At 38.9% G+C, this 288,358-nt stretch overlaps 4 protein-coding genes across 4 annotated transcripts; 3 read left to right on the top strand and 1 right to left on the bottom strand.

Moving 5' to 3' along the window:
* The first annotated feature begins 69,813 nt into the window (after nucleotides 1-69,813).
* On the top strand, nucleotides 69,814-96,214 carry SPDL1 (spindle apparatus coiled-coil protein 1). Its single transcript, XM_080627246.1, has 13 exons — nucleotides 69,814-69,882; nucleotides 71,237-71,284; nucleotides 73,085-73,260; nucleotides 74,680-74,856; nucleotides 75,169-75,363; nucleotides 75,708-75,857; nucleotides 76,434-76,532; nucleotides 77,412-77,522; nucleotides 80,066-80,206; nucleotides 81,688-81,797; nucleotides 82,869-83,056; nucleotides 83,991-84,336; nucleotides 95,999-96,214. Exons 3-13 carry the CDS (start codon nucleotides 73,102-73,104, stop codon nucleotides 96,147-96,149), a joined length of 1,827 nt encoding a protein of 608 aa, XP_080483372.1. The 5' UTR covers nucleotides 69,814-69,882; nucleotides 71,237-71,284; nucleotides 73,085-73,101; the 3' UTR covers nucleotides 96,150-96,214.
* Nucleotides 96,215-100,468: 4,254 nt separating this feature from the next.
* DOCK2 (dedicator of cytokinesis 2) lies at nucleotides 100,469-268,256 on the top strand. Its single transcript, XM_080627460.1, has 52 exons — nucleotides 100,469-100,597; nucleotides 110,338-110,421; nucleotides 113,230-113,270; nucleotides 114,977-115,032; nucleotides 115,177-115,273; nucleotides 116,733-116,881; nucleotides 118,422-118,557; nucleotides 121,279-121,433; nucleotides 122,037-122,118; nucleotides 122,611-122,746; nucleotides 123,334-123,409; nucleotides 124,405-124,481; nucleotides 124,831-124,956; nucleotides 125,818-125,942; nucleotides 127,435-127,533; nucleotides 128,830-128,902; nucleotides 128,991-129,094; nucleotides 131,228-131,411; nucleotides 131,514-131,611; nucleotides 133,138-133,227; nucleotides 133,483-133,583; nucleotides 136,231-136,365; nucleotides 139,617-139,725; nucleotides 145,936-146,006; nucleotides 146,674-146,780; nucleotides 157,729-157,877; nucleotides 164,118-164,213; nucleotides 199,170-199,268; nucleotides 200,683-200,777; nucleotides 217,184-217,262; nucleotides 227,732-227,832; nucleotides 227,928-227,986; nucleotides 230,822-230,970; nucleotides 236,299-236,384; nucleotides 240,611-240,767; nucleotides 241,641-241,681; nucleotides 242,242-242,332; nucleotides 243,430-243,549; nucleotides 244,529-244,618; nucleotides 245,952-246,056; nucleotides 248,227-248,368; nucleotides 250,021-250,102; nucleotides 251,777-251,861; nucleotides 253,320-253,406; nucleotides 253,739-253,915; nucleotides 255,229-255,312; nucleotides 259,033-259,170; nucleotides 261,472-261,599; nucleotides 263,307-263,487; nucleotides 264,807-264,927; nucleotides 265,966-266,108; nucleotides 267,509-268,256. Exons 1-52 carry the CDS (start codon nucleotides 100,558-100,560, stop codon nucleotides 267,581-267,583), a joined length of 5,511 nt encoding a protein of 1,836 aa, XP_080483586.1. The 5' UTR covers nucleotides 100,469-100,557; the 3' UTR covers nucleotides 267,584-268,256.
* INSYN2B (inhibitory synaptic factor family member 2B) lies at nucleotides 169,032-177,401 on the bottom strand (the record flags this gene model as incomplete). The annotated part of the gene is made up of 3 exons (XM_080627461.1): nucleotides 169,032-169,218; nucleotides 172,651-172,725; nucleotides 176,029-177,401. The coding sequence occupies 3 exons, from the start codon at nucleotides 177,399-177,401 to the stop codon at nucleotides 169,032-169,034; spliced, it is 1,635 nt and encodes a 544-aa protein (XP_080483587.1).
* Nucleotides 268,257-279,401: 11,145 nt separating the features above from the next.
* Nucleotides 279,402-281,529, top strand: FOXI1 (forkhead box I1; the record flags this gene model as incomplete). The annotated part of the gene is given in 5 exon segments (XM_080627096.1): nucleotides 279,402-279,975; nucleotides 280,976-281,391; nucleotides 281,393-281,428; nucleotides 281,430-281,459; nucleotides 281,461-281,529. Coding segments are annotated over 5 exon segments (1,125 nt in total).
* Between the last annotated feature and the right edge of the window lie 6,829 nt (nucleotides 281,530-288,358).

The following is a 288,358-nucleotide window of genomic DNA, read 5'->3' as shown; positions in this document are numbered from 1 at the left end:
CTTAGCATCAACTTGGAAATTATTTAATACATATTTTCATTTAACCTGTTTGTTTTCAAGTGAAAAAAAAAAAAAAAAAAAGGTAGTTTTGCCTTTTTTCTCCTAGTATCAAATAACATTTACTAGACAGATGTCCAGAGTGTATTTAGCCAGGCAGAGCTGTCATCTAGGCATTCCTGGAGCTGCCTTTCTCTTGATCCCACTATCAATATCCTCACAAAACCCCACCACTATGCTCCAGTACCACTGTTTGCACCCCTCACAGTCTAGAAGGGAGCTCAGGCCTGGGAGCAGTGGGAAGGCAGGAGGGGCAAAGCCAGGCGATCAGGACAGCTGCTTTGGGAGAATTGAGAGAAAAACCACTTCTCTAGACAATGCTGAACCTCTAACATCCTCTTCACAAAACACACAAGCGCAGTGAGCATTTAAAGGTTAAGTTAAAGATAAATGACATGGTGTGGTATGCAAAACATCACCACATTTCTGGTCAGAGACTTCCTGGCCGGTTATGCATTGGACACGCTGTGTACCAAATGTGACATGTCTGAGGAACATAGGACTCACAGCACTCGTGTTGTCCATGTGGCCTGCACATGTACAGTAAATGGGATGGCTCCCAAATGCTCATGCTTTTTGCATGCACAATAGTCAGTTGTCTAAAGGCCTGATGGAGCTGTAGCAGGGGCTGGTCAGCTGTCTCCAGTTCTGAAATCTGAATGTTTATGGGCAAAAAATAAGACCCATTTAAGGAATCCAAGCACATGGTACTCTGGTTCAAGCAACAGAAAACCATCCTAGAACCTCACACTTCAGGGCTATATGCACAACAGAACAAAGCCGCCACGCCACCAGCAGCAGTAACTAGCAAGGCAGAGAGGAAATGAGTAATTTTGATCACTTCACAGGAATCCAGCCTAGAATCTTATTATCTAAGTCACAAGGCTCTCTGAGCAGCTCTAAGAGGAGGATCTCGGCCACATCCCCCAGTGCTTAATGCTCTGTCACGTGCTCAAACCGATATGTGCGTTTTAAACATGATCAGTCCAAACCCTGAAGTCACTGATGGACACGTTTGGGAAGCAGGGACACGCAGAGTCCAGTGAAGGGTCGCAGCACGTTACTTAAAAAAGACAGAGTCCTGTCGGTGCCGCGGCACAGGAGCCCGGCTCTCCCGGGGATCCGGGAATGGCGAGGGGCCCGGTGTGACACTGTCACCCAGCGCGGACACCGGCACGGGAACCGGCGGCTGCGGCACTGCGCGGTGCCACGGCGCCCCCCGGCGGTGGAAGGCGGTACACGCCGGTCGGTACGGGACTCGGCGCTCCCCCAGCCCCGAGGAGCGACAGGCAGCTGCACTGTGTCCTCAGGACTACGGGAATCAACAATGGGGAAACCAGAGCACCGCAGAGGAGAGGAAGAGGTTCCCCTGGTCAGATTCTGGTCTTACTCTAAGTTTCATCAGCCCAGAGATTTAATGCCACAGGTTTCATAAAGACACTAGAATTTTCTACACCCATTTCGACAGAACAATTAATTATCAATTATACGCTAAATATTGACTTTTATAAAGCTATTTTTATGGTAATTATTATTGTTACCTAAGAATGTGTTGGGCTGAGCAAGCACTTTACCTGTGTCTTTATTCTTAAATACTATCTTTACTGAGGTATTAGCTGCTCTGAAAATAATCACACTATAAAATGAAAAACACCAGCAGATATAAGACACCACTAAAGAGGCTAGCACTTGGTATGAAACATCAGCTGGATTAGCAAGTTCAGCAACAGAAGCTGGCCTTATACTCCCCTCAGAGAGAATAGAAACATGGATATCAGAATCTGGACATCTTTACTCCCAAATTCGTTCCTATTTGGAGATGTGTTGATAAGGAAGCAACCTTGTGTTCCTATGCCACTGGCATACCACGATTCATGACACGTTACCCAAAAGCAGCATGATTGTGAGCAGCAAAGAATTTAAACAGGATTTCTCTCACTCAGTGAGGCTCCCATTCATAGTAATTACTTAGATGACGATGAATGAAACTTAATAAACCATTTATTTTCTTTCTTGCTTAGATTCAGAGACAGAATTGCAATTGTCCTTGACATTTGGAATTACTCTGTTAGCTTAATTCTGTTAATGGCTGGTATGGAATTCACCTGCTCCTTATCCCAATGCGCAACACACTGTGGCTCAGGTAGCTGCAGTCAGACTTGGGAGTGCCAGAAAGCAAACTGGCTGACCTCAAGAAGGGATCCTGCACCCTCACTGCTGCTGAAAATGCTTTAAATGTGTTAAAGAACTCCAAATTATAGCTTATGGAGAAAACAAAAAAGTAGTTCCACTAAAAGCTTCAGAAATTAAATTAGGTTCTTTTGTATTAGATTTGTATCATGCAACACAAACAACCCAGAAAGCCTGCCATTATGTTCCCTTTGCTGCTTACTGTGCTGTGTATTCCATTGACTACAGAGCATTGAGTTACTTTTGCTTAGACAGTTCACAGCTACATACAACTTCCTATAGCTTTTTCTGTTTCATACTTAGCATTTAAGTAAATAGTATTAAAAAAAAAGGGGGGGGGGGGAGCAAAACAAGGCCTGTTTAATGCTTTTAGTGCATGACAGGTACCTAACAGATGAGCATTTTATTCTTCAACTGAGGTCTAATCAATAAGAACATGCTTGCACCTAGCAGGCAATATTCAGTACATTTCATTGTTCCCAGTGCATATATGCTGCTGTAAGAAAGTACTAAATTAGCTGGAAAATCACTAAAATAATTTGAATACTTACAGAACACATGAAAGGCCAAGGGGGACAAAGCACAGCATCCTTTCAGGCTTGAGGGTGTTACTTCTGATGTAAGGCATTGCCAAAACCTGCTATGGTTACAGGAGAGACTAGAGAGTCAAGATGTATCAATCATCTGTGACCTTCACTGCTGCATGGAACAGTATTTCCTCAGCTTCATGTTGTGGTTTTTTCAGCCAGAATCTGACATTAAACAATTCTGAGAGATTCTGCATTAGAGGAACTTTAGGAGGTTTTCTAGGGATCCTTGTTTGGGTGGGTGGGTTTGTGTGTGTGCTTTGTTGTTCTTTTATTCGAGGCATAATAATTCAAAATCCATAGCTGTATACAGCAGCATTTCTTACAAGAAATAATCAGTTAGAGAGGCACAAAACCAGTCCAGAAATGCTGTTTTCATAGACAAGGCATTACCAGATTCTGGTATAAACATGCATTCTCTCTTTATACTTCAGCACAAAGATTACTAGTTAGCTTTGCACATATGCAACAGTGCACAGTGGTTTCAGTGGTGGGAAGTGATTAAAAATAGTACCATTTAGGAGAAGGATTAGTGGATGAATATGCTGAAGATGCACTGCTTTTAATACAAAACTTCCCACACAAAAAGATAATAGTTTCTTACATTTATAAGCTACTTGCACATAGATTCAAAACAACAGCTCCTGGTGAATAACATTTTGGCATTCAGAAAGAAGTCATATCCCTTTCATCACCCCAGAAATGTATCTGAGAGATAAACAGAGAATGCACCCAGAAAAACAAATTAAAATCCAGGCTTCTAGCTCAGTCTCTGAACTGTATTCAGTACGGAAGCTTCCAGAGAAGTAGGCTCAGGAGTGAATACTTCTCTTGGACAATAGCTAACAACTCCATACTTGGAGACAAAGCAATCCTTAGGTAGAGACCATCATCTTAACAACATAAAGTAAATATCTGAAGTTTTCAAGATTTGACTAGTTCCTCAGTTTGGAACCTGAATCAGAAGGATGGGACAATATATTCCTCTTACCCCATTTGAAGCCTTTTCACATGATAAAAAAAAAAATCTTTATTACCTTACACTGCCTGGGAGGATTAAGCTAACATGAAAGTCCTGGCATCCTTTGGAGAAAAAGCACTCAAAGCTGTATTAAAAACTTATGTATTGTTCTGTATATTTTGATTGAATATTGCTAACATTTGCAAATAGAATGAGCAATGCCATTGCCACAACATGAAACATTTCATTATCTCAGCTGTGGATGGCTCACTTTGCTCAGAACTGTCCTGTTTGGAAGCATAAGTAGCTTCCTAGGATCTCTCCTTCAAAGATACAGCAATAGAAGTAAGAAGTAATTTAGTTTCCACTGGCATCAGAGGTTCATGTCTTCATCTCTTCACAATACAGTGGTTGTCACCCCTGATGTTGAAAAAGTTTTCACTGATGTATCAGAAGTTGAAAAATACATTCAGCACCAGGCTCTGGCAGCTAGGTCCCGTTATGTCAACACACCAACATTCAAAAGTTCTTTGAGTACAGAAAGGAAATATCTGGTGCTTAAAGCAGGAACCAGAAAACCTGGATTTTGTTTCTGTGTTACTTCAAGGCTATGACCCTGGCAAGTCAGCCCTTTACCCCCATTCACTAGTTTAGAAAGATTGATAATACACACAAGGTTATACAGCAGTCTGAGTTTTACAAAGCCTGTTTCAAGTATTATTTTCAGTCTAACTTAAAGTCTGCATTAAATGCCATGAGCTAGATGTATTCTGTGAAAACACAGTATTTTTATTGATGTGACTGTTTTGTCATCTCTGACATTAGAATTTTCTGCCCCCCTTATGGATGTCTTGAATGAAGATTATAATGGAAAATAAAGTACTAGAGAAAATCTCCAGTTCTCCCTGGAAGTGTCTACATATGTATGTGTATTGATCTGGGTGGCTGTAGAACACGATTTTGAACAGTACTCATCAATATCTACTCTGCATACTGTATGAAAGAGACAGCCAAAGAACAAAAGATCTGGAAGTGTTTTATGAAAAGCTCTTGAAGAGGAAAATTTAATACCTAGTTCATCAGTGTTGTGGGGTTTTGGCTTGTTTGGGCTTCCTAATCCACCCCACATCACTGCTCCCCAAAATGAGCATGAGAAATTCCATAATGAAGCTGTAAATGTCAGGACAAGCAGGTGATTGAGCAAAAACGGTTTCTCCTCTGTTCTAGGGCATGAAGGCTGTCTCATATAATTTCTTTCAAGCGGTGGCTTGAAAGAAAACTTCAAAACTTCATAATGGCTTATCACAAAGTACTTTCCATTCAAGTTTTCCAGCTTGAGTTTCACATGCTACAGAAGACTACTAAACCCATTGGCATGAAAGCAGTTTGTGTCCAATATGGGTACCAATCAGAAAGACAAATGCTGTTATTTAATAAACTCAATGGTCACAAAAGACACAAAAGTGCCACTGACACTTGTTTGGGCTTTCAGACACTAAGAATGATCTGCTCAGGCTTTTGGAATTTTAAGAGAGTTAAAACACTGTAAAACTACAAATTAAAGCCCTAGGTGTTAACAACATTCCTCCTTCTAAAAAAGGAATAGTTATTTTTAGGCCAAACACATTACTCGCCAATCTTCCTGCTGGTTATAACTGTCTTTTCTCAAGGAAAGTCACTTGAAATCCTCTAGAAACATTGTTTTAAAGCACAACTAGATTTCCTTTAATCAACATGCAGACATATGGAAACAAAAGAACAAATTTAGAAATTTCTGGTGGTAACTGTTACAATTCACCTTGGCACTGGTGGGGAAGAATACCCAAGAACCCTACCTCCTCTTGTCAAGCACTCTCCGATCTGTCAGACGTGCACAAGGCACCTATTGAAGGCAGAGCACATTTTGGAGTCATTTGCTCCTAGTTATTTTCCACAAAAGTCATCCTGGTGACTATAGCATCCTTTTCTCACATCAAATGGAGACTGTAACATATAAAAGTACCAAACAGGGCAGGGGAAAAGGAAGTGACAGAAGAATGAAGCAGTAAGGCTCAAAATCTAAGCATCACACCCCAGCAAAGGTCTAGCACATGGACGACACTACAGTAAGTGACACTGCCAAAGTGTAGCAATAGTCCAAGTTAAACTAATCCAGTAAGACAGGAGTGTTACAATCCATTTCCAAATGCTGCAGCACTATGGGATGCCAAGAAGGCGGAACACCTTGCAATAATCATATGCCATGATTCTCTCCTTGAAACACTTTTCAGAGAGTTCCAAAAGGGAGTGGTGCATCTGTCCTGTGGCTGGTAGCCCTTATTTCAAACACATTTTTATTCATGCACATATGACCTAATTCACTGTCACTGTAGAAGAAATAACAGATACATCCTGAAATTCTAGAACTTCATATATGAACTCTCTCAAGATTTCATAATCTAATTTCTTTTCCTATCATTTTCTCTTCAAGATGTATTGAACTATTTTATGATTCCCCTTCAACAATCCACTTCACAAACAGAATACAAATTACCAGAAAAGGCCTTAATTAACCTTTTAATTCTTTATTACTAAAAAATTGCCACTAAATGTCAAAATACCAATTTGACCTCCAAATGACTCCAAAATCTGGCTTAATATCCAGGGTAATTTCTAAGCTTGGGGGTTTATACCTTTGAATAAACACCCACTATATATCACTTCAAAAGAAATCTAATAGTATTGTAAGGTTACTCTTTCATTAGGAATAGCTTAATAAATTAAACTTTATTGTTCCCTTTCTTTAAAAGGTATTTTACTGGACCTTATACCCCCTTTACTGGCTGTCATATATGCTCTCACGTGTCTTTAAGCACCAGAAAAAGCCGAATTCACAATCACAGATGGAATATTTTTCCAAGATGCTGTGCAAAAAAATTTATTTGTCCTTTGCCAGAACAAAATGGGCTAAGTCAGGAATTATGTTAATAAAGGTCATGCTTCAGTTTTCTTGCATGTTTAAAAATGAAAATTGAGCCTTTAACTAGAAAAAACATATAGAAGGATTTGTTAGTACAGGCCAGTATCTTAGAATTAGTATTTGCTGGTTACTTGAAATGGAATATGCAGACACACAACAGAACACCACAACTGAAGTGATCCAAACAAAACCCCAAACCATATACTGCTTATACTGCTAATACTAATAGTGAAAATATGCCATTTGTACAGACTTACTGGACACTGTCATAAACCTATCCATATACTTGGATTGGGGTTGGGGTTTTTGCTTTATTAACCTAAGTTATTTCCCACTGATTTTCTAGGTTCATTACAAAATTGTTTAGCCCTCTGAAAACTGGGGACAGAATCTGGAGCTTGATATTATGGAGTCATTTAACTATTAAATTATTTTTATTCTAAAAAAAATAAAATCTAAACCATCCGTTCATCTTGTACTGGTGGATCAAGTATTGAATTTTAAGTTCAATATGATTCTAAGTGCTGAATATCTGCCAATAGCCTTATTCTTCCCTAATCAAACAAACAAATATTCACACTTTTACCAGTCATTATATTCATTTGCATTGTTATTCTGGTTTTTAACTATTCTTCTCTCTCATTTCATCTCTGCCAATTGGAATTTTGGTTACACTTTGCAGGATTCATTGCACATGCCTCCCACGCTATTATCCACAACCATTTTGTGGTTTAGGGAACATGGCTCACCCCTGAAACAGCCGAACTGGGATACCAGACAGCTCCAGGATGAGGGTTGTTTGTGCCATAACAGCTTTGCCTTTATTCTGCACCAGGTGGTGAGTACAAAATACCAGCTGGGCCACTTGTTCTTGATATTTAACTATCTGAAGTAGATTGAGGAGAGCCTATAATCAAGAGAAGCAACTAAACAAACATTAGCCAGTGGAAGATTTGAGGGCACAATAGCAAGTTAACTTTCCATCTGTGTAGAAAAGTCAAAGCTATATGACCATGAAAGGAAGCATAAAATTTATAGTGTTGCTAGATCATGAGACGAATTCAGAAGGTGGGAAGCAGTGGCTGTAGGAAGCCTGTACTCCTGCTCACTCTATCAGCTTGGGTTTATAACTGAGATTTCTCCACCATTTAATTGCAATACAAGTGCTTCCTTGGGCCAAAATGTACAAAGTGATATCAGGAATTAGCATAGAATTTGTCTTTTGGAAATATGCAACCTTGAAGCAGTTTCCAGCCCAGGCCATCAGGTGCAGAATGAAGTTTTCTAAAGAGCTAACAAAAGTAGCATTTTTAGGAGACAAAACAGTCAGGAGAAAGATTTAGCAAATTGCCAAAGGCATTCCAGCTGGAAGTCTCAACTCTTCGCCCCTCCATTTCACACAAACTTAGGTTGTTTTTTTTTTTTTTTTATTTGAAATCTTTTCAGTATAATCAGTCAGAATAAATATGCAGAGAATAGCCTAACTCATAGAGCAAAATGGTGTTGAGGGGTTTTTTTTTGTATCAGAACAACATAGCCAGCCGGAATACTTATCTTTACTGGAGCTATGATTGACATTCCTGGTTATTTACACCTTAATACTACTCCTTAGAACATAAATTGTTACTGCCAAAATATAGAAGGCCAAAAACCCTGGCTAGTACTTTCCAAATTGATGTTATTGACTTGCATTATTAAAATTCAACATTATCTTCACTTACCTTTCCCATGTCACTTTTCCATTTTTCAGCTAACATCAACTCCTAAAATATGTGCAAAATACATACTAATTTCAAAGTTATGCTTTACGCTGGACACATTCAAATTCTCATACAATCTGGTCACTATTATGGCAGTGTCTGGCTCTTAAGCATGCTTCTAGTCAACCAAGCTTGATCTGCTAAGATCAAACTTCCATGCAAAACCTAGCATCCACCACCATATTTTAATGCCATTGCATTTCTGTGGTGTTCAGTTTACCATGTTCACATAAATACAACACATGTCTTTTGCAGGTGTGGATGTTTTGAGACATCACTCAGGCCAGTTACACAGCAAGGTTTCCCTCTCTGGGTGCGTTCCTGTATGCCTACTGGTGTTCTAAGGCCCTTGCTATGTTACCATTTGAAGGAAGTTCCCAGCAAGGCTAGTGCATCTCGGCATGTTTGCTCCCCCACTGCTTTGTAAATCTACCTCCTGTAGCTAGCTCACTGCTATTACCTACTTGATAAGATGCATATTTAAAGCCATTATCAAATAAAAGATTGAAGCCAGATAGTCAAGGGCTCACTTGCAGTTTTCCTGAGCTGACATTTATTACTGCCTGACTGAAACAGGCTGGTCTAACTCTGGACTGGTGCCAGTGCATTGTTTCATGCTATAATGTCTGCAATTTCGTTGATTTTATGAAAATCAGTTATTGAAGACTGTACTGAGTGGCAAAAAAAAGGCTTCTGAAAACTCTAGTCAAAGGCATAATGTCAGGACTGTTTTGGAGAGATGTATGACATCCTGCTCTACTTCATACTTATTCTTAGTAGATATTACAGTTCTCTAAATAAACAAAATATTACTGTACCAAAGTCATGCATGGCAAAACAGAGAGAAGGGAAAGCTTAACGAGCTTCTCATCCACATTCAAACCTCCATACATGAACTAAAACTATCGTAGTTTAAAATTTTCAGGAAGTTAGCCGTGCTGATACCATGCATTGCTGTCACAAAGCCATTTTTTTCCCCTATTTAAAGATCAGTTTTCCCTGAGCTATTCAGCATGGTACAGTTGGCAGTGTTTTCATCTGACCCCCAGCACAGGCTTGAAGTGTTGTAACATCTGGCTCATTTTCACATTTGGCAGCCTGCAATCTAGATAGACAAGTTATTGAAAATAGTGACTCACAATAGGACAAAGGGCCACAGTGAATTTCCAGCATCAGTGAGGTTGCAGCTCTTAACCAGCCTGTATGGTTTTTAACAGTTTTGCAACAGGCATTCTGAGATGCTGATAAGCTCCAAGAGATGAGCAAGATTCAATTCAATGCAATTACAGTTGCAGCTTTCACCTCTGAAGGGAACTTCAGTGCCTCATTCTGTATTGCAAAACTAAATACCAAGTAATTTTACATACCATTTGTTAACATAAACTAAACCACAAAATGAAGTACAGGTTAGACAGTACATTTAAGGTCAATCAACAGTGTCAGAAGCAAAATCAATGCCATGACAATGGTATCTTCCTAGGATGCATCTGGACAAAAGAAAAAACCAACAGCTCTCTTTTCTAAAATTTATAATATACTGATCTGGATCTTCAGAGCTGACTTTGGCAGATTAAGCAGTTACTCACCTGTTAGATCTCATTTATCCAAATTCAGCATTACAACAGAGCAGCTGTTTACCATTACAGAATCCTTCTGCTGAGAAGACAAAACCAGAAAAAATTCCCAAAGTTGAAGCTTTAGCAAATCTAAGACTGTCAAACAGGTCTTACACTGTACAGAGGCTTTTTCTATGCTAGAGGAAATGCTTCTCTTTTGCTTATTTTCATGGCAGAGTGCTGTTGTATTTCATGCACACCCTTTTATAAGTAGTACATTGAACATCTATTCAGACCTGAAGCGCTGTACATACAGCATTGGTTTTCCATATGCAAGATACCCATGATAAGCAGAAACACCAAGAGCAAGTAGAAAATGACAGATAAATGACAAGGGTAAGAATACTTTCCTCGCATTAAACCCAGTTACAAATGGGGGACTAAAGAACAATCATTTTTTTCAGTTTTCAAACAGGCACAAAGCTAAGGTTTTAGAAGCTTATAGTACAGTCAACAGAGGGTTTGTGGGTCAGGGTTAAAGGGAGAACAGCGATGGGAGACATTACTGTGGGGATCTGTTACAGACCGCCTGACCAAGAGGACTCCGTGGATGAAGCACTCTACAGACAGACAGGAACAGCCTCACGTTTGCAGGCCCTTGTTCTCATGGGGGACTTCAACCAACCTGATATCTGTGAGAGCAACGGTACAGCCTGGCACAAGCAATCCAGGAGGTTCATCGACTGTGTGGAAGACAACTTCCTTCTGCAAGTAATAGAGGAGCCGACAAGGAGGGGTGCCATGCTTGACCTCGTGCTCACCAACAGGGAAGGGCTGGTTGGAAATGTGACGCTCCAGGGCAGCCTTGGTTGCAGTGATCATGAGATGATCGAATTCGAGATCCTCAGGACAGTGAGAAGAGCCTGCAGCAAGCTCACTGCCCTGGACTTCAAGAGAGCAGACTTTGTCCTCTTCAGGAACCTGCTTAGTAAGGTTCCATGGGATATAGCCCTAGAGGGCAGGGGGGGCCCAAGACTGTTGGTTGATATTCAAGGATCACCTACTGCAAGCTCAGGAGTGTTGCATCCCAACTAGAAGGAAGTGCAGCAGGAGGGCCAGGAGACCTCCTTGGATGGATAAGGAGCTGCTGAGAAAACTCAGAGGGAAAAAAGAGGCTTATAAAAGCTGGAAGCAAGGACAGGTGGCCTGGGAAGAATACAGGGATGTTGTCCAGAAAGCTAGGGAGCAGGTTAGGAAAGCCCAGTTAGAATTCAACTTGGCTAGGGATGTTAAAGATAACAGGAAGGGATTCTATAGGTACGTAGTGAATAAAAGACAGTCTAGGGACAACATAGGCCCCCTCTGGAAGCTATCGGGAGAACTGGCTTCCCTGGATTTGGAGAAGGCTGAGGTTCTTAATAACTTCTTTGCCTCGGTCTTCACTGGCAAAGGCTCTGAACACACCACCCAAGTCTTGGAATGCGGACGCAGGGACTGTGAGAATGAAGACCCCAGGCCCACTGTAGGAGAGGATCTGGTTCAAGACCATCTTAAAAACCTAAATGTACATAAGTCCATGGGACCTGATGAAATCCATCCGCGGGTCCTGAAGGAGCTGGCAAATGAAGTTGCTAAGCCACTGGCCATTGTATTTGAAAAATCATGGCAGTCAGGTGAAGTTCCCAATGACTGCAAAAAGGGAAACATAACCCCCATTTTCAAGAAGGGGAAAATGGATGACCCGGGGAATTACAGAGCAGTTAGTCTCACCTCTGTGCCTGGCAAACTCTTGGAGCAGATTCTCCTGGAAGGCATGCTAAGGCACATGAAAAACAAGGAGGTGGTTGGTGACAGCCAGCATGGCTTCACTAAGGGGAAATCCTGCCTGACCAATTTGGTGGCCTTCTATGACGGGGCTACAGAACTGATGGACAGGGGTAGAGCAATTGATGTCATCTACTTGGACTTGTGCAAAGCGTTCGACACTGTCCCACACGACATCCTTGTCTCTAAATTGGAGAGACATCAATTTGATGGGTGGACCACTCAGTGGATAAAGAGCTGGCTGGATGGCCGCACGCAAAGAGTTGTGGTCAATGGCTCGATGTCCGGCTGGAGACCGGTAACGAGTGGTGTCCCTCAGGGATCGGTGTTGGGACCGGTCTTGTTCAACATCTTTGTTGGTGACATGGACAGTGGGATTGAGTGCGCCCTCAGCAAGTTTGCCAATGACACCAAGCTGTGTGGTTCGGTTGATACGCCAGAGGGAAGGGATGCCATCCAGAGGGACCTCGACACGCTTGTGAGGTGGGCTGATGGCAACCTGATGAAGTTTAACCATGCCAAGTGCAAGGTCCTGCACCTGGGTCGGAGCAATCCCAGGCACAGCTACAGGTTGGGCAGAGAAGAGATTCAGAGCAGCCCTGCAGAGAAGGACTTGGGGGTGTTGGTTGATGAGTAAATGAACATGAGCCGGCTGCAGTGTGCGCTCGCAGCCCAGAAAGCAACCGTATCCTGGGCTGCATCAAGAGGAGTGTGACCAGTAGGTCGAAGGAGGTGATCCTGCCCCTCTACTCTGCTCTCGTGAGACCTCACTTGGAGCATTGTGTGCAGTTCTGGTGTCCTCAACATAAAAAGGACATGGAACTGTTGGAACAAGTCCAGAGGAGGCCACAAGGATGATCAGGGACTGGAGCACCTCCCGTATGAAGAGAGGCTGAGAAAGTTGGGGCTGTTCAGCCTGGAGAAGAGAAGGCTGCGTAGAGACCTCAGAGCAGCCTTCCAGTATCTGAAGGGGGCCTACAAGGATGCTGGGGATGGACTCTTCATCAGGGACTGTAGTGAGGGGACAAGGGGTAACGGGTTCAAACTTAAACAGGGGAAGTTTAGATTGGATATAAGGAAGAAATTCTTTACTGAGAGGGTGGTGAGGCACTGGAATGGGTTGCCCAGGGAAGCTGTGAATGCTCCCTTCCTGGCGGTGTTCAAGGCCCCGTTGGACAGAGCCTTGGGTGACATGGTTTAGTGTGAGGTGTCCCTCCCCCTGGCAGGGGGTTGGAACTGGATGATCTTAAGGTCCTTTCTAACCCTAACTATTCTATGATTCTATGCATATAACCTCCAAACATTTCCATAAAGAAAAACCAAATTACTGGTAAGAGGACAGCCTCAGGAAAACACAAACAAACCCCAATCTTTTACACAGATACAGAGCTATGCTTACCTATCTGAGGGGAAGAGCAAACAGCTTCCTACACACACAGTAACAGAAGAGAACAGAGCTGAATAGAAACCTACAGAAAAGGTTGTTACAAGTGCCAGATACAAGTGGCATCAACAGATGTAGCAGGACTACATTTCCATAAGAAAGGCAAACAGTGGAACTGAGCTGTGACAATACAAGCCTCTTCCACCACAAAAGGTCAAAGTATTTTTTCACTTCTGCTTGTTTGCACTGTAAAATGTTTTCTATTAAAACCTAAGTGCACACCTCTGATACCTTTGTTTTCAGTATGCCGGTAACCCACATGGTGGAATGCTGAGTCCCCTTGTGAATACCAGTAGCCCCCTTGGCGTCATGCTGTTTTCCCTTCAGTGATAAACTGAATATTGGTGCAATTTTTTCTCCCAGTATAAAACAATGAGCACAAGGACCTGTGGGATTTGTTTGCGTACTGAGAACTAACACGCACATTACAAGTTGTGCTCAAAATCATACAAAGTACTTCGTACGCAAGTTAGTTACCAAATAACCGAGAAATAGCAATTGGTGAATGCTCATAGAAGACTTTAAGCAACATTAAGTTGCGGAACATGAACAGCCAGTCGTCAATGCACAACATGGACACAGTCCAGAGCTCCTTCCGTAGTGATCTCTCCAGAGATCTCCTTGCATCTGAATGGACCGGGAATAGTTCCAGTGGCCCACAGCACTACCCTGCTCCATAATTGCCTGGATACTTGGATTTCATTTGCCTCCTATGGACAGGAGTTGGATGAGAAGACTTTGATGGCTCCCCTTGCACCTATATTATTCTGATATTTTAATAGGCCTTATTAGCCTTTGGAGAAAACTCAGAAAGATAAGTAAAAATTGAGCAGCGTATTCTGTATGTACACAGGTATCAAAGAGGAATCAAGTAGACAGTAAGCACAAGAGACATCATGGCTAAGCTCAAGCAAAAAGAAAACTCTGAATCTATTCTAACCATCATCTCCCAAAGCAAGAAGAAAATTGATGAATCCTTTCCTCCAATCTGAGCAACTATATGAAGAGTAAATGTTCAATGTTCAGAAACACTCTTTAACCATTGTACTAATGCTGTTTATCCCCACCTCAAGAAGCTTTGTAGAAAGGAGAACTTTAATTGTGTAAAATAAACTTGTGAAATCACTCCCCCAAATTAATAAGCATTAGAACTGGAGGGATATTTTTTTTTCAACCCTCAAGTTCCTGGTGTTATAATCAAGGAAGAGACTTGTTCTTCCTGGTCAAAGTTAGTACACATTAAAGTCTCATTAAAAATCCTCAAGCACCCTGGATGATAAAACTACACCAAGAAGCCACAAGGAATGTTTCTAGAGAGTAGCACAGTGAGGAAATGTAGTCCAAGAAGAATTTAACCATAATGAAGTCTGTTAAGCTGTATACTGTATAGTGTATAAGTGTATAGTGTATAAGCTATTTACTGTATGTATTACTGGTATATACAGATACAGAAATACACGGATTTTGTATCAGGCCTTCTGACCACTTCCATGGAATTATTCCCAGACTCTCTCTGAAGTGTTTGGAACGGCTTAACACAAACATTTTGGTTGTAATCAACTCCTCGACTTTTTGTCCAGATCTCAGAGGCACTTTCATTAAACATCTTCAAAATTACCAATAGGAAGAACTCTTTTATCTACAAGACAGCCTTTATCCAGAATCCAAATACTTACAAAAAGCATAAAAAAATCATTTTTTAAAGCTGTGGGAGATTTTTTGTAGCTTTGGGGGTTGTTCGGGGGTTTTTTTGGTTGTAGCTTTTGGGGTTTTTTTTCTTTGTTTTAATGACTGAAGTAATATTTTAATTTGTTCCTTTCTGTATCATAATTTCATTTCTAGTTCACTGTTCATCTGTCAAACTAAATGCATTACTACAAATTGCTATTCAAACATTGAATATCAAAAGCATTCCTTGAAAAATATGTTACAAGTTCGTTGCATCTAATTTACTTGCTCAGGATGTTGACTTGGAAAATTTTAGGCTCAAACTAATGAATTCCTCCCTGTACATGTTATTTATTTTTACACACAAAAAGAACAAAACTTCAACCATTATTCAGCTTAAAGTGCTTTCCAGAACTGAATAACAACCACTTCGGATGCCTACTGAATTGCAGAGAAAGCTATCATTCCATTTAATACTCTAACCAAGAAAAGTCTGCACAGTTATTTAAGCACCCATCAAGATGAGGTTTTGAAGCCTCTGTGGATGAATCAAACCTAATGTAATTTCCAACACCCATTGCTAAACTACCTTTTAAATACTGATTGTTGTATTTATTCACTATAAAAACCAAAGCCATTTGAGTAATTGTAAAATAAAAGGCATCATCTATGAGAACAGAAATCAGTACCTTAACTAGATATTTTCACACTTTCCACCAAGTTATTTTTGCCCAATATAATGAAGAAAAAAAAAGAAAATCGGAAATATAGACTTGTTTCTTTATTTATGCACTCACTGATATCCTGCTAGTGGTGATTTGGATTTATTGTATTATGCTTAGTGCAAACTGTTTGTGGCCAGTGCTCACCACAGTAATAAGAAATATAAGATTATTTTTCTTCACACTGTAAGTGCCCAAATATCCAGGAAACCCTACAGACTAGAAGAACATGGTAGTTGGCTTTTAAAGGCTTATAGAAAGGAATAACAAGATAGTAACAATAGTAAACAGCACCCACCCGTCCCCAGCTCTTTAGTAATCCATCACAGGTTATCAATCGTCACTGAACTTCAAAAATAATCGTTCAAAGTCTCTTTCAAATCTGAGCCCAACAGCTATTCTCACCAGCACAGAAGTCCCTCCCAGCTCAAGCTCGTTTCCCCTTTCTAGCCTTATGCTTACATAGAATCCAGGACTGAATGCAGCATTTGGTATGCTGCTGAAAGCAGGTTTCTCCTCTCTGCCTGCATTCTCTAATTCTTCAGTCTCCCTGCCACAAACTCTTGTGAGACTCAGCTCCCTGTACATGACTCTCCAGGTTGAATTTAGAAATTCAGAGGTTAGTCATCACCCAACTAAGATGCTGTTATAAAACCACAGTTATTATGACACATGACGCAGCTCTGTCTCAGTGTGTGCACACACATGCCCATCTGTTTCACTATGTCTTTGCAGCTCCGCTACATCTGCACAAATACCAACACAGTTCAGACCCAAAGCACTTCATCTGTGTGTCATAAATTCAGATTTTACAAACCCATTTTTGGAACAGGAAATTTCTGGAGTTAGCTGTTACAGCTCAGTATGCTGAAATACACATGCAAAGTACTGTCCAGATGTAAGCAACTGAATACCTTCCTATCACAAGATGATGGTTTGTGCTACTGTGTGCATCCTATCTATAAAGTCAGAAGGATGTCACAGCTCCATGAGCATAAGGTGTTTGACTAATGCCTTCTTACAGCATTCCAGCTTATTCTTGAAGAGAAACACATGCTGCAATAACACACCTCTTTTTCTACAGCCTTACATGACTTCATGTTCAGGGGACAACTGTGATAAAAAAACCCTCATAATAAACTGCTTTAGTGTTTAAATGCTGTTTAAAGCAAAATCATCTGTCCTGATCAAAGCTGCAAAAGAGCCAACTGCCTTTTCACATCTTACCTGGGTAGTACACCAATAAGGTTAGATGCTGCTAAAATGGTCCGAGATGCCTCAAAGCGGTGGGATAATAGGAGGCAGAATGACAAATTCAAGAAGCATATAGCAGGAGTTTTGCACATGGGTTCTCTGTGACAACTACCATTGAAGGACAGTCTGTTCTCCAAGGAGATTCCTTCAGAACCACATGAGTCGTACAGAGGAATAACAGAAAACAGCTACTGAAAGGCTCAGCTTTAGCACTAAATCCTGGCCCAGAATAAATTAACTGAATATATTAATAAAGGCCACATCTTCAGTAATAACAACTCCACCACAAACAAATCATGATACTAGCATTCTGAATGAGAACATTTGTACTGCCTAAATATTGCCAAGGGGTACCTGCTATTCAGGAAAAATATTATGGTATGGTGTTTTCTTTCAAAACACTCAATTTAACATAGATTAGATACATGGTACATGATCATTATTCATACACATCTTTCATCCTCGGCTCTGATGTCTCCAGATGTATTTGCTTATAAGAAAAATCTTGCCAGGAGAAGGAGCTAGCTTTTCAGTAGACCTTCATTTAACGACATCAAACTTGGCACAGGATGTTTTGGAAATTTCAAGGCAGCAAAAGCATTTTTTTCTTGTGATTATTAGTAGTCCTTTTATTCCCCCAACAAATTAAGACATACTTGCTTGAATAAATGTTGGAATACGTTCTCCTGATATTCAGAATATATGCAATGAACACAGAAGGAAGGCTTGTACTCTGATAAGCCTGGGAGGAGAGGATCATTTAGTACAGAAAGCATCTGTATTTTTACAGCAAAGTACTCTGTATTTAGAGCAACTTGCCACCTTCCTAAGAGACAATTTTAGAACCACTGGAGCAGCCAGTATCAGGAGAAACAACCATTCTGGTTTTGACTCTAAAACCAAAAGTTGAAAGAGTCAGTTGAAACAGTTCTCTGCTTCTGTGCTGTTATACAGGATGCTCCCATACTGATTTCGGCCACCAGAAACAGGACCTGCTAATTCATTGTTACATTCTAGGATTTGGTCAACAGCTGGCTGCCAAAAATGAGACCTGTCATTCTACCTCCATGGGCTCCTTTACTTTACATTCCTTTCCCTCCCATTTCAGCTATGAATTCTTTTGTAGTTATATTAGGCATAATCAAAACATGACTTGTACTTCCAATGAGACTTAGATACATACATCAAACCTAAAACTTATTACTGACAACCCACAGACATATCAAAGACTGGGAAACATTGCAGAAACATTCCCATGAAGTAGACAGAAAACGTACATTAATGGGATGAACAAGGTACACACATTTGCTATAAAGTGGACAAACTTGTCAGAATAATTTGACTTTCTTTTTGAAGCCAGTTATTAAGCCACTAAAGTATCAGACCTCAGCCCTTAAACCAGCTAATTCAAACCCAGCCATCAAGAAGTATGTTTAAATAGGGAGTGTGTTTGCATTGTCTTTAGGTTTGTTATTAAGAAGAACTAAGGATGGGAAACACTTCTTATCTTGCACACATAGAACTGGTTTAAAGCTAAGTCAGAATAACTACCTGAAATTCCAGGCATCATACACTTCGGAAGTAATCCAGAAGTCTCTTATTGTTAAAAAAAACCCTAACCAAAACACAAGCCCCTAACCCCACACTATTCTCACGTTTCTTGTTAACACATAGTAGTTCTTGTGTTACTGGAAAAATGGGATCATTTGTTAATGATGCTACTGGAGAACACTCTTCAAGTTGGGCTAGGTGTTCCTTAAAAACACCTAAACCCTTTCCTGCACTAAAAACCATACCAAGTCCTTAGCAAGCCTAGGGCCAGATTCTGATGTATTTCATGCAATGTAAATATTTAATAGGATCACTAGTGTCATTTGTGGAGAGATCCTCTGAGTATGGAATTAAATCTACATGAATTCTCAAGCATGTCTTTAGGAGTCCATTTCATTTTTAAGGTTTAATACAGTGAAATTTCAGCTGGAAATCAAAATCAGTTGGATTACTATAGACTTGAAAATGCTTGTAAAGTCAGTATTATCATGTCACAGATGCACAGGACACACACTAGCTTTAATAAATTGAGATTTAAATAAATTCTAATTAACTACAAGGCAAAATAGCTTGGGTTTGTTTGGGGTTTTTTTTTGTTGGTTTGATTTGTGGTTTTCAATTTCAATATCTAGTAACATCTAAATAAGTGATGAGTGATGTTTCCAACAAAAAGGTTTATACCATAGTCTGGGTATGAGAAATTATCCCAAAAGGTTGTAGAAGAAAATGACAGCAAGAGCTATGGCTTCAAGCTTGTGGACAGTCAATCCCGTCCTACTCATAACATTATAAATAGGCGTCTCTTCTATCTGAGTGATGTACCTTGAACCAAAATAAGCAATGACAGAAGCTCCAGAAATACTGGGCCTAAAATTCCTTTGGTTCCTCACCAGAGATACTGGAAATAACAGTGGAGGAATGCATCAGGTGGTGACAGTGGTCCAAAACATGACAAGTAGAGGTGTTGATATGTTCTGCATGCTGTGAATATGGAGGGGGTTTGTCTGTACCCATTCAGATGCCTGACAACATGCTTTGTAATGAAATCTCACTTTCCTGTGTGTGTCTGGCTGGCTCTACTTTGTAGCAAGAAATTAAGTTTGACTTTCATCCATCAGAAAATAAACTCTCTGCTAAAGAAATATATCTCTACAACCTACTGCATGCAAAGCTGATTGTTGACTGGCACAATCCATCCACAGATGTGTCTCCACTTGCCACTTAGCTCAAACTGTTATGTTTTAGACTAAGGCTGTGCAGTTGCCCGAGGGACAGACATCATGTATGACAGATCTGCAGATAGCTTCCCCAACTGATTAACTTTCCAGAACCACAACTAGGTTGGTAAAATGGGTCCTGAATTAGAAGCAATGGCCATATAGGTGCTGCAGTTAGCATTGCAAACCTGCTAATAGTGACAGGGAGAAGCAATCACTCTCTGTTCCTCTGTCCTTTCTCTATCACATTTCAAACATAAGTGTATCTGAATTTCTTAAAAAGAATTCCCATAAAAATTAAGTTCCCTATACCTCAAGCCTTACAGCTATGGAATGGTCATGCCTCTTATGCTCCTGTGACAGAGACCAAGATGTACCTGCTAGATTACTCTTGGTTTGTCTACATTGTCCCCAAAACCCATATACTTTGATGGAGGGCTGCATCTCAGTCTCTCATCCATGAGCACTCTACTGAAGAAACCTGAAGCACTTCCTCTGGCACCACATCCCCTGGTGAGTTTTAAAAGGCAGGCTAACACACAGGTTTAGCTCACCCTTCATGCTGTAGCTATTAACTGCATTTGTGCTCTTACCTGCTTTATGTGACCTGTCAGCTTCACTGTGTTTATGGTCAAATCCCCTTATTGCTGCTGTGGAGCAAGACTGCATACAAAGGATGGGGAAGCATGAATTGTCTTTAGCTTATTACCAGAAATGCAGAAGCTATAGGTGGCATGAGGTGTTTATAGCTCCTCCAAATGCCTTTGTCATCCACATAGCACTAACTGATGAAATCATTCATTTGGTAACAATCCAAACCACTGAAACATGGACAGTTTAGCATCTCTTGAACTCCTACTTTCTGTGTGTGTTACTGGTGAGCTTTCTGAATTGTTCCAGCATTTCCATTTAAATATAACTGGGAACCACTCCTTCCATAAGCAGGAAAGAACTTTAAGATACCTAGCATCCCTGTTTCCTTCAGTGATAATGGGAAGCAGTGAAGTTCTCAGATCATTACATTCCTCTAATTACAGAGGAATACATTACTGGTACATCTTGGTTTAAAAAAGCCCCATCATCCTGTTTTTTTCAAGCTTCCTTTCCTTTAGAAGACTCTCCCAGAAAAGCCAGCTGGCACTCACCAACTCTCACTAGTTATTTCAAGACAAATGTTTACTTCCTTTATGGAGTGCTAAAGTAGCACATCAGTGACAGTTTAATACCAGGACCAAAAGCAATTTCCTGTCGAAATCAAAAAGTAACCTTGATTTAAACAACCTAGACCCAATTTTGAGACACTGAGCTATCAGCTAAAAGAAGCAAGTCTAGAATTGAGTTCTGATGTATTTTTGCTTAGGTAGCATCCTACATTTCACTGAACAGAAAAATGAAGTTGCTGTTAACTACTTGAGACTTTAACTACTGTCTTGCAGCTAAGTAACAGTCAGTGCTGATTCAAAGGTCAGCATGTTGGGGTTTTTTCCTCTAACGTTATGTTGTGAACCATCAATCTACTTCTCACTCTAATAGATGTAGACTTCTTTTTCTTAGCAGTCATAAAGCAATAGTCACCACTTAATGTCAAAGATTTCTATTGCTCCTTCAGTGTAATTGGGAATCTAATTTTGAACAGCTTTTAGCCAGGTTTGAGCTCAGAATCTGCTGCTCCAAGCCAGCTATAGGAAACTTAGGTTCCATGGGGATGGAAAACAAAAAAGATAACTATTTTACTGTAAGATGTTAACAAAGAATGGATTTCTACTACGGCATACCCAGGTTAAGTATGATATAACTGATGTACACATACACTCCAGTCCATTTTCCTGAGAGAATTTTCCTGTACCAGAAGTAGAGTAAACCTATATCCATAACTAGTTGAAAAACAGCATTGTTTGATTTTATATGTATTCCAAGATAATAAATTTACAAAGTCAATAAAAGACAAAAGCACCCCAAAATATTAAACCCTGAAACTATTCACACTCACTATTTCTTCTGTGGTTTTTTGACAGTTTAAGGCTAACAGTTTCTAAGAACCTTTGATCCTTTGCCAATTGCTTCCTTTTCCCCTGATACATGCCAGCTTGCTGCAACAATTTCCTTGCTCTTCCAACACCTCCCTTTTTCTTAACTTCCTTACCTTTTCAGTTTAAGGCCTGCTTTGGGATACAGAAACACTATATATTCACATATATATTCTTCTATTCTTGCTCTGTAGCAAAACTACTTAGCCACTTTTTCTGTAGTAACTATTCTTTCATGCATTTCATGGTTACAGCTCTTAGTTAAATCTTCCCCCTTTTTTCACCCTGAAAATTGCATGGTTGTGATATACAGGGCAACATTAGATGCAGTCACACTGCTTGAAGCAAGGCCATCCTACTGAGGTACAAGTTCACTTTGAAATGTTTTAATAAATGAAATGAAGGTGCTTGAAAACATTATAATTTCATTTTTATTACCATATTTCTTCTGTAACTAAAACAATTCCATTACAATACGACAAAGGGCAATGGGTTCAAACTTAAACAGGGGAGATTTAGATTAGCTATAAGGAAGAAGTCCTTCCCTGTGAGGGTGGTGAGGTGCTGGCACAGGGTGCCCAGAGAAGCTGGGGCTGCCCCATTCCTGACAGTGTTCAAGGCCAGGTTGGACAGGACTTGGAGCAACCTGTTCTAAGTGGAAGGTGTCTCTGCGAGTGGCAGTGGGTTGGAACTGGATGAGCTTACGGTCCCTTCCAAACCAAGCCACTCTGTGATTCTATATGGTCAAATAAGATATTCTTCAGTTATCTTCTCTTTTATTGCTCTCCTGTGATTTAGGATTTCTATCAACTGATACAACTAAATAAGATTAACAGATCTAGCGGTTTTGTTAGGTTGGGTTTTTAAACACCGAACTGAAGGTATCCCTAGGTAGCTGTCTCATATGGTCTCTGCTCAAGACAGTGAGGACTATATTCTATTTCCTCCCCCTCCATCCCTCCCTTCCCCCTCCCCCCCTCCCCCCCCCCCCAATATTCCATTCTGAGAATTCAACTACCAGGAAGATAACACAAGAAAATTCAACTAAATCCTCAATAGCAACAAAAAACTAGTTGAAGGAATAGCAAGCTATCCTGTCACCAGTTAAGGAACTGACATATTAACTAGGTAAACTTTGCTGATACTTCAGAGTGTAAGCCAAGCAGCTATCAAGAAATTGCTTTCTAAGCACTGCTTCCTGTGACCTCAGAAAGAACATCAACTAATTCAGACTGAAACTGGTGTTTAAAGCTCTAGATAACTCATTAGATTAAGCCTTGGGCAACTTGGTCCAGCATGAGGTATCCCTGCCCATGGCAAGGGGTTGGAACTAGATGATCTTAAGGTCCTTTCCAAGCCATTATGTGATTCTATGATTCAATATGATCACAAAGAGCTGTACAAGGCACAAAGCAAGCATGGGGTTTTCTACAACTCTACAAATTCCGACGGTGGGAAAAGATTTCAGGGAACCAATCCTGTTAAAACCATGTATCTGCTCTCCCACTGTCACATTTTATGTTGACAATTCACCTTTCATGGATTGTAACTCCCTACTCCTGGGGAACACATACTCCACAGCCTTTAGTAAGACTGCGTAGATTAGACCTTCAAAAATAGAAACCTATAAACCGTAAAAGAAATCAGCTTTCCTGAAATACCATTTAATTCCTAGAGAAAAGATTTTTAGAGAGAAGAAACTTTATGAAGGTAGGGGAGAATCTATTAAGATTCAGCCTAGGCACACTGCAAACAACTAAGGCACAAAATATCCTTGAAAAACTTACTTTGGATACTAATTCCTATGATTCTTCTCCTAGCTTACAGGTTTTGACCTCCTGTAATTGAGCCTACAGCCCCTAGAACTTACCCAGCTATATACTGCCCCACTGACACTGCAGTTTATTTAATTTTTTTAGAACTCCAGATTGCTCCAGCATTATCCAATGTAGTAATTTCTATTTTCATCCAACCAATTAGTAATAAAATGTATTTCATAAGCCTGCAGCTGGCAACATGTGGGATAAAGTAAGAGAACACTGGAGAATAGCACTAAAATTAAAAATTAATCAGATGTTCTTCCAGACTATAATGGCTATTCAGAAATCCAGAGTCCAGATTCCTGCAGACTGTTAATCAAGAATTCAGGCAAAGGAAGGGAACAATAGTTAGGGACAACAGTGGATTACAAAGCCTGAGATACATACTCTAGAGAGAACAGCAAAGGAACCAGGATGTTGCTGGAATAGTCAGACACCCAAACCTCAAAGTCCAACAAAGCTCGTAAATCACTGAGAACCATTCAGAAAGAGGGCAGAGAGAATGAGCAAAGATAATGAAACATTACTTAGGTAAGACTCAATGAGCTGGAGTGCAGTCTAAGGTTAGTTAAGGGAACACAAACTGAAGTGCAGAAAAAAGTAATAAACCCATAAAGAAAACAAGTATTTATTTAGGAAAGAACAGAAGAGTTACTTTCTGCACTGGCTTCTTGCTGCCACTGCAGCAAGAAGTTCTTGTTTAGTGTTAAGAGCAAGTTTATAATATGGGTAGTGAAACATTAATTACTTCCAGCAATTCATTAACACCAGGGAAGAGTGTTTAAACATAAGGAATATACCTTTGGAATGGTTTAGAAAGAGAAAATCTGGCTAACACAGGAGTCTATTCCAGCTCTGTGATACAATGGAACAGTTTTCATTAGTAAGATATCAATAAATACAGTCAATTCAGATTGAGTATTCTTCAATAATCTGTCCATTTGCCTCATTCAGCAAACATGGAAGTGAGTTTTATGGCTATCACATATTTAGAACATCATTGTGAAACGTAAGTTATTGACAACATTTTTACATGAAATTAATGTTAGCATTTCAGACTGCCACTGGTGAATATTCCATGATTGACAGATTATAACAATTTAAAAGTTATTATTAAAATTATTAGTTTCCATCGTATGACGTAACATCCCAAATTGTAATTACTACATTTGTACTACTACAATCTTCATTTATTTGAAGAAAGTATTGCACAAGGGCAGATTAATTTGGAAGTTGAAGACCACAAGCTTAAAGGTTATGAACTTAGTAGAAATAAACTCTTAAATATATTTATTTCAACTTATATAAACTATCTATTTAAGTAATGATTTATCTCTCTTAATAACTCCTATTATGTCATAAGAAATGTTCAAGAACTCATTCCCAGTGTGCCTAACATCACAAGTATACTGTCAAAGAGAAAATGAGGAAAATGGGCCAGCATTTCAAGTGGCCATGTATTTTATAGGTCAGGCTTTTTGAGTTTGCATTTGATGTTCAGAAATGCCTACCTAAACTTTCTGAGTCCAAAGGTGGAAGCAGACCTCCCAAGTGGTGCCGTGTACACTTATGTCCAGCTGAAAAAGTAGAATCCAAGTTGAATAAAATCAAGTCCAAAACCACAGCTGCCCCATGTAGTTTTTACCTATGGAAACTGTGTTATACAAACTAATTTTGTATTTTCCTGGCACAGTTTCAAAGCTATTTTTCATCCATGGCAGATAGCAAAACCTTAGACATATTTCTAGTTCATTCCTCCTGAGGTATTAACAAACACTGAAATTCTGGTAGATGAAAAAGCAGCTGTTTTCCCTTACGTGGAGCTTGGTTTTGCCATCAGAAACAGTTGAGTTTGGTTATTCTTCACTAATGTTTTACTTTTATGTTGTAACATTCATTCCACAAAGATTTAGTGCACTACTGACATAAATTACTATCACAATAGAATCTTTTTAGAGAAGAAAGTTGGAAATGGAAGTTTGGCTCACCATTTGTTCCAAGTTTCAAGGCTCAGAACCTCACAGAATAATTGCCACAAAGCTTTGTCACTGCCCAGAAAGCAAGATACCTCTTTTTTGCATGCGTAAAATAAGAGACTGAGTGAAACCTTTGGATAAAACACATAAAGATTTTGATATATTTCTTAATAACCTAAACACTTTTTTATTTATCCCTGTGTTGGGCTTGCCCATGAAATTGTCAGCTACTGATTCCCAGTCTACCAAATCCCAAGATGAAGAATTTTGGTGATCTTTGAGAAGTTCATCTGTACTGCACTTGAGGATCCATTTTACTGTGCTGATAACTGATTTGCCAAACAGTAATAATCCTTCAGATTGCAAGTACCATATTTACACCTTTGCTGGAATGACACACTACCCACCATGCAAGTAAGGAGATTTATATGTAGCACAGCAATTCTGACATAGCAGAATGAAACCCTTACTACCAGCCTTAGAAAGAATCGAATAATTATTCATAATCACGGGAAAAATGAAAGCAAGAAAAATAACATATATCATTAAAGACCTTAAAAAAACTGTCAGTCTATACAGAAATCATTTCATGTTCTTGCTGGAACAAGTCCAGAGAAGGATAACAGAGCTGCTGAAGGGCCTGGAGCACAAGTGTGATGAGGAAACAGCTGAGGGACCTAGGGGAGTTTAGTCTGGAGAAAAGAATGCTCAGGGGGGACCTTATAGCTCTCTACAACTGCCTGACAGGAGGTTGTAGTGAGGTGGGGTTGGTCTCTTCTCTCAAGTAACAAGCAATACGACAAGAGGAAACAGCCTCAAGCTGCACCGAGGAGGTTTAGATGGAGAAGAGGAAAAATTCCTTCCCCAAACGGTGCTCAGGCATAGGAACAGGCTGCCCAAGGCAGTGCTGGAGTCACCATCCCCAGAAGTGTTCACACACTGTGTAGACAAGGCCCTCAGTGACATGGTTTAGTGGTGGCTTAGCAGTACTGGGGAATGATTGAACTGGATGACCTTAAAGGTCTTTTCCTACCTGGTTGATTCTTAATAATTTTAAAGCTTAAATATGTAATATGAAAAAAGGATAATACCACTAGAATATTCAAATTCAATTAATGTGCATCTATTGAAATGAAGATTGAAATTCATAATAATCATTGTGAAGTATTTCAAACTAGTCACATTTCTCATGTGCCAGGTATTACAAAGAAACCAAGAAGTTGTTATGGTTTCTTGGTCACCATAACTCAGCACATATACTGGTTAAAACTGAAGGCAGTCATGAGAACATCTTAACCTGCAGTCCAGGTGAAAACTCTGAGTTTCCACTCCAGGCAGCATTGGTACAGATGAAATAAGGCAGTATGTTTAAATGTTCTCCTACATGCCCAGTTTAAGAGCAGATCAGTACACTGCTTTTCTGAACCATTCAATCTCTGCAGAAGACGCTTAAAAATTGCATCTGAAGTCATAAAGACAGTCAGCACCATCTGTGTAGCTGTAAGATGCATTAGTACTTTGAAAAGTACTGCCTATAGCATGGTTAAGGGTTATCTCCTCTGTTTTTTCTTTCCCAAAAGTAAACTTCATTTGCAGCATCTAGTCAATGAGAAGTTCAGCTGTAACATTTTCAGCCTCTCAGTAAGTCTAGTACTTCACTGCTTTTTATTTGTGTGTTTTAGACGTTTGATCAAAGGCTGCCTTAGCTGTTTCACGCTGTCTGGCCTCAGTTGGTGTCATTTAAATTTGCCATAGTTCAGGGTCTTCCGGTCTTTACAATAAAGCCTCATAAAAGCATTTTTGCTTTCTGTTTGTCTTAAACTGATTATAACATTGGACTGGTACAAGCGTAGAAGCACTGACTTATTTGACTTAAGAATAATTTAAAAGATGGAGATGAAGATTAGTCAATAATGCTTGTTCTGCTGGGGTAATATTAACACTTTAGATGGTTTGTCACTTTCCACTTCAATAAAGCCAATTACCTAAAATATGCTTTTAATATCAATAGTCAATGGAATGCTAAATTGGCTTTGCAAAATATTGCTCATGTTTGCAAAAACAATTTAAAAGCTCATAATTCTCACTCTTCTCTATTTGCTGTTATGCTCAATCTACTAAGTCCCCGAGTCTCACATTCCACTGAAACACAGAGCTGGATGTCACTCCTATACAGCTACTTTACTAGAACACATTCCTATGCAGCCAGGGTGCCATCTCTCACACAATGACACCATGGCACAGCTTGGTTGTCAGGCTCTGTACCTCTATAGGGTTTTCCTGAAAGCTGCTAAGCCTTTAACTTTCTATGTAGGAAATTTTGTATTTATAAAGTTAATCTGAACCTTAACTCCCTCTGGGACACCTACGTACCTTTGCCAATCTGCTTAACTAGTCCTCAAATGTATCTAGAGGTTTCATTCCCAATAGAGCAAAATATGTCAGTGTTTATCTAGTCTGCTGATGAGTTTGGCTTATATTTGGAGCCAAACGAGAGCTCTGTAATCACAGTTAACACAACACTGAGCCCAGCTAACATGCCCAAACTCTCAGAGCTGATCTGAGCTCAACTCTATACTAACCACGGCTACATCACCTCCATTCAACACACCAGAGATGACATGAGTCTGCTCAGAAAGCAAGCCAAGGGACAGTCGCATCCATTTTCAACTAGTTTCTGTGTTCTGGCTCATCATGTGGAAGTGCCTCTATTCATTTACTATAGAACTCAGACTTCCTATTTTCTGAATTGTACTCAAGCACTCATGCTTAAAAGATACCGTGAAAAACTCAAGCATAAGGTTGCCTCTGCCAGCTGAAGCCATGAAATCTAAATGTCTGTGAAAACCTCACTTTCTCAGATATCTTTTCACACTGAGTATTTAATCACCTTTGATCTAGGGGCTGAGATCCAATCCTACAGAATCATGAAGCAAAATTATTAAATTACAGGGCCAAGTTTTAGTACTGAAAACATCAGATACCTTCAAGTTTAGCAGCATTTGTACTGAGCATGACTATACCACACCAGAACTGAAGAACAGAAAAGGTAGTAGATTTATTAGTCAGCTTAGTGGGGAAGCTGCAGATTTTATGACAGCAGAACACATATTTTCCTTCCCAATTGCAGCAGCCAGGCTCTCCATAAATAAAAACTTAACACACCCAGAAGCACCACCAGAGACTCAGAGGACGCAGCTTGTTTCCCACTACAACAGTTTGAATAATTGTTGCCAAATCAATATTTGAAGTGAAAGTTAAAACTGGAATGTAGCCGAAAACTGAGGCGATCTTCACAAATCTATCCCCAAGTTTTCAAGCCACAGCGCTACCGACAGCAGCAGCCATGGCTCGTGCTGCGATTTCACCACTAGATGGCCTTAGGTAAATCACAACCGAGCATCGCTAGGTAAGGTGTGTGGAGCAGCGGACAGCACAAATCCCGTTTCCAAGTATGCAAGATAATTCGAGTGTTGCAAGGACAGTTGCGACCTCTGCTCAGCAAGGCAGAGGTCCATTTTCACCAATGCAAGTAGTTGGAAACGCCAGGAATTAGCAGTTTCACCTGAGGCCGTGAGCAGATCATAATCATAGCGTGTGACAAGTTTGGTCTCAGCAAAACTAATGTCTAAAATGGTGAGCTTCCTCCTTCAGGCTTTGGCTCTGTGTGTCTGTTGTTGGTTATGATACACCAAAGCCTCAAGCAGCCAGAGCTGGATCAATTCAGATCCTGATGAATTGCCATTTCTGATCCCCAAAACAATATTTTTAACTGCTATTGACATCCAGGGTATCTCAAAGTAATTTCCTATCATTCTCTGCTGCATCTGAGTCACAGTTTATGGGCCTCTGTTCTTATTGGCAATATTTTATCTTGACGAGTAAAGTAAACTTCAACCTTAACATCCAGAAACTTTACTTTACTTTATAATAGTACCACTGCCCAGATGAGAGTAAGCAACTGTAACAGCTCTGACAGAGACTGAATTCTGATAAAGCTGGAATCATTAAAGAAAAAAAACAAAAACACAACAAACAAAAAAAGGGGGTTTCTATCCAAGTAATTAGGGGGTTGGGGAAGAAATATAAGTACGTCTTTCCCTGAAAGAAATACTCATGACCCAAGTACTTTATCAGAACACAGTCTCAGCTACCAGACAGAGTAAGCATTCTGCCTTTGTTTTCTTGCTGAAAATATTTAATATATAGGTGACCACATTTATGTTTGATTCAACCTGCCCTTTATAATAATCCTCAGTCGTTAAGTCCCTTTCCTGGTTTTGGCTGGGATAGAGTTAATTTTCTTCTTAGCAGCTGGTGCAGTGCTGCATTTTGGCTTTAGTCTGAGAATAAGGCTGACAACACAGCAATGGTTCAGTTGTTGCTCAGTAGCACTTACCCTGATCGAGGTCATTTCAGTCTCATGCTCTGCCAGTGAGGAGGGAGGGACACAAGAAGCTGGGAGGAAGCAGAGAGAACACCTGACCCAAACTAGCCAAAGGGGTATTCCATACCACAGCATGTCATGCCCAGTATAGAAACTGGGGGGGAAGTCATGCAGAAGGAACCAGTCACTTGGGTCAGGCTGGGTACCGGTCAGTGAGTGAGAAGCAACTGTATTGGGCATCACTTCTTCTTGGGTTTATTCCTCTCTCTCCTTTTCATTACAATATAATTATTTTATTTTCTTTCAATTATTAAACTGTTCTTATCTCAAGCCAGAAGTTTTGCTGCCTTCTCCACCCCCAGTTCTCTTCCCCATCCCATGGGGTGGGGGAAATGAGCCAGCAGTTGCATGATACTCAGTTGCCAGCTGGGATTAAACCCCAGCAGTCCCAGTTTTCTTAACTTTTAATTTACCATTTATTATTAAAAGAAATGCCATCTTATTTACTAAGGAATTTGAATGCCTTATGATTTCAATGATAGGTCCCAAACCTTTAAACCCAAATACGTGTTTCCCACTTCAGAACTCAGTGCAATACGAATAGTCCAGAGGCAGCAAAGTTGCTCCCTCAGAGGACACCTGAGAAGCCCATGACACCATAAAAATCAGGAGTTAGTGTGAAAAAGAAGTTTCCCAACAAAAGACTTAATTTGTTTGCAAAAAAACAACATGAAGAACATTCAAGTGACTTGCACATCCAAGTGAGTTTGCAAATTCATTTATAATTGAAATGACACAAATTAACACAACTGCATCAGAAGTATAACCTCTATATGATCTACTGTAAACTAATGTACCTGTAAAGCATATGGATCACAGTAGGAAACCAACTAGCTTAGCCTGAAAATTCTTAAACTTCAGAGAGTTCATTCCAGATTGGATTAGATTTGAAACAGTCAACTTTATTGTAAAATTCCTAATAATTTCTTTTTAAACATTTATTTCAAATAATACTACACTCAGAAAAAACAGTGAAAAAGATAGCTTTTATGAGTAATTTTGATATTACGTCACTTGATATATATAACAGACAAAAAATGAGAACTGAGCTGTAAGGAAGGAGCAATCCATTCACTATACAAGTGGAAACCTGAAAATAAAAACCACAAGAAACTGAAGTAATAAACAGCTTTTTAAAAAAGCTGTAAAACTGCAGTTGGGATGCTGTTAAAAGCTGAGTTCAGGAATATGGTATAACTGCAGAAAAAAGCCCTTCCTCATTGTCTCCCTTATAGTGATATTTTGCAGATGCTTTCAACAACAACAAAAGATCTGAAAACTGCTCTTTGATAGTCTTCCATGTTATACAGAAAGGTTTAGCTCCACCCTATTTGTCCTTGGAATAAAACCTCAGGATATCTCTGAGGACACAAACAGTTGATTTTGCTGTTTTGATGGACTTGCAAAGTGAGGCAGAATAAGGATAACCTACACAAGCCTGAACTAAGCAGGATTGCCATTTCTTTATCTTCCATCTCTGCCTAAAGAGCTACAGAATTTGTGAACTTCAGTGGTCACAAGTTACGTGGAATTTTTATGATATACTTGATTTAAATTGCTGAAAGCATTCCTTCATTTTGTTCTTAGGCTCTAAGTTGTGGCACACTCAAATACTAAAGTGAAAGTATAGCTTTTCTGAGCCCTCAAATCCGCAAAGACACAGTTCTTCCATCACTTGTAAGGCACCAAAGCATGTACAGAGTTCAGTGAAAACCAGGATCTTAGAGAATCATAGAATATGGGTTGGAAGGGACCTTCAAAGCTCATCTACTCCACACCCCTGCAATGAGTAGGGACATCTTCATCTAGACCAGGTTGCCTAGAAGGACATCCAGCATGGCCTTAAATATCTCCAGGGATGGCGCATCCACCACCTCTCTGGGCAGCCTGTGCCAGTGTTTTACCACCCTCATTGTAAAGAAATTTTTCCTCATACCCAGCTGAATCCCCTGAATCTTCCTAACTTCCATCAATACAAGTGGCTTTATGTTTCAACACCATCAGTCTTCTTGGCAGAAGAGAAAGAACATACCTGGTTACCTCGAACGTGACTGTGCTTCAAATACCCTAAGAAACAACCAAAGAGTAAGTTCAGCTTCCAACAGCATATACCACAGCTCCCCAGGATTTGGTCAGGTCACTACTGCCAGTTCTGAATGTTTGTTTTAGGAGCTGCTCAAGCTGAATTCTCAACTTCTGCTTGGAAGCCTACCTACCTCTCATACAGTATTTCTCTTTCTGACATTTATGTTATTTTATTAACTGCTATGCATTAAAGTGGCAGACTGCAAGAAAACAAATAGACACAAAGATGAATCACAGCCAAAGCTCTGGAACACTGGCTGGTTTGTTGAAGGTGATGAAGGAAGAGCAGATTGCAAATGACTCTTCTGCAGAGGAGCATAGCCAGAGCTCAGTGCTGAAATCCAAGGATATTGCCCAGAGCCAGCAGCAGTCTCCTTGGAGAATCATTTGATCAGATACTTGGACTGACTGGGACTTGCCAACACTGTAATCATCATTATAGTGCATGTGGCAGACAGCATTCCTAAATACTTCCTTGAAAACTGACCAGTGTGAACCGGATTTTGGTTGATGACTGAGAAAAATCTATTTAAGAAAAAATATTTGAGGGATATATGGGAATAATTTTCCCACTGAATATACTTTTAAATGATCTTTTATATTTTACTCAACTACTTGAACTCAGCCACTGTTGAGATTTACAGTTTCTCATTCCTTTCAATATGAAAAGCTAAGCTTAACAGTTCATGAATTGTACTACAAGCTAAGAGAAGAACTTCTCCTGATAACATTTTTAAGCTCAAATTCACATCAACTAAACCTAAAAAGCTTTATATATCAACAGCTTTCTTCACAGAGAAGAAAAAAATGTATTTGGTTTAGGCACAACGAGATATATAGCAACAACTAAACAGAAAGTTCCATTGTTAAATAGTGTGTGGAAGCCAAAAAGTACAAAAGCACATACAGATGGTGCCTTGGTGTGGAGGAAGGGGGAAGGAACATCTGTCAGCACCCAGGACAAGAAGGTGGGTTGTGAAAGAGCTCAACTGTCTCTCCCTGTGCCTCCTATAAAAAGGTTTCAGTTATGTGAGTACAATGGAAGCAGTCAATAAAGCTCCATTTTATTTGCAGTTAATATCAGAAATCAGTTGCATTGTAATGCTGTGCCACCATGACTGCGCTCAGTGGTACATCTGGGGACATGAGGAAGATATTCAGCAGCCTATGGAGTGCATGTGCCAAGTCATGTACATCTTTATTTTCTCTGAACAAATGAGTCAATTCAAGATTCTCAACCTGAAGTGCAGTATTCAGCTACTCTAAACAGTAGCAAAGGCCTGTCACTAAGGGCTCAGCATTCAGAGCATTGCAGCCAAATTTACCCACATCTTTATATTTGGAGTGAATACAGATTTATTTCACCAGAGATATTCCAAGAATCAATGGAGGGAAATCACGTTTCTGGGAATAAGGATCAGAGTTCAGAGATGCTGAGAACAAAACAAGCACTCCACATACCTTGGATAAGTAACTTGGGCAAATTACAGGGACTGAAGGATACAACACACTAATTCAACTAAAGTGAGGTACACATTTTTCAAGTGTTTATATATGTTTTTATCTACTTTGACCTTTCAGATGAAAGTGCTCCGCTTCCCCAGAAAGACTGCTAGCTTGGAAAAAGTGCTCAAAAAATGTATTTCTGACAACACAACATATTTTCATTCCAACGTTTTGAAAGCTACACATAACCTCTGAAGTCAATGTATCAAAGCCAAAGAAAATAACCACTACTGTCATTTTATCTGAAAAACCTCTGCTTCTTAGCATGGGAAGTGATGAGCACTGGTAACACTGCAACATAGTGGTAAAAACATAGAAAGAATCTTCACATAACTCTGTAGCTGGCTGGTTTTCACCAGCTCGCATTCCTATCTGCAACATCTAGTTCAGTTTAACTGATGGTTGGAGAAAAAAGTCTCTACCAGTGCTTGCACAGAGGTGCAATAAATACAAATTAATCTTAGTAATGGTATAACGAGGGGCACAGAAAAGGAGAACATTTTGCTCAGTCAGTATCTAGTATAGCAATTTTATAACAGGGTCCAAACTCTAATTATTGTGTATCCAAACAAGATAAACAGTAAAATTCAAAGAGCAGAGCTGTTTATTTTGTAGAGAAGAGCTTGCTAAAACATGAGGCACTGAACCCACTGACCGTTTCTAATGCTTTCACAAATGAAATCTCAACATCAGCATTTTGGCAATGTTGTAGTCAATGGACCCATGCAAGAGAGAGCTTTTTTATTTGCAAAACTAATGTAAGTGATGACTGTTGTGTAGTTTGCAAGGACTAAGACCTCACAGGAAACGACTGCAAGTAATTCTTTGAAAATTCACATTATTTGTGTTGTTCTCTTGCCATCAGAGCTGGTATACTTCCAATTTCACATTAACAGCTAAAAAAGGGCTAATGGAATTAAAGTATAATTAATTTAAGAAATATAATATTTTACCTTCTGCAGAACCGAATGCACAGAAATAGCTCCCTATATTTTAAGCCTGGTGTGTCTATCTAATATTTTTATACTGGTGCAAACTAAGGGACAGAAGTAGCAGCAAAAGGCATTTGAAGAGATGATACTTCATGGCTGTTATGAGTAACATGATAAATTGCTTTCACTGCTCTTTTCCCATACATTACGTGAGGGGTTTACTTTATCTTCTACCACTGCTAAAAGGATTTCGTCTCCGTTTTTTGGGGGGAGGTGGGGGTAGGGGGGGAGTAAGCAGCAAGCTTCCCACAAAGTACATTGTAATTCCTTGAGATACGCACAGACTTGCTGTGTATTCAATACACTTAAATGCTTAATAGAGGTTAAAAAGGTGCAGGGTTTAAAAGAACATCTCACAGTAAGATCACTCAACAGCCAGTTCTCAGGCAAAAAAAGCAGCTGCTGGAGCCAGTATGATTATTTCAGTTATCCAGCTACTATCTGTGACATCATCTGTCTAGATTTGATTATGCTTGATACTTAACGGAAAATCATGTACTTCAGTTCTCCAGACCATGAGTCTGGAGTGTTTTACATCAACCTATCAAACCTAAGGTACAAAATTCATGGCTGTTTTCGTAGTTGAAAGCTACCTTTGGAGGCGAAGAAGTATAGTACAGCAAACACTTTCAACACAACAGCTTTCCAAACAAAACTAAGAGAAAGACCTCTACCTAACTGTCATTTAATTTGGTGACTGCAGTCATACAAGTATTCTTCCACATCCAAACCCTCACACCTCCTTCTACCTCTATTAGCTTCATCAGAAACTGAAAATTCCTGGGAACTGAGTAAGTCAATAGCCAGCACATTGAAGACTACAGTTGTGGGAATAACCATTCAACTATAGCTGGTATGTCTGCCCAGTTGGTTGTTGACAGGTTTTAGGACAACTTTAAATGCTGTAAAAGCCCCATTATATCCATGGGATACACATAGATAAAGAAATGAAAGCAAATGCTTAAACAGGTGTATTTCTTTGCTTATCATCACTGGATAAATATTTGGACTGTTATCACACCAATAGATTCTCATCATGACTGTAAATGACCACCTCCTCTGAAAGCACAAGCCAACTTGTTTCATCTTGCAATGGAACTGACTAAACTTGCTCCCACTCAGAGTCAGTTACAGGAGTGGTAAATCAAATTTCTGTTTGCTTTTCATTAGTTTTCAGAGATTTGAGTTAATTAAATTACAATTATCAGAATGAACAAGACTCCTAAGGCTAAGATTTTACATGAGTCATCTCCCTTTCAACCCAGTGAGCCAAAAACTGTAGGGCCTATGTATTATTCCAACTACGGAGATAATGGAGTCTGGCATCTTTGATGCCATGCTTTTCTTGATAATTATAGCACACTATTGTATTTCCCTCAACACAGCAGAAATCAAAAAGGGCAACCTTTGTTTACAGTTCCAAACCACTTCTAATAAAACCTTGAACCAGAAAACTAAAAGAGCTTTTATTTCTGGCAGTGAGAAGTGGTGGGAAGAAGGGGATGGAATGTCACACTGAAAACCTTTGCTCAAGGTACACTTACAGGTTGCTCTATCCATCCTTGGGGCCCTTCTCTGCAGCAGTTCCTGTTGATCTCACATCTCTCCTGTTGATACAGTACCTCCCAGAAGGCAAGTATCCCTCGCCCAGATCCCTTGAGGGCTCTACTCTTGGAGTTAGTCTCCTAGTTGACCCATTTCAATTCGTTGACTTGAAGGAGAGAGGCACACTAATAGCTTTCGGTGCGTTAGGTATTAATGCATATAAAAAACAGAGTATCGCAGTTTCCCTCTTATGCAGGATAAAAAGCTCAATTAAATGTTTTTTGCTACATGCACAGGACTTTCTACATAGATAAATTTCCTGTTATTCTAATTCCAAGTATGTTGTACAGACACTATGGAAAGCAAGACAAGAATTTCATTAGTATTTCCCAGGTAAGAGAGCACTTAAGCCAGCAGTCGCTTTCAAAGAGAAGTAACCGAAGAAGCCATGCATCTAGAGTTAGCCAAACAGCCTGTTTTATTTCCTAAACATGTATTACCCTAGAAGCAATACAGGTGATAACATCTTAGACATTCCTCCCAAAAGCATAAATGAGTGGTGGCTTAAATGCTATCTTATAACAGATATGTAGGACAAAAGGCAAAACTGTTTTCTACTTGCACTCCCCCAACACTACTGGCCCCAGGGAAGAACCAGTATCAAATCTAGAAATTCGTCTAACCACTGAGGGGCAGAAATCCCTCCTAGGTATCTGTGATCAGATTTTAGTAAAAAATAAGTTAGTAAAGAATTATCTGCAAGAGGAGAGCCAAGACCTCATGGATGATGGTCACATAGCAGTCACATGCTGCTTCCCATGACAGTATCCAAAGAGGCTAACCTGCTACAGCCACTCTTGTAAGAATACAAGCTAAAGAACTGTTCAAAGCATCTGAGAAATCTAAGTGACCTCTTTGCATAATGTTTTTCTTTAACTTGAGTGAGCTAAGGCCAAGTTAGTCATGTCAGATCACTGCACAAGCAGCATACAGGGAGAAACCAGGCTTTCGATTTTGCTTTGGGTCCTACAAGGAAGTGCTGATTGCAAGTGTCAAGGCTCAGCTGGGGTTGGGATTTCTGGGTGTTGTGGCTGTTGGGTTTTTTGGGGTTTTTTTTCGGGTTTTGTTGTTGTTGTTTGTTGTTTTTTGTGGGTTTTTTTTTACACAATCATTTGATGTTCAAAATGGGAAAAGTTGGTATCACTTGAAATACACAATCTATAGGGCACAACTTCAGGATATTCATTTGTCAAACTAGAGTTCATTACATCTCTGTCATCAAGTGACAGCCCATCTTCCTGCAAAGAAGAGAGACCATCATGGCAAAATTTCTTGTCTTTCCTTTGATTTGCTAAGCAATGTTCTTTAACTGTTTTCATTGGCAATAACAGAAGGCAAACATTCTGCTCTCCTCTGAATGGGGAACTATAAAGCAAGAAGCAAAGAATTCAGATGCTGAGCACATCCCAGAGCACTGTCACCACTACCTGACCAAGCCAGATAGTCTGGAACAGCTACAACATAACACAACACACTGCTCCATGAAAACTCAGCAGCCGCCAAGCTCAGTCCAACTGTTACATGCACATCACAAACTCCAGGTTCATCACTAGCCCTAACTGTTTCATCAAGTGCAAGATTAATTTCAATGCTCACGTAACAGTGATTCTTAACTGACACCATTACGGTTTTCATAGCTTTTCTTTTTGTTTCTAAATCCAGTTTCTTCCCATTTGCCTTCATTCTGGATCTTCAGACTAAACTAGTTTCCCATTTAAGTTTTAACCCAAAAGAAAGGTCAGCAGTTTTCCCTAAGAGATATGATTCTCAGTCTTTTAATCCCAGCAGTTCCAGGAAACCCACAGATTCAAGAAGCCCCAGTATGAAGGGCTGATTAAAGGAAGACAATCATAGATTTTATTAAATACAAGAATATTTTACCAGCTTGCAGTACAAATCACTCACTGGAACATCAGGATCATTCAATGCAATGCTATCACATGCACTTTATGACAATTTTTCTAGACAGATTTGCTAGCCCTCAAAACTCAAGTTACTATATTAAAAAAATACATTTCCTGACACTATACAACAGAGTACCCTCACAAAAGCCAGAATACAGTAGGATAACTAATTTCATCATTGGTTCACTAACAGAGTTTTCGTTCTAGTTCTTGAAGAATTGTTACTTCAGAAAACAAGGAAATAAACCTGTTGATCCCACAGACTATCTGCCTTATATTTACTGCTATAATTTATGCATTGGTAGTGCTTAAATTATGGGTCAGGTTTTACTTGTGTAGTTTCTATTAATGGACAGTGAATTAGTAAGCACTTCATAACAGAACTGGTATTCACATTTACTTATGACTCAAAGCACAGACTCGTATTAAGAGTTCACCTTGTCAGCTACTCTGATACCTTGGACCTTATGCATTGTAACTGGAGATGAGCAGTCATAAGAAGCATTGTTTTCTCCTATAGCCTATGCCAGAACAAGGCTCCACAGTTCCAAGGAAAATTCTCCATATACTTGAAAAACGTGAAGCATGAAGTAGACAAGCCAATTCAAACTATGGGGCAGCCTTGGTCACTGCAGACTAGTAAGCCATCAGCTCACTGCCAACCTCCTGATCCAGGATTCCTGCAGGCATAGGAATTGTTCTGGTGACAGAGAGCCTGATGTGACCCAAGGCATTATCTTCTTCTGGAAGCTATTTCTCTTTATATTTCTCTTTCTTTTTTCTTACTTTATATAAGTCTCGGGAAGCTATGTGGGTAACAAGTCACAAAGCCTGATTTGCAAGCACACTCATGGGATATGTAGTGGCAAACCAAAGGGTATGTCCTCTGAGTATGCCACAAAGCAAAGGGCTTCTTCATGGCTGGTTGAGACAGGAAGATGATAATCAGAGGCCAAATGGGATCCAGGAAGCTGCCACTGCAAATGTGAAGAGATCTCATGTATTATGGCCATTCAAGAAAGCAAACTGGGAAGAGAAACAATCACCTCATCACTTCAGTTTCATATCTTCTGTTTTGTTTTAAAGCTTACTAGCAAGAGCTTTCAAGTATCTGGGGAACTTCATTTTGTTTAAGTTTCCAGTCTTAATGTTTGTTTAATAGATACTATTTGCAAGCTTATAGTGTTGCCATGTCCAATCTCTATTTGTATTTGTTTCTCCAGCATTTTTCCTCCCTCTTATGTTTATTTTTGTATTGACATCAAGGCAGGGCCTACTTTTGGCACACATTCCTGCCAAAACAAATTGTTTTATGCACAATTTCCTTTCATCAGAACTTCAACATATTAACAAGTCAGTATATTGCATATTAGTATATATCAGGGTTAAAAAAATTGATGGGAGGAAGAATGGTACACATGTTGAGGCAAGAAAGATTAAAGGAAAACATTTCTCTGAATTAAAGCCCTCTTAGCAGTGCAGATGAAACTACGCCCTACGCTTTGTTTTGTCCTTAAGACAAGTTCAACCCTTGATGAAATCATGTTTACAAGTGATTTGAGATCAGTCTTCCTCTCCTGGAAACAATCAACAAGCAGCTTAAAGCAGAATATTCTCTTTTTGGAAGGAGATAGGGGTGAGTGCAGGTAGTTAGAAGTTTAAGTTATTAGAAGAGTAGAACTAATGCAATTAGCTATCAGCTGTCTCAAGGTTGCCCATGAACTGGGAAGTAAAACATATGGCAGTTTAACAAATGGACTTTAGTCTGTTAAATAGCATTGATCCACAAAGCCCACTTAATGTGGGCATTAGCTTCCATGATTATTTTCTAGATACATATTTGCTGGCGCTAACTAGAATAAATGTAGCTTAGTACTTGACATTCAAAAGTGAAATGTAATACAGTACATTAAGTAATCTCTATTGACGAATTTAATTGGTTTTAGCAAAAACATCTTTGATAAAGGCTAACTTTCAAAAACATTTTCTTGCAGATCTGATCTGAGACAGTCCATGCCTTGTTGGCAATGCACAGAATTTTATCCAAGTCCTTCACACTAAAGATGACATGCTTTACATCACCTAGATTGTTTTGGAAGATGTATTTCTTTAGGAATGCAATGTACAATAGACTGATGCTCATCATGAAGCCAGTATTGTCACACAAGGTTAACATATATGCAAGCACGTAGGAACTGCTCCCAAACATATTTGCCTACATGATCTATCATTCCAGAGGCATTCACTGTGAACTACCAGCCAGTGCATATCAAATAGCTATGGAGAAGTAGGAAATTTGCATGTGACCATTTTACCTTGCAGCATAAGTAGTTTGTACACTATTGATACTTTCTACAACACTGATAGTTACAATCTCCTATCATCGCTACTATCCTTAATGGACAAGAGATTTTGAAGAGAAACCCCAGCACATCACTCACATCGTAGCATTAGCATTTCATAGGTATGTGTCAAATACACATAGCATGCCTTTCATTGCAGAGTAAGCAAGCGTTCCAGACATAGTAGCACAAAGGAAGGGGATCAGGGAAGCAAGGGGATGATACGTTTACAGCAAAGCTGACACGTAGGCTGCTTAAAAACAAGGGAAAGACTTGCTTTCTGTTTGCTAAGTGAGAAGTTGATGGATTATCGTTTACAGAAGACTTCATGGTGGGTGATGTTTTCAGGTGGATGTGAGCTCTTTCACACACTCTCACCCACTCCCATTTACATTGCAACTTGTCAGGCAAAACTTGACCAATGTGCAAGTTGGTTTCAGGTTCTTATTATTACTGAACTTGAATAAAAACACAAACACAACCAAACAAGTGCTATGTCAATGAGATCGTGAAAGCAAACACACATACAAATGTAAAGTGAGAAGAATCAGTCATACAAGTACCTGATCAATTTGGGTTCAATTTAGGTTTTTTGGGGATCAGTTTGGGTGTTTTCATCTTACAGGTTAGGCAGCCAAACACCACAAAACCTTTACTCCCTGCTTCAGAAGAATGTTTACCTCAGTCATCCAAGTGTGGACAGTACTATTTGCTTTGATATCACTAAATTACTTTGACAGCATCCCACCCCCATCCTTTAAACCTTAACTAATGACTATTAATTTGCCAAGTTCAACTTAACATCTTTATGTATCGATTACATTTCAGTCAGCCAACCTCAAGGTTATTTATGAGGCAGCTCTACCTTCAGAAGCTGCAGATGAACAACATTCATGTTTCCAAAGATTTTTTAGCAACTTTCCAGTTTTAGACCAAAATGACATTTGAATGATGTTCACACCAGTATGCTAGGATAAGAGGGAAATGCAGATGAACAAGATGAGCAAGATGGAAGGAGAAAGGCCATAAGCATTGTTCCACAGCACCCATGACTGAGACTTGTAATTTAGAGGAGAAAGTTAGCTCTTTAAGACAAGGGATGAAGATGATGCATCAGCTTATGTTTAACAAAATGTCTGGAGAAGGTAGTTTCATTTAGGAACGTGACCATTTAGAAATAAGGCTGAGTTTCAGATCAAAGTAACCCTACTAATTGTAACAAAGTAATTTAGTTTGAATCATTTGGCTGATACAGAAGACTCATCACACAGAGGCACTGCCTCGCCCTGCTCCTCAGTGCCCAGACTACAGTACAGACATGCTGCAAGAAGACTGCAATCCATCTGATATAAGCCAAGGTTTTACCATGACTCAGTTAGCAGTATTTAAGCCACAAAACTCCTTTTGTACATATATCCAATGCAGAGGAGTTAGTCTGTATTAGGGGAAAAAAAAATAAAGAAAAAAAGCCCTTTGAAATACCAGAGCAAGCTCAGAAACTCACCAATGCAGCTGAAGGAAGGTTAATGTAAAACAAACCTCATGAAGCAACTAGCCACAAAACTGAGTTTAAATGAAATTCAGTCTTTTTTCTTTATGCAATGAGTAATTTTACTGAGATTGCAGATGACCAGCAAATCACACAGCTACATGTTATAAACCTATGAATCCCATGTCTGGCTTCAAAACAGTCTTACAAGAAAATGGTTAGAATGGTCAAAAGCTGCCCATAATTTTAAGACAAAGTTAAGCTACGGATAGTTTGTAACCATGTGATGTAGGATTTATACACTTCTTCCCTCTCTGCCCTCAAATTCTTGTAGGCAGTAGCCTTCACCCTCACTGATGAGGCTTCAGTTTATTCTGCTTTAAAACCTGTAAGAAGCTTCTGCAGCAATGGGTCACCCTGCCTGCAATGCACAGAGAGAGCAGGGGAAAGGTGGCATGAAGCTGAAGAGATTCTGAATGAAAGCTAGGCATTCAAACCAACCAGCTTCAGCACTTCCATCCTCTTTCAACCTAAAAGTTAGCTTCTCCCCACCGCAAGTTTTATCAATACAAATAAAGCAAGGATAACTGGAGGACTACAGATGGAACGAGACATGTCAAGTTGAAAGAAATAGAGGGCCTTGGCAGTGCCATCACATCTTTAAAACAGAATGTCAGCAGAATTTGCTTAAGTTGCACATGCATTGGCGCTTCTCTCATCAGTCTGAAACATAAGGACAAAGTTTTCCTTTGGGTTTGCAAGGAAATTCAAGAACAGTGGAATAAGCAATAATCATAATGGTGCTATATATTATTATATCAACAATCCCTGTCTGATCATACACAGTGGAAAGTGAGTCCTCGTTCTCCCCCTCATTTCTGAGTAATCTGTTGTTTTCTTACGATATACGCTTGCAGTGTTCAAACTACCAACTTTTAACATGACAACTGTAACTGAATGTCTTAACAGTGGCAAACATTTTTCACTTATATTAACTTCTTACTTACAGAACTCATCGACCCATTGCAAGACAACTGGATGCGTTACAACAACTATGTATAGTAGCAGACAGCACATCATCTGTTACAATGTTAATACAACTCATGCTATCTTCTTGTACAATCTTGTTATTTTTAACTACCTTTCATCACCCTACTGTCTCTAGGCTGCCTCTCCAGGCTCTATACTGCTGCTTACCATCTCTGTCCTGCCCAGTAAGTAGGGCATTCATTTTGCATACAGTCAAGGCTTCAGTCTCATGAAACACAACTAGTGCCTACAAACTCTGATGAAAGGATCATTTCACAGACACACAAAGGCTTTGGACCCCCCACTAACAGTAAAGAAAACTTGAAGGAAGGAAAAGTGGGGAGTTGGCAGAACTAATTGCATTTTCATAAGATGGATAAGATCTGAAGAATTCATATGCATTGGAACACTTCTGTCTTGCATGTTTGAGACCCCAGTCACATTTGCTATGATTAAAGAGAGTCTGTGAAAGAAAACAAAACAACAAAAACACAGTAAAAAACCCACCCAGGCCCCTAGAGGATCACAAGACATCTGCCAGTCAGTGCAGCTCTGGCACAGAACGAAAGACGTTGATCTTGCCTGATTTTGATTAAGCAAGATAAAGCCTCAAAAGCGTAAGTATTGCCATCTATCAGGCCTTGCTTCAAAAGAGAGGTTCAGATGCACATGAGACCCTGTTATCTTCAGATATGGCTTTCGCCCACTACACAAGAATTATTCCAGTCTTATGGAGTTGATCACATTAAAAAAAAAAAAAAAAAAAAAAAAGAAAAGAAAATCAGGAAGCAAGGATACGCCCTGGAAAGAAGAAAAGCAGAACTGGCCAGAACTGCTAAACATCTCCTTTCAACTCATATAGGTGCTCCAACGTTCTGAAGTGGGGAACTGGCAAATAACGCTTGTTAAATCCAACAGCAGCACAGTATCTGAGTTCTTATGCCATTTTGCCCAAATTTCACTTCCATGAAGAGACCCAGCTGTGAAAATTAACACAAAAGCACAGAATGCAGGGCAAGCATATGAATATTTATTGGTGCAAGTATATGGGTATTTATTGGTGCAACACCACAGATTACCTTGGTTTTGCTTTAAAATACAGCTACCTCTATTGCATTCATATTGCTTATTTGGCAACCCATACAAATATAACAGATGAACAGTGACAAGCAAGGTAGGTGCTTTCACATTTTTCTGCTCTAACCCCTTCTCCATGATCACACACTCTTGTAAAGCAGCCAGCTACAGAAACAGCTGACACGAACATTTTCATTCGGTTCAAGATGTGGTAATCTTCTTGATCAGTTATTACAGCTTAGCTTTGCAGTGCCAGCTTTTCGGTAACTTAGTAGCATACTACAGAGTACTGCTTTCAGAACCTGGAAGAGGTAATTCTTACTGGAGGAGAGTATTATGACTTCACTGCTGGAAGCTTTCATTGTTTACGTTACTGGCAGCATTTCATAGAAGAGAAGCTTATAGCAGAATTTTCCATTCAGGCACATATCCATATCTTTACCTGTCTTTGTCTTAGAAGCTGCAGTTGGTCTATGATTCACTTCTCAGCTCTTAGACTTTGGATAACTTGAACAAAAAAAAAAAACAAAAAAAAAAAACCCACAAAACACCAACAAAAAACCACAATCACCCCATTAAGGACTCAAATAATTGAAAGCTCTTAAGTGAAAAGATTTCAACCTTTTAACATCTATACCAGATCTGTATCAGACTTAAAGGATGCAGCAGACAATGTAGTGATCAATCAAGAATAGACTGATAGTCCTCTTGGGTAAAAATCAGGATTGTTGCATCCTTAGAAAACATGTTTAATGACTCTAGAACAAAAATTCACATGAACTATACATCTACAAGGCACAGGAACAGCTATGCAGAAACCTAAGTCATAGCGGGGCACTGTTTGGCTACCCCTTGATAGCAGTACTAGGGCCAGCCTGAGTAATGGTTTTTTCATTCACCCAGGTTTACTGTAGTCCAGGAAATTAAGCTGGTCCTGAACCAGCACAGCCATAGCCACAGAAAGCAGAGTCAATGGCATGATCTGGGGAAATTTAGGATGAGCTCCATGCCAGCTGCTGTAAAGGACTGAGGATTTTTTTGAGCTCTCAGAAGTTATGTTTTAATCCAGCAATAAAGAAGAAAAATCAGCATTTGGAAGTTTTATTCTAGTAGTAAAAGGAAGCAGCTGAGACTAGATAACCATTAGCTAAGGTCTGACAGATAGCCTGGCAAGCCATTCACCTTCATATAAGTTTAACATTGTTCTTCCAGTTTACGGCCAGAGTCAAATAAGAAGCCAGCACCAGTACTTAGACAAAAACTGTACATGCTAAGCGTTTGGTGGCATCAAGACCTAAGAAACTTAGAGCACTGTTACACTTAACTTTTTTTTCCTACTGCAGTGGCTACCCCTCATCCAGCAGGAATTAATACTGCAGATCCAAGAACACACATATTTACAGCAGTACACACAGCTGCTTACAAACTTGAAATACTGAAGATGTTTACTTCAACTTAGTCACACATTACCAGCAATGCTCACAGGGGTTTCGGGCTACTCTGCAGTTCTAGTGACTAGCTATAAGTTGTGTCCAGCAGGCTTTGGCACCACTTCCTAACCCTTTAATGAAACTGAAAGGCAGTTTGCACAAGTTGCAGCTAAAGCGGTTCCTCCAGGAACTTGATTTCTGTCAATCATAGACCATATATCACATGAACACAAATTTGTGAACTTCTGGAACAGTATGTTTGATGAACAGTAACCTTCCACATTTTCCTGCCACTCTTATAAAATATTTCCAACATATATGAATCAAGTCTGACCATCAAAAGCAATGCAGCAGAATCTGTGATGCTTAAAATATGACCTGGAGCTGGGGTCCACCCAGGGAGCCCAGGTAGAAGCAAAAGGAGACAGGGCCAAAGATGGGGCTGGAGATAAGGCTACTATATATGGCTGGGGATCCGTGCAGGAGACAACCTACAGGATAGGGCTGAGGTCCCTCCAAGAGGCAAGGCCAGAGAGAGACATCCTATGATAAAGCTTAGGCAGAAATTAAGTCCGCAGGTTGAGCTTAGATGAGGCTCATGAACACATATAGGTGGGGTTGCGTGGATCCCACATGAGGTTTGTCTGGACCATTAAAGCCTGTTAGTACCCTGAAGGCCCTGATTTTGAGTAGTTCTAGATGAACCAAGTTTAACAACTTACTGAAATATACAGCTTCAGTTAAAGAATCAGGCTGGACAAGAGGTTTGCTTTTCTAACAGTAAAGTTCCAAAAGTAAATGTGCAACATCAGATTTAAAATTCCAATCATTTTATCATTACAAAAAATGTCAAAATCAAAGCTGCAAAAATAGCAGAGCAAAATCAAGTGTGATAAAAACCCCCTTTCCCCCCTTCTGTTTATAATTCCCAAATCTATTTTCAATTCCCAAATCTCTTTTCAACCTGCACAGACAACTCCTTGAGTCCCAAACCCTGCCTCATGAATGAGGCATATGTGTATTATCTGTGCTGTGAGCCTGCCCTTTGCTCTCTTCCATTCATATCCTTGCTTCCCCTGATGTTCATATCCCTTCCTCCTACCACTCATTCCTTTGATCTATCTAAAAGAGGTAGCTTTTCTCTTTCTTCTTTTGACAAGTGCTTCCCAGCTCCTGAAAGAAAGTCTGTGTATGTTCTGTACATTTGCAGCTTATTTCTGTTGCCTAGATCATATTCCTGAGGACTGCAACAAATCACTCAATTGGATGTCACTGTACACAAGCTTTGCTAAGTAGGGTTATACAAGCACAACTGGAGGCCACTCATGCTTTAACACCTCCTAGAACACTTTTGGGTTTTACACAGGCCCTTCTTTGCATCCCCCTAAACACATGAAGCAACTCCAGTATATTCAGACAAATTCAACACAAGTTCCAGATTTCCTTTTAGTTTGCTTACTTAACCCATTACAACAGGAAACGTTGCAAACCATCAGTATCTACAATATGGATTCAATATAGATACAGCCAGTTTTGTAGCTTCAAGCAGGATTACTGTAGAAAGTTCCCCACATACCTTGAAATCTAAAACCAGACATGCTTAACTAAGGCATAAAAACCTCATAATAGGTTTCAAGCCTGATAATTTTTACAAACACATGCTTCGGCAATTAGCCCACTACTACAGCTGCCCCATGACAGAAATACAAATATATCCTTCAGAAGTAAGCAGATGACACCATAAAACTAAGATAACTCTCAATTCCAAACAAAAACCTCATAGAAGTACAGCAATGTAAATAACTTTTTAATCCAAGTTCTAAATCTGTGGGTTCCGACTCTGAAGCCTGGCTGCTTTGTTTAGGTAAATTAGTGTGTCATTTCATTACCTCATCTTGACCATTTAGAACACTATTTTGTCCCATGTTTGGCATTGTTGCTAACCAAATTCTAGTCAAGAGCATTCGGGCTGTATAGATGAGGCCCATCATTCCACAGGAGGTATGAAAGTTTATGAGCACATATACCTCCTGCTGCAAGATCTCATTGTAGAAGGCAAACCAGAAGAGTCAACAGTATGTTTCTGCAGTAAAAGCCAGCCTAAAGATAATGATTACTATTTAATCACCAACATTGGGACTCTATGGTTCAAGGTCCACAGGAGAGCCATTAAAGGAATCATTACATTTTGAGGCTATTCCCAGACACAGAGATAAGCCTAAAGTTTTTATTCAATACTACAAGCTGCTTGATATGATTCTGTTAAGGTTAACTTTACTACAACTCTTCCTCTCCAGCTTTACTTTGGATGTTCTTATTACTTCAGTAACCAACTACAATTCAAAGTGTTGCCTTTTTCATTGCAAGATCCATCAGTGTAAGTGATACGAAAACAAAATAGTGGATTTTAGGATCTTGTCTCTCCATTACAGAAAACTCAATCACTGCACAAGGTTCTTTGTCATCTGATTAAGTGTATAATACTCAAAACCATCCATTTGGCAATTGGTATCAGTGGCTACATTTGAGAAATATAAATGTGTGCAAGTATTTGCATTTATTAACAGTTTTGCTGGCTAATTTGGTGACCAAATATAATCAAACAGGTCAAATGCTTACCATAAAAAGCTTAAATTATTACCTTCTGGGAATAGCCATGATAAAAATTTCCCCAAACTAGGAAGCAACAGTATAGCAGAACAGTCTAAAAGCTTCATCTGTTTTCCAAGATAATGTTCAACTGGCAAGAAGAGTTACCACAGCCTTTTCAGTGCAGTAATGGCACACTGCATGTGTATCAATGTTAGTGGAAGCGAAAAAAGAGTGTAAATCCTGCTATAGCTTGAGAAGACAGCTAGTGAATTGCTAAATGCTGTCATGACTCCAAAGGTTCCATCTATGTACACTAAGACTGAGCTAGAAATTTTCACTGTTAGAGACCTTGACACCTTGAAAATTTAAGTTGACAGTTCTAGATTTGGGAAACTTAAGTCTCCTCTTCATGTGTGACGTAAATGGCAACCATGCATCCTCTCTACTCTAGGAGATCTTAGTTACAGTAGTCTCCTGCCTCACTAGGGAGGCTTCCATGAAGATTTTTGGAAGTGTGACATTCTACAACACAAGTTTATCCAAGGGTGGGACAGCTTTCCTCCCAAGTTAAACTTGGGTAAACAAGGCAAACTCATCTGTCTCTAACAGGAATCTTGCAGCCTAGATGTTTATAGTAAAGATGGACTTAATTCACACACTTAAAAATATATTAAAAAAAAATAAATCTAGCCTTATGAGGAAAAGTAAATAGAAGTTGATGAGTAAATAGTGCATTCACACACTCTTTAAAGAGTTAACTACTTTAGTACTAAGTTTTTGTTTGCTTCGTCCCATCATATTACAACTGAGTTGTTCTCCACCTGAGGATACATCCCAAGTCTTGTTGCAAAATTATTCTCCACTTGGTAGGATTAATTCTTTATACTCAAACAACAGATTAGTTAGATAGCATTCAGGAAGATTCATCAACTAGGTGGTAGCTACCAACAGCACTTTTACCTTCACAGAAACAAGAACAGAAATTGCTTAAGCTATTTACTTACTGATTGTGTCACACACTTATGCTCCAAAGGAAAGAGTACTTTCACCTGCTAGTGAAGTAGATACATGGGAAAAAATGTAGGATAATTTATATAACACACATTGTGACATTTTCACCAAATCCAGAGTAAATTAATACTACATTTCAACTTGTAGAGGAATAAGTCAAAGTGTCATCAGCACAAATGCATTTTGGAAAAGCCTCATTTCTCAGTGATGCCTCTTATTTACCAGAGGGAAAGATACGGCAAGGTCATTGTTTGCCTTGTCACTGGAAACACGTTGCAATGCACATTCTCTAGGAAAGACTATGAATCAGTGAAATTATCCCATCTACCTCTATTTGGCAATATCTATGAGGCAGATTACTAAAGGCAACACATTACAGAAGAAACAGTCCTCTAATAAGGAGTAAAGAGTACTTTTTTCTTCCTTTTTCAGAAAGGGCTGCTGTGAGGCAAGACAATAGAAATGGCACCATCTGCTACTAATCCAATTAGGGAGTTTCAAACCAACAGCTAACCAAGCTAGCTGCTAGTGATTTATTTTTTTAAACATATTTTTCAATTCCACCACATGGAGGTCCACATGCTTTCTAATTACATTCTACTTGTAAACGACAACAATTCATGGGATCAAGGAGAAATTACATCATGGGGTAATGCAAAACACAATATTTTCCCAGTTATATTTTTGTCTCCAATACATCTACAGATCTACCACCTTTTCTTCATATTCCCCATGATACGCAATGGTCAAACATGTCTCAGGCATCACTTACAGAAGAATATCCTCAGGAATTATCTAGGATATACCCTCTGTTCCCACTTGGTTTATGGACAATTATCAGATGCACAAAGACAACAATAACTGGCCTACTGTGACTAAACACTGAAGCATTGTCTTTAGGGAGCAATTGCTACTTAACCTTCAAGTCTGTTGAACAGAGATGGGAACTTAGCTAGCATTGTTTAGGTGGGTCAGGTCTTTATGCCAAACAACTCCCTGGCTCTTGTCCTTTTGCTGAAGATAGCCAAGATCGACAGCCAAAAAAAGAAACACTAATGTCCGACTATGTGCTCAGAAAACACTGACAACTTTGAGAAAACTAGTGTCATCCTAGTTACAGGAGATAGACAAATTAAATGACTTGCTCAAGGCCTCACAAGTATATGAACGAATATACAGAATTAAATGCTACTGAAGTATTAATCCCTAATACTGCAACAACTCATTCATTATATGAACAGATATGGCCAATGAATTAACATGGCCACACATGACATGGACCATAGAACTGCGTAAGTTTAAAGTGCTTAAGGATTAGAAACAACCTGTCTTGACAAGAAATTTGCTGAACCTAGAGGCTTAGTTCTCATTCTGCCTTCAAGGTCCTCCCATGTATCTTTTCACATCTGTCTAACAAATAGAAGATACTAACTGGTGGTTGTGCTGTAAAAGAAGCCACTGATAGCCACAAGCAACCACTTCTAAAATACCTCATTTAACTTTCCAAGCCACTTGAGTGCAATAAGTTGATAAAAATGGCTCAGTGTTCCTGAATTTCATAAATATAGGCCAATATGTCACTGTACAGCAGCTCTAAAAATAATATCAAGGGCTGCTCATGGGTTCCTGTTGCACAAGAAATACCTAGATGCCCAATCTCTGAGGCCAGCAGAAAAACCTGACAGCATTTGCTGCTCCCACTTCAGTAACAGCCTCACTTGTGTCACTCTGTAAAGAAAGCTTTCAAGCTTTTTAAAACTTGGAAAGCTAAAATTAAACATTTGGGGGTTGATTTATCCCCCAGTGTTGCCTACTATACTCAATCTATTAACAATACTACTTTCTTCTTCACTCACCTCTAGTACTGCAGTGTGATTTAGCTTAAGTTTTGCTGGCAGCTTAAGAACAATTTAGAGTTTAAACTTAAGGTGCCTCACTCGTGCCTGGCAAGAGCTTACAGCTATGTCAAACCAAAGGATATCTAACCCTAGATCCTGCGTCTAACAGGAACCAATAGCAGTGCCTGGAGTGTGTCCAATGAGACTATTCATGTAGTTGATATTTGAAAACCATCTTTAACTAGGCTCATTTCAAGTAGCAGCAACACAAGGCTCAGTGCCCGCTAACCGACTGTGCAACAGCAGGCAAGAGAAGATGTAGACAAACTCAGTTTCATCACCTCCTTGCCTGACAATGTACCTTCACTGAATAATATACAACAAGAAAACTCAGCAATTACAGCCAAATATTCCCCAGTTGCTAAGCAATATTTATCCAGTCAAAAACCACAAGCAACCTATTGACTTCATGAACAACTTGATCTTGTGTTATTTCCTATTGCTTTCCTATTCAGATGCTCTGGGCCAGAAGTTAGTATACAGCTTCTTGCTCCTACCAATTGCTGAAGAAAATGAAGGTTTGTCTAGCATCAACACTACTGAAACAGTATCAAGACTTGGAGCAAAATTAATTGGACTGCTTTCTTCATGTACTTCTGGATGCCATCATGAACTTGTGCCAAGTACAGTTACAAGAACTCTCAGATTCTATGTTCCTTCACTCAAAAAGACAGTAAGTCCTTCCTTTCTGTACCCTATGAATACATAAGCTAAGTAGTAAATCATGCCCTGTGTGAAGGGTTAATCCATCACAAGTAACTTTCAAAGTGATAAAATCAAAACTTGGCTTAGTATTTTTTGCATGTACCTGTCATTTTATTAAACTTGTCGTTCCCAGCATCCCCAAGATTGATTGCTTTGATTCTCTCCTGTATCAAAGTATAGTCAACAGCTCCAACAGATCCCAAGATGGATTTGAGATTACCAACTTAAGAAAACTTGTGTACATGTCATGACATGCATTCATTTATAACATAAATTGATAGCCTTCATTACCTGTCCTAGCAAACTTGTAACAAGCAAAAATGCCTATTTCCAATACCGTGTTCTGGTGCATCAAGTAGCTAATGAAGAAGAACACGAACTGGGGAAGGCAGAGAGGTCTGCTGCGAAACAAACTGTACAAACAGAAGTGACTTACAGAGTGGGCAGCAAGTCAAGCTTGCACTACTGAAAATTGCAGAAGTTCCATAAAACTGATGCCCCCTGGTTGAACCCATCATTAATGAAACCTTGAAAAACTCCAGTGCTCTATCAAGTATTAATAAACTACCTTTCCTGGTTTTAGTTTAACTTAGTCACAAATGTTAAGGCAGAATACGAAGCTGGAGTAAGCGAACTTGATCACTATGTTTGGAGACACTTAGAACTGAAGAGATATTCAAGGAAATCAGTTCAAGCATAAGAGGTTGCAGATGAACCCTGTGTGGATGAGAAGGTCTGATATCCAAGCAAAGCCTTTGACTCCTCACAGAATTAAAAACTAGTCTTAGATATATAGTAGAGATGCCAAATGGCAAGCGTAATTTTGCATTTCAAGCAGGCTGTATGGATTGAAGGACTTGTCAACCTTATGCAGTTTGTATTCAATTCTTCATTGTTCCTGTGGCCTTCTATTTAAAGTCCCAGTTGCTTAACTAAGATGGTAGGTACTTATTTACTGTAGTGTAGGCAGGAGTGATGTCATTACAGATAAATTACTCAAAAGGGACTTTTTGTTTAGTTCTATTTTTCTTTTAAGCTTTTGATAGATTTCTTCACACACAAAAAAGGAATTTGCCAGTCAACTACCTTAACTTGAACAGTTATATGGCTCAGGCCCAATATATAACCACTGTGAGATGAATATCTGATCTTATCTATTGGCAATTAATAGTGAAAGAATGTCAGGGGATAACTGATAGTGAGCTGGTACATATAAAAGTGCCAGGGGATTGCTCAAGGCTTAAGCAATAAGTGAGCAAGTTAAAAGAATCAAATGAGTTGCACTCAAGGCAGTCTTTTTTTTCCCCAAAGGACAGTCAGATAACTCAATACTGTATCACTTGGCAAGATGAAAGACATCGTCAACTCAAAGCTGTATTAAAGAGTCCTAAATCACACCAGTCCCCCAAACAGCTACTGTACTTGTTTTGCCATAACTAACAGGCAGAAAGGCTCCTTCCAGGCCCGATTTCGAGAAGGAGTGCAACTTACAAACTGTGAATTCGCAGCATTAGAATTTGTCTAAGTCAGTCTCTGATGGGACATGAAGAGGCTAACTCCTGCTCTTGCGAGGAGCTGCTTTTGACAGAGCTGGTTAAATTAACAACTGCACAATGAGCTCCCCACAAAGGTGAAGGGATAGAGCTGTAGAAATATTTGGAAAGTACGATAGTGAAACATCACATTTCTATTTATTTCTGAAAAGATACTGAATAAAAAAATAACAAACAGTATCATTATAGGATGGTTCCCTAATTTACATTGATTCTTTACATCTCAAATGCTTGAAATGTTGTGGGTTTAACTTACAGAGAATGTCCAGCCACAGCAGCATTAATAAATGCATTGTGAAACTATGGCAAAAGAGGGAGCCATTCAGGGAAGATTGCTTTAACTCTCAGCAAATGTGTCTCAATCCTGATGGTGGGAGCAGCAGCAGCATTGTGAGAACCCCTAGGCACAGCGCAGCAGAGGAGGGCAGCCAGGGGCAACACCTTCCAGGCCTTCAGCAGGGCAGGGAGCCACACTTCCCCCTCCAATGCAGCACAGAAACACTGTCATTCAGGAGCACCACAGCTTGGGCACTGGTCTGTGCTCGAAACCTAAGGAAGGTATAGGTGGAAGTAAAAAACCTATTTATGAAGAGTTCAATTTCTGTAATATTTCTGGTGTTAGAGGCCCAGAAACTAACCTGAACATCAGCTCAAGGCATAAATTAAACTACATTGTTGAAAACAGGCAAGATATTTGTTAGTACAGCACACAGTGGAGTAACATCACTACGCATTACTACAAATTTAACTTTTATATGTTCCTTCATGTTTTACCAAGATTCTTCCCTCTAAAACCTGTTGCATTTGAAAAAGCTAAGCAGAGCATTACTCAGATACGGCTTGCCTTGTTTGCTTCCAAATTTAACTTGTTTTTTCATGGCAACTGTAGCCCCTGTCCTCGCTTCAGCATTCAGTATGCCAAGAAATGAGATCATCATGAAGTTTTTAAGATCAAGAAATACCTTCATGACATGACACTAAGACTGCATTTGATGGGCAGCTACTATTTCTGTTTATAGCATACAGTTCCAAGGAAAAGATACCTTTCTGAGCAACTTAATTTCAGTTTTATTCAGCTCATTTGCCAAGAAAAAGAAATGATGCTATAGCACAATATTTTAATGTAATCTATATATTGGTATGTGATAAGTCAATATGTGATCACATGTCACAAAATACCTAATATTCACTTCAGATTTTGACTTCTGTTTTCCATAACTAAACTATGAAAGTAAGGAAAAGTACTGCATACCAATTTCTGACAAAGGTACACTGCAACTGGATGTAATTAATAACAACAGAAAACCCAAAACAACCCCCCAAAAACTCCATCACAAAGCTACTGGATATTTAATGCTGTTTCTTCCACCTTGTTTGCACATTTAACATTGAGAAATGTTATTTTTGAATGAGGTACTTCTGAATATTTGATCAGAAGATCAAATTCCACAAGAGTTTTACTTGAACATCAGTTACTAGTTCCATACCACTTTCTGTAGAATAGAAAATCAATTACAGACTCTGAAGATGCCGAGCTGCTGCTTTCCATATTCACTGGCATTGTGAAAGCCACTGTCTGAAAACACAACAGTGGTCCTGAGTAAACCCTTCAACTAGACTAGGACACAAATCCTCGGTTTTATTCCCAATCCACAGTTTTAAAGTACTTGAAAATTAAAAGTTTAATATCTTCCCTGCTTATATTCAACTGTTTCAGTATTGTACTGAATCCAGACTGGGCATAGTCAGTACAAACTGATCCTTAATACTTTGGTACTTGTGCAGGTACAAACATCATGTAGTACTCCAGCAAAATTTCAAGAGCCAGCTTTAGCATGTGCATATAGAAACACTTCCCTTTGGAAGTATAGCTCTCCACTAACCTTTTGGTAATACAACATGCTTGAGGAAGAATACGTAAGCTACTGCAAATAGCAAGAACTACATTCACCAATACAGGTTCCATTCTCAGTATAAGCACAGTATTTCCCATCTTGGTATTAAAGTTATACCAGACCTATAAGTGCATTCTGCTCATTTCAAGTCATATTACAAATGCTTACAAACTCAAGTACATAGTGATTATTTCCAATAGCGGTTTGTTGAGACCCGTGTTAAAGCAACAGAAGTTTCTGTACCTAAGAAACAGCAGCACAAATAACAGATGGAAATTTACATTCTCATTCATTCTCACCATAAACCAATTGCTAATAACCTAAATGCCTTTCACTGACAGGTCTGCTAGCTAGACCAAGACAAAACAAAGATACATTTCTAGTGAAGCTAAAATCCATCAGCCACTGATGGCTGCTTTCTACAGTTCTACTTTTGAAACTTGCTTCACTCACCTGCAATTCCAGAAGCAAGATGACTATATGCAAAGACAAAGGAGGAGACAGCAATAAGAGCTAATGCAAGTTCTATGCTGGAGATTAGCTGCACATTCTGGACTAAAAATTAAAAAACAATCAGAAAAAAGAAACCCCAACAAATTGTCCAGTAGCCAAGATATGTCAGGATTTAAATGACTACACTAAAGGCTGGGATCTTCAGGACTCCTGAGGAAAGGCAGGTGCTCAATATGTAACTATTTCAAACACTTGTTTGAAGATGCCAGCCAAAGATATTAAACCCAATGTGGTCCAATTCATTTTAATTTATATTCTGTTGGAAGGAATATTACTTGCATAAACTTTTGCCAGTTTTCTGCCTAAAAGTTAAGCACATTTGATTCTATTCCCCTGAAGGAAAAACAGGAATAAAGTAACTCCATTATTACAAAGGTGTATAAGGAGTCAGCATAAGTGTGCTCAAATAAAATGAAACTGTGGTAAACAACTGACTCAGTGGGTGAGTCTTCCTACTCCTCCCATCACATTAAAAGTTTGCCTAAGGAAAAGCCTTAATTGAGGCTTGCTTTCTCAGACTGGGAAGTGACTGCCAAAACACTTTGTGCTAGAAATTAACAAATTAAAAATTCCAAAAGCACCTTAAATAAATTATCTAAGACTAGAAGATTTTAAATTTAAGGTAGGAGCTAAGTTTTATTTAGGAGTTAGGCAGTCTAATTTATTCTTCTAGGTGGTAATGTACTGCACTTGTATAACATGACAGAACAGAAGTGGAAATAGTATACCCAATAGGTTTATATATACCATACAAAGGTTTAAAGTGAAAGTGTAGCTAGTTCTATAGACCCATTCTATTCCCTCACCTTAGGAAACAAAGCAATCATCATAACAGCAATTGCTTATATGTATACACTATCTCCAGAGGTATGAACCTTTCAGATTTCAAACCAACTCTAAGCACAGTAACTCTTTAGTTCAGGTTTCTAATACATTGAACTTGAGCTAAAAAACTTCAGTCACAGCTACAGGTTAGATGAAGAAGTGATTCAGAGCAGCTCTGAGGAGAAGGATGTTGGGGGCGTTGGTTGATGAGAAACTTAACATGAGCAAGTGTCAGTGTTCGCGTGATCCCAGAAACCACCTGTGTGCTGGGCTGCATCAAAAGAAGCGTGACCAGGAGGCTGAAGGAGGTGATCCTGCCCCTCTGCTCTGCTCTCATGAAACCCCACTTGGAGCACTGTGTACAGTTCAGGTGACCCCAACATAAGAAGGACACGGAGCTGTTGGAGCAAGTCCAGAGGAGGCCATGAGGATGATCAGGGGACTGGAGCACCTCCTGTATGAAGATAGGCTGAGAAAGTTGGGGTTGTTCAGCCTGGAGAACAAAAGCTACATGGAGACCTTATAGCAGCCTACTGTATCTGTATATAGCAGCAGTATCTGAAGGGAGCTACAAGGATGCTGGAGAGGGGCTTTTCATTAGGACTGTAGTGATAGGACAAGGGATAATGGGTAAAACTTGAACAGGGGAAGTTCAGGTTAGATATAATGAAGAAGTTCTTTACAGTGAGGGTGGTGAGGCACTGGAATGGGTTGCCCAGGGAAGTTGTGAATGCTCCATCCCTGGCAGTGTTCAAGACCAGGCTGGACAGAGTCTTGGGTGACATGGTCTAGTGTGAGGCATCCCTGCCCATGGCAGGGGGTTGGAATTATATGATCTTAAGGTCCCTTCCAACCCTAACCAGTCTATGATTCTATGTCATATATATACAATATGATGTACATAGCTGTTTTTTTATTAGAGTTTCACATTTTGTGATGAGTAATTAATGATTTTAATTTCAAGCTTCATTATACTTTTCATTAATTGTCCAGCTAATCAGCAGCATTCTTGAAACCATAAGAGTACATTGAACAGAGAACAAAAATAGGATAGCCAAGAATTTCTTTTTAGGATCATATATAGTTATGTGGTTCAGCTCAGAAATATCAAATTAGGCCGTCCATCTTCCAGAATTATGGCTAGAGACCCAGCTGAGCAAGAAAATTAATGACAACTGAGACAACAGCAGGGAGATGTAGCTCAAAACCTAATGCAAAGCTAACTGAAGTCATAGGCAAAATCCCTGGATTTCATTTTCCTGTTAAAAAATTATGTATGAAGAAATGTGCCCATTTTTTTTCAGGCTCAAATTTCTCGCTGTCACTGAGCACAAGTATAGTACTAATAGTAAATTGGAGCCAGAGCAGAGATTCAGATATAAAACGCATGAAGTTTCAAAAGACATTTTGTGCTCAAATACAGATTTTTAAAATCTTGCAGTCAAAGCGAGAAAAACAGTAAATAGCATATAACAATATAACAGATTGCAATAACCAAAAGTCACATTGTTTTGCTAGAAAACTGTTTAAGTAAATAAATGTTGTCAACTATAAAGACTCTATGCCTCTTGAGAGTTAGGTTAAAATCTTAATGTTCAAGTCTGTTAAGTGTGTAAAATGAACAGCCTCAACAGAAGGCACTAGGTAATGGACGTCTGCCTGTCCTGGGTTCAGCTGTAGCAGTCATTTTTCTCCTTAGTAGCTGGTGCAGTTCTGTGTTTTCAACTTTAGCCTGAGAACAATGCCGATACGCTTTCGATTCTCCCCCCATCCTTCCAGAAGCAAGAGCGGAAGAAGGGGGGAAGCGAGCGAGCAGCTGCATGGCTCTGAGTTACTGGCTGGGCTTAAACCATGACACTGCCCTAATCAATTACATGACTTGGGTACTTCCCTCTTTACCTCCACCCCGAACCCCAAAGGGATAGGAGCTTTTCAATGAGCAGCTTCCAGGTCAGGTAGTACAAGCAGCCAAATGAACCATCTCTATCTCAACCTGAGAATGATTATGATTTTTACATCTGGCTTTGATTAGTTTTCACTTTCAAAGTTGGTGCACAACGTTGTATTTGATACCACTGAATTCTAGAAAAGCAATAAAGACTTAAGCCGAAAATGCAGCACTTTGCAAAAGGTCCTTCCAACTGAAAAATAAAATTCTAGTAGCTCATTGTACATACCTGCTGCAAATATGTCTTTTCTAAATGTACTTTCTAGAACACTTACATACCAATAAAATCATGAGATCATTTAGAAGTAGCAACTCCTTTCTGCAGAATAGTAGCTTTAGGGAACAGTCCTACTGCAGATTCCAGACTATAACCAGTTTCCATGTAACTTTCAACACAAGGCTACCTGGCTTCAGAGAACAATATTTTAGGATCAAGCAAGCCGCTAAAAAGTTTGTTACAGCTTGAATGAACAAGAGATAGATGCTAAAGACCCAGCTTGAGGACTGTAAAGATTAAAGCTTAACATCTTTAATTTGATAACCTTGCCTTTAAATTTATGCAACTAAAAGAAAACAGTAACACTACATTGCTGAACAGACCTCAAGGCAAGAGAAGTGCCCACTTCCCTTCGAGGCAAACTTTGCTATGCAATACTATCTGTAAGATAACAAAAGCACTAATTGGTTTATGCAATATGTACTTCTTTCACTCCTTTCATTCTCCTCTTTTTCATACACTTGCTATTCCAAAGACAGTTCATAAAGATCTCGTTAGCCTGTGAAGATCATACTTAGTAACAAGTTAGTGGCACTTAAAGTTACTGTCTGATTATCCACCTAAACTGTGAACAGTGTGTATACATATAATGCTTTCAGCTGAATAACAGGTTTCCACTAGATTTAAGCTTATAGGAATCTTCTCTGTTAACATGTAATTTAAAGAATCAAGAGATTTATAAATAGAGAATAAGCAAAAGTCAAATATTGATTATGTGCAAAGACTTAGCAGAATGAATTAATTCATAACTAACAAAGCAGATGACAATTCTTAAAATTACCAGCTGTTGATAGGAATGGTATTTGTGCTGAGAGGGAAGAGGCTGATAAAAAGATGACAGTAACTGATATTTCTAATCTCAAAATTTTCTGTAATTTAACCGGTAATATCCAAAGAGGCCTTTATTCAAAAATGTTTCATGGAAACTCTGTGAAGGAGAAGATGTTATAAAATTAAGACTTGGGTAAAGCATCACAGTCAACCCATTAGTCTTCTCTGGCAAGAATTACTATCCTGGGTATATGGGAACAATTAACATTACAGTATTTTTAGAGCATGCCAGTCTTACCTTAAGCAATGTAGTTTGCTTCTTATACATGTGAAGAGCTATCCAGAGTTCTAAACAAACACAAGAAGCTATTGATTTTCACTCCAGAAAATAAAACTTGACACCTTAGAGGAAGCTGCACTCAGTAAGGTGAAAGGTGCAGGTAGCCGCATCGAGTACTGCAACTATGAATCATTTAGTGCAAGGAATAAGGGAAGGTACATTTACAGCAAGTAAACTGCCATATCCTTCAATACTCACTGTTGGGGTAATCATACTGGCAGGAAAATATAATAAAGAAAAAACACATCAGCTTCCATGAGATAAATGCCCCAAGACAATACAATACTACACTTAACAGGATAAGTCATCCTAAAGGAGCCTACTGTCATCCTATATGATGGAGGAAAACTGACAAAGGCTTGTTCATGCCTTGCTTTGACAATATTTGTAGTAGTCATTCCTACCTCTGCAGAATCTGTCTACTCTCATAATAAACTGCTGGATGAAGCAAGAGCAATATTTTAAATCATGCTGGTTCCAATGTCTTGGACACAGACGAGCACCCTTTACCAGATGTCTAATGCTCATCTACTTCCAAAAGAGAAGGAAAAACTCCTCACTGGTTAATGTATTATATTTATCAGCTGAAACACAAGCTAAACTAGCAGTGCCGGTCTAGATTACAATAAACTATACCCTATTTGATTGTCTAGGCCCAGGAAATCTGGAATGGAACTTAGCTGTAATGCAAGTAGCTTACCTAGAGGAGTATCTGTTAATGAATAAGCAGTTTTCACATATTCTGCAAGAATATGACTAAGTTCAGGTTCTGGCTTTACAGGTTCCTGCCTTAATAGGCAAGAGTGAAGGGCTTATCTTCGCAGAAGCCTAGACAACCTGCAGGACTATACTGCTCAACAAATTTAACTCAGAAGGTCTGATCGATTGAGAAATCTACTCATACAATAGTATGAGTAGTTTAGTAAAACTCTTCCACATCTGTTTGCTCATCAAAGGAGTGAACAAGTATATTAGCATGTCAGAAACTCCACTGTAAACAGATCTTTTCAACTGATAAGACAGTTTGATTTCATATAAAAGCTTTACCTTCACAGCAGGTAGCTATTTGCAGCTACACTACACTGAACAAAACATTTAGCTAGCACAAAATATGTATCACTCCTCACAAAAAACTACAGGGTACTACCCAGGGAAGCACTAGCATCTTTACTTACCATGCCTCATCTACTGATCTGCAACCTCAGCTGGCAGACCAGTAAGAAAACCAAGCCTGCAAGTTCCAGGAAAACAAGCAGCAATTTGGAAGAGAAAGCACCTGCCATTGCTGGGGAAAACCAGCTCTAGAACTGTACAACAGTACATGCCAAACATGAGAGAGAAAGATTATAAGCCATCATAAAGTAAATACACAGGAAACCAAGATCCATTAATTTTGTAACTCATGCAAATAATACTGCTTTGTAGCTGTCTGCATGTGAAGCCAGCCAAAAACTCAAGAGAAAAAAACTCTGTGGACAGGTGAAACATCTTGCCTGTAGGCATCAGGAAAAGATATGCAAAACAATATCTATGATAAATACACAGAAATTTTCAGGACAGATTGAAACAGAATGGTATGTGCATTTTAATTTTCGATTACTCATGAGAAATAGAGAAAGGCAAGGTGCAGGAGTCAGTCCATTTGTAGGGATCTGTCCCTACTATTCCCTATATAGACTCCAGTTTCCTAACCAAGTTCCCTATATTGTGCACTTCAGGATAAGCAATTCAAATGGTTCTTCACTGTTTTACCAGTTGAAGTCTTACTGTAACCATTGTTAAACATATTAGTATTTTTCATAATCCCTTCGCATGTAAACCCATACCTATCAGAGAAGTCAAAACCAGTAAATGCCCACCTTAATTTAGCATAGTGTCAAAATAAAAATTGTGCTTTGCACTTGAAGAAAGACAGTGACATCCAGTGGTTCATTACTTAGTCAGTGATGTGTTCTAAAAAGCTATTTTCAGAGCTATTTCCTAAGTCCTATTATTCATCCAAATAGGATCATTTAAACCAAAGCCAGATCCCAGCTGCCCAAATCAGCACACAATTTAAAACAGATCCTGAGACATTACAAAGACATTCTGCATGCCACAGGAAAAATGTAGGTTTATTGCAAGCTTAATATTGCTATTATTTGATATGATCAGTGTGAAAAAAAAATCTGTTCACACTTAACATAAAGAACATGAGACTTAAAATGCCTAACAGAAGTTATCTGTTTTCATTGCTTTGAACTGCTTTCATTGTTTTCAAGAATAAATGGTTATTTAATGACCACATGATGAAAGTTTATGCTAATTTCTATTTCAAGTTCCGTATGTGTATATCTTACAGGAATAATATCTGAATATATTAACTGTTGCTAAAAGAAACCACCACCCAAATCTTTTCACTAAGTTGCTTATACTCAAAAAAGTTACTTCATTGCTTCATTAAGACCATGTGAGTAAGAGTGCGATACCTGTCACAGGTAAAACTTACCACATTTTAAGGTTTACCAAAATGATCAAAAAGTTTAACAAGTAGTTTCAAAATATATAAACAGTGTTTTATAAACCTGGTACTAGCCAAAATAAAATACAAGAACAGCAACATCAAATATTTTAAAAGCAATAAAACCTCAAGTAAATAATGTTGAGCTCAACCTCTGATACTACTATTCCCAGCTACACAAAGTACACGATCATGATAAGGAATAGAGGAGAACCCAGGTAAGTCAATGAATTTTAACATTGACTTTTTTTTTTTTTAATTTTTACTTTCATTGCATTCATTTATGTTTTAACTTCTTTCACCTTACTTTTCAGTAATGAGGATCATCCCAAGTAGAACTACTGCTTCCCTTCACATTAAACTCACTAGCAGAAAATGGCACCTCAGGAGTTCGGGAGAAGTACATATGCCTTAAAACATGCTATAATGGGGTAGACCAAATCCACCAAAAATTGGTCCTGAATACTGAATATACCTGTTTTGCTGCTTTCCTGAATTAATCCCTAGAAGGAAGCCTATATATTTTAGAAAAAGAATGTTTCAGTGCTCAGAACTGCTTGCATTTCTACTTTAACTGAAAGAAGCATTTATGTGTCATTGCTGCAATTTGTCCCCATTCACACTGATATTTTCTAGTAAATGTTGCCCAAGTTAAGACTTAGGTGAGAAAATATATGTAGCTGGATATTTTAGCATGACATCACAATTGGTATAAGAGTAGTGTTGGTCTTCTGAAGTGGTAGACTTGGGCTAAAAAGCCCAAGACTTAAGTTTGAGTAGGTTATCTAGGCTAAGTTTGTCTAAAGTTAGACTTTGTAAAGGCTGATTCACTGCCTCAGTAAATGACACAGTAAGTTCCATGGTTGGAAAGCTTTGTGCATCATGTATTTGAGGCCATTCATACATAATTTGTCTGTGCAAAAGGATTAATTGTATTACTAAAGACACTATAATCATTAACACAAAGCATCAGGAATGATTACAGGCCATCTTCCCTGAAGCGCTTTGTAGGATATTACACTCAATATTAAACAGTTCATTATTTTGAGATACAACATAAATATTTAACGATTAAATAAAAGTAAATTGGTTTTGGAATCTTAAAATTAAAACCGGACTCTAAACTGTTCATCTGCCAGTAAAGCTATTGACTGGTATCATTATGTAGCAAATGAAGTTGAAAATATGTCAGAATATTTTATCAGCCAGGGCAAATACAGAAAAAACCCCTGAACATATCAAAGTGATTGGACCCTTTAAAACTAACTATAAGGGGAAAACAATTATACTGGCAGGGCAAAGTCACAAAAAGGCTGTTGGATTTGTTTGCTTGGGGTTTTGTTTTGGGGGTGATTTTTTTACAAGCTTTTTTCAGAAATTTTACAAGACATACCTGCTTATAAGCAAGACTTCAGTATCTCGTGTCATTTCCAGCCTGCCCAGTCCCAGAATGAAACTATTTGGTTGCTGTGGTTGAGGATATGCTTGTGAAGTAGTAGACAAGCAGGCAGCTGAAAACAGAATTAGTTAGCAGTTAACTTTTACAACATCCACTTCTGTCTGATTCAGGCAAACTCATGTCATGCTGTACAGCTCTACAATTACAATAGGACCACTTAATCCCAAATAGCATCACATAGATTTTCTTAAGAGTAAGGAAACACCCATTAGGACTGTAGTGACAGGACGAGGAGTAACGGGTTAAAACTTAAACAGGGGAAGTTTAGATTGGATATAAGGAAGAAATTCTTTACTGTTAGGCTGGTGATGCACTGGAATGCGTTGCCCAGGGAAGTTGTCAATGTTCTATCCCTGGTGGTGTCCAGGTTGGACAGAGACTTGGGTGACATGGTTTAGTGTGAGGTGTCCCTGCCCATGGCAGGGGGTTGGAAAGATAATCTTAAGGTCCTTTCCAACCCTAACTACTCTATGATTCTATTAGCTTTACCCAATTAAATACTTGAGCTCGCATTTTAATGAGGACAGAGACCAGCATTAATTTAGGATACATTTTCCCAACTAAGCCTAACAAAAATCCAAAACTAACCAACCAAAAACAAAGGAAAAAAAAAAGTTATCCATATCTCAGTGTTTATAATGCCATTTTTCTACATAGCATCAGATGATGTTTAAAGCTTAATTTAGACCCTTCTGGAATATTTCATGATACTATGTTTAAATAATAGCAGGCCTCAAAAGTAAAATGCACTCCTTGAACCTTCAAACATTTATATACCTAAATACAGCTCTTAAAAGTTACCACACTTGATTTTTGGTTCCCACCACCATCTTTAAACACCATGTTAGAATTAGTAAGACAAGAAAAAGTCTATGGGTTAATATGCTTCACACAAAGAAACACTAAATAAACCTAATAGTAGAAGTTTAGGGAAAAAAAATTTAAAAGAATTTCCTTTGTGTTTTATACCCACTTGCACAGGACACACAAACTACCATATTTTTCGGGCAAGTAAAGATCTTTTCTAGTTAGCCTGAAATAAGCTCCAGGTGAAGGCTAAATGGTTTTGATAGTGAAAAAGCTAATGACTTGCAGCTTGCAAAGCTGACTTTTCCCTCCAATTGATTAGAAATGCATCGTACCAGTGCTAAAATTATTGTCCAGAATGAAGCTGATCTGTATAAAATTAAATTTATTCAAAATTAAAGATAATTACCCTGTCCAAGAGCTTATTGGAGAAAAATGCAGTAATGTAAATGAATTTGAAACATAACTTTTATCAAAATGAAGCCATATCGCTTCATTAATATTTTATAGCTGTCACCGGCTTCTCACTATACTTGTCTTTCAATAAGAAAACTTTTACGGTGAGGGTAGAGGACTGCTGTCTCACCCGTGCGAGGCTGGAAGCTGGGGAAGGAAGCAGCAATTAGGCATGATAGCCACAAGGTGGTGCTGCGGGTCTGCGGCAGCTGGGCAGCAGGCGGAGGGGCCTCCATGTCTGACACGGCTCCTCATTAACTCTGGACAGAGTGAGAAATTGGCTTGCAAAAGCTACGTGGCGGGGAGAACACCGGGTAGATTAACTATCATGATACACAGGGAACTTAAATAGGACATGACTGCGTTAGGGAAGCTCTGCTGTTAGTGAGTGTGTGTATATGTACATATATAAAATAAGTTTAGTTATTTATAAGTAGTTTCAATAAACTACTTCTAAATAGTAAACTACTTTGGGGGTTAGTTAATAGTTGTACAATTAGAACTGTTATAGATCATGTTTATATGTATATATTTATGTCACAAAATGTAGCTTTTAAATACTCATTTGATGTTGTTACCAAAATGCTTTTCTATAGAAGAGGAAAGTAGCATTTAAATACTGAATTAACTATACATTAGTGCAGTAGGTTGAATGACGGCTGGTGTCAACTAAGTAAATGCATAATGTGTAGAAAAAAGCAGTGGAGATTCTGAACCACCATTAAATTACAAATTGATCTCAATGGATATCTGACTTTCGATTGGATATGAACTTAAAATGACTTGTCCAGGTACTGCTTAAATGAGGAAAAGTTAAAACTAATTTGAATCACACTATGAAAAAAGTTCTATTGCATGTTGATTTGGTAAGCCAGTTATGACACTGAGCAAGCTCTAGAGCTACCAGATATATTCAAACAAAACAATCAACTCTCTAAACTTAGTACTATAAATAAAACTTGTATCATTATCTTGTTGGTTTTAGCAGTATCTTGCAATTATGAGTTTAACCATGGTTATTTACAGCTTGAAAGGTATAGCCAATTTAACCTGATATTAAAAAAAAACAAAAAACAAAAACAAACAGGAAAAATGAAAGTATAGTTTACAAGCTGCTAGTGGAGTTATAATGTGAATTTCCACCATATTTTGAGTATAAATTTATATACTGAACATGAAGAATGCATTTTTTCATAATTGGACCCCTTGGTTGCATAAATCCAGGAATATTATTGTGAGGTTCCTGACCTACTCAAATATGTAGTAAAAAATATAACAAATTTAAATAAAAGTACTGGAAAGTTTTCATAACAGAATACCTAAAAGTTTACATTTGAAAGCCTCTCACATCTACTAGCCAGATTTTTGACAAGTAATGATGTGAACTCAGGCTGGTTATGGTTAGAATGGTAAGAAAAAAGCCAAACATCTTTGTTTAGTGAAGATGACTGCAACAGTGAGATGAAATCATTTGGATGAGATCAGTCCCAAATAGTATAGAGAGGACTAGAAACAGTATGTTACTGACCCTCAATCTGTTGCTGTAACTAAAGAGCTACGTGAATTCCTTACAAAACTGCGTGGGTGTTAGTGTTACTGCTCTTGGATTTCACAGTAATAAATTAAAGCACATACACCTGTAAATTCTATTTTATTGAAGGCAAAAGTGTGTCATCAAGAAAAAAAAAAAAAGTGGAACAGTTTAACATTTACCAACTGGAAAACATGTAAGGGGTTAAACCTGAGCTTGTATGAAGTTCCACTAGCAAATAAAGTAACATGACTTTAACTTGTGCAAAAGAGAATGTTCTTAAATAATTAACAGCAACAACACACACAAAAAAACCCTCAACAACCTAATGCTTCAACAAGTTTTGATCACAGTGAGCTCTGGATCTCGTATGTCAAAATGACTTGCACAGCTACACCTCTGATGAGGTGCTTCTCAACAGGCTGCTATTAGTTGCTGGCTTCATATACCATTTGGGGTCTCAAGCACCATTAGTTAACACGTTTGCCAGCTCATAAGTGATACTGAGCAGCTAGCATGGAATGACTGTGGGGGCTTTATAATGTCATTTGGCTTTATGTAGATAAAGGTAACAAGCCCTCTGTTCGGAGGGTTTGGAGGGGGGACCCAACACATCTACTTGATGAAATTATTCTACTACTTGTATGCAATTTTTGCCTGCTAGCATAGATGAGGCTTACAAACCACGCATTTACATTTTATACAGGGTCAGCAGTGCACCAATTTAATGATCTAAATGATCACCAATTTAGTGATCTAAATGACAATAAACAAAAGTAAACATGCTTAGGAAACTATGCTTCAGTAACTACTGGATTTGTAGAATATTAGGAAAATAGCTGTTATTGAGGTCATAAGCAGGAGAAAAGTTTCTAAGAGCAAATATATAGTTGTATTGGCAAGCAAGGGACTAGATACAACCCAAACTGAAGAGAAACATGAAGCGTGAAAGTTTTCTCATATCTCAGTGGGACAAATTTACTGCAAATGATGGACATAATGACCTGATCATTCTACACTCTTAAGGTAACAGCTAGCTTCAAAGCTAAGTACAACTCCAGCTATATACCCAAACTCTAAATAGTAGTACAATGAAAAGACTAGATACTGTAACATTGGTGAACAACTTTGTAGCAATCACTCCACTAGACAAATCTGTATTGCTGGTCGGATAATAGCATCTAATGTGTGTGTTTTATGCTCACAAGAAGTAGATGTTGTCCATAAAACAGTATCCTAGTGAGTGCCACTTCAATATGGGAAAGAGAACAGTTCTGAAGATAATGACACGTTCTAAGTACATAGCTCCTAACTCTATTTTAAAGGCATAAATTGAAATTCTGAGCTGAGAAAAATACGACAGAGTTTCTACTGTATTTCATATTTCAGCTGTTCCACATGACTGTGGAATTGAAGGTGTGGGGGAAGCAGCAGCCAGTGTAACTGTTTTATGATTTATCATGCTATAGCAGTTAACTGATCTGGTGGAGTAATCATATTAATACTTAGCATTTACAATGTATTTTATATTTTCCCAAGATGCACTCTACTAAACGTGCAGAGAATTATATGGATTTGTTAAATAAGTCACTGTTATCCTTGTGGCAAAACAAAGTGGTTTAGCTGTGGGTATTTGGCATGGTTAATCACATGGTGAATGCAGCAGAATCAGGATTAGAACAGGATTCTTGTTCCTAACCCTGTTTTAATCAACTTGGCATTCTTGCCAGTCTAGACAAGTCTCTATTTAATGTTTAAACCCATTTCTATTTACAAAACCTAAACTCCCATTTTGACAGAAGGGCAGTAGTATCATTTTGACAGTAGTGGCAGTTTTACTGGCTTCCTCTGCAGAATTTTACACTATGTGTTTATTTTCCAAGCCCTTTTTATCTTAAGACATCTATTTCTGTCCTGGCTGCTCCAAATCGGGTCGTTATCCTTGCATCTACTTAAAGCCTGTTGCTTGAATTTAACCTTGCATTACTGGAAGTATGTTTCTTCAAAGGCAGAATCTGCTTTCTGTGCAATGGCTTTTGCTAGGAATGTTGCATTAAATATGAGAATAAACCTTCTACACTCCCTGATGTGGTTAGAGAAAGTGCAATAAATACACAAATCTTGCAGAACAAGACTAAAAATTTAACCGCTGCTTAAAAGGTAAAAATTACTCAGGTTCTCCTTTGGGGCAGAGAAAATGGTACATAGACAGCTATGCTTGGGATCTCAACCATCAGAACTGCATGGTGAAATGCTCCAGCTGATTAATTTTGTTCATCTTCATGGGTATTACTGAGATCTTCAACGGCTTAGAAAATCTGTGAGTTCTGGACAACCTAACACTACAAAATCCCTCCCTGATGCATGACTTAAACATGAGTAGAAATTAGCGCAAGCTGAGGAGAAAAACAGGAAGTTAATTGTGTGGCTGACAGGTGTGCTGCAAGCACCGTTAACTTGTTGTGTTGCTCTTAGTTTGGATGTTAACCTCTACAGGCTCCAGGTAAAGGTCTAGGTCAACAAGAAGATGGCTACGTCTCCTCACGGGCAGGTGGCCTCAGCAGCCCCTGCTGAGGAAAGCGGGCATTGGGATAAATCACACTTATGCCGTTCTATGTCAAAACCGAAGCCTCTCCTATGGAATATTGTGCAGAATCCTCTGCTTTGCAAGTTTCCCAGATAACACATAGCGCCAGGTACGCTTTGCCTCTCATCACGTACTCTGTGTGCTTCCTTTGCGTGAGGAGGCACTGCCTGTGGCTCTGGAGCCAGGCACATCCTCTGCACCGCCACTCTCCTGTGTTCTTCAGTAGGTATGGCCGGTCACCTACAGCTGGGCTGCTAACTTCACTGCCTTCTCTTTCCTTTTGAATATAACTAGTGACCTGTGCGCTAACGCCCTTCCTTACCGACCTCACCTGCCTGCTCCACACCATACCAAGCTTAGAGGAGCAGCTTCTGTACGACACGCTCAAGAGGCACAGAGCAGCGACACCCGCATAACGCTTCCACGTCAGGAACTGCTGCCCACAGAAGCGCTCCAAGCCCGCCCACGCGCAGCTTCACCCGATGGGCGGTGACACCGCGCAAGCGCTGGGGTGGGGCTGTGCCGAGGAGGAGCAGGTGGGTGGGTGCAGCAGCTCTCGCGAGATTTGGGGCGGTGCCGAGTTTGAACTGCGGGAGTGGCGGCAGCGGTGAGCTGAGGGCGCTTTTAAGGACGCTTATGGCTGTTTGTCCGCGGGCCTCGGGGGCTGTTGGTGTGTTTCTGTCTCCTTCCCGCTCCTCTTTACGTGCCGCAGCGTCTGAGACCTGCGGCCTGCAGGTCTGTTCCTCGCTGGGTCTCGTTGTTTGGGCCTTCCGCTGTTGTTCCGGGGGGGGAAAAAGTCTGGTTTGTGTCCTGCGGCCCCAGAGGTGTTGCGTTAAGTGGGTTGGACGCGCTCCCCTTCTGCTGTTTTTTTCCTGTAGAGTTAACGATATGGGCAGGGGGACTCTTATACCGGAACCGGCCGCAAGCACCCTGCTCGGGTGTGAGGTGCTGAGAGGACGTGCCGGGGCTGGCCGGCCCCTCGCTGCAGTCGGTGTGGGACTTGCCCACCAGGGAGCGAGTTTTGTGGGAGGTGAGGAGCCCTGAGAGCGTTTCATCTGGCGTGTGCGACCTGGGAGATGAAGACTTGGACCTGTTAAAGTAGCTGACTTGGAGCGTAATGGGAATACCTGCCTTACGGGAGAGCAGATCAGGACAGAGAAAGCCGTTAGGTGTGACCCTTGGGAATAGCAGTTAACTACAGGAGCAGTTAGTGGGAAAGAAAGCTTGCGCCCGAGAATAGTGCCTTTCTACCTCCTACCCCATTATTTGTATAAAGGAGTGCTTAAGTGGTTGAACAATCAAGGACTGGAGCCGTCAGCACGGAAACCATCATAAAAAGGTCTAAGGTAATTAGCCAAAATTGAGGAACTCTTGTAACTTCTGGTAGGGTAAAAGGAGACTTATTTCTATTATGTTCTCTCTTACCCGCTCATCTTGCTACTTTTTAAAACATTATTGTCCAGTTAGTTTACTTAACCTCGTATATAATATTAAATTACCAGTAATTACTTCGCTATATAACAATACAGCTTTATGAACAAAGCTACCTGGGCTTGTTTATTTTCGTCCAGAATTGACAATGAAAACTTGAGGATGTCTGTGCTCTAAAGGCACCCTTGATGTTTTAAACTTCAACTATAAAATTAAAGCCTAACATCTCTTTTTATGACATCTCTGTGTAAATGATTTATGAAGAGCTCAAAGATGTTGTATGTGAAACTGGAGGAGGGCATTTTGAATAGACAGAAGAAGTAGGAGGGAACAAGCCAAAAATCCCCAAATAACTCTTAAAAATTACGTGTGCTAGCACGAGGTGACCCAGGGTGTAGTCTGTTTACTTGCCCCTCAGGCCAATCGCAGATCATCTATCCTTTGGCAACATTGCCTGCTTGCCTGTTTCTAAGCTATCTGACAGCTGCCTCAACTCCAATTTGAATAAGATTTGCATTTCTGTGGGGTTTTAGCTTGTGATCTGCATTTTCATGAGACAGCCCCAGGCATTAAGCCTGTGCTGAGAGGACTGTGCTGTAATGGCAGCTTGTACTCATCTGGACTAGACAACAATTGCTCTTTTTTCTTATTTCTAAAGGTGGAGTACAAGAATAAGGTCAAGAAAGACTTAAACGGACTTTTGAAGGTGAGTAAAAAATGTAACTCAAGTTTAGCCTAGTAAGCTAGAAGCTATCAAGTTGCTGTGTTGCCTCTATACTGTTGTTTGTTCAGAAAATAAAGCTATTTTTAAAATTCTGTTAATGAAGTGATTAGTATTAATTAATCCTTTTTACTAATGTGAATGCATGCCTGAAGTGTTTAACCTATATACTTGAATTGATTCATCTTACTGTTTAATGTTTCATTATTGAATTGTACCTGGCCTTGCAGTAGCAATAATATTGTTTGTTCTTAGTTATATGTATGCAAAATTCCTGTCTTTCAGTGGCTTACTTTAGCATAAGTGTGCAAAAATAGTATTTGCAAAAATAGCTTTGCAAAGGTTAGATTTGAAAACCTGGCTTCGGAGCCTGGCTGGATAAAGTCTCTTTGTGTTAAACTTTGATAACAGCAACAAGTGATGGAAAATGAGTAAACCGGAATTTAATAATTTCTATCTTGTAGCTCAGAAAGGAATTGACACAGTGTTGCCTTGATATACTCCTGCATATTAAAGTTGTTTTCATTTATAGGAAGCTAGGTAACCAGTAAGAGTTACCCATGTAGAATAAGAGATAGCAAAAATAAAAAGTGAAGGCGGTACATTACAATAATGACTTTTAAAAATACTCTTATGTATTGAGCTGTGAAATTTGCTCTTTCAATACCAGGATCTTGCTAACATACATCAGAATAATATATGTGCCAGTAAGAAATGGCAACAACTAAATTTATGTAAAAAAGCAAAAGCACAGAATAAGACCTTCAATGAAGAATTACATTAATCTTTGAATTATATAAAAAAAAATATGAACTTTGGCTTTGAAAAAATAAAGTGCAGGGGTCTTCTTTATTTGTATATCATTGGTGCTGAATGCTTTGAGGGAACTCTTGGATTTTGTTGTTCAGAAGCCTGAGTTGGTTAGCGTTTTCTGTCTTAATAGGATTTGTTTGCGATGTGATGGTTTAGTAGACATGGGAGCAATCAGTCATGCAAGCTTATGGTGTTAATTTAAGTTTTATTTTTTAAAGTTGCTTGTTTGGATTTATTTTGACTAATTTTTGCAAAATTCACCTTTACTTGTGTCTTCTGTTATAAGAATAAAATGGATGAATTTTCTGAAACATGGTAGAAGTGGCAATTAAGTAGGTTACCTGCAGCAGGTTACCTTAGGTTTAAAGACATGGAAGACTCCATTAAGCACTATAAACAAATAAATCTGTTAAAATTCCTTATCTTTTGGGAGGTTTTCTATTTTTGGCTTTTCACCTTTGTCTCTTTCTGTATCCCACATAATGTTACTAGGAGTAAACTATCCTCATACAGCTGCCTAAATGGATTTTAAGTGTTGTGTACACAAGAAATGCTATACTTAATTGTGGGTTTATTTCTAATACCACAGGAAATACTGTCAGCCGTATACATAGAAGTATATTTTCAATGTTATTTCCTAACCTTCTCTTTTATACATGGCAAGATAGCTATATGAAAGATTAACTCTGGTTCTAGTGGGCTAGGAAATTGGTTTGGTACACAGGAGTTGTTTTGTTGCATGCTATTAGTTAAGACATAGCTAGGTGTTAACCAACTTTATTGAAGAAATAGCTATTACTTTACTGTTCACAGGAGTGTTTGTTCATGGCTGTCTTTTTTTTGTGTGTGTCTCTTAATGCAAAAATACATCCTTGTATCCTGATTAAGACAGGAAATCCAATCACTTCTTTCAGATTAACTGTCACTTATTGCAGTGTATTTTTTAATCCTTTTGTGTTTGCTATGTTGAAGTAAAAAAAGGAAGAAAAATGGAGACTGAGACCATTTTAAGCCTTAAAAACCAACTCAAGGAAGCAGAGAATGAGAGAAGAAAGGCAGCACAATATGGCTTGCATTTATTGGAGTCCCAAAGTGAAGTTCAAAATCAGTTGGATGAAACACGTCGCGAATTGACTGAAAAAACAGAGGTGATGTTTTAAACTGAGTAGAAAAAGTAGTCAAGAACTTTGTTTTCACTCTTTTCTGAATGTCACAGGTGTTTAAAATGCCTTTTAGAGTCTGGATTAATTTTAATAAGCCTCTTAGTGTAAATATTTGTAGAGAGGGCTTTTTATCTCTGAAGATATTCAGCATAATTTTATCAAACTGGGACAGGGTTTCATCGCTAACTGTACATCAAGCATTCGCTACCATGTAGGAATGTAAAATTAATATGTAGTGCTATTTTTGTCTTAAAGTATGTGGTTTGGGTATGTTTAGCAATTAATTCTTGTTATGCTGTCCCTGTAAGATTTGTATCACTTGAAGCTGTAAAAGGAACGCTGGCAGCAAGACTCTAACATTGAATCCTTGGGGTTTTTCAAATATTCTAAATACTGAGGGATTCTGATTTGTATTAATACATTTATTTACAGCTCAGAAAAGGGTAGTACAGTGTTGAAATACAGAGGTATTACTTAGTCAACCTTATTCTTCATAGTAATTGTTTGAGAAAATTCCAATCAGGAAAATCTCTTCCACTTCTTGTAAACATGTTAATTTTGATGTTTGGTTGCAGCTGCAAAGCGCAAGTTATAAGGAAGCAGGGCAGGATCATACTTTTCTGCTGATAACCTCCTGTGGTAGCTAGTGTGTTGAGAAGCTGCATCCATAGGCTGTGATCCTATGTTATAGGTTGGAGCACAATTATGGACAAAGCTTGTCCGAGCTATGTCAGTTGGTAACTTCTAAGGGCAGAGGGAAGGAATTGTCTGCTTTCATGCAGTGGAACAGCATCTTGTGTGGGAACGATGGTTATCCTACAGATTCCTTTGAGCTTTTGAATCTGTGGTTCTCTTAGAAATCTGGGAGCAGAGATAGTTACCATGGGCACAAGTTTTAACAGTAGGCACAAGGGATGTTGAGAAAAGTCTGTGTACTCTTCTGTAAAAGTCTGTGTAGTCTGTGGTATTTATTTCAAAGCAGTAGACAATTTAGATATCTTTACCAGACCTTGAAGCCTTGTGCAGCAGGGGAACACTCAATGGACTGTAATAAGTTGTAACATAATTGGGTTTCATAGTGGTAGGAAGGACACCTTAAGCTCTCCCTACGTTTCTTACACTTGTAGAAAAGATGCCCACAGCCTTAGTGGGAGGTGCAAAGAGGTACACAGTTCCCATGAAGAAGAGTGTTACACAGCCAAATAAGTCATAAAATTTCAGGGCAGTTTTTCTTTTTTTAAAACACGGGTCTGACAATTCCCTAAATGGGACTTTAACAAAAGGTTGAGTGAGCTACAAGTTTGAGGCATTTAGTGTATTGGTGCTGAGCCTGTATTGAGTAAACTGCTCCCTAAACATTTATAAATATTACATCTAGCTTTATTAGTCTGTTATTTCTTTCAGAAATTTGAACAAGAGAAATATTCTCTCCAGAGAGAAATTGAACTCAAGAATCGAATGTTGGAAAGCTTGAGTTTTGAGTGTGATTCCCTTAAGCAACAGCAAAACATGCAACTGGATAAACAGAAAGAACAGCTTGCCAGGGTCTATGGACAAGAAATCAGTGACCTTAAAAACAAGGTTTGCCAACTAATATGAAGCTAAAATGTTGCTAATAGCATTTTAAAGAATATGTGTTTAACTCATAATTGCACATTTACTACCAAAACAACTCAAATAGTTACGATGTATAGGAGCTTGCTTGGTTATTTTTTAGCAAACATCTGCATAGTTACATTGTTAATTATAAAAAAATTTGTTACTTATTTTCAAGAGTTTACTCTTATGTTGTATTTCTGAGACGCTTTCTGTGGTTAGAACAGTCAAAAGCATTGTGTGTTGCGAGAGTTTGTGATAAAATGATACTACTTAGTTTTATCAACTGTCTTTAAGCTGGAGAACCTGAAAGCGGAACTAGATGAAACCCGGCTGTCTGAGAAACAACTGAGGCACAAAGTGGAGCATCAGAAGGAAATAATTGCTGCCAAGTCAGAAGAATTACATATCATGTCTGAGCGTGTACATGAGACCATGTCTTCAGAAATGCTCAGTCTTCAGCTAGAACTCACCGAACTAGAAAGTGTGAAGGTGAGTGACTAGTACTTCATTATTAGCAGTGTAGGCTAATGGAAGATAAAATCCTGTGCTTTTGCTCTTCTCAGTTTTCAGTACTTTGTGTATGTTGCTACCTTATGACTGGCTGACTATTCGGAGAATGTGTACTGAACAAAATGGCCTTACTAACTATATTTTAAGGCCATACAACCTCTTCAAGATAATACTTGGTGTTAAAAGTAATGGCTACTGACAAGGCTATTTGGTTCACATGGTCCTGCTTTTCCTCATATTGTTTTAAAAATACTATATTTTATACTTTTTTGGATTTTTTTTGGGGGGGGTTTTTTGTTTGATATTTTTTTTTTTTTGTTTAGGCCAGTGTTGAAGAAAAGCTGAATGAACTAGAGTACAGTAAAGAACAACTAGAACTCATAAACAGTAACCTACGTAATCAGCTGGAGCGTCTACAGGGAGAAAAAGAAGAAAGGGAAAAAGAAGTTGTTTCTTACTGCAATGCGTTAGAGGTATTCTCTTTGTGTTATTCAACAGTGGTAGATGATGCCTGAATGGCACAAGTCGTGCTGTTAACTTTTTAGTGAAGTGTGAGTTTGGAGGGGGGAGGGTATTGGCTTATCATCTTTAGTATTGCCTCTTGCTTAAATATTGTCTGTTGGCTTTCTTTTGTGGAAGGCTGTGTATGGAGATCTGCAGCAGAATTCTCTCTCATAATGGGACCTTCTCACAGGTCACTGAGAGAATTCTGATTTTTATTTCAAGTTTCTACTGAATGGCTTGGAAAACTTTGTACTAGGTAGTAGAGGTTTGTGACAAAATAACAAAGCAAGGCTAATGGTCTCAGTACCATTAGTTCAGTTGATACACATCAAAGTTTTCCTGGAAATAGGAATAAAGGAATAAAGTAGAATATTAAGCCTAATAGTGAAGCAAAATTGTCTCTTATTGACTAGAACTGTATGCACAGTTAAGTACCGCAGTACAATATAGTATAGGAAATGAAAGAGGTAAAATCATCTGATTAAATTCATACATGCAGTATATCAAATGCTTAAATGGCTAATACCCTCTTTACTTTAATCTAGAAAGCTCGTGAAGCTAATCAGGAGCTTCAGGTTCAGCTGGATCATGCAGTGCAGCAGTCTTTGGACCCTACAAGAAAAGGCAATTCTCTCTTTGCTGAGGTACAATTATTCCACAGATACCCAAAAATATACAAAGGAGAGAAGAAATATTTTTTAAGTTTGTTTTTGTTGGGTGGTTGTTTTTTTTTTTTTATATTACATTGAAAATATTCAAGTATTTGTACCTGATCTGGCCAGCAGGAATCTCTGATCCTCGAATATTACTTCTTTGTTGAACTGTCTAGGAGCTGACCTATTGAAAGCAATTCTTATGCATGCTCTGAATTTGAGGAGTTAATAAACTTAATGGAATAACTTAAAGTTACCTTGCTGTCAAGATAGAAGATGGGACTGAGAGTTCATGACAATTCTGCCAGCAGCTTTTAGCTCTTAGTAACTTTGGTCAGCTGGTAACTGTTCTTTAGTGTAGAAGATAGCATGTGAAATATAAGAAGATGCTGATGAATGCTGTCTTTTAAAAACAAGCTGAAAATGGCTGGATGCTTGCATGTTTGGGAGAATTTTTCAATTAGTTCTTTGAATAGAAGTTCAGCCACTGTTAAATGCATAGGGAGTTATTTTGTTTTCTGGCAACACCCAGGGAATGGGTCAAATTAGTACACAGTTCTTTTTTTTCTCATGCCAATGGATGAAACTATTCTACAGCAACACTGAATCATATGCAGTGTTACTTGGATATCAAAAGATAAACTTGTTGCACTTTAGTGCTTAGGCTTCAGGTGCTCCAGCAGTGTGTGCTCACTTTTATCTCAGAGGTATTGACAGTAGTGCATCATTTCAAGTATGCTTGCTGGAAAAGCAGTATTTGCAGAACCAACATGGATTGCTAGGTAACACCTCCTTGTAAAACTCATCATCCACTTGACAAGAAGTCATGTTATCGTTTTCATAGTAATAACTGTTAACAATGTTCTGTAGGTGGAGGACCGTAGGGCAGAAATGGAACGGCAGCTGATCAGTGTGAAAGTAAAATATCAGTCCCTACAAAAGCAGTATGCGTTCACTAGAGAACAGTTGCAAAGAATGAAGGTATGACCATTACTGCAATACTGCAGGGTTTCCTTGGGGTCTGACAAGGCACTGCTTCAGTGCACAGGATGGGGCTTTGGTTATCTTCTGACTATGATACAGCAGTCTGGGGGAGGGAAATGGGAGAGAAAATAAGCAAGATGTCTTTGTGCTATTTGACTTATATGGTACATCAATGTTTTTCTATCGCTACTGATGCTGCTACTTTATCCTGGAACTGGATGTTATACTGAAGGTGCTGTGTTTGCTTACTTTGGAATAGTTTTTAAATGGTAAACCACAACTCCTGTCATTCAAGCCAGCATTCAGTCTTGAAAATTGCTTTTTTAAAAATAAAATCTAATTCTTGTACTACATGAGTTGCTTACTTGTGGATTAACTATGGTTGCTAGGAATGAACATAAGGAAAAGGGCTTGTGCCCTGTTCTCTAATTACACCATTCTGTTCCCACTGTCCAAGTTGCTTTCTTGTTTTGTTTGCCCATATTTTTCTCACTTTATCTGTAGTGCAAGAAAAAGTAATACTTTTTGTATTGACTATTTAATTATTTATTTTAGACTCCTGTAGGATGTGAGCTTGTTGGTTAATACTGTTGAGAACGCGTTAGCAGAAGCTAATTTACAAGATAATGTGAAGGGGATGCTGCCAAACTGCCAAAACAAAACTGTTGGTCTTGTGATTTTCCAGCTCAAGTGTGGATCCTTTGTTCAAATACTTGAACATGCAGTTTGAGGAGAGTGCTTAAATATCAATAGTGATGATAAGGAGTAACACTGAAGATAATAAGTCTGTGTTACTTGGCTTGTGAGGATAAGTAGGTGGAAAATAATTAAAAAAGACAACTACTGATGGAGCAAAGGAATTATCTTTTACTAAGATCTGACCTTGAGAGCTAGATATTTGAGGGAATGGTTGAATAGGATCTGTTCCTTCAGAAATCCCTCCTTGTAGCAAGAGTGTAGGTCAGTCATACTGATTGAATGGTGTAAAAAACATTCCTAATACTGAAGATTTTCACCAAGAACTAAGGCAAATTGCTGTCACTGTTCTTCTACTTAGTGGTTTTATTTGGAATTTCAGTTTGTACTCAGTTTCTTGCAGTGTCAACACTTGAGACAGGCAGTTTGTCAAGAGCTGTTTTGCTTACCTTGCTATCTTAGATCCCTGTTAGGATCCTCTCTACTTTGTGCTGTGTTATGATGCTGTATATTAAAGCTCAGTCTGTAGTTAACTGATTGCTTCATTCAGCAGCTGATTTGCACAGTGTAGTTAACTGTTGTTGCAGCTGTAGTTGTCGCAATGCCTGACTTTGGTATTTACTGATGACTTCTGAAGATCTGACTCCCGAACAGATTGTAGGCAGTGCTATTGGGAAAGTTTTACCATGTCTGGTGTATTCTCCACAACGCACAGTGCACGGTATCCCTTACAGTTTCTGTTGAGGTTTGTTTTTTTTTTTTTTTAATGTAGATTAACTGCAATCTGCAGTTCTGCCAGTTAGGAAGTAGGTTTGTAAACTAAAGGAAAATAGGTTAATGTCTGCAGGCTTGGGAAATGTAAGGATAGCTTTAGTCAGCTAGTGGGGGTTAAAATTTTGCTTCCCTTATGTCCTGTAGGAGCCATGAGGGGGAGATGCCTCAATCTTTCTTTAGCTCTAGTTTGCATACAGGATCATTTATCTCCTTTACTAAATATAGGAGATTCTGTAGGGTAAATGCTCTTCTCTGTTTTTCTGTTAATCTGTAGTCTTAATTTGTTTGAGTTGGTCCTTTCCCTGTGATTTCTCCAAGTTTCTTACAGTGGTGCCTTATCCATACTGGCTGGACTGGGAAAAGTGTGACAGTTAACACTAAATCCCTGCTAAGTCTTTCTGTTATTGCATTTCATATTGTTCCTCCACATGTTTGAACATTGGATGTATCACTTTTGACTGAATGTATTAATGCCCTTGTACTATGATGATATTGTTATCATCTGCTATAAATGCAAGACTTGTTGATAAACTTCTCCTTTTGTAATGACAGAGGGTGTTGCCTTGCTTAAAAGGGTGTGTTCCATTAAAGGAAGGTCTAAAATTCTTGGATTGGTATTACAGAAGGTAAACTTAGTGTTATCTATACCTCAGAATCAGGGTGACTGCAAAAAAAAAGGTTTTTAAACTCATTGGTGAGCTACAGTGTGTTTTCCCAAGTAAGACGTTTGCAATAGATGCATTTTAGCTCTGATAAACAACTTGGATTGCAGTTGGTAACTTGGTGTTCATGGTTTGAATGTGAAATGCTGTGTGTGTCCTCGACAGAATATTTATATGTTCCTTAGTCAATATGTGGAAGGATATGACACCTCAGGACTATGCTGTTCCATAAGCTTTCAGCTGTCCTAAAGATTCCTAGTGTCAACCTCTGGCAGTAATTGTGAAGAATATATTCAGGGTTAAAATGACAAGGCTTCCATACCCTAATTCTTCTGGGTAAGAGGCTGAGGTTTTCAGTCACTTAACCCCATATTTATTGTAAAGATTTTGTTTTCCCTTTTTTCCTAGCTGCAGATGGCTACACTGCTCCAGCTGAAAGGCTCTCAAGCAGAATTTGATCAGCTGGAACGCTTGCAGTCAATGTTAGAACAGAAAAATGGTGAGATACAAGATCTGCTTATGAAAGTGAGGCAGCTAGAAAAATTTAAGGTATGTGGACTGTAGTGAAGTGGAGAAGTCATAATCAGAAGCTAAAGCATGAGAATAAGGAGAATTATGAGACCTATCTGAAATCCATGCTTATGTTTGAAAAGAATCCAAACAACTTCATTTGAACAAAGTTCCATTTCACAGCTGGTGAACATACACTTCTGAAGCTCAGAGAAGCAGGAAATTCTATACCACTCAGTCCCTGGTTTGGAAAACAGTCTTTTCTGGGTTCCTGTGTGTACCAACTTTGTATTTTACATAGTTACTTGTAGTGTTTAAATTCAACTATGTGGCAAAGGTCACGGATCTGACATCTGATTTTTTTTTTTCTCTTGGAGGACACAACCATTTCACCCTTCAACTGTGTGTTCTTTGGCTTGTGTGTTCTTTCACTTTTTAGTTTCTCAGTTATATTTGATTTCTTAGATGTTTATTTTTTCATGTGTCTCAACTTTGCAGTTGAAGCATGCCATTTTCTAGAAAAACTGACTTGCTTCATCGTCCTTTAACACAATTTCTTCACTCCTCGTATGAGAGTTGGTATCACCTTGTTGTATTTTTCTCCTTCCAAAATATTACAAGAAGACCTGTATGCACTATGTTACTGAGGTTGGTGTGTATACAGAGTTAAAACCTGTAGCTTTCTTGTGTGTATATATGGACTAGTTTGGCTGTTTCTTATCACAGCTGTGGCATGTAAACTTAGCATATTAGCTTATGCATCATCTGTTCTGCATTTAACCAGGGTGGCATAAAGCTGGGCTTAACCTGTTTCAGTAAGCAATTAGACAGCTCGATTGCTTTACCACTTCTGTCATGTATAAGCTTGATGAGTATTTTTTTTTTGTTTCAGTGCCATAGATAAGTAGTGTCAGGAAATTAAATAATTGATTAAATAACCATCTAAAGTACTGGTAGTATTAAATCTTGAGTACTGCTTGATCAAAAAAACCCAACAAACCCCATGAAACAACCCCCCCAGAATGTCACATGTTACTGCTGTATTTTATGGGAAGTTTATTGTGTTAATGGCATCTTTACTATGAACCAACTTTCTTGTTTAAGAGGTGTAATTGATTTTGAGGGTTTAGCCATTGTGTTTCTTTGGGGTCCAGCAGCTGAAGCTTAGAAATAAAGACTGAAACAAAATCCTTGCAGGTTAACTAGATGGCCTGTATTTTCTATTTGAAAGGAAGATAACTGTTCTTCAGTGCTACTTGAAAACCTTCTGGGGTTGGGCTAACTTGCTCTTTGTATTTCTCTTTGGGTGAATGAGAGAGAACTGTCAGTTTCAGTGCTAGCTGACATTTGTAACCAGTGAGGAAGTACTTGGAGAAACTGAGCTCTCCTGTATGTTGAAATGCCTCTATGATGAGGCTTCTCCATAGAAATACATGGAAACTGTCACCTGAGGACTGAGTTAAAGTGCTTCTGAAAAGTCCCTATTTGACAACCTGATTTTTATTTTTTTTTTTAATCAGACTTTGTATGAGAATATGGAGGAATCCAAAGCTAGTTGTAGCTCAAAAGGAGGGGAGTCTGAAGATGGTTACTATGTGGATTTACTGCAAATGAAACTTGACAACTCAAAGTAAGTACTTAATGGTCCAAGGCCTAGATATTGCTTGTAGTCTGATTATCTTCTAGCTGCTTGGTCTTATTCTCCCTTTTTTTGTTACTATTTGTATGTAATCCACTGATTGTATGTATAAATATACTCACTGTCTTATTCTCTAATGCTGTGGAGCCATCCTGTCTTTGTTGTGGGACTGTGAGTTGTTTCGGTTTTAGTTATTGTTGCAAAAGATAGCAGCAGAACTACTTCTAATTATTGTTGCCTTCTAGAATTCTTGGTAATGCTCCAAGATACAGGATAATTGAGAATTAAATAAAGTAATCTGTAAGGGAACTGTATTAAGCTTCTTCAAGATTACAGGGTGTATGTATCTATTTGTCTTCTGAAAAGAACCAGATAATAACACTTGAAATGTTTATTGGACTTTTTTGTTGTGTTCATTGGCTAGTGAGTTCCATATTTATCAAATAGAAAGTCCATAGTCTTCAGGACTGTTTTTGACCCCTCAGATTGAAGTATTGCACATGCAGCAGGAGGTCATGGTCTGCTGCAAGAATTCCTGGTAAGTCTGTTGCCTCACTGTGGTGCTGTTATGAGAAACTGGCATGATCCAAGTATTTTGGAATTGCCAAGGAATGTGGATTCAGTGCTTATGATGTGGAAGTTAATGGTCTCTGAAACAGAGGCAAGGATATGCACTGAGTATTAACATAACTGGTTTTGTGTTGGGTATTTGAAGTAACACTTCTGTGTAAAGTTCGCATTTTCAGTTACAGGAGTAATTATAGTAATTTATACACAGGAAATTAATACTAGAAAACCCCCAGTGAAAGAGTGGATTTCTAGGTTATGGAAGGTTTCCTAAGCCAGCATACAGCTTTGTTTTTAACATAAATTTTATCTCTGGTAACTAAACTCACTGTTCTATGTGAAGTTCAAGTGAAAACTTTCATTGTATTGGAAGAGGTCTCTTGCACTTCCTACTCGAGTATAATCCCAAATTTTATGTGCAGCATGCTCAGCTGACTTTGTCTGTATTGCTTTACTAAGAACCTGTATAACTCTATCATTTTCCTCCCACCCTAGCAAGGAAACAGAAACCTTGAAAAATGAACTGTCTTTGCAGAGGATGAAGGCTCTGCATGAGAGCCAAAGGGTTCTAGAAGTTGAAAGGAAACTCTTTGCAAACGAGAGGCATTTACAAGCTTGTCAGAGTGAGAATATGAGCTTGCGAGTTAGGCTGGATGAACTAAAAATGAAATATGAACCTGAAGGTAAATACTACTTTTCTATATGGGAAAAATGAAATCTCTGGTCGTCTTCTCAACCTTTGCAAGGTGAATGACATTAAACAGGAAACACTGGATTAGTTAAGATATGAACTAATATTTAGATGGCTGCCTCTGTGATAATAATCTGGTCCAAAACCTGCTGAACTGAAAGAGTAAAGTCCTATCTTTCTCAAGGACCTTATGTCAGTATGTATACAAACACTGGTACTGGGAGACAAAAAAGTACATGTTACAGTGTTCAGCAGTTTTATAGATAACCACAGTCAAGTAGGTGGGAACAGATTCTCAGGAGATGCTTTTCATCAAAGTAGTAGTATCTGTTGATGAGAAGTGCTGGGTTTCTGAATGCAGGCAGCTTGAAAGGAGCTTTGTAAAGAGCATTTAGAGGAAAAACTGCTTAGTAGCTCAAGCTAATGTGGATTAAGTTTTGACAGCAGAGGCTTGCTCAAAAACCAGCTGGTAGCCGGGTATGTGCAGAAACAAGGGAGTTGCAGCCGGTGGAGGAGAATGAATGGGGACCCAGAGGGGTGAATTGCATTTGATGCTTGTCCATGCCCAAAGGATTTAATTTTGAAAACCGAGTTGTGGAAGCTTTCCTCAGCAGCCTCCAAAATAGAAATAACAGAGCATTCCCATGTAGTTCAGATCATGTAATTGAAAGCCTTGGTAAAAGGGTGGAGTGAATGAGGAGAAGGAGTTTTGTCTCTTTTTAAACCTAACGTCTACTGGGATGCTTACTTAACTGTAACAGGTTAGATCAAGGACAGTCTTTAAGGGATGTGAGTTATCTATTAAGAATTATTGCAAGGTCTGTAGTCAGTAAAATGTTCTTTCTTAGCTTTATTCTGAACATGTTGGTGGGCAAGTTAACTCCAGCTTCACTTGTGTACAAAAAAATATATTCCTTTTTTCTTAGAGTTATTTAAAGGTGCTAAAATTAAAAAGAGGACGGAGAAGACTCCAGTGGACAATACTTGTGAATACTTGGACAGCAAAAATACTTCAGTAAAAGAAGGTACTCTTACTCAGTTACCAAGTAAGGAAGAAATCAAGACGACTTCCATGAACTTGGAGCAAAGTGGTGCTTCTCAAAGAAAACATGATCCTGAAGCAGCGCCAGTGAATATGGCTGTTCAAGTAATGCAGAAAGTAGTTGAACCTGAAAGAGAAAGAAAGAGAGTTAAAATTGAAGATAAGAATCATGATACCTTTACTTCATGTAGCAGAAGTGGAAGCAATTCCTTGACTTCAGCTGCCCCCAGGTCAGTGTCAGCTTCTGTCTATGGTCAAGGCAATCAGCACAGACCTGCATCTCTTTTCTTTCGCTGCATGAACTATGCTATCCACTTCTTTATCTATTTCCTCAGTGTTGCATGCAGTGTAATTCCTCAGCTCCGGCTGCCTGCGTTGAACCTCTCAATACCTTTAAGAAAGACTAAAATGATGACTAGTAAAAGAGACTCTTGAAACTGTAACAATCTTTGAAATAACTTTTGCACTGCTTGAAAATGCTGAAGGTGTGCACGTAGCATGACAGCGCGCCCTGTTTCCTCTGATGTCAGAAATAGCTCTTCTGTTTTCTTGGTCCCTTCAGAGCTACCACATGCCTGTTGCATATCATGTAATAAAGGCAATAGGTACCATGCTTCAGTTTCAGACTGAATTTCAGCCCTCATCAACTTCAAGATTTAGCTGAAACCCAGAAATTATTTAAGTAATTATTAACCTGAATTAGATGAACAGAATTTGCATTGTATGAGAAAACAGACAATTTATGAGGCTTTTTGTCAGACAAATGACTTCCATAATCTGGATGCATGATAACTAGAAACACAACTGGTAAATTAAGATCAAGTTTTTTCCCTGAGCAGAATTTCAGTTACTTTTTGATAGATGGAGTAACTTCAAACAATAATTTGTTCAAAATTTTACCTTGGTAAAAGGAATACTGATTTCTTTTCTCTTTCTCAGCTTGTGCTTTTGTATACTGTTCATATTCATAATCTTTGTAAACATGTTTGAGCGTTTTGGGGGGAGATCTGGGATAATTTAGTTACTTAGAGCTTAGAACCTGGTATTGTCTGCTAGTAGAAATAGTTTATTGACTCTAAAATGACAGCAGCTTGAGAGATGGAGGAAGGTATGATATATGGAAATCTGTGTGGTATACCCTAATCAGTGGCATTCGTTTGTAACTGGATTGATATTTTGACTGTCAAATCAGTCAATTGAAGGTTGTATTGGATGCGATAAACAGTTTTAAAGTAACCAAACAGTACCATGTTCTGAAAGTCTGGAAAGAATATGGCAGAATTGGCACTTTAAGTGGCTGTGTCAAAATATGTGAGGACTTACTGACAAGGAAAGATCACAGAGGTCAAATGTGGGGGGTGCAAGTTGAGAGGAAATGCCATATAATTCAGTGATGGTCTTGTGTTTTGGTGGTGTTCTATACACATCAAGGAACAGATAGCATGTAAGCAGGGTGTGAAGAGTTCAACTGATTTCCTCCTGCTTCTTTTTGAAAGAAAGATCCAGTGTTTGCCAACAGGAAGTTGTTGGAAGCAGTTCATGTGAAGTGAAGGGGAAACCTACCAGAGAGAGGGGGTGAGGAAAGTATTTTGTGGAGTTGATGTTTGAAAGCAAAGTGAGTGGAAAAATGTCCTAGAGGAAGGTGAAGTCAGTTCATAGGGTTCTAATCTTGCACCCATTGCTGTTGACTCAAATCATAGCATCATAGAATAGTTAGGGTTGGAAAGGACCTTAAGATCATCTAGTTCCAACCCCCATGCCATGGGCAGGGACACCCCACACTAAACCATGCCACCCAAAATAAAAATAAGAAACAAATCATAAATCAATGGATTTAAAAAGTAATATCACCAACACAACAGAGGAAAAAAGAGTCACATAACTCCATATAAGCTTTTAAGTTGTTTTCAATGGTGGTATGAACCTGTGAAAAGCAAATCCAGGCAGAAGGTTCCATTCATGTTTCTATGTTAATGAACTACTAACTCCCCAGTTAGTGATGATGATAAGATTGAGGATTTACTTAACCCTCAACTGTTATCATTTATTATGAAATAGGAAATCCTGATAAAATCTGAGTGTTTAAGAGGCTGGGTTTCTAAACTCTAAATCCCTGGAGTGTTCTGTGGTGGATGTGGCCAAACGCAAGATAGGAATACAAGCTAAATGCAAAGACACAAAAAATACGGACAACTCGAGCAGGAATGGAGAAAATGAAACCTGAAAATGGAGACTTTGGGGAGGAAAGAAATGTTGGGCAATTATCAGTGTTTACTTTGTGTTGCTCCAGCTGAGAAGGCTGTTGGGGTCATTGGGGGATATTTTTGCAAGTGGAGTAGTTCTTGTGCAGCCATTAGCCTAGCTGTATCATCACTGATCTATGAAATGTGGCAGTGAAAAGTCATAGTAACTGTGAAAGGATTGCAGTCTTCATTTCTAGGAAGGATTGTTTGAAAAGCTTTGTTATCTTTGCAGAGGGGGTGATGAAGAAGTGTTCAGAAGTGATCTGTATGTACTGGTATGGGTGACAGATTTCCATATTTGAAGTTGCTTCTTTGCTGATGTGATTGAGTAAGATGAGGCTGGGTAACAGGGAGCTAAGAGCATCTGTCTGTATCTGCAGCACATGCATGTGTACTTAAAGTGAGTAAAAACTGGAATACCGGATTTAGGTGGTGGTGCTGATTAGGTTATGGCATGTGGGTGTTGAGAACATACTACCTGAGAGTAAAGATTGAAACTTTTAAGTCATTATTAATTGTGAATTGCTACTGTAGTTCAGGCAATACAAAGGTTATAGGCAGTGATGGCTTGTATTAGGCCAGCTGGTCAGTAAAAAGACACAATTCTGCATTGAAATGCTTTTCTTCATGTTTGACACTGATACGCAAATACCAGACCTTGCTGCCCAACTTAGTTTGCATTTAGATTTGAGCTTGTCTGCTTTAGTTTGATCTCAAGAAGGTTTGTGTGCCTAAGAGCTTATTTGCTTTTTTAAGTTTAGTTGGATTATATATACCAAACCCACTTCATTTAAACATGGTCCAAATGCCTGTAGCCATTTGGCTCAGCAGGAGGTGTGGATAACTGTTCTCTCTGGAGCTTTAGCCATGGTGTTCATCCTCAGGAAGTAAAGTTCCCATCTGATGACGCTGTTTGATCTTCCTCGAATGGGTAGAAGGAACCCCCATTACGTCAAGTTTTTCGAGTCTATAAAGTCAGAGCTTGATAGAATCATGTCATAGTTTCACAACTGGTTTTTTTTCAAGTGAGGGTTTAACTGCCATCTCTCCTTTCTGATCCATCCCTTGCCCTGTGCTAACACTTGATGAAATATGCCAATGCTGTTAAGGGGTGGTCAGTGCTGTGAGCTGGCCTTGTTATGAGGACTGTGGTGGGTTAATGTTTTGCTGCCAGCTGCCCACCCAGCTGCTGTCATTCCCTCTCTTAGAATCATAGAATAGTTAAGGTTGGAAAGGACCTTAAGATCACCTATTCCAACCCCCTGCCATAAGCAGTGACACCTCACACTAAACTGTGCCATCCAAGGCTTTGTCCAGCATGGCCTTGAACACTGCCAGGGATGGAGCATTCACAGCCTCCCTGGGCAACCCATTCCAGTGCCTCACCACCCTCACAGTAAAGAATTCATTTCCTTATATCCAATCTAAACTTCCCCTTGTTTAAGTTTGAACCCATTACCCCTTGTCCTGTCACTACAGTCCCTAATGAAGAGTCCATCCCCAGCATCCTTGTAGGCCCCCTTCAGATACTGGAAGGCTGCTATGAGGTCTCCCTGCAGCCTTCTCTTCTCCAGGCTGAACAGCCCCAACTTTCTCAGCCTGTCTTCATACAGGAGGTGCTCCAGTCCCCTGATCATCCTCATGGCCTCCTCTGGACTTGCTCCAACAGTTCCATGTCCTTTTTATGTTGAGGACACCAGAACTGCACACAATACTCCAAGTGAGGTCTCACGAGAGCAAAGTAGAGGGGCAGGATCACCTCCTTCGACCTGCTGGTCACGCTCCTCTTGATGCAGCCCAGGATACAGTTGCTTTCTGGGCTGCGAGCGCACACTGCAGCCGGCTCATGTTCATTTACTCATCAACCAACACCCCCAAGTCCTTCTCTGCAGGGCTGCTCTGAATCTCTTCTCTGCCCAAACTGTAGCTCTGCCTGGGTTGCTCTGACCCAGGTGTAGGACCTTGCACTTGGCATGGTTAAACTTCATCAGGTTGGCATCAGCCCACCTCACAAGCGTGTCGAGGTCCCTCTGGATGGCATCCCTTCCCTCCAACGTATCAACCGAACCACACAGCTTGGTGTCATCGGCAAACTTGCTGAGGGCGCACTCAATCCCACCGACAAAGATGTTGAACAAGACCGGTCCCAACACCCATCCCTGAGGGACACCACTCGTTACCGGTCTCCAGCCGGACATCGAGCCATTGACCACAACTCTTTGCGTGCGGCCATCCAGCCAGTTCTTTATCCACTGAGTGGTCCACCCATCAAATTGGTGTCTCTCCAATTTAGAGACAAGGATGTTGTGTGGGACAGTGTCGAACGCTTTGCACAAGTCCAGGTAGATGACGTCAACTGCTCTGCCCCTGTCCATCAGTTCTGTAGCCCCATCATAGAAGGCCACCAAATTGGTCAGGCAGGATTTCCCCTTAGTGAAGCCATGCTGGCTGTCACCAACCACCTTGTTGTTTTTCATGTGCCTTAGCATGCCTTCCAGGAGAATCTGCTCCAAGAGTTTGCCAGGCACAGAGGTGAGACTGACTGGTCTGTAGATCCCCGGGTCATCCATTTTCCCCTTCTTGAAAATGGGGGTTATATTTCCCTTTTTCCAGTCATTGGGAACTTCACCTGAGTGCCATGACTTTTCAAATATGATGGCCAGTGGCTTAGCAACTTCATTCGCCAGCTCCTTCAGGACCCGTGGATGGATTTCATCAGGTCCCATGGACTTGTGTACATTCGGGTTTTTAAGATGGTCTTGAACCAGATCCTCTCCTACAGTGGACCTAGAGTCTTCATTCTCGCATTTCCTGCATCTGCCTTCCAAGACTTGGGTGGTGCAGTCAGACCATTTGCCAGTGAAGACCAAGGCAAAGAAGTCATTAAGAACCCCAGCTTTCTCCAAATCCAGGGTAGCCAGTTCTCCCGATAGCTTCCAGAGGGCGCCTACGGTGTCCCTAGACTGTCTTTTATTTGTTACGTACCTATAGAATCCCTTCCTGTTATCCTTAACATCCCTAGCCAAGTTGAATTCTAACTGGGCCTTAGCCTTCCTAACCTAGTCCCTAGCTTCCCAGACAACATCCCTGTATTCTTCCCAGGCCACCTGTCCTTGCTTCCACCTTTTATAAGCCTCTTTTTTCCCTCTTGAGTTTCCTGAGCAGCTCCTTATTCATCCAAGGAGGTTTTCTGGCACTCCTGCTGCACTTCCTGGATTGCTTGTTCCTGGCCATACCTTCACTCCAACAGATGTCAGGGTGGTTGAAGTCCCCCATGAGAACAAGGGCCTGTGAGCTTGAGGCTGTTGCTATCTCTCTGTACAGCACTTCATCCACAGAGTTCTCCTGATCAGGTGGTGTATAACAGATCCCCACAGTAATGTCTCCCATCGCTGTTCTCCCTTTAACCCTGACCCACAAACTCCTTGTTGACTGCTCACCTGTCCCCAGACAGAGTTCCATACTCTCTAGCCTATCCCTAACATAAACAGCAACTCCCCCTCCCCACCTGCCAAGCCTGTCCTTTCTAAAGAGCCTGCAACCTTCCATTCCAACACTCCAGTCATAGGAGCCATCCCACCATGTTTCTGTGATGCCTATTATATCATACCCCCATAGATGTGCACACATCTCTAATTCCTCTTGCTTGTTCCCCATGCTACGGGCGTTTGTATAGAGGCATCTGAGCTGAGCTCCAAATGAAGCCGGCTCATTGGCTGGAGGGCGCTGGAATATCCTGGGCTGCATCAAGAGGAGCGTGACCAGCAGGTCGAAGGAGGTGATCCTGCCCCTCTACTTTGCTCTCGTGAGACCTCACTTGGAGCATTGTGTGCAGTTCTGGTGTCCTCAACATAAAAAGGACGTGGAACTGTTGGAGCAAGTCCAGAGGAGGCCATGAGGATGATCAGGGACTGGAGCACCTCCCGTATGAAGACAGGCTGAGAAAGTTGGGGCTGTTCAGCCTGGAGAAGAGAAGGCTGCGGGGAGACCTCATAGCAGCCTTCCAGTGTCTGAAGGGGGCCTACAAGGATGCTGGGAATGGACTCTTCATCAGGGACTGTAGTGACAGGACAAGGGGTAACGGGTTCAACCTTAAACAGGGGAAGTTTAGATTGGATATAAGGAAGAAATTCTTTACTGTGAGGGTGGTGAGGCACTGGAATGGGTTGCCCAGGGAGGTTGTGAATGCTCCATCCTTGGCGGTGTTCAAGGCCAGGTTGGATGAGGCCTTGGGTGGCATGGTTTAGTGTGAGGTGTCCCTGCCCATGGCAGGGGGGTTGGAACTGGATGATCTTAAGGTCCTTTCCAACCCTAACTATTCTGATTCTTTGATCTCTGCATCGCTCCGAGCATTTATTGTAGGTGCTGGCAACTGACTGGGTGTGCTGGGATGGAATGATGCCCCCCTCCCCCAACACATCCAGTTTAAAGCATCCTTGACCAGCCTGGCAAGCCTCCTAACAAAACCGCTCTTCCCCTTCTTTGTCAGTCCAGCTCCACCAGCCCCCAGTAGGCCTGGCCTACAAACTTGGGTCCCGTGTTCTAAGTACCCAAACCCCTGACTATGGCACCACCCTTCTAACCATTTATTAACCTGGCCAATCCTCCGAGCCTTTTTGGGGTCCTCCCCTGTATCCTGGAGAATTGATGAAAAGAGAACCTGAGCTCCAGAGCCCCTAACCACCTCTCCCAGGGCTCTGTAGTCCTTCTTTATGTTCTCCAGGCTACTGCTCTCTTATCACCAGCACCCACATGGATCACCAGAAGTAGGTAACAGTCAGTGGGACTTACCAGAGCAGGCAGCCTCTCTGCAACACCCCTGATCCGAGCCCTTGGTAGGCAACACCTCCCTTGAGACTGGGTCAGGCCGACAGATGAGTGCTTCTGTCCCTTTCAAAGTAGAGTCCCTACCACTTTTTTTCCCTGCTGCTTTTTCCTGGCAGCACCAGTAGAGATCTTCTTTAGCAGTGCCCCAGCCGGGGTGTTCATGGTGCGAGGGTGTTTCCTCACCAGCCCCCTGCAGGACAGCAAAGCGGTTCTGGGGGGGGACAACAGATGGAGGAGGAAGCCCCTTGCTTTCAGCTGTCCTCTTCCTCCTTTTTTTGTTCGTTTTTTTGTAGCTGTTTCCCAGCTCCCTGGGTTAACGGCCTCCTTCTTCCCCCAGTGAGCTACAGGGGACGCTTGAGGCCCCTGCACAGTTTGGGCCTGGAGCAAGCAGTGCTGCTTCCTCTCAGCTTCCCTGACATCTCGCAGCCTATTGACAGCGTCCCGCAGCTCAGCCCCTGCTGCAGGAGGACCTGCACCAGGGAGCACCGAGCGCAGCCCTGCCCATTGTGCCCCGTTCCCTCACCGGACCGGTGCAGGCACTCTCTGCACTCCGAGCTCTGCACCGCAGCCTCCCCTCTCATCGGCTCTGTCTGGGTGCCTCCGGTGGCCACCGCCGGGGCAGCCAGAGCAGAGCTCCCAGAGCGGGCCCTGCTCATGAGGCGAGTGCTCCCCATCCCGCCCGCCTGCCCGCGCAAACCGCCTCGACCCGCCCTGTTGGCCGCGCTCCCTGGGGCGGGTTTTTACCCAGTCAGGGCTGGTGCCGCTCCTCCTGGCTCCGCCCCTGTGAGTCCCTGCTCGCCTCAGCGGAGCTGCCGGCTCCTGGGCGAGGCCTGGCGAGGGCTTGAGGCTCCCTGGGCGGCTCTGGCCGCTCCGAGCTGAGGCTCCTGGGCGCTGAGCTTCCCCTCGCGCCGGTGTTGAAGGTGTCCTCTCTTGAGCTGCTCAACTCAGCAATTGCTTCAACGGGATGGGAGCAAAAAGAAGGTGGAAAAAGCTTGTGGGTTGAGGTTAAGACAGGGATCAAATAGTCATGGGTAAAGCAGACTTGGGGAATAGCTGGAGAATTCATTGCCAGTTCCAAGTAGTGGGACAGTGAAAAAGAATGGAAACTATCTCACCCCTGATCCCCAGCCCTTCTTTCTAGGTTCAACTTTACTCCTTTATTTCCATCTTCTACCTCCTCCTTACTATGTGGCACAAGGGGAATGGGGGTTGCAGTGAGTGCTTAACATTTGGTCGCTACTGCTCCTTTTTTATCATAAAGGTTGGTAGAAAAGAATTAATCTGAAGGTGATGATCAGCTCTTTACTTGAGAATCAGTTTTCTCTGTAACCTCAGTCGTTTGTCCCTTTTCTTGTGATATGTACCAGCCTGTAGACACGATCTGTCACACACTAGTAAAACGTGTTCTTTTCAATAAAAATTATTTCAGTATGGTAAGTAAAGCGTGGTTCAGCAACTCAGGCTGCAGAATAATCATCCTGAGGCATTTGCAGGCCAACTATAAAAGACTAAGAATGAAAGAGGAAAAAATTATTTGCTCATATTGTCCATTGTCACATTAAAGCTGAATGATTTGAATATTCAGGCGGTTTTGAATACTCACTGTCACAAACTAAGGTTTTCGTAATGAAGTAGATTATGATAATCGATCACTGATTTAGAAAAAAGCTGTCAGCATAAAAGTGTAGCTTATAATATGAAATGGCTCATTTAATTTTCATAAGCCAGTGTCAGTCCTCTGATAAAATCACTTCAGATATTTATTGAAGTGGCTGTAGTGTAAGGAAGTTAACTCGCTGTTTACTGCCTTGTGTAACCATCCTGGTGTGCATTCAGAGGATACAAAGGTGATTCTTTTCTCTCTTCAAATAAGAGATTCTAACAGCTGTTTAATGCTATGAAGCCATCTTGTGTTTCTGCTGTGAATTTGATTTCCACACTTCTTACACTGTACACTAACAGAGTTACCTAATAATGTAGAAAGGGAGGGTTTTGTATAAATACAATTGTGCTGCTTTAGAATATAATTTAGGTCAACTAAATTTTTACTTGGCTTTTTGGTTGTTATTTCTTTATTCTGGATTCTTACAGGAAATGCCTCCTGTAAATTATGGCTGCTCGAGTACTGTTTCTGGTGGCCTTGGACAGAGGTGTTGTTTTAAGGTAGCATAGTGGAGGGGCAAATGAAGAGCATCTACCGCAGGAACAAGCTCTCCATCCCTAGTTAGAGCAGCCAGGGAAGCATGGGCTGAACTCCAGACTAAACACTAACTAGATGCAGATTACCAAGAATGGACTTTATCCCTTTCGGAGTAATTGCTTCTTGTGGTAACCGTATGATTATTGGGCTACTTGCAAGTAGCAGCTTATCTAAAATGGAGGGCAGCTGGGGAAAAGCCAACCATAGACAAAGATGATTACCCATTAGAATTACAGGAGTGGACTTAATGCAGAGCAGTGGTGGGGCAACACTGCTGGCCTAGGAGGATGCACAGCAAAGCATAGCTTCTTTTCAGTCTGTTGAGGTATAATATGTAGATTGCTTGCAATGGGTAAGAATAGTTCCATATATTATTGACTGGGGGGGCAAATCTGTAGTTAGACTTCCCAAAACCCATTTGTTACAGTTCCTTTCCTAGTCCTCATCTTCAGCTAAGTATCTCTGTTGCAAATACATCTCCAGCAGCTGGGTAGCAGCTGTTCTTGTTTGGAAACCCATTACTGAAAGCAGCTGTATTGCAGGAGGTTGCTCACTGGAGGCTCTTGAGATCACTAGAAATCTGTAAAGACACTACAGAGTTGCTTTTGCTAGTGTGGTGATGGGTTAGCATAATATTTGTGTTGGTATGTGATGTTTTGTTTGGAATTTGATTTTTCTGTAACTTGTTTGGCTTGTGTATGATAGTCAACTCATTGTAGGTGATTTGACTGAGTGAATACCATTATTTGTCAGTCTGTTTTAATGACACATTTGTATGATTATCAAGTAATTCTGAAGTAATCAGAACACCCAGTTGTGCTCAGAAGTGTGGGCTTGATGATCAGGTAGTGAGGTGGATCAAGAACTGGTTGAAAGGAAGAAGGCAGAGAGTTGTGGTCAATGGGGCAGAATCTAGCTGGAGGTCTGTGACTAGTGGAGTCCCTCAGGGGTGGGTGCTGGGACCAGTGCTGTTTAGTATTTTCATCAACGACCTGGATGAGGGAACTGAATGTACCCTCAGCAAGTTTGCTGATGACACTAAGCTGGGAGGAGTGGCTGACACACCAGAAGGCTGTGCTGCCATTCAGTGAGACCTGGACAGGCTGGAGAGTTGAGCGGGGAGAAACTTGATGAAATTCAACAAGGGCAAGTGTAGAGTCTTGCATCTGGGGAGGAACAACCCCATGTACCAGTACAGGTTGGGGGTTGACCTGCTGGAAAGTAGTGAAGGGGAAAGGGACCTGAGGGTCCTGGTGGATGGGAGGATGACCATGAGCCAGCAACCCACAGGGATGGAGCCGAGAGGGGTCCCCATAGCACCCACAGGGATGGAGGTGCCCTTGTGGCCAGGAAGGCCAATGGCATCCTGGGGTGTATTAGAAAGGGTGTGGTCAGTAGGTCAAGAGAGGTTCTCCTCCCCCTCTCCTCTGTCTTGGTGAGGCCACATCTGGAATATTGTGTCCAGTTCTGGGCCCCTCAGTTCAACAAGGACAGGGAATTGCTTGAAAGAGTCCAGTGCAGAGCCACAAAGATAATTAAGGGAGTGGAACATCTCCCTTATGAGGAGAGGCTGAGGGAGCTGGGTCTCTTTAGCTTGGAGAAGAGGAGACTGAGGGGTGACCTCATAAATGTTTACAAATATGTAAAGAGTGAGTGTCAGGATGATGGAGCTGGGCTTTTCTCAGTGATGTCCAGTGATAGGACAAGGGGTAATGGGTGTAAACTGGAGCATAGGAGGTTCCATGTGAACATCAGGAAAAACTTCTTTACTGTGAGAGTGACAGAGCACTGGAACACGTTGCCCAGAGGGGTTGTGGAGTCTCCTACGTTGGAGATATTCAAGGCCCGGCTGGACAAGTTCCTGTGTGATGTACTCGAGGTTACCCTGCTCTTGCAGGGAGGTTGGACTGGATGAGCTTTTGAGGTCCCTTCCAACCCTCGGGATTCTGTGATTCTGTGATGTCTAAATCTCATTGTTACCTTACCTCTAACAGCAGTGTGGCAGTTGCGTTACCATTTACAGTCACAGCAGAATTAAAACATGTCAGTAGCAAATGATGTCATTTAGAGCCTGAAAATAATTGTTTTCCTGTTGAAACAACTTAGTTTCAAATACTTGGGCATTAAGGTAAAGGCAGTAGTAATGCAGCACTAGGGGGAAACTAGTATATTGCTTTCAATGCAGTCCTTGATTTGGTTGTGTGAAAGCAGAATGTTTGTCTTCATCACGTTTGTGTGCCATTGCTGGGATTTTCACTTGGAGTTGTGCTTTTGTGAATGATTTCCTGTATGTGCATGGCACAGGCACTGTGCATTTGTGGGGTTTAAAGTCTGATCCCAACCAGTTAATGCATTCTGGGACCTTTTTTACCAAACATTTCAGCAGACAAGGGCATGAGAGGGGAAGGTGATACTTTAATTGATGAGATGTGACTAGGACTGATATAAAAATGCTTTATATTAGTCTTGTTTTACTCTTCAGTTCTGCTTGCTCTGTGCATATGAATTAGCATATGAATGGTCTTGTATGCCAGTTGGCTTGTTGACTTTGCTTGAAACTCTTATCTTAGCCCTGTTTTTCAGTAACAGAATGTGTATTTAGAATGGTTGCTTTGCCTATAGGTTAACAGCTGAATCCAGCTTTGAAACTACAGAAAAAGAAGATGAGAAAGAAAATAAAATCAAACCCGAGAAGAAAATGCAAAAGAAAAAGTACACGACGTTGCATGTATCTTCTAAGGCAACTTCTGAAACACAGTGTGCTCAGCAATAACAGTTCTGGAAGGCACCTCAACAATTTGGAGTCCTGCTTCAGCAGGAAATACTGACTAAACTGATGTCACACATGAATGTACAGATTCCAAACTTCACTATTGGTCTGCCCTGCTCTGTGAAGAGTATGGTGGCATTAATGAGAGTTGCACTTTTGATACCTTAGGGCATCCCAGAGGGCATCTGATAGTTCCCTGGCACCTGAAGTGGTACCTTGTCTTGAGTCTTGACTAAGTCTCTAAACATGTGGTAGTTGTTACTTGTTTGAAGCACAGTGCTATTCTGAAAGGTAAGTTCTTGCTACAGGTCTCCTGACATATCATAAGATGGGGGTCAGCCCTGAGCAAGACAGACTAGACAGTTTTGATGCAGAAGTCAGCTAAGCCACATGCTCCCGAATTTCTTCCCTCCTGGATTCAGATTTGTTAATGGTGTGGTTTTCCCCCTTATGTGTAATTGTTCAACTTTCAGACTGACCTGATTGCGAAGGTGCATGTTAATCTCTGTGTATTCTTTTGAAACTATAAATTCTTTTATCTGTACCAGTATTTAAAATAAACGTTTATTTCTCTTCTTTTCTAAAATGTAGTCCATATTGCATTTGTGAGTTTCCCACCATCAGAATACTTCTAGATAATGTACAAATGTACCTTGTAGATACCGTGTCTGGAGTTAAGTAATCTGTAGAAACGTGATGGTGTTTGTTAGTTTGCGGTGGGGGGAAGTCCATGTGTTGTGGATTCTTGCATGAAATAGTGTAGGAAGCTTTCGGAGAAATTGCTCACTAGATGTGCCTGATGAATCTGTGAATGCACTTGTCTAAAACAAGTGTTGGGATGTGCTCATTTACGGCTGTGCCTGGTCAGAAGCGATGTTGGAGTCTGTTAACTGTGCACACTGAAGTGCTTTTGCTGTCAGTTGCTCATCTCCATACGTACTGAACTGTTCCATTTCAAGTGACGCAGAAGTGACTGAAGATGTGGCTTGTCACTTTGCAGTGCAGTTTGAACTTGTTACCAGCACATTTTTACATAGCTAAATTTAGGCACAGCCTAGTGACTGTTACTGCTGTTGTTGAACAAGATAATCAGAAATCCATGCATCACAGAATCTATTTGTGGCATGTCATCAGTCCAAGTAGTTACTGTGACTAATTAAGTCTGCATAAATAGAGAATATCTTATTTGTTAACTTTTATTAAGGTATTCCATGACATTACAGGAAGAAAACGTGTATCTATGGAATTGTTCTCGACTCTGACTGCACATATGAACATTAATATTACAGTGAAGAAAGTGTTTTTCATGCTACAAAATAGAAGAAGAAAGCCTTTTTCATGCATGTGGTGACAGCTTTGTTTACTGTTGCTGTACTGAGATGCAAATAGCATAAAAATGAAGTACAGAATTGTACGGAATTGCTGTAATAAGAGAAAAACCTGCAGTAATTTGACATTAGGTGTATGTACTTCAAACAGAGCAGTGAGCTGTAGACATCTACCGAGACAGTTAATGTTGTGTTTAGCTACTTGGCGTATGACACTTCTGTTTCATGGCATTTATGACTTCTTCCAATTAAAGAAGAACGATATTAGGGTGTTATTTCAACAAATGAGTAGATTTGATCAGGGTTATCTAGTTATCCCGAAACCAGCCCTGCTGTGGCTTACTTTGAGTAGGTAACACCTTATCTAACACATGCATGCTTATCTTTTGCAAATTCACAACTAGTAGGTGGGGAAAGATGTTTGGAATTCAGGGTGTTGTGGTGCCATAACATGCTTCAGGTATTGTCCTTCAAGTGCTTGAGAATACCTGGTGTATTTTTCTTTGTTTAGTTGCATCAGTTGCTTTCCTGCAACTGTGCTCACAGGTCTTGTCATGTCATAGAATTCAGAGCCAGTTAAATGCAACTGCTGTGTTCTGGTTAAATTCTTCTGTGTTACGGAAATGAGCATAGCTAAAAATTGAGAGAGCCAGCATTCGCCAAGATGTTGTTTTCTGAAATTGATAGCAGTATTAAGCAAAAATTCTCTCTTCTTTTGCCAGCTCCCCTGAGGTAAGTTCTGCCCATGAATTCATAAAGTTTTTTAGCTTTTGGGGAAGCAAAGAATTATCTGCTCTACTGAAAAAGACTTTCTGCCTGGAAAAAGACTTCAGGAAAAGATTACAAGGTATGTGAGAGCAGTGAATGGTTACCTGTTCACTGTTTTCTGTGGAATAGTGATGTGGAATGGTTATTGCATAAACCAACAAATACTTGGAATAAAACCCTCCACTGAGAAGGGAGTAACTATTATCCTTAATTCTCTAGAGCCGTGTTGGGAGTTGCCCTCTACTGCAGGGTTACTGTGCATGCTTTACTCTCTCTGGATGCATTTTCATCTTCAAGCTGAATAAAGATTCTGTTGCTCAACCCATTTGTTAAATCTGTGACCAGGGCTTTGTCATACACAGGAGGTTGTCTGAGCTGACTTATGGGAAAGTGGTGGTAGGTCTGAGTAGCTGTGAGATGCAAAAGCATCAGCATCATAGTAGGAGTTAGTAGCTAATGAGCTGTAAAAGCATCTTCATTAGAGTATTCCACATGTCAGCTGTTACTTCCTCCTGAGAGCTGAATATGGGGAAGGGGATGTCAGGTGGGAAGCAGCAGTGACTTAGGCTCTGATGTATTGAGCAGTGTTATGCTGTGTGTGTGGTGGTATTTGGGTGTCTCTGTACTCTGCAGAATCCGACTGCAGGTGGGAGAGATGATGGAGGGTATCAGACAAGTATTGCACATTGGATCCCAGTTTGGAGGTGAAATTCCTGCATGCAATTACTTTTCGAAATATAGTAGCATTTATTACTTAGGCTTATTAGACCTACATGCTGAAGCATGTCTTTAAATGAGTGCTAGAAAGGAACGATTTTCTTCAGGACTTTTGCATGACAGGAAAACGTAATGAAGAAAAGCAGTGTAGAACAAGAAAATAAATGCAAGTCATGACCTTTAGGCCAAATAGTATGTAGGAAGGAGTGATTTGCTGCAGCAGGGGGTCAGAGGAGTGAAGGAGATAGTTATCACTGGTTAGGAAGTTATTACTCAAAATACATAGTAAACTAAAAGATGAAATGGTTCAGCTTCAAAATCTGTTTGATAGATAAAAAATTATAAAGTGGGTGTTCCATGGAAAACAAAGATTGCGAACTTTTGATGAAGCTGATAGTCTGTAGATGGAGATAATCTGAGCTGCTCAGAATCATGCTCACTTTCATAAACATGAATTTCATGGTGGTTTTCCTCCAGAAATACACATCAGAGTTCAATGTGCAAGGCAGCCTGTGCTTCTCATGATTGCTGGTTCCAACTAAGAAGTGCAATGTCATGTGCTATCAAAAATGTCAGTAAGGATGTAGCACAGACTCTGTTTAACGGCTCTGGTAAACAAGGATTTTTAAATTGCAGTGCACCGTCCAGGGGACAGGATTGTCATATGAATTTGTTTACAAACAATAAATATTTTAAAGCATTTTCTGTTTAATTCCCAACTACAAGTAAAGAACATGCATGATGGTGACATACTTGTCTTCAATTCAGTAATCCAAATTAAACAAAACCTTGGCTTGATCTTTGCACATCCAGAATACTCTGTTTGCTCTCACAGCAGCCTGTGTGAAAGTAAAGGCTGCCAAAATATACAATAAATTGCTGTTTAAAGTTTTGTCTTGACAGTAAGTCTTTAAGGAAGTTCTGCGTTTAGAGAGTAGAGACACCCTGCTACTCTCTTCCAAAGGTAAAATGACAAATAAAAAGGAATGGGTGTAGTTTGAAATGTAGCTTTGTCTTCATTTCTCTTAAGAATGGAAGTCTGTTATGAAAAACAGCTTCCGATTTCTGGACAGGTTGGAAGAAAGTAGCTTCAAAGATGGAGTGTCCTGTGGAGTCAAAAGTTTAACATCTAGTTTGGGTGCAGTGCAAGAAGTAAGGCCCCTGTGATGTTTCAGAGCTGAGCTTGCCAGTGTGTAGAGGCTGATGGTGTAACTGGGCTTTGCATGCAGCAGCCTTCCAACTTAGAGCTGAAGATCAGTGGTGGTGCAGGCACAGGCTGGGGTTTTTCATTCCCTTTTGCTTGCTTATGTGTTACTGCCAATATCGTGCAACAGCAACACCCAGTTTGGGATTCCCCTCCCCCATAACACTTGGGTATGAGATCTTGTGTTGAGAAAAGAGGAAGGAAGCTCAGCTCAGAACAGCAAATCTCGCAGCACCCTCGCAGCTGCCTCAGCCTGCTGCTAGTCCTGAGTGACAACAGCTGGGAAAGGGATCTTGCTTCCAGTGCCTTTGTTCCTTATCTTGAACTCTGTGTCCTATAAACCTTGGTTCCCTTGGTGGTGAGCATCCTTCAGAGCCTCACGGATTCTTGTACGATGGCAAGATGGAGCAAGACAGACAAGAAGAGTGGCGTGGGTATGTAACTGAGTGAACTGCCATTTGAGTGTTGTCTTCAGAACTTCTGAACAGGATGTGGGCAGGTGCTTGCTATAGCGTGAGGACTGATCACCCTCTGTTTTACCATGGTGCTTTCATTAAGATGATCCATTTTGTACAAAGTTGTAATCTTTCAGACATAATGACGAGCAGTACATGAGTGCCAGCGGTTTTGCTCTCACGGGAATGCAGCTTTCCCCACCTTGGTGTTTTAGAGCAGATTGGGTATTGCGTATAACACAGCAGCTAGAAGGAAGGGGGAGCAAATATAGGGGGACGGTAGTCCTACAGTTGCTTCTGAGAGTATCACTTAATGTTAGAGAGAAACCTATAATGAGTTGGCAAGTCATACTTTTTGGAAGGAAAGTCATCTTCCAGCATCAGTGTATCTTAAAATGAATGATGATCACTTGCATAAAGGACTGAATTGGGGTGGTTTTTTTTTTCTAAAAGGCCTTAAAATTAGGACTCAGCTGAAGTACTTGAAGAAATGAAATTAACTGTGGGTTCTCAGTACAGCAGACAGTTGATCTTGTACTACTTGTGTTTTATTTTACCTACTAGTGTAGTTATAAATGTGGAATCCCCAAATTTTTCTAGAAGACACTTGTTATTTTAAGGAGGCCATATTGTGATACACATTAAAAACAGAAGACCCAACTGGCTTCATGAAATAAAATGAGCCATCAAGGAATCAGTAAGAGGAAAAGAATGTCTTCCTGTTCAGCTTCGATGTGCAGCAGTGGCAGAACTGCAAAATGGAAGTAGCCTGTTCTGGTGGCAGTTTGTATTGCAAAATAAAGGATGCCGATATTTTCTCTTTCAGTTTTATAAATGGCAGAAAGTACTAAATTTCTCACTTGTTTTTCTGAAAGCTGCTGATTTGAAAGACTGTGAATGGATTTGTTGTCTGTGGTATCTGTATCCTGTGTATGTGATGGATGTTAACTCACATATGGATGGAAGTTCTAGGTACACATCAGTTATTTCTGGGAATAATATAAAGCAAGCTTTGCTTACAGCAGCCTCTTGCAAGGAGCATTTTGGGTCCAGGTGAGTTTCATGTCATTACAAAGAAAGCTTGCTGTTGTTTTGCTATCCCTGTTAACATTATAGAGGCCAAATAACCTGACTTGATGTTCAGTGTATTATGGGCTAGGGACTGCATTGCACCTATGCCTTCAGTGGACTAATGTACCAAGTTTGAGGAGGCCCTGGCTGTGATCTGTCACTTTTTCAGCAGGCAGCTGCCATGCTTTGCTTGCAGTGAAGTTCTGACTGTTTGAAATTTTGCAGCTGATGTGATCACTGGGTGGACAAAAAGCCAGTATGATACAGAAGACTCCATTGTATTTGGAAGGTGCAGCAAACCACACATAATAAAAACAAGCTTGTGAAACAGGTTACTTCATCAATTCTGTGAACTCTGTTTTCATGATACTACAGTGTGTTTGGATTGAACAATTTGACTTAAAATAATCAGAATATGCAATTTTGTATGGCGATGGTCTTTGCCACCTGTGATCTAAGAATATTTCAAAATAGTACACCTTCTAACCTGAATCACTTAGCATTAGCACTTACCTTAGTGCATAAAATGGGATCAGATAATAGACTAACATTTAATTGGATATAAGGAAGAAGTTCTTTACTGTAAGGGTGGTGAAGCACTGGAATGGGTTGCCCAGGGAGGTTGTGAATGCTCCATCCCTGGCAGTGTTCAAGGCCAGGTTGGACAGAGCCTTGGGTGACATGGTTTAGTGTGAGGTGTCCCTGCCCATGGCAGGGGGGTTGGAACTGGATGATCTTAAGGTCCTTTCCAACCCTAACTATTGTATGATGCTAATTGTAGTAGTTTGATACCGTTAAGCTTAAAGTACCATACAAGCAACACAAATGCAGGAGTTTTTAAAAACTCTGGTCTAGGTTTTATTGGACCAATGCTCCTGCTCTTCAAATACTGTCAGCTCTAACAACTCTGGCACTCGTTTTAGAGGATGTACTATGTGTGGCTCGTGGGATGACCTCGGTGCAACCCGTAGTCTGTGCAGGTACTGCTTTCTGAAACATGGTCTGTACAAATATTGCTTCTCCTTCTCTCACCTATCTCCCTAATCAGACAGTTGTCTCCTTCAGTCAGGTTCTTTAGGTTTACAACAGAGGCTGGAATCATAAGAAGTCTGTTACAACTCCTGTTGTGCCAAAGACACGTGGATTACTCGTGTCAGTCGCCCCACTGAACACTGCATTTGTTGCATCATGTGGATGAGGAGTCCTGAGACCTGAGAAATTTCCAGATGCAACCACAGTGACTAGTGTACCAGGTGTTAGAACTAACTGAAAGACTAACCTGCTGTTACAGAAGCATTTAGGACATCAGAGATAGTTTTGTGTCAGGAAGAATGTAGATAAGGGCAACCTAAAACTCCCTTGTTGTTTTGGGGGGGGGGGAGAGAGATATTTATTTATTTGCAAGTTTAAAAATTTCATTTTCTGCTGCAAATTAAGGAGTCAGCACTTGATCTACTGTTGAGATGAGCTCAAAGAAACAAACCACCACTGTTTGACTAAAAGAAATCTGTAGAGAGCGCAATTAATGAGAAAGGATTAGGGAGTGCACCAAATAGGAAACGCTGCAACTGATTATATGTATATTAAGGAACTTCGCTAGTGTTTCAAAGGAAGCAACAAATATATCAAAGCTTTGATAGTGTTGAGTTTTAATGGCCACAGAGACAACACAAATACAGATGTTGATTAATAAACTTGAAAAAAGCTTTGATAGATTTCCTTTAACAGGTAAAGGAAGTGATGTATCCAGCTTGTGCTGCAGCAGATGGACTTCTGCTTTACAGCCTGATAATTCTCAAAGGTGATACTTTTTCCTTTTCTTTGATGATGGCAGAGCAGTGGATGTGGTCTACCTTGACTTCAGCAAAGCATTTGACACAGTCTCCCACAGCATCCTCATAGCTAAATTGAGGAAGTGTGGCCTGGATGATCAGGTAGTGAGATGGACTGCGAACTGGCTGAAGGACAGAAGCCAGAGAGTTGTAGTCTATGGGGCGGAGTCCAGTTGGAGGCCTGTATCTAGTGGAGTGCCTCAAGGGTCAGTATTGGGACCAGGATTATTTAATATATTCATCAATGATTTAGATGAGGGAATTGAGTGTACTGTCAGCAAGTTTGCTGATGACACTAAGCTGGGAGGAGTGGCTGACACGCCAGAAGGCTGTGCTGCCATCCAGCAGGACCTGGACAGGCTGGAGAGTTCGGCAGGGAGAAACTTGATGAAATATAACAAGGGAAAGTGTAGAGTCCTGCATCTGGGCAGGAACAACCCCAGGTTCCAGTATAGGTTGGGGAACGACCTGTTAGAGAGTAGTGTAAGGGAGAGGGACCTGGGGGTCCTAGTGGACAGCAGGATGACCATGAGCCAGCACTGTGCCCTTGTGGCCAAGAAGGCCAATGGCATCCTGGGGTGTATTAGAAGGGGGGTGGTCAGTAGGTCGAGAGAGGTCCTCCTTCCCCTCTACTCTGCCCTGGTGAGACCGCACCTGGAATATTGTGTCCAGTTCTGGGCCCCTCAGTTCAAGAAGGACAGGGACCTGCTGGAGAGAGTCCAGCGCAGGGCAACTAAGATGGTGAAGGGAGTGGAGCATCTCCCTTATGAGGAAAGGCTGAGGGAGCTGGGTCTCTATAGTTTGGAGAAGAGGAGACTGCGGGGGGACCTTATTAGTGTATATAAATATATAAAGGGGGAGTGTCATGAGGATGGAGCCAGGCTCTTCTCAATGGCAAACTATGATAAGACAAGGGGTAATGGGTATAAACTGGAACACAAGAGGTTCCACTTAAACTTGAGAAGAAACTTCTTCTCAGTGAGGGTGACGGAACACTGGAACAGGCTGCCCAGGGGGGTTGTGGAGTCTCCTTCTCTGGAGACATTCAAAACCCGCCTGGACACATTCCTGTGTAACCTTATCTAGGTGTTCCTGCTCTGGCAGGGAGATTGGACTAGATGATCTTTTGAGGCCCCTTCCAATCTCTAACATACTGTGATACTGTGATACTGTAAACAAGTAAACCTGGTCAGCCACGAAGTTGCTTGAAGTCACGAAGTCCAGAACAAAGACTGCATAGACTTGCCTGTGCAGGGCTAGTAGCGGGCCAATGAGATTAGGCCTGCTCCTCTTAGAGATAATTCCATAAGTCTCATGGCTGTGAGGCTAAGGGTAAATACATTTGACTGGCACATATGAGATCTTAAGGAATCCATTACAAAGCATTTCAAAACTGGAAAACAACAGCAGCTCTTTAACACTGCCACATTTGCTTTGGGTATACATTCCCTCTACGGTAGTATCCATAGCTGTGACAGATGATTGCACTACTCTACAAATTGTTTTAGGTGTGTCTTCTGTGCCTGTTGAACTGACTCCTGAAGAAGAGTAGGCATGACAGTGCTTTCCAATGCGAACTCCAAACCAGGGAATCACTTTTTTAGTGCACGTCACAGGGGAAACTTGACACTGTGGATCTGGTGGGGTTTCCTTTGTCTCTGCTGTGCCAGGCTACAAGCACGTGTGTGATGTTGATGTAAAAGGGAATCTGTGCAACCTGTGTTGCTGTGTGGTAACAGTATACTTGCTGTTTCTCTGCTCACCGTAAGTAGGTCTGTTTCCTAGGTTAAAGAAGTTTTTTTTCCTGTTAAATATTGTATTACAAGACTTTTTATACTTGTATGTAAAAAAAAAAAAAAAGAAAAGAAAAAAGTCCCAATTGTAGCAATGTCTGTGGCTTATAGACATTGTCGATTTGAAGCCTCCATTGTGGGGAGGAGTGGGTGAGTTCTTTGAAGCTGTAGCAGAGCCTGAGGGCCAACAGCTGTGACTGACTGGTCTGATTTCATCTGCTGAAGACCTCTGAAGATGATTCTGCATCTCTGAAATCAAACAAGGTTGAGCTGTAAGGGAGGCAGAGCTTTGTTCAGGGTAGGTTGCCTACTCCATAGAATGCAACCCTTGAACCCCACAGACAGTTGGGAAACTAAGAAAGGGGAACTTAAGTAAGATGAAAACAAAGCTGGGAAAAGAATCTTTTAATCCGCTGTTTTTCATGAAAGGAAAAAGCACAGTTAAATACTCTTCATGAAGAACAGACTTCTAAGGAAGTAGCCTTGTTGTGCTAACAACATCTTGTATGGCTAACAGTAGCCATGCTACTGTTTTCTATAAAAAGGTAAAGGGTCAGGAGCAGTATTGTCATATAACTAGTTGGGTGTGTTAGAACTTCCTGGTTCTTATAATCTGTACTGGCTTTACTGTGTTTAAGAAGGAAAATAAGTAGCTCAAGTCAGCTAAAACCTCCATCTGGCCCCAGGATTAAGCAGAAGAAGAAATCTGTGTTCAACTACTACCTGAGCTAACAGCTAATGGCTTCTCATCTGAGAAATGAAGAGTTACCCTTTGCTGAGTGTGATTTACAATAACTGAATTCAGCCTTTACCCCACCTTGAGCTTTGGTCCGTTCCTCCAGCTTGTGAAATAGTCATCGAAAGTGTGTCCCTGTCATGTTCATTTTATAGTATGTGGCTCTTTAAGAGTTACAATGCCGCAATACTATAGGTTTCTTTTCAGAAGTCAAGAAATCCTGTTAATCCTGTTAGGACTGCATACTGTCTTCAGATGACGGTTGTCAGTATTCTTGCTGAGTGATTTCACCCTGTTTTAAGGAGAAGAAAGTGGTAACTGAACACAAAGAATTGTTCTGTAAGGAAACATTACTACTCCAAACAGGATTCTGGCTGAGGCTATTCATTGGAGGTGTTTGAATGTACAAAACTCTTTATGAGTTATTTACATAGAAGTCATTCCCTATACTCCACCTATTATGGTAAAGTAAAATGAAGGGCTGGTTCAGCAAAGCTACACCTCAGCAATGTTGTTTCTAATTCTCTTTAAGTGGATGGGTGGAAAGTAGCCAAGGAAACCAACTTGAAATGTCGCTTATTACTACAAGGTGAATCTCAAAAATATAAAGAACAGGGCAGGGTCTTCACATGAAGGAAAATGGGTAGGAAAGACAGGTAGGAAGATCAGGACAATAAACAGCTTCAGTGTTACAAGTCTGCGAGATTATTCCTAACTCACCATTCTCATCTTGGAGTAGTTTACAGTCTAATCATGTAAATACCAAGCACGTGGGGTTTTAAAGTACATAAATACTGAGGAAATCTAGCTTTTTGAGGAAGGGATTCTGTTACTTGGATTCTTGTGAGGTTTTTTTAAAAAGTTTGGTGTGTGCATCTTACCAAATGAGGTACAAAGTATGATTTTTATTTCGCTTTCCCCTTTTCCCCACTTGTCATCTTCTAAATGGAAGGCATGTAATTTGAATTACAAAATGTTAACTATGCTTCTGTCTCAGTTTGTGGTTGTTTGAATTTAATTCTTAATTCATAACAGGAATCTTCCTCTGAACAGTGTGACACTGTTTCATTTACCTTGCGTCTTCTGAAATGCCCTCTACAGATTTCTCACTATTCCACTTTGGAAAACATGTACATACCTGTGTGGCTTAATGAAACAGGGTTCACAGCCACACGTGTAGTGATCAGCATTCATGCGTCTGTATACAGTGGGAGTGATGTGCATATCATATCTGACAGCTCTGGCTTTAATAGATATGTTGGAATGAAATGCAAACAGGAGTTTTCTTTAACGTTCATAGTCCTTTTTTGCTGCTGGGATGGACACAGGTAGATGTCTTCACTTGTGCTCTGGATGGCTGAATGTGAGAGTGGTAGCAGAATCGGAAACAGAAGCTCTTTAGAGTCTTTACAAGAGGTCTTATTTGCCTGAACAAGAACACTTCCATCTTCCTGAGGTGTAATTCAAATCCTGTTTTTGCTTTAGCATATTTCAGTTTGGAGAATCCTTTCTGGTATTTCTTTAGGCTTTTGTTCTGAAGCAATATCGTTGAGGTGTGCTGGCTTCCAGCTCAACTCCTGAGGGAGCTAAGCCAAACCCCTAGAATCAAAGCGGGGTTTGCACTAGGGTTTTTGTTTTCTCTGTGGTGCATGTGTGTCCTGCTGTAAAATTGCCACTGAAGTTATGGGGACAAATTTGCTAAGTCTATTCTCAATGACCTGTGAAGTCCATATTTAGGAAGATTGTCTTAAGGTTCATTTTCCTGGGCATTGTCTATGCTGTTCTGGAAGAATGTGACAGCATCTGTGGACAGATACAGTATAGATGAGAACACCTTAATCTGATGCTGACTGCTGGGTATATGCTGACATATGCTGTCCAAATCTCTCCTGCTGATCTTACTGACATGGCGTCAGTTGTTCCTGAGGCCAGTAATTGCTACTGGGATTTAGAGTAAATGCTGGGGTCTTCAAGTAGGCCACCTTCTGTGCCTCGAGGATACTGTCCCACTTTGTGTTTATGGCTGAGATAGGAGATGCTAGGGAGTGGAGAACTCTGGTGGTTAATTCTGGGCTGATAGTTGCAGTGTAAGAGAGTCACAGTTTGTAAAGGAAGTGATATCAGTCGCAGCTGACAGGAGACATAACTGGATGGAATAGTCAAATTTTGACTCAGTTCATAATTCAAAACTAGCAGATGTGATACTCAAGCTGTCTGGTGCTGTAGATAATACAACTGGATGTAAGCTGATGGTATTAATATAGAGTTTTTTGCAGTGGCATATGGGAGACAATTTCTTACAACAAAATGTCTGGATAGGTCTATAGCTTAAAACTTTGTAAAAGAATCTGTGAAACTCATCCTACCAAACAGTCCAAAATCTACAGTCAAATCTTTCTCAAGTTTCCACTTACTCATTTAGAAAAGTCTGAGCTGATAGTCACTTCCCTTGTTTTTAAATGCAGGTTTTAAGAGCACAAACCCAATATGCAATGTGAATATATGGCTCGGTGAGTTGCATCTGTATTTTGAGATCAATGCACCTGGAAGTAGAGCAGCGTATGTTTTGAAATATAAAGTAACTGCTAGTCAACAGTGATCTTCATCTGTATGGACCCTTTATGCAAATAGTAAGAGCACTCACACACCCCATAAACACTCTGGTGGAAATATCTCATGAAATACGGGAGGCTTGTTTGCCGTCTTCCAGTTTTTGAAATCTGTATCAAGACGAACGAAAGGAAGCTGGTCAGAATATAGCCACGCATCAGCCATACAAATCTATACTGAAATTCACATTCGTGTTGAGCTAAGGCAGTTCTCTGCATCACTGAGGAGGCAGCTTCAAGATTCTCTTGAATCTGGACAGCAGAGCCTCACTTTTTCAGTTGATTTCTCTTGTTCTCTTTTTTTTTTTTCCCTTCCCATTATGTTTAATGTTTGAAGCCCTGCTCTGCCCAGTCAGGAGGAGAAACTGGTAGGAAGGCCTCTTCATGTCAACAAAAATAGCAACTTACTTTTGGTCTAATAAACCTGTTAATTAAATCTGGAATTCCTTCTAATTTCTGTCCAAGAAATATAATAAATATAATGATGGCAAAAGAAATTAGAAACTCAATTTATGGAACTCGAACAAGTGAAGAGGGTGAATCTGGTTAGCTCTACCCTCCTATCTGAGGCATTTTTATGAAAGACAATTGGATTGGAGATTTTAAGCATAATTTTAACTAAAATGTGTCATTAGTATACATTTTGGCCTAACAGAAATGAATATCATGTTTTAAAAGCCGGGGGGACAGGCAAGCAAAAGGTGTGTAGAAATATACTGAAGATAAGCCCAGTGTTATGTAAGTTTGAATGCTCTGTGTCTGTGGACTGGGCCACTGTCATGAGAAAAGGAGGCAAACTGCTGCCTGCTGTCTCTGCTGAACAACAGAGGTCATGTTTACCAGCCGGTGTGCTGTTCCTACCTGGATAATTTAATCATGGCTTCAGGCTTACTCATCTGATTCAGTTTCCCTGTGTGATACTACCTTCAATAACCACTTGTGCTCTGTAATGCTCCTGTAAAAGTCTATAGCCATGTCCATGAAGAAAAAATACACAGAAAACAAATGCTTACTAGAGCAGCCCACATCCTGTAGCACTGGAGTGTAAGAGCTAGTAAAGAAGCTGATGTTCTTGAAATCTCTCTGAAACTTGGCTGTTTCTTAACCACATATAGATAAGCTTCTGATTAGAACACTTTTAAAATCCAGTGCTCCTGTGATCTTTTCAGAGTGATTAAGTGCAGAAGATGATGAAACTTTCTGCTTGTTTCCATATGAAACACAGTTTCATGTTAAGATGAAGCATCTAAACCCAGGAAAGGACTCAGTAAATTCAGTTTCTGTATGCATGTTTGTGCCCCTTCTCACCAGTGTAGCCATAAATTCCTGTAAACTGTGCACTGGACTAACAAATCTCCAGCACAATCAACATTTATATATTGAAGGCCTGCATCTAAATAGGTGCTGTTAAATCCTGTGCAGAGTGGTTATAAAGAACAGCTTGGTTTTATGTGTATGCAGATTTGTTTGTTTTCAGCATTGTCTGTTTTCAACACCTTTGCATTTTCATAAGAAAAAAGATTAAGTAATGGTAACAAATGAAACTTTTTGATAGAATTATGATTCCCTTTGTTTATTCTAGTGTATCAGAATCTTAGTAACATCGTGTGGTTTTCAGTTAAATTCCGGTTTATTTTCATCATTCATGAAACATTATTTTCATCCTTCAATTTTTCAGCTATATACAATTTCAAAGGCACAGGAATACCACAACTGACTTTACAGATTGGTGACGTGGTCCATATCTTGGAGTCTTGTGAAGGTAAGTCAGTTGTCTCCAGGCGATAGGTTTATCTGAATAACTTAACCCTTTTACTTCTTAGCAATTCTCCATGTTGCATAAGTAGTTGTCTAATGTTCTTATTTGTATTGGCGGTAGTGTATTTTGAGGAAGAACCTATTCCTTTCTGGAGAGCCAAAATCAGAAATGTTGCAGTACGTGTGCTTTTTTTGGGAAGCTGTTACCGAATGAAGAAGTCATCAAGAGAGTCTGTGAAGTTCATGCAGCTGTAGTATACCTGATGGGAGTTACAGTAGGTTTGATTGATGTTTTAATAGAGTGCATTTTTGTCTCTAAACTAAGTATTTATTGCTAGGAGATAATCAGCACCCTGATCATCCTATAGCACAAGATGGAAATCTGATATGTTAGTCTGTAGGTCAGCATGATCAAACATTTCTGAAAAGCATCCAGCTTACAGAACATGCTAAACAACAGACATCAAATTCATGCATAACAGATAGTCAATATGCTGATCCACACTTATGTAGCTTTGTACTTTTGTGAAGCTGAATTCACTGTTGATACTTTAGTGCTAGTGTATTCCTCCTCAAAGATTTTATCTATGCTTTCACAATGTTACTGAATTCTCTCCCAAGTCTGCCCCAGCTACTGAAGTTCTTATTAGTATAAAACAATAGGGTGCAATTATTACTAACTCAACAGGCATCTGCAAATGCCCACCATAATAGTAACTCATTTTCAATCTGCAGTGATGTGCTTGACTAAGTAAGAGTTAAAAAAATAAATTATGAAGTGCTTCAAGCTTTGCAAAATGTATTGTAAAATCATCAGCTTACTTGTGCTGTCTGTCAGTAATATCTTATTAACTGTAGTTATGTTAAAAGAGACAGGCCAGCTGCTGCACTATGCACTTACAGAGAGCTTGGTGCCGAAAGGCACTTTTGAGCCCAGCCCATTTAATTTCACAGAGCTCTAGGTTGTTCTGCATGGAAAAAAAAGAATGGAGAAAAGCATCTGAGGAACCATACCTTCCATGTTTTGGAGAGCAGAAGCATGTTTTTTTCCTCTTTTGTTTCTAAGAGAAATTCAATATCTCAAAGTATCAGTGAAAATACTGATGTCACTTATTAGACACTCAGTCAACAGATGCATCTCTGTCATGAGTAATATTTGTGTCCTCTCCTAAAAATGAAAGGTCTGCATAGATCCGTAAGCCTCCATTCTAAGCATTTTGGCTAAGAAAGAATACATTGGTTATCCAGAAACCTCCTCATCCCTGTGTTGTCTCTGTTAATGGCAGAAACATTCCAGGTTTCTGTCTCGTGTGGTACCTTTGTTGTCAGCCCAGCCTAGCAAGTTGAGTGGTGAACTTGTGATGGTCTTTTATCTAAAAGTCCTTTCTGAATTTTCTGCCCTTTACATGCACTGTCACAGCTTGCATTACACAATACATTTGCCAGTGAAGAAGTAGATTCTTTAAGCATTGTGGCAGTAAGTTTTCTTTTATCAGATACCTTAAGAAACATGCTGCCAGCTGCAGCTGAAGGGTAACCAACAGTAACAGGTTTTTCCTACGCTCATTTTTCATGCTATTTTAGTTTGTTTTACGTGCACAGAATATGCCCAGACACACATGTGCAGTAACAGCAAATGGGATTAAATAGATTTTACACACTTGGATGTAAATTGGAGACTATGTGCAAGTAATTCAGTTTTAGAAGTAAGTAGGAATTTTATTGTTGAGAAGATAGTGGGGAAAAAAAGTCCCAGTGCTGAGAAAAAAATCTGGAGTCTGTTTTTGAGGTCAGTGATTCTCCGGAGTCTTGCAACATCACCTTTCTCACAGGACTGCTTGGGGTTTGGGATTTCTTTGTTTATGTTTTGGTTGCACAGCTGAAATACCCCTTAGAAATGGAGAGAGAGAAAAGGTGGTAGGGGAAAAAGTAATATCTGTGCATGAAACTGTACCAGAAAATGTACGCTTTTCAACATAAAATGCTTGCTTTGGATGAAATAGAAGAAACATTCAGCAGAGTTGAATACTGTTGCTATGTAGGTAGTGCACATGAGTGTGTGCACTTTGGATGTGGCTTCTGCTATAATTTAGTAAGGGTGAGCTGTTTGTTTTATGTTCGTTTTAGATGTTTATTGTGACTGCACTGGGGCACAGATGAAACAAAGCCTGAACTAGTACTGCAGTACTGCACTCTTTTCTTTCAGAAGGGGTTCCTAGTTATGAATGGAGAAGGAGCCCCATAACAGCCCTTCATTTTCTTGAGGTTCTGTCTTGAGCTTTACAGTAGGAGTAACTTTTGAGTTAAGTCCAAAAGCTGTAATTCCTCATGGCAGAAAGATGGCCTGTTCTTACATTCAGGGAACCTGGATATATAACTACCATGTACTGTGTTGGATTAATAGGACACCTAGAACACAATTGGAAGAGCTTGACGGGCTATCCAGTATTATGAGTGATCTTGGTCAAGGGATATATATGTGTGTGTGTTTATTATATATTGCATTACAAAACAGCTTATCCTACCTTTTTTTTAATGTGAGTGTGCAGGTATTATAATCTGTGTAAGATTGTCTGTGCTTACTATGCAAGACTTGAAAATAGACCATATAATAATACTTGCTAATGTGCAAGTCATGCTCAGCATGCTTCCTGATATTTGATTTGCTTTCATCCATGTAGTTTTGAACTAATTATTATTTTTTAACATCCTATGCTAGATAGTTGTTATATGAAACAAACCTCTTGATTTTCTAATATACTTTTTCATGCATGTTTTCTGTCATACTAAGTGCACTCTTTCTTCTTTTTAGGTTGGTACAAGGGTTATCTAGTAAGACATAAAGGATCAGAGGTAAGATCATGCTGTTCATTCCTATAAGACTATTTTTAAGGAATTAACCTGTGAAGGTTTTTATTAGTCTCTCTTGTCAGAGAGTCCTCTTGTGATCTCTGAAGTCAGCTCTTTCCTTTCAAGATGAATAGAATGATCAGTGTTTGTCCTGGACAATGTTGGTAAATACTAGAAGGACTGGGAGAAGCAGATCAATTAAGACAATATTACTGTGCCTTCAGGTTAATACACTGAGGAAGGCATCATTTGAAATAACTTTTTGAGTGAATTTGCTCCTACATGTGTCTGGTTCTGCTCTTTTTTCTAAGGATTCTTTAGGCTACATGCAACATGGACAACTCTCATGAGACTTAAATTCTTAAATACATGTAAAGAAGTCATATTAATAAAAAAGTCTGTATTCTGATTTCTAAATATGGAAAGCCACAAATGAATTGTTTTTACCTTGTGTAGGATGACTCCTGACTGAAGTAGCAAGAAAATTACTTTTTAGTTTCAAATGCACTTTCCTGGAAGAAAAGCATTTCTTTTGAAACTTGCTCTTAGTACCAGATTCTTTTAGGGTGCAGCACTGCAAACGCATTTCAAGTTAGAGGCTCAGGCCTACATTACAGTAAAAATATTTGGTGGAATTTGCATCTCCAGCCTGGAAAAAAGTTGTGCAAAACCTTCACAATCCCTTAAAATGTGATATCTGGGGAGCAGAGGGACCATTGCTGGCAGAGAATATGCATCAGAAAAAATCAGAATAGTCTTTCTTTCGCATTTCCCTTATTCTGTAGTCATTGGCTTGTAGGGATTAACAATAACTTGCATTGACTTACAGTAACTAATTTGTGTCCATTTTCAAACTGTATATGACAGTAGAATATTCTAATTTCCTTTTGGAAGTATTAGATGCTTGATTTACTGTTTCATTTCATTGCTCAATGACTGCACATCCTAAAAGACAGAGGAATGAAAAACTGTGATCTCCAGACTTCTGCCTGTTGTTTCTCATGTTCTATGAGCTCCAATACAACTGCATAGAAATGGAAGCAAGCAAATAACTAGTTCACCAGAAATGAAAGGGAGACAGGCTAGTCATAGGGGAGCTCACCGTAAGTTCTTGATGAAATGTAGTATTTTAGTGGAAGCTACCCAAAGGAGTTATCAGCTGCCTGGTCTGCAATACTTGAAGGTGGATATGAGAGAATGGTCCCCATCCTGTCCAGTACAACTGTGTTTTGAATACTCCTTTGACATTTCTTTTGGCTCAAAATGCTATAGTTGTTTAATTAAAATTTGTATTTTAACAGCCTAAAATTTAATCTAAAACTAAAAAAGGAAAATATTTAACAGTACTAACCACTTCCTTTCAACTAATTTTTAATATTGCTAAAGGGTTTCAAGGTCAACATGCGTTACATGTTTTAAGAAGTATTATTAATTTCATAAGATTTCACTAAACTACTGCTTAAATCTGTTTTCTGGGGGAGTACATTTAGGGAGTGGAAGATGGTGTTTCTTATGAAGAAATGTAATCCTAGGCTTTCTATGTTTGCAAAAATGGATAGGACAAAACTTCTATTATTTGTCTGTCAGACAAATGCATCTATCTGGACAGAAAACTAGACAGACAGCAGTTTAATTTGGAGATTAGTCGTGGTTGTTCCCTAAATGCTCTTGGAGAATAACTGTGGATATTTTTTGTTCTCCTTCAACAGGGAATATTTCCTAAATCTTTCATCCACATCAAGGAAGTTCCTGTTGAAAAGAAAAGGTATTGAATGTCTTATTACTTTAAGGATCTTACCTGGTAAGAATGAGCATTTACGTGCCTTAAACATGGTAACTATAATATAAACCTGTGAAATTCAGATACTGTTTTTCATTTTCATTGTGTTAGAATTTCTTCTCTTTCTAGACATTCAGAAAATATAATACCTGCTGAAATCCCTTTAGTTCAAGAAGTTACCACTACTCTTTGGGAATGGGGAAGCATCTGGAAACAGCTCTATGTGGTATGACATTTTTGCATTCTGTGTGGCCTGGTAATCAGTCCTATTCATGCATCTTGAGGTCTTGCTCAAATTGGTGTCTTTTCTTAGATGCAGGGCAGGATCTGGAAGGGTTGAAGCAATTACTTCTTCATCACTACTTAGATGATCACCATGTTCTTCAATGGCTTTAAATGAAAAGGCTGGCTTACTGACGAGGAGTAGTGTAACTGCATGCCTTTAGTTCAAACCCTGAGTACACTGTACATGATAAACTTTTCATAGTTGCTCTTTTTAGAGTTGACAAGTTTCAAGATAGGAGCATCAAACATAACTAAGATTCATTTCAAAAAGATTCACCATGTTCTCGAATGTTCCAACAAAAGTTGTTCTAGTGTGCAGTGGGGGTGTGTAGCTATTAACAACAGGCAGTTTCAAGAAGTCAGTCTTTTTACTTTCAGTATCTCAACCTACATCTCTTAAAGAAAAACATTTATTTATCTTTTCTCCTTCTTGGAGAAAACCATTTTTTTTCCTGTGAGCACTTTTACCAATACATAAAAGTGCAATGAATTTGGAAGTATTAGTCAAAAGGGCCACTGCATCAGCATCTGTGTTACTTGTAAGCAAGCAGCCTCTACTCATGGTGGTCTTTTGCATCTGCTTGTAATGTCCACAGTGTAGTGTGGAACTTAGAAGTGTTAAATGCATTATTTTTTATTTATCTGTTTTACCTTGCTTGTTGTAACCCTACATTAATCTCTACTGATCCTAGTGACTTGTTTAACCTAAGCCTGATGGCCAAAAAGTCATAAAGTGTTGACTGGAAAAGCATTAAAAGATAGTGAATTCCCTAGTACCTGAGTAGTCTCTTCTACTAACCTGTTTCAACAACTTGCACTGGCTGCTCCAGGATCTCAGCCACTGGATTTTGCTTTTTCTCTGCTGGGGCAAAGAGATCTTGAATATGGATGGTTTGTCCTCATTAATGTATTTCCTGAAACTTGTCACTTCTGAGTCTTCCTCTTGTTAATGTCAACAATTAAACCTTTTAATGTTTCTGTGAATGACACTGGAACTGCTTTAGTGACTTCTATGCATTCTCCCACTATTCTCTTGAGTATATTAATACCACAGCATTCTTATCAGTATCTCATAGAGACCTAAATTGCTTTTATAATGTTTTCTCTTGATGAGACTTAGTTCATGAATTTTAAAACAGGACAATTAAACCCAAAATAATGCAATTCCGTATCCCCATACAACCTATTTACATTTCATGGAATTTCTTTGTGGTCACATAGAAGGTACTGTCCTTAAAAATTTGTGGGATGAGAGGAGGAAAGAAGCCAGGGCTCGTACTTCGCCTAATTCTTGCTCCCACAATTACTTAGCATTAAATAGGGCACATCCTTGAATTGCCAAGACCAGTGCTTCACTTCAATGTCAAGTTTGAAACCTACTGTTTTCTTTTCTATCTTAGACAAATAAGAAGGAGCAGTTCCAGCAGGTGCAGTCCATGATGTATGACCTCATGGAGTGGCGGTCACAACTTCTGTCCGGGACTTTGCCAAAAGATGAGCTGAAAGAACTCAAACAGAAAGTCACCTCCAAAATTGACTATGGTAACAAGTAGGTGGCATACATTGCTTCTGGAAAATGTGATTTATTTTAAAGCAGCCAGCTAGAACAGAGATGATGATCAAGTTTTCCTCTTTGCAGTTTTGTAACTCATTAATGCAGGACGTAGACATAATGAATCTTCCTTTTCAAACTTCTGCCTGTTATTTGTGTGGTTATAGTAAGTACCATGTTGAGGCTTCTCATAACCAATTGTTATTGTTTTTTCAAAATATTCATTTATTTAACTACAGATATATGAGTTTGTCAATTGTAAAGATTTGAGGTCAGATAACTGGCCTTTATATATATATATATATATATATATATATATATATATATATATAACATCAGTGTACTCGGAACCCAAAACGTTTCCAACTTTCACAAACACAGCCTACCACCAGTAGTGTTAGGCTGCCACTTCGAAAGTGTTCAGAGAAGCCTTAGTGTGGTGGATGAATAGCAAAAGTCTGAAGCGTACAGAGCCTTTGCTAGAGGCAACACACCATGACCCTTGCCCCAATTTACTAGGCAGAACTTTGGTTCATAAAAGTGAAACTATCAGGGATAGAATAGCTATTTGACAAAATGCTTTGTTTCTTGCCAATGAAAGGCCACTGCAATACAACACAATTTAGGTAAAAATGGGGTTATCTAGGGGCAAGATATTTAAAATGGCTTGGGATTGTATAGAGGAAAAGTGCAAGTTGGATAGTATTTGTAAGTGTGAGAAAGTGTGGGTTTGAGTTGTGATGTGTGAAGGAAACATTGTGGGGAAGGAGTAAAGGGGAATGACAGTGGAGGCTGAATGGGAAAAGGAGATTGAACACCAAATCTGGAGAGGCTGTGGATAATCATCTAAGGTGAGGAAGGTGGCTTGCAGTCTGATACAGACTGCTTCAAACAGCGTTAGCAGTGCCAGAAGGGCAGCCAGTACCTCCTAGAAATTGTGAAAAATACCATCTGGCATGAAGTAGTCTGATTTTAGAGAGGCATGGAAGAACGAGATCCTGGATAGGCAAGAAGGGGTGTCTCTTGACTGAGGTGACACTAAGACACTGTGGACAAGAATGTGTAAGGACATATGGAGGTAAGACTTGAGGTTTTTGACGTTGGGGTGGGCAAAGAGTGGAAGGAAAAAAGGCATGATTAGTATGAGAGCAGAAGAGCAGAGCATAGTAGTTAAGTGACAGGACTGGGAGGGTAAGAGAGCAACAGAAAAGCAGAAGCCAACAGGAAAAACCTACGCACCTTGATTGCAAAGGTTATATGTTAAAAAGCGAAAGAGATGAAGACTGAAGTCACTGAACATGGTGAATCTACTTTATATGAGAGGCATTTAAATGCTTTTTTGACATTACTGTAAATTCCTAAAGTGTATAAATACTGTACAACAGCTTGAAAAGAAAATCATTGGGTTAATTTTTTCTTCAATGAAATGGTGTTACATGTATTTAAACCTCGAAGCAGCTCCTTGTGCATTTGATTTCTAAGCTTTATTTTTGTAGAAGGAAATAATCCTGCCTTTATGCCCTTTGTATTTTCACAGAATACTTGAGCTAGATTTGACAGTTAGAGATGAAGATGGAAATATTTTGGATCCAGATAAAACCAGTGTCATCAGCTTATTTCATGCTCATGAAGAAGCAACTAATAAAATCACTGAGCGAATTAAAGAGGAAATGGTAGGAATGACTGGTAAACTTAATCACTTGTACTGGATTTTCATTTTGATTTTACCTATTAAAGGGTTGTGAAGGTTGTAACCTACCATGAAAGCTAGTGGAAACTTTTGCCTCTGACTTAAGAGTAGAATCACGTTCATTTGTTATAAATATGGCAGAGCCTCAAACTGATTTAGCTGCATTTATGCACTGGATTCAGGCTGTAGGTTAGGATGAAAGTCCATTTCTAAAGTGGCTTCTAAATCAATTATTGGGTTCCTAAATGGAAATACTTTTCCTCATTCTATCTGTGAGTTACTGAGTAGGCTGATTCACTTAGTGAATAGTTACGTGCTTGGAATTCAGCCTGCAAGCTATGAGTAACCAAAGCTTGCTCTTAGAAGATCTTGTGAGAAGACTTACTGTTTGCTGTATGTTGCTTGTTAGTTAGTCTGATGGAGTTGAAGAATTTAAGCTCATTAAAGAGGAACTCAGGTGAACTCAGCATAATCTTGTGGATACCAGAAGTTAGCATGCCTAAGCAAAGCTGATGGGTGCGTACATTTCATCTTTTACAATGCAAAGAAGGTAACTACTCTTCCTTGACCTTTCTCCATATTAAATCTGTTCAGGGATTTGTAAGATACTTGAGTTCTTTCCTGGATTCATAAGAAAGTAAACTGTAATAAAACAAGTTTGGGACTGTGAGAATGAAGACCTTAGGCCCACTGTAGGAGAGGATCAGGCTTGAGACCACCTTAAGAACCTGAACACGCACAAGTCCATGGGACCTGATGAAATCCATCCGTGGGTCCTGAAGGAGCTGGCAAATGAAGTTGCTAAGCCACTGGCCATCGTATTTGAAAAGTCATGGCAGTCAGGTGAAGTTCCCAATGACTGGAGAAAGGGAAATATAACCCCCATTTTCAAGAAGGGGAAAATAGATGACCCAGGGTTCTACAGAGCAGTCAGTCTCACCTCTGTGCCTGGCAAAATCTTGGAGCAGATTCTCCTGAAAGACATGCTAAGGCACATGAAAAACAAGGAGGTGGTTGGTGAGAGCCAGCATGGCTTCACTAAGGGGAAATCCTGCCTGACCAATTTGGTGGCCTTCTATGATGGGGCTACAGAACTGATGGACAGGGGCAGAGCAGTTGACATCATCTACCTGGACTTGTGCAAAGCATTCGACACTGTCCCACGCAACATCCTTGTCTCTAAATTGGAGAGACATCAATTTGATGGGTGGACCACTCAGTGGATAAAGAACTGGCTGGATGGCCGCATGCAAAGAGTTGTGGTCAATGGCTCGATGTCCGGCTGGAGACCGGTAACGAGTGGTGTCCCTCAGGGATGGGTGTTGGGACCGGTCTTGTTCAACATCTTTGTCGGTGACATGGACAGGGGGATTGAGTGCGCCCTCAGCAAGTTTGCCGATGACACCAAGCTGTGTGGTTCGGTTGATACGTTGGAGGGAAGGGATGCCATCCAGAGGGACCTCGACACGCTTGTGAGGTGGGCTGATGCCAACCTGATGAAGTTTAACCATGCCAAGTGCAAGGTCCTACACCTGGGTTGGAGCAACCCAGGCAGAGCTACAGTTTGGGCAGAGAAGAGATTCAGAGCAGCCCTGCAGAGAAGGACTTGGGGGTGTTGGTCGATGAGGAAATGAACATGAGCCGGCTGCAGTGTGCGCTCACAGCCCAGAAAGCAACCGTATCCTGGGCTGCATCAAAAGGAGCGTGACCAGCAGGTCGAAGGATGTGATCCTGCCCCTCTACTCTGCTCTCGTGAGACCTCACTTGGAGCATTGTGTGCAGTTCTGGTGTCCTCAACATCAAAAGGACATGGAACTGTTGGAACAAGTCCAGAGGAGGGTCACGAGGATGATCAGGGGATGGAGCACCTCCTGTATGGAGACAGGCTGAGAAAGTTGGGGCTGTTTAGTCTGGAGAAGAGAAGGCTGCGTGGAGACCTCAGAGCAACCTTCCAGTATCGGAAGGGGGCTATAGGGATGCTGGGGATGGACTCTTCATTAGGGACTGTGTGTTCAAGTCCAAGTTGGATAGAGCCTTGGGTGACATGGTTTAGTGTGGGGTGTCCCTGCCCATGGCAGGGGGGTTGGAACTAGATGATCTTAAGGTGCTTTCCAACCCTAACTTTTGTACAATTCTAAGCAAAACAGCTAACTAAAAGAAAGTTGGGCCGTTGTGACACTTGAATAATACCCATGACAAATCTGGAAAGCACTGGAAAGCACCTTGTGAGTTGCTCTTATCAGTGTCACTGAAGAAGTCTTGTTTCCCAGTCATCAAAATGTCATTAACTGACAATATAAGGAAAATGAAACTTGGTAATCTCCAACAGATTGTGTTGACTTGTTTTAAAAATGCGTAAAAATTGCTCTAGGACATCAAACAGTTAGTAGCTGTTCCTTGGTGGTTAAAGTGGGATGTAGGTAAAACTTAGGAGCCTATGTCAGAGTCAGTGAACCTCCTCAGCTGTGTCCTTATCTCAGCATGTTACTTGTTTCCTCTTCAAAGAGGTATATTTTCTTTTGCTAGTGCTCCCAGCATTCTGAAACCCTATCACAATGTGGATAGTAGGCTTTCTGGTGTATCCTACTGTGTTCAGACAACATGTCTTCCAGGCTTTTAGGCTTGCCTCTGTAGGGACAGCTTGATACATTTTGTCTTTACAAGTGGTAGTAATGTAGCTAATTCTTTTCCTTTTTCTGTGTAGTCAAAGGATCAACCAGATTATGCATCATACTCCCGAATGTCTTCATCCCCCACCCACAGTCTGTATGTCTTTGTGAGGAATTTTGTTTGCCGAATTGGAGAGGATGCAGAACTCTTTATGTCGCTGTACGACCCCCTGAAATCAACAATTATAAGGTAAGCTTTCTTTTTACTGCAACAGAGTAGCAAAAGGACCTAGCCAAAATGAAGCAAAATCGCTGCCAACATGCTAGTAATGCAGAGGATATGTAAATGAAAGGAAGAAAACCCAAAAGAAAGAGAAGTGTGGGCAAATCTAGTTGTTGGTGGCTATTAACAAATTCCAAGATGAGGGATCCCAAGTAGGTTGATGGGAAATTCCTGGGCTGAGCATTTCAGAATTTAGGAGAAACCTGAGAAAGCTTCAAAGTTGAGTGATTGTTCTTGATGGGTGTCCAGAGTGAAGTACTGAAATGGAGTGAAAGGGATAAAATGGAATTAATTTATGAGTTCAAAGATAGATTAAGATTCTATTGAGTATTCCTGTCAAAAAGATTATGATCACAGTAATGTTTCTTCCAAAAAAGGTGCCATCCTGTCTTGTGTTCAAATTATTTTGTATAGCATTCTTCTTGTCTGTTTAGTCTGGCGTTAGATTTAAACAATCACCAGAGACTGCTGTCTGTTATGCAACCTTTGTTACGTACTGTGGGTCTTGATGTTTCTGAAAGGGAAGAATTTGTAAGTCCCATGACAACAAGATATTTATCTCTGAAACAGTGAGAACTACTTGGTGAGATGGGGGAGCAGAGGCTTTCCAAAGGAAATTGATATGCTCAACAATCTTAAAGTAGTATTCACAGTAAGTTTTCTCCCATTTATCTTGTTTTGTTTGCAAATTGGCTTGTCTTTTCTCTGTGGTCACTGTCAGAACTCCTGAAGATTGAGCAAGGTGAAGAAAGAAGCAGAAGACATCTTAGCAACAGAACAAGATGACCAGTCACTGGGTGCTTTAAGGCAGAGAATGCTTCAGTGACCTTTCTTGAAACCAGTTTGCTGCCTCGCAAATTTACTGTTTACTTGATTGTTATTTTTATCTGCTGTACCTCTTGATTGCTACTATTTTCTCTGTGTTTCTTACCTTGTATTTTCTTCAACCTTTACACTGTCAGGTTTTCCATCCTTTCTGTGAGCTCAGTTTGAGTGTGTTTGGTTTTTCTTTCTTTTTTCTTTTTTTTTTTTTTTTAAATCCATTGATTACTGAGGCTCTCTTTATTAGTGGAGGTCCTGTTTAGATTTCACAACTTGCTTCTGCCTCAACTAATCCTTCAGTTCTTTTTCATTTGTATCTTAGGATCTTGGAAGTAAAGACCTTAGCCGAGACAAAATTTATCTAGTTTGTCAAATAGTCCGAGTTGGAAGGATGGATCTCAGAGACAGTAACTCAAAGAAATACACACAAGGACTAAGACGGCCCTTTGGAGTGGCAGGTAACAGATGTCTCCTGTGCTGACTATATCTGAGATAGGACCCAAGTAATACTTGTCAACGCTGGACCGTAGTATTCTGACATGCCTTGACAGAGATTCAAAACAACCATATCAGTTGTCTTCCATATTTGATTTTTTTAAGGCCATAATGACTGCACATACATTAGCATTCTCAGGTCAGAAATGTGGTTTTGAATTTATTTTGCTAATAATTCCTACTTACTGCTATGCAGTGCAAACCAAAACAGTGCCAGAGGACAGTAACAGAATTCTTTGCAGATAAAATGAAACCACAACTGTGTCCTAAGAGCACCACCAATGCATTCATACCTGTATTCATGGGACTAGACCAAAAGCAGTCTGAAGTAATTCTCCCTTTACACAATGTCACGTCTGTAGTGTGGACTTTGTGCTACATGTTCTGCCCCTAAGGACTACCACTATTGAGCTGCACTGCTTGCTAATGGAAAAAAAATAAATCCATATTTAGCAAAGCACAAGGACATTAATGTACACCACGTAGAGAGAAGAGGAGCTATTTTGTGATGCTATTATATGTTTTGATGATTTTTCTGTTACTCTTCTAGTTATGGATATTACAGATATCATAAAAGGAAAAGCTGAAAGTGATGAAGAAAAGCAGCATTTCATTCCTTTTCACCCGTAAGACAGTCGCAGATATCTTTTTTTTTTTTAAACACACAAAAATATTTCTATGTTTTTGGCTATAACAATCATGAAATGTTTCAGAAAAAGTAGTTTTTCTTTTTAAGAACTTCATGATTTAATAGTGCTAATGATTTAAGTATCATTTTAAAAGGCATTTAAGACTTAACGGGGTTACATAGTATATTAAATGAATGTATATTTCTATGAATGTGCTCCTGCAGACAGCTGGTCCTGTTTAACAAAACCCGAGTAAAACAGTTATACATGCTCAATAGAAAGCTTTCATATGGATAACTAGTACTTTGTACGTGATTCTGGCTTGGATTCGGGAAAATTCTGTGTAAAAATTGGGTGTCAGTTAAAAAGTAGTTGAATTGTCACACGTAACTGCCTTTAAAAGAAATACCAGGCCAGCTGCCTGACAATATGATTTATGATACTTGCAGATCAAATGGAGACATGCCAGTATTCACTGGAAACGTATTTATGCATTCTACATAGCAGTGATGCTCTGTCAAACACAAATTTAATTCTGCGAGACCTGTGCATGGCACACTCTCCTATTGTTCCACTTGTTTAAAATTTGATTCACCACATTTGTTATGTAAGAATTTGTTTCTCGTTGCAAAAGTAGCTGAAAATGGTTTAAGTTCATTTGTTCATCAGGCTGCTCATCAAAGAAAGAGGACTGGAGCAGCACGTTGGTGAATGCACTCACCTTGTGCATGCCTACAAAATAAGCTTTCATATTGTCACTTTGTCACAAAATGTTGTTCATAAACTTGCTGACTGAATCTTTTTCACTTCAGTGGGCACATAAGTTTGATGTGAATGGTCTGGAACTGGGAGTGAGAGTTATGAAATTACAGAGTGTATCACAGTAAGGTCAAGTACTGCAAAGTGAACTGAGCCTATCTGTCACTTCTGTTTGAATGGGGTTCGATATATTTAGCACTTATTCCTAGTAGAAATTATTGTTTCTCCCACAGGGTAGTGGCAGAGAATGACTTTTTACACAGTCTCCTAAGCAAAGTCACTGCATCAAAAGGGGACAGTGGCGGACAAGGTAAAGTAGATTTGTTTGTTTGATTTTAAGTAACAAGGTATTTTTGTGGAACTTCGTTTTCTATGGTTTACATTTTAGAGATGGTCTTTGTTAGAGCTGTACCCCCACAATGGAGGTTGGTCAACTTTAATGGAAGTGAAGCAGCATGACTTTGTGGCAGTATCTTATTTAAATTGCTAGCTACAGCTTTGGATTGTAGAACTTTCAGCTAAACGAAGTAGAGGAAGTGAGTTCTTATCCCAATTTTGATGGGTGTAGGAGACAATCATCTGAAGACAGATTTTTTCCTTTTTTTTTTTCCTTGCCATGAATGTAATCTTTGTTGTTGTTGTTATTTTTCTCTCAATAGGTCTCTGGGTAACAGTGAAAATGCTTGTTGGAGATGTGATTCAAACTAGAAAGGACTATCCACATCTTGTAGACAGAACTACAGTTGTTGCTAGAAAGCTAGGATTTCCTGAAATCATCATGCCAGGTAGGAGGTGCTTTGTTCTGTAGCAGGAATGGAGTTTTTTTCTCCCATTCTCTCAGGTAGAGAGCATCAGCTTCAGTCTTATTTACTGATTTCTGTAATGGGTAACTCTGAGACTCCTTTGAATTCGCTCTTCATGGTAAGTTTTGTTCCAGTGTTAGAGGCTTATATAATGTACTTAAGTTCTTGGAAAGTATTTTCTAGTACTGAAACAGAAACCCAAAATTATGACAGACAGGGATAATCCTGGCTCCTCGTACATAGCTGCTTTTTTTTTTTTTTTGTCTTCTAAATAGATTCTGGTGGATGCTTACTTGAATTTTAAATTAACCTTATTTTTATTGCAATTTATCACTGTCCTTTAGTAACAATAAACATAGGAGTTCACAATCTGTTGGGGGTTTTTTTTTGATTTGTATCTTCCAATTCAAGTCACTGTCTGCAGCGCTCCTTTATGAAAACAAACCAAACCACCATGACACTACCCATGCCTCCCTTCAAGTCAAATCTCTATTCCTTTAAAAGGCGTAGTGATTATTGCAGAGGAGAAACTTAAAAATGTGAAGGCTCCTCATGAAAGAGAGCTGTAGATCTGGGAAAGATGAGTGATGGCATCATCAGCCACCTCACCGGCAGGTGTCAGTGCAGGACGAGAATTGCCTCGAGTCACTTTGTGGATTCTCATTTGGTTCCTTTCACATCGCGGTGTCTGCTTAGCTAAGAATAACAGCTGAAAAATTAAGTTCAGGCGGAGAAAAATGGATTTTTATCTGTTTCACCATAGAAAAAGTGGTGCTCTTCAGGTGACCCTTTGCTCTCACAGCTTTTCGTTGTCTTTTTTTAACTTCTCAATTTCTTGTGTAGGAGATATAAGAAATGACATTTACATTACATTGCTATATGGAGATTTTGATAAATACAATAAAACAACTCAAAGAAATGTGGAAGTGATAATGTGTGTCTGTGATGAAGAAGGAAGAGTGATGCCAGTAAGTTTTCTTTTTCATGTGTGATGGACATAGATACACGAGTTGCATTTTAGAAGTAACACTGAATTTTCTATAAAAATACCTTTGTACAAAACCTTACAGTTCCCTCACGTGTGACATCTTGTGACTGAGAAGTTTCATGGTGTTTAAAGTGGCGTATCTGTTAAAGTCTTATAAATGTCTTGCATTAAACGGTACCAAGAAATACCATCGAATGACCTATTTTAGCTGTGTCAAGGAACAAATGCTGTTTCTGACAAATCTGCATCTCCAGGGTTTTTCCTGTGGAAGTTCCCAGAGGAATGCAATTTGCCTGTTAAGATGTTAGAAGTACCATTTCTGCTATATAACAAACCATTGATTTGTGCCAGGAAGGCTGTGTCATTGTCCCTTGAATGAAGTACATAGCCAATAACTAAATTAGTGACAACAGAGGACTGTGGACACTGTGCATATATGACATAAATATTTAGTGTTTTCTTGCTTGTCTAATTGCATTTTAAGGAATTTTTGCCTTTTCCTCAGGGTGTTTTAACACAAGGGGGATTTTTGGCCTTTCCTTCTCTGAGCTTTATGCTATTCATTAAATAAGTATTGAAATCATGAGGGTGAATTCATAAGGACACTTCTTGAGATGAAATGAAGATGGAGTAACTCATTGTGGTTCAGGACTTACTAAAATGACTTTATGAACTACAATTAAATGCTTGACCTTAAAGGTATCTTTAAAGCTTGAATGAAGAAAATCCTAAACCCATGTAATGCTTGGAGTCCACAAGACATATTGTAACCCTGATTGCAAAACACTTCTTATATCTGTGAAAACATCTAACCACATGACTTGCATGTACAGAAGTTAACTCTGTTAAACTGACTTCAGTGATCTCTGTCTATTCGCAGGTTATATGCTTAAAACACATATCAAATATTTCTTACAGAAATTAACCTATTTGCAATGCATTAAATATTGTATTCCAGTGTTATACATGTTCAGTTCTACATGAACATCTTTTCTCCAAATACTAGGAGAAAGTGGATTTGTCACTTTGTCTACGAACTGAAATATATGTTCAGTTCGTGCTTGCTTTCTGTGAGTAATATAATATGCCTTAGACATGTTACAGCAACAATTTTGAGAACTTAATTGAAATGCTGTTGAATGCAAATAATAACAAAAGTAAATGATTTTCCCTTTTAGCCTAAAAGCCCAATAAATTCAAACCCATGAGTTCATATTAATTTCAATGTTTCTAATTATCCATAGATCAAAACAGGTACATGTTCACTGAACAGCAGCCGGCTGGCTGTGCTTAGGCATCAAACTAGCTTCAGCTGAAGAGCTAGCACAAGATTTACTGTTGCAAGTAAAAGGCATTTTGTTCCAAGTGAATGTCACAGAATCATTCAAACAAGTCTCTTGGTTGTGCTCCATTCAATGATTTGCACAAGGTAATGAGCCACTAAGCGCTGTTTCTTCTCTCCTTTTTGTAAGAATGCTGTTTGCTTGGGAGCAGGGGACAAACCCGTGAGTGAATACAGATCAGTTCTCTACTATCAAGTCAAACAGCCTCGTTGGATGGAAACATTGAAGGTATGGTGTAGATACTTTCCACCTGCCTTTTTCTCTTCATTTCTTTTTACCTCATACAGAAAGTTGCCAAAACCATAAAAATTGGTCCTGACTGCAGCTGTAAGGATGGAGCCTTGCTCATACGTCAGTCATTAGAGATACATGGCTACTGAGGCTGAAAATTTGGCCTAGAAAACGATGTTAGGATTTTGTTTAGCAAAATAAATGAGGTCCTCTTAGATAACCTTATGTCCTAACATGGCTCATAAAAAATGAAATTTGCATTTGTTCTATTGCAGTGAGACAATGGGCATGCGGAGCTCCAGTTGCATGATTAAACCCACAAAACTCCCAAACAAACAAAAAACCCATACAACCCATATACCTCCTCCCCAGTATTGAGACTAGAGAGAAAAAAAGCTGTCTTGGTCATATTTTGAGGCACACCAGTGATTATCTAATCTGGATTTAAAGTCTTCGACTGGAAAATGCTCCGAAGCTTCCAGCAGTTCTTATAAAGCATGTCTCAGGCTTGCTAGCAAGTATGAATTTATTTTTAAGATGACTGTGGAAAGCAATATTGTCATGTATGACGAGCCTGTAATTATTACACCAAGGTGTGTTGCTGAGATTGGGCAGGACAGGGAGGGAATGGAAGTTGGAACAGAAACTTATTTGTTGCTTTGAAAACATTGAGCCATTCTGGTCATTGCTTACTGTATTAGTTTTAAACATTAACAAGTAGTTAATGTGAAGGAGTGTTATGCAGTAAGGTTTTTAAAGGGAAATTGTGAATGAACACAAAGAAGTACAAATCTAAAGTTTCAGAACTATAAACATGATAATGTGAAAGTTTGTTCTTATGCAGTTGAGCTTTTTTATGTATTTGTTATAATTGTACCTAATTTTTTTCACTCAAATATTCATACCTTTTTCACCTGTTTATTAAATTGGTTGTCAGTTTATGTGTATGAAATAGAAGTTTCACAGAGCATAATTTGGTTCAGTTAACAGGGTAGATAATAAGGCTTCAATGTGATTATTTTCTAGCGTACAAGCACCTGTGTGTTTTAACTCACTGAGTTCAGTGCTTCATTTCTTTGGTGGTGCTAGACTTTGAGCAAAGTCTAACAGGTAATTGCTTATCAGCCAGCACTTCTGCTACTGTGAACAGGCTCAATAGTTTTAAATGGGCTGTGAAAGGCATGGAGCCAGCAGAAGTGGTGCTTATTTGTTCTAAAATAGGAGCTGGTTGGATGTGAAACCGGCTTCTGCCTCCCCCATAACTGTACTGGTTATTTTCTGATTTTAAAAAAGGTAGCAGTCCCTATTGAAGACATGCAAAGGATACATCTGCGCTTCATGTTCAGACACAGGTCATCTCAAGAGTGTAAGTAGGGAATTTTACTTTAGTGAATATTCAGTCATTAATTATTAATTTATTAATTTCAGTCAACAGAAAATATTTTTCTTTGTAGCTAAAGATAAAGGAGAAAAGAATTTTGCAATGGCCTACATAAGACTAATGAAGGAGGATGGAACAACTCTTCAGGATGGCACCCATGATTTGTTAGTCTTAAAGGTATGGGATCAATTTTTTTCTATCCCCCACGACACCTTTTTTCACACTGTTGTGTTTGACTGCGTTGTTTAATTTCTTAGTGAAGAAATTTCTATTATTCTGTCAAAGAGAAATATGGTTTTCACCTGAACAAAAAAAAAATAGTGTAACTTGCTCCATGGTGAGTAAGCATTGTTTTAAATTGTAATGAGGCAGAGACGGTTTCTAACCACAATGAGAAACAGTTACTCTTCCTACTATTTTTATGGAAGTTTGTGCTTTTGGCCTTCCGTAGTATAGAAGAAATTATGCTAAAGCTCAGTACCTGGAAGGGGGAGAGGGGGAAGGGAAATGTTTTGATTCATTTAGAATCTTTGTCACATGAATAATCAGGCAATATAATCTTAGAGAATTGGTTGTTTGAAACTGCTCTGTGTAGTTACTCAGGTACAAAAGTGGAAGTTCCAGGAATCTGATTGAAATCACTTCCAATACAGAAGAAATTTTACTTATAGGTATTAGTGATCTTTTCAATAAGCTGGTTTGCCATAACATTAATGGCAATAGAGATGCATACGACTAGATCTAGTTTAGATAGTGCAACAAAAGTTTATGGCAGTGTAATAGTATTTATTTTCTCTTCATTGGTACCAACATTGATAAATACTTAGACCAGAAGGAAAATAACAGTCACATTGTATGACTGTGTAGTTAATGTTGGTTATGAAATTCCATGTAATTAATTTCTGCATCAACCCAGTAATTTTTCTTTAAGTGACACCATAGATGAGAAATGCTAAATGGAGTTGACCTAGTTTGTTTGGGAGAAGTAGACAGATTTTCTGACATATGTTTGCCTATTCTAGTATTAAGAACAGTAACTGTAAACTCTAAAAGTTTCAAACAGTTATACATCTGGCCTCTCAAAATAAGTAATTTGAAAACTGTGAAGTTTAAACAGTGTACTTTATTTTTACTGCCTTCAGGCGTTGAATCTTTTTGAGAGACTTTTGGATCAAAATGTCAAGTCTTTTCTCTTCTTTCTGTCTAGCTTGTCTCAAAAAGAAGGAGTCAAGGTTTTTCTTTGGGTTCCAAAAATTCTGAGAAGTAATTATTTGGCAATCTTGATACCATCATAAGAGTTAGTAATGCTGTCTTGCTGCATAAGGATTTTGCCTTTGTCTGTCTAGGTCTCTATATAGGCAATTTTAAATCTTACTTATCTGAAGTAGTCTGCACATCTACACAATCGGTCACAGAACTACGGAGTATTATTCTAGATCATGGTTTCTGCAGCTCCTTGTTTATGCACAGTTGTAGATGAAGGGTCTGCAATTGAGTCAGATCTGTGACAGTGCTTTAGGTTTAAGTGACAGCTCTTAAACTCATTGGGGGAACTTTACTGAGCAGGGTTTCTGAAGAAAAATCGTATCTCTAAGCACCGAGTATGATTTTTATTGTCTTTGTCTAAAAGCTGCTTTCCTGTCTGCAGTATGAATCAAAAATTGAGATGAAAAATAATCTGGGAGGGCTGTGGCATGCAACTTAATGAAATAAAGGGTGAAAAATACCTGTTGGTTCTCTGGTTTTGTACTGTTCATTCTACTGAACAGCATAAAATCTGTGATACCTGTGTCGATTACTGCAGCATATTGTGTAATCTAAATACAATTTTACCGTGCTCTGATCTTTGATAGTGCTGCTGTTCTTTCCCTACACTGTCCTATTTTCTTCTTAAATTGTATACATACATCATAACTGTATTGTCTATATCCTGTGTACAATGTTGAAGGTCATGCTCAATAGTCTATTCCATTTTGTAGCTATTGACATTTTAATGACAAATCAGCTCTTTTACTGTGATGCTGATGTCACACCTCATAGTTCCTTATTGCACCTAAAAACTACATACCTTTATAATTTCAATGGAGTATTTTCCCTGCATGTTCATTGCAGCCTTTCTTCCTGACTAACATCGACTCTTGGTTTACCTGTACTGAATCATGTTGGGACTTGGGTATTCTTTGTCCTTTAGTTCATGTATTTAAAGCCTGTAGGAACAGAGCTTTTTGTTTATTTCTTATGAAGTACAACATAAATCTAATTTTAAATCCAGTGTGTGAAATATGTAATAAATGCTATGTTGTTTTTCAGGGGGACAGTAAAAAAATGGAGGATGCTAATGTTTATTTGACATTACCTTCTACACGTCAACACATAGAAAATAAAGGAGCAACCATAGGCAGGAACTCGAGTATTGCAGGGGGGCTTTCAGTAAGCTCACGAGATGCATTTTATATTTCAACTCTTGTTTGTTCTACAAAGCTAACTCAGAATGGTATGTATCTTCTAAACAGATAGAAGCTTTAGAAAGCAGGCATTTGTACAGATGATAAATCACATCTTAAATTTTATTGTCTGTCCATTTATTTTCTTCTAGTGGGGTTACTAGGTCTCTTGAAGTGGCGTATGAAGCCAGAGCTGCTTCAGGAGAACCTGGAAAAACTGAAGATTGTGGACGGAGAGGAAGTTGTGAAGGTATATCTCTATGTAGTTATTTCCATAATGGTTATTCTTCATGTCCTTTCGTAGCATGACAGAAATAAAATGCTGCATAGTTTCAAAAAGAAAAAAAAAAAGGAATTGAAGGGTCAGCTAAGTAAAGATAGGAGCTTAAGGCAGCCTGTCAATTATACTTTCTTTAATGAGTGTCATTCAGTGTAATGCCTTTGTTAGGGGCAGTTTGCAAAAGATGTGAGCATTAGAGGGAGGGAGCAAGGAAGCAAGCACCTGGACAGAATACTTTATAGTGTAGGCCATCTTTTTTCCTACTTAATGCTCCCAAACGTCTCTTGTATTGGCTACTGTTAGACTATGGAGATTTGTGAGATTACTAGTCAAATCTGCCTGCTTTCACTGGTAAGTAACTTATTAGGATTTTTTTCTGCTTTCTGTTGGTTTATTTTGCTGGAAATTTTGTGCATGAATGGAGAGAATTCAATGCCAAGAGTATTATTTTAAAGTTGCTGCTTTGGTCAGGTGCTTGCATTTATGTGAGAGGTAAACTTCAATTTTGAGCATGCACAGAAAGTCTTATTTCATAGAAACATAGAATGGTTTGGATTATAAAGGGCCTTAGGATCATCCAATTCCAACCCCTGCCCCATGGACAGGGACACCTTCTACTACCCCATGTTGCCCAGGGCTCTGTCCAGCCTGGCCTTTGAACACTGCCGGGGATCAAGCATTCACTACTTCTTTGGGCAGCCTGTTCCAGTGCCTCACCACCCTCACAGTAAAGAACTTCTTCCTTATATCTAACCTGAACTTCCTCTATTTAAGTTCAAAACTTGTTAGGATTTAAAAACTTGATAGGGTGTGAAGGCAGTAATGGTAAAATATTTTCCACAATCTCTGTACAACTGTTTGCTTTTTTCAATCTGAAATGTCACAAACTATTCCTACTGCTTTGTTCACAGTTCTTAATGTTAATTTACATGTTCATATAAAAAATATACTATTCACCCAATGAAGTGCTTTGTTAAGGTAATGAGAATGTAAATATGAACAAAAACTTGTTAATATTTTGGAAACTGGCAGATACTATTGCATTTGTGTTATTCTTCAAATACAAGCATTAGATGTCCCTGGAGAGAAGGAAGGAGGAAAGAGAACTTAAAACAGAAAAGAAGAAAAAAGAGTGAGCTTTGAATCAGACCACTGACATATAAAGTGTGTTTTTAATCATCGTGTATATGTGACAATAGCAACTACTACTCAGTATTGCTAAGAAACTAGGAATACAGTTTTAGATAGTTATGTCATTTATATAATATTTTAAGCTTTTCCATATACTTTGAGCTAGACATTTATTATTTCCTGCTCATGGTCTGAGGATGTAAGCTCTTAAAAATAAGGAAACTAGAGCCTAAGTCCTTGGGAATGTTTTCGGAATATGACATTTCAGTGAAGGCCTTTAAACTTCAAACTTGAGAGAAACCAGGTCTACTGAGAACTGACAGGTTGTACTGGCTGCCAATTTGTCTTTTCATGTTGTTCTATAGTTTCTCCAAGATACGCTGGATGCCCTGTTTAACATCATGATGGAACATTCCCACAGTAATGAATACGATATTCTTGTCTTTGATGCACTGGTAAGAATCAATATTGAAGGATTTTATTTGTCAAAGTCAAGAACCCTGTATTTTTGAATGGGCTATCAAGATGTTTATTTCAGGGAATGTTTTAAAATCTCTACGGAACAGCTGGAATATTACTATTTTCACAGAAATGTAAATTTGTTTTAAAACTCCTAAATAATAGATTGTAAAAAATATTTCAGAAGATTAATATTTAACGTTTAAAATATGTCTTTATGAAAAATGCTGATTATGTCCACATCTGTTTAGATCTATATCATAGGGCTTATAGCAGACCGTAAGTTTCAACATTTTAACACTGTTCTGGAAGCGTATATCCAGCAGCATTTTAGTGCAACGTTGGCATACAAGTAAGTTTGTTTTCTTTGATTTCTCTTTTTTTGCTGAATCCATCATCACATTAAGCAAAGTAAATCGTGTTTGTGACTTTTCTGATATAATTTATGGTGACTGTTGTTTTAATGCTGCCATTTGCTTATCTGGAAATAAACCTGCCTCTGAGAGAGAGATATGATTATGTGTAGAGTTGACTGACAGATAGTAATTAATTTGTAGTTAAATGATTCTTTTGGTATTCATTTTCTCTTGTCTGAGCACTTCACCTGTATGCTGTCAAATTTGTCAAAATATACTTTGCAGTAAAGCCCTTCTCTATATTCTTGGCCTTGGAATGCCTTAAGTGAGGACTTGAGGATGTCCTTAACCTGTTTGTAAAGGTTTCCATGTCCTCTTTTACAGCAAACAAACTCATGGGAGGAGAAAATTGTCTGGGAACTGCCAAGTCTTCATGTGTAGTTCACAGTTAGCTGCTGCACCAGGCAGATTTCAGTGCGCTGAACTAGAATTTGGGTATTTGTTATGTGGTCTGCTGTGAACTGGAGTCTGAGTATTTGTTACATGGCCATGGCAGTGAGCAGGTGGACAAGCTTGTGGTGGGGTTTAGTTCCTGTTCATTTATTTTTGGAGCATCCAGATAATGCCCAGATGTGAAGACATGGCCTCATAGAAAAGAATAAAAATAAAACTCTGCAGTCATGTTATACAGTAAATTTAATACTGGACTTCTACTTTATCTGAACAAAGTTTTCTCAGATGATAGTAGGATAAAATTGCTTTGAATGATGAGGAACAATAACATCTTCAGTTAATGCTGATCTTGGGGAAATGCCATAACAGGATAGTTGTATTTTTTTTAATCTACCTGAAGACTTGTTCTGGCACCTTAATGGGGTGGCAGATTGAAGCAGAACTTGAATTTGGGATATGAATAGTAGATGGAAGACTTTAGCTGAAGATTTGGAATAGTTGAGAATGTCTTGCGGTTTCCTGTGCTGAAATTTGCGTCAGTTCCAACTCAACAGGAAATGTCACACAGATTGAGCACTAGAACATGAATTTGCTGTGCCGAAAGGCAGTAGTGCACGATCAATCCTTTCTCACATTCTGGGGAAGGTGAAGTTAGCATTACTGGGCTCAGAAAGCTCAAGCACGTACTCTTCTTTAGTCCTCTGTCACTCCGTATGTAATAAGCACGTTTAATTTAATGCTTTATATTATTGTGAAGGACGAGAAGGTTGGCTGTGGACATTTGGGACAGCCTTATTTACTTAAAGTATTTCCAAGGTTTACCTAACTGGGAGTTTCTGATGATGTCCTGGTTTAGGAGGGAAGAAAGGTGGGGGGGGAAGTGGACTGCGTGATTCTGATTTACGGCCTGGGCTTAAACCACGACAGATGATTTAATCAAAGTCGCAGAGGCAAAATGATGTTTATGACTATTCCCCATATCATGAGTTTTCTTGGCATTATTGGTTCCATGCACATTGTGGAAGATGAACTGTGTTTCAAGTATAGTTGACAGTATCAACAGATAACTGTTTATGACCTAAGTCATAGTTAGGAAGGAAACACTGTTTCTCAGGCATATTATGACATATGATGAAATTGTGTTTTGGCCCGACTGTTAGTATACTAACTGGAGAAGACCCGTTTGTTGTTCGGTTCCTATTTAGTTATCCATTTGTACCTAGCTTTTATACAGGACTTCACATTGACAGTTGAGGGACCTTGGGTGGACTGCCCCTGCATGCAGGTTGGATAAATTTTGTTACAACTTGGTGCAAGTTACTGAGCTGTGACCTCAGAGAAGCTGTAAAAAGGGGTAAATGGAAACATATGATGGGTGTAGTGCTCAGAAGGCTGAGAGGCTGAAAGCATGACATTTTCGTCCTGAAATGTAAATTAGGCTAGGGCAGTGGAGCTGAGGATGTGTATGTTAGTTACACAGATGGAGAAAGATATATGCACACACAGATGTATATATTCTCTGTGCGACTGCAAGCGGTTCCTGGTGCTATTTTTTGCATGCAAGTCTGTTCCAAATATCATCGTGATCATTTACTAAAGTTTCAACAGTCCAGTTGGTGAACTGTTAAGTTTTGTCAACATGCAAGTGGTTGGTTGGTTTCTGTTGGTTTTGTTGGTTGCTTTGCTTAGGGTAGTGGATGGGATTTTTGTAGTGCTATAAAAAAAACCAAAGCAAACAAGCAAAAAACAAAACAAAACAAACCCCAAAACACAAAAGAAAAATAGAAAACAAACTAAAAGCAACCCCCCAAATCAAACCACCCTTAATTCTTATAGCTGCAATAAGCTCAATATTATATCATTATTAACTGAATCATTTCAGATGAAACTATATAAATTAAGGGACTTAGTTTTAGATGAGCTTTTGCACTTTATCAGGTAGTGTGTTTAACAGCAAATTGCCTTTGGATACAAAGCGAGGAAGTGTTTAAATGAAAGCTATGCTTTAAGCAGATATTGCTGTGTACCAGAATATTATACTATTTTCACATGCAGTTAATTTAGAGCATGTCATAACATTTGGGGATGTGTGCTTGACTAAGCAGAAACATTTATTTAAGTAGCCAAACAAATTAAAGAGAAGTTAATTAAGAAATTAATAACTATTTTTAAAATGTGTTATAACTTCAGGAAATTAATGAGTGTTCTGAAGACTTACCTGGATACCTCCAGCCGAGGGGAGCAATGCGAACCTATCCTGAGAACCCTGAAAGCACTGGAATATGTTTTCAAGTTCATTGTTCGATCAAGGACATTATTTTCACAGTAAGTACCCAGGCAATTGCCATTTAACTTGGAGCTCAATAACAGGACCAGAAGTTAACCTGAGAAACAGAAAATATTGGTTCCAGAACAGGACTGTATCTTTTGTTTTCACAAATAAACATAAGAACTGGTAACTAGCTCAAAATACAGACGTGCTGGAATAGTTTTTTGAGAGGGAATGTTCCAAAATCTGCTTTCTGATTCACAGTGTAAGTTCCAGAGACACGTTCATCGTCTTATACTGATCCTGTTCAGTAACAGCAGCTGATTTCAAAGGGTGATTATTCTTCATGTCAGGTGACTTGGCCTAAGACCAATGGATGGCCAAATGTGACAGATGGCTTGAAGCTCGATGCCTGTCCTTGAGATCACAGTGTTCAGCAGCTCAGACTGTGCATAGAACAATGTAATTTTCAGTAATCATTGTCCATTTGCATTTAGAGTTTCAGATCTCCAGTTAAGGAATTTATGTTTACGTTTTGGACACACATATTATGGACACACATAAAAAGAATGTAAAGCTGTGTAAAGAAGAAGATGATGCTTATGAGAATAGAACATAAGTAGTAGTTCAAAACTTTATTTTAAATTTAAATTTTAATTTAAATTTTAATTTTAAGGTGTTGTGGCAAAAGGGGACATGTAGAGTTTTGGGGAAGGAAGCATCATGTGGAGGATTGTGGAAGATGTTTTGCATGGATGAAGGTCAGAAGGCAGGGTTTTGTTCTGGGGAGTACTTTAGTCTCCATTTTAATTCCTAGTAATAGCTGCAGCAGCATTGGACAGTCTGGCAAATGAGGTCTGAAACTCTAAATTCAGTTGGACAATTATTATTATAGGCAGTAATAGCTCTTGCAAACAGTAGCTTCAGGCACATACAACCGAACAGTGAACAGTATCATCTGATACTGTGTTTTCTCTCTGTGATTCTATTTATCTCTAGATATTGTGATCTAACTTTTTGTAGACAATTTCCTATTGTCAGATTGGTCATGAGAATAAAGAAAATGTGAAAAAGAAATGGATTAATATATTTTCTTCCCATGAGAAAAGTTAGGGTTTACAGTTAAAGTGCTTTACTTTCAAAGGTTGAGATTAGCCTTCTTGGAGACAAATATTTTGAATTAATAGAGCTGAGACGGATCTTTAGATCATTCTCTCATTAATTTGATGGGCTGCTGAAGAAACTAAGCTGCCTTGCTGAAAGGTAAGAGACGTTACAGAGTGGAAATTGTGTAGGAAAGAGATGAATAATGACTTCTAATGTTAGACATAAAATGGGAGACTTTTTTTATCTCGTTGTCAGGCAGATACATTGACGATAACCAAGTTCTACTTTAATTTACATTCATTCAATCAATCCTGTGGAAGCTGTACAGAGATGTCATGAAAGCAGATTTGGTTTTTTACTCCAGTCAGCTGAATTAAGGTTATGTCTTGCAGCTGTTTGTTCAGTAGCTATGTTTCGCTGAAAGGTCATGTACATTAGCCTAAGGTTTGCATAATACAGACTCTGAAAACATGAAATGTTTACTTTCCTCCTTTCCTTGGCCTACGTATATTTTTGTTGCTGAAATTCATGCATGCTCTTGGGATGAAGTTGCTTCCAAGGGAAAAATTAAACATCTTTTAAAAATCTGTTTTCAGAACAAGTGATTTTAATTGAAATTTAACACAGAAAATTGTGCCTAAATGGAAACTAGATCATGAGTCAGGAAATAGTTATAATTCTACCTGGCATAATGAATCCTAGTGGAAATTTTAAAAGCATGTTTAATACATGTTGTGTGATGCTTCTGCCTCCCTCCTTGCTCCACGGGTTGAGTCAAGAGAACTTCCAGGTTCCTATTGCATTAAAACAATAAGTTTAAGAAACTTCCTTTACCTTTGCAGCAATGTTTTACAGTCAATAAAAGGATCAGTGCATTAGTCAAGTAACTTAAATAAGCACTTAGAGGCAGTCACATTTCCACAGCTTCTGTTTACTTCTGTCCCATTGAAACCCAGTTTTAAATAGCCCCCCATGCCACAGTCTCCAGTATGTTTTTTAAAAAATCAACTGAAACCCAAGCTCCTAAAATATGAGTTGATACTAAATGAGATGGCTTTTTTATATAAGTGTGCTTGTACTAAATCTTACTTGTTTCAAGATGCCTTTCACATCTAAGTTTTTTGGGTATGCATTTTTTGTTCGGCTATCACGCCTCAGTAGAGCCATACCTCAGGCAGTGTGTATTATGTATGTTTTTCCTCTCCAGATGATGTTTTGGATCTTGGGGTTCCTTTCCAAGTACTGACTTGAATCTCATTGATAAGCAATAACCTAATCAGGTCATGGGCCTGAACAGTGTAACTCTGTTTCCCTTTCCTCAAAGCTTCTTGCCAATCACTGTATAAATAACAGTTTTGACTTTTCCTTGCTGTAGACAAAAGCTCTTAATTTGCCTTTGGGTCCTTTAAGGAACTCAAGTTTCAAGTTGAAAAGAAAAGAACATGATGCTGGCATACATGACTTGATAAAGAGGGGGTTTTCTCTTCTGATAGAGAAGGCAGCATTCTGATAGAGAGGTGCAGCGTTCAGTTCGCAGTGTTCTACACACATTTCTGGCTTCTCTTGCTGCCTCACCTTTTTGCTTAGCTTGTTTAACTTTTGACAACTGTTTCAGGTAATTAATTTACCATGTCACCAGTGGTTTTTACTGTTCGTGGAAGCAGCATTTAGTATTAATAGCTAGTATGAACATACAGGAGAGAGAATCTGAAAAGTTCAGACTTTAGGACAAGGAGTAAAGAAATAATGGAGTGAGTTTAATTTAAATGCGCTATTTCACTTCTGAGCATCAAACAGAGACTTTTCAAAAAGCAGACTGGTTTATGGGGACAGTAAAAATCACTATTTGAGAAAATGGCAGTAACAGAAGAAACAAGCAGTGAGAATATGTGGCAAATAGCTTGGAGCACCTTTGCCACACAAGTTGCTTTGAAAGTGAAACAACTTGTTTACATAAGCTCAAATCTGGGAGGTATCATTTGTTGGAGGCTTTTAAATAAAATGGAAATGCTCCTGTTGTGTTCAAGATGAACAATTTCTACACCATGCAGTGAATAGCAGATATAACCCATTGGTGAAACACCTAGGTACATAATATTGGATCAACTTTAAATACATTTGTAAGGTAGTGTTAAATCTGGTACATCTAGGACTATGACATTTTGTGTTTCTGAAAGGATAACCTGATGTGTCTCAACAGATTATATGAAGGCAAAGAACAAATAGAATTTGAAGAATCTATGAGGAGACTCTTTGAATCCATCAACAACCTGATGAAAAGCCAATATAAAACTGCCATTTTGTTGCAGGTTGGTGTGTAAACAAGTTTGCTTTGGCTTTTTATATGGTTTGGTTTGTAGGGTTTTTGTTCTCTATAAATTGAGGAAAAGACACTTGTGGGAAACTTATTTTTTGTGTCGCTTTTGTAATTCCCCTGTACTGGAAGACTGAGTTGCCTAACGGTGTTTGAAGCATAAGTTGAAAAGATTAGGAGAAGAAACGTTTATATGGCTGTATGAATGTAGTGAGTGAAAGAACCAAAACACAGGTGCTGGAATCTTTCAGGGAATCTAATGAAGTGAAGCCATCAGTGGGAGCTGAATATTTAATTCCTGAGTTTCTTCAGATGATGCCGAACAGGGATTCCATCATCTTAGTTTGAAAAGTAAACATGATAATATCAGCCTTTCGGAGGTATGTCATATAAACAACAACTGAAAGTAGGATCAAAGCTTTGCATTCGTATCAATTTTAGTTATTCTAACACTTTGGAATCTGATGTGAAGAAAATTAGAAAAGAAAGAGCTTTTAAGATCAGTAATAGCAAATAATTGGTATGTGGTTCTGCATTAAAATAGAAAACTATCAAGGCTTTCTATAAAGTAGGAAGCAGAAGATTTTACTAGACAACTGCAATATTGATGCTTTGTATATTCTATATTATGAAATCGTTGTATTCATTGGGCTTGACTTTTCTTCTTGTTTTGTGTTTTGATTTCTTTTGATATGGCTTTTACTAGAAATAAATTGGGGGTGTGTAAAATAAAAACATTCCACTCCATTGTAAACTCCATGGGCATGTCAGTCACAGTAGCTTTCACAATGGACAGTATTTTCCTGTGCCTATTGGAGAGACTTCAGTTACGATACTTGAGACTCCTGCTGTGGTAGGTGAATATGAATTGTCCATAACAGGCCAGGAAAACGGAGATATTTTCTGCACTTGGTGAGATGGAGCAGGAAGGGGTAGAAGTAGTTTCCTAAGTCTGCCTCCTCCTAAAACCAACTCTGATTTTTCTTCCCTCCTGCCCCATATTAAGTTCTGGCATGACGTGATAGATGATGTAGTAGTACAAAGTTAACTTTGCAGGGTCAGGGAAAGGTGGTTATGCAGAGCTATTACAAATACACAAGTCTCCATAGGTGTTACACTTTGCATACCCAGAGAGGAAAGTTCACAAAATCTATTGGAAAAATAGACAAATAATCAGAGTATCAAAATAGCCTTAAATTTGAAGTGATCATTGATATTAATTAAAGGGGAACATAGATTGCTAGGATCAGCTGAATGAGTTCAAGTGGGTTATACTCTGACGATAACAGACAAGAAAGTTTAAGGAGCTGTGGAGAAAATTGAAGTAATTGCGTTTCCCAGGATATTGAGACTTAAAATGCAGAGTTTGCAGAGCCTCAGAATGTGAAATCTTAACTCTTATTTAACCCTTAGTTCTCCAAATACCTCTGATGTTTAGCTCTAGAAGATTTAAAGAATTCTTTTGAAACCTGAAATGTCTGTTGGTCTCTAATAATGTTTTTTATTATTTTTTTAAACTTGGCACTCAGTGTTTTAGTCAGTAGTGATTTCCCAGTCATTTTTTACTGACAGCAATCAGACTCAAGCTTGTACTGAATATTAATTCAGTCAGGAAAAAATGAGGTTTAAAATTACATGTCATATGAAACAGCCCAGTCAGTGCCAGGAGCACTTTATTGTTTCAATTTAGTTTTATCATCAGAGTAATATCTTCTTCATCTGTTACATGATGTGTAAGCTTATAAAGTTTCAAATCTAACTTTCCAATCTTTTGTTCTCAAGCTGGCTGCAGTAGATAGATGCTTTGACTGATTTTACTGCCTGAGCTTTGAAGAGAGTTGATATCTACTTCTGTTTTGCAGTGCTGTTTATGTCAGCTTTGGACAGCTGAAGACTGAATTTGCAGTTGGTAATTCTCAAATCAGTGAAGTTACTTCTTTTGTTTAAAGATACAGACAGAATGCTTCTCGACTTATCATTGCAGGAAGTCATTTCACTACAATTAGGATTATAATTTCAACATCCTAACTTCGCTGAGGTTTAAAAGCAACCATGTGAACTGGAGAGTGACCTCTTTTCAGGTCTTGGGACATTACTTTGTAAAGAGATTGCTCCTTATAGTCAAGACTGGGAATGTTATAAATTCACTAGTATGAATGTGCATCTTTAAAGCGAAGTGTGTGCTCCTTTTAAGATGTTTTTCACAGTTTGGGTTTGGTTTTTTTTTTTACATAATTTAAAACAATCATTTCTGAACTTGTACTGACTTAGTGGTGGTGGTGGCACTCATCTTTCTAGATACTAGACTTAAACCTTATCCATTTATTTTGGCTGGGATGATATTGCAGCTCTGTTTCATTTATCAGTTGCTTCTCTGTAGCCACTACTGATGAATTGTTGTAGGTTTTAAAGATAGTTTTCCTGAAATCTGTACTTCTGAAGTTGGACTTCCTGAAATCTGGGAACCTGGAAGTTTATTTCTAGAACCTGCAGTTTGATCAAGGGAGATTCTGAGGGCAAGAGGAAGTAGCGAGGTGGTAGTGCCTTCTTTACTTTCTCTTAGCTCTCAGGGAACAAACATTATTTTCTGCAGATATATTTTCTGTCTGTGTAAATCAACCTCTGTTTCTGGGGAATTAAATCTGATAAATTGTTTTTAAATTTCAGGTTTTCTTTTTTTAATAAGGTCATACTGGTGATGTCTGATTTGTAGTCTATGAGTGTGCCCTGTCATTGACAACCTTGTGCTCTCAACCTTAAATTGCAAATCTGGCCCTAGTTCTCTCCCCCAGCTGACACATAACGTTTGACCTAGAGACAATCTTTTCTGTTGCAAATCTCAGCTACACCCAGCTCGGTACTAGGGACTGGTTTTACAAATTGCTAATCCCAGTTCTATATGTTTTCAGAAACCATATATGGCACAGTCTCAAAACCAGGAAAACACAGGAAGGAGACTGACTGTGACATTTAGAAGTAGGAAAATAATGTAATATCAAGATGCTACCTTTATCTTCTCATTTTTTCCCACATTTTTGACCCATCCTTACTGCTGCAGTAGATTCTAAGAGCTTAAAACAGTACAGGAATGCATAGATTACTTAACAGAGAATAAGGTTAGAAAGGTACTGGCAGTGGCACTTTGATTGTGGTGTACAATAGGGTTGGCACAGTAACTTGTTAAAGCTGCCTTAATAGCAAATAAAATTAGACTAAGAAACAGAGCACTGATGATTTCTTTGAATGTTCTTTTCATCTCATGGGTACTGAAATTTCATGAATATGTATAATGTAATGTAACAAAAGAGGGCTAAAAATAAGCTTGGTCAGGAGTAAAGGTGAAAATAAATTTAATAGTATATATTATATGTAAGAATTTTCTGCAATGCTGTGGTTTTATCTCTAAGGTCTGAAGAACACAGAGCATCTTGTACTGCTTTGTGGGAGATTTTTATGACTTCATTAAGGGCAGTGCTCACTTGTGTCCATAGCGCATCACTTGAAGTAATTACTGCAAATGAAACTTGGGACTTTAAAATAACGCAGGGGATATACTTGTTATTGTCCTGCAGTTGGTACTACAGATCTGCAGGGACATTCCAGCTGTATCCTTCCAATTTCCCTCCTCATAAAGTATGGAGTAAGGAATATGTGGGAAGAGAGACAGCACAATAGACAGTGTCACTGGATTACTGCCCGAAGTATTTTGTGGCCTTCTCCTTTATCATTATATTTCACAATTGAATTGGTGTAAAGGAGATTCAGTGCTGCTATTATACAGTATCTTCTTCTAGTATTTGATGTGTGAAGAGCAAGGAACACCACATTACTGAAGTAAAACTGGGTCTAGGTTATGTTTCTAGCCCACCACAGATATTTGTAGAGGGGTTATAAATAGCTCTGATGTTTCACAGTCTTGGTTTGGTTTGCCTTTTTTTATTAAAACAACATAGAATTTTTTCTCCAGCCTATTTCAAGGAGCTGATAATGACTAAGATCAGTAGGAGATACAATCTCTTCATTGTGGCAATGGCTTTTAAACACTCCTTTGACCTTCCCAGGTTTGAATTGCAGGGATGAAATCTGCAGAGGAATGACTTTATCTGAAAGCATCTTAAGCCAGCATCAAGTCAGTCTGAAATACTGTATACAGCCTCACAGAAGCTCACAGCAATAAAATGATAGCTTTATGATGTTTAAAAAGCCTAAATGAGAGCCAAAGCAAGTTGTGCTCTGATTGTCTTTATTCTAACCTCCCTACACCCAATAAAGAAGAAACTAAGTTTTTATCAGGGAATTTGCTGTCATACAGATCCAGAGGCTACATGTGCTTCATTTGAAGCCTCTTGTTGAAAGCCTTATATTTGATGAAAGTTTTGGTATAGAAGCACTGTGATATTGGTAGCTATTGAGGAAGCAGTAGACACCTGCTCATCCAGCAGCAAAACCAAAAGCTTGTGAAACCATCAGCACACTTGAATTTCAAATTGGTAACTGGAAAGAAAAGTACTTCTTCCTTGGCCTGTGTTGTTTCAGCTCTATATTCATAGTGACATTCTCCCACTGCTGATAAAACCTCAGGAAATGTAAATTCAAAGAGTTTGTTGGATGCTTTCTTGTGTTTTGCGGCTGAGATTCAATGACTTGTAGGCAGTGACAAAGCTGCAAAAAGCCATCTGAGGGCAATCAAGAGAGACTTCAGGGCCTTGGGGTGATTGGTTAAGGATTCAGGAGCACAAGCAGTGTTGGAGGGAATGATGTGGGAAGTCACAAGGAGCCATCAGATCAATACCTGGCTCCAAGCCTGGGGTCACTGGCAGAATTTGTGATTTTTTTTGGTCATGAGTTAGTTTACAGAACGCAAGGCCTGCTGGCAGCAGATGGAGTACAGCTGTCTCAAAGGGGGAAAAGGATCTTTGTGCAGGAATTATCAGAGCTCATAGAATTAGCTTTAAGCTAAATTTGAAGGGGGTGAGGGATAAAACCAGACTCACTAAAGATAAGCTTGATAAGCATGATATGATTGCACAGCATCTTTATGCAGATTTGAACTTCATAAAAAGGATCTACTGTACATGACCTATTGCAATAGAAAGATGGAAGGGAAGGAACATGCTGCCAGATCTATATCAATGTGGCCAGGTTTTCCGTTTTGACTAATTAGGTAGTATTTTACAAAAAATACGTTTAAAACCACAGAGTCAGTTTTTGCTTATGTATTTAGTGCAACTCTCAGCGAAGAGCTATGGCATATCCTCATGTATTTGAGAAATACAAGCTTGTTAATTGGATAAGTCACAGGTCCTTCTGTGAATGTAAAAATCATTGTAGACAGCTCTTATTATCTAAAGAATAAGTAGAGAAATAAGTGGACATCTACTCAGCAAGTGTTATATATGTGTAATGCTTCTGCTTTTTATTGCAAGACTTTTCACATGTGTGCTTTCAAAAGGTATTATAAGGGCTGTATAGCTACAACAGAACTTTATGACAGAGTAATGCAAGTGAGTCTTTAAGGATTTTAGCCTTAACATCCTTAAGTTAGCCTTTTTTTCTTTCTTACTTTTCTTTCTTTTTAAGGTTTTGATTATTCCATCTCACTGTCAAAATACACCTCAGCAATCAATAGGATAAGCTAAACCACCAGGTAGTTTAGCTTCAGATGGCTGGTTAGGGAGATGATGCTCCATTTCATCTGTTCCAGAAAGTATAGGTTTGGGGTGGAGAGATGACTGTTATTCTGACTTGTGCCTCCTGCACAGCACATTTCTGGGATGGAATCAGTACAAAGTATGATCAAAAAGCTTCTGCTTGATTAGTTCTTGGTTTACGTATTTGCATCATAATGGCAGTCTTAGTGGTCTGCAAAGAGAGTATGACGTACAAAAGAGGGTCTTAGCCCTTCCAGCCTTCTACAAAGAAAATATGATCCACTTGGTACTATTGAATTGAATTGAACTGAATAGAATTGAATTTAATGCCATAGTTCCTCTGCATACCCCCAGCATAAGAGCCCTTGTGTGACTGTGTACTCCATTGTGAAAGAAATTAATATTCAAATGTGATGTAAAATGTAAGTCTGAGGAAAGAACAAAATGATCATTGCTTGTTTTGTGTGTATCTGTTTCAGTGGTGTGCTCTGTATTGTACATGCTGTATATGCAGATAAACGTACAAAATTAACGCAATCTCTACATCAATTCAGGTTGCTGCCTTGAAGTACATACCATCAGTTCTTCGTGATGTTGAAATGGTCTTTGATGCCAAGTTACTGAGGTGAGCTGCTTCTGAGCATTTGGTACATGAATCACATGGTGTATATGATGTATCGCTGCTGTCAACAATGAATTCTTGGTGATCAGCTTGACTCCACAAAACTATGTCAGTTTGTACTGATCAAGGCAGTGGTGGAACACAGAGTGTATTCTTTAAACACAGAGTTCTTGCCTGACTCACATAAGGAATGAATTTATTATGGCAGCCCAATGTTTATTGAATAATTATTAGTGAATTATTGAATATTTATTAGTGAGTTAAATGCACAAGTGGAACAATCTATTTTCTCTTTCCCTGCCCCTCCCTTGAGTAAGTTCTATTCCAGAAAACCAAAGCTGATTTTAGCAGTTTGAAATACGTATCTATCTTTATTTGTCAAAGCTCAATTGTCTCCACCACAAAAAAATGTCTTTGTTCTATTGAAAACAGTGGAAAGTGGTAACAATTGGGAAACACAGCCAAAATCTAGTTCATCCTCATTTTGTTTCTCTTGAAAGTTTTCTTTCTAACCCGCTACTGATCAATGTTCTTGATACGGTAAATAAATCTAAGCCTTTAAAATGAAATAAATGGTTAGGAAGATACGATCTTTTGCTTTTTCTGTCTTTATTAACACATGATGAATTAATCTGTATGGTATTTATGACACTTTTCCTTTCTTGTGCAGTCAGCTACTGTATGAATTTTATACTTGCATCCCACCAGTGAAACTACAGAAGCAGAAGGTGCAGTCCATGAAGGAAATAGTACGCAGCAACCTTTTTAAAAAACAAGGTAAATATAAAACGCCTTTCAGGCCTCAAATAAATAGGTGTGAAAACATTGACTGACTTTTTGTGCAATTCATCTGAAATTGAGTAAAACAAATGTGGAGAGGCTGTGAATGCCTGAAGTCTGACCTCTGCAGAGGATTTTCCTCTTTCTTCAAGATGGCTATTGCGCAAAGCATGACTCCTAGCCTAGAATCAGGAGCAGGTGGATCTCAGAGGAAGAGTTTTGTGTGGTTTTCCTATGATATAATGGCTAGATGGATGAGCCGCATATATCCTTTCAACCCTTTTGTAAGTTCTAATATAAAATAGGAAGCGAAACCTTGGGAATGCAGCTTTTGTTATATAAGGGCTCTGCCTGGGCAGAGGAAAAAAAGCCTGATTGTGCTCTAGTATAGCTCAGCTGCAGTGCAGCATTCCCAGCCATAGGAATAACAATGATTCTTAACTTCGTCAGAACTTGGTGGCCTCTTTCACTGGCAGAAGTAACAAGTAGTACTGAAATGTCTTCATCAGCCTTGTGCTTAGTTTTCCTTCATTTTGTCATGGAAAGGGAGTTGCTGCTAAAGGAATAGAGCAGAGAAGTCCAGTTTTGCATGGTTGACTTGATCTTGCCTGCTAAGTGTTCTGTCTCCTCTCTTGTGGACCAGATGACTTGCTTCTCTCTCAGCATCTCACTGCTGTGTAGAAGATCTCCAAAACAGTGAAGGCACATGAGCTACTCAGATGTCCATTTTGTCAGATGGTCAGTTTCTGACAATTCATAGATCATTCTTGGAACTTGACAGTTTAACAGTGGGTAGCAAATAGTACTGAGCATGAGTGCAGGGTAAGAAAGGATTGCTCTCATCTCGTTCTTCTGTGTTGCCAGAAGAGTCTTGCAGTTCTAACTACCTAGGACAGATAAAAATTCAGCTGTATTTGAAGACCTGTGTTGTATTCTATTGAGCCTGACACATATATTGTAAGCTATAACAATAATTATCTGTGTCTGTTGTGTTTTGAGACCATTATAGATTTCCTGGCCAAAAATCTAGAAAGTAAAATAGTTGGTTTTATTGCTTAGATTAAATTAGGTATGTTTTAACTCATATTTGTATTAGTAATTTCAAGTGTCACTTTTTTTCTTTAACTATGTGTAGGACTCAAGGTCGCTTGAATCAGTGGAGCTTTCATAGCTATAGCTTGAATATCTGCAGACATTGATCCTCTATTAAGAGCAGAACCAAGCAGCTGATTTTAAAACAGATCTAATTCTATAGTCACATTTTTTCCCTGTAGTTTACTGTATGTATTTTACAAGTACTGTGTGACACATCGTTGCATTACCAGCTGCTTTTACTGCTGTGGCTGCTAAGGTCAGAAGTGCCAGTCTTGGTTTTACCTCTGCTTCTTGTGGTAGTAGTATTTAGACCAGAAGGAAAAATGTCCTGTCACAAAACTTAGAGGCTCCTGGGTTATAATAACGTACTCTGTTGAACTTCTTATCTTACTGGAATTCAGTCAGGTACTTTCACTGTGTTTGATACTGAGAAATGAAGTCATGATATTGTTAACCAGGGAACATTCATTTAAAGATTTTACACTTCAGTATTTTGATGAAGTTACAGGACAAAACTGCTTGTTGCTGCATTTGTAGAGTTTATAATTTATACATTCCTGAACCTGCCAATCTCCTTCTTGTTATTTTTCCCTTGTGGGGGGAAGAGGGCACAAGCATAACTTTAAACCACCCTCAGTGCAACTCATTCAGGGCCAGATAGACTCTTGTGAGTGTATTTTCTTTTTCATGAGACCATTCCATTACAAAGTTGTCACCCCTGTGACAGTATGCCCAGCAAACCATGTTACTTTTGCCTCAGTGGGGTTACCCGAGTATCTGTAAGGTGTTTAGTCATAGAGTTTCTCTTTTGGGTGATGATCTTCATAACTTTCACCCAATTCCTTTCACCGCCACATTACTAAAGGCAGGAAGTCGACTTGGGGATAATCAGTGTTTTATATCTAACTGTAATTTAAGGTTTTTTTTTTTAATTATTTCTATCTTCTTTTTGTATTACTTGGTTTTAAACTTTGGGCTGCAATTACTATAGGGAAAGTCCACAACATGTTTAAGTGCGGGCACCGTAGGGTAGGAAAAGACCAATACACAATTAAGTACCTCTTATAGTAGTATAAAAAAGTTTCTGTGCTGTGCTATTGCAATATTGTGCACAGTAAATAGCAAACAAGTAATTTTTCTTGTACATTGTGGTTTAAAATAGAAAATTCCAAAACTGTTTTCTGTTAAATACAATTGATTTTACAATTAATTGGGTAGAGAACCAGCAGTGTGTGGAGGGTGTAGACAGTGCCTGATTCATTGCTTCACGCAAGGAGGGAAAAGGTAATTTACAAGAATGAAAGCATATGTATTGCATCACTAAGTAAGATGCAGCATGATAATTAAGGTAAGATTGCCAACAGTATCATTAACTAAAGTTCACATTTATTTGCAACAGGTAGAATTTTTTTCTGCCATGAATATGGATTATATTTAACTGCATTGCTAATTACAGTCAAGTCTTTTCATTTGGATGTGTTTCAAATTATCCGTCTTTCCTCCAGGCTTTAGTATTTAGTCTCTTTCTGTGTAGCTCATTACAGTTCCAGTGCAGTTAATTTACTTCCAGTCCCAAAGGTATTGTCTTTATAATTCAATTGGATTTCACATATTGGTAATTTTTTTCCGCTACCCATTGATGTTCAAGGAAGCTAAGGAAATGGACTTCTGAAAACATGAAAATGTGTTTAAAAAAAGAAAAAAAGCCAATGAAACTTGTCCTGGGAAGCCTTGAGGTTAAACTGAATGTATGGGTATGTATTCCCAGGCATTCCAAAGTTTTCGTTGTCGACTGTCTTGTGCTGTCTTCAGGTAGGATGCACAGGCGTGTTGACTGCTACTGTACATGATCGTTAGAAAGCCCACAGCACTACAGCACTTTCAGAAGCCTTTAAATTACATTGACAGATCTTTTTTGTTGAGGCATTGAGTTCTTGTTCCCACTCTCAAGCTATAATACATCTTAGAGGGGTTATGAGGTGACAGTTTAGAGGGTTCAGGTGTTTGAGTAGCTGAATGTAGCAAGACTGATGCTTTCAACTGCTTATGCACATTCACTGTAACATTTAGGAGCATTCTAACAGAATATGTGAGTACACTCACATTCATTTACCTAGTGTTTGCCTTCTGACAATGGTCCTTGATCAGAGGACAAGAAATCTTAGACTTTTTACACTTTCTTTTTAGATCATCTGATAATTCATTATTTTAAAGTAGCAGAGGGAAAGAAATGATCGCCTTGTCCTGTATAAGCACCCCAATGGGATTTCAGGGTGTCATTTATATCTAAGAAACTTTCTGCTGGCATATTTTCCTTTGTATAGTGGGATGTAACAGATTATTCTCTGCCTCCATTAGGATTCTCTGCCTCCATTAGGATTCCCCATTAGGCTACCAAAGAAAAATTTCACTAGAATTGTTTTATTTCTATGTAAAACTGCATTTTACATGAAAAATGCATGGAAAATTGCTTAAATCACTGTGGTTTTTTCTTTTTCTAGGAAACCTAATTGCTAAAATTCCCCAATCATTTCTCCATGCTTGAGAGATCACTGAATTAAAACATAGCTGTTTACATGCCATTTTTATTGTAGTTAGTGTTTCTGAGCTTGTGGTATTCGGAGCTAGATTTTTATTCTAAGCTGGCATGAAATATCCACTGACATTATGCCAAAATGTGTATTCTAGTTAGCCTTGGGAGAATTGATTTTTATTGGTGCGAAATGAAAATAGAGTGTTTGAACATACGATAAAATGTGTTTGTATTCACACTGCTGCTTTTGACTTGGTATTCTCTAGAGCTCCACTCCTGATTAGGAGTTCATGCTGTAGCAGAACACTGTGAGATCTCCTCCAAAGGGTAGAAAATCTAAGTAGGTCAGACAGATGGTCACTGCAGGGGTGGGAATAGAGTTTCAGTCTCTTGGCCCAAAATCCAGGTCCTCTGCTCGCTGTGGCTGTAGACCTAGCTACTGCATGTTCAGCATATGCAAGCCACTTGCTGATTTTGGAAGAACAGCAGCAAGAGACATATGTTAGCAGCAGGGGTTAATTTGCCAGATGCCAGAAGAAATATTGAGACTATAGTAATTTTTTTCCCCCTAACTGAGGAACTCTTCCTGTTACGCTACTGTTTAAAGAAGAGAGGTACCTGTATACACCTGTAATGAGACTTCTTTCTAGAGGTTTGCATTTGAGACATGGGTTATGATGTGTCAGGAAATGCAGGCTTGTGTAGTATAATGCCAGTGTTGCACAAGGAACATGTTTGATTTCTTTGAAGGATCATGCTGTAAGTCCATGTTGTAATTTTGGATACGTGCGAGTCAGGGTCAACTAAGAAGATGTTAAATGGTGGCATATAATCTGTGTCAAGCCTGTGTTCCCTCTCATATGTAACCCAGTTAAAGATGTAGAAAAAAGTGCATTGTCTTTGCATCTAGGACTGTTAAAAGAGATTTAAAAAAAATAGAAGGAACATTGATTTCTGATAAAGCATCTTCCAGTTTAATTCTTATTACCAGAATTGAGTTATAGATATTGATTTTATCCGTTCTTGTAATCTTGACTTGTATTTCTACTGGCAGAAGTTCTTAAACCAAAGTTTTACTTTTCATTTTCTGTGCTTGTTTTCCTGCATACTTTCAACACAATTTCTCAACATTTTAGAACGTTTGAACACAGGAATTGTTAATGCATTTGCTACTGGAACAAAACAGAAAATACGCACTGCCCACGAATTCCTTTAAACCACAAAATCTTTCCTGGGAATTCATTCTTGAACTTTTTATTTAGCTTGGAGGAGAGTTGTTTAAGAAACACTTTTCTGAGAGGAGGTTTGTTTTGTTTTGTTTTCTCCTTCCTCCTTGTGTAATATGCAGTAGTGTTTTTAAGGATGTATTTCCTTTAATGCATCACTTTAACTCCTGTATCCATTTCTTTGCCATTTCGATTTCTGCAGTATCTTAATATGGACAAGGAAGCCATATGCATATTTGTAGGTGTTGATCTGCATGTATTTGTGATGAAAACATGTTCATCACAATAAGAAAACCATTGCTTTCTGCTGTTTGTGGAGGAGTAGGTTCTCAGTACTGCTACTGGTAACTTTCTGTTAGATGTGATGGATTATGGCAATTATTTAGTCACATTTTTTCGAGAAGCTTGATATATGGAAATGTAAATCAAGAAGGTGAACTCATTAGTTTTAACAATGAACTTCTCAATGGGTTTAAAACTGTTTACAACTAGAAACAGGAAAGAGAGAACTAAGGTGTGTTACAGACATTGATATGAAGCTTTAGCAACATTTTGTGTCAATTAAATGGAATGTGGAAACATGCAAATTGGAATTTATTAATATAATCAGAACACAAGGCAAATTATGAAATCTCCTAGCGAGGAAATGCTGACAACCCTTTGTGGCAGGCTATGATGGCTGGAAAAGGCACTGAACGCTTGAAGTGTTGTTGTAGCTAAAGCAATGATAGTGTTAGATGTTGCTCTGGCTGCCTTTGAATACATGGCATTACTCAGCTCCTGAGAGGAGTGAAGAAACTAGAAGATATTCCTGGAAGTTTGGAAGTGGATGTATCCCGCAGTGTTATGACTGGGTTGCAGTGGTGTGCTGAGGCCATTAACACTGTAGCTATTCTAATTTCACTTGCTTGGAGTGGTCAGCAGCAATGTTGTATGGTGGCTTCAGAGGATCAACCATTGTGTTTCTCCTTCCTGTGTTAGTACTAGATTCCAGGAGACTAGAATTTGCATAGTAAAGTGCTGTCAAAATGAGTAGGTGACCTATAGTACCTCCCCTTTCCATGGCTCTCATCTAACCTGTGACATCCCAATTTACATTTAGAAATTAATAAAATATATACAATTTAAAATTCATTACATTTGTGCTCCCAGCAAAAATTAAATGGCAAATAACAAAGAGGGAAGACTTTTAATAGAAAGATGCCTGCCAGTTGTGACTAGATGTCCTTTGTGAAGGTGCGTGGTGCTTTATTTGAGCACTGGCTGCCATCAGAATTCTCTTCTCCTTGAAAGAATGTTGTTCACTGATTTTATTTTTAAGGCTTTGCTCTAAATCTGTATTCAGATGATACCTGTGTCCTTATTAATATGGCATGCTAGTTCTTAAGTGGGCATGAAGCCATCCTAACAGACGGATGTGACTGCAAGCATGCCAGGGAATCAAGAGTAGTGTTTCCTAAGGGAGACAAAAGTGGTGTTAAATCTTTATTACCATTTTGGCTGAAATAGGAGGCAGTCAGGAATGAAGCCCGTCTGTGATCTTTGCTGAAGGAGACCCAAATGTCTTTTTTTTTTTAATGACATTATTACGTTGATGACTTACCTGGTACAGAGGAAATTGTTATCTTCTGAAGGAGAATAAGGTGAATAATGGGGTTCAAACCTCTCTTCCCCCTCCCTCCCCCCCCAGTAATAACAACCAAACCCAAAACTGAACCATGTAACTGCTTAATCTTTTACAGGAATGCATCTACCTGTCTTTATTCAGGAGTGTGCTACCAGGGAACTTCTGAGAAGTGTATTGGAATTTGCTGTTGATAAATACCTGGACCATGTGTCTCTTGACAGACCTTGATGAGATAAATGCAATGGGCTCAAACTGTATTTTGATGTTGTATGTGTTCAAATACAGTGTTGGGCAGTACACATACTCACTCAGCTGTCAACCAGCACTCCAAGTCCTTTCCTGCCAAACAGCTTTCCAGCCACTCTTCCCCAAGCCTTGGGTTGTTGTAGCCCAAATGCATGACCTGGCATTGAGCCTCGTTGAACCTCATACATTGGCTACTGCACATCGATCCAGCCTGTCTAAAACCCTCTGTAGAGCCTTCCTGTCCTTCAGCTGATCAACATTCCCAGCCAGGGTGGTGTCATCTGCAAACTGCCTAGAGATGCACCCAGTAGTGAGTTCAGATCATCAAATACCAGAACTGCAAATTTTACTTCAGCTATTTATTTTCGCAGTTTCCGCCTTCCATGAGGTTTTTTTATTCCTTTTCCTTCGCCAACGTGTTGTTGATAGTCAAACGAGCACTTAGCTCATTTTGCTTGCTGAATTTGTGCAATGATACCTTTATATCTGAATTTATATACCTATTCAGTAAACATTCATTTTCCCTACATAACAGAGCATTTTCAGATTTTGTATAATGTTCTAGCGAAATGGTTTTAAGGGGTTTTTAATGATGAGAAAGCATGAATGCACTTTTGTGTTAATATTGCAGGCTCAGGCTGTTTGCTACAAATGCTGTTAGTTTTCAGGGCCTTTGATTGTTTGTGTTCATGAGAACAGGATGGAATTGCATCCTCATGGGGGGTGTCTCATAAAACCTAATTAATTTACCTTTTTTAAGACTGTTGTCTTTTGTTTATGAATAATGTCCTGGAAATACGTTAGCTGAGCTCTTTACTCCACACAAAATTAAGGAATTCTGTATTGGCTCGAGTAAAAAGCTGAGTTTGTTTAGCAGACGGTCACAGAATCCATGCATGTAGCCTTAATATAAACCAAAATAATTAACACAATAGGACAGGTTCATAATGAAAATATGTTGAACAATTTCCCCATTATTTACAGTTGCAGAGTTTGCTTTTTTTAAGAAAACACTATAGTTAAGGCTGGTTAAACAACCTTTGAATTTCCGTGGAGTTTGACACTTCAACAGTGTTCACATCTGAAAATGCACTGTAAATAATTGATCAGCTGCCTCTGTTAAGTCCTTTTAATAGATTCTGTATGTCTCAAATATGGCTCAAATTTTAATTTATAATGTAAAGTACAACTGGGAGTAATAAAGCTTGTAAAGCAATTAGCTCATAAAACTGGAGGAAATCCATTGTACCTTCTGCCTCAGCAGTCCTTCAGTGCTGTAGGAATGTTTAAGAAGTATGAGTGGGTTTATGCAAAACAAAAATTATGTCAAAGACTTATTTATTTATTTATTTATTAACTGAAATACATGTGTTTGTGTGGTTTTTTAATGATGGACAACAGAGGGCATTTTGCATTCTCTGGGCTTGGTCCAGTTGTGTTTTGAAAACCTCCAAGGACAGAGTCTGTGGAAGCTGTTCATTCTACTGCCTGACCCTCATGAGAAAGAAGTTTTTCCTTACATCCAGTCGTTTCAGTTGTGAGTCCAATGTTTATTAGGTCCACTTTTTAATCTGCTAAATGCATGCCACCTTTCAGTAGCAGACAGGAAATCACTGCAGTCCCATTTTAATTCCTTTTGCAACTTCATAAGCAAGTTCCTTGCATGCATCTCACTGAGGTATCATACATCTGCCTCGGCAGCATATGGACTGCAGGGGGAAGTTACAAGTCTGGCAAATAACTCAGTCCAACTATGCAGTGGGAATGAAGCAGTCATTGCTGTGTTAGAGAAGTGGGTGTTCATATTAGTATGTTTAGCAGGGGTTTACACTAATAGGCTTAGGGTCTTTCTTATAACCATCATGAAATGAACTTAGTTAGCAATAAATATTATATATAAAGGAAAAAGATATCTTCAGTAGTTTTGTAGTGGTGAGAACCTTGATAAATGAACTTGTCATGGTATGGCAACCCCTGAACAACCCTGGGCTGTTGGACAGTTTCCACAGATTTCTATAAAACCAAAATGAAAGCTTGTGTTTTAGTTTTTTCACAAGTAGGTTAGTAATAATCTAATTTATAACTTGTGCTTATTTGTTTCCTGAATATATAAGGCCTTTCTTTATTAAAAAAAACCCAAACACTAAAAACCCCCTCAAACCCCCCAAAAAACCATATCACATTTCAGCCAGCTTTAATGGCATTGCATGTCCCTTTTCACATTGCTTATCATGTTTCTCTGGTGTAGTTTTTGGTCAAGAAGCTAATGGCACTGCAGTTGTTGCATTTAGAATTAATAGAGGTGGTTCATGGGAGCAAATCAAGACAGAATTTGCTAATTATGAAATTACAGCTCAGTTTCAGAAACATGTAGAATGTTGAGTATCTGCAGGTGGTGATGAGGAATCTGTTGGCATCAGTGACTTTTGAAGGGCGGTTTGTCTCCATGGACCTAAATCCGCACTGGAGTACTTTAGAAGTGTTAGTGTGCTCTGCTAAGTGCTTTGTAAATGCAGCTGTTTGGTTTCTGGATCAGAGGTGTTGTCTGTGTCCTGCAGTAAGTGCAGGAAGCTTGTCCAAGTGCAGAATTGGTCACGTAAATGAGCTGTAAGTGGTGTGAAATTCCTTTCAATGCTGCTCATGGAATAGGTCTTGTGTTGATATGTGTCCTTTAAATGCTGCTGTACTGGAGAGTTTGTAATTTAGTCAGAGGGTAAGATTGCTCTTGTAGCTTGGAACAAGGGTTATATTAAAATCAGGTAAGTAGTGTTTATTCATGTTGTGACATTAGCAGGAGCAGAGATACTTTCTGAGGCAAGATATTATGCTGCTCCTTAGACTTGATTAAAAGCTGCTGGCTTTACATGGCTTGGAGCTATTACTTGAAATCAGAATAATCTGCATGGATAGCTTCTGCTGATTCATCTGCAACATACAGAAACTTATAATCTACTTCCTTTTGTTTTCCTCTCTCTTTCTTTCTTACCCTTCTGTCTTTCTGTACTAGCACCCATATTTGGGGGGGATTCTGGGCCTGTCTTATTTTACATCACATTGGTTACGGTTTCACTAAGGCTCACCCTTCACTTGTTTATCAGCGAGTACACTCTATGTCCAGGAAATGTGTTCTTAATAATTGTTAAAAGAAAAAATAAGAAGGCATATTTCAATTGTTGTTTGCAGCAGTTAAGGCTTTCTAGTTTTGTTCTGTTATTTTCAGAAGCTGTGATACGTGGGCTTGATAGAATTTAGTATCCAATCGCTGGTATAAATATTTTTCCAATGAGTTAATACAGACAAGAATTTAAAGCACTGGAAGATCAGTTGAGTGGAAATAAGTAGGAACTGCAGGTCACTGCCAGTGTGTAGAGTGCTTCTTTAGTTCTGTACAGATTTGATTCTGAGGTAGAACCTTTGAAGCTATGTTCAGCTCTGTCTTCTTCCCAGGTTATTTTCGTAACTATAACAAATCTTTGAAGCATCTGCTCAGCGTTACGCACCATTGTGCTGTACCCTCTTTAATTACATAGCACTGTATAAGCAAGTTGCTACTGAAATCACTTGGTGACATGAAGCAATTATATTAGGCAAAACCCTGTAAGTTTCATTCTTTGGTAGGTAGTGCCTTCAATGGAGTTACTTCAATTTTGTGTCTTGTGTACAGGAAATGTCAGGAGGACATCTCTGTTTCAAAAAGTTCATGTTCATGTGAGATGAAATGCTTGCCCTTTGTGTCAGCTTCTTTAAATAAGGATAAACATATGCATAGGTTGTTTTTTATTAGTCTTTTCCTTGTCTGTGTTCTTACAAGGTATGTTTCAACATGATGCACATGGAACAATTCTGTTGGTGTTTGTGTCTTATTTTCAGAAAGAATAATTTTATATTTGTAGTATTTTTCTTACATTAAAATATTTCTACCACTTTCATATAGCTTATTTCCGGGTGCTTTGTATGTAAAGTGAAAAACTTGTTCCTAAGTGTTTGGGACAAGTGTCATTATCAGGGATTTTTTTGCTATGTGAGAAGCACTGTTGGCTTACAAAATTATCACATAAGTTTGCGACTATCCCTGAGGCGTAAGTGGAAAATCAACAATTCCACACCGGAGAGGACTGTGGCTGTTAAAGCATGTTGTGCTTGACTGTTTGGAGGAAGATTTATTTCTAAGTGGTATTTGATTTATATTTGTTCTTAAGATAATTTGGTCTCTTTCAGAATGCAGGGACATTCTGCTTCCTGTGATTACAAAAGAGCTGAAGGAATTACTGGAACAAAAGGATGATCAGCAGCTCCAGGCCCAAGAGAAGAAATACTGTGTTGAATTACTCAATAGCATCCTGGAGGTTCTGAGCTGTCAAGATCCTGTAAGTATTGATGATACAGATGGTCCAGGGCTCTGGTAAGCCTGAGCTGATGAGGTAGTAAATTATTGATGCTGATGAATCTCATTTAAATTTTTAATACAAGTCAGTGGCAAATTGAACTTTTCTCCTATTATTCATGAATTGAAGTTAAAGGGCAGTTGAGCTATTAGAGAAGAAATACTGAAATCTATGCTATCTCTTATTTCACTATTATATGTTCTTTAAATAGTCAGCTGCTATTAGTCACTGTAGTATTAAATGCAGTGAGCTGCTATGTTTTGCCTAGCAGAGGATTAGACACTTCTAGTTTTCAGTAGTAAAGTTCAATGGAATCCATTATATCATGAAAACTGCTGAGAATTTAAAGCATACACAAAATACCAGTAATTCATCTTTTAGAGATGATGCAGATTTCTCTGGAGTGCAACACTGCAGTTTATTTTTGAACTAAAGTGAAAAATTGTGTTTCAAGAATATACACTTTTGACTTGCACTGGGAAATACTTTCTATCCCATACTCATGCAGGTGAATGGAAAAGTTTCACTATATGACCACATCATTATAATAGTACTATTTAGATGATCTCCTTCACATACCTTTATTTAGAGTGATCTAGATAAAGAGAACTGTTTTGCTAATTACCAAACTGTTTTTTTGCAGGGTTGCACTTGAAACTTAAAGTTAATGCAGTTTCTATTGAACAATTAATTTCCTGCATCTTTCAGTGACTTTATAAGGAAACAGATGATTTGACCTGCTGGAGAACAGAACTTCAGGCATTAGTGGCAGACTCACCTCATAATATTAATTATAAACCTCACTCTGTTTTGAAAACACTGGCATCTTGTCTGCATTGCTTCTGGTTTTCCATGCCCATAGGTAAATCTGTGTTTGGATTAGTATTTCAAACCTTTTGTCAAATTAACTTTGATATTTTTGCATTAGATTTGTTCTGTGAAAATCACCAGAAGCAGACAGAAAAAGACAGAGAACAGAAACAGCAGTAGTTGGTCTGTGGCTTGTGTGCTCAAATTTTATATTGTGAGGTGATCTTTGAAGCTGTTACAAACATTTTGAAGAATGTATTTTCTTTGTCAAAGAAAAAGGTATTGCAGCATTACCTCTACTGCTTTTCTCTAGTCTTTTGTCCTACACTGTTTAGGGAGTGGGAACATGTGAATTATCAGATCCTTATGTTCAAACACAGCTGTCTAGGTGCTGAGTTCTGCAGGTAGCAGGTACATTAAGAGCACAAGTTTATATTAAGGATATGATTTTGATGAATAGTCTTTCATTGTTAGGCATCTGGGCAAGATGCTTATGTTTCATTTTAAATTGCCTCTACAGCAAACAACTTTTGGACCTGGATGACATTATTTTGACTGAATCATGTCCAAAATTAGATTTATAGCTTTGGACTGTGTGCTTTCAGCACCTGTGAAATGCAGTTGAAGCTCAGAACTGCACGTAAATCGTTGACAAAGGTCATGGTGAAATCCATGACTTCTTGTTTCTGTTTTAATTAAAAACACTTCCCTTTTCCCTCTTCACAACAGCTTTTATGCATGCAGTCTGACTGCCCTTCCTTCATAAGGTGACTTTGTCTCTAATCTGATATATATCTTATTGTTTAATATTCACTGTATTAGAATGAGGTTTTATTTATAGTGCTTACACCATAAAATGTAATGGCAAACTTTGACATGGAACCTAAAATAAACTCTTGGTTGAGGCTGCACACAGAATTGAGGTGTGTAATCTTTTCCTGTCTCGTGCAGAAATCGGGAATTGGCAGCAGCTGCATTTTAAGCTGTTGATTCTGTTGGCAAACGAGTCTCGAAGCATTTTAGAATTGCCAGAAATTTGCCAAGCGTTTGCTTGAGTTACGGTTGATCTTAAGACTTTAGCAAAAGAGTACTTCAAAGGAACCTAAGGAACGTGCATGTTCTTTAAGGCCGGTTAGCTTACGTTCTTCTGCAGGCAGTTTTCAGTCAGCACAATGCATTATGAGCTATGTGTTTAAAAAAACCACCCCAAACATATTTCTCCTTTTATGTATGCTCTTATTTTCTGTGTAGGTAGGGGGAAAACATGAAGTTATCAAACTTCCTGTGGAAGAGCACGAGCATCATGAATCTGGGTGGTATAGCATTAGTTTTCTTTGTAGCAGCTCCTATGGAGCTGTGGTTTAGGTTTGTGACAGAGCAGTGTTGATCACACATCAATTAAAACTTTAGTTTTCACTGCCTGCACAGTGTGTGTGCCTTCCCTGTTTCTCACTGTGCCCCATGCTGGGGAGTAGGCTGGATGTGAGCAAGAGTCTGGGAGGGGACACAGCTGGGATGGCTGAAATGAGTTGACCAAAGTGGTATTTCCAAGTGGAAATCTCAAGTACAGGTCGTGTAATCTTATTATTCTGAAGGAGGCCGTTTGTCACTGTCCAAACAAATGAGACCTGTATCGTAATTGTGGCTGACTCCGAGGCAATGAAATGAGTCTAATTTTTGTCCCAACCCTGTGGAAGTTTAAATGGAACATGAAAGCTAAATCAAACCCTAGCTACTATTACTCTGTGCTGGTGTTTTTACAGAGAGTGAAATTTTGTTTGGTTTGGATTTTCTATGAAGTTATTTCTGTACCAATGGGTGCATCCATCCCATCAATGAATCTGAAGGCAATTGAGTTCTATGAGGGAAGTTTCTACTGCTGACCTGCATACATCACGTATGAGCTCTGATTGTTCCATGCCTTGGTAAGGCATACATTTATGGTGACCATATTCCATTAAGTAATACAATGCATGTTTTCCAAGGGAGAATTTATATATAGTACAAGTTGTTAATTTAGCTTCTGAAAAGTCTTATGTTTAACCAAATGGACAGCAGCCAAATGGTGGGGGTTCCAATTTTCACTGAAACAGATATGTTATTCTTGTGAAGTGAATTGTGGTCTGCATACAGAATGTATGTTACAGTGGGTTGCTAGACTGTCTTCTGAAGCTTAGAAACAGTTAAAATGAAAGCTGAAATCTTGTGTGTAGGCAATGTGTGAAAACACTGTTTTTGTTACGTTAGCAATGTCAGTATTGAATGCCTAATTGTTCCCTAGATTATCAAAAAGAAAGGTAGACTCAGTTTCATAAAGAAACCATTCTCATTGATTTGCTAGCACTTCTCTGCAAATTCAAAGGCTTAGCAGAAAATAACCTTTGCATGCTTGAGTGTATATTAGATGTTTATCCAGGAAAGGTGTGTTACGTGCTTCTTGTGGATTCAGGGGCAGGGTAATGGTATAAATGTGTTCTACTTGAGGTTGCTTTACCTTTCTCTACTGCTCTGTTAAATGGTAGCTGGATAAAATTGCATGTGGCAGGTGGCTTGCCATATGTTCCCTGCTGGCCTAGGATGCATTCTTTCAACAGCCAAGAACACTGGTTTGGAACAAAATGCTAAATTTTGACTTGATGCATTGGGTTACACTTCATAGCAAATCTTGAAAGTATTTAATAAATGCAATACTCTAGAATAAATGAGGACAAACAGCTTTCAGACAGGAGTACACAATCATAAAATGTATTGCTATAGTAGAAGTATAAGAAGAATATACTAGAAAAGCTTAGAAAAGGGAAAGAAAAAACCAAACCAACAGAAACCAGAAAAGCTGCTGAGACCTCTGTAAATAAACCAATATTCATCAAGAGTGCGCTCTGAAGAGATATCAAAACCTTACCCAGAGTGTAGCAGCTAATTATTTCCTGAAAGTTGCAGTTGACATGGCAGTATTGCTAGTGAATATGGAAAGCATTCAAATGCAAAGAACAAATAAGATGCCTTTCACAAAAGAAACACGAAATACTGCTGAAAAACACAAGCATCTGGAGCAGGCAGATGGATTTCAATGCAAGTCTCCAAAACAGTTCCATGGCTCTACATCCATTCTCAGCATTGCACTTTCTTCTGGTTTTCACTGTGTAAACTTTCTCTGTTAAGTAGAGAATGTCTAAATCTGATAAGAGCAATACTTGGATGGAAAGCATTTTTTTCCAGTGGTTTTCACTAATGTTTCCAGTAGCAAGTCACATTTGACAATGTGTTGCATTTCATGTCCTGAAGGCAATGGATGAGAGAGGTCTTCTGTATATTTTCTAGTCCTAGAAATGATGTTATTTTGAGCATCTTCGTGTCATTTTTCCTTCCTGTGGTTGGCTCATCTTTTTTGACATGCTTTTCCCCTCTACTTCACACTGTCAACATCTGTCTGCTTGTCCTTTTTTCTGACTTCTTGTGAGACGCCATTCCCCTCTGAATATCTTTCGTATTACACTCTGCCCCTTGTTCTTAGTTTCGAGCAGGGTGCAGTAACTACCACATTGTGTGGTGAAACAGTAGTAAAGAATCTGTGATGCAGTTCAATGTGCCTGTAGTGCATTAGTAGTCTTGCAAAGAGAAATACTCGACGTGGTAAGAGTGACTTGTGTAGCCCCTTAGTCTGCAAATTTGTAATGTTTTACAAGGGATGTTCCAAATAATTTTCTTTCCAGCCGTATAATTAACACCCCAGAAATGAAAAGCCTGTGCAGATACTCTAACACCAGGGGCAGCTGTTGTTCAACTACAAGCAGCAGCAAGGCTAGACCTTCCTTTTTATACTGCAAGGCCTCTCATCAGGAGAACTAAGATACGCTGCTTTTGCAACACAGAGGCCGAAAGGTTCTGGTTGTTGCTCTCTGAATGAGGATTTTCTTTCTGATCACAACTTTGCATAAGCCTGAAAAGTTTGCTTTGTTATGTGAGAACGTTCAGTTCTGTTTTATTGGAGGGTTTTTCAGGTAATTAACAAAAAATGAAAACTATAGAGTATTTGGTTCATGATTCAAGTTGATTGGGGAGAGATGCACTGTAGGTTTTTAGTTTTGCTTTCACTGTTATTTCCAGCAGATTTAATATACAAGTGTCAATGAACTGTATGAGTTTCATGTTGTTTGATTGGCATAAATCTTTAAACTTATGGTGTGTGTATTGGGAAGCAGAGGAGATGGAAGAGAAATCAGCTTTGGGACAACAGTCCAATAAATGTGTGCTCTCTACAGCACTGTCAGGTGTAGTCTTTTTATAGATATTGGGCTATACCTAAGAAATTTAAATTAAAGGAAGAAAACACAAACCACAACCTGATTATTCTGAGAATACATTGCTCATTTATAGCATATAGTAACTTTTGAAATGCTGCAACAAGAGAGAACATCATTTAAGCTTAGCCATAGTCAAATGGCAAAATAAGACTAAATGGTGATAGTTAATAAATGGCTCGATATGAGGATGATCTCTGTTCCAAGGGTTGCTGGCCTGATCTGAGTTAATCAAAACAGGAGTGAGAAAAGGGACAATGTTGGACGTTTCGGAGGAGAAACAGAGTCAGAAGCAATTTCTCCTGGCATGGTTTTGGGGCTCAGTCACCTCAGATACTTCTAACAAGTCACCATGGCTCTGCAACTGCGATGCTCTCTCCATGTCACTGTTTGTGACATTAAAAAGGTGCTTTGTTCACTGTAAGCTACTTTTATTTTTCTCTCAGAAATGTGTTTAGAATTTCCTTTCTTTGGTTGTTGCATGCTGATTTCCAAAGTTGTCTAGTCAGTGAAGGTGATGAATGTTGAGGTTATACCCCTCTGCTGAGTGTTTTAAAGCAATCAGCTGTCCCTTTGCAGCAACATGACCAGTACTTTGGCAAGGGGGCCAGAGAGCAAACCATCTCCAGTTTGCTCCCTCACACAGCTACAAGGTGAAATGAAGATAGCTTTGTCCTGGAATAAAGATATACTTTGTGACTGCAAGCTAAGCATATTACTGAGCTTCGGACCCCCCTGAGGCCCATTGAGCGATGTGGAGAACTATGATAGAGTTTGCCTCAATTTTCTGTTACCAGGGAGTCACTGTTCAGTTATGGGCTACTCAGTGACTGGGAAAACATGAGTCCCTTGAGTGAGGGATAGGAAGTGACTGCTTATAATGAAAAACAGTTATGGTAAGATAGGGCTAAAATTGGGCTGCGCTACTTGAAATGAGTATTCCGCTGAAATTGCTGGAACTAAGGAACATTGTGAGCAAGAAGAATTAGTGTTCTTTTAATAGGATGGTTACATTCTACAACTTGAACTGTCAGCATGGAAATAATCGGTCTCCTCTTTCTTTTACAAGACATACAGATTTAATACCAAAACTGTTATTTTTTGTTAACAGGCATCAACTCATAACCACATTCAGGAAATAATGGTGCAGTTATTACGCACAGTGAACAGAACTGTTATTACAATGGGACGAGATGATCCCTTAATCGTGAGTAATGTTTTAATATATTTTTAATGCTTTGCAAGTGATTTTATACCTCTCCTGAAAAAAAATACAAATATAGTATTTGTGTAGTCCTTGTTTGAGAACTTTTTAGATTTAAAATGAAAGGGCTAAAGCTTTTCTCTTTTTTCATTTGCTGTAGTTGAATACTGGGAGATTTGTGCATTTCTTAAAAAGAAAAACCCCAGACAATGAAATTCAAGATATTTGTTTGCAAAAAGAAGAATGTTTCACAAACCTCCGTAAAGTGCACACTTTAACACAATGAAAATAATGTTTCCAGTAATCTGAAGTAGAACTATGAAAAATAAAATAGGTTATTCTGAAAAGTTGACATAAATAATGGGGGCATGCTGTGTTCCTCCCATTTTTTCCACATGCTTTACTTTTTGGTGGGTTGGAGTTGCTATGAAACAGCTCTGTTCCTTGCTCTGTTTCTGGAGAAGGAGGATGATACTCTAATACCATGTTATACTAATAAAACGTTGCTGTTTACAAGACCTTGCATGTGATTGAATACTGGATTGTTGCCTTTACCTGAGTGGTTTTGCTTTCTGGCAGGGCTAAGCAGGTTAATTTTCAAATTCAGGTGTCCTCTTCACAATGTTCTAGTTTATTGGCCGAGAGGGAGTGAAAAGCATTTTGGGTTACAGTTTCCTTCAATTTTTCTCGCTACAATGCCAGTCGAACCTAAGGGAAGGTTCTGCGTTGTGTTCAGCTGGTAATGGCATGCTGTAAGCTTTGGTCCTGTGATTACTGGGAAAAGTCAGGCTCAGAAGGAAATAATCCCTTCAGGAGAAGGTGTTGATGCAAAAGTAATTTGTACCTCTGCAACTACTGCAGAGAAGACTTAGATGCCATTCTTGACTTCATTGTGATGTTTGGCAATTGAAAGCTTTAACAGCAGCTTGGTTATTTTCAGTATTAAAAAAAAAAAAGCCTTGACTGTTTAGTTACACAAGTGCTTCTAAACTTGTGACAAGGGGACAAGTTCATTGTCTGAAATCGGCTCTTCAAGCTTTACCTTGAGTGCTTGATGCACTTTAGACTTTCAGTTAAAGGGTGTTGTGATGCAGTCGATTAAGTCCTACTGCAGTGATTATGGCAGTATATCTAGAATACAGAAATACTTGTGTTCGGTATTGACTTGGTTAGGTAAATAAAAATACCATGAATACAGCATATGTTCTTGATTTTGTTCACCATATCATTTCAGTGTGATGAAAAGGCTGCGGTTCTGCTGCATAGAAAAGGTTTTAAGCAATATTTGTGTAAGTTACTGTACCATAAAAGATTTTGCTGAAAAGAAAACAGTGTGCTCTGTGAACTGAGGCTACTTTAGATAGCATATTGATGCAAAAAGCAATACTGTTTGAGGGAATAATGGCCTGAGAAAGCATTGGGCAGAGCTGAGGTACTTGGAGAAGATGATGGTCTACCTAAGAGTTACAGCTTTTATGTTCAGCATTTAAATTGGAATCCTTTCTCTACCTAGAGAAGTTGTAGTATGATTCTCTGAGAGACCTGTTTGCTTATTTACCATTCACTTTCCTTTTCTAAAGGACAATTGTTCATTTCCTTTGTAATCCAAATGCTGTTTGTTATTAACTGACTCCTGAAACCCAAGAAAAATATCTCATTTTATTGCAAAAGATAACATCACATTTCAAGAGCCTAGAAATTTACAAAACATACATTAGACAATACATTTCCTTAGGAAGATGTTTGGTATCTAAGCTATCAGAATTACTCAGTATTGTCGCTTTTTGGAAAGAGCTCAAAGTACACAAAACTATAAAAGCCCTACTTGAACTGCTGTTTTATGACAGAGAGAAATCAGTATTTTATTCATACATTCTGAATTCTTTAATTGAGTTTGACTCCAGTAAACAGCAATTTCCAATACAGTCATTCTGGAATGTGCCATGTTCCGTGCAACTTTTTAGCACTAGTGTATTGTAGCTGTCATTGAAATGTGTCTTTCATATTTTGTATGCAAGTGCTGTCAGCCGTGGTTTGCTGTTGGGTTCTTTTTGTGTGTGTGTGTTTTCAGGTTTTATCTAAGACTGTGTTTGTTTGTATAGCCAACATCTGTTTTCTACTCTGAGAACTGGTTTAGGCATTACACCTTAGTTTTCTAAATCAGAGATTTTTATAGCCAGTACTATTCTTTTCCAATAATCTACTAATTCCTATTGCTTTTCCAAACCCGACATCATAAGTTGCATAGTGTGTCTGGTAATTTTTAGATTTCCTATATGAATTAATAATACCAAAAACTTTAAAAAAGTATTAAACAATAAAAATAACCCCCAATTCTAACATATGAAATCTTGACATAGCTCAAATTCTCCAATTAGGTGTTACAAAGCTATTAAATTGCAGGTGTTTTGTGTTGCTAGGATATACAGATCTCTACGTTGAATGAACCCTAAACAAGATAGATACCAACTCTGCAGTCTTCCCCTCTGCTGTGGCTGATGCGTACCCTGACTTACACGTTCCCACTCTTCCCTTTCAATGTAGCAAATAGCCTTTTGCTCTAGTGTTGTCTCTAAAGTTTTATGTAGAAAGCATGTTGTGTGTGTTACATGTGAAGTCTGGCTGTAGACCAAAAGATCAGTTCACTGCAGAAGACTTGCTGATTTTGGTAGTGTTATGCCTGTTGGTATTGCTTATGATGATACCTTTATCTTTACAGATGATATTAATACTGAAATGTTATTATAGTACATAAGAAACATTTACAGCCTAGTAAATCCTTCATTATCTCATTATAGACTAGTGCAACATAGGAATGTTCTTGGCATACCAGCATAAGCAGTACATGTATTTGAGTGTAATATAAGATGTTTTGATGTAATAATTTAATTCTTACCTTTGTTATTGAAGAGGTTTTCTGTCTCGCTAAAGGCAGCCTTTTTGCTAGTAAAAATTCATAGAAGATTTTTCTTCTGAAAAGCCTCTAAAATAATGATAATTTTATGCCTGTCATTTCTGTACTGACTGAACTCAGCATGGAAATGTTTTTTAACACCGTCAGTCCTGTCCAAGTGTAATAAATTAAGCCACGTCACTTTAAATGCACTCTTCTACATGAACACGACTAGTTCTATCAAAAAACTTAGTTCTTCCAGACAACATTCTGTGCAAAATTGGTTTTAATGTGTTTTCAAATGTCTAATTAACCTTAAGAATTCAAGGAAACAGAAGTGTGCAAAAAGCATACAGACATCTTTAACTAACATTGCACAATTAATACAACATGATTTAGAAAAATAGGATCCAGGAGTTAACCTGTGGAATACCCTGGCACCATTTGAACTGATTAACCAGAGTCACATCCAAGAAAAGGTCTGCAGGACATTCCACTAAACATAAAATACATTATTTGGGCTTTACAGTGGGCCCTTCTGGAAAACCTGTTCCCCTCTGCCCCCCCCCCGCCCCAAAAAATATCTGTGTTTTCATGAGGAAAATAGTCCCATCAACCCTAAAGTAGATTACATTGGCATACTCTGTGCTAACTGATAACTCAGCTATTTCTGAAGGAAGGAAATAGCTCCATTGACATCTGATAAAATCTTTTTAGCACTTACATTTTTTATAAAATACAGGTTAGTTCATTAAATATGTTAACTTATTTATATCTTAAGGCCAAAAAAAACCATGTCTTGGGATATTTTGGTGTAGTAGTACAGGTAGGTGATAGACAAATTGGGCAAGTGGTTTAGCAAGATGGTAGCCAGACTGGTTATGCTCCTCACTCCATTGTATGATGACATCTGAGGCATTGTGTCCTGTTGTCATCTTCCAAGTAGATGAAATACATCAACTTACTGGAGAGAAACCGCCAAGATGATTGTGGGATGCAGCACACAACATGTGAAGAGAGGCAGTGAAAACTGGATATGTTCAGACTTGAAGTAAAGGCTTAGGAAAGAGGTTTTATTATCTGTCTAATTCTTCTTAAAAACAAAGTTGGATGGGAAACAAGTAATGGACACAAGTTTTAGAGCTCAAAAAATACAGATTAGATGTTAGGGGGAAAAAAATGGCAGCAGTTTTCCCCAGGAGGTTATGTATTTTTGTCTTTGGAGATCCTCAGAACTCAAATTCACCTGATTAGACCTTGCTTGAGTAAGGGGGTTGAGCCTAGAATGACTGAGTTATGATTCTATCATTCTTTTCAGAGTAGTCACTGAATCATCTAAATGATTGCTTTTTAAGCTGAACCAGTGAAAGGACAGAGTAAAACCTAACCTGAAAGTCTTCTTTTGTTGTTAAGTACTAGCTGATAGCAACAACAACAAAAAAAGTGGAGATGTGAAATACCTGTCTCCTTTGAGGAGAGATTTGTTTGAACAACATAGATTCCCCTGAATTTGTTCTTGATTATGTGGTTTGTTTAAAGGTCAATGAAGTTCTTTCCTTTTAACCCATGTTGCTTATAGGAAACAAAGACTGTGTGACACCCTTAGTTATGTCTACCATTGTGTTTTAAAGTAGAGATAGTTATTTTTTGTAAAGTTGGAAAGAAATTCCTTACAAAGCATATGAAAGTGTCCTTGGAAAAAAATGAGAAAGCTTCCTCTTGAAAGAAACAGTTTCTTTTTGAAAACAGTATCCTCATGCACCTTTATTGGGTGAGGTGATTTAAGTAAATTTAATTCTGATTTTTCAGATACTCTGATTAAACATTCTTTAGCTTTGTGATGGTGGAATAGCATTTTTTCAGGTGTGTGCTCTCAAACCCCTTCGGGTTTAATGTTTTCTTGAAATGTAGAAGGTTTCCTAAGGAAGTCAAATCCACCAGAAGCATTTTCTTTTCACCTTTTTTGGTTTTCTTCTCAACTCCTTTTTCTCGGGAGCTGGATGATCAGATGGCAGCTTCTGAGGTGAAGCTGGAGCTGGAGTTTGCTCTGCATGATCCAGCGTTTTCAAAATCTGATGAAATCTTCCTTCTTGCTGTCTGAAGTCATATTCTACACTATGGAAAAATGAAGAGATTTAAGGCAGCAAGTGAGAAATTCCTTCAGTAAAATACATGTGGAAAGGATGAGAATAGTTTGGCACTATTCAAAATTAGACCCTGGTTAAAACACAAAGTGCATAGGTTGATGCTTTGAAAAGAAGTTCATCTCTTAATCATAAGAGAAACCTTTTTCTTTCTATGAGTTAAGAACTCCCAACAGTGTGCCCATGAAATGGGACAAAACTTAAGGGAGTTAAAAATGAAAATGTATTAAGATGACCTTTCCATGGTCAGGTTTTGATAGCGTAATCTAACCCAGTCATAGACTTGGCGTGAATTCAGGAGTCTCAAGTGCTTTAAATGGGAATGTCTCCATTAAAAATGTATGAAACTAAGTTAATATGTAAGTCTTTGAAATAAGTGGTATGAATTAACAGAAAAGTGGAGTGTAACTCACTTTCTCCATTGAAACCCATAATTATTATTGGTGTCAAATGGGAGCCAAGATGTCTATTATGGAAAAGCAGATCTGTGCAAGGAAGTTCAAGTAAGGTTCAAATCTATGTGGATAGTGATTAAGCCTGTTTCATGCAACCAGCAGCTGTACTGGTGCTGTATGACTTTTCTTTATTTCACCACCTTTTCTAGACAGGAGAGTGGGAGTTGTATAAACTCTGTTTGCCGTGGAGGTTTTAGCAGGCAGAGGGGAGAGTTAAAAGGAGCTGGTTGCGATTTCTATAATGCAAGCTCCTTGGGAGGAATAAGGTATCATCAGAAGGATATAGAGATATCACAATAAAGCCATGAGCCTCATCTGGGCACTGAGTAGAAGAAATGTGTAAAATTAGTGAATACGCATAACTTAAAACCCTATTAACTGTGGGCATTTGTATGTATATAGAAATCCATAAACATTGTTGAGTAATATGTTAAAATTAACTAGAAGCTTGTTTCCCTTATAATTAAGGTGGTTTGGAGTGTTTAGTAAAATAACTTGGCTTGTGAAAGGAAAGCAATAGGATTATTCTAATTTAGAACTGGAGAGTGATCCCTGGACAAAGAGCTATATGTAGTAAATAGAAGAAACTGATAAAAATGAAAAATTTGATCAGCGTCTCTCAAATTTTATCAGACTATTGCAAGAAAATGCACTTAATTTTCAGTAGTCCAGACCACGTGCTGGACAATGAAACGTTCAGCTTATAGCATACATAAGGATAGCATCTGCTCGTGTTCTTTTTTCAATCCCCTTCTTCAGTGTTTCTAATTTACTGTTGGAGAGATCATCCAGAGGCAAGAGTTCAGTTTTTGTTTAATACTGTCCCTTATATGCCATGGTAACAGTGGTTTCGGTTGCTAATTGCATTTGTTCGTTGTAGTGTAAACATTTGTACTGCAGGATCTAGGCAGAAAGTCCCAAGTAATGTCACATAATCCTGCTGGATAGTTAATAAAGCTGAATTTACAGCCACAATTCTATATACCTGAAAAGCCTTTTATTACTTTACCTATCAGTGTAATCCACGCTTGGATTGATATGAAATTAGTGTGTTGCTTGACACAGGGACTGCTTAGAAGGAGCGTGATAAGGATGCTTCAGTGACATTAACACAAAAAAACCAGAGAGCAAGAGGAAGCACCTGGTTTAATAATTAATGCCAACAGGGATGCTATGTTAGTAGAAAGAAATGCTTGCATGGCTCTTTTTGGCTACATAAAACATAGGGATTGTATGGGTTTGTCTAGAGCAAAACCTGGTAACAATTAGTTGTTTCAGAATATCGTCTAATGAATATTCATAACCACATCTGTGGAACATCTCTGTAAAGTGAAAACTATTATGTTTCCTTGCTGTCTCTGGTTTTGCCTCTTAAAGCTAGAAACTTTTTAGAGGAGCTATGTTCTCTTGTATGTGTTCTATTAATCGTTGCACTGTAAGCCTCCAGTCACCATTATCATTACAAACTACCTAGTAACCAAAAATGCACATCAATGTTTTGTTACTTCCCCTGTTCTTTAGTTCAGATTCTTGTGCTTGTTGTGCAGGATCTTTCCTGTATTGAAACCGTGTAAATTAAAAATGCAGGGGACACATCATAGCTTTTAGTTCTGAAGGGAGAAAGCGGTTAAAGGGTAGCTGGTACATAAATTCTGTAGTTGCCTCTGTTCCTGTACAATCAAATAGAAATGCACAGAGATTGTTCAAAAACAATGACCAAGTAAAGAAAATCTGTTTCGTCCTGGATCTCCCTTTTTATACAGATCCAGTCTGTGCTACTGGGTAAGTCATGTAACTTCCTGAAGTATCCGGACGGCTGTGGAGAACACTAACCCCTTTGTCTCAGAGGAGCTGAGGTGTTCAATTTGTGACATGACAGTTACTTTGCGGTTTCATTACCAGAGGTTTAGGACATCGGTACTTGACTGAGTTGCATGTTAGCAACAGGTTCCAAAGCTGTGTCCAAGCTTGACTTTATCTAACAAGCTTATAAAACTCTTTAAAAAATTTGGCTGATGTAGAAAATACAGTGTGAAAAACACTTCCATGTGGATATAACTTATTCATTATATCCTTAAAAATTGCAAACTGGCAAAGCTAAAGGTCTGCAGTATTCTTGGAAGTAAAGTTTTCAACCTAGGAGAAGAGTTCTCTTACCCTATATTTTTGTAAAAGTGATGAAATAACTGAAGATGTGTGTTTTCTGCCTCATGACTGAGGTTGCAGAGATTAGATAATGTGTTTCTAGGTTGGAAGAAACCCTATAAATTGCTTGCTGAGTGCACAAGCTGCGTATACGGTATAACTAAGAGTTTGTACCTGCTAGATTTTGGCTGATGCCTGGCAAGCTGGGGACTCCTGCAGTGTGTCTGTATAGATGGAGCATTCAAAGCACATACAGCTCCCAGAACACAGGACTACCAAGGGTTTTGGTCATAGGAGTTTAATGTAAACTGCAGTTTAAATCTGGAGTAATTTATACTCAGGTTGCACTTCCTCAAAATAATTGCAAATAAACATTTAGTGCAGTGGGAAATGTAGGAGTTTGGTTTTGCTTTGTATGTAAACATGAGCTGTAGCTTACTGGCATTGGGGAACTGAGTGTTTGTCTTTTCCAAGATTTACAATTGTTAGTGAATCCTAGCTTTCAGAATGTAACACACATCATCATCAGAAATGGCACTGAGGATTTTCAAAGCATGCTGATAATAACAATGCTGGGAAACATTACTGGGAAATTTGTTTGAGTTCTCAGATGTACATCTTTCAAATAATACCAGTATTGTTTTCTAGGTGGGAAAACAAAACCACCTCACTCGTATCACTTGGTCTTTTGTTAAAAACCAGGTTTAGAATATTTCAGATATTTTCTAGCTGTAGGCAAAGCATTCTATTATACATCTGTGAGATATCCAGACAACACAAACTGATGCAAAGGAGTTGGGTACCTGTAAATGATACATGCGGTATTCTGGCAGGTGCTGCAGTTGTTGAGGTCTTGACCAGTGTGATAGAAGTTACGCCTGTAACAGACAGTAGTTCATGTCGTGTATTTACAGCTACATTAACAGATCTCTGAATCTTTCTTTCCCACTTCATGCTGATAAGATTCTGGTTGTTGGTTCTTGCATGAATACTTGTGAAAACTCTTAGACATGCAACTGCTTCCTGTAAATACTTTAAAGTATTTGAATATCCATGCTTTTGGTGACTTGATATGATTTCTCCCTTATGCTTTCCATTCTTTCCCTTTTTCATGTTTCCTCGCTTGAGGTAACCAAGTCAGGCTTTTCCTGCTGAGAGTATACGAATTTGGAGTGTTGAGAAAACAAGGAAAGTGACTTTCATACTTCACACCAGCTACAGTTCAATTATGTTTATGATGGACGGATCTGCAGAAGCAGTTTGAGCTCAGTGGCTCATTACATCTGAAGGATGCAGAACACCTTGAACGAGTTTTATTTGAATTACAGGAGCTCAGTTTGTACTAACATAATTTTCTGATTGCTTTTGGACCTAAAGTGTTCTTCACGTGTGTTATTGTACTACCTCCACAAGTACTTGGGATGTTCAGTTTTACTGCTAGATGATTCTAGCAGCATTGGTTGAAGCTTGTCATTGAATCTCAGTGTGACAGTGGCTGATATTTGGCAAAACTTTTGTTTTTAGCCATATGGGAAATGAACAGAAATGGACTGTAAATATTACTGGGTCATCTGAGCTTGCTTCACTTCAAGTTACTCTTCATAATGCTCAGATTCTCAAACATCATTGAAAATTGTCCACTGTCAGATATAAATACATGTAGGGGACAAGGAGGGAGCTTTTTTTCCTGTAATTTCCTGCAGAACTGTAGTTGGGTGTTGTATGAAATATGCAATAGACAATGGATTGTTTAAGGTTGACACATGGATTTTTCTTTCCACCCCCTGCCTTGAATCTTGCTTCTAAACTGAACTTTTGGGTTTTGGTGTTTTACAAATGGTTTTGCGTGTTTGTTACCAGTATGTTTATATGGGGTTTGTCTGCTGCGTCTAGGTTTGTACAAAGTTGGAATTAGACAATTGTATGGGCTTTTCAGATAGAGAAAAATGACTAAGCACAATCCTCTGAAAAAGGATAGTTGGAGCTGGATTGTATGGGGAAATGCTACATGGAATAAAAATATATGCAGTTACAAAAGCTAACAGAAATATTTTCACCTTAACAGTCAGGTGGACATTAATGGTTAATGTTTCCAGAAAAAAAGGTACTCTGTACAGAGTAAAATCACATGTTAATGTGATATATAGTGTGTTAATTATTTTAATGCGTGTAAGTCATCAGAAACGCAAGGAGGTCATTTCAATTCCCAGATAAAATACTTGGAGAAAGAAAAAATCCTTCAAAATGGATTTACTTTCTTCTTCAGAAGTTGTAAAAAAATTGGGGCATATAAAATTGTGGCTTCAGTTAGTTCTGTCCTGACAGTTCCTGCACAGCCACACAACCCTTTCCTGTCCACATGGGAACAAGTGCAAAGATGTGGTGCTGGGTCACAGGAGCAAGTCACTGTCATGTTCTGTGCTATTTCTGTGCAAATGAATCTACCCAAAAAATCTCCATGTCTCACATTTCAGTACACTTTGCAGAAACCGCAAGAAGAATGCTGCACTGTCAGATTTATGCCTTGACTGCAGTCAGTAAATACTATTGATGCACATGATCTGATTTTAAGGATGCAGCTTTACACACAGACCAGTGGTGCATAATGATTACTTTAGATGCCTGAGCTGCCCGAGTAAATGATGACATAGATTTAATGTTGTTTTCTCCTTACAAAAGAAAGTAAAATGGAACCTTTGTTCTCTTAATACTTTGACAGATTTATCTGGGATTTTTTCAAAGGCAAAAAGTATTTGATGGATAAACTATGTTATCATAAAACAGAACTTTAAAATGTATCCTAGCTGTATTTACTGTAAGTAGGAGCTGCTGTTCATGGTTTGGAAAACATTATTAGGATATTCTCAAACCTGTATTGAGCATAGATACATTTAAAATTCTATTTAAACATTGTTCTACAAAGGTGTCCAATCTTTAGCAATTATTTGCATTTATAGTAGTATTATTATTTCTGATGCACAAATAAGTTGCATGATTAAGTTACATAAATAATGCTGGCATCCTTGGCTATAGTCACTATGAGAACAGGCTAAACATAAATAATAGGTCACAACATCTCATGACAGTGCAGAAAGCAGTCATTGACACCTGAGATTCCAAAGCGAGTTCTTGCTGCCTATCTCCACACACTCTATGTTCATAGTTTTAATCCCTTTTAAGCACCTACCTCCATCTCCCATGAAATCTTCCTGACATACTGGAGCCCTTCAAGTTTACCTGTGCCTGTTTTCAAGGCATGCCCTTTAAGCAGCTGTGGTGTTTGTGGTATCATGACATACAACTAGGAGTGTTGGGGGGGGTCCCAACTGTCTGCAGATGCTGGGCTTTAGCTGCTAATCCTTTTACTTGCTTATGAAGGCAGTAGTAATGTGTTGAACAGAAGCAGAGTTTTGCTGATAGAAACCCTTTCAGCAGTAGGAGTGCTTTGGCACTAAATGCATATCTGATCTTGCTAATAAGAGGTAGATTTCTTGCTAAAGATTTCTATTATAGAATCATAGGATCATAGAATCGTTAGGGTTGGAAAGGACCTTAAGATCATCCAGTTCCAACCCCCCTGCCATGGGCAGGGACACCTCACACTAAACCATGTCACCCAAGGCCTCATCCAACCTGGCCTTGAACACCGCCAGGGATGGAGCATTCACAACCTCCCTGGGCAACCCATTCCAGTGCCTCACCACCCTCTCAGTAAAGAATTTCTTCCTTAGATCCAATCTAAACTTCCCCTGTTTAAGTTTGAACCCGTTACCCCTTGTCCTGTCACTACAGTCCCTGATGAATAGTCCATCCCCAGCATCCTTGTATATCCTTGTATACTACATAAGCCTGTAGGGTTTTGTTGTTCTACTGCATACAGGTTTTAGCTGGATCTCAGGTATCAGTGGCTTTGTATCTGACGCCATGAATCTAAATAAAAAAAGCAGTTAATAAACCATGTCTTACACTGGGTTTAGTAAAGGTGGTATCAGCTAAAGGCAAATTATCAAGAGACTTGCTTCTCTGCTGAGGTACTAACACCAGAAAAGGGGTGTAAGATACTGTTTTGCAAACTCATCTCTAAATATTTCAGGAAAGGGTTTTTCAGTAGCAAAGGTTACAAGAATGCTAGCATCTACTATACACTACTGCTGAATTACTGATATTGAAATGCACCATACCCTTCACTGAGGGCTCTGGATTTTTCCAGGTCTTGGATTACATTCAAAAGGACTTTAATCTTCTCCTGGTTGGACTGCAAAGATTCCTCTACAGACTGCAGCCTGCCTTGTAGGGCACAGAGTTCACCGTGTGCCAAATGGATTTGATTGAGTCCGCTAATCTCTGTGTTGGTTTGTGGTTTTATTTCATTCCTTGGCAGATAAGACTTTATGTGAAATCCTTCTAAACAGCTGTTACATTGGGAAACAGCTGGCTGGGTAGAATTGTTCTCCATTTCAGAACTACATGTCAGAATAGATTTTGACGCATTACTGCTGGTCACTGACATTATTGTGTGACCATCATTTGTTAATGTCACACAGCTGGAATCTGGTTTGTGCTCTCCTGTCTGTTGACAGTCTCTGAGGAAACAAGATGAACTGTGATTTGATGGAGATGGGAATGGAGCAGAGTCCTTACTGCTTTCATCTTTGCTGGCTACAAGTGACTCTGAATCACTTCTATCTGCTTCACAGGACTCAGAATGAGAATTACATTCACTGCAGTTACTGGAATTGAGTAGGCAAGGATATGCTTTTCCAGAATTAGACACCAGCATGCTGCTGTCATTATTTCCATTGATATTTATGGCAGAAGAAGAATGCAGTGAATTACTTAAATTCGTGGTTGTGTCTGGTGCATCCATGGAAACGTTGCTGTCTTGTGGAAAACTCACATGTATGTATTCAGGCATCTGTGTCGAAACAGTTGTCTTCTCTGATCCTGAGAAATCGTCAGTCTGGATAGGTCCATTGCTTTGTGCTTTTGATGGTCTTTGACTTAACTGACCATCCACCTCACTCTTCTTAAACCCATCTTCCAAATGATTAGTTATTCTTAAGTAACAGAGATCTGAAGACATGATGTCTTGTTCAGAAAGATTGCCGTTCACCTGGATAGAGTTTGCAGGCTCACTTGGCATCTCTGTTAGTGATTTGCTGACGGTCAGCTTTTTTCTTTTAAAAACTGGGAAGTGTTTCCTGAGGCTGGGAGATGTTTGTATGGCAATATTCTGAAGCCCCTTCTGAGCCCTTGCAACAGATTGAGATTGATGTAGCAAAAAATTGTGATCAGTAAATATTTCTGGTTTTCCAGCTGTGAATGCTATATGTTGGGCAGGGTTAGGATCCAGTTCGTTCTTTGTGCTCACACCATCATCCTTGAATCGGACTTGCTGAGATTTGCTCCTGCGGTGCTGTCGTATAAAATCAGCTGAATCCAGACTGTTCCTTTTCAGGAGCACTGGGCGCATTTTCATGCTTTGCTGGGCCATTGAATCACAATTTAAAGTCTGTAAGTAACGTGTTTCTTTGCGACCCATTTCATTTGTCATTTGAACTGAATATGAAGATTGTTCCTAAGGTGCAAATGAATACTTTGCTCTTGAAGAAGCTAAGCTGTTCATTCTTTTTGTTATGTATGCTTTTAACTGACATTCTCTCTTTAGGAATGGCCTTTCAAAATTAATTGACCAAATACTAAAATAAAGAAATTCTATATCATATTTAAGGAAAGATTTCTTGTAGCAAGGGAGTGCAGAAATCCATGTGTTGTGAAGCTAACATAATCTTCAGATTACAAAATTACATAGGCTGTTATGCTTACAGTTAGACAATTTGAAGGTAAGGTTGAGTCTATGGCTTTCCTGATGGCTCTTGTGTGATAGTCAGTTCTCCATTGGTGATCCAGCCTTTTTTTATGATGGACCAGTCACATGTGCTTTATTTGCATGTTGAAACAACAAGCATTATAGATTTTGGGTGTATTTTCATTTCTGATGCATAGTTTTCCTAATGAAATATACCCATTAATGCCAAACTGAATTGCTTTCTTTAGAGAGAGTTTTTCTTCTTCAGCCATCTTTTTAAAGTTGCAAATGAAACTAATCTTCCCAAACAGTCAAGCAAAACGTAAGCAATTCTGACCAGGTAAAAATGCAGCATCCAGTGGGTTTCCGTGAGAGAAGTTATCGTTGTGTAGCTGTTACTTCAGTTTGTGCAAGTACAAGGCCCGTCATATTCAAGGGACTGTTTCACTTGGGGAAGTTCTGTAAATACTTTGGCATCAGGAGAGCTGTCCAGTCTGAAGAACCAGCAAGTGCAGAATAGCAGGGAATGTTTCCTGAAAGTAACAACAGTTGTAGATGAACAAAGTGCCAAATACTATAAATTTCTTGTGCTGTCTCCTCAAAATTGTCATCTCCATTGATTTTGTAACTTTGGTAGTGAGATGCTTGTACAGAAACTTAAAAAATGTTTTGTAATGTTGAAGTGCCTAAAGTTATCCTCATATGAAATCCAAAATACTAAAGATTGATACAAAACATTCAGAGGGGTAGTTTTCTCTTTGTGATCAGTACTCATTCTCCTACCCAAATCATTCCAGAATAGTTTGAAGTAAAACTTGGTATCTGCAATGAACAGTAGCAGGTTTTAAGTCCTGAATTTCAAAACTCACCCATGAGATGAACCTGCATGTAAAATATGCTTCCTGTATTTTTAATAAGGAATGCTAAATCTGAAATCAGCTGCTAGAATAGAATAGGGCAAAGAGGAAACATTTATGCAAAATACAGGAAATATTCTATGGGATTCTGAATAATCAAGCATAGTTTGCTTTTAGGATTGCAGTGATTTTTAACACTGGGGGTAAATTCCCTGCCTAGTGTTAATTTACAAGTAATCCTGTTCCCTGATTCTTTTATCAGCCTTGTTACTTCTGTTACCTTAGCGTATCTTTTGTTGAAGCATTGCAGAAACTTTACTGTATTTAATTTACAAGAATCAATGAGATAGGTGCAGTGGGTAAGATCTGTTACAGAATACAGCAAACTGTTCTGTAGCCTCCTGTAACATTCAGGCAATGCAATGTCATTAAAGTAATTATGTGATATTATTCTATTATTAATTTTGAGAAGAAAAAGAGCATTGAAAGATTTCACTGCAGAGAGAAATGTTGTGTAAGATATTGAAGAAACAAATATGCACATTAATAACAGATTTTACTTTCAGGATATGCTAGCAATAGGTCACTTAACTCACTGCACTGCTTGTTCAGTGGAAACAAGTATACACAATAAACAAGTCAAAGTGTTCCTGCAGATAGAGTTCCAGTGCCAAGTTCTGAATTCTCATATTGTCCACTAATTACTGGAGGCTTTTTGCAGTTTTGTTTGAGAATGTATCCAAATACTGCAGTAGCATTCTCCATTTCCCATCACAGCTGCTGTGCTCCAGGCAGATGGACTACTTTAAAAGTTATACTTGCCTAATTACATTTGGAAAGAGGCTTTAGAAATCTAATCCTTTGTATTTTGACTTCAAGTAAAAAGCCCTTAAGGGCTTTAGGATAGCTGTCTGCTTTGGCTGTAGAGGCATTTGAGCTAGATTCCTGCATTCTTCATTAGCAAATTGCTATTTTAATTCTGTGTGATTTTTGGTCACCTTGGCATTCACTAGTCTGGGATTCACATGAATTGTTGCAATCAAAGTTAAACATTAAACAAATTACTAAAACAAGGTGAAAAGTGTATAGGGAGGAATGCTCTAATACTTGGACTGAAACCCCAAACTAGTGCTTTCACTGAGTTATAGGTATCTGTGTTCAGATTAACAAATCAGTGTAATATTGCCAGCGACTAAGTTTAAATAACATTTTCCCTTGCCTGGGTTATCATTTCTCATTCTTTTTTGGTGCAACCATTTCCAGGTCTTGTTTTGCTCATTATTTCACATTGACTGAATATGAAAATTTCTAAACATCTATTTTATGAAAATGCTTTCAGTGTATTAATGTAATGTATGTCACTCATAACAAAAAGCATGAGTCAGTGTTCAGTTTATGTCTTGTAGGAGTAATAATAATGTCAACAGTTTTGGTAGGAGAAATGTAGTAGGATTTAATGTGCGCCAGGGTTCCATGACCTCACATCCAGCTATCCATCCTCTTTCTCCCCATCCCTTCCCTTGACAGTTGCTCATCAGTCCTGAGGACATGCCTCATGCCTTGGTTGATTTGCTTTGTTAGCACTGTGGATTCATTCATTCACTGGTGGTTGAATCAAGTGGTCCATGAGGTGCTTGACGGTTAATGTTACTTTATATGTTGCCTATTCTATGCTCCTCTTTTCCATGTCTTGAGTATGTGAATCTGACTAATAAATTGCATTCTTTTCTATTATACTTGGCTTATACTGTTAGAGCAGATCTTGATTTTTAAAGTCTTTGCATGCTTAGCACACACACTTCATAATGGTGAAAGTTAGTCTTCAGCGTAAATTTATTCTAGCTCCAGTGAGCAATGGATGAATCGCCTGGAAAAGACTAAGGTGCAAATCTACTGCCTCAAACAACAGTGGAACTCTGTTTCTAACCTCAAGATTTTGTTTTTGAATTCTCAGAAATACAGCATAAATTTTAAAACATGAATATTGGCAAAAGTATGCTGAGACAGATTGATTCATATTTTTCTTTTGAGATGCAAATCTTAAAGCTGGGGAAAAAAAAATACTTTATCCAACATGGAAGGAATCTTTAAAATCTAAAAGTATAAACAAATTCAATCATTTACTGGCTTTGTAACTGTCAAAATTCTTAATGTTGTTAGCCAGAATCTTCTTTGTTCAGTATTCAATCAAAGCTAACTCTAAAGCAGCAATCACAGCAAGTCATTCTAGGATGGATTGTAATGCACATTTGAGATTTTTATAACTTAGGAAACCTCAGTGGAGCTGAGAAACTTTTTTTTTGCCAAATTCTAAGTTCAGTAAGGCCAGAAAAGATTTCATCACAATCTGGTGGACTGCAGAATTGTTTGGGGTTTTTTTTGTCCTAAAATGTCTATTGAGTATTTCTGAAGCATTCATTTTCACTATTCAGTTAATCAGTGATAGATTTTTAAAATGCAGTTTAATATCAGTACATATCAGTACATACTGCCAGGATAATGAATATGGGGAAACGAAGAGATGTAATTGAAATTGTCATTTTATGAGGAAAAAAAAGATCAACTGCATCTGAACAGGTTTTTCCTCTGTGTATTTTCCTGCCTTGTCTCAGGTTGTAGGGTGTTTTGTAATTTTTAGGTTTATTTTGGGTTGGAGCTGGATTTGGGTATTTGTCAAGTCAAGCTGGAATAACATCTCAGCTATTCTTTCTACCTGAACCCTTCCACATCCAGTTACCTGTTTTTACAGTATCTGTAGCGTGGTACTGCTCCACTGATTTAATGAGTGTCCCAACAACTCCCTGGGCTTCCCCAGTCCCAACTAGTGATGGGAAATTTTCAAACTATGGAGTACGGTAAATTGCTGTTTCACCACAAATCTGTAGGTCTGGCCTTGGTGCCATGTTTACCTGTGAAAAAGGTGGCATTTAATTCTGATGTTCAATCAACAACTGTGGCTGTAAATATGGACCCTGCAATCAAGCTTCCTTTTTCACCTGACACCAGTGCACAGGTTGTCCTATGTAGTGCACTTTTGTTGCCTATTTGCATTGGCCTGTACACAGAATCTCCTGTTTGCTTGTGTACACTGCCACAGAAGGGTTCTCTGTGTGTTCCTGTATTGAACTACTCAACTGTTCCCTGCTGCAGTGGGTTTGGTAATGACCCTCACCTGAGCACCTACAACATGAGGACCTAGGGAGAAAGGGTGAACTTTTTTACAAGTCCTGCTGGCAGGTTTTGTGAACCACGTTAAGGTGGGATCAAGGTGAATGGAGAAAAGGATTTAACACAGATAAGGAATACAGGGTGGGATGTAAGCTTCTGCCTTCAGAAAATGAATGTTTCCATGATGAAAGAGATTATAGGATTTTATCTCAGTACTATTACAGCAAGACTTGTAAATTACTTGAGGTTGGTGAGACTGGGTAGCGAAGATGCTGTAATCTTTACTGCAGCAGCAAAATGGCCTTAGCTAAGCAAGTTTTAGGACTAAAAAAAAAGCTTGGCTATACTTTGAGATGATGCAATGCCATTCCACATGAAGATGCACTGAAAGATAAAATGATCTTATTTCTGAATGTAGTTTTCAGAACTATGATACTTAACTCTTTTATTCTACTCTAACAAAAATAGAAGTTCAACCATCTCCTTTGAAGAGATGATACATTCCATTGGCTGTTATGGAACAAAAGGCTTCATGGATTAGAAAATATTTCTATGTCAATATTTGTTTCAGAGCATATATTGGAAGCTGTTCACACAAGGATTACCATCGGGGGTAAGACAGAAGTTAATAAATTCAGTCATGTATCTACAGTACTGAAATTGGAATTAATTTTTTTTTCAGTGTTACTTTGCAAAGACAAGTGTACTTAAAACTGAGAAATTTCTCTTGAAAAGTGCTCCAGTGCCTACAGGGAGATGGAAGTTATCCAAAGTGACAGGTTGGTGAGCTGGAAAGTGTCCAAATAGCTGGTTCATGACATAACATTTCAGTGCTTTTTCTTGAATAAATCTGGTATTCTGCTCTTTTCCTCATAGTTGAAAGAATCCTGGGAAGTGCTTGGTGTTTGTGTAAAAGTATGCATACGTGTTACATCTTAAATTACTGTAAATTTATATCCTGGCTTTATATAGTGTTAACATATCTCTATCTAAATGTAGATAGATTTATGTAAGTAGGTAGGTTGTGGACAGGTAGATATGCAGCTCTGTGTGTATGAGAGCAAGCTGCTACACAGGCTGTAGCAGTTTGATTACAAATGCATTAGCTCCTGAAACTTACCTCTGGAACTTTCTCTTTGGTTGCCTAGTTATAACAACTCTGCCTCTTATAAGAACAAACCTACATATTTTTCCTGAATGCCAATTCTAAAAGCTACTTCTGCTGTGGTTCTTGTGGTGACATCTTGCTACTCCCCACCACCTTTCTGCTGCGTGTCTTTGTTGAGAAGGCTGCTACAGGAGATGCCTGCCATGTATTTAATATACAGGTTTGTCACTTTGCTGTGCTATCCCCTACCTTAGCTGACACTTCTGAGTGATATACGTGCTGAATTTCTTCTTCCTTTACAGTGCTCACCACTCCTGTTTATTTCTGATCTCAAGTAGTCGGCATCTTTTCTAGACAGAAGATAAAGAGGCCAAAACTGTCTGAAATGTCTCTCTGTAAACCTGCAACATAATCCCTTCCCATTGTCCCAGAGGATCTTGTTTGCCCTCCCCAGAACAGGAAAGATCAATTTGTTGTTATGGCACAGAAGTAATTTCGGTACCGAATTCATTTTTCTTTTCAGTGCTTGGCTCACTCATATTTTCAGGAATCCTTCCAAAATGGATATCTTGTGTTATGCACACATCTGTGGTAATCTTTACATGTATATGTTGGTTGTAACATGCTGTGATAACTTTCAGCTTTTACAGTGCAGTTAAGTAAGTATCCAGTTGAAGCCACCACCTGCATGGAGAGGGATAAACAAGGGCCCAGTCTGTGGCTGTGAAATATTTCCATTCAGTTTAACTTTGCAATGTATTATGCAAATTTGAGTTCCACTCCACTGCATGCTGAGAAAAGATAGCTTTAGTTTCAATCATACTGATTCAGACAAATAAAGCCATTTGTTTCCTTATTGGAATTATTTTATCTTCCAATAATTAAAGCTCCTAATTAATTTTAGGAGAAAGTAACATAATCTCTGCTTAAACTTTCCTACACAGAGCATGATTCTTCTGTCTTCATTTGGGAGCTGCAGAACTCTTTGATTTGAATGAATATGCTCCTCTCAAACTGCAATCCAAACACTGGCAAAATGATACTGCATGCTTTGTTAAGCCTCAGTCATTAATGAAATGTTATCAGGATGGTTGTGAGCCCTTGAGGAATATATCCATGCGGTGTGTACGAAGGCTTTAAGTATGTAACACGGAAGATTTTGCCGTATCGTCTAACAATGTTCTCCAGTTTTACAACACATTGCTGTTTGTAATATGCTGTGCTTCTGGATTTGGAAAACATGGTAAGGTTCATGTCTTTCCTTTGGTAGGTGTCTATGTTGGGAATCCCTGGTAACATGACAGCATCTGCCCCAAGTTGTGCAGTTGTTCATTGTGGGTATTTATGAATAATTTTTGGTCAATATAACAAATCACTTGATTATTGAAGACAATTTTGGTTTTTCTATATAGGCTGTTTATATCGGCGATGCATTCTAGGTGGGCATAGAGGAATCTTGGATAAACTCCTAATACTAGACACAGTGATTCCATTTAAAATATGTGGGCCACTGCATTAACAGTGCAGTTTAAGCCTGGCTGAGAGTTAGAGCATTATTTCTTCCTGCAGAGCCTCCCTGCTGATCTGCAAGTATGATTTACAGGTCAAAACTGTCTCTCTGAACCTGTTGAGAATATGACTAGAAGGACTGGGACTTGCCTTCTTGTGTCCTGTGAGAAGCTCCAGAGGATACTGTGGGCAAACAAAGGAGTCCAGTATTAAGCCTGTATGGATAACTGAGAGGGAATGTTGTCTTTATTCCATGGTTGCTCTTAGTCTTCCTTGTTAAAATAGATGTGCAAACTGTAACTAGAGTGAACATTGTTATTCAGGAAAGAGCTTTATGTCTATTGTGTAGAGACTTATATACTTTGGTGTTCTGGCAAGATTTATTCTGAATTCCTCAAGAAAGAAGTTTTTGTATTTAGGTCAGTTTTAAAGCTATAGCTCATTTACTTTGTACCCATGGATGTATTTGGTGGAGTGTTTCTTCTCATGTCTACTTGGATGCATTCTTCATATTTTATTTCTTGGGTCAGTATGAAAGGAAGGGTTTGGGGGGTAGTACTGCTTTTGTACATTAACAGCTGTTTCCCTGTTGAACTATAGACATGTAGGGTGTAGCTAAGTGATTTTAACACCAGGAAAATAAGACTATTTCTATCCTAAATAATTTAAAATCAGAATAAAGCACCTGCTGAAGATGGTGACGACTGCACTTGAGTTGTTTTCACCATTACAGTATTTATTTACTTTTAAAAAACAACTTTTGAGTGTACTTGCTGCAGCCCCTTTGCTTTCAGCTGGTTTCTGTATTCTGCTCTTTCAATTAGTTTATCACTTCAGAGTAAGAAGAATGATATGGCAAAGCCGAGTCCAAAAATACTGAGCAGTCTGCTGTGCTGCAGCCTTGTAAGCATCATGTTCTTAGCTGTGATCCATCAGGAGCTCCATAACTTTTTTTGCCACATCAGTATGTGGGAGTATTCAGTAAATGTGAGGAGTCAACTATTGCTCTCACTTTTATCCCACACCTGGATATACTGGGAGCCAGGGAAGAAACCATGCCAGGTTCCTGCTGAAATACACTCTCCAATGGCTTCTGTGTTTCCTATGGAAATATTGAAACCTGTGTGGAAAGGTTTTGCCAGATTCATCATAATAGGGCTGGAGTTTAAAATCTGCAGCTTAAGGCTTTTTTACCTGTGTTCCTTCAGGGCATGAATGACATCTGAAGTGCAAGTGGCAGTATATTTCATCCTCATGAGATGCATTTGTGTACTTAGCCGAACGTACCTTGCTGTATCTCTTTCTAACTACTGGTTTTGAAAAACATTTTCAGTATGAGGGAATTGATTTATGGCAGTTTAGAGACTGGGTTACAGGAAAATGGCTGACAGTAACTGCTGGAGAGACTGAAATTACGCTTACTGGCTTTGGCAGGGTCTACGAAAAGAATGACGTTTCCCATAAGCTCCCTGCTTCTGGTGTGAAAAGCTGCAGGTGGAGAAGGAATGTAGGTTGAGAGATAATGAGCTGGGGACTCCTTTGAGAAAATCTGCTATCAATTGTGATCATGACTACTTCTCAGCGTCAGAGGAATCTTTACTCAGGTTTTATCCTTCTGCAGTGTAGTCTGCTAAGAGTCTAATGCATTGACATGTCTTTTCTCTGGATGTTTGCAGAATGAATCAGTGATACAATTGTCAATAAGGCTGGTAGTCTGGGTTCTTGTATGAATTCTGTTTATTTTATCATCAACCTTCTGGGAGCCAGAATTACCCATTCTTGAGGGTGGCTGGTGAGAAGAGCACAGCAAGCCAGAACCTGCTGCTTATTACAAGCTCCTGCTACGTGTAATTTTACTTCATCAGCAACCATCAGATTGCTGTGTTTTGGAGAGCTCAATGACGTGTATTTTGGGGGGTTACAGTTAAAAACACGAGAATTACATGATAAAAAGTCTTTGGGTATGCTTGTTCTCTTCCTTTGGCTTTGCCTTCGCCAATTTTACATGTTTCATGCTGTCTGTAATGCAGGCATTAGGAAACTCAAAGTGCAGATTTGCAAGAGTTGCAAGAATATGTTTAAACCAACAACACTTAGTATCCTGACAGGCTCTTTAACAACCCAACAGCTTGATGTTGCTAATATATAATGAGCAGTGACAACGGAGGGATGTTTTGCTTTGCTTGCATCTGGTCTGTTGTGCAGTACTTCTCTTTCAAGCCATGAGAATGGACGCAGGTATAGTTTCCTTCATAAGCATTCTGAAGGCAATTTTTTCAGTCAAGTTTTCAGCCAGGTGCACTGATTGATCCATAATTCTCTGTGACTTTATTCTGTTATTTTATAGGCCACTTCTGTCCTGTTTATTTTAATGCTTTGCTTGTGAGGTGCACAGATTATTATGCGGGGCAGGTGCCTTTAAAAATTAATTGTGCTATCATTACTGCCTGACTACTTCCTAAAAATAGAGAGAAGTTGCTTTGGAAAAGCCTTGCTCTTTGTAAGGAGAGGATTTGGAAAAAAGCCCACTTCAGTTTATAATTTGCAGCCTGAAAAATAATTTAGCTTTGCAATGGCTCTCTAAGCTTTGCATCAATGGTAGGAGCACCAGGTATTGAACACAAGCTCCACTGCAGCTCGTTCCGTGACAGAGATACCAATTCTAAGTTACAGTATTATTGCCATGTGTAGCATTGTTTTAATACTCCTGCTCTCCTGTCAGGGCAGCGAAAGCTCTGGGATTATGTCTGTGGAATATGACTGAATCACTTCTGTGTGGAGTTGAAATAAGTCTCAGCACTGAAAATAAAACCCGTGAATGTGGTGATTTTAACTTCTGAACTTGCTGAGATCATTGATTTCCTGTCAAATGTTTGGTTTATGGTAAAGCCCAGGAGATTCATAGTTCATTAACGTAGAAGCATCTGCGTGCAGTTAGTGTTCCACCTGTGGCCGAGGCCTAGCAGGGGCAAGAGGATTGTGTTGTTCCAGACCAAAAGGTTATCATCTTCTTGTCAATGCTCAAGATGCCTCAGAAGACAGCAGTGCCTGATCTGTGCCCAGCCTGCTGCTATGCTGGAGGCATAAACTGAGAGGATGGTTTCTTTGTCTCATTACTGACACGACTGTGTGTGCAGGTTCTCTGCTCTTTTCCAGAGAAAGTTAAACAAGAAACCAAGTGACTGCATGGCCACAAAAGTGAGCAAGGCAGGCAACCCAGAATTTGTTGTTGAAGCTTGGGTTATCTCAGAATGTGTTCGCAAAAAATAACTAGGTGTGCAATTCAGCTTGATATGCTTGGGTTTTGTCTTGTAAAATTAAAAAAAACTTATCACAACACTTAAATATGCTAGAAACAACAGAAATGTTGCTGTTTATTCTGTCAAGATTGCAATGTTATTCTCGTAACAGTAAGTCCAGAAAAAGCTTTATAAGACAGGAATATCAGGCTATGTAAGTGGCAGCCTAAAGGCATGTATATTCTTGTATAACAGGAGTGACCAAAAACTTCCTATTTTTTATTTTTATTTTTGTATGCTGATAGAGACATTTGTGTTCCTGCTATTATTTCATGAATAGCTTCCAGAAAACCATAGGATTCACATAGTTATGACTGCTGCAGACTGTGAAGGTTTATCTTCATACACTTTGCATGTCCCCATGATACTACATAGACTTGTACTTTAGGTTGTTTTCTCCTTTAGCTTGTCTTGAAATGCTGGTGTGCCCAGACCTGTGAGGGAGCACCACTGATGAAGGAGGAAGAGGCAGCAACAGCAAAATTCGTTTGAACAAAGGCTAGGTTTGGGATTTTTTCAGCTGCTAACAGTGACTGGTCTAAACTACTCTGCCCGCCCACTGCCCATATCCTACACAATTTCTTCCTTAGTTTCTTTGCCACCAAAGAACCTCTTCCCTACAGAGTGCTATGAAATCCTGAATAATATATTCATGAATTCAATAGAGTGCAGATGCTTTTCTCTCTCCTCCAAGATCCTGGTGGCTACATTATTGGTTTCCTGGTTTTGTGCTCGATTATTCTGTTCTTCCGTAGCATCTGTGACTTGGGCTGTACAACCTGCTCAGGCCGTCCTAATGTCCTGGAACTCTCTAATTGAAGCACTGTCATTTAGGTTTTCACGATGATCTGGAAGGGGTAAGGGAGCTCCACTACTGTTCCGGTGTTTCACATTTGCCTTATTCATTTGGCATCAACACTTACTGTTTGGTTAAACTCCTTTCTGTCTTTGCGTTTTTTAAAAATAGGTTGTAATTATTTGCTAAAATTATTTTAATATTCCAATATCTGTATTTAGCAATCTCACAGGCTGGGAAGTTAGACTGAGGAGTAAGTAAAAGTCATTTTCATCTCTTTAAAAAGTATAGTAGTACATGCTTTTTTGAAAGATGTTTTTTAAAGTTAAGAAGTTCAGTAGGAAGGAGTGTATAGCATCTTGTACTTTTTATCTGTTTTTTGGGGACAAAATACTGGCACTGAGCTCTGCAGTCCAGTGATTCTGATTGAAGCTATAAAATAGTAGCAGTATCCTTTAAAATTAAAACTGAGCAGAGCAAGTTACCTTTTTCCTTCTCAAAAAAACATGCCTTAAAAGCAGATAATGATCCAAATGGGAAATTAAGATTTCAGCTCTCTTTGAAGTTAAATAAGAGCATGAGAATCATCTCTGGCTTTCCAAGCTCCTTTGTTACTATTGTCAGCTTGCAGCCATAATTCTGAGAGGGCTTTGTTTGAATAGGAACCACACAATAGATCACAGGAAGCTGTAATGTAACACTCAGCTCAATGTGTTTGTGCTAAATTAGATGAGAAAAGAATATGCTTATAAAACATACCATAATGATGCCATCGAGAGGTTAGTCCTGTTAAAATATCTTGCAAATTCTTTTGAATATGTGATAGTAGAGAATCTACCAAATGCTTGTCCTCTCTTTCAGTTCCATAGAGGTGATTGTGTATTCATTACTAGGTTAAAATGACAAAAACTTACTGGCTTTATAAGCAGCTCCTTTTGTATCATTTCAATGAAGTGGTGTAATAAGGATGATTCTATATACCATGACCTAATAAGCTTTTATCAACAGTTTCTGTAGTATAGTTCTGAAACTGCTGTTAAATCTAATAGCATTAATATAGAAAGGTAATCAGTGGAGGTGTAGGTTGCAATAGTTCTAATCATAATCTTTTTTCTGCATGTGTCATTAGATATATGCAGATGTTCCCACACATTCTGTATTGCAGTGACTAATCATAAAAATAAGAGACTTAGAATACTGAATATTTTCACACAAAGCAACATAAAGCAAGAAGTTTCTTTCTGGTGTATAGCTGTCATTCCCCAAAGGGTGGAAGGATCATATGGTCAGAAGTCCTAGCACCACAAACATCTTGATATTCACGTTTGCTAATGTGCAGGGAAAAAGTTGGAAAATTAGTTCGTGTTTGGGAAGACCTACTATAACACTGCTTTTGTAGCTATACTCTTGGGTGTTCTGAGGAGGATCTATGATTGGGGTTTTTTTTTGTCTGTATATGAGGTGAATTTTAGAAAGGTTATAATTTGTTGAAAGAAAGATTGAATGCTACAGTAGCCAAGGTGTTGCCTTTGAACATGTTAATGTGTGTTACAATAAAACGCCATAGAAACCAAGGCAAACAGAAACCCCAAAATGCCTAAAACCCCAAAATCCCACTCAGCAATCCCCCAAACAAACCAGGGACTTGTCCTATTTCTCTTGTCCTATTGCCTTCATTGACCAACTGAGGGACAGTCATGCTAGTGAAGGAGCATAAGCCAGGGCTTTCTGGAATCAATGTGGTCTCCTCTTCATTGGCAAAATTGCTGTCCCAGCCTCATGGGGCAGATTTAGCGGTCAAATTGAGAAGTTTCCCAAGTAGATACAGTTCTAGAACTGTTTAGAGCACATATGAACGAAGATGGTTCTAAAAGAGTGTTTTTGTACTTAAGTATGGTTATGTATTTACCCTTACCTGTATAATTATGTGATTGTTCATCTCCCGTAGTAACAGCCTTGCCTTTTTACAGGCTTTTCCCTGGCTTCTCTTTTCCTCAGTTAGAAAATGGAAGAAAAAAACAAGAGCTAAAATATTCCCTGATTTAGTTATTCAAAGTAATTTCTACTCCCATCTTCATCCTAGTTTTCTAGTGAGTGCATACTGAATTCAGCTCTCATTGGGCTGGTGCAGGCTTATTAAAGCAATATTCCTTATGCTGCCAGAGCCCAGGTGTCATGTGGTAATATGACAGAATTCCCCCAAAGGAGATGTATGTGTGCAGACAATGCTCCTTTAGTGATTTTCTCTGTATATTACCACAGATTCAGGATTCTTTGGTTCTGTGATATTATAACTGAAACTAACACATCTGGGACATGTTAGAAGTAGCACTCCCTAAGAAGAGACACACTGAGGAGAGGATGCTTATTTGGCAGTAGTTAGCGGAATACCCACAAACAGGTCGTTGTGTAATTTGTGAGATTTCATCCCTTCATGTTTATGCATGTGTTCCCTTGTGGTTTTCTTCTTTCAGACTATTCCTTATGCTTTCTGTTAACCATGTTACCCCAGGTTGAACATGCAAAGAGCTCTGTCTTAGGGTTCTATTTTTTTGCTGTGAACTTTGTTTTTTAGGCACTCTAACCACACCTCAAGATTTTTGTTGTATTTAAAGGTGGAGCCCCCTTATATAGAAACAAGACCCTAAAATATAACCCTCCCGTTGGATAGCATTTAAACATTTTTCATACGTCAGACGCAAAGTAAAACTGCTCAGAAAGTTGCTAGTTACTCTTTTGGTTTTACTTAAAAATGAAAATATGATTTCTGTGCACTTTGTCCCTGCCTTCATCTGTGGCAGAAAGTAGCAACTTAACAGAACTGCATGAAGAAGTTCATGTAACACCTTTCCACAGAATAGCCACCTTTAAAACCCACATACTATTTTACCCAGTGCAAGAGTTATATAGTTAAAAAATGATATGAGGTTTTTATACATGCTGTGTTACACTAACCAAGATTTATGTCAGTACATCATCCTTCCTTGATGGGAAAGTCCCTGTTTGTGCAGACTGGATGCATTTTACATGATTGTCTGATTCTTTTTAAACTCTTTGGGTAAATTCATGTCTATACTGGAGCTCCAGTGCACACACATGCTTGAATCTATCTCAATTCTTCTATTTTCCCCTACTGTAGCTGTGAAAGAGCAGAGAGCAACATTTTTTGTAGCGCGAGTCCCTTGGCCAGGGTAGTGTTTGCAGACAACTGAGTTAGAAGGGCAGCTTCAGGGCAAATACCTCTGCATCTCCATGAATTTCAGCTGGTTTGCTACCAAAATCTTGAGGATCCTTGTGAAAGGCTCAGGGTGTTTGGGGATTTTTTTGGTGCCCCTTCATATATTCATTGTCTAGGTCCTGAAAAAAACCTCTTCATAAACGTTTATGTAATGTCATCAACAATGTGCAAGTTAACTTCTTTCTTTAAGGCAGGCTGAGTATGAAAGATTGCTTTAAAGGAAATACTGACATTACTCCTGGCTTTAGGCAATGTGTATGTGCCGGGTACACTGAATATGTCTTCCTGTTACCCTTTTCCACCTCCACAGACCAGAACAGGCCATAGACAGGTTTCACCCCATCACAGCAGTAGTCAAAACAATTTGAAGATACGAAGGTAAAGATGAACTATTATTTAAAAGAAGCTATAAATACAGCAGTGAATTCCTAACTCTTGCCATTCGCAGCCTGGCTTTGTTGTTCTTTTTACAAAATTAAACAAATGACCAGAGTGCCAATACGATGCTCTTGCTGTGGAACTGCCAGGTTAAAAGCTCTTTGGTGTTAGTGTCTGTCTAAAATACCAGGAAGAGTACCAGGCTCCTCACAGAAAAGTTAATCTGGTTTTTACAGTGGCTAAAAAAGTCAATGATTTGAAATTAATTTCATTTTAATTTCTCATCAACTTGGGTCTTGCAGCTTAGCTATGCCTAAGTAAAAGGGTAGACACTGACCTTGCAAAAGGGTTATCAACCTCGCTGATTTGAATCTCAGCCTAAGAGATGGCTGCACATTGTCATTTGCAAATGTTTGGGTACACTGTGTTTTTGGAAGCTCAAGTGCAGCTGTGCTATTGCTCAAAATGCAATAATACAATAAAATCTTACATAATTTACAAGGCAATGTATTGGTGGATTCCTTAGAGGTTGCTATTAATTAATCCTAAACATACACAGGTGGTAGATTTGTTAGTAATAGATGCAAGTTGTTGGGAAATTGTTTTTATTGGGCCTTCTTTTCTTTGTAAGACAATTAAAAAGCAAGAGAGAAGTTTCTGGAGTAGTTTTAAGCAGAGCTATTATGATAAAGCTCTGCTTTAACCATCCACAAATGTATTAGTCTCATCTCTGATCATGTAGTTGAAGTTTAATTTAATTTCTCTGTCTTCAGTGAGTGCAGCTGAAAAAGAACAAAAATCAATTAAACAGTGGCTGAGTTCTGGGAATACAGGAGGTGGCTCTGTTTAGTTTTATGGAAATGAATCAGCATATAAGACAGTTATCTTCACATGTGTAGATGTGAAATATATGGCTTAGAAATAAAAGATGTTATTGCCCTTTAATGAACTTAAAGTGCTCAGTTCTAGTCTTTTCTGTTGATCTCCCTAGCAGCTCATGTGTTTGCTTTAGTCCTATATAGTTGCCAATCCCATCAGGGTTTTATTATAACCCTGGGGAGGGGACTAGCTCCAGCTCCTTCTAGCCACTGTATCATGTCCGTCAGGTTCCCAGTTTGTTTCTAGTCCCTTGAAATGCAGAAGACAGTGAACAAACTGGGGATAACATCCATAATCTTAGTCTTTGCTTGTGTTTGGCATATGCGCTTTCATTGTTTCTGTGGAATACTGACTGCACTGTCTTTACCACAGGAATGCATGCACTGGGACACTTGGCAGGACAAACCATGCTTTGCCAATTTGCCTGACCATCTGGTTTAGTGGCAACAGAGAAATGGAATGGCACTTCAAATAAGAAATTAGTGAAATAAGCAGCCTGACAGCACCAGGATATTTGGGATTGGGACCAGGGCAGGAAGTTTCTTCTGGTCTTATGAGACCAGTCCGGAAACTAAAGTAATTGTGGTGAAACAGGCAGCGTATTGCAGAGGAAGAGGAAAGAGATGCAGCATGAAGCTGCACAGATCCCTGAAGGCAAGGATGCAAGATTTCATCTGATACAGCAGAGCTGAGATGGGGAGTGTGGGCAGCAGTGGTTAAGTGAGGAAGTGGAACACTGACAGTTTTTGGTAACTGCTCTGAACAAGCTAGTTCAGTTTTCAAGCACTGACTGCTCATCCTGCTTCATAGGAAATAGGTATCCAAAATTTATTTGTACCTACTTCTTGAAGATTAACACAATGTTAATATTCTGGGAGAAGTAGTAAATAACACACCTATGTGTGAGCACAGACATAAGCACAAGCTAGATCAATTACAGTAGAGTGTTCATGCTAGCCAGAGACTGTGGTAGTAATTCTGGAGTGAATTTATGGCACAAAACCGATCAAACAGCAAAACCTTCCAGCAGCAAAAAACATTGCAGCGAATGAAAAATCTTCTTTTTGGAATATTGCTGAGAAAGAAACAAAAAGTTAAAAATAAATAAAAATAGATGTCAAAGGGTATGTTCTAAAAAAGTTATGTTGCTTTTATGTGACAGCATAAGCCATTCTCTTACTGCTTTTATCTGTGTCTGAAAAAGTCATAACTGAAATAAGCCTGGAGTTGCCTTGATTGCCTAACTTGTGACATACCTTTAAATCTTACAGAGCAGCTGTTTTACTTTTTCATTGTGTTATAAATTGTCCTATATTTTTCCATCTGGTAGTCGTCTGATTTTATAGTTGCAAATCCTTTTGGATAAATCATATGAACATAAAGAAAACAGTACAGCAAGCTAGACCAGCCCAGCATGTTTTCAGTCAGATATCAGAAGCTGTCAGTACGATATGGAAGAAATGGAAAGATGCTTAAGCTTCTGTTCAGCTATAAAAGACAAGAAGACAAACCCAGTGAACTGTGTGAATATATAAATGGGAAATGAAAACCTCAGACCTACTGAGAGTAGATGAATCTGTTATTGTGAATTATTAGTAAGGTGTGCTCATTGACGAGCTCCAGGTCTGTATGGATTAGGAGCTATTTCCCATTTCAGACATACTCCACACATCTGATGAATACCCTGGATTGTTGCATAGCAGCCTATTCTTATACTTACATTTTTGCACTTTTACAGCTAGAAATGGTACATTTTAGGACAGCACATGCATTGGCAGTGACATCTATTTCTGGAGAAGAAACAGAACTACTCCATTAGCATTTCTGCTTATTTTTTCATTTCAGAGTGCTGCTGTTCAGTGTTTCCAGAATAAGATAAAGATGTCTGTGCTAACCTCTACATATGCCACAGTTCTCAAGGTTTAATATGGTTTTCTGAGGATCTGTGGCTTCAAACCACTAAGGCTCCTTATGGCATCACAAAGCATCTTTCATACTTGGCTGGTAATTTTGTTGCCCTCTGGCTCATGATGCTGCATGGGTGTGATGACTCGATTCTGTGATGACAGTATTTTGGGAGGTCTTCTCAAGTATGTGTTCATGATTTTTACCATTAGCTTGAGGCAGTTGATTGGTTAGCTTTGCTTTACTTACAGTAGAGGTAATATATTTATCACTTTTCCTCCAGAAAGTTTTTTGCACTAGATTTGAACAGAAAAAAAAAAGACAGAACTGTTTGGCTTGTAGAAATCCTACATCACCCTTTTTATGTGCACCGTTGTTGCAATTGCAGTTACTGAGATGTGATGAGTTTTGAAACTTCTGGCTTCACCTGAAAGGGAGTTCAGAATTAAATCTATACTAAGCAGTAAGATCACTTCCTGCCCCACAAAAATGTTGGACCTTCTGGTCCAATACAGAAAACTGCAGTAATCAACATAAACCATCATGAGTGAATATATGGTTACAGCTTGTGAAGATGGTGGTACAGGAGTCCTCTTAACTTACATTAATTATGAAGGTAAGTAAAATGAGCATTTAAAACATCCACTAATTTGCTAGAAAGGGGATATAAAGCCCCTACATCATTTTTGTCCTTCAGAAGTCTTTGAGTTATTAGCAGTTATTCATGTTTCTATTTTGTCTGCTTTTTAACGATGAACATGTGGTTATATATTTACACTCAGGCTCTATGTTGATCAAGTGCTCTTTTAATGAAGATAAATGTTACTTAAGTGCCAACACGAAATAAATAACCTCCTTAGTCCTTCCACAAGTACACCTGCATGAAAATTACCCACCCTAGAGCCACTGAAATACTTCTGCCAGATTTGGAGCAAAGTGTAGCTCCATTGGAGGTTATTTCTGTTGCTGTTTGGTTTCTAGTGCATTTGCTTTATTCTTGCAGTGCTAGTGTTATTTGAAGTTACTACGGCAACCTGTCACCATCTGCTATTAGAAAGTATGCTGGGATTTAGTTGCTAGGTGTTGAAGTCTGTCATCTTACTCATATGACCCTAATGTTTTCAGATGTTTCTTTTCCTGTTCATATTGCACCCACAGCTAATATGCGTTCCAACAACAGTGCAAATAATTCCACATTCTTTCTGCTTGACCTTAGGAAGCTCTATTTGTTTAGCAAAATACATGTATGATCCCTTAGATGTACTTTGTATAGACTCAACCAAAGCAGCATTTCTTTTACCTTAGCCACTCTTTTGCAGTGTTTATACTGGAGCCAGGATTATAGGTCATTTAAGTTTGATTTTAATTATGCTTCTTTTAAGTGGGCGGGGAATTTGAGTGCTTCCTGTCACATTCTCTCCTCCGTCTCACTGTCATTTGATTACCTGTTTACTCATGTTCCTGCTCCTGATCAAGCGCGATGTTCAGACTATTGATTCCTTATTTCTTCACACATTTTATGAAGGGCTGTCAGCCAATCGGTTAATTAAGAAATAGAATTCAGTGCTGTTTCCGCTCCAGGTTCTTTTATGTTTCAATGGAATGTTTTAAAGTTGGAAAACGTATTTTATTAAATCTCCTTGTGGCAATGCAGTGTTCCGAATTATTCCTGTTAATTTTTCTGTGAGTGTTGTCTCATTAGTCAACTTTGTACTTGGATACATTTACCTTTTCTATACGTTTGACCTAATTCCAATCAACATTTCCTGCTGTAATTCACAGGATAAATCCTAACAGGCTGAAGCACAGCTGGAGGGACGGACTTACTAGGATTCTTTCTGAAGAAGTTCACCTTCTCTGCCACAGCCTTTTTTATACTATTCCATCCCTACATACAATGCTTGACTTAATGAAATGAAGTTTTGAATTTTAAGCATTAGACTTGTGTTTGTAAGTGGTCTTTGATTCTGAAGTTCCTCTGTCCATCCAGTGAAGATGCAGCCTGCATGCAGGGTGCAGTAGATTGTTCTTGTGCAAAACTTACTCTGTTTTCAAGCAGTTCATGCTCTTTGCACATTCTAGTAAGAGGTACTTGTATAGCATAGGAGAATCTAAGTGACTACATAACGATATCTGTAGATTTCACCACAGCTTTTATAGTCCTATATTACACTTAAGTTCTAGCAGTGAGAATGGTAATGCTGAGACTGCTGAAGTGCTTCAGAGATCTGAAGCTGCATCTGAGAAGCGAATCTTTATTGCTGGCATTGGGGGATTAGGAGGGAGGGGCAAGCTTTTAACCTATAAACCAGCTTGCAGTTCCTTTTTGATAGTGGAGATTGCTGGCAGGATAATTATTAAAGATCAGACAGTATTCGTGTATTTTGCTGCTCTACAGTTACACAGAAATGATAGAGGAAGTTTTTGTAGCAAGCTTTTTTTATCTATCGTTCAGTCCCACCAATATGAATTTGAGAGGTTGGGTGTGAGGTATTGGCCACCAATATCTGATCTTTGCTTACAGCTCTTTTCAGTAATCAAGGCATATCATCTGTTAATTTTAAAATCACCATACACAGGTCCTAAGAACAGGCACTCATGCTGTACCAGAATCACACACATAGCTAGACACATCTTAGAAGTTGGTTTTGACAGAAGAAATAACCTTCTTCAAGTCTGTGTGCCTTTAAACATCATAATACATCTGTTTAATGCTTGGGAAGAAATGCTGCTTTTTGCAAGAAATGACTGTAACACGAGTCTGGAAAGGCATTCTGTGCTGAACATTCAGCTACTAAAAATACAGGCTTTCTGCATGTACAGTTCTCTAACTTCTCTCAGTAATCTTTTTGCAAAATCAAGACATCAGATGGCAACCCCTCGTCAAATTCATTACTGAATACTTCACAATTCATTATTACTTTCAGCTACACATTTAACATCACAGTAAAGATTTTTTTCTGATCCATAACTGTAGAAGTGAACTACTACAGCAGGAAAACCAGCATTTCTTCTTAGAAGAGCATCAGTCCCCGAGAACACGCGATTCCTTACCTGACAGCTTTTGGTTTACCTGTGGAAAATGTGTCTTCTTAGGCTTAAAAAGTAGACAATCTTCTCACTAGCACTAACGTTACTCCACAAGAAGGCATGATAGCTTCCTTAGATTGTAATTTTCAGTGTTTATAAGCAAGAAGTGCGCTGGGTCTGCTCACGTAGGAATAAATAAATAGAAACCGGCGGCAGAGGCTGCACGGCAGCTACATGTGGGAGGGAAGGACCCCTAGTGGCCACAACCTGAAGTTAAGGGACACTTCTCTGCCCTGAGCGGTGACAAAATGGTTGGGTACGACAAACTGCAGCTTCTACTTCGGTGAAGGGTGCCTTTACGATGTGATGGGAGTATAAAGTGTATCGGAGTTCAATAGAGAATCTGCTCAGTCCCGGCTGGACGGGAAATTCTGGTCAGAGTAAATTCTGGCGCGTTCCTTGTATTGATTCTAAACTGTCTCATGAAAAATTCCAAGTAAATCTAGACGATTATTTCCTATGTTTGTCTACTTCTTAGTCTCTTCTTTAAATAAAATCTAAGGATTTAAAGCAGCTTCACTTTAAAAACGATGATTAAAAGTTCAGCAAATGAGAAGGCATCAGTAAGGAGGATTCTTCACTGTCTTAAAAGAGAACTGCAAATCACTCGCTGTTATTGTCAGAGAGATCAATGTCTTCACAACTTCCAGTAAATCAAAGTGAAAACCCAGGATTATAAATCATTTCTATCTTTAAATTGAGAAAATATTTTCCAGGAATTGAGAAAAAAGAAAATATTTCCTTTTAAGGAAGTTTGGAAGGAGTTGAGGGAGGAAGGTGACAGAATTCCATAGAAGTTTTCCAGAGTACAGTAATAGCTGCTTAAATGACTGCAGAATGTAAAAACATACCCTTTCTTACAAAATCTCTTCCTGTGAATAGCCCACGTTTCTAGAATGATCAGCAAATATTGAGGCTAATGTATTTTCTTCCCATAAATTCCTAATGGAAGAATTCTGTCATCACATGCCTTTTAGAAATCTTAAGGTAATATTGAGTTGTGCTTTGTATGCAGAGTTCTTGTCACAGTGTGTTTCCATGTGGTATTACATAAATAACACAACTTTTTCACCAGAGCCTACCCTTTGCCAAGGCAGCTTTTGAATTACCCTTTTCAAGTTATTAAGATGTTTCTTTCATCTGGGCTTACAAAAGCTTGACTAGTATTTTATTTTACACACATAAAAGGATGTACCAAGCATTTAGAGTAGTTTGGCTTTAGAAAGAGCATGACACAGTATCTGAAGCTATCTGCATGTGTTGATTTCTGTCTCGTTTTCTTTCAGAGTCATTTTGTGGCATGCATGACAGCAATCTTAAACCAGATGAACAACCAGCATTATTCAGTTTACATTGAAACTTTTCAGACAAGTTCAGAACTAGTGGTGAGTACAAAATAGCCATGGGGGATGAGAAATAATCCCCCAAAAATTTCCTGTGAAAAATCTGTAATATTGTTTTGGAGTATCTTGTCTGATTCTTCCCCAAATTAAGTCTGTGTCTGTGCAATTTCTGCCTCTATGTCATTGTAAGGGTGAGCTTGGCCAATACTGTAATCAGAGACATAAATGTCACAGTTGTACCCAAGGTGATAATCAAGAATATGTAATGGAATCTTTTGAGTTACACTGTTCTGAAGTGGGAGAAAAACCAACCCCTCCACCCAAACCCACAAAACAACAAGCAACAAAATCAACACTCAACTAACTGAATCCCCCCTCCTCACGTCACCCGAGGTGATTGGTGTCCACTTCTCATTTTCACCACTGAGTCTACTCCTGGTCCAGATAATGTTCTAAGCTAAATGCAGTAAATGCCTTATTCTTGCAACACATTATTTTATGCCAGTTGTTTCTGGCATAATTTAACAATATTTGGGGTATATTCTAGTTTGTACCAGTAGACACTATGTTCTAGAAGATTTCAGTAGTCCCGTATCTGTCCTTTAATGCTCCTGATATAACTTTTAAATAAGTTTGGGTATTGGCAAGGGTTTTGATCACACCATCTGCAGTTTGACCATGGAGGTAACATTTCCAGTTGGCAAGATTTATCCATTTTCCTTTCTTTCTTAAAGTGAGATTGGTGCCATAACTGCAATGCTCACAGATCAAATCTTAGGTAGCATTTGCAATTCTTCATGTGCTTTAGTTTATTTGAAAATGTAACACTACTTTAATATAATTTCAGCTTCTAAGCAGCTTGGATACTTGGTCCTGGAAGTTTTAGTAATCCTTAAACTGCTTCCAACAGTTCTGCAGAGGGAGGGAAAAAGACATGAAGGAGACCTGAAATGGTTATGTTTATTTTATTTAAGTTCATTATGCAGTCATCTCTAAATACTTCTAGGAAAAGTAGCAGTGTTTAGTTTGTTTGGAAACTTTGTCAGTGCCTTCAATTTTTAATTTAGGATACTAAATTTGGACTAAATGGACTAAATAAATATCCTGTATTTTTCAAATCTATTAATTCTTTATGCATAGTGAGACTGTTTTGCTAATTAATAAATAATTCAACAGTTTTACTCCGAAGTACTAGAGCTTGTTCTTTCCATTCATTTATGGTTTATCTCTTTTGAAGAGCCCAATGTAATGACTTTTAGCTTTCATTTGCAATCTGAGACTGCTGTTTTGCAGAACTACTGTTCCAATCTTGAGCATACTGACATCAACAGGAATTTTTTCCATGGACTTCACTGGAAAGCAAAGAGGAACCCTTCATCTTAGTTCTTTAATCACAGCAAGAACGCTTAAACTTTGCGTTACTTGGTCACAGGCTCACTGTATTTTGTTGTTCTAGGACTTCTTGATGGAAACATTCATAATGTTCAAAGATCTCATTGGAAAGAATGTTTACCCTTCAGACTGGATGGCAATGAGCATGGTGCAGAACAGGTAAAATGGGGCTGGAGGATGAGTGCTCATATTCCACGTGTTTGTGAAAGTGACTTGTTTCACAGCTTACATAAAGTTTTGCTGTGTAGTCTAAGATGAATATATCATTCCATTTGGTGAATACCAAAGTCATAATCTGAAATAATTCACTGACAAGACATAAAATAGCTAGCTGCTTGTGCTTTAAGTACGCTTACAGTGGAAAGGCAAAACCAAATTATTTAACAGTAAAATGGAAGTATATAGTTGGTCTCCATGTTGACAGTCAACTGAAACCAAACTGTAAAAGGCCTGTTGAATCTTAAATGTACAATTTCTGCGCCTGGTTAGAATGTCTTCACTAATATGTCAGCAAGTTCATTGTGACACAAGAGTCATCAAACACAGATTTCTTTCTGAACTAATATGGTACTTGGATTGTTAAAAGGTCTGAGGATAAAAACTGAATATTTGAGCACAACACACTGTTTGTAGAAGGAGGTTGGATCCCTGCTGCTTGCTGAAGCTCACATCATTGAGGAAATGTATTGCTAGACTATGAATTGTTTGGAGTTTCATCATGAGCAATTACTAAAACCTCAGGTATATTGCCTCCATAGATCAAGATATCATCTAAGTAAAGTTTATATAATCAAATCTATCATGTTCCCTATTGTTTGCTTTATGAGAGTTTGCTATTAATAAGACATATCTGAGTACTCTTCTATTATAAAGTAGACTGAAGGAAATACCTCGCGGACATAAACTGTGCAGATTATACAACTTTACCCGCAGCTATGATATGTCTGCTTTGGTGTCACCATAAATGATGGTGGGATGAAAAAGGTATTGTTTGATCTCTGTTAAGTCACAGGATCTCTGTTGTCTCAGTGTTAAGATTGCAAGTGATGTAAGTAAAGTTTCACGTTAGGTAGATTTTGCTGCCACAAGAGCTCTTTTCAATTTATCATTTCTATATCATGGGATACTGAATTAGGTCAAAATGGGAAGTGATTTTTGTGTATCTCCAGACTGAGAATGGTTTCAGACAGCTGGGCCACCATTTCACAGATGGATTTCTTCAGTGTCTTTGAAATATTGCTTGTTTGAAGAGTAAAGGAAATGGTGTGAGGTTGTTTGGTTATTATGGGCTTCAGTTAGAAATGAATGTTTTTGGCAGCAAGAAAAGGCTAGTACATGGAGTACAGGATAGGTTAGGTGAAGATTTATTTCCTAATAATTGTTCCTAGCCATTCTGAGGTACTGGCTTTTCCTTTTTGTGTCTCTAGTATATAACAGAAGAAAGCAAGGGAGGCTTGGGCTGAGAATATAAAACACATGGCTGCTCTAAACAAAGCTAGTTCGTTCAATGTATTTATTTGTGGAAATTGGGAGGAAGAATTTCAAACATGGAGGTTTAACAGGTGTCTGTGTGTGTGTGTAGAAGAAATTGAACAGAAAAGTAGCCATGAGCATGTGACCGCTTTACCTTGTGGATTAATTCTTTTATTTCCTGGGTTTCCTCCTCTTATAAAATCATAGAATAGTTTGGGTTGGAAGGGACCAACCCCCCTGCAATGAGCAGGGACATCACCATGCAGATCAGGTTGCTCAGATCCACATCCAGCCTGGCCTGAAGTATCTCCAGGGATGGCTCATCCACGCCTTCTCTGGGCAACCTTTGCCAGTGTTTTACCACCCTCATTGTAAATAATTTTTGCTCACATCCAGCCTGAATCTCCGTCTTTTAATTTAAAACCATCACCTCTCGTCCTATCCCAACAGCCACTGCTAAAAAGTCTTTCTCCATCTTTCTTATAGGCCACTTTTAAGAACTGAATATGGGCAGGGACACATTCTACTAAAGCAGGTTGCTCCAAGACCTATCCAACCTGGCCTTGAAAGTCCATAGATGCTGTTTATTTGAAATGCCGCAGTTATGTAAATTCACTCTTCCGGTTTTATAGTATTGAAAAAGAGAGAACAGAGGATGCTTAATAAAGCTGTTAATCTCCTGAGAGTATTTGGTCTTGAGGAAAATATTTGCTAAGAAAGGTTACAGCAGTATGATGTTAAATTTTGATATTGGGCACCTTTTTATCTAGGGTTCAAATGGAATAATATTACATGAAAAGGTTTTCTTTTTTGTGTTCCATGATTCAAAGTGAGAATTGTGTTTCTAGTGGGTGATGTGGCAGTGAGGCCTCAGGTTCCTAAACCTCACTTTGTCACTCATGCACTCATGTTCATGTGGGGAGATTGCAAGCCCCTCTTCTGAGGTGGGCAGATACAGATAAGATGTTCATTCCAGGTAAGATTTTGTAAATGATACTAGTTTCAGCCCACTTGTTTCTCTCTCTGAGCCAGCCTTTGACCTATAAAGGTAAAATCTAATCAGTGCTGGTGCTTCAACTGGCAATTATTTTTAATGTAGCAAGGATTACGCTTTAGAAGTATCAGCTTAGTACTAGAGGAAGCCAACAGTCTTCTATTGTATGTAAGCACATCAAACCTTTCATATGTGAAACTGTTTCTCTCATCGAGGAAATGCTGTTAACATCTACGTTATTCACAAGTACAGGGTTTTCTTTATGGGGCAGGGGAACTATCAATCCTTGTTCAAAGAATATGCCTTTGGGGCTTGGGTTTCACTTGGTAGCATCTCCATTGCCTCAGTTACTGACAACAGAAATGCACTGGTCGTGCTGTGAATTCACTCATAGTGCCTCTTAATGACTCTGACCTTTGTGGGGCAATGTGGTGCAGGCAGGTTTTGTTGCTCTACACCTTACCCTGCACTGGATAAGTTAAATGAAAATATTTAGAGAAGGAAGTCAGCATAAAAAAAACCATTAAAAATCCAGTTTAGAAGCTATTTAACAGTGCTCTGTAAACACATTGCCTACCTAAATTGCCTTGGCACTGTTTATACTCTTTGATGATGCTGCTCTTCCCAAGATTACATAAGGAAATGAGTTATTGATCTTACTTTCATGTCTTAATTTTATGTTATACGAAAAACTGGGAGAGTAGATTTTCATTGTCAGTCTTCATAGAAATCTGGTTTTGGGGGTTTTTTGAGGGGATGGCTGTTTTGTGATATAAACTAGAGACTAATTTAGATTTCTAAATTTGTCTTATTAACATGTTGTACTTCAAACTAGAGAAGCAGCAGGAAAAAAGTCACAAGGGAGCAGGCTGGGGTCTCTTTAAATAACAGTGAGAGAAGAAAATAAAACCCAGACAAAGGGTTAGCATAGCTGTTTTGCCTTCTTAATTCCCCTGTTCTGAGCAGGAGGCTACATGCATTCAGACCTTCTTACACACTCAAGGAGGTATTTTACCTTAAGAGTCTCCTCTTTCTGAACTTGCAGAAATATTAGTTACAGGCTGTAAGGCATGTCTGTTGTGTAACCTGGCCAGTGGCAGAATGGAGCTGGCACTTCTTCCCTACAGGCATTCAACAGAGCCTGACAGTCTCCCCTGGATGATCTCTTGTGTTTTGTAAATTGCAAGGCAAGTGAGCATTGGAGGAGTTTTGCTGTAGGAAATCTTGCAGTATGGGAATGTAAAATCAGAGTGTGTTTACTGAGAGGCAGAGGAAAGCAAAGAGCATAACCAGTGCTGCAAGTGTGGTCCTGTTTGTGAGTAAAAGTGTTATTAATAAGCAGGTTACACAAATTACTCTTATACATAAATAAAGTCAGACAGTGCATTTATGGTATCAGGGATAGTTCCACTAAATGTTAGATGTCTGGTAAAGATCAGGGGAAAAGAAAGACAGAATGACTTCTTATAAGGGCCAAAGGACACATTCATGTCCAGGAGAAATTGTGGTAGGTGAATTGAAAGAATGAGAGTAGAGGCCTGATTGAGTAAACTTAGTCAAGCTTTGCCTCTACCAAGATGGAATGATTTAACTCAAATTACTGTAAATCACTTCTAAATAATATCCTGTTTGCTCTCAAAGCATGTTCTGACTCTCAACGCCCATCTAAAGGAGGCAGAGGCTGTGTGTACTAGTCCCACTGTGCTGGGAGTATTCTACTAGCAACTGAGAATCAAAAAGCAGAATGAACTCCAATTCTCCCCCTCCTCCCCTTCCGTTAACAGCAAGATGGGAAGTGCACTTTCTTTTTTGTGGCATGCTAGGCGGGGCAAAACACTTCGGGAAATAGTAAAATCCTTATTGAGGATTATAAGAATATAATATCTGAGCTATTTTTGTGATCCTCCATGGTAGATTGAATTAACTTTTCTTCTAATGAAAGTTGCTTACTGCACACTTCCTACAGTTGATATTGCTTGTATGTGCACTTAATTCCACTTATGGTACTTAGACTATTGGTTATTAGCTTGTTAAAAGCAGTAATTTCTAGGTAGATGGCATTTGTGGGGAACTGCTTACTGGGTTAGGTAATACCAAATAGTTTGCTTATCTCTCAGCTGTTCATAATTTGTATTTAGAGACACATCATTCCCTGCCCAGGAAATTCCCATGCCTTATTGTCATCATTGAAGTGCGTAGGGAGTCAAATTTACCAAATAAAAGAAATTATATGGGGAGCTAGCAACCAAAAGGAAACTTCACAACCCTTCCTTCTGTTCTAGGTTTGAAATGGTAATTAATTAGGGAGAGTTTGAAAGCACTCGATCTTACCGTAGTCAGTACCTGCAATCAGTTTCAGTTGATGTCCAGTCCAAAGTGGCTTAGTAAGCGCTCTCCTTGTTCGTGTGTCCATTTGAATTGGGGTTTGAACCTTGCTGACATATTTAAAAAGAAAAGGAAATGTTTTTCACCAGCACATTTCAAAGTCAGATCCTATTTGCAGAAAAACTCACGTGAGAGAACACTGTAGGCTATTTTCTAACACCAGTAGTTAGGCTTTTTCTAAAACGTGTTTTCATAACCTGTATATCTGAGTGTTTTCAGGTATCTGTTGGAGTCAAGTGTTCCCCAGCTCCTTTAAACTCGAAAGGTTTAGCACTACAAGTATTTGGCAACAGAGCAGGAAATATTGCCAATTTCCTTTCATTATACGTACTAAAAATAGTTGCTTATTTGCTGATAAATGCTGTGTAACACCCTCAGGACTTAGTTCTCATGTAGCTCACCTGTCTGGGCAGCATCATTAATTCAGCAAAATCCTATTACGGCTTCACATCAGTGCCACCTGCATCCCCAAGTGCCTCACCATTGCTCACACTGCCAGGAACTACAAATCCTGTTGGTATCATTAGATCGTGGCCAACTGGTGAAATGAAGCAGAATAAGTTCCTGCCTGTCACTGAGCAAGGGACTGGAGGGATTGCTTTTCTGAAAAGGACAGCAGAGTTTTCATAGATCATCTGTGAATGGCTCTGCTAAACCTGACTTTGGAAAAACATGTTTTCCATCCTGTATGTACATGTGTATCTGAACAACTCTACCTTTGGATAGAAGAAGTCCTCTAAGAAGTAGCTGCTTATAGTATTGTCCTGTGAAACTTGACAAAATGTTGCTTTATGAGGAGATGATGTTTTTAAAAGTGTAGCCTCAACCTTTAAGTAACAACAATGGATGTTGGGCTGCTTTTGCTTTTTTTTTTTTTTTTTTTTCTGAAGAGAAAACTTACACAGCTGTATCCCAATTTAAGCCTACTGTGTAGGAATGGTATTTATAATAGAGATTTGGAGAGAAGGGAAACTGAACACAGTTGGCAGAACATAGGGAAACGTGCATGTTACAAGCAAGAAGTATTTATGGGAGATATCTACAGACTGTATTGCTACTACCAACTCACTAGATTGCAGAGTCATAGAACATGTCATGTTGGAAGGGAGAAACCCCCAAAATAGTTAATTTCTCAGTTAAGTATCACATTAATTCAAAGTCTTTCACCTGTCTGGAAATGAAAGCTTGTCATGTTTTCGTGTTTTGGAAGTATTTAATACTGTGATGTATGTACTGATGTCAGTGGGTACTGTGACTGTTCACGTGCACTAAGGGATCTAACTGCACACAGGGTACGCCAATCCAGTTGATAAGAGCCTGTATTATCTTTTTCTCCAGCTGGTGCTATAATATGCTGTTAAATTTATAACAAGTGTGATGAGATTCTCAAATCAAGAATAACATTTTAATTATGAAAATAGGAAAAAACCTCCTCCTTAACTTTATTTCCTTGATTATAGCTATGAAGTGCTTCTGTTGTCATAGGAAATGTAGAAGAAAACTCAGATATTTTCTCTCAAGCTATGCTTCAACAGATTGCTCAAAATATTGCTTAGCTCATTATTTGTTTTTCAGAGAATAAAAAGGACATTTATTTATTTATGCTTAAGATGAAAAACATAACACAAGTACCTTGGGTTAGTTTTACTGTTCTTTTTCGAAGATGTATTGGGAATTAAGCTGCGTTTATGTAGCTATGGTTGGGTGATGGTGTTGTGGTTGATTTTGTGCAAGTGAGGCATGTCCTGGGTTCAGCAGTAGCAGTCATTTTTTCTCCTTCTTAGTAGCTGGTGCAGCGCTGTGTTTTTGACTTTCGGCCTGGGAACAGCGCTGATAACACCAATGTTTGTAGTTACTGCTCAAATGTTTACTCTGACCAAGGACTTTGTGAGTCTCATGCTCTGCCAGGGAGGAGGGGAAGCTGGGAGGAAGCAGAGACAGGACACCTGACCCAAACTAGCCAAAGATGTATTCCGTACCACAGCACGTCATGCCAGGGGATGTAACTGAGAGTTACCTGGAAGGGCTGGATCATTGCTGGGTGGGGTGAGGTATTGGTCGACGGGTCGTGAGGTGTTGTATTCTCTTCCCTTGTTATTTCCCTTATCATTATTATTCTTGGTGGTAGCAGCAGTGATTTGTGTTATACCTTAGTTACTGGACTGTTCTTATCTCAACCCCTGGGAGTTACATTCTTTTGATTCTCCTCTCCGTCCCTCCAGGAGCGGGGGGAAGAAAGGTGGGGGTGGGGGGAAGTAGACTGTGTGGTTCTGATTTACGGCCTGGGCTTAAACCACAAGAGGCAGAATTTAGAAGGCTGAGCTGTTGTATACAAGTAACTCCTTCTTTGATCTCCTTTTCCTCTGGCAACTTCTGACTGGCCTAAGCATACTTGACAGAAATGCAGTTGTTTTTCTTAAGGGCTTGAATTTTCAGGGGGTCAGAATGCATTTCCACATGGGCTTATGGCATATTGCAGAGCTGTGTGAATTTGATATATGGAAAAGTAGCTTAAGCAACAGGTATAAATGTCTAATGAAAAGATTCTCTATGCACGTGTGCACAAACGGGTTAATGAAGCAGTGTAACAAGTTCAAACAGTTTGTACTGTCTAGTCATTTCTTTAATAATGTATAATATTAAGGTGTTTCCTTGGACAATTTCATTTTGCTATGAGACTGAAAATGTCCTTGCTGAAATGCAGTTTCCCTGTAATATGAAGTTGCTTTCAGAGGCAAAGGACACTTTATTGACTGATTGATGGTTTTCCTTGCTGGACTATTTGCTATACAGTGTCTCGGGATTCTCAAATTTGTATCTCCTTGCCATTACAACAGGGTAACTCTGTCTCCTAGTTGTTTTTCCCAGTCCCTACAAAGTACTTGTAACTAGGGCAAATGGCATAAGGTTAGCACTGGGGAAAGGAATAAGGCAGATAAAGAGAAGAGGCAGTTGTTTCACTGTGGGTTGTAAATTTACTTCCATGGAGAGTTAGACTTCCAGCTGTGGCTGATAAGTCTGACTCAGTCATTTAATGCTTTACAGTCAGTTATGAGCCTAACAGAGAACATTTCTTCTATCTGTAGGTGTTTGTGTCTGATGTAACCCTACTTTTCAATCACTGCATCTTTCTAGCACCAAATACTTCAAGATGCTTATTCTGCACTAACTCTGCATGTTGCTTGTTGTTACCCATGTGGTGAAATTATCTGCTTACCAAGAATCTAAACACTTAATTATGTGGTGACTGCAGCAGATCATCCGCTCAGCAAGAGAGGCTATCGCATATCATGGCTGGGGTACACAGTGGATGCCTGCTGCGTTCTGACTGCAGTCATCCAGTCTTTTATCTAAAATGCAGAGAAAACATGCTGTGAGATACCCCTTTCCCACTCCCACTACAGAGCATCTCAGCTTCCTTGACATCAACTGCTAGGATGCTTCTGCTTCCAGAGTATGAGGTCCCCTGAACTAAAAGCAAAACTTCAGCGGAGAGAACTCAACACAGAAAAACAACTTGTTACTTTGATGTTTTCAGCAAGTCAGTAAGATACTGTTATTTTTCTGGATGCAACTTTGACTCACGGAACTCTCTCAGGTTCTTTGCTATGTGCCCTGTTGTAAAAATCTTTTTTGTATGTTTTCAGGTATTTTAATTTTAGTAAAACATTTAGGGGTAAGACAATGAGTAGTGTTTTCCACTCTGTAGAACACAGGTGCAAATGAGTAACTTCAGCCAGCATTTCTTACCTAGAAGGGATTTTAGGGAAATTAAATATGTAAATTTTTCTCATATTTAGCAATATTTTGAACAGTTATTTTCATATTTTTTAAACAGCAGCATCACAAAATAACCTGCAAGTTATGCATAATGATCTGTTTTAAAATTCATAATGTGCTAATTCAGTGCAGCTTCAGCATTGATAAAGTTTGGGCTGTAAAGTACTAAGCTCAAGTGAGCAGCAATTAGACAAGAGGCAAAAGTCTGTACCTGTAATGAGAGATCCTGTTCTTCATTTCAGATAAAGCCAGGATTCCCTAAAAGGAAAGACATTATGTGTTCACTAAGTATTTTCAACAAGAATACCTGAGAAATCAAAAGTACATATGCTATAAATATAAGGCAGGTATAGAGAAGGGATTTAAAATGCAGAAAGCTTACGTGATGAAGGAGAAGTAAAAGCAAAGCCCATATCCTACATTTTACCTTTAATGTTTTATGCTGAGAATATGAATGCAATACAGAGCTACTTAAATAAAACCACCCCAAACCCAAGCAAACCAACCCACAGCATTATCCATTAGCTTCACGTAATTCTCCAATTTTATTTTTGATGTATGAATTTCTAGAAATAGGCCCTAGAGACAGCCATGAGAATGTGTTTACTGAAGTATCACCTCTGCACCATACTTACCTGTATAGAAATGAAGATTAAATGATATGTACAAATATCACAGTCATGGTAAATTAGTGTTAATAGGTGGAAAATGTGTGGAAGAATTTCACAATATCAATTCAAACTTCCTTCAAAAGTGAAGGCCCTAAGAGTTTGCTTTAGCGTATGGCATCCTGATATACCATATCTGCACATTCATGTTTAATAACCAGGTTTCAGTTTTTTATCTTATTCCCAGCCTTGACCTGGCACCAAAGACACCATGTGATCTTTAATTTCATTTTAAATTCAGACTGTTTTTACTCTGCAGACTGTTAGCTAGAATACACTAAAGAGGAGAGTAGACTGAAGTGAGAAGCTGCTCCCAATACAAGGCAAATTACTGACTATATCTTCCCAACTGAGTTATTTATATCAGAGTCCATTAGACAGCTTTTCGTGCGCTTAGTTTTCAAGCTATGAAGTTTCTTAAACTGTGCTAAATATCAGATTTTTCAAGAGTTTGTCATAAATTTGCACCTAATGTGCAGATTTGAAAATGTATTTTGATTCCTAAATGGGACATAAGCAGTCTTTAAAACATGCTTTGGGGAGATGCTGAAGGAAAAGCTACAGAGAGAGAGACTCTGGGCAAAGTCAAGGGATTTCGAATGGAAATTTAGTTTCTATAGCCAAGGGCCAAAGCAATTGCTCATTCTTGCCTTCCTCTGGCTGTTGCTGTTGTACTGCTGCCCAGTTGATACCTTACAGCAGATAATGTTTTTGTATGCTTGGCATAGCTACTCAAGATAAACTTTCAAATAATACTCATAAAGGAAATGAATTGTACATAACAAAACATTTATAACTGAGACAAGAGAAGCTGGACAGCAGTGGTTTTTAAGCAGTTATTTTCTGACCATGCTATTTGGATAGACTCTCAGGCCATACATTGGATATTTAGCAGAATGACAATTGCTTTATCATTAGGATTCAATATGAATGTACAAAATAAATTAGTCTATAGTGGTACTCAGTTGACACAAGGGAGAAGTATGATAAATTGCACTACATTCTTTGCACTACTGGCCATATTTTGCCAGTTTCCATGGAACTCGATTACTTCCTGACTGTTACCATTATTGTGCTCTTAATAACCAGGCTTCACGTAGCTACCAGGTTTGCAATAGTGTTTTCATCTTGCATTGGCCTTTGTTTCTTATCAGTGACAGCTTGCCATGCTCTCAGATGATTTCTGCTGTTGCTTTGTATGGATTTTTGTTGTTATCTTTTCACCAGTTTTCTCAGGCTTTCTCCTCCTGCTCTGTTTTGGTCACTGAAATAGTAAGTGTGCATGTTTAACCTCTCCTGTCACACTGGTTGCTTCTCTGAGCTCTCTTCTGCAAAGTTCATATCTTCCAGGTTTAGTTTATAATTGCTGATCACTGTTTCAGCTATTGGCAATGATCAGCATTTGGGATTGGGTTTTACCCATGTTGCTGGTCTCTTTATTTTACATACAACCTTGTAGATTTGCACATGTGAAGGAAGAGGCTTCACCGATGAAACTGGTGATCGATCAGCCTTCGAAGACAAACAAATTGCCTACTAAACTGAAGTTAGTGTAACTCCTTCTGACTTTGTGGACCAAAGTCTCTGGAAGAAACGCACATCCCACAAAAGGGTTTGTGGTAAGAAGTTACGATTTTTAAGAATGGGCTTCTTTTAAAGGTGTCCTTCATTGTTTTTCAGACATGACTTGAAAAATACATCTATTCCATCATTATAATGGTTTCTTTCAGTAAGAGCTTTCATAATGGCATAGGAAATAATATTCTTTCAAAGCTTATCTCTACTGATTATCTAGTAGAAGTTTGTACTTGATTAACTCTTTCCACCTGTCATTGCATCAGTCATCACAGCAAATGTGACACAGTCTGAGTTGATGCTCATAAATACCTAAGTGAATTAACTCAGCCTTCACTCCATATCTGCATTACTCATCTCAAAGTTGAAGCAGTGAACTCCTAAATTTTAGAGCCTTGTGAACTTGAAAAGGCATTGAAGAGAATCTCACTGCTGCTGGACCACTGCTGGAAAAAAATTCCTGCGTGAGAGCCAGAGGAGAGGGCAATTCATCATATTGGGAAGGTTTGTAATTCTGTACCTGATTTAGGCACCTTTCCCAAAATAACTTTGAGGACCCAGAAGGGTCTGGATCTGAAACTAGGTGCAGAAAAAGGCCAGCTTTTGCAGAGCCACCTGAGAACAGGCAATGCCAATATAACGGGGCTTCTTTGTTTGGGTTTTTGGTGGTGGTGGTGGTGGTTTTGTTTTACTGTGAACATCTCTTTGTTTTCTGCTGCAAGGAGTTGATGCACTAATTCTAACTTGTTTGGTAAAAATAACTTGGAGTTCCAGATCTGTATTTGAGGTTTATCACCTATTTGCACTTCAAAAGCAAGGACAATATGCAGACCTATTTTACTGTTAAATAGAGTCATCATCTTTTAAGGAATAGCCTTGAAATCCTACTTTGATTAATGTCATGTTGTTTATGAATACAAAATTGTTCCTTTGCTTCATGTCAGCCTCTCTGGTTTGGGTTTGTTATTTTTGAGAGAGAATCAGTTTGAAATCACATTGTGATATTAGGATGACAAATTTTCAGCTTTGTCTGTCTTAAGTTATTTATATGAAGTACTTATGGTATCGTTTTATCCCTATTTGTAACATACGTCGAAGTATTTGAACCTAAGTACATTTGCACTGAATTCTATTCATTAGGCTTTCTTTCAAGCCAAAATTTGAAAGCAATTTCTCTGACAATACAGCAGAAGCAAAGCAGAAATCTAGGAAGCTAAAGGAGAGAGCAGCAGTTGAACCATGGTGATTCTGTTGCTGTCTGATGCCAAACCCTTGCCTTTTTATATCCAGATTGAGCCCAGAGACTGGCCTGTGTAGATCATACATAAATCTCCAGGCCCAAGAGACTGGTATAAACAGTAAATTAGGAGCATCAATTCCCATAAACTTAATAAATAGCATGGAAATTATTGTGGGTAAAGGAATTTCAACAATTTTAGACCACAACTATTTAAACTTATAAGAAATAAGTTTCCTATTAAGTAAATGTAGAAAAGTTAGCAAAATTAAACACCTGAAAGAACAGATTTGTAGTCCTGTGTGATGATTAAAAATAAAGGAAAATGTGAGAAGAATGTTACACAGAAAAAACATCTCATGACATTATCTGTATGAGAAATCAAGATCCACTCCTTTAGTCAGTCTATATCAGTCTGAGCTTGCAAAGCAAAACTAAGCAGCAAGCCTCCGGTTCAGAGAAAAGGTAAGCTCCAATGATCCGTTACAGGAGCAAGGGAAATGAGGTTCTGTTACATCATGACAAGATAAACCCTTCCAGTAATTTTTCTCAGTAACTTCTTCTGAGGTCAGACAGTACATATTGTATTTTCTGAGCTGTTCTGGGGCACGCTTTTCCTACCATCTCTTTTCTAGCTGTACCTTCTCTGTTAGGTCAGTTGTAATTGAGAACTGATGTTATGAATAATCATTAAAGGAATGCTGGCTTCTCCAATCAAATGACTTCAGCTCTCTTCTTCTGGATCAATGTTCTGGTGTTTAAACAGGGATATACTCTCAATTATTGTGTTTTAATTATTATTAAAATTATATATTCTTTTGTTTTCATAAAAATCTCAAAACTTCCTACTTGTGACGAGTTAATTGCCCCTTTTTGGTGGAAGGGGAGACTGAGGCATATAGAACTGGAGTCATTGAGGTAGGAGAGCATGGCATTGGCAGGAGCCAGGAAAAGAATTCAAACCTACTGCCTGACTCCCAATGACAGAAATAGATACACCCTTCAGGCGAAATACAAATGCATGGAAATATTTGGAACCTGACAGTCTGGAATTATTGCATGCTTCCTGCAAATGTGTCATTTCACTATGTCAGATAAAAATATCTGTGAGAACGAACAGGGTAGTCCCAGAAGATAGGTCACATGTGATTATACTGTATAGAACACCATAAATATTTTAAATATCATCAGTAATTTTTACTGGGCATTAAGTACATCAATATTTTTTGGGTGTCCCTGAAGCTCTTCCTGTATGGCTAACATTAAACCACAAGCTCTTCACAAAATATATAAATATGACACACAATATGTCCATATTACAAAATAGATTGGCACTAATAAATTTCATGTCTATGTTATGATTATTTCTACTGTGTCTTGCATGATATTTCTGTGCTAAAAGACAAAGCACCTAAAAGTATGGGTTTTTTTCATGTAAGGCAAATTATCAGCACCACAGCAGATCCTGCCTAAACAGGATAGTTGGGTGGCATGTTTCCCTGTAGGTGCTGGAGTAGTGTGTAAATAGAGGGAATTTGGGGAATTAGAAATGGAGGGTACCCCCTTCTACTCCATTCAAAGAGTTGGAGTGAAGGGAAGTGCTATCTCCGAGCAGCTGGAGCTGAAGAACTTGACTATGTGAGTTGGCAAGAAATATACTTTGTAAATCAAAGGAGAACCCAGAGCAATATAGTTCTAGAGAAAAGACATGATGCTAAAAAGACCTTGACCCAAAACTCCTACTCAGAAGAGTAATGGGGCTGCTGAAAGACAGAATAAGATGTGGGCGCCTGCGATTCTGTCTTGCTGTGTAATTTTTGTGCCGTCTCAAGTAGACCATTCTTTTTAGAATCCCCTTTTTTTTGCAAAATCTTGAACTGTTTGTGTCAAGCATCCGACAGTTTTGTAGAGATAAATGTACCCATAAGTGTGAAGCCTTAGGGAAGAATGTGTTTATTTGCTTGTGGGTAGTGTGGGGCAGCTCCAGAGGAAATCACATCTTCCAGAATAAGATTTGATCCCAAGAAAGGCTAAAAAGGAAGTACAACAGCCTGGTCAGACCAACAGAGGCTAGAATTGCAGTGGGTACAGGGGCAAGTTGGTGAGTGTGCAGAGGTTGTGTAGGAGAGTGACGATAACCTGCAAGAGCAGTATTGAGCAAAAGTAGGTTTCTTGAACTTAAGGTGATCTGATGGCAGCATTTCACAGATCATACCCTTAATTCAGCTGGCAGGATTAGCTGAGCTAGTGTTAGAAGACGGGACCAGCCGATGCCTAGACCACTGGAGAGAAGCTTATCTGAATGTGTGTGGTGATGCAGCAGAGCAACACAGCACCTTTGGAAGTCTGTTACCTTTCAGTGCCACAGGTATTGTTGTAATTAATACTGTGGTGTCCCTCTGACCAGATTAAACAAAAGGACTTGGCAAGATGTAACACTGTGTACAAATGACTATTTCCTTGATCACATCAGCATTCCAGAGGAATTTTATGTCAATGCAAAGAAACTATTCTTCTTTAGGTTTTCACAAAGAACTTTTTCCTCCTGGGAAGCCAGGATCATAACCAAGGATTTCAGTCTGGCCAGTCAAGGTGTTGCCCCAGTGAAGCAGTGAGCTTCTTTGGACTGCTGCATTGTGGTTAACCAGCAGTCCCTGTCATAACCCTGCCAAAATGTGAACTTTTGCTTTATCCTTCATTAAGAAATAGAATTTAGCCCATGCGAGTTTTTCTTTTTCTTCTTTTGGTGCTGGTGAGAGTGAAATTCCTTTCAGTGACTGTTCTACTCCGGGTACTGCCTCAGGAATGGCTGCCTAGGGAACAGTAAAACAGCAGAGCTGGGAAGAAGTAGCACTGTTTGCTGTGTTCTCCCAGCCTTCAGTGGGCAATGACATTTACTAGTCCTCCTTCCTTTTGTCTTTGATCTGTCTAATCACTTCTAAGCCAGTATAAAATTCAGGCATTCACAGCATCCTGCAGGAAGGAGCTGCATAGCTGAGCAAGACTAGCATAAAACCTCTCTCTTTGCTTATTTGAATGCACACTGATTTTGTTCACTGCTCTCAAATGCTTGTATGAAAAATGGTGAACAGCAGGTCTCATCTCCATGGTACTTCTGAGTTTATAGGTTCTGCCATGTCCTTCCTCAGGCATACAGTGTCCCCTGACTAAAGAAATCAGGTGTCATGCCCAATCCGTTAGATGTGTTTGATTGTTTCTTTGTCACGTTTATTTGCTTGTTTTCTTCTCTCTTATTTCTTTTTGTATGTGTTTGTCTTGTTGAGGTGGGAGACCAGACCACCACACAGAATCCAACACGAGGGATACTGTGGTCCTTTGACAGTAACATATGAGTATCCTGTGGTCTCTGAATCTTCTGCTAATGATACTAATTATTGCTTTTTCAGATGTTATGAACGCTAAGATGGTGGGGGGGGGTTGTGGACATTATGCCTATTAGACCTTTTCTATGATTAGGAATAGCTAGTTGACAGTCAGTCATTGCATCTGAACAGTTTGGATTGTTTTTCCCTTGTGTTCACCTCTTTTGGCTGTTGTGTTTGCTCCCACAGTGTTTGCCTAGAAATATTTTACCTTAAAACTTTTAAAACTCTTACCTATGAAGCAGAGGGAAATGGATCACTTGTTTTCAAACTTGTAAATGGAATGAAACGGAATTATTTAAATGAACTTTATAAATATTTAGAGATACAATTGATTTTTGTTTTACAGTGGTACTGGGCTGGAAAATTATACAAAGAATTTAGTTTTAGAAACATGCCTTAATCTTGCTGCATTAATAAAGAGCATAAATAGGTGCTGCTTTTCAAGCCAGAGGGATAATATTAACTCTCTTCCCTTTGGAAGAAATAACTCCATAGTAATAAGCTTTGAATATGATTTTATCATCAACCTGAGGAGCAAGATGGGCAGTGGTGTTTCCCCCCGCTCCCTGCCTCCCCAACCTCTGAGGAAACCCAGAAGGGCACAGAATATTTTGAGTTGGGAAAATGCAATGGCAGCTCTGAACTCATAATGTAAGTACAGGAACTCTTTCACCTGCCAAGCTCAGGAGGAGAAGGCAATAATGCTTGTAAATGATTTGGGCTTCTCAAATAGAAAGTGAAATTGTGTTTGAAAGGACTGCTCTCTGTGTTTTCTCAGGCACGCAACACAGTGTTCAGAGGGGAAAAAAAGAGATTACATTGTCTATATTTTTCTATGGGGATCAAGAAACTTTTTGAATGAAGAAACAACTGTGTACTTGTGTTTTTAATGTATAACAGCCTATAAATAACATCCCATTGCACAGAATGTCATCCACTGTGTTCATGTATGTGTGAATTTGCTACTTCTAGTGTGTTCAGTGTTTAAATGTGTTTTCATCAGTATGGTTGGAAGAGATTCCCTGAGATTACATTCACTTACCTGTATCATTGCTTTTCTTTTTTAGGGTATTCTTGAGAGCCATCAACAAATTTGCAGAGACAATGAACCAGAAATTTCTGGAGAATATGAATTTTGAAGTCCAAGTAAGTATTTAGGCTGTCAAGTAACTATTCTGGTCTGTCAGAGCCCCTTCATGTCCGTATCAAAATGAGTGTGGATTTGGGTGTGGATCTGTGGCAGGAAAGGAAAATCATACTTTGATTATTTCTGATAATGCACCCAAGCAGAGTAGCTTGTACTGAGATTCCCTCAGAACTGGCAAGCAGAAAACTCTGTTCTCTTTTTTTCCTTAGCTAGCCAAGTGTGTTCAGAAAGGCAATCTTTGATGTGCTGCACGTAGCCTTTGCAATTCACTTCTATGAATGTAGGGCAGAAAGAGCTTAACTTGATTTGATTATCCTACAGTACTTAGAATTTATTTTTTTAACTTGTAGTCCTCCCTTATAAGTCTATCTTTGTTTATTTATTTTCCTGTTATTTTGGTAGTAATTAAGTCTGAAATAATTTTAAATTAGGGCAGCTCTTTCAGTTTGCTCAGTATCAGTCTTTGTAACTTAACTATTTGGTCCCGCATTTTACCATATGTTTGGCTTGCTTTAGATAAAAATGAAAATGCCTGCACTTTTCACATTCATTAAGTTGTTATTAAAATGTAAATACAGTTTTAGAATCAGGATGTGTCACTAGCTGCTGCCTGATTATGGTGTGTGCTATAGATAGAAAACACAATGACAAAGTATAGTATGAAAACTTACACTGTTTCACTGTTTATATTAACTGTGGTTAACAGTAAATGTTTTAAGTTAAAAAATGCTCCTGATTGCAAAAATCTGATCTGTTCATATATATATGAATATACTATATATATATATATAGTTTTAGAAACATATATATACTAATATATATTATATATATACTAATATATACTAACTTACTGACCCTGCCACGAAGTTCAGAGAAGGCTCAGGGCTCTGCCTTCATTTATTGGGTTTTATATTTTATCTTTAATCTTGCAACTTGCAATCTGGTATAAGTGATCTACTGCATGTGAACGTTTAGGCTTATGCTAACAACTGTTTGGGTACTGGTGTCTCCCTCCTTAACATAAACCTCCTCAGTCACAAACAGCTGGAGCAGTCATGTCAGGCATTACACAGGAAAAGTCGAAAAGACAATAGTAAAAAGAAAGGTAAAAACCATTCAGTTCATACTCAGCTACAGTGGCCTCCAAGTATGAAATGTAGAGCTGCTTTATTAAATAATCATTAGAATCATTAAAATCAATAAATATCATTATTGATCTATAGATCATATATGAAAAAAAAAATCATAGAATCACAGAATAGTTAGGGTTGGAAAGGACCTTAAGATCATCCAGTTCCAACCTCCCTGCCATGGGCAGGAACACCTCACACTAAACCATGCCACCCAAGGCCTCATCCAGCCTGGACTTGAACACCGCCAAGGATGGAGCATTCACAACTTCCCTGGGCAACCCATTCCAGTGCCTCACCATCCTCACAGTAAAGAATTTCTTCCTTATATCCAATCTAAACTTCCCCTGTTTAAGGTTGAACCCGTTACCCCTTGTCCTGTCACTACAGTCCCTAATGAAGAGTCCCTCCCCAGCATCCTTGTAGGCCCCCTTCAGATACTGGAAGGCTGCTCTGAGGTCTCCACGCAGCCTTCTCTTCTCCAGGCTGAACAGCCCCAACTTTCTCAGCCTATCTTCATACGGGAGGTGCTCCAGTCCCCTGATCATCCTCGTGGCCTCCTCTGGACTTGTTCCAACAGTTCCATGTCCTTTTTATGTTGAGGACACCAGAACTGCACACAATGCTCCAAGTGAGGTCTCATGAGAGCAGAGAGGCAGGATCACCTCCTTTGACCTGCTGGTCATGCTCCTTTTGATGCAATAAAAATCAATAAATTGATAGAATAAATCAACAAATGATATTAAAAGTTTTGTACCCTTGAAAGGTGTGACTTTACAAATATATATGTAGAATGTTATTAAGATTTTTGAATCACAGGAAAAATTCTAACAAACTTGAAATTTCTGTTTACTAAGTATCCCTGCTGGAAACCCTCATATCCTTGGTATACGTATGATATAATCTCTCTTAGGCTGTATCAATTTATTAACACCCACTTTCTAACCTATCATTTCTATAACACTTGATCATTTTTACTGCCCAATGTGTCAGTATCTTTTAAAAGCAAATAAAATAGGTCTGGTGGACATCAATATGTGTAGGCTACCAATGCCACAGACTGCTATAAACACTGTGTATCTGTCAACATTTGAAGGTGTACACTGCCTCTTCCAAATGTTACAGCAGCAGCCTAAACCTGCCACTGTTATTTCAGGTGTTTCCTGTGGCAGTTCTGTGCATTCCCAAATGTTATCAAGCAACCAGGGATGTTGTAGTTCAACACTGAACCTTGTAGTTCAGAGGAATGTATTAATGCTTGCTCTTTTATTCATGACTTGTCAAATACCTGGAGGCTTTGAGTAAGCTAAACAACAGTATAGGAAATAAGTAGTGCCATCAAAAGAATTGTTGGACCATTACAGTTTTCACAACAGACTTACAGTACAAGTCAGGGAGATAGATTAATTTCCTTCCATGAATAAAAGCAGTGAAACCCTTCTCACAGTACCCTAAATGTACCCATTAAGAAAGCTGATACTGGACTAAAGATATGAATAATGCAGAACATCTTGGCTAATTTCCTTAATTAAAAATGAACATTTGATTTCCCACTCATATGTATGTATTCAGATCAATGATAGCTGGAGCTTTTAATGTTTTAAAGGTCTTTTACTGGGTTTTTGTATTTTAACTTTTTGGAAAAAAAAAAAAATCTATAAATTAGTGTCTTGCAACTACTCAGGCTATGAAAACTTGACTATAGAGAAGCACTGAAGCCTAAACATGTTATTAATCAACATGAGGAACTTCAGAGGCTCCTTACTGCACCCTCTTCCTTTTCTGAGGATCAACTTTATTTCTAACAATAATTTTGCCTAACTGTGCTAGACATACCTTTTATGGTAAGAGTAGTCTGTGTCGTCCCTAAACACTTCATTACCCTTAAACTTATGAAATTGTCTTTAAATTTTCGGAAGTATTGAGGCACAATGGACAGGAACAAAGAGTGGAAAATGCCTGCAGTAGAACTAATAAGTAAGTAAAAGTAATTGTATATGGAGCTTCTATGAAACAAATGGAATTCATTTAAAAACCAAAACAAAGCACAAGCACAAAACAAGAAGTGTCTATTTGAGGGTCAGTGATGCAACATGCAGCAGCCTTCAGGCAGTCTATAGTCTCCCGTTGATTTCTGGTTTCAAAGACAAAGGGATGAGTGAAGTTCCAGTTGCTCCTGAGCACATGCAGCAAGAATGAGGTCTCAAGAATCTGGAAGCTAAATCAGAGACAACTATTGTAATATTCCTGATTAAGGGTAATTTAACTACAGAAATGGAATATATTAGGATAGGGAAAATAGAGTTGTGTATCTGTAAGTAAGTTGCACCTTTAAGTTCTTTGTAAATGAATGAATGACTTATGCTGTTTGTAGGATGGTGCTTTCAAATCTGATTATTAACAAATAGTTGAAGAAACGTCAGAAGTAAAATATTTTTAAAAAGGGATTTAAAGCACAGTCAAGTAGATCTGAGGATTTGCCACTTGGCTGAATGATTACATGACAGTATATAGCAGACAAACAAACTAAACAAGTAGACTGTGAAGTAACCAAGCAGCTAAAAAATGCTGGTTTAAATCTAGACAAAATCAATGAAGACATTTTTGCTACTCTTTTGAAGCTTGTTAAATGGAGGTAAAAAAGGTTCCTGGCCAAAACTGTGCCCAGAGAATACTCAAGAGCTCATCACTGCAGTACTGGAAGTAAACTGCAATATGAAGATTTAGTTCACAGAAATCTGAACTTTCAGTAGAAATTATTGGAATAAGTAAAAAACTTCAGCATTTAGCAGTTTATATTCTATTCATGTCTCTGTATTTGAAATAGGTTATTGACTTGCATTTATGTTAGACATAAACACAGGTGTATTGAAATATGTATTGAAGCAGATTATCTACAGAGGCTGGGAGGTACTTCTCACTTAGAAGATTCCAAAGAATGGATCAACAGAGACCTGTCTGAGGAAGGTTAGCAGACCTTGCCTTGGGCTGTGGAGCTGGAATAGCTGACCTCTCAGGTTTCCTTCCACATACACCTTCTGTGTACATGACTAGGAAAAGTTCACTCAAATGTAAACCATGTCACTGAAAGTCTGCAACTATGGATAGCTTAAGAGGTTAAGAATCTTTATTCAGAATGAGCGTATTGAGACAGTGGAAGGAGATATATTGATGGTGTACAAGAAAAATGCAAAAAGTAAGTTACAGAAGCAGGTCTGAGGTTAGGCTTTTCTCTGAAGACCAAGAACAATATATGCCTTAATGGTGTTGAGTTTTATCTTTGACTTCTTTGTGGCATTTTGTGTCAATAAAATATTTTACCTGTGTGATTGTAAATCGCTTATATTTTCTCTTTCCCCTCTACTTTTTTTTCCCATTTGCTCTCAGTAATATACTACAGTATACTGTTACACTAGATTCAAATACTATAGATATTTATATAGCATTTATAGTAATGCTCATAAAGATTCTCTTAGCTGATTGCAGCACTGTCTTCTCAGCCAGGCAGGATCCCCACTGCTTGCCACATACTGGTGCTCATGAGCCAGGATCCTGTTACGTAGTTGTAGAGTATCTGTGTTGTGAATTGGTTTTGGTGTTTGGGGGTTTCTGCAGGAGCTGTGGTAGGATGCTGAAGGGTAGAACTGGTTTTTTGTTACCAGATTCTACTAGTAAAGACAATTTTGGGAAATAAAGCCATTGCATGTATTTCAGGTGTGTTCAACACATGGATTTGAAGGAGATGCAATCTTGACTTTTTTTGCTGGTTTGTGTTTTTGCTTTTTTGCTGTTCTGCATCAGGTACCAGTTTTGTAAGGATTTGCCAGTTTCAGATGCAGAGGTCAGATACTTGTCCAGATCCTTGCCTTGCTGCTGGGCTTTTACAGGGTAGCGGAACAGACGCACCAGAATAATGTGCAAATTCCTGATTTAGGATGAGTTGAGATGGATTCTTCAGAAGAGACTTAACAAACAAACAAAAATATGAATTGTAGAATATAGTTTGGGAAAAATGCTCCCTGAAAGGGAGCATTTCTTGGTTTCTTGAGTTGAATTGTAACCAAACCTTTGTGTAGTTCTGTACTTAGGCAACGTATGCATTCATAGTATTTGCTATGAATGTCAGAGAAGTATACTTCATATGTAATTGGTAGGACAGTCCCGGGACTTCACAGTATAATTCTCTTGTACCTTTTGTGGGAATTGTCCCATCTTGTTCAATCAAAAATGCTAATGTTGTTTGACTGAAAGCTTCTGTGTTTCAAGCCCCCTGGGTGTTACATAAGAGACAATAAGCAAGGTGTAATGTGGCTTCCTTAAGCAGTCTCAATACCTTTGTCAGAAAGACAAAGTGCCTTTGTACACCCATTTCTATGTTATACCAAGGACAATCCAGCTAGTTGATTTGCCATGTATTCGATTCACAAGGATTTTAAAAGAAGCAAATACTGGAGGGTAGTTCAATTTTGAAGGCAAATATTATCTCTCCATATGGATATAGAGTTGTAGTTATGAAATAAAAAAGTAAGTTCAAATGTGAATTAACATTTTCTTTGTTATTATATAGAAATACAATAATTAAATGACCTTTCTATTTATGAGATATCTTAACTGCCAACAGTTTCCCTATTTTTATGAATGCAGAACAAGAAGGTTTTATTTCTTCTTTTTGTGCCTGCAGAAATCAGTTTTTCAACTTGAAAGTTGTAGGTTTTTATCTTAACTCTATTTAGTTTGAATGAACTGTAAGCCAGTCTTCCATCAACAGAATAGCAAAGATAACAGTGTTTAATGGTTCACTTCAAAGTTTCAGTTACATTTTCCAGTGTGCATGTTTACCTTTGTAGAATCTACAGTGACCTTGGATGACATTGCTTTGTTTTTTGCTGGTATCTGTGTCCTTAGCAAGCTGTTGTCTTTGTCATGGGGAACAGCGTATTTTCACGCCGTTGTTTCTTTCAGCTCCTGGCCCCATCAGTGTTGGGGTTCAAAGTTCTGCTCTATGTAGGAAGCATTTCCATGCAGTGAACGCACACTGCAGCACTCTCATGCAGTCAACAGCCGTTGCTGCACTTAATGCAGCTGCACTCATTGAAATGAGGTTTTTGTGCAATGTTCTCTTTATGTTTCTGACTGGAGGTGGCAGCTTCTGACATGTTAGAGACAGTGAAGAGTTAGCAAACAGAAACTGTTTTGTTGTGGTCAGGCACAGCTATCATAGGGTTTCTACTGTGGAAGATACAGTGCTCTTGATTCCTGTTCCTACCCTTCTCTTCTGTTACAACTGTTTTTACAGGGCATTAGAAAGAATTACATTTTTAAGTCTGTAATGTTATAGCAATTATAATTCAATACTAATAATCTATATTCCCACCACAGAATTTTATTATAAAAGGCATAGACCCCATTCCATTATAATATCATTCTGATTTAAAAGAAAATGTTTCTTTTTCAGGTTTAGAAATGGTAGATGCCTGGAGTAGAAACTATTTGCAAGCATTTTTCTGAAGTTGTATCATTAAGTAAGAAGCATATGATAAAACCAAATACAGAATGAGATTATGACACAAAAATCTTTAAAGATCAAAACCAGAATGAACTTTTGTTGGTTTATATAATGTGCTGTGTTTCTTCAGAGCTTCTGTAAACTTATTTTCATTAACCTGAAAATTTTCTACCTTTGTTCATCACTTTTGAAGTACATAACCAATGTAAAGGAATTTTGGCAGAGGTCCCACAGGATTCTCAATCCTTTACTCCAAAATGCTAATACTCTCTTCCACCTCACAGCAAACACTAAACTTGTCATGAACTAATCTGCAGAACATGGGAATAAACACTAGATATTGTGCTTGTAACTTACCGAGTTTATGAATGAGTTGTAACTCTGAAAATTATATTTGTTAAGACTCCACTTAAACAGAAAGCAGAGCTTGCTTTGCTGACGTTATAATGGCTATGGGTTGGTGAGTTGTTCCGAATGCTGGTCTTCACATTGTGTTTATGCCTCTGTTTATCAATGTCTGCTTTTTTACTGTGATGCCGTAAAAGACAATGCAGAATAATTTTCATGAGTGTTGAAATGGAACGTTAGGACTGTGTGATGCAGCCTGTGTGCTGTCTGTGTGACTAAAGTTCAGTCTCTGAATCAATTTCTTTAAAACAAGTTACTGTTCATTTGTTTAAAATTGTTTGTATTCAAAGGCTCACAAAAATAGTAAAAAATAGATGCTTCCTTTAAATTCTTTAGTTTTAAGTGATGAAGAAACGTATTTCGGTGTGTGAAAGAGAACATTACTGACGTAAAATAATCACATATTGAAAATGTCATATATCCTAGAAATCAATAGATCATTTCTTATAAATGCTATTCAAAGATTCAAAATGTTATTTCTAGCTAATCTACCTCAATAGCTTAGTAACTCCCTGCAATTCTGCATACAGGCCAAACCTTTAAGTGTCATTTATCTACAAAATCCAAATAAAGAACCCAGTATCTATCTGAAATGTTTTGTCTGCTTGCTTTCAAGGGGCTGAACTTGATTTTACCATAATATTTAAAGAGAAAAAAAACCCAACCCCAAACCGAAACTATCATCTAGTCTGGTATTTTATGAAATACCAGAATACATTTAGGATCTGCAGTAATTTGTCAGCAATTCAACAGTCTCCGAGGACTTCAAGTTTCTCCTACATTATCAAAAAGAATTGAGCACAGAGCTATGTAGAGAAAGCAGGCGCTAAAGGATAGGCAGTCATGCCATAAAGGCTTTCTTCCAGAGGGGTGTCTGAAGGCAACAGGGTTAACCTGTGGCAGTTATTCTGAAAATCATCCAGATCTCCTCTTCTTTGCACAATGGACAGGAATTTCTTACTAAATTAACTCCGCATTTCCCATTGGAGCAGCTGTCACATTTTATAGGGGGAAGGCACCTTTTGCTTTCTGGGGAAAAAAAAATCCCAGGATTGAGAGATCCTTTTCTTCTAAGTTCCCTTAGACCTGTATAGAGGGGAATGGGTTTGGGGCCCTCAGCACGCATGGTTACACCGTGCTCAGGCAATGTAGTTGCCATGTTCTGCTGTGTTATAACACACTAGGGCAGCCTGGGCTGCTGCTGTCGCCTGCTGCTTCTCAGTGTGTGCTTGGCAGTGAACAACTGATACCTAATGACAGAGACAGGTCACTTCTCAGCTCTCACCCTGTCTCCATCACTCTGTCCCTAGCTGACAGCTCAGCACTGGGGTTCATGTCAAGAAGCAAGCAAAGTGCAGGTATCACACAAACCAGAGCATGAGAGCTCTGGTCCTCTCACTGTGCTACATCACTTCAGCCCTGCTGCATGCTGGATAACTACGTGTTCACATGCAGACCAGCTTGGAATGTTATTGCAGGCCTGAGAAAACAGAACAGGTCTCATATGCATATTTTTTGCGTTTAAAAAATCTGTTTATTTCAGCTTTTGCCAATTTCTACTTTTGAGAGACTGTTTTGCCTCCCAGGATTTAAAGTTAGTTTTGGTGCTTAAAAGCTTGCAAGTCGATAATTTGAATATGCTATCAAAATGTAAAGGGTCGTCTTTTTTTCAGCCGTCACAGGATACTATGAGGACAAAAGAAAACATACTTTCTTTATATAGACATTGAGTCTTTAGGATGTGTCTCTGGCAAAAGTGGCATTGAACTTGGAGCTCTTAGGTGACCAAGCAGACTATTACCTGTAGCAATAGGTTTCATTTTTCTCCCCATAGTCTAGAATGTTTTGAGAAATTTTCCATTTTCCTGCTATAATTGACATGCAAAGAACATTCCCTACATGTCAATAAGTGCGGCTTCTCAAGCTACTGAAAATTCTAAATTGATCAAATTCATCTTTTAAAGTGTTTGATAAGGGGGAGAAACAGGCCTTCAAGGGCATAAATAACACTTTTCCTGGGGGAAAAAGGCTCTGAGTTAGTATGTACTATTAGTATACTGTCAAAAACTAGATATGAACATAATTTAAATGTTTGAATTAAGGGGGGAAAATAGCTGCTTATACTGAAATGTAGTTTTTAATAAGGCTGTGCCTGGCTTGGGTGCATTCAGAGCATCTTTGAATGGTGCAATATACACCAGTCACTGCTGTGTCTAGTGCCATGCCACTTGCAGCTGGCTGGCAGCACTGAGGTGACTGCTCTCTGGACTCAAATCACTTACGGATGGGCACAGCCCTCCTCAGGGCTTTTACATGAGCAAGTTGATTGGGAGAGCTTTAGTTGGGCCTCAAAGGGAAAAATGAATTATACGCAGGATCTTCACATTGGAGAGCATATTTGAGAATCTTACCTACTATAGGAAATGTCTGTGTGTGTGTGTTGGCATCTATTTTTCCTGGTTCTTTGTGCCAGAGTTTCCCAGGCTATAAAGGACAGAGGTCACTAAAGGTTTAGATGAAACATTTCTAGACTATGTTAGGGTTCCCAAACTGGGGTAATAATGTTATGTTTTGTTTCCATCCTTTCAGTTACCACTGAATGCATTTGCCATTGCCTTCCTACCATCTCACTGGTACCTTCCATGCATATTTTTAGATGCCGCTATGTTTTTAAGTGTCTAACGTCACTGCTGACTACTTAGAAGATTCTGAAAATAGTCTTTACTTCCTTAAATTTGCATTTCCTAGTGAAGTGTCTTTTTTCCCCTCTCCATCTCTAGCATATAAGAGAAGTACCTCATTTTGTTTGTCTGGAGTACAAGTGATTTGCTTCAGAAATGCAGGGTTGTGCACTGGAAATACAAGGGTTTGCCTTTTATTGCAAGTACATGCCTCACTACTAGTACTATTAGTAGTTATTTAGGGATGTGTTTTGTCCTTGTTTCATGTAAAGAGCTCTTAGCAAAATATATTGGAACTGCACAGAAATGGTTGTTGAATTAGATTCCAAAGAGAAGCCCTTTGAAGTAGTTCTGAAATACAGTGTAATTATATTGGATGCCTTTAGCTCCATGTTGTTAAGATTCACTGACACGTAATGTATTTCACTAGGCCTGCTATGGTTCATGGTTTAATGTCATTAGCTAATGAATCTCCTGTGAATCTTTTTTTTAACCAATATTTATTCAGCTGCTGTGTTATTAAGAGCAAATCTGTAGTAGTGGTCATTAAAATGCATCTTTTCTGCTTTCTTACTTGCTTTCCAGCTAATTGCATAATACCGATGATGTACATCTTTGCATAATATAACAATCTCATATTGCTTGCATCATTTGGTTCCATAAATTATTCAGCATTATGCATAGTTTAATATGATTCCTGCTTTTCTCAAAACTATTATAATTTCCTTTTATTCAATTTACAGCTGTGGAACAACTACTTTCATTTGGCTGTGGCTTTTATTACCCAAGATTCACTACAGCTAGAAAACTTTTCCCACGCAAAGTACAGCAAAATCCAGAACAAGTAAGCAAAACTGATGTTTTAGCTTATGTCTTCAATTTTTTAGTAAAATTAGGATAATGATAAAAATACCTTTTTTTTTTTTTTCCTCTCTCTAGATATGGAGATATGAGATGTTTAATTGGCTTTGCTATCCGGGACATGTGGTACAAACTTGGTGAGTAGCAAATGGGCTTAATTCAACCAAATCCACAGCATATTGCTTATCTAACTGACAACTATCTGACATGAAGGGCTTCTGTAAACAGTTCTGCTATTTGAACTTACATATGTTTTCATTCCTGTGATTAAGCTTCGGACTGACATGAGATACTATCTGACTACTGCCCATTGGTTATTCCTAAGAGAACTCACAACCTGCTCTCAGATTTCTGAGACGGCTGGAATCAGAAGATTTCAGAAACATTATTTGGCTGAAACAGAGACCAAATAAATTTTCCCCAAGAAGGCTCATTCTGAATCTATAGTTCCAGGAATTACTTGGCTCAGATTTGCAATCTGCTGCATTAAAATGCCAAAATGTTTTTACATGTGCTGTACAGCCTCGTTCTGCTACTGCTCCTTTGACAGTTGATGGTGAAGGGAACAGCAATGTGTTGTTGTATAAATATATGTAAGATAGAGGTTCTTTGAAACATACAATGAAAACAGTTATGATGATACTTTAAAATGCAAGACAAATGTGTAATTTTTTGCGAACTTCTTGCATTAGGACATGTGAAAATTCTTCATGACCTCTGTAAACATTCTAGCTTCTCAGGTGTATCAGTACTTGCCTGGAGATTTGAAGTTATTTCATCACCTTGCACATGCTGCTTCTGGTGATATATCCTCCTTCCAGTCTTTCCTTTCTTATTTTTTTCTCTTAGTATGTCTTATTAGAAAATAACTTTCAATGCATTGCTGTGCTGTGATGTATCAAAAAGATATAGTCAAGATTTTAAAGGCTGTAATACTTTTGGTGATTAATTGGTGAACTCTCCAACCTGTTTTCAGCATAGTCATCAGTTTCCTAGTTAAACACCACTGCCCTCTTCACTACTGGTAGGTGTAAATTTCAAATTAATTGTTTTCAAATGAACTGTGGAACCATTCAAATGAATCCTGAACCATTAACATCTGTTTCTTCAAATAAACTTTCAAGTTTTCATTTTACACCAAGGTACAACAAATCCTGCAGAAGCAGTCTTCCTCTTGTGTGTATCTGAAATTTGCTGTTTGCATCCTCCTCAGGCTGGATCTGAGAGTCCAGAATAAAACCAGCAAACACAATGGTTTTTAAGGGCCTTTAACAGTTCTGTCTAGCAGAATGGTGAAGACCAAAAATTGTTTTCTAATATCCACATGCATTATTAATGTATTTGAATAATACTGTCTTACATTCCTAATGGGAAAAGTGAGACATACAGATTGAGAAATGTTTCAAACTAATAGGCAATGATTCTCACTTCAGACTAAATGCCCCTTCTGTTTATTTTCTGTAATTTTCAGGCTTCTTCTGTAGCTTTAACAGAAAGGAATCTGCATTCTGACAAGCAGCGGAGCATCTTTATAAATCACAGTTGAGGGGTACATGTACAGTAGGATTGAAACAGGCAAATGCATGTCAGAGAATCTCATACTGTGACCTTTAGAGGGCCTTTCAAATTAGGAAGTGCCCTGTTTTCTGGGGCAGATTGTCTTCCTCTGCCCATTTCAGTCTCTGTGTGGTTTGAGACTACTCCTGATTCCTGCAGTGGAAACAACAGTTGCTGATGGCTGGATAGTCTCCAAAAAGCCTTTTTATATTTTTATTTTTTTTGATGTGTTTGTTTATTTGAGGTTGTGCGCTAAGTTCTTTTGGGTTTAAGTGTAAGATTAGTTTCTGGGCCAAGCAATAGCACTGCTGTAATTTAGCTCAAAGCTTGTCTATTCTACTCATATCAGAGGATTGTTTGATAAAGTAAAGATTCTGGAGGTGAATGAATAGCTATGTAATACATGAATTTCTGTAGCTGTTAAAAATTGCAAACCTGAAAGGTCTAATGCATATAGGCATGGGAAGCTATTCAGTCTCTGTAAGATTCTTTTAAACCTTATTGATCTTACTGATTTAACAAGGATTAATAAAGATTTTGATCAAGATGAGTGGAGTTGAAACTGATGTTGCATAAACTGTTAAAGTCATAGTTCAGTTGTGCTTAGAATTACATAAGTGTGGCACCCATGTGAGAGAAAAATCACAGTACTTTTCAGTTATGGAGCATAAGACCAGACACATTTATAACAGTATTTTTATCTTCTTACATGTGTTGGGCAGTATTGGCACTCTTACACAGGTCAGGGGATTTTGCTGGTGGTTTGTTCCACATATCAAATGTTTTTCTTCCCTGGCAAACAAGGAGCATTTGAAGAATATCTTGGACCTGGTTGAATTGTTTGCAGGTTTGGATGTCTTTTGGCAGCTGATGTAACAGCTGTGTTAGAAGATGATTTGGTGTGGGTTTAGGGGATAGTGTTTCTGTTGTTGTTTGCAATGTTTGTTGCTCTGGTTGGTTTGAGTTACTGGTTGCAGTTTGATGCTATTCAGAAATGAAAACAAGTAATGTTTTTCCCCTTCATAAGCCAGAAACTTTACACCACGTGACATTATCCTGTGGTGTTCGCCTACTGATGGAATTTGGGGTGTTCTTAGGGTTTTTATTATTTTCTACTCTGTGTATTTAAAAGGCGATGCCAAAAGCTGAAAAACAGACATGGTCACAGGAAATGCCAACTGAGTGGCATACACTTTTGCACTCAGTTCTGGTGTCTTAGGCTGAGGCTGTAGCCATTAAACACGCTTTCAGCTTCTGACAGGGAATAGAGATGAGTGACTAAGTTGTAAGACTTTACCAACACAGGTGGTTTAAACCATTGTTTTAAATGATTGCATGTCCTAAATGTATCCCTGAAAGAGATGTTCTGATTTTTTTCTTTCCTCTCAAATACCCAATTTGTGTTTCTGTTTCAGGCCACAATAAAATTTGCTTTATTCCGGGGATGGTTGGCCCCATCTTGGAAATGACTCTAATTCCGGAAGCTGAACTACAAAAAGCCACGATCCCAATTTTCTTTGACATGATGCTGTGTGAATATCAAAGGACAGGAGAATTCAAGAAGGTAATTAAAAATACTCTATGAGAAAGGAAATTCATTCAAATGCTATGTGGTCAGTTTATTTCTGGGGAATGTGTTGTGTGGGCTTTTCTGCTCACAGAAAGTAAAATCCGAACTGTTAAGAACAAAGGAATAGCTCTTGTGCAAGTGACTGTAGGCTCTCCAGGGTGATTTAGTTGGACTTAAACAAGACTTCCATGACAATGACAGCAATGAGGTGCTGAAATGGGGGCCCAGAGAGGTTGCAGGATTTTTATCCAGTTCTTTATGCAGACTATCTGACAGAAGGAATACTTATTTCTATATTACCAGATTTCTCAGGAAACTCTAGCTTTTCTAAATATTTATTGTAAGAAAAATAACCTCTGTGAAGAACTGACATTCCTAAAATATGTTCTACAGTCATTTTGAAAAGGAAAATGATTTTAAATTTACAAGTATTAAAGATTTTTCATTGATAGTGGCATGGTGGGCTAGGACGTTTGGGAAAGTGATCTGAACCTCCTGCCACTGCTTGCTGTGTCTACCTGGGCAGTTTCTTTTCTAGCTGACTTTTGTGTTTCAATGAGAATAAGACCTCACTTTACTCTGTGTTGGCACACTGTCTTTCACAGTGAATTTAAAATTGGAGATTCAGGCTTTGTAGTTACACAAATAATACATTCAGAACAACCTGTGTAACAGTAAGTGGCAAATGAAAAGTCATAATTTTAGACATTCATAGGGAAGTAAATATAGATCTCTCACTTACATGTCCAGCTATGTTTAATGTTTAAAATCAAGTGGGACATTTCTGTGTCAACCACGTGTGAAACAAGCAAGCAGATGGTATTTCCATTTTGGTCTCTATTCCACAGGGCAAAGCTTCTGCTTCAAGGCCAAGCTTAAAAGCCACTTTGCTTCTGTGCATCTGTTCCCTCAGTGTCCTAGTAGTCCTGTATTTGGCTTCTTAAAAATGTTTTCCTGCTCTTGGCTCATATTTTGTCTCTCGGGAGAGGTGCACAGATCTGTACAGAGCAGAAATCCTGAACGGTCATCAGTCATAGTGACCGATTAACAGGAACAGCAGCTAGGAGCCTGGAAGATGCCAGGCACTTGTGTCACCTTTAAACCACTTCTTATGCTCATATGGATAAGTTTCAGGTGCTATTTTTTCAGCATTGTGGGACAAGGAGGTTGGTTTTTTTGCAGCTTAAAAACAAGAGGTAATTTTTATCAGATGGCAGTAAAACTGTTTCATAATTGAACAGTTGAGTCTCATTGGTTTCTAATGATCTGTTTTAGGAATTGCAGTCATTTACTGTTAAGAATTGCAGGTTTTATCCTCTCCTATGGATCAGGTAATTAAGATACATTTCTTAAACCTGTATCTGTAAGTTTGGCAGTTCTGGTGAGTATTTAAGAATATATATTTTAAAGGAAAGGCACATTAAGTTTTATGACTTAATATTCTTACCATGTTAATTAGAAAGGGCAAAGAATGAATATGAGTGGAAAATTATTTGATGCACAAGCATGTAAAGTTTACCTTTTGCTAGTGGCCAATTTTCACTAACGCATTGGTAGTGAGCATTATGAAGGATATTGTCTTAAAGCTTTAGTATGAAATTTTAAGCATGTTATTTCAAGACTGCCTTGGCATTCAAGAGCCCAGGTTGACATTCAATTAAGACATCATTTTTCTGAACTTTAAACATAAATAATTCATTTCTAATCTAATCTTCTCTAATGAGATAGGGGAAACAAGCACGAACGGAGTCATCTTTACTAGTTGAGGCTGTACCAGCACTTGAACTAGAGCTTGACTGATGCCTGCCAGGTGATTTAATAAGCTTTCCGCAAAAGACTGATTTCCATACCCTGATATGGTCCTATGCCAGGACACTTGTGTGGCAGGGCTCCCTTCTGCTGGACACATGTTGTGTCAGTGCCAGCTCAGGAGGCTGTGTCCTGCTTTATGCACACAATAGCTGTGCACTAAGGGTGTGAAGTTATTTCAGTTTGTCCAGCAGGAATTTTATTTTATATAGCTCTTTCTAGGAAATCAACTAATCCCAAAGAAAACACAATTCCACCTCTACCTATCTCAAGAATGACATACTATTCTTAAACAGTTACTGTAACGGGATATACACATAGGTGTATAAAGGGAACATAGTTGCCTTTGTGTTGGGCACATGTTGAAGGAATCCCGGCCTGAAATGTTGATAACCCATCTTTCCTTGCAAGATCAGCTTGTGCATTTTAGGAAGACTTCCCAATGCAAGACACATAATGAAGCAGCCTTGTACTGTTTGTTCTACCTGATCATGTGAGGCCAGAAGCTAGAAAAGACTTACTTAAAATAAAATTTAAAAAACGGCTCTTTGCAATGCAAATGAAAATATAATTTAAAAAACATTGATCCAAGTTATGTTACCGATTTAAATTGGCTTAGGAAAGAGTAATTCATCTGTGTTTATATTCTTGTTCAAGTAAGTCCTTCTGTTTGTGCTTGGTATTTTCAATTTAGTCTCTCCCACTGGCTCCACCAGTTGCTGAAGCCATCTGGGGAGGTTGTTGGCTTTCCACTGTCATTGGATTGTGCCAGAAAATAGTGCTGCCTGATGGTATGTTCTTGGGCTTGCAGACTTACTGATAGAGGATAGACATTTATTCTTAGAGAACCTGCTCTAGCTCTGTATCTTTCTGAGCTAACAGCTGTCAAAGGTTAGTAAGAGAGTGAATAAAGGTATTCTCAGCAAGCTCCTCTGCTGCATGTGAACTTTAATTGCTGGGAACACTCATATTTCTTACTTGAAATTTTATTAGGCATAAGGATTTCAGAAGGATGTGAGATCAATCCGTTAGCAGACACCAGGTTTGTATGGCTTGGTGCTTTGGACAGATCCATGTAGAAAAAGCTGATATGTTTTGTAGTTTGGTATTGAAGGGTGTTCAGAGATGTGGAGATTTCTGGGATCTATTAGATAGATAAGCAGGTGTTTTAAAGTCAGATTTTTGCCAATAACAATTAGGCACACTCTGTTTAAGTGACAGAAGAAATACCCTTTCCAGGGCTTAATTTTGGCACAGACACATTAAAACTTTCGTCCTGGTTTCAGCTCTAACAGCTATTTTTTTCTTTTTCCTAGTAGCTGGTGCAGTGCTGTGTTTTGGCTTTAGTCTGAGAACAATGCTGATAACACACCTATGTTTCGATTGTTGCTCAGCAGCACTTACCCTGATCAAAGACTTTCCAGTCTCTCATGCTCTGACAGTGAGGCACAAGAAACCACAAGGAAGCAGAGACAGGGCACCTAACCCAAACTAGCCGAACGGGTATTCCATACCACAGCACGTCATGCCCAGTATAGAAAGTGGGGGCAGTTACCCAGAAGGCCCAGACTGCTGCTAGGCTGGGTATCGGTCAGCAGGTGGTGAGCAGTTGTATTGTGCATCGCTGCTGGTTACTGTTTTGGGTTTTTTTCCCCTTTTAGTTTTATATTCTCTCCCCTTGTTATTTCCCTTAACATTATTATTTGTGGTAGAAGTAGTAGTTTCGTATTATACTTTAGTTACTGAACTGTTCTTATCTCAGCTCTTGGGGTTTACTTCTTTCCATTCTCCTCCCCATCCCACCCAGGGGATGAGCAAGCAGCTGCTGGTGCTGAGTTACCGGCTGGGTTTAAACCACCACAACTTTATTCTATATTTCTGCTAGCTATTTTATCTGGTTTGGTTCAAGCTTGTTGAGAAACTGCAGGAAAGATGCTTAGGAAGAGGTTTTTTGTCCTGATCCAGCATCTGTGAAATGATTGCCTCTTAGTGAAGTAATCAATTCTCTACCTGCTGAATAAGTGCTAGGAAGGATTTAATAGGTGGATGGTTTTTAACTGATGCTTGACTTGCACTATATTCACAGATTTCTGTCTTACCACAGTAAGTCCAGAGAAAAACCTCTAGAAAATTACTGGATTAGGTGGTTTTGCTTAATATTGCCTTGTCCTGAAACTGCTATGTGACTGTGTTACCCATGTAACATCTATAGACTAATACACATAGTATTTACACATAGAAATTAATTCTGAGCCCTTTAAATCTCTTTTGCACCCTGAAGCAGCCAAAGTAATTTTATTTCCTCCCTTGTTTCTCTATATGTCAATTATAGCACTTTATTCTCTGGTATTGGTATAGTATGTACTGTTCCACTGGCAATCTTTAATTTGTATTCAAATTACAGAAAAAGAGCTAATATTAGAGCAACAAAACCTGCAAGTAACAGGATAAAGAATTGTTCTGGATCACAGAGTACTGGTGCTCCTAAGAAACCAAAATGTTTTGCAGCCTCTAAGGAAAAAATAAGGTTCCCTCTTATTTGACACTCTTATAGAAAATAAAATTAAGAAATAGCACCAATGTAGCAGTCCTTTCCTTCTACTCAAATCAGAAAAAGGGATTTCTGTTTCTACTAAACAATTTCTAGTTTTCTCTGAGAACATTATGGGAAGTATTTCGCAATGGAGACTCTGAGATCTGAAGTCATTAAGTATTTTGAGGAGCAATATAGAGCCTATTCAGTGTGCCCAGAGATGAAACACGTGCTGCAAGCTTCTGTTGGAATACTGGACTAATGCTGCTCAGTTCTGGAGTTGCGTTCTGCTGTTATTGTTTCTCACATGCATACTGTAGAGGTTTGCAAATTCATATTCAGCAACGACTTTTTATATGTAGGCATCTCAGTGACAATTAACAGCACCGTATGTTCTTTGTCAAGGCAGCAGACTATTTTAACCATTCTGTGTCCTTTTAAACCAGTGTTATTCATGTTTTCATGAACATTACTTTCCTACTCAGTCATCCTCAAATGTGCTGATGGCCTTTAAGGTCCCTTCCAACCCAAACCATTCTATCAATCTGTGATCTTTCACACCTCTTGAAAATACTATCATAAAATCATTTTATACTGGGGGGGAGAGGGGGAACCCAACACAAAACCTCGCAAAAAAACCCCCAAATTATCTTTTGTATTTCTGTTACAAGTCTAATGCTAAATATCAACTATTTGAGGACATTTTTCAAACACACATATCAATGCTTTTAGGTGCTTAGAAAATGGGGAGACCCCAAACAAACCATATGTATGTATATCCTCAGATTATTTTATCAGTTTGCACTAAGAAACAGGTATCTGGAGACAGTCAGGTGGGCATTATTCAACTGGAATGCATTCAAGCATTTAACCCTTGGGAGCATGTGATATATAACAAACAATCCTCAGATATCCTTTTGATGCCATCTTCAAATGTGTTTGACCTCTGGGTATCTGCTCTATGTTTCTTTCTTTCTTAGTTTGAAAATGAAATCATTCTGAAGTTGGACCATGAGGTGGAAGGAGGACGAGGAGATGAGCACTACATGCAGCTGTTTGAGTCCATGTAAGTAGTGCATGAGAACAAATGCCTTTGGGATGTGGTTTTATGTTATTGTGTCCACTTTGCAAGCTGAGAACCTTACTTACAAATAACATAGAATCTTAGCAGCTGTTATCATGAAGGAATGGAAGTAATATATTGTTTGAGTAAACCTGGTTTGGATTGTGGTTTTCTTATTTGAACTATTTTTCTAGTAGCTTTTCAGTATTCTGTGTTCCAGTTAAATTATGAAGAAATTATACCTAACCTGCATTTCTCTATCCAACTTTCAAAGAAAGATAATCGAATATTCACTTTTTTAGTCTTTCCCATTTATTTTTCGTTATAACCTTTCATGGGTTTATTTCACAGTAGTAAGAAGTTATTTTAGAATGTCTTACTTGCTTTTCTCAGTGTGTAGCTTGGACTCCAAGGGGTTATTCTCTGAATTTACATAAAGCAACTGGAATGAGAATATTGCAAAATGTGGCAGTTTGCTCATAACATTTCTATATCTCTGTTTCTAACAATCCCAGAGCCTGATAGAACATCTCCTCCTCTTGGCTGCCCACATTCAGGTTTATTCTCAGAGGTGCTCGCTGTGCCTGTGGCAGGCTATGTGTGGGATGTACTGGGCAGTGTAGGAATCCTCATGCCTGCCTCTAAGACTGTGTCCCTAGCTCTGGGCCTTGGACTGTAATAGTGAGGAAGCCCATCGCTCCTCCTGTGCTTTCTCCAGCACTGATAACCTAATATTACTGAGTACAGCTACCTGACAAAATCAATACAGGCCTTGTGACATGTAGCATGTATGTCTTTTACTTTCTCCAAGTCTGTTACCTTGTATGTATTGTACTTTTGTGTAGGGGGTAGAAAGCCTGGCAAAGTCACATTTCTCAGCAGGTGAAGCATCAAATCCTTGTGTATACAACAGTGGCAAAAAAATCTACTTTCAGGGAAAACATAATTTTGTAAAAAATACTGAACTCTATGATCAAAGAATAATGTGTAAATATTATCTTCTGCAAATAACATGTAATTATGTTCTGATTAAATAGTAACATTTAAAAGAAACATCATTTAAATCAAACATAATTTAAATGTTTGCTATTTTAGTTTCATTTCTGGCCTGTGAGGAGGCAGATAAAATATAGAGGCAGATTTGAAAAAGGTAGAAGTACTGACATTTTTTAAGCTATATGAAATTGTTCTTTGAAACTGAAACACTGGCAAGGATGGGGTAAGTTTTAAAGATGTTTCTTTCACTTCCTGACATTCAGTGACCATGTGAACTGGGAGCAATAAACTAATGTTTCCATTTTGAATGTGGTTTGGCTTCAAGCATTATGATAGCTAAGAAGTGATGCAAGTGTTCAGAGCAGCTAGTGGTGTGACCGAAACCAGGTCTGCGAGTACGTCATGCTCTTACACCACTGCAAAGCCTAAACAATGACGCCTGCCTGAGCTGTCACTACAATTACTCATCTCTGAATGTGCAGATTCAGCTGACACAGGGACATTGACTGCACTGCTAAACTTCCCTTGCTGTTAGTCAGCTTTTCTCCAAATATCCATGCCAAATCTTCCTTGCCTCAGTTTAAGCCAGTTATTTCTTGTTTTACCCACAGGGGACACAAAGAATCATTTTTTCCAAGTCTTTGTAGCAGCTTTTAACAAATTTAAAAGCTGCTGTTCAGTTTTCTTCACCTTCTCTTTATGGTAAACAGCCCCAGTATTTCAGAGAACATTCCTACAATGCCTAATTCGAAATATTTCATTGCTGGAGATGGTATTCAAACTGTGAGTTTAGCAATGCAAAGAGAAGAGCCTCCTTCAGATGTTGTGCAGTAGGTTCTTTGCAGTTCACTGTTTCTGAGCTGTGTAACTGTTTGCTTGTCTTGTTTGCAGTTTACTCTTGCATGCAAGTATTTTTTAGAGAACTGGTGCAACCTGTGCAGTTAAACCCCATCTTTGAGTAGTGCTGTTAAATAATCTCATCAAATACAGTTCATAGCATTTGATTTCCTGCCTTTCCAAAGTACCCTTCTTTCTTTAATATACCTATTTTTTCCCCTTGATACTGTCCCACATTCTACAAGACTTTAAGCTCAAGGTCTCCTCACTTCTAAAGATGTCACTTCATGTTATCTTCAGATAATGTTTTTTTGTTCCATCCTTGAACTTGTTAAATGATGCCTGCAGAGGAACAACTGAAGCAGAGGCTGGTGACCTGTCTGTGGCAGGACCCGGTTCTCTCCTCTCTGTTTGTTGTATGGTTGGTTAGGTTTAAACCTTCCTACCTCCTCACCTTTCACAGCAGGGATTTCAAACCCCTGTCCCCAACTCCGTGTTCCAAGTAGATAGAGACCCAGTTAAACTGGGCTCCAGATTTATTCATTTGGTCATATTTTCACCAGCTCATGTGCTGTAACTCTCTGCATTCCTGCACAGTTCCTGTTCCCACCTGAATGCAGAATGTAGCCATAGTCAGTGACTCCTATGAATTGCTGCTCACTTGAGCAACCAACACGTACCCACACTGGCTGGTTGCCGGGCACTTACCCATGCCCCACAAACTACATAGGGTCAGGGGACATGTAAATGGTGCTTGGCATTTGCCCATAGCCCTGAATGTTTGCATGTGCCATGGTACGGTGGTGACGTGTGTGAATGAATGCTGTCCTGGACACCACCAAGGAAGAGTTGGGATAACGTGGAACACGTGAGAGGCTGCTCTCTACAGGCAGAATAGACAAGGCTGCCCTGTTTTGGGAAGTGGAGGAGAATCTAGCTATGTGAATATGAGTTATGTTATGCCACTTGGCCTCCGGCTCAGAAAATGAATTCTGGCATAGCTTAGTTACTAATATAGGCACAACAGAAAATAGCATTTGGAAGCTTTCCAGTTCCCCATCATTGCAGTGGCCCATGTTATGCAGTTGTTGTCTTGAGCTTTAATGAAAATATTTTGTCTTTTAAAAATTCTGGTTTTTTTCAAGCTCTGTTTAAAAATTCAAAGGTTTCTTGCTCCCTCCTGGGGGAAAAGAAAAAAAATCTTCTGAAGTTTTACAGCTTCTTTTTATAGGGATTACTGTATAAAGCTGAGCAAGACAACGTTTTAAGTCTTCCCTCATGAGACAGACATTCCTCTCATCTGTTCAGTTTGCAGCTCCTTTGGTCACTGGGCTCAGCTCTCCAGGCTGTGCCCACCCCCAGCCTACTGGTGAGGGGGATGTTGGAAAGGCAGCCTTGATGCTGGGGAGCACTGCTCAGCTGTAGTGTGTTATCAACCTTTCTAGCTCCTAACACACAACACAGCACTGTGAGGAACATTAACTCCAACTCAGCCAGACCCAATGCATGCATCTAGAAATACATACGTGAAAAAAACCCAAAACCAAAACTACCCACAACCCCCCCATATATATGTGTATATATATAAAATATATATAACAATGCGGTTTCTCAGACAGAATCCTAGTGGAAAATAAGAGTGCTAAGTAGAGGAAATAAGCTCTTAAGAGAAAGAAAATAATCCCTAATGAGATTCTGATGATCATTTCAGAACGTTTAAACAGTTAAGCTTTAAAAACAAAGCTGTGACAGTAATGTGTAATATCTACTAAATCACTTCAGCACTTCATAGAAACAGCACACGCTAATATTATTAATGTAAGTTGGAATATGATTTATAAAACTCACCTTCCTATATTTTTAGCACTTAGTTCTAACTGCTTTTTTTCAGTCTGCAGGAAACTTTTTGTTTGGGTTTGCTTATTTCTCACAGGCAAATTGCTCTGGTTAGTAAATATCTTTTTTGACCTGAAATTGTTATTTATGTTAGTTTGTACAGTTAAGTGTGAGTAGAAAGTTCAAAGAGAAGGGACTAACTTGCATTTTCTGTTGCACAATAACAGCGAAGAGGAAGGTGTAGTTTTTATCACAGTGATGTGGCATTCCAGAGACCTGAGCTGGTTATACCGCAGATCCAGGTTGCTCTGTTCTGAAATTGTGGGTATACCCTTGATTTTGAAGTTATCTTCAGCCAAGAGAAGTAAATGGCTTTTTTTTTTTATTTATATCCGATCTGTCTTCTGGATTTCTAAATTACCAAGGCACAAAGGGAACTTCCAGTGCATTCTGCAGTTGCTTTAGCCCTGATTTGGTATTTGCCTTCATGTCCAAACAGTTTTCCAGCTGCTGGGCCACTAATTCTCACAGTACTGTAAACCCATGGTCTGTGTTTGCAGCCTTACAGAATGTGCAGGTCAGCATCCCGGCATTTGCCACCTGGTGGGAAGGTTTGTTTGCCTAGTTAAAGGCCTCTTGGAGAAGCTGCTAGATTACCGGACCGTGATGAATGATGAGAACAAGGACAACCGCATGAGCTGCACCGTGAACTTACTGGTATGTTCTTTTGTCATTCCTGTGTGAGGACAGGGAAGAGCTTTAGAATGCAGTTTGTAATCTATTGCTTGTATACCTTTTGATAGGCTTAATGTAATAGTGGGCTATTCCAAAGTCAAGTTTTGCATCTGAAGCTAACCTGCTTACTCCTTTAGCAATTCAGCAATTACAGTTTTAATATCTGGGAAGAAATCTGCAAGATGCACTTGCCCTAAGGTGCCAAGAAGATTTGAGTCTCTGCTCTGGTTGTAGGCCACTGTCTTTTCTCTATTCCTATTTTGTGTTGAGGATATTGCATACAGAGATGCCTCTACCAGGAAATTCCTCTAATCTGAAGAGGAACTTTCATCAGCTGTACAGGTTGGAAAATAAAAATGGTTAGTACATATTGCGCTTACATACTCTTCTGTTCGTCAGTAATTGCTGCTCCATGCGCTATTGATTTCTGCAACTCTTGAGGAGGCAACTCTTGCCAGACATTGTGCATAGCCTTAGCAACTGGTACACCCACAAAAGCACAGTTGTTGCAAAAATGGGTTTTAGTTATTATTATACATATGTGTGTATAATGCACTGTGTATTATATACATGTGTTATATATAATATATATTATAACATATATGTATATATGTATATATTCATATACATATATACATATGTATTATATAATACGTATTATACATATGTATGTATAATAATAACTAATTAAAATCTTAATTGTAGTAGTACCAGGTTTAAACATAAGATAGTCTGTAGGTAATGTGTTTATTATGCTGTCCATCTACCAAGAAAAGTGAAGCTTTAGCACATGTATTTTTATCTTGTTTTAATAAAAGAAATTAGGAGATAACTTCTAAATGTTTGTGTCCCTAGAATTTCTACAAGAACATTAACCGTGAAGAGATGTATATCAGGTATGGCAGTTGTTCTGTTGGATCTGTTTTGGAGAGAGCAATGATATTCTTTTGTGAACACTGGCAACATAGAAACTACTCTTCCACCCATGCCACCTTCCAGGTTTTACAGGGACTTGCTTTGTCTTTCTGGGTTGGTTTTCTCCTTTGCCTTTATCTGCTGTGCCTGGGTTTATTTACATGGAAAATGTTTACATGCAGTCCAAAAGTACTGCAGAGGAAGGCAGCTATCTTTAGTAAAGAAATAATGGACTCAGAGGTCTGATTTAGACCTTGAGTCTAGTAGTTCTTCCTCTCTGAGGTGGAGCTGACAGCAGCTCACAGGAGTTTGGCTCCTTCTCCTTTGGTGCAAAGTTTCAGCACACGCAGAGAAAACAGAAAAGTCGGAACAAATGCACAGCACTTTAACCTACTTAGAGTGTCCTTAAAGATTCTCTGGGTGGTGACTGCATGGCATCTATCTTGAAGCTCCCATTACAGGTGTTATCTACAACTTTTGTGACACTTTCTATCCCTATCATGTCAATACGTAGTGTCATTCTTGTTCTCTCCTCTAATAGATATTTGTATAAGCTGCGAGATCTTCATCTAGATTGTGAGAATTACACAGAAGCAGCATATACCCTTCTGCTCCACACCTGGCTCTTGAAGGTTAGGTTTTTTCAATATATAAATAAAATATTGGAATTTCCAAATTTATAAACTAAAAAGTGATTGTCTTAATCTCTGATTTACTGTGTATATGTAACTTTCCATAGGGGTATTCAAGTTTCTAGTTAAAAATACTGCAGTAGGTAACACAAAATGAACATTAATTGTTGAAATAGTGCTTTTTTTCCATAGGTGATTAAAAGCCACATATTGCTAAAACTAAATATTGTAGCAAAAGTAGTTTTCTTCATGGAGATAACTCTGTGTGTAAATTCTGAAGCCACTTAACTTTGACATGGGTTTCATTTTGCCAATTTCATACTATCCCAAATACTACAGTGATGAAGATTAATTGCAGTTTCTCACAGCTTTCACAGGGGACATCTGACTTTTCATTTGAAATCATATGGATCACTGTCAAATTATGTTTGCTTTCTCTTGCAGCTGGTAATGATTTTTTGCTACAAGTGTTTGTTGTCACTGAATCTGATGTTAAAAATAGAAATGGTCAGTAAGACGCATTTCTATTTCAAGGGAAAATTCAACATTCAAATGTTCTTCAGCAAATATCTGATTTTTTTAATGGAAAAACTCATTTCAAAAGAAATTATGGAATTTCTTTAAGTGCAGAACCATATAACTGTGGCTTTTCATGGTGCTATTTTGCTTAAACTTCATTTTGACTTTTCTGATCATACAAAAATATGAAATAGATTGTATGTATTGGTATAGACAAAGATAACATTACATGCAAGTATTTTGATACAAAACCACCACATAAACCCCAAATCAGTCCGGATGACACCACTGAAATAAAACAAATTTTCTCACACACACTTTTAATCCGAAATTTCTGGGTGAGGGGCAGGAAGGAACAGAAGTTTTTAAAGTATTATGTCTAGTCCTGGCTATCACATGAAGCACATGTTTGAGGAGGTGATGGAAACATTCCCAGTGTCTCTTTGTGGTCACATAAAAAAGACTGGGGAAAAATCCCACTCAGAAAAACCCAGGGGACCAGATCTTGGGGAATGGGAGATGTGTCTGTGAAAAGCTGAACTCCAAAGTTGTGGCTTTTAATGTGGCTTTATTCTCAGTGGTCAGATGAGCAGTGTGCGCCCCAAGTTATGTCAACAGAGTTCCAGTGTTCACAGACCTATCGCCAGTTGAAAGAGAATTTGTATGAGAAGATCATAGAATACTTTGACAAAGGAAAGGTAGGTCTGAAGAGTTCTTCTCCTGCTAAATTTCTTTTTACTGTGTTACTTTGTATAGTTACATTTAATGAATATCCTCTGTATAAAGCAGTTGTTAGTAGTTGTTAGAATCATAGAATAGTTTGGGTTGGAAAGGACCTTAAGATCATCCAGTTCCAACCCCTCTGCCATGGGCAGGGACACCTCACACTAAACCATGCCACCCAAGGCCTCATCCAGCCTGGCCTTGAACACCGCCAAAGATGGAGCATTCACAACCTCCCTGGGCAACCCATTCCAGTGCCTCACCACCCTCACAGTAAAGAATTTCTTCCTTAGATCCAATCTAAACTTCCCCTGTTTAAGTTTGAACCCGTTACCCCTTGTCCTGTCACTACAGTCCCTGATGAAGAGTCCATCCCCAGCATCCTTGTAGGCCCCCTTCAGATACTGGAAGGCTGCTCTGAGGTCTCCACGCAGCCTTCTCTTCTCCAGGCTGAACAGCCCCAACTTTCTCAGCCTGTCTCCATACAGGAGGTGCTCCAGCCCCTGATCATCCTTGTGGCCTCCTCTGGACTTGTTCCAACAGTTCCATGTCCTTTTTATGTTGAGGACACCAGAACTGCACACAATGCTCCAAGTGAGGTCTCCTTATACACTGCTTCTGTGCTTAGGGTATATTCTGCATGTTATGTACCTTAGTGCTTTTCTCTTCTTTTTTAATGTATCTGAAAGGTCAGGTGATTCTTTTACTATCTCGTTGTAAGAATGAAGTGTGTTTACTTATTCCTTCCCATAATGAACCATATAACACTTTTATTTTTTACATTAATCTGCTTCCCTAAAATTTATGATTGCTTTGAGTCTTCGTTCTAAATGTGCAGGCAATAAATGACTTCAATTTAAAGACAGCATAATCAATAAAGCTGTAGTTAAACAGTGATGCTTTAGAAACTTGTTGGTACTGGAATGCCTTTATGAATATGTGGTTGTATTGCAGATGTGGGAAGAAGCCATAGCTTTATGCAAAGAACTTGCAGATCAATATGAAAAGGAAGTTTTTGACTATGAACTTCTAAGTCAAAACCTGGTAAGTTTATATAGAGGTCTTAAGATTATTTCAGTCACAGAAATGAGTACTTTTGAGCTGTCAAATGATAGAGCTGCTTATGAGCTTGTTGTCTACAGTTGGTTTTTTAATCCATTTGTCAAAGAGTTGCTATGTTTTATTGTAACCAGCCACCAGTAGAGATTCCTAAAGAACTTTGTTCAAGTTGCATAGACATCTGCCTAGTAAGGTATTTTGAAACTTCTATAGATGAATGAACATGTTGTCACTTAGTGCAATTTAAAGCCATGCATAAAATAAATGTAACAGGTTTTGAGGCCTGTTAGGGTACACTTTTAGGGCAGAAAAAGCACCTGGATGCATTTTTTTTTTGTTGAAAATTTTCTTTAAATTTTAGGAACTGGAATCTTGACAAGCCTGAAGAATTCTGTCCTAATCAGGGACTGGGGGAGTAACACATCACGAGGAATTAGAACTAGGTCCAAAGCCTAGAAGGAAGATGAAATGTTCAGTAGTTTGTTTTCATTAAAATTGAATTAATCTAAAGAGATTCTCTCTCTCCCCCACATACCTTCTCTTTTTCACCCCAAAGATTCCACACTCACATGATCTGTAACAAATGTTTAGGGCTCATTCAATAGATATCCCTGAATCCTCTACAAAGAAACCACAGGAATCAAAACAGGATGTTCATGAACAGTGTTGAATACAGAAAGAGTTTCTTTTCCTCCCAATAAATTCTACTTTTAGCACAAACTAAAGGCTCAAGACAAGATAAAGCCAGTATTCTTGCCAATTCCATTTCAGCTGCAGTGCTGGGTGTCTCCTAGCTATAACACAGGAAATACAAATAGTGACCCTAAATGACACTTGGTATTTTAGGGAAGACATTCTTCTAAGCCCTTTACATAGTGTGTGTCCTTAGCATGATGCTAGGGCAAAAGTGTGAGTTGATCCATAGCTCTGAAAACATTTGAGACAGGGAGTTTTTCCAAGTGGGTTATTTCAGTAATGTTATCAGTGAAGTGTTTGAACTGTAAACTGTGACTTTGGTGTTTGTTTTTGTTTTCCTGAAGAAATGAAAGGTAAGGCTGATTCTGAGACCACATAATTCAAGTTGAAGCCGTAAACGTTTAGTTATATATTATATTTGCATAGAAATGTAAACAGTGTTTAACGTTCTGCAGCAGTATGTGTGCCGGTGCATGCAGACTGATTAGTGCTATAACTCACTGGCTGATTGGTAGCTCTCACATATTCACTGAGAGCTGTAGCACAGAGCCTAGTATTGCTGTGCAGGTTAACAACAAAAAAAAAACTAAACAGAAGTAACTGCAGTTGCTTTTGCTTTCAGATTCAACAAGCAAAGTTCTATGAAAACATCATGAAAATTCTGAGACCTAAACCGGACTATTTTGCTGTTGGGTATTATGGCCAAGGATTCCCCACATTTCTAAGGGTAAACCTGTTTAAACTCTTACTTTTTTTTTTTTCCCATTTATTTTCATATGCTGCTAAAAATATGAGAGTGCTCTCCTAATGAGTCTCTGGGGATATTTGGCATGGATTTAGTTTTGCTTGGGTGCAGAACCATAGAGAATCTCAACTGTCACTTGTAAAGCTGTGCACGAAATGTGTTCAGATGCGTTTTTAAAGCTGATTATTTCTTTTAGTTTGATTGTAGAAACTGAAGGATACTTCAGGAGTGAAGGTGATACACGACAGCCAAATACAGCAATATGATGTAATTTGGTGCAGGCAGCTCTTTATGGTTTATGGGTGTTAGAACTGGATGATCTTAAGGTCCTTTCCAACCCTAACTATTCTATGATTCTGTGTTTCTTGGATGTGTCCCCACACAGGTTATTGGTAACTAGCAGAATGCCAGTAACTAACTTGTGTCCAAATTAAACCCAAAATTCAGTTTCACATGAGGGAGGAATTTTAAGTGGGCCTTACATGAACTGCCAAGAGTTTCACTTTTATGTTGCCTCTCAGCTACAACTGAAATACATTACCAATGTAGAAACAGCATATTTCTCAGACCAATGCACTCAATTGACAAATATTTTGTCTTTAACAGTGGGAAATAGTAGTTGAGTAGGGAAAAGGAGTATAATGTAGAGCAGATGTGTAGTGATACTGTCTAGCCCTTCATGGATTGTTCGACAGTGAATTTGTCCAGTTGCTTTCTGAACTGATGCCCTCCAGAACATACTGTGGCCTCACAGTATGTGTGTTGGAAATTACTGTTGCCTTTTTGTTGTTGTCTGATAATTTTTATACGCTAGTTCTTACAGGGACACTGAACAGTTGTTCTTTAATCCCTTTCCTCATCGCATTCATGATATACTGTTCCTTATAGTTTTGGTTTGTCTAATGCAACCATATGTTTAACATCCTGGTTCCCTTGCTGTCCATGACCTAGTTAATGAGACGGCAGGACAAGAAGTGTACATAGTATTTGAAATGTGGATATACTGTAAGTTAGTTCAGTGTGATATTGATTCTTCTTTTCTTTCCCTGTTTTCCTTGTAATGGCCCAAGTTCACATTGCTTTTTTGATATCTGATATGCATTGAGCTGACATGTTCATACCAACTGTCTGGTATGACTCCTGAATGAAAGTTTTCTCCTGAATGGTAACAGCTAGTTGATGTCCTAGGACAATTATGGTAAGTTTGAGCTGTTTTCATTAAACAGACCTCTATACACTGAATCTACTCCCAGTTTTCTTTACTTCTCTCCACTTTCGACTGCTATGTGAAAAACAAGAATCCAAAGGGTCTGCTTTTAATCAGGAAATCTGCCAAACTTAGGAAGTCATGCACAAATGGTTTTTACTTTATACTTTTACTTTTTGCTGGTTTTAAAAGATCATTGCTTTCTTTTAACCACAGTAGTGCATGTCTTCAGAGCATAAAACTAACCTGAATATTTGATATTTTCTTGTAGAAAAAGAATATTTTCTTACATACTACAATGGATATTGTAGCTTTCTTTACTCTTGAAAAGCAGTGAAAGACCTCTCTTTGCAAGTTTTAAAGGCCAAAGTTGCCTTGAAAACAGTGGAAAAATATGCTAATATTGCACCAAATTAAGCATGCACCTTTTGTTTATGGTATTATAGAAGTACCCTGTTAAATAAAGCAAACCGAACCACAAATGAGGTTAGACTATTGTAAATGTGGACATGTCATAATATCAAGGAGAAGGAGCAGGATCAGGCAAAGGAAATGTATACAGTAGTATGAGAAAGCCATGAAAACTGGGTCCAGAATGTTTTTGAAAGATGCTTTTGCTTGACAGACAAGAAGAAAAAGAGTTGCAGTACTTTCCTTATTACCTCCCATTCTGATTTTATTCTGCTCTACAGGAGCATCCTTAGTTCTGATGCCACTTTGTCTTCATTCTGTCTAACAGCATCCAGTAGGGATTCTGGACAGTCAGTGCTGCCTTCTAGCACCTGGTCAAAGTGGTGTCCTGCTTCATAGTTAATGAATATTCAGAAAGCAGTAACACTCACTCCAAAATTTGGAAATGCTGTTGTGTCTTTGTACTGACAAACATGCGTCTCTAGCTTCTGCCTCAGCTTCATATAGCCCAAGAAATGTATTTATTCCTTGCAGAACAAAGTATTCATTTATCGTGGGAAGGAATATGAGAGGAGAGAGGATTTCCAGGCACAGCTGATGAGTCAGTTTCCCAGTGCTGAGAAGATGAACACCACCTCACCTCCTGGAGATGAGGTGAAAAGCTGTCCTGGTCAATGTATCCTTTAACGTGAGAGATGATGGAATGAAGGCAGGTTAGGGAGACTTCGTTTTTAGCAAGAGTTTATCCGTGTGAAACAAGAATTTCCTAAAAAAGAAGCAAGTTTATTAATGTGGCAGCTCAGTTTGCACTTTGATATCCTTCATGTATTTTATGTTTTGTTCCTAAAATGTTTGTTCCTGGTTTTTTCACAGTTCTAAGCCCTCTGTCTCTTTCAGTCATCACAGAATCATGTGGGTTTGAAAAGACCCTTAAAATTGAGTCCAGCCATAAACCTAGTCCACCACTAAGCCATGTCCCTAAGTGCCACTTATACAAGTTTCTAATACCTCCAGAGATGGTGACTTGACCACTGCCCTGGGCAGGCTGTTTCAGTGCTTGACAACCCTTTCAGTGAAGAATACGCATTCAAGTCCATAGATAGTTTACCTTTATTTTCTTCAGAGGGCAAAACTAGTGATGAACACTTGAATTGGCCAAATTTAAAGCAGTGATTTGTCAGTTACCTCACATTCCTAGCTGTTGTGTCTAGATACTAAATTAATGTCTTCCTTGAACATTGTTCTGACTGACACTGCACTTGGCTATCACCTTCATGTCTGGCAACAGAAATAGGCCTTATGACAGTCGCAGACATTTTCCTAGGAAAATTAACTCATAAACATCATTGACCACCTTTTAAAATACCTCAAATTATTCTTGTTTAGAAGTACTCGAACAGTTGCTTGGATTCATTATCTTTTTCTTCATGCTTTGGTTTAAATCATTCCTGGCTGAGCAGATATGAAATCACCTGATTGTATCAGACATTTTTTTTGCCACATGTTGATTTTCCTTTATTAATTCTCAAGGTAATGGAACACTTCACATGCTCTGTTAGGTGTAGTCTAAGAGAGCCTGCTGGAGGAGAAAAGAATCCTGCTTTCTGTTCACATGGTTGGGCCTTATTACAGGCTTTCCTAAAGTCCTACATTAAACTTGAGAGCCAAGCTCTCGTAAGTCTCATTGGTATCTTAACTAATTGTATTTTCTTAAGATCATATGCTTCAGTCCTTTCTTAGAGTAGAATTGCTCAAATCTAACAGGAGATACGGACTACTTATGTACTTCAGAAAAATCTAGCCAGAGGACATGAGTTTCAGATATATTGAAATATGTAATATGATATATTTACTTACAAATACAGTATTCAGCTTAAAAAATAACGCTTTTGCGGAAAAAAATCTGGAGTAAAAGGGCTGCTCAGTTACAGATTTCCAAGATGAAATGCTAAACATGAGGACATTACATATGCCTAAAGCTAAACAGTGAAACCCTTAACATCAGATGTTGTTGATGATTTTTTTGTAAATTGGCAGGGCTTTAAAATTTAATGAATGATTCAGTGCAATAAATTTGGCTACAAATACTCAAGCTCAGTAAATAATAAAAATATACAGTTCAAAATGAATATTAATATATATTCACTGGTTACTAGTGGCAGATTTTCCTTTTTGGCAAAGCAAGCAGCACAAATGAAACCCTGAACCATGTAAATATTTCATCAGGAAATGTCTTTTTGTATTATAATTCTGTTTTTCATTTTCCTCACAGCCTGCACTATTTCAAACCAGTAGTCAATGACATGTCCTTAACTTGCACGGTTTCAGATATCCAGTGTTTTACAGTGCAACCAGTACTCGAGGAGCAACCCAGATTCAAAAATAAGGCAGTACCTGATCAAATTATAAAGTAAGTGAATTTCTGTAGTAGATAATATAGTGAAAGGCAGGCCATGCTCCCAAACTGAACACCGTTACTCTGTGAATTCAGTCATTTGCCAATGGATCTTTTATTGTCTTAGTTAACTGACTTATATATTCCCTAGGAATTTCATGAAAGAATATCTACCACTTAAGGACTAGCATATGGTGACAGGGTGGGGAGGTGGAATCCATGCTTTGGGTCCAAGTTATTGTGTTTTCAACACAGCTTCTTAGGTAAATGATGGAGAGAGAGGTCTTAAAGGTGGCTGGCAGCATGACGATGGTTGAGTTGAAGGCTCTTGTACAGCAGAATCTTGTTATGACTTGTTTTCCAAGTGCAAAAGACATTGAGCAAAATGGTTTCCATTTGTACTATGGTCAAGATTTTGTAAAGGAGAAAAGGAAATGAATTGTCCAAATTATTTTGAGACCAGACTAGCTAACCTTTGTAGAACTGTTTGAACTTACTACATGCTCCTACTTAAGTGTTCTAACTACACATCTGAAAACTGATAGTTCATTCCAATTGCTGATGCCAAAACTGCATACAGTAACTACTGGAATATCGGCTGACTTCAGGCTTGTGAGACTTTTGCCTCCAAATCCATCAATATATAAAGGGGTATTATAAGATGGAGAGAGACTCAGGCCTGTAGTGACACAGTGATGGAACTGTGCAGTACTTCCTTTTCTTTATTGATGCAGATAACCTTAGTAGATTGGATCAGAAACCGTATGTTCCCATGAAACACCATACCATAAGCTTGCTGAGATCAACTGTTTGGGGTGTCTTCATTTGTTTCTTGCTGTAGGTTTCCAAAACATGGCTTGCTTTTACTGTAAAATATTTTATTTTCTCTGCAAAATTAGCTTTTACTTAAAATATAATTAATCTTTAAGGACAAAAATTGAAAAAACAAAAGGAGAGGGTTGGTTTTTTTTTGCAGAGAGACAGAATTGTACAATCTCTGCTTTTGAATCTGCCCGTGCTAAAAGCCGAGGGGTTACAAGTTCAGTGGAAATATGTGCTCATAGGGATTAGGAATGATTCATTAGCTAAACAGAATAGACCGTAACATGAATTTGCAATAGATTCTTTACACTGATGTCCCCCTCTGCGAGTATGTATATACATTTTCTTGTCTGTCACAAAAAATTGTTAGTAATGGCTTCAAATGTTTAGTTTCTTGAATAACTCTAGTTGTGCATTGCAAGCAGAATTGCTAGGCGTGATTAAACTGATGTGGCATGTGCTGTGGAGGAAAAAACACATGTATTTCAGTTCAGGTGAATAGAGCCACTCTGTTCAGCCAGTTATTTTGAACAAAATATTTTCCTTTTCTATGTCATTCTAAAGCAGGCAAGCAGTGTGCATGCAACAGCAAGAGACAGGAAAGCAAAAATCTTTTCTAGACCTTCTGCTGGAGGTTTTAACATAACTACACCCAGTCACAAGCTGAAGCTTCATACTTGTAAAATACTGTGTGTTGACCCTGATTTATAGATAAATAGCTGTCTCCTGAGTTTTCAGTAAAGTGTCTTTTTTCTGAGCAATAAATTTGCTTTTAATTAAATGCCTCAAAATGAAATATTTCACTGAGATACCAAGATCCATAAATTTCTGAATTGGTATTTTACAATAGTTTTTTTATTCTTCCAGTTTTTACAAATCAAACAACGTGCACCTGTTCCACTACTCAAGACCAGTCAGAAAAGGATCTGTTGACCCTGAAAATGAATTTGCTGTAAGTAGATGAATGACAGGGTGATGGATGAGGTTCTGGTAGGTGTGACTGAATTCTGATCTAGATCCTTTCTTAGTCTCAGATCACTCCTTACAGACACCCTAACTTTAGGATCTGGTTCAAAAAACTAAACATGAGGTTTTTCTATTTCAGCATTACTTCTGTGTACTTACTCGATACATCCCTGTTTCAGTTGCAGGTAAACATTATGTAGTGAAGTGTGTTCAACACATTTGTGTTAAGCAGTAACATTTTCTGGTACAGATTTTCATTATGAAACAAGACGCCATGTAAATGAATCTCAAATGGTTTGCTTCATGCAGCTGACAGCACTTGAGTCAGCTGCCAGCTTGGCAATGAGAAGTATGTGTTCACTGCCTTCATCAGTCAATGCAAATTCAGACAGACTCCAGTACTACCTGTGTCATTTTTATTCCCATGCTCTATGGTGTCATACTGAGAATGGTCTTTGTTGTTTAACTATTCTAGGAAATCTGCAACACCATACATTATTTTTCAGTGTCATGCATAAAAATGTGGTAAATTTCTATACTGTAATTTTATAGATACCTGATACTGTATAGTTTGTCATGAAACCATGTCATCCAGTCCTTGAGGTTAAAGCTGTGCTCTTGGGATAGTGGTGGGAAAAGCTATTTATTTAAAAGAATTGACCATTTCAGTTCTGTGTGTGTTGATTAGTCCTGTCAACAGTTTCACTTGAGGAGCTTCTCACCCTTTTAATATTGTTAAATTCAACACTTCAAATGCAAACTCTACCTTGACATCTCAGCTTCGCACTGTATTACCAAGACTCATGATGCACATCAACTTCCTTTGCAAACCAGAGAGTTTTGACACCATTTATGAACATACCTTGGAATTGTTTTACAAAACCTACATAGTTAATGTTTTCACTGCTGATGACAGTAGATAATATTCATACTTGCTTCAGATAGGTGAAGTTAGATATTGGTAAAATAGGGAGCAATAGTGTAAATGAACTGGTGGCATTTTAAAATACCAACAGCTAGTCTTGTTCAGAAGAAGAAAAGAAAGGAGCAGAAAACGGTAAGAATGCTGGCAAGTTGTTGCAGGGGGATTACTGGGTTTAATTGCAGAAATATGTGGAGGGAGGAAATAAAATCTGGGTAGAAGTGAGAGTAGGTCATTTAGCTGTGGTCATTCAATCTGTAATGACAAAAATAGGAATAGATACCAAAAGATGCAAAAGTGATTTTCTTTTTCCTCTGCTTTGGGCTACAGATGACGTGATCTGAAACCAGACAAATGATTTGTGCAGATCGCTGTGCTCGATTCATTTTGTAGTGTCCTTTAATGCAAAAATGTGCATATAGTTTCCATCTATATGCTTAGACTCTGACATTCCAGAAGACAGGAAAGATTAAAGTTTAAATCCTGACATACCATTTTCTCCCTGCTATGTTTTTTTAATAGTCTATGTGGATTGAGAGAACATCGTTTGTTACAGCATACAAACTTCCTGGGATTTTACGGTGGTTTGAGGTTGTCGCCATGTCACAGGTGTGTATTAACATGCTGAGAGCCCAAAAAACATGTATCGATACACATGCTCGTGTACAAAATAGTGAATTTATCGCACAAGGCTATTTTAGTTACTTATTTTTATATCTACAAAACTGTAACTACTTACATTTTATCTTTCTATTGCTAGGATCAATGTATCTTACACCTGATTTATAGCTTCAGCACCAAATCCTAAGAGAATTGAACAAATCTCTGTTGGTTTGATGAATATTAAGAATGTTGTGCATATACATGAGCAACAGTTTCATAAAACCAAAAAGACCTTTTTATCTCTTTATAAACCTAAGAAGTTTTTTGTTTCTTTATAGACTACAATTAGTCCTTTAGAGAATGCCATTGAGACTATGTCCACAACAAATGAAAAGATTCTGATGATGATTAACCAATACCAGAGTGATGAGAACCTTCCTATCAATCCACTTTCTATGCTTCTGAATGGAATCGTTGATCCAGCGGTTATGGGTGGCTTTGCTAAATATGAGAAGGTAAGAGCTTTTAAGTCAATGCAAAGAACATATTCAGATACAGTATACCATAATCCTCCTACATCCTTTGGTCAAAGTGGCAGTGAAATGTGGACTGGGACTATGAAAGCTGTAACTCCAGTGATTAAGAGATCCTCATATCCTGGTCACATCTGTCTTTGAAAGCAGAAACTAGCAAATAGAGTAACTGAAGCTCAGTATTAATTGAAGTTATGAGGGATTTCATATGTTTGTAGGACAAAAATACCCTTTTTGTGGCTAAATAGGCTCTCACACATCAAAAGATTTGACCTGGAGTAAATGAACAACTTTATCCTACAGTAAGTCTGGAGTATTTAGATGCCAGTTATCAATCCAACTGTCACCAGGTTTCCTCAGTAACGGCAGTTTCTGTGTAGCAGGTTTTGCTGTAAAAAATTGGAACACAAATAAAAACTGTTCTGGCAATACATGGAAAATAGAATGTCTTTTGGAAGTGAACTGTAGAAAATTTGCCCCTAAGGACACCTTGTGAAGGTGCAGCAGGAGAGAAAACAGGAATGCTAAAAACTCATATAAATTTAAATTCTAAATTATTAAAGTTTGGGATTAAAATGAACTTGGGGTTACCCAACAGCTGCAGAAAAAGCAAGTGCCATGCCCAATAGTAGGCTCAGCACACCAGACAGACTCAGTGCTGAAACAATGCTATATGTGCATGTGTATATATATATATATATATATATATATATACAGGCACATGAGAATTATATGTGGTAGGCATGAGCTATTCTGGAGGAGTATGGCTTATGATATGTTAGTCCTCAAGTATCATTTGTTTAGCTATTTGCCAGTCATGGACTAATAGCTACATTCTTCTTTAGTACATGGGGGGATGAGATCTTTGAGCAGCAAAAGGCAGTGTGTACACAGTGTCTGGCTCTGCTTGTTGATGGCAGAGAGATTCCTGTCTAAGGCTGACTTAGGTCAGTAAGTAGGGTACTTGAATAAAGTGATCATTTATCCATGTAAATCACGGTACTCCAAATATGCAACTCTTTTTATTTTGAGTGCAAGCTTAATAAAACAATAACTGGGTTTCATAGTAAGGGTCTTAGACTCAGAAGTGTTGGATACAGACTGAATACATTTTACCAAAACAGAGCACCTCAGTCCTCAGCTGGTACGATAAGGAATTACTGTCTGTTGAGGAGCATGCATATGTCTCTCTGGTTTGATGGCCAATGTTGTGGTCACCAGTTGGAGTCACTGCAGTAATGACTGATCTCTTTTACTGTCAAAATGATGGACTGAATCATTTTTTTTTGTCTAAGGCTTTCTTTACAGATGAATATAGCAGAGATCATCCACAGGATCTGGAAAAGCTGAATAGACTCAAAGATCTAATTGCTTGGCAGGTAACTTCTTACTGACAGCAGTCATCTGAGCCTTCATCAGCTATTCCTTTAGTCTGCTCTTTTCTGTCAGGAGAGCATAGCATTTAGGCGACTCATTTTTACCATTTTTTTTTGGTGGGGGGTAGTGGGGTGGGGAAGGGTGTCTTGGTTGCTTGGGGTTTTTTTTACTGTTTCCTGAAGCAGGGAGGGGTAGAAGAATGAGATTCTTGTTACAGATTTTCCTGCCTAGTTCTGTGATGAGTTCATAGAGTTTTTTGAAAAAGGATTCATAGAAAAAGACTCTCTCTTAGGCTATATGTTATGTTTCAAAGTATATGTAGCTGCAAAAGGACTATCTATTGTCCTATTTAGATATTAGTAGTAGGAACAATTATTTCAGTTCTTTCAATTTTAATGTGCGTAACAGGAAGCGTGTATTACTGACCCATTAAGATCACTGCTGGAATCTCACAGCTATAGCTCCTCACCCTCTGATGTGGCACGTGATTGATAATACATTCTTGGGGATCTAAGTGATCCTGTCCTTCAGGTTTTTTAAAGTCTGTGCCTAAACTGGAGAAATGGCTTAATTAAAAGAATCACATCATGTTTCCTGAGGAGTGTCATTATTATAGTGTCAGTTGTTCGATGAAACACTGCCAAGAGTCAGGGCGTTACCCATAAATCTCTTTGTGTCTCAGGGAAAGCAGTAGGCCAGAAAAGCACTTTGTAGAGCACATCGTTTGGAGTGGTTAATCAAAAGCCACATATTGTGGGCTACATTTACAGTTAAAAGGGCCAGGATTTCAAACCCAGGTTGTATTCTTGGAGGCAAACCAGAGCATGACAAAAGTCATAAGCCTTCATTAATTTCTGGGGAAACAAACAGTTGCAAATGTTAGAAATTCTCTTGGGAAACAGCTTTCCTAGAAGTGAGTGTTCCTTGGTTTCTGTTTTCCGGTTGGTTTTTTTTGCATGAGAAATGGAACGCTAGTTGCTCTCAGGAGTTACATCCATACTCAGTGAACCTACAAGATTGCTTCTACCTGCCTTTTGTATGACAAATAGCATAGAAGGCCATTAGGAAATACTTGTAAGCTATATCTCCGGGGAAAACCGAATATTCTGCCTATACTAGCAGCACCAGTGTTATTTGTTGTCTTGGTTTCGTTTGGGTAATTTATTTATCTATTTATTTATTATTTATACATGTATAACTATATAACCAATAACATATATATATAACCAATAACATATATAACCAATCCTGCAGCAACCCTTTTGCCCTCAAAATGGAAAATCCATCTATAGGAGGTGGTAGCAGAAAGCCCGCTCTATTTTTACTGAGATTCAAGGGAAAATGCCTCTCTTTATTGACCTAAGCATTTGTCATGATAATGGAGGAAAGAAAAACATGACCTTAGAAATCATCATTTCTATTTGCATTATCTAGTCCAAATAGAAATTATTACTATCTGTATTTATATTGATGCTCATCAATTTATACCAGTACTGCGAGGGCTGGAGCAGCTCTGCTCTGGAGCCAGGCTGGGAGAGCTGGTCTTGTTCAGTCTGGAGAAGAGAAGGCTTCCAGGAGACCTTAGAGCAGCTCCCAGTCCCTAAAGGGGCTACAAGAACCCTAGACAGGGGCTTTGGACAACGGCCTGTAGGGACAGGACAAGAGCCAGAGGGGAGTCTGAAATGAGCTCTTAGGCAGAAGCTCTTCCCTGTGAGGGTGCTGAGGCGCTGGCCCAGGGTGCCCAGAGAAGCTGTGGCTGCCCCATCCCTGGCAGTGTTCAAGGCCAGGTTGGACACAGGGGCTTGGAGCAAGCTGCTCTAGTGGAAGGTGTCCCTGCCTGTGGCAGCGGTTGGAACTGGATGAGCTTTAAAGGTGCCTTTGAACCCAAACTGCTCTATGGTTCTATGACTTATCTCTGTTTCATAGCTGAGAAACAACAAGATTTAACCATTTATTCCTCTTAGCCTTTAAAATGAGTCTTCCAAATGGCTTTAGTGGATTTATTTTTTTTTCACTCTCTTCTTAATGTTTCTGAAGTTTCTTCCTGTTTCATTTTGATTGATCTCAGTTTGATTATTGGTTTGAGTTACCAACCTTTACAGCTTCTTCTTTATCATTGCCACCACAGGCTCTGTATATGGTTGCTTTCTGAGCATCTGAAGTACTCAGTGGATTTACTGGTATAAATTGATCATAACACCATCTGGCATAAGATGGTAATTTATATCTACGCCTGCAAATCCCTCAAAAGAGGACAAACATATCTGTCTGTAATAGATGGGCTTTAATATCATGTTTTTAAAAGTTATATTGAAATTGGCCTTCCATAAAGTAGGATCAAGTCAGTGGTGGACTGATGTTTACAGTATTATTTATGGGGTCAGAACACCAAAAGGAAGCATGGAATCTAAATGGATTTTACAGAAAAAGCTCCAAACATTAATGCAAAACAGCTATCCTAAAGGCTGAGCAGCAAAACCAAAAAGCACAGGGGTAGAACTGAGCACAGTCAGTCTGGATAGTGCAAGCTGCCTTTGTTTGTGTCTTGAGTTGTTCATTGTTGTATTGAATATTTCTTGACATGTGGGGAGAACGGAGGAAGTCTGCAGCATAAAATTGAGGAGAAAGGAAGAGGTCACCTTCAGTAACCAGGCATTCACATACTGAATTGTTGCTGCAGTTGTCAAAGTGATCCTATGAGGAAGCCCCAAAAGATTGATTGAAACCTTTCCCTTAAGCTTGCTTAATCCTCCGTTTGAAAGAAAAGGGTATGAAACCACCTGCCTGGAATCCATTTGGATATCTTTTCATCCCTACATTCTTTCTTGTAAACTATAGCAGGCACCTTCAGAAGCAGGTGGGATAGAATGTTTTTAAAGGCTCACATAGTGTGTTTAATGTCATAAGGGATTAACATTAAAACACACAGGAAAGACAGAACAGTCACTATGAGGCAGCCAACATGCCACGAAAACTTACTGAGCAAGCCCATTTTTGAAGAGCCCTTTCCATCTTCTCTTGCTGCTAGAAGCTGAAATCAACTGACAAATCTATCTGCCAGTCACAGGAAGAGTTTTGCAGTTAACTTACGTCCTGGGTTCAGCAGTAGCAGTCATATTTTCTCCTTCTTAGTAGCTGGTGCAGCGCTGTGTTTTTGACTTTCAGCCTGGGAGCAGCGCTGATAACACCGATGTTGGTAGTTACTGCTCAAATGTTTAGTCTGACCAAGGACTTTGTGAGTCTCATGCTCTGCCAGGGAGGAGGGGAAGCCAGGAGGAAGCAGAGACAGGACACCTGACCCAAACTAGCCAAAGAGGTATTCCATATCGCAGCACGTCATGCCCAGGATGTAAACTGGGAGTTACCTGTAAGGGCTAGATCACCGCTGGGTGGGGGCGAGGTATCAGTCGGCGGGTGGTGAGCGGTTGTATTCTCTTTCCTTGTTATTTCCTTTATCATTATTATTCTTGGTGGTAGCAGTAGTGATTTGTGTTATACTTTAGTTACTAAACTGTTCTTATCTCAACCAGTGGGAGTTACATGCTTTTGATTCTCTTCCCCATCCCTCTGGGAGTGGGAGGAGGAAGGGGGGGAGTGAGTGAATGAGCTGCGTGGCTGGGTTTAAACCACGACAACTTAGCAGATACTGTAAGTGGAGCTCAAGGGGTTGTCAGACACTGTTTAATATTCTCACTTCCTCTTTTTTTATCCCCCTACTTAAGATACCTTTCCTTGGGGCTGGAATTAAAATTCATGAAAGAAGAGTTTCTGATAATCTTCGTCCTTTCCATGACCGTATGGAGGAATGTTTCAAGCATTTAAAAGTAAAAGTGGAAAAGCAATATGGAGCCAGAGAATTGGTATTGTTCTCCTTTTAACCTCTTCTGCAGTTTCTCTTTACTTAATACACATCTTGCTGTTCTACACAAAAACACATACTAAACTTCTGATTGTGGGTTTTCTTGTGATCTGAAGGTAGTTGGACCTGAGTTCTATATTCAAAGAGTTGATTCAATTCTCTGATGTATCTGGAAGACTTGGAGTATTTTATTATGTCTATTAAAATTACAATTCTTTACTGCCTCCTATGGAAGAAAAAGCAAATTTTCATGTTTCTTCTCTTCATAAGTTTTCTTAGCGGTTTAGGACTTTGATCTACAATCGATGTCTCCCTGTGCTAGCCACTTCCAGCTGTGCTGTGAAGTAAACCCTATTATGTGGATAATACTACAAATACTAGTTGACACCAAGCTGAAATATATGGGAATTGAAGGATAACTTCCAAACGCAAACTCTCTGGACAATTCTTCAATAATAGTCTATCCCAGCTTGTGCAGGCTAGCAAGAATGATGTTGGCTGGGGTTTTTTGTGATTAAACAACAGTTGCCTTGGAAAATATTTTATGTTGTTGCTTTCATGTTGATGATTTTATAAAACTATTTCTTTCTTCTGTTTTAAGAGAAAAAGTAGCAAGTTTCTAACCTAAATTTTGGATGTGTCCCTGCCCATGGCAGGGGGGTTGCAACTCGTTGATCTTAAGGTCCTTTCCAACCCTAACTATTCTATGATTCTATGATATTGTGCTGTGTTATAAAGCTATATGATGAAAAATCTATATATTTATCTGAGTGGTTTTCCTATTTTCAGTCCCATGCCACCATCCTTGCAATAATAAAGAGGTTGTAATCTACATTTAGCAATATTGCTAATGCTTGAACCCTTCAGCACTCTTACAGATCAGCACTTCAGCAAAAGCAACCTATTTATAAGTTTCCAAGAGCAGACAATGTTCTTTGCAAATGGCACCGCTGCCCTTTTGCCATGTCTGAAACTCTCTGGTGGCTGGCCTGAACTTTTTCACTGCCAGAAAAGGAAAATACCCAACCAAGCTGTGCAGCTATTGTGTCTGTATCACAAGATTCCAGCCATTCAAAGGATGAGCAGCATGTAAACTCATTGCATGTAAACTCTGCAAAACACTTGAAAGTAATTCTTGAAATAACAAATGTTTCCCGGTCTTCTGCTAGATATTGGTCTTAGTGAGAAATGACAGCAGAAGCAAAGCATTTGGGAATTTGGCACATGAAATTATACATGCATTTTTAATATTTTCTGGACAATCAGAACAAACCCTTGTAATTTTGATATGAATTTTTTTTTTTTAAGTTGTTCATATCCTGTTTATAGGATGGAAATTGAAGGAGGTTGGAAAATTAGTTTATGATTGGCATGCGTGGGGAAATTCTCCAAAGCCTGTCTTATATCCCAACACTGATGAGCTAACTCGAGGGAGATGTGCCCACCCAGGAAACACTCAAACACAAAAAGAGAGAAAAGCTAACTGCACTCTACAAATTTAGATCCCAGAAGTCACCCCTGAAAAGAAAGAAAACAGTTCTAGAATTAGCCAAGAAATGTGACCCTTGTCCTCATCTTACTAACAAGAGTAACAGGAAGACGTTTGGAATTAAGTCAGATTGTTTCAGTAAACTTTGTACCAAGCTGCAAAGTTTAATAAGCTTTAATTAAGTTTAATATTTCCAATGTGACAGCTAAGTCTTCTTCAAGAAGATCTGGAGTGGTATCTCCTTTTTCTCCTTCCGCTGCAGAATATACATACACTCTTCAACCTTTGCAGAAAGAGTTGGTGCTGCTTGTACGGATATGTGGGGACATGCAGAGTAGTCCTGTTCTTCTCTGGCTACTAGGGCAATATTAATTTTGTCCAAATTTGCAAACATATAATTTTAAAAGGCCACATTAACATATAGAGATGGCAGAACCTGTTGTGTTGGAGACAGAGCATGGTTTCCATCTTGGAGCAAGGACTAACTAAATCCATTTACCCAAGCAAGTACCTTAATGGCGTGCCCCAGGTCTGATCAAAATAAGATCAGCAGACACTGTTTCTCTTAATTTATTTTTCAAAACATACAGTTTACTATGTCAGTGGTAGTTTGTTTAACTACTCACTGTGTCATCAAGTTCAGGAGGTCTTAAGAGTGTATTCAGACAGAAGGTAATTAATGATAGCAAATAAGTTCTTTCATGACAAATATGTTAAAACATCTGTACTATAGTGAAAACCTAGTGACAAGGGATGAAATGAGGTTCACACCGAGTTGTTTGATAGAATGTGGTTCTCTTTTCCATCCTGCAGCCAGATTTTGATGACAAGAGAGTAGGACGGCCAAGGTCTATGCTGAGATCCTATCGCCAGTTGTCAGTTATTTCCCTGTCTTCCATGAATTCAGACTGCAGTACTCCAAACAAAACCACTTCAGAAAGGTTGGTTATGAATACAATACACATTTTCTTTCAGTTCTGGTTTTTAAGCAGTTTTATGGGATGAAATTAAAAGATATTTTAAAAAAGGCATTCAAGGATAAAGACCATTAACAGTCTGTTCAGACTATGCCAAAATTATTTTTAACTGTAGCTATCACTTCCTCCAGGCTTAGAGCTTCAGTATTTCAACCTTAATACACAAAATATACTCAACTCTCACTGAAAAACTGGCATTTAATTTTCAGAAGACAACTATTTTAAAATCTAAGTGACATTTCAAAAAATAAGAAAGCCTATAAAAAGAAACTTCACAAGTTTCTTTTTCTACAGCTTTTAACTTAATGAGCATCTTTTTGCTTGTCAAAATTGAAGAGGAAAAGGACATTCTTCACAAAATTACTGGTAAGGAGGTGGAACGTTTTAGTAAAGCCTGCAGTAATGTGACGTTTGCCTAATCGGCTTGTTTAACTGCGGCACTGGGAAGCACAAAGGTTGAGAGGACAGTTATAGGTATACTGAGTAGCTTTTTCACTCAGAATTTGTTTTATTTGCTTTATAAATTATGCTTTGGGCACATTGAACTTCTTCCCAGCCAGGGTATGTGTAAAATGGATCTTGCTCAGCAGTGTTTCATTGTGATTTTTTTCAAACATCTGAACTCCTTTTTTGATTACTTCACTTTTTAGAAGTCCAAAGGTGTATGCCTCTACCTTGGAGTGCTCCTTCTTAAGATACCCCTCTGTTCTGGCATGTTTACAATCAGTTTGTTGTTTAACACTACTTCAGTTTTCTGAACTGCCTAACAAGGATGTGTAGTATCACACATTACCAGACGTCTCAGTTTCCTGTTCCTGCCCCTCAGCTTGTACTCAAGTAGGGTGTGGCACACAGCCATGATTTGTGTCACATCTGCCAGCCCCAGGTCCCTAGGAAAGCAAGACACCTCTTATGGAACCAGATAGCTGAATCATGCAACTATTTTCAATTCTTACGAAGCAAATTTATTTCTAGGAAGCGCAGGTCAATAGATTCACCAGGCTGCTTCATTTATCAATTTTTGTGTTGTAAAATAAGTTCAGGAGGGGAGTAAAGTAAGTTCAGAGGGGGTAAAGCCAGCACCAATTTAATATCTGTTGGGGTTTTTTTTTTAATTAAAAATAGCCTGATTTTTGAACTATAACAATTAGAAGAAGAGAGGAGGGAGATGTTGGGTTTGTGGTTGTTGTGGTTTTTGTTTTTTTTTTTTTTATCAATTATATGTTTTGTTGCTCAGTCTGGTGAAATAAATAGGAGAATGAATTTAAAACATGACAATAAATACTCTGTTCCACTGTTTCCAACAACTAAAAGAGCATGTCAGCACCGTCATCACCGCACGTGAACTTGCCATATGAGCTCTTAACTCTGTTTAGTTTAGTTCTTAAGCCAATGCACAAACCTTTAAAAAGGGATTTGAACTGATGTTAATACTTTACATTCTTTGCAAGATTTTAAGACAAGGTCATACCCCCTGAAGGTATTTCCTTTGTATCTACAGTTGCCAGCTGAAGTACATCGTATACGTTTTGCCAACAGTTTGCAAGGCTGCATAGAAAGTCAAAGGAAAGGATGACCTGCATTTATATTTCATGGGGAAATGACATCAGAATGCCAGTGGCTTTTAAAATATCACTCAGCAACTTGTACTTTTTTCTTTTCCTCCTGCAGCTTTGATCTGGAGGTAGTGCTACCAAAGCAAGGAAAAGCAGAATCAGAGGAGACTGCCCTGCAAATTAATCCTCAGCCTGAAGTCAAGAGGAGAAAGTCCAAAAAAAGAACAAAGAGAAGCAGTGTGGTGTTTGCTGATGAGAAGACAGCACCTGATATCTCTATCTCTGACATGAAATGTGTATGTTACTGACTTACAGTAGTATTTTATATTCCATAAAAAAGAGGACATTACTGCTTTGCACAGGAAAATAAATAAAGCCACATAAAACTCTGCTATAAAGGGAAATATGCAGGATGCAGAGAAGGCCTGCCCTGCTATGAATGAAACCTGCGAGGTGCTGAGGAAGAAACAAATCAGGGCAAAACTCAGAACATCTCCTCTTGCTTATGATGACAGATAATAGAGCCCTGAAGTTGCAAATTCTGAAGGGCAGTTAGCTTAAACTGGGGTACTGCGCTGGGCAGGTTCAGCCAGCAGAGAGGCAACAGCCTGTGCTGCCATTTCATGGCAACTCTGCAGTCAGGGCTGTTTGGGAAGTGATGATCCCTGTACATTTTGTGCCTTGTTATGGAACGTGCAGCTGTTAGGAAACTGCAAACTTGCAAACAGTGTTCCTTAAACAGTGCCAGACTGAAGTTTGGAATCACTGGCATCTCTCGCTTCACAGATCATCTGGGTGCTTTTATTGCACTGCTAGATCATAAAAATGACTTATGTAATGGACAGAAACAATTTTGAAAGGTGTCCTCTTGCTATACAAGCCCTATCAAAATTAAATTGTCTGGCAACAAGAGATTGTTCAATTCCATGGGGAGAGCATAAGTCATTTGATCAAAAAAAATTGTAGGAATCATCAAAGGCAAAGTGAATTCAGTAGAAAGCTAAGATTCTTTTGGGGAAAAAGGAGAAGCTTATGGAGGCTGTCTTACACTACATGTCCTCAGACAAAAGAGAGCTATATAGCACAGTCATGCTTTGAGAAGCATTAATATCCAAAACCAAGCAACACCTTTGTCTTGTGATTATATTTGGTAACACACACCTTGCTGTGGGAATCTCACTGCTTACTGAGTCACAGGATTTTCTTTTGCTTCAGAAAAAAAGTGACAATCTCGCAGCAGCCAGGGGGGCTATGGTATTGCAATAGTCAGAAATGTATTCAAAACTTCATTTTCCTTTGCAGATCACAGCCAGACCTGGCTGATGGCATTATTCCACAGATATGACAGGAACATCATATACAAATCATCTCCCAAATCATGACATATTTTTAGCTTGTATATAATATTTGATGTGGACCCAGTTCTAATGCTTTTAGTTACTTCTAGTTTACTCCGCAAACAATCCCAAAAAGGACTTGGGTTAGGCATAATAGTTTGGTTTTAAGTTATTTTATGCTTTTCACAAAATCCTGTTTTGCTTGCATCTTTGTTGCCGACATATCAGTTCATCATTAATGGACTTTGGGGTTTTTATTGGTTTTCTTTATTAAACAGGTGTTGAGGAAATATGAGTTCATGAGTGACACCAACCTCTCAGAGCATGCAGTGGCACCTCAGAAAACGTCTGTCCTCAAGCAGATGAGTTCTGTCAGTCGTTCTATGCCAGTTATCCCAGGTAGGCTGCTTACAGTAAGATGAGAGTTCTGCACTTCTTTGTTGCTGTGTTAAGGAAACATCAATAAAGGATCTGGCCCAAGCAGAGCAGGTAGTGCTGTCTGTGGCTCCATGCCTCTGAGACGGAGATTACTGTAAGTGTATATTGTGCACGTGGGGCTGGACTGCTGCGGCTGCCACTGCTTGTTGACACTGTGCTGCCCAGTTCCAGAAGCATTGCTGCTGCCAGTGCTTGGTGACACTGCTGCCCAGCTCTAAAAGCACTGCTGTTGGAGCTCCAGATTTGGCTTTGTTGTACAGTGTGGGCATTCTTCCTGCCTTGAAAGAGGCAAGGTCTATTCATCTTCCTTACTCGCCACAGCAGAGGGCAGCGTTTGAAACGAGAAGAGAAGCTCTGTGCTTTGGCAGATGAATATCCCCAGAGGCTGCCCCATAGTAGGGTTTCAACTTCTGCTTTGAATGTTAGAAAGGAAGACTCATAAGCCTCCCTCACAGGAAGAGGAAGGAAAAATAGCATAAGGTAACTGCCCATTAGAAAGACTGACAATTGCATGACAGAGAGGGGCAAAGTAACTGAGAGTGGATCTCATTTCCAGGCAGGGTGTGTGAAGCAAATGTGCCCCATTTCCATGTTGTTTACCCCCTACTTTTTCCATAGCATATCTCATTTCTTAGCTTGCACTTCCTCTATCCCTCTCATTGTCCTTATCTTTCCAGATGCCTTTAACAGACATTTAGCACAACACAACAGACTGTCACAGCCCACTTCTTTTCCGTGTATTTATCTATTCTTAATTCTTTGACCAGATCAGTTCATTTTTTCACTATTCAGTTTTCGTGTAATGAATTTTAGTGCTTCCTCACTAAACTTACTAAGTAAGCATACTTACTTTTGTGTTCTAAAGATTTAGTTACAATAAAAATATCTAAATTCTTTCCAGCCATTGCAGTGCTCATTATTTTGAATTCTGCCTTGTCTTACACTCTGACTGTCCTGGTTTGGTTTTGTTTTGTGCAACCAATATGTTTCTGTTCTAAGGATTAACTCTGACCGTTGGCCCTGTGGCACCTGACGAAACAATTGCATCACACAGGTTGAGTCAACCAGTGTTTCCTTCCATCTCAGATGGTGACAAGAAAACCTTAAAAAAAAAGAAAGTGAACCAGCTGTTTAAAACAATGGTAAGTTGTGTGTGCTTATGGGGGAAGGAGAAAGTGTTGCCTCTTCAGGAATTCTAGACTGTGAAAATTAAGTAATTTTAAAATAACGGAAGGTTATATGTCAAACTCTTCTTTTCCCCCCCTTCCTCTCGTCAGAGAGAGGAGTGGAAGCTCTGTGGAGATGCAAACATTTGCCTCTGGCTGCGCTTGCTGGAGTAAGGGAATACATGTTTGGGTGTTGGAAAAGCAGGCTCCCATGTGCAGTTCTGCTTCGGGACCACAAGAGGTCTCATGTGACCTACTCATTTACTCGGATTTGCTTTTGTTAGCGTTTATTAGCAGCAGAGGAAAGCGATTGTTTCTTGTTCGATTTAATCACATGGGGCAGTTAGCACAGGCAGCTGAGTAAGGTAAGCATAGCATATGTGGCAAAACATGCACAGTGTGATCAATCTCTGACTGCAGAGATGCTGCTTTCGAAGTAGAACTTGACTTAGCTGGAATAGTTAATGTTGCTCAAAGCAAGGTTGCCTTCCTTTGAAGTAGGAAACCTTTCACTCATTCTGTGGAAACTTCCCACAATTAAAACAATTGGTTAATGCATTGTATGAAAGCAAATGATGTGTATTCAGTGCAGATATTAAGATTAAAATGTTAAAAGGTTTTCCTGTTCTTTCAGGTAGTGGGTGACATTTAATGCAGGTGCAGGTAGCTACTGATAGGCATAATGCACAAGCATTCTGTGCACCTACAATGTCTGACGTATCAACTTTGCTGATCTTTCAAAGCTAATTTTGTTTTGCTTTAGTTTATTTTGCTTTATTTTGTTATATATTTTTTTCTGGTGGATAGGTTTCATTGTCATCCATTAGTTTCTGCAGTGTTTCAAAAAAATATAAATAGTGCCTTCTGGGACAACTGAGCGACATTTAGGAAAATCTGCACTTAAGTGTGTTCATAATAATATTTTCCTGGTAGGAGCAAAATTAACCCATTAATTTGAAGTCTGTAGGATTTCACTTCTATTCAGTTTATCACATGCTTGTTCTTTTAAGACCCAGGAGTACCAGCTTTTCAGTGTGATCTCATCCAGTCTCATTTAAACCTAAATAGGATATAAAATCAGAAGGACAAAATGTCCCTTTTTATAAGTCTGAAAAAGGACTGAACAAAGCTACAAATCCACTTGTATAGTGCTTCATAGCACAAAGTGGAATCATGTGGACAGGTATAAACACAGGTTTATGTCTTTGTGGAATGGAGACATTAATTCAAAATATCCAGGATTTGACCAACAGAATCTTTTCTCTAGCCACAGCTTAAGGCCGCAAGCTAGTAATTAATATATATATTACTATACACACTGAATCCAATGCAGCAGTCATTTTAACATATGGCACTCTGTTCCTGTTGTTTTCCAGCGCATTTCCAGAGTTCTAGAAGATGGAAAGCAGTCTGTGGAGCATCATTTCAAATCTTCATCTACAGATCTGTGATTGAATCTGTTACAAGACCACTTCTCAACTGAAAATAATTATCTATACATACATCTCCTATTTTAAAGTGCCAGCTACTCTAAAGAAAGATAACATAGATGGCTAATAAAAAAAAGGAACAACACTATTAATAGGCTCCGATAAGTGACTGGTGATACATATACAGGAATAACATTTGAAGAAAATACAACAGAATGTGCCCACCAGTACATGCAACAGAAGTTCACTGAGCCTCTGGGCATAGAGGTCAAAGGATATTGTGTGTTTCTTGATGACAAAACTTATTCCTCAGAAGAAAGATGTATTAAAAGGCCACCTACAGTTCTTGCTGTATAATGTAAGTCAGATCCTGTTCTTTTCAAAGAGGACAGAAGTTACCATTTTTTTGTAGCTGGTACAGACACATTCCAGCTATCTTTTAACTATTACTGGCAGCGTAGTCAAGGCAACAGATGGCTCAGCACAAAATAGCCGCTGACAATGTACTCTGTGTCCGGATTTACAGTCCTTGGATCTCTCTGCTGCTTCTAACACACTGCTCTGTATCATCAGTCTTTCTCAGGGTGATGTCCATGACTCTGACACCATATGCCTGAATTATTTTCAGAACAATGGCTGTTATGTTGAAAACATGGGCAAAAGTTTATTTACACATGTATGAGTTGCTATTACATCCAGCAGCACGATAAACAAAAGCTGCATTTTTGGCTGTTCATCAATAAAATGTTAAAAATTTATTTGCCTTGAACCTTTCTCCCTGAAATCTGTAGATATAATTGATAGAAGGTGACAGTTTCTTACTGATAGCAAATGGAATTCTATGAGTCCAAGTCTTCTGCTTTCAAAATTGATTTTCTGTGTCTCTCCAACTCATGAGGTAGAGTTGGAGGATGATCTCTTGTTGGCATGAAGCTACACAGCACTGCACTTCAGCATTTGAGGATTCTGTATCCTGTCGGTTCTTTCTAAAGGCAAGTATGTTATTCACATATAAACAGGAATAATTGATTTTCTTTGTTCATCCCTTCATGTTTCAGATACCTATGTGGGTTTATATTAATAAAATATGACCATGAGTCGTGCTGTGGATGGTAGAGGCTGGCCTTGCTGCCATTTGCATGGATATGGGAAAGACTGAGAGGTTAAAATTGTTCCCTGATGAACTGTTGAATCAATGGGAACACATCTTCGGTTTGTTCTGAGCATAACTATTTCTATAAACACTTTTATGTTCAGCATGAATAATGGATGTAATGAATTTAGCCTCTCTTTGCAAGTTGTCAGTGTGAAGCTGTTTTCTACAGGAATAATTAGCAATTGTTTTCTGTGAAAAGTTGGAAATGTTTGCCATTGGAACTAATACTGTGCCAAGAAATACTTTTCACTAGAATAACCATAGACAGCAAACCAAAATGGGGCCAGTTTAACACTAACCACAGTATTTGCTGGCATGGATACTGAGGGACTTCTTGTTTCTCTTGCTTTTCACAGAAAATCCTGTGGTGCTGCTGCTGAGGAAGCACAGAGGAGGCACAAAGCTTTTCTAGCAAAACAGCTCAGTTTAATAGAGCAGGTTATCTGGGAGTGGAAGTGAAAGGTTGAGGAGTGCATCATCTTGCTAACCTGGGGGAAGACAAGAGAGGGTACTCAGGTTGTCCTTCAATACTATTTGCAGATACATTGAAGAAATACAGATACCACAAACTAAAGTATTTTAAAAGACAAGGCTTTGTTCTACTGGGAATGAGTAAGAAAAGGATGATTTAGCAATTGTTTGTTCTTTGTAAAGATACTTGTTGAAGAGTTTCTTTTGTTTATTGCATCTTGCAGCTATGTTTTCATGTGAGAGTGAGAGTTTTAGCTCAAGCTGTTATTATAAACTCTAATTTAAGTACTGTGATGAAAAATAAAAATGCACAAAGAATGAAAACAAATACCAGGAAGGCAGGAGCACAGTGTCTGAAATAAGGTTGGTGTTGAGTCCTTAGCTACTGGTGCAAATTGATGCGTGTGTTTTGCTTGGGGTTTAGTATAATTTTTGATGAAGAGCTTAGATTCACCAAGTTTACCAAATATCAGCGAAAATTCTGATGGTTGTCCCACATCACAGATTTTCTTCTTCTTGTCAGACCAGTTTTTGATCTGATTCAAGCCTGAAATCAGGTAAATCAACTTGACAGCAAAGCAAAATCAACTAAGAAAAAATAACTGCCAAGAACAAGGCATACATGGGACTGGAATTTTAAGGGTGTTTGGACAACAAGCTCCAGACATTCACAGTTTCCAGAAACTGTGGATCCTGGCGCTTAGTCCAGCTAAACAACATACTGTGAAGAATAAGTGATGCCCTGGGATAACAGAGTAAAAGTATGGCAATCTGGCAACATCTCTTTAAAAATGTAAATCAGCACCTATTGTCATTTCTGTCACAAGCTGAACAGATACTGCTTGACATTGCATCACACATAGTTTGTAACCTTCTTTTTTAGACAGTGAAAACTGAGAGTAAATAGAATCATAGAATGGTTTGGGTTGGAAGAGACTTTAAAGTTCATCTAGTTCCAGCTCACACTGGGGGTAGTGAGTGCCATGTTGGTTATTCTGTGTGGAGTCCACAAACACATTAGACATCACTAGAGCTCTTTTTTCATTTGCCTTTTTCATATTCCTTGGTCTGGCTTTTGGCTTTTTCTCTAATTCTCTAATTTATTTCATCCAGTCCCTGATCTTTCTTTAAGGCTTCATTAAGGCTGTATTCTTACTCTCTGTCTTGGGACAACAGTCTTGTGTGGGGGAGAAAGAGGACTGGATTTCTTCATAGTTTCAGAAGTGCAGAATATAAAATTAACAATTTTCTCTTTTTCTAGCCTATTCATAGTTGATAGATGGTCACAACAAGCAAGTTACATCAACTCAGAGCAGTATGGTAAAATAAAGGCAGTATAACGCCGTGTAAATAGACTTTCCCGGGTGTGTTACTAATGTATCACATGAACCTTAGTAGTGTAGAAGACTGAGAATGTGAAATGTGTCCAATTTCATCATTCTTAAATTGAAGGAACCTTGTGCCATCCTGGTCTGTGGAGAACAGAGCTCATATGATTGACATGGTGGACTATTCTGCTTTCCACAGGAGGTTTGAGATGCAGAGGCAGTACATTCCCACGATTACTAAGACAAAGAAGCTGTGCCATACAGCTTTCATAAGAAGCTGGAAAATTCTCCTCAGTCAGGAGGACATCAAGTTGCCTGAGTGGTGATGAGGAGTTTTAGCACCAGCTACTAAATTCTACTGTGTTTTTAGGCAGCAACCATTTTACTGGAAAACTGGCTGAAGAGCAGTTCCTAACCTGAACTGGCGAAGAGCAATAAACCTATGCCAAGCATTTGTTCACAGTTCTTAGAAAAGCAGGGAGTGGGCAGACACATTAATGCTTTTATGACATGTTACTGAAGTTACTGAAATGTCGGTGACAAAGTAGATTTAGAGATTGAGTTACTCTCTTTAACCCATGTGATGTACACAGCTTTTGTTGTTTGGCTACTTTGCTGCTTGCTTCATTGCTAGTGGCAATGATGGAGCAGAGGCTTTCATTCAAAATGGGTTGAGGGTACATGTGAAGAATCCTGCAAGACAAAAATTTGGAATGATGATGGGAAACTGAATAAGAAGTCTCAGCAACTCAACAACTGAAGTTTGGTTAAATCACACAGTACAGTCCATACCCAGAGTCATAATGAGACTTTACACTGATTGTAATAATGAGTATAAATCTCTGCTTGGACTATGATAATTCCATAAATATTTTATTGTACTTACAACTATAGAGATTCTGGATCAAGCTGCTCACTAATGTCACAGTATTGCAGCAGCTGTAGCATGTCAGGCTTATTATGAAGGGTTTTCTATTTCAGCCCAAGTAAGAGCAATGAAACCATCTTTGAAATAATGATATAACTTAAATCACTACGAGCTTGCCAAGCTCCCAAGAAGGTCTGTTCCACCCTGATCATAGGATGAGGATGCTTTTAAACAAGAAAAGCTGTTAAGCCAGCTGTTAAACTTGATTTTAAAATCTCAAGGGAGAACAGGAGAAGATGTTTTGTTTGTTATTATATCTGGTTTCTCTTTAAGTCAGGTCCAGGAGTTGTGTTTAAAGCCATCTAATCACATCTTCATGCTAACTTGCTATTCCATTTTAAAGGATGTTACTTTAACCATCATGAAAAGACTAAAAGATCTTTTTTTGTTCCAGCTTCAGAATAACTCCACCAAATGCAAGATCCTTCTCATAGAAATCAAGAGAATTCAGCCAATTTAAAGCCAAACTGTCTTTTGTGTCATCTCTTTTTTAAAACTATTTCTGAGGAGTGAAAAATAAAGTTTAAGGATCCTTTTCCTCATTGGTTTTTGGAGGTGGATATGCCCATCTTGTTACATGATTATTTTTTTTTTCTGAGGAATATGGAAGTCTATGGAACAAGTTTGCAGCCATCTCCAATCCTGGATGCCTTGAAATAGTCACTAGTATTATAGTACTTCTATTTCCCTCCCAGAACTGTGTTTCTACTTGCTCTTAGGCATTCAAGGTCCTTTTAAAAGAACATTGAGCAACATTCCAGGGACTGCCCTCAGTTGTAAGGACTTCAGCATAGGCAATGTTTGCTGCTATGGAGTGAGGCGAGTAGTTGTTCTTTATTGACTCAGTCTGTAATTTTCTATCCTGATTTGCTACCATGATGCAGTGTGTGCTAAAGATTAACACTGTAAACGAATAATTGCTCTGCAAAAAAAGCTCAGGTAGGCCATGGATTTCATAAACTTTGAGAATGTTACATAAATTTAATCAGGATTTTAAAGTGAGGACAGTTTGATCTGATAGAATTTTGGATAGAATTATCCCTTCCAATATAGGTCTTTGACTTCCAGGATAGCAGAAAGCTCCATTGTGCTGTGAGTGATCTTTCGTATGGCTAACCCTAGAATTAGACAGACACTGAGTGTTTGTAACAAATACAGTTTCTGTGTTAATGATTTTTTCATGAGTATTACTGGATGTCCATATGCACCAGTGTGCATGGGGGTATTCAGCCTATCTTTACTAACAGGTTAATGTGAGAGGCACGAGTGTCTCTCATTCGTAGTTAACACTTCATAGGCCTTCCCTTTACCTTGAATTAGTTCTGCTGATGGTAGGTAGCTGTTGATGGTGTTGCAATGGCTTTAAGTTGTGATTGATTCAGAAGGCACAGGAAAGTTGATGGGGATCAGAAACCAGTCCTTTAAGGTATTTATGCCCTGAGTTGGGCACTGACAGCCAGAAAAAGAATGGTCATGTAGCAGGAATCTTGTACTGTTGTAACTAGAAAAGGTCTAAAAAACCCCTCCGTGTTTGATATTTTGAGGGATTTTCCCCAGAATGTTTTCATACCCAAGAAAACAGCCCTGGGTAGAGCTGCTTTAGATGCAGCTCTTTTAGCTGGGAATATCATATTTTATCATACAATAAAGCATGTTATGGGTGGATACCTGGATTTTACAGATACTGAGGAACATGAAGTCTTTGCTACATGACTTCTCAGCGATGCTTCAGTAGTGCTTTGACACGCTTACTAGTACTAATGCACAGTGCCTGAATTTATAGAATCTGTCTTAACAAATGCATTTAGACTTCCTTCATGAGACAAGAAAACAGTACTATTGAAGATCAGTCCTGGAAAAGAGAAGAGCAAAGGAGGCAAACCGGACATAAGTCTCTAAACTTACAGAATTTTTGCACAGGATTTCAGAGCAAATGAAGGATTCTAATATGAAAAATTTACAAATGTTTGCATATACAATTGGTTATTTTGACAGATCCCAGAATTAGATCTGGATCTATGTAATACTGGTAAGGGGCCAGTGTAAAAAGCTGTTGCGAAGTTATCTCTAGGGCAGATCCCAACTGATTCGATATATTTCCCAGAATTGTCACTAGGGGGAGATAAGAAGTTGCGATACTTTGCCGATATAATGTATCTGCAGCTATTCAGATACTGGAAAACCGAAGTGGAGCAACTGGAAGTGCAAGGATTATTAACACTGTAAATCACCCTATTCACAAGTTAGATGATCTTAGTTTACTGCAGTTAAACCCTGGTACATTAGAACAAGTTTATCTGTGACTGGGTGTGTCTATAGAGTAGTTCACTGCACTTATTTGTTCCAATTCACTTATCAGGTTTAGTTGTTAATTAATTTTCGCCAAGTGTTTGTGTTGTGTAAGTACCAAAGGGCGGAGAACATCTTGAACAAACGGGGGGGGGGGGGGGGAAGTTATGTCTTCTGAAAAATCCTTGCTTCTAAAATGTCTTCTCAATGAGATCTCCATTTACCTTGTGGAGTGGGAGGAGCTGATTTATCCATGCAAGCAAATACCTTGATGCTGAAATCTGACTGAAACAGAAGTTTTAGCATGTCACTTTTTTCCTTTGTATAAATCCTGCTGTACATCTCACTGGAATATGCAATAATTTAAATTGTAAAGGTGTTTGGAAAGGTGCACAGTTTAATTTCCATGGTAAATACTATATGTTCATACAGCACCTCATTTGATTTTAGGACCATTTATTCCTGGTATGAACAGACATTTAGTGGTAAGCATAGACGAATAAGCAGATAATCTGAAACAGGCAAGCATTTCAGATGTTTGGAATTTGGTAGTAGCAGTGAGGTTCTCCAAGTATGATTGATTGAAGTATCTCTAGTTGTACTGATTTCCCATAGCTGAGAGATGCCTCGGATTCTAACATGAGAGGAATTTGTAGCCTAAGCTCTCCGTGTCTGGCTCAGACTTGAGGTATCCCTCTGTGACAGGGCTGAGCATGTCTGTGTATCTAGATGCAGCAGATCTCATGGAAGCCACCCGCAGCCAAATGGAAGCTATAGATCTCTTGCCTGCCTGTGGTCTGTCATGACTTACGTATAAGTCAGGGGACACCTAATCCCCTCTGCCATATTATATGTGGCAAGACGGTGGATGGCTTTTGTTGAAGCAGGAATTATGACTACTTTTATTGCATAGTTCTCATAGTGAGAAAGCAGCTATGAGCCCTCATAAGGTTTTACAGTCTTCTAAAACCCCAGTTATAAAGTTCCTTTAAAAATCCACAGTGGTTTCCTTCTGAAAGACTTAAAAAGTCTAAGGGCATTCTAGCATTGCAGCACTTATGGCTCATATCCAAATGATCCTGTCTTTTCCATTAATTTAATGTTCAACCTGCATTTCTCGATATAAAGCCCAGTTCCCTTGTTTTGCAATACTGTAGTTTACATTTTGTATGCTTTTGGAAGGACCTTGAGATGACATTGTTTCACCTGCTACACCTTATTTCTTCGGATGGTGTAGTTTAGTTTGTGGGCAGACAATTATTGGAGTAAGACATGAGAACTTCTACACGTAACCTCCTAGACAGCTGAGATTATAGAGAATTCATTTTTATGTGAAAATGCATTATTGATGGATACAGGAGTGTTTCTGAAGTCAGTGCGTGATGTGTTTGAAACTCGGTGGGCTGCTTGGTAAGCTGAGTTGGAGAGGAACTCTCCTTTTAAAAGCAGGTTTTCCCCTCATCCTTGTTACCACATGAATAGCTTATATGAACTTTACTTCAGCTAGGTGTTAAGGTGTGATAATACATCACAATTGGGGTTATACACATTGTTAACTGGCAATATGTATCGGGATCAAGAGTAAACAATGAATCGAATTTCTGATGAACTAGTGAAGTACCTGGTGCAGATTGCTTTATATTGTCTATATGAGGAACAAATGATATGCAGGATGTTATAGAGTTGGCCAGGATGAAGCTACTACTACAAAATTTGGTACCTGTGTGAGCTATTAGAGTGGGTTTGCACTGTTATACTTTGCATCGCGCAGGCATGGTATTTTTGATCTAAGTTCTCTAAAACAGTCACCCTGTGAAAGAGCTTGCTGACTTAAAGGTACTTACAAGACTAGTAGGTATCATGCATTATTTTGCTTTATTGTTTTGAAAGATCCAGTTAAGAAGAGAAGTAGGAGTATCTCACTCAAAGCATTACAAATGTGTACAGCATTCCGCATACTATTCTCTACTTTTTGACATCTGTGCTTCTGTTCCCTGCTGTGTGCTGGTGTGTATGCACCTCTCCCAGGTCACTGCATTTCAAAAGCACTGGACAGGTTACTTTGGAGTCTAAGTGAAAATGATGAGGAATCCCAGTTTTAAAGGAATCAATCTGAACTTTTCATAACCCAAGATTTCAGGCAATTATGGTTTCTTTTGTTCAAGGGCAATCAGTGTGAAGAAATACTAATCTTGGCTGGAGCAGAGAGGTACATGGGAGTTGATCTAAAAAACCCTTACAGACATCAACAGTTCTGCAGGGGCTCGGTCTCAACCTTGCAGGTTTTGGAGTTTCACTTAAGAAATTGAGAGAAGGAAAATATTCAGATAACACAAGAGCTGACAACAGTCTTTGACTTAATAACAATCTGTGGTTGATCAGGCTTCCAACTGGTAGAAATGTGCATTCAGGGCTGTATAGTACTGTACTGCAGTAAAAAGAAATGTTAAAAACATGGCATGACACATCTGTCCTGGTTTAACCCCAGCTGGCAACCAGGACAGCATCCTGCCTAGAAAGACCTCAGCAAACCCAATGCTTTTGGAAGTAATGATTACTAAACTCTGACTCCAGCATCAGCCTGCATTTTATTTCTAGTTTTTCAGCCCTAAACGTGATCTGTTAGCATAGCTTGGTCAGCATATGACATTTTCCCAGCCTCTTTATATGGAAGCCACACCATTTTTCCTTCTCCTTTCTCCATTTCTAGGATTGTTACCTTCTCCCAGCCCTGCCAGGACCAGGAGCTTTAGTGGTGAGGGCCCCAGGGCAGTATTCCTGGCTAGACTCAATTATCTCCAGTTCTGACCAGCCCTGCTCAGCAATCACAGTTTGAGCAAAGTTTATTCTTTCTTTGCTGCCTTTTGCCTACATGTGAGTATCTACATCGGAAGTGCTGTACAGGAACATGCACTACAGTGACTCCCGAGCAGTGAGGTGTGCCCATAGGACTGGCAAAGGACCACTTTTACTGGCAGTGTTTATACTCTGAGCTGAGTAAATCAGCACAGTCAGTTGGAAGAAAAAATGTTGCTGATGGTATTGTGTCTCTGCTAGAGCCTGTGCCAACACACACATGCCAGGGAGGGATCAGACCTTTGCACTTTCTTTCCGAGCTCCATGGGCAGAAGCCTACAGTTGTCTTTGTACTTCATGGCTCTAAAAGCAGTACTTGCTATTCTTCACCCTTGTCCTTGCTTTACCTAGTTGTGTGTGAAACTTTGCTCAGGTGGCACATCAAGGTGGGTCTGGCAGTAACATGCATTCTCAGGCAGCAGTAGAGCACAGCTTGGATTTGACCATGCTAAAATGCACTGCACCAGAACTTCAGAAAGATTAATGTACAGAGGAGGTTTTACAACCTTCATCAGTCTCTGGCTGCAGAAGTAATATTTTCTTCCTTTGTAAAGCCTGGCATAGTTTCAAAGCATGTATTCACTCAGCATGCACTTCAGTGTATTTTAATTGTAATTTAGCATGCAGAGCACCTCAAGGAAGAAGTATTTAGATGTGACCCATGGAAGTCCATGATGCAGTTAGCCGAGTTTTTATTTCTTGGAATAAACAAGCTCTAAGTAGTAATAAATTTGCAAGTTTCTCTTGTTTGCAAGAGGGGGAATAGGTTGGCATTTCTTAAATGTTTTGTTCCTCTTCTGCAAATAATGGTTGTATTATTAGTGATATTTGTAGCATTAACATTTGCAGGACTACAGATTAATTTAAAAACATAGCTATATGTCAGTTGATTAGGAAGCTATAGGCAATGTTGCTCAGGCATCTTTTTGCAAGTTTGTAACTCAGATTCTATGGAGAAAATAATTATTCCAGGTAGCTTTCTTGAGGAGGGAGGTGCTCACATTATTATTTCCTAAAAAATTAATCATTTGGGGTTTTTGTCCAAGTCCCCTTTTGCACAGAAGTTGTCATTTAGAAAACAAGCCAGCCCCACTATGTTCTGCTTCACTTTTGTCTGTTTAATGTGTACCTCTGCATAGGCTAGGCAGCATTTACCAACTGAATTCTCAGTCATTCCAACTAAAATAGCAACTTGCTTATCACTAGTTGTGCTACAAATGCTTTTCTGTGCAGTGCAGGCATGTGTTTTAAATAGAAGCTGTGGAGATGCATTTCTGAGCTGGCAAAGTTGCTAGCTCCTGGCTAGCTTTGTCCTTTGCACTCAACATTCCAGTTGTATTTCCAGTGATTTTTTTGTACCTTTCATAGCAACAATGATATTAATGTGATATTGGTGAATCACTAATGCTTGAAGAGTAGGGAATCTCGGTGGTGCCATAGCACAAAAGATTAAGTGATTTGATGAATGTGTGACAAAGCAAAAAAGTCTTTGGTACAGCCAGAAATTCAAATCCACAGGTTAAAACTCATGTTTCTGCAGAAATTATAGGACTAGAGCCATCTTAAAGGCCTTGTCATACCAGGACTTTCTTTAATTGCATGTGATATTAAGGCTGAGACAAGTTCCAAATGTATATATGTTCCTTAAACATAAAAAAATATGGAAATATCACTTCTGAAGGTAACTGCAACCCTGCTTTTAACTACAGTGCAGTGTGTCATGCAGTGAAGAGCTGTCCCCATTTCTGAGACAGGTATCAGTAAGATTGCTTTTTCCTCCTTTGAAAGTGTGGGGTGCCATGCAAGGCAGTAAGTATGTTTCTAAGTCATAGAAGTGCTAGAGGTTTTTCCTTGTTACTTAATGTTGAGGAATCGACTTTTGTCTGTATAGATACAAACGTATTACAAAGGTATTAGAACTTTGCTAAAAGAGCTGTGCTGAACACTGCCTCTTTCCTGTCTGCAAATTCTGCTAAAAGTTTTTATGAGCTCTCTGCACCAATCTGGCAGCAAAGAGGAAGCAACGAATGATTTCCCATCTCAGTTCGCCACTTTAAGCTCTAAAGAAAGGTTTGATGATTAAGCTTGACATTTTTCTTCTCACAAGATTAATCCTTACTTTAGGGAGTAATTCCATTTATATTAGCAAGATTACTCACATGAGTAACCAGCTACAGAATTTGCCTGCAGTACTGTGATTGCCTAGGGGGAAGTACAAGCAACTCTGCAATTAAAATTACAGAAGGAAAAGGAGGCCTGACCTTCTCCTTTTTCTTGTGTGTGTATATATATATGCCTCATATATATATATATATCATATATCATATATATATATGTGTATATATATATATGCCTCATATATATATGAGTGACAATGGCTTTTGCATTCTGAGGTGTTAGTAGCAGCAGTACAAAATGGCTTTTCTTTAAAAAGAAAGAATTACTAAATGCTAAATTGTGAAAGGTAGAACAAGGAGGATCTCCGATGAGGAGTTTTAACTTCAAGGCACCTTACACTTTCCTTACGTGCATCACATTAGTGGAAAATTCCTTCATTCATTTAAGAAGATGAACAGTTGTGACTTTCTTGTTTGGTTGACGTGACATCAATGACTAGCTGGGTCTGCCAGCATTCCAAAAAGGATATCGTCCTCATCTGCAGCCACTCAGGGCTGTGGGGTGGAGCCTGCACACAGGCTGAAGCATTTACAGGTGCATAAGTAGGTAGGGAAGGGCACAGGTGATGCACCTGTCTTGGGGAGGGAGCACTAGCACAGGCGTGTCATAACTTCTCAGCTGCTGGCTTAGAGCATGAGCTTCTTTGATCCACAAACGCACTCACCACCGCGCTGCAGCCCACAGTTTCCAAATATTGGTCAAGAACCTCCAGAGATGAGTATCTACTATGAGAACTTTTTCCATCCACAGAACATCCCTAGTCCACAACGACCCAGCACCTTTGAGACGACGGATTACAATGCCACTCCCAATCCTTACCTCTGGCTAAATGGACCTTCCATTACCCCACCACCATATCTCCCAGGATCCAATGCCAGCCCCTTCATTCCTCAGTCTTATGGGATGCAAAGGCAGCTCTTGCCTAACATGCACGGCTTGGGAGGGACTGACCTTGGCTGGCTTCCTCTCCCATCCCAAGAAGAGCTGATGAAGTTGGTTAGACCACCTTACTCCTACTCTGCACTTATTGCCATGGCTATCCATGGAGCACCTGAAAAGAGGCTGACTCTCAGTCAGATCTACCAGTACGTGGCTGACAACTTCCCCTTTTATAACAAGAGCAAGGCTGGCTGGCAGAACTCCATACGACACAACTTGTCTCTCAATGACTGCTTCAAGAAGGTGCCCCGAGATGAAGATGATCCAGGTAGAGCCCTCTCCGCCTTTTTTCCCTTCCCCCTCTACCCCTTCCCGCCCAGATGAATGTGATTCATCTAAAAATGCTTAATGCATTATAAAGAGACATGACAGCCTAGATATGGGACATACATATGGTAGTTCTATTTTCATAGGTCTGAACTAGAATAGTTGAGGTCTGAACCAGTGTGGCTATTAAACTTCTGCAGGGAAGGGGATTCTTTACTGCTCCAGGTCTCCCTGAGAACTGATCAATGTGCTGAGCAAAGGCTCAGCAAGCACAGGAGCAGTCTAATGGAGCAAGTCACATTCAAAACCCATTCAGTGTAATACATATGGCTTATGTCAAACTGAACTGGGAGTTAACAGAAAGGGGATAAGGCAGACTCAGATTTGTGTTGCTTTAGGGGGTCAACAGTAACTCTCAAGAGGAGAGCAGGCTGCTTTTATTTTATTTATTTCAAACAGTTTTTGCTTGGAATCAGATCTCTGCTGTTTCCAACCCCTTAGCTTCTATGCAGTCAGACTGTTCCTTTATTTATTGTTTTCTATCAATAGCTGTTAAGAACCACTGGGAACATTTAAAAACTATTCAATTATGCTGCCTCAGAAGGCAAAAAATGTGGTTCTCTCTCACTAGAAACCTATCTTACCTGGAGGAACAGTCGGTATGGGGCTATGTTACTCTGCTGTAAATTCAGAGAACCAGCTACATAAAAACCTCTTTCCCTCACTCAGGAAACAAACTAAAAAACCCCCTTCCCCATGGCTCCACTTGTAGTTTTATCTGTGTGAAGAGTCAGGGCTAAAGGACACAGCCCAAAATGTTACACTTTTTTTTCTGATTTCAACAGATTTCTGCTTTTGTGTGGTTAAAAAATGCCTATGGTTTTTGCTCATGCAATTGTTCTGTTTCTAGGAAATGAAACATTGTAAAGCTCTAAGTAACTGCTCTTTTCTGTCTATGCATAGTTTTAAGCTAAAAATATGCCTTTTTTCCCCTTTGACAGGAAAAGGGAATTACTGGACTCTGGACCCGAACTGTGAAAAGATGTTTGACAATGGAAACTTTCGCAGGAAAAGGAAAAGGAAGTCTGACATTGGGGCTAGTGCTGCCACTCTTGCATCTGAGAAATCAGAGGATAGTGGCCTGACTGGCAGCCCCAAAGCTGTAGAGCATCAGGATATCTTGGAAAATACATCACCTGGGACTGACAATTCACCTGAGAAAGGATCTCCACCTCCAGCTTCCAGTAGCCCATGCCTCAGTAACTTCCTCTCCAGTATGACTGCGTATGTTAACGGCTCTAACTCAGGGAGCCGCATGGTGCCTTTGGGACTTAACTCTGAGCCCACTGACAAAATGGGTCAGAATATGGTAGGCTTTAATTCCTACTCTCCACTCTCTAATATCCCCAGTCATGGTGTGGGAGAGTGGTCCAATTCTATGCCTTCTAACCACCTTGGCCACAGCAACTCTGTGCTCAACCAGTTTAACACCCATTTTTACAGCAGTATCAGCACAAACAACACGCTGTATTCCAGGGAAGGAACAGAGGTTTAACCGAAGAGGATTCTGAGACACTTAAGTATAGCTATTTATGAGAGGAAATGATCTGTGGGCAGATGATAGTGTTAGCCTGTTGCCTCTGGGACCCACACTGCATCCTACCTTCCCACAGATTCAAACTTGTTACCCACTATATTTATTCAAATCACAAACACCCCACATCCAGCAGCTCCACATAGAAAATTAGGGATCATAACAGCAAGGATAGTGAAGAGTTCTGAGAGACTGTGCTTGTCGTGCTGCCCAACCATGATCCTCTACAGACATGCTCGAGAAGCTACTATTTGCCTGGGGCATGAAACTTCTCTGGCATGGCACTAATATTGCTATACTTTTTAAAGTACTAACAGAAATGTTGTCACATCTTTAAATACCCTCTCTTACTGGTATAGGCTGGCTGTACTTGACATGCCTAGCAAATTCTTATTAGGCCAAAGCTATCCTGAGACACTGAAGGATCTGTAATAAAAACTACTGTATAGTGAGTAACAACTAACCCTTGAATGGTGAGTACCATCTTTGGTTTTCTCTCAGAGTAATGCGTACACTGGCTAAATTGTGATCCCCTTTCAGCCCCAAGGGAAACATGGCAGTGAAGCAAGCTAGCATCCTCCGGGACCAAACAGTCCATATGAAGGGGAGCATAACAAAATAGAGTGGAATTGCCTGCTGCTGCTGCAGTCGGATCTTCGTGTTTCCACAGTGTTTTCAATTTTAATAACAGGGTCTTTTTTTTTTTTTTTTTATTGCCTTCCACATGCAAATCTCTTCACACAGGGAAAACAGGAGCTGTCCTGAATATATATATAAAATACATGTGTTTTCTAGGAAGAAAACACATTTATTCTATCTTAACTGGTAGAATAAACTTATCTACCTAAGTAAAGAATTTGAATACTAGGGTGGAGGAAGGAGAGAGGGAAGAAGAAAAGGGAGGTGGAAAGTTTAACTGTCTCTGAGTTTCAATTCCAAAGGCTGGATCTTTCGAAGTACCAATTGCAGATATTGTAAAAAGTCTCTGTGATGTATTTCTGTTTTGTTTTGTCAAAGTCCATGCTGTTTGTCCTTGTGTAGATATTAGAAATAATGCTTATTTTTCTACTCTAGCCACAAACAAAACTTCAAAATAGATATGAAGTTTGTTCAAACCAGCACTTGAATCAAGTTTCACATTTACATAGGGTGAGATCTAAAACTGGATAGCCTGCAGCATACATAGACAGCAAGTTTAACTGAGCACATCTGGGCACTCACCAGACTTCTGGAATGATAGAAAACATATTAATGCATTGTAACTGATACCATTTTGCCTTGATTTTTTTTACTTTACATGGGTATAGTTTTGTTACGGGCCACCCCAGAAGCATTTTTAATAAAGCATTCATATAGAAGAGAGTGTACCTGTGTGTGTGTGTGTGTACACTATACTACTTACATCTTTAAAAGCCTCCTTAATAGTTTGACTTAAGCAATTTGCCTGAGGAAAGAGTAGTCTAATAGTCACATAAGGTCAGAGACTGAGATGGCATATGTCTAGGCAATCAAACCTGCATGCCTGAGGAATAGAGCTGGCTGCTATAATGCAAAATACTATCACTAAATAAAAAACATATCTGTTTCCCTGCTGGAGCCGAGTGGTGCTGATCATTTAAACCTTCAGAAACCAGACTGTATTTTCACATGCCAACTGGCAGATATGACTGCAATCTTTACTGCATTATTATGTAGTATTTTCATGTTTAAACATTTTCACTATCAAGGCTGCCCTGACTATTCACAGTTTTGTACCCACTATGATAAGTACTCACTTGGGAGTTGAAACCTACCTACACTGCTAACATTCCTGCCTAAAAAAAGAATAAAATGACCTTCTGGTTGTGTCCTTCTGCTGTGACTATAACTTTCTCTGAAGTTAGGCACGTGCTGAGGCCTGAGCTGTAACTCCTGCCCTCAGAATTTTACAGCCCTTCCAAGAATCTCAGCTCCGTAGGTGGGCCATAACGTGCCCTGCAATGCAGCAGTTGACAGCAGAGAGACTCTTGCTCATGTGACAATTGTGAAGTGCACTCAATCAGTGCTATTATGTCTTGGATTCAGCAGACATACAACCAGTTGCCCAGAAACACAGTTCCTGTGGGGTATACTGTTCACAAAACTGAGAGAAAATTGATTTCCCCAGTGCTGAAATATAAAATATTCCATTATGGACTTACTTACAGAACAGAGTGTAGGGAAAAATAAGATGCAAAGTATGGTAAGAAGAATGATGTTGCTAAAAGACAGCAGAAGGTAAAAAGCAGCTCCTTTGTCACTCAGCATTTTGTTTGATTCTCTGAGTTCCCAGTCCCAAATAATAAAAGGAAAGACATAAAGGTATGAAAAAGGACAAGAGTTTGTGCCTCATTGCTTCCCAGATGCTGTCAACCAAATACCACCTTCAGCTTATGCACAACGAGGAAGTGCTGCTGACATGCCGGTTCTTCACAAACAAAGGTATATTTTCGAGTGCTTCTCTGACCACAAAGATTAACTGCCTCCCGTGCAACCTTTCAGCTCACCTAACACATCAGCTCAATTGATGAAGCTGCTGTTGAAGGAGGAGTGGAAAGATGATTGCATGCCATTTCTTCTCAAAACAGAGCTACTTTGTAACAAAACACATTAGGAGCACTGTTCTTCAGCTCTATTTTTGTGTTTTCCAGAGAGAATTGGTTTTGGTAACCAGCTATTTTGATATGTTCCTGGAGCTGCTGCACATCAGTCTAGCACCTGCAGGGAAACTTAAGTACTGTTCTTAATGTGAGCAGCAGCACTGCTCTGTCAAAGGTAATACTATTTGTGTATTTTATCGCTATGGTAAACATATGGCTTTTGGAGGGAAAAGCATCTGGTTTTTAGGGGTTGGTTTTTATTGTTGTTTTTAAGTATGATATTAAAGAAGCTGTTAAACTAGGACCTGTAACTAAAATACGTTTAGAACATTGCTGATCTTTACAGACCTATAGTCTGATTTACAAACATATTTACTCATTCATGCTCATTCATACTCATCTTTTAAAGCAAACATCTAAGACTGTTACAAAGTGGAGGAACAGTAAAGCTAGACCACAAGGCTTAAAGAATTGTATGGAGCTGTAAGATTCTGGAATGCCTGACCTTCCAGATGATAAATTGATGAGAGGTTAAATGTTACTCTTTGTTCAAAGATGACACCAAGAAGTGTACTGCAGGTATCTGTAATGGAAAATCACATTCCAGTCCTGCCAGTATTTACTTCTCCACTAAATAGCAGTGGGAACTTTGGCAGATAGGTTCTCAATCACAATACACTAACCTTTCTCTCATGATGGGATACTTTATGAATTCTTCACAGCTTAGAAGTGTCAATAGTTTCTTTGTTGCTTCATGTGAAAACATTCCCAGATAAGGAAAATAATGAACTTCTTCCCACTAGGTTTGCCAATTCTTAACACTGCCAGTGTATGGCACTTTACAGCAATCCTTACAATTGTTTGCAATGGATCTTCGAAACAGCTGACCCAAATCTGTGTGATTTTTTGCCTAAGTGCCCACACCTCAAGATGTGTAAAGTATGAACCAAGAGCCTGCTGTACACTTCTCATAACCTCTAGCTTTCCCTGCATTCAGTGCTGACAACTGCAAGAGTAGTGCTGTAGTCCTACAGGTACTGCTGTTAAGTACATTTCAGTTGGTATGCTTGACATGTGCTGGAAACCTGCAGGGCTGTGAGTACCTGGGCAGAAAGACACTGAAATTTTCCTTATTTACGTTGTGGATCTAGTTCTAAGATGGTATAGATCAATCTACCCAAACAATCCTTCCTGAGTGATCTTCAACAATGTAATGCTTGCTGATGTCATCTGCAAACTCATTTTCAGGATACCTCTCTAAAACTAATTTTTGCATGCTTTCTGTTGGCTAAATTGCAATATAAACTAAGCTTTATGTCTGCTCGGTTTTGATTGTTTTAAATCCTAAAAGCATTCCTCTACAAATCTCCCTGCAGCAAACTGTGGTTTCAGCCTTCCGCAGCATATGATATCCATTGCTCTTGAAGAAGCAAGGCAGAAAGTCAAGCCAGCTCTAGAGGTAGCTAATTGTAGTTTTTAACCTGCCTGCTACTGATTTCCTATTTAAATTAATTGGAAAAAAAACTATTAATTTTTCCTTTGATAAAGATTCCTGATAAATTCTTATCTCATGGAGTGGCTTACAAAGTAACAAGGATCCCAGCTCCTCTCTATTTAAACTGAAGGCAGGGAGCTCAGCTCCTCACCTGTTTAAGCCAATACTGATGTATCTCACTGTGCAAGTACACTACTTCTGTGTGGGCATCAGAACCATCTTAGAGCTCTTTGGCTTCAGAAGGTGTCTGCCAGTATAGACCAGTTTGCTGGACTGCATTCTAAGGCAGTGATTAACGATGGATTTTTTTTTTTCCCCTGGTCTTTCCTTTCCAATGGTATTTGTATATATCACTCTCAGTGCTTCCACACTCACTGAAATTCTTCTCAGAGAGGTAAATGCTGTCTTTTGTTAGAAATGACCGTCAGATGAGCAAAAGCACAACCTGTTGTCTGCTAAGTCCTTACCAAAATCTAGTGTTGGAAATGACACCTGGAAATCAGATACTTGATTTCATATTTGTAGTAGCAGAAAACTACACAAATGAAGAATTGAAGAATTTTTGAAGGTCTCTAAAGCACTTGTAGGGTGGGTGTGCACAGCACAGCACATTCGTAATCCTGTTTTGCATTGGTAAGTTCTTACTTTCAAATTGTCTTGCTTTTCCTTTTTCTGTTCTTGCTCCAGCAATTTTGCAGCCACCAGCTTTATAGTTTTGTGTCTCCAATTGCGGTGAGCCATTATGATATTACTGGCATACTGAAGAATCAAGCAGGCCATCTAACTGCTTTGTTTTCAATTAGCAGCACAAAAATCAAGCCAGAGTTGATCTGATCTTTTATCCCTCTTTTAACTTAATAAACCCCATTTTTTAACCTTTTATCATGACTGGAACACTCAACAGAATAGATGAATAGCATAAGCCTTAGTCCATTTTTAAGATTAGTACATGAGCAAACATAAACATGCCAGGAAAACAAAAATGTTAAGGATATGCTAAATTACACCAGCATCTTTATGGTTTGTGCCAAGATTCTTACTTTTTTTTCTGAAATGGTTAGTATCTGTCTCACATCTGTCCCTCTAATTGTTCTCATTCGTTTACTGTAGATTTTTTAGACTCAGGTTTAGCATAGGATGGATGACAGTTGCTAATCTGCTCCTAATTCAAAGCAGCAGGGCAGTTACTAGTATATAGGATCTTAGATGGTGCTTAGGAAGTGAGTGCTTTCTATACTGCACAATTTGAACCTTTCTGCTAGAACAGATGTACGCGTGTTTGCTCTAGTCCCATGAAATCACATCTCTTTTACCATGATAGAAAAGGAGTTGTTACAGCTTTATATTCTTCTCCGAGTCAAGAAAATCAGTATGAGCAGTTAGTGATGCAGACCTAAACCACTAGAATACCGTATAACTGAGCTCCTAATCATTCTGGTCCCAGTTAAAAGCTTGTGATCTATATAAACGAATTGCCTGCACTGTCTTTGCCATATCTTAATTTACCTAAGAGTATTCTACTTCCCTGGATGGGTTTCCAGATTTAAGTTTAGAGGCTATGCTTATTAACATCATGTCCTTAAAATGTAACATGGCATTGCTTTCACCTGTTAAACATCCATTTCATACCAGGTGCAACTGTAGTTTGGTGGCAGATGAAGTGGGAATGTGAATGATTTAAATATTATTGTGTGTATGTAGGATTGCCATAGTAGACTGAAGCAGATCAGATGCGCAGTCAGTAAGTAAGGCAGCACATCCACAAAACAGCTGGAGTCCTAAGTTACAAGGGAAAGTACAGTAGTAACAAAATCAGCTACTTTGGTTCATACAATCATAGAACCAGGAGGGATGGAACCAGGAGCAAATGCATGCATTTGCTTCTGGGAAAATAAAGAGCTTGTGCAGTGTAAGCTGAGTGCATTTGAAACAGAAATGGTTGCCAGAAGAAATAATGAAGTCTGTCTGCTCACAGTTTCTTAATGCTGGAGGTGGTCCTTCATTTCTGCTAACTCTTTCAGAGGCAATCTGAAGGCAGCACCCTAGCCCTGAGGTGACAGAACCTTTCTGCACTTAATGCCTTCTTAAATTTTTTTAAAATGTACTTTTACTACATGACAGAGACTTCCAGCAATATTCTTCAAATATTAGGTATGCTTTGGTTAGGTAACTGCCCCAAACTGTTGCTACTGCTCTCATTCAACATTTCCTATTACGTCTTAGTTATTAGCAATTAATTACATTAATTCATTCCTCTTGCTTCTGTTCCTCTGACAGATTCAAGAGGCCAAGTAAGGTCAGCAGGCACTAAGCAGGCTTTAGCATCAAACTGTATGTGTAATTCCAATAGGTGAACAGAGCTAAACCTTAGCATGCTGACACTTTCCATGAAGAGCTGTCAGAAGCTATGATGTAAGTATATGCCACATCAGGAGAGTTCTTCCCTGTGTTTCAAATTGTGTCTGGGTGACCTACAACATCAGCATGTCCAGCTGGACTAGTAACATGTTTTATTCCTGGAAAGCCAGAAGTGATTTGCTCAAAAGTGATGCCAGAAGTTTAAAGTAGCTAATACACATTGCCTGAACTAAGGTATGCTTCCAAGCAGCACATTGAAAAAGAGGGGTAACGTTTGTGTCATCAGGGAAAGCTTTTTATACTCATACATTCTGAATAC

This window comes from Psittacula echo (genome assembly GCF_963264785.1).
Source record: "Psittacula echo genome assembly, chromosome: 11".
Taxonomy (NCBI): domain Eukaryota; kingdom Metazoa; phylum Chordata; class Aves; order Psittaciformes; family Psittacidae; genus Psittacula; species Psittacula echo.
The sequence above is the reverse complement of the archived record's forward strand: the minus strand, read 5'-3'. Positions and strand labels throughout refer to the sequence as shown.

Coding starts and splice junctions, on each gene's coding strand:
- DOCK2 (XM_080627460.1), top strand. CDS start 100,558: ATGGCAAGATGGAGCAAGACAGACAAGAAGAGTGGCGTGG. Junction 146,007..146,673: donor TTTGATGCCAAGTTACTGAG/GTGAGCTGCTTC, acceptor TTTCTTGTGCAG/TCAGCTACTGTATGAATTTT. Junction 263,488..264,806: donor CTATCTCTGACATGAAATGT/GTATGTTACTGA, acceptor TTTATTAAACAG/GTGTTGAGGAAATATGAGTT.
- SPDL1 (XM_080627246.1), top strand. CDS start 73,102: ATGGAGACTGAGACCATTTTAAGCCTTAAAAACCAACTCAAGGAAGCA. Junction 74,857..75,168: donor TCAGTGACCTTAAAAACAAG/GTTTGCCAACTA, acceptor ACTGTCTTTAAG/CTGGAGAACCTGAAAGCGGA. Junction 77,523..80,065: donor AACAGTTGCAAAGAATGAAG/GTATGACCATTA, acceptor CTTTTTTCCTAG/CTGCAGATGGCTACACTGCT.